Source organism: Xiphophorus maculatus, chromosome 2, assembly GCF_002775205.1.
Source record: "Xiphophorus maculatus strain JP 163 A chromosome 2, X_maculatus-5.0-male, whole genome shotgun sequence".
NCBI lineage: Eukaryota > Metazoa > Chordata > Actinopteri > Cyprinodontiformes > Poeciliidae > Xiphophorus > Xiphophorus maculatus.
Window position 1 is genome coordinate 28,674,005 of NC_036444.1, and position 288,139 is coordinate 28,962,143.

General features: G+C 40.4%; 9 protein-coding genes, 1 long non-coding RNA gene and 1 other non-coding gene across 20 annotated transcripts; 6 read left to right on the forward strand and 5 right to left on the reverse strand.

The window, feature by feature from the left end:
- The first annotated feature begins 587 nt into the window (after positions 1-587).
- On the forward strand, positions 588-35,552 carry LOC102219844 (coiled-coil domain-containing protein 42 homolog). Of its 5 annotated transcripts, XM_023342789.1 has the most exons (10): positions 588-642; positions 801-991; positions 27,389-27,445; positions 27,533-31,503; positions 31,584-31,707; positions 33,050-33,142; positions 33,559-33,750; positions 34,821-35,042; positions 35,131-35,286; positions 35,371-35,552. In XM_023342789.1, the coding sequence occupies exons 4-10, from the start codon at positions 31,466-31,468 to the stop codon at positions 35,488-35,490; spliced, it is 945 nt and encodes a 314-aa protein (XP_023198557.1). In that variant the 5' UTR covers positions 588-642; positions 801-991; positions 27,389-27,445; positions 27,533-31,465; the 3' UTR covers positions 35,491-35,552. The 5 variants fall into 5 exon arrangements, with proteins under 5 accessions (XP_023198557.1, XP_023198564.1, XP_023198553.1 ...); XM_023342796.1 differs by lacking the exon at positions 588-642 and having other exon boundaries at positions 665-991; positions 27,365-27,445; XM_023342785.1 differs by lacking the exon at positions 588-642 and having other exon boundaries at positions 665-991.
- A 20,627-nt stretch (positions 35,553-56,179) lies between these two features.
- LOC102220106 (ankyrin repeat domain-containing protein 26-like) lies at positions 56,180-89,410 on the forward strand. 4 transcript variants are annotated; one of them, XM_023346881.1, is made up of 44 exons: positions 56,180-56,259; positions 57,233-57,518; positions 58,113-58,227; positions 58,616-58,789; positions 58,907-59,013; positions 59,114-59,251; positions 60,742-60,893; positions 61,007-61,033; positions 61,490-61,526; positions 61,609-61,675; positions 61,762-61,813; positions 61,893-62,017; positions 64,273-64,429; positions 64,881-64,942; positions 65,036-65,135; positions 65,411-65,515; positions 66,955-67,019; positions 67,098-67,194; positions 67,836-68,090; positions 68,184-68,267; positions 68,352-68,419; positions 69,426-70,175; positions 71,863-72,026; positions 72,606-72,794; positions 74,237-74,267; positions 74,356-74,497; positions 75,014-75,227; positions 75,351-75,534; positions 76,102-76,248; positions 76,390-76,852; positions 77,454-77,959; positions 78,072-78,224; positions 79,114-79,289; positions 79,936-80,029; positions 80,181-80,207; positions 80,619-80,696; positions 81,221-81,355; positions 81,452-81,564; positions 81,782-81,908; positions 82,647-82,937; positions 83,055-83,290; positions 83,437-83,680; positions 88,417-88,462; positions 88,549-89,410. In XM_023346881.1, exons 2-44 carry the CDS (start codon positions 57,322-57,324, stop codon positions 88,677-88,679), a joined length of 6,825 nt encoding a protein of 2,274 aa, XP_023202649.1. In that variant the 5' UTR covers positions 56,180-56,259; positions 57,233-57,321; the 3' UTR covers positions 88,680-89,410. The 4 variants fall into 4 exon arrangements, with proteins under 4 accessions (XP_023202649.1, XP_023202671.1, XP_023202661.1 ...); XM_023346893.1 differs by lacking the exon at positions 56,180-56,259 and adding an exon at positions 56,559-56,636; XM_023346886.1 differs by lacking the exon at positions 56,180-56,259 and adding an exon at positions 56,769-56,994.
- Positions 89,411-94,202: 4,792 nt separating this feature from the next.
- On the reverse strand, positions 94,203-99,112 carry LOC111611833 (myoD family inhibitor domain-containing protein-like). Its single transcript, XM_023350135.1, has 3 exons — positions 99,067-99,112; positions 96,690-96,938; positions 94,203-94,803 (listed from the first exon to the last, which is right to left on the reverse strand). The coding sequence occupies exons 1-3, from the start codon at positions 99,110-99,112 to the stop codon at positions 94,550-94,552; spliced, it is 549 nt and encodes a 182-aa protein (XP_023205903.1). The 3' UTR covers positions 94,203-94,549.
- A 3,645-nt stretch (positions 99,113-102,757) lies between these two features.
- Positions 102,758-119,580, reverse strand: LOC102220890 (forkhead box protein P2-like). The gene is made up of 17 exons (XM_023326292.1): positions 119,493-119,580; positions 117,002-117,130; positions 116,218-116,386; positions 114,119-114,232; positions 113,106-113,168; positions 111,582-111,639; positions 111,298-111,451; positions 110,740-110,847; positions 109,501-109,588; positions 108,925-109,020; positions 107,112-107,277; positions 106,911-106,981; positions 106,295-106,396; positions 106,085-106,206; positions 104,611-104,680; positions 104,389-104,513; positions 102,758-104,287 (listed from the first exon to the last, which is right to left on the reverse strand). The coding sequence occupies exons 3-17, from the start codon at positions 116,371-116,373 to the stop codon at positions 104,167-104,169; spliced, it is 1,614 nt and encodes a 537-aa protein (XP_023182060.1). The 5' UTR covers positions 116,374-116,386; positions 117,002-117,130; positions 119,493-119,580; the 3' UTR covers positions 102,758-104,166.
- On the forward strand, positions 119,483-127,437 carry LOC106699937. Its single transcript, XM_023326286.1, has 4 exons — positions 119,483-120,288; positions 120,734-120,801; positions 120,897-120,994; positions 122,583-127,437. The coding sequence occupies exons 1-4, from the start codon at positions 119,504-119,506 to the stop codon at positions 125,184-125,186; spliced, it is 3,555 nt and encodes a 1,184-aa protein (XP_023182054.1). The 5' UTR covers positions 119,483-119,503; the 3' UTR covers positions 125,187-127,437.
- A 1,298-nt stretch (positions 127,438-128,735) lies between these two features.
- Positions 128,736-137,559, forward strand: bmt2 (base methyltransferase of 25S rRNA 2 homolog). 2 transcript variants are annotated; one of them, XM_023325951.1, is made up of 6 exons: positions 128,736-128,986; positions 133,047-133,188; positions 133,517-133,630; positions 134,304-134,418; positions 134,686-135,014; positions 135,124-137,559. In XM_023325951.1, the coding sequence occupies exons 1-6, from the start codon at positions 128,827-128,829 to the stop codon at positions 135,335-135,337; spliced, it is 1,074 nt and encodes a 357-aa protein (XP_023181719.1). In that variant the 5' UTR covers positions 128,736-128,826; the 3' UTR covers positions 135,338-137,559. The 2 variants fall into 2 exon arrangements, with proteins under 2 accessions (XP_023181719.1, XP_014328076.1); XM_014472590.2 differs by having other exon boundaries at positions 134,686-137,559.
- A 90-nt stretch (positions 137,560-137,649) lies between these two features.
- LOC102221408 (transmembrane protein 168-like) lies at positions 137,650-142,999 on the forward strand. Its single transcript, XM_005809262.2, has 4 exons — positions 137,650-139,763; positions 140,567-140,709; positions 140,793-141,067; positions 141,699-142,999. Exons 1-4 carry the CDS (start codon positions 138,627-138,629, stop codon positions 142,244-142,246), a joined length of 2,103 nt encoding a protein of 700 aa, XP_005809319.1. The 5' UTR covers positions 137,650-138,626; the 3' UTR covers positions 142,247-142,999.
- A 1,022-nt stretch (positions 143,000-144,021) lies between these two features.
- On the reverse strand, positions 144,022-168,180 carry ptdss2 (phosphatidylserine synthase 2). 2 transcript variants are annotated; one of them, XM_023351524.1, is made up of 13 exons: positions 167,986-168,180; positions 167,097-167,530; positions 161,743-161,844; positions 158,546-158,628; positions 154,025-154,092; positions 152,918-153,052; positions 151,482-151,532; positions 150,141-150,254; positions 149,522-149,640; positions 149,125-149,239; positions 147,833-147,978; positions 147,562-147,747; positions 144,022-146,091 (listed from the first exon to the last, which is right to left on the reverse strand). In XM_023351524.1, exons 2-13 carry the CDS (start codon positions 167,315-167,317, stop codon positions 145,848-145,850), a joined length of 1,584 nt encoding a protein of 527 aa, XP_023207292.1. In that variant the 5' UTR covers positions 167,318-167,530; positions 167,986-168,180; the 3' UTR covers positions 144,022-145,847. The 2 variants fall into 2 exon arrangements, with proteins under 2 accessions (XP_023207292.1, XP_023207298.1); XM_023351530.1 differs by lacking the exon at positions 167,986-168,180 and having other exon boundaries at positions 167,097-167,943.
- A 7,494-nt stretch (positions 168,181-175,674) lies between these two features.
- Positions 175,675-178,221, forward strand: LOC102221941 (cyclin-dependent kinase inhibitor 1C-like). The gene is made up of 3 exons (XM_023344178.1): positions 175,675-176,344; positions 176,440-176,530; positions 176,999-178,221. The coding sequence occupies exons 1-2, from the start codon at positions 175,783-175,785 to the stop codon at positions 176,526-176,528; spliced, it is 651 nt and encodes a 216-aa protein (XP_023199946.1). The 5' UTR covers positions 175,675-175,782; the 3' UTR covers positions 176,529-176,530; positions 176,999-178,221.
- Positions 178,222-212,280: 34,059 nt separating this feature from the next.
- Positions 212,281-212,352, reverse strand: trnad-guc. The gene has a single exon. It is a non-coding gene; the product is annotated as a tRNA-Asp (tRNA).
- A 15,821-nt stretch (positions 212,353-228,173) lies between these two features.
- On the reverse strand, positions 228,174-234,241 carry LOC111610534. The gene is made up of 3 exons (XR_002753697.1): positions 234,024-234,241; positions 228,559-228,869; positions 228,174-228,475 (listed from the first exon to the last, which is right to left on the reverse strand). It is a non-coding gene; the product is annotated as an uncharacterized LOC111610534 (long non-coding RNA).
- Positions 234,242-288,139: the final 53,898 nt, after the last annotated feature.

The window sequence follows — 288,139 nt, forward strand, 5'->3', positions numbered from 1 at the left end:
AGAAATCTTGGCGAAGGTAGTAGAGATGTGATACGTTTCATCATGATCCGTATGAGTTTATGTTTTTGCACTTTTATTATTATCCTACCGTTGTCACCGACGTCTTTCCACATTAGCATGTTTCTTTGTACTGATTTTCTTAGAACTTTCTTTTGTTTTTCTTCCCTGTGCATTTTTGTCTGATGCAGTAAGAACATTTTGTGTTCAGTTTAACCCTTTTTTCATTCATCCACTTCACAATCGTGTGCAACTTTGTGTTGATCTATCTCATAAAAGTGTACATTGAAGATTGTGGTTGTGACTTTACATAGCGCATAAAAAGAAGGAGGAATACGTTTGTAGGGCACTTTATTACGCGTCTGTGTTGATGTTTCCTTTTGGTTTTTTGCACTTGTCTTTATGTCTGTGATTTTTACTGCTGAGAGGTCAGCCTGCCTTCATGACAGAATTTGGATTTTCCAAATCAAAAATGTTGCGTCTTACTTTTTTATTTCATGCAAGGAGAAAAAGGGAAATGAAACATTTCTTGAGTAACATTGACCCAGAACGCTCTGACTTTTACACATCTGCTGAGCATATGAAGTGTAAGAGGGAGGTACATTCAGTAACCGTGCGCTGACTTTGTTTTTTATATATATATATGTACGTAGATCACTGAGATCCACTTTTACAGCAATTTACATGTAAGAGTTTTTAAGGATGTCTCCACTGACTTTTTCTGCTTCTTCATTTTTCTTATAATTTGCACACTTTCCGGCTAAATGGGTTTGGATCTGTGGGAAAATATGTTCACGGCAAAGTATCTGATTGGTCAAAGTTAACATGCCCCTGGTGATCTGCCTTCCATCAACGACGAGCACGCGGTCCAGCTCGCAGAGGACGCCGCTTCACAGCACACACGAAGGGCGGCAAAGGAGTTGCATCTGTTCCTTTAGAAGAACTGCCAGGAAAACAAGGAGCCCGCTCATTCTAGTGAGAGCTGCAACTCAAGGTTTGTAAACTAAGCAGTCAACAATTTGGTAAAGTTGGCTTTGATTAATTCATGGACATTAGGTTAGGGACTTTTGTAAACACAACCTGACTATATACAGGGCTTAAAAAAGGAAAGACGAGGAGGGATGGAAACGAATATTTCAAATACATTTATATGACTTTTGTTTCTTAGAAAGGACTGTGTTGCTAAGCCTAACCAGTAGAAATTACTTAAATAAAATCAGTATGCAGACTTGCATTTGATTGAATGAGACATTCTTCGTAAAAGTTAAAAGCAGGGAATATCTAATTGCAGTCGGCAAGTCAATCTCAAAAATGTGATATTGTTTCATGAAAACCGTGTCGTTTAGCCTATTATTCTGGAAAACTGTTATTAAAATTAACATTTTTTAATAAAGGCTAATATCTTACGACACATGTTATGACACCTTTATCCTGTAGACATTCACTGACGTCAGCGCTGGACACGGTGCATCACCAATGACCTCCCTACATGAAACATGCAGTGAGAACGGAACATTTTGAACAATTTTGGTCACTAAAAAATAAAAGCAGGGCACTGTAGAAATAAAAAAAACATAACGTTCACTTAAACTACTATAGCATAACATTTCTGCTTTATACATGATTACTCCGACTTAAAACACTTTATATTTGTAGTTCCTAGTAGACATTTCATTCAGGAACATTTTTGGTTGCGCACTGCCTCCAGCCTCTATTCCCTATTCAAATATTCATCAGATGCTGTGAAGATAGCCAACAAACATGACGACAGTTTAAAGTTTCATAAAACAGACTTTTCATGAACCACTGCGATGTTTAAGACGTCAGAGCTGAAATAATGGAAATCTACTTTGGTGTTAGCTCCTTTTGGATTAGCCACTGAGAGCATTATCTACTAGTACACAGATATCAACAGCGTATAACCTGTAAATCACACGTCACAATAAATAAACTTTTCTTTTATCAACAGCGACAAACCATAAAGTGTTTCTATTGCCACATGGGTGAGTGAGTGAGTGACTTGATGCAACCAACAAGGCTTCCTTCAATAGTTTCTTACCAACCGGCACTATGAGCTGAATTTGACTGCATTGCACAATAACTACAGGTCTAATTTCAGGCATGTCAATGCTAACTGGTTGAATTTATGACTGTTTTGTAAATTGCCTCAAGATGACTGTTGTTGTGAATTGACTCTACACAAACAAGCCGAATTGAACATCTCATCTCCCAGCAACATGATTAGACCAAGCCTAAAATGTGTCATGTTTTCTTTAAGTCTGTGCAAATTCTAACTTCAGACTTTTTGACCCTTATTTGTTTTTTCAACTCAGTCCTACACCATTGCTGCCATACTCAATTTTCCCTTGTATTGGAGCAGATATCGGCCCAGCGTTCAAGTCAATTATGTTTTTTAAATGTAAATAAACAATACGCCTCAAACATTCTTAACTCAAAGGAACTGCAGTCCAGGCCCTGTTTACATGACAATGATCCAATGAAAATAAAATTTTTGTTTCGTTTCTGTTCTCACATTTGCATGAAGACGTTCTAATTACAATCTTTTGTTAACGGTACACATCGAAAAGGTGTAATGCCCTCGCCACGCCACTAGTTGGTGCTAGGTTCTTTGAAACTAAGTGTGCATGTGTTAAAAAAAAAAGTTCTATTTGAAAGCAGGTCGATTCTCGTTTCCCCGTCAAGTACAGTTACCCCAGATACTGGGGGAAAAACACGCACTATGTGCGTCTGATTAGGGTGCAGTTGGAAAAAAGTTTCCTGAAATACGTTGTTTGAGCTTTGACGGCGTACGTAGTTCTCTAGATAATCAATTCGGTCTTAACAAGCGAGTGCTTGTTATGAGAGTTGAACAAGAACACGTGTATTTTGCCACCTGGGCGGTGCGGAGCCATGAAGAGACACTGAGGGAACCGTATCTGATGGGAAAACACAAATTGTAGTAACACCAGCATTGTCAGTAGTTTCTTCTTCTTCTGTGGATTGTAGGAAGCAGCTATGTTTTGCTTCATACTATGCATGAGCTAGGGATTCCCTGACAGGAAAGATCAATTTACTCTGTTTACAAGACAACGGACACCGGTACGTTTCAGAAACGTTGCACTCTGGAACCAGTTCTCAATCTGTGTCGTTGTCAGAGAAAACATCCGGTGGTTTCATGTAAATGTACAGTACAAACACAACAAAACTCTTCCATTTTCACCAGAAATTGTTGTTGTTTACACAGGGCCTCAGTCAGGTCAAGTTATTTCTCTCTCTATGCTGTCTTGGTTGTGTGCACTGAAAGAGGTTCAACTGGTACAAAAACTGGGATTGAAAAAATCTTGGCCATCAAGTAATTGTACAAATCAGATTTATGTGTGTACACTCCATTGTTTTTGCCTCTCTAAAATAAAAAAAACTTTAATATTGGGCAACGGCCATGTTGGAAGCAGATTTATTGACAAAGAGGAGATGGATCCTCCCTTTGATCTTTTATTCTTTTGATTTATTATACATTTTCCATCCAAAGCTCTTTCCTTTAGATGTGTTATTCCAGGCAGTCATTCTAGCTGAACCTGAGAGCATTTTTATTCTCTTAAGACAAATCCAGGAGGTGACAGTTAAATTTCACATCTCTGCCTGTTCTTCATTTTCCTTCTTTCAGCCCACAATGTGCGTCCCTCCATGTGTTCAGCCCTGGCGGCCATGACGTCTGGTTCCTAGGCATTTGTTTGTCTTTGTCAAATCAGCTCATTAATCTCTAGGTTCTGTTTTACCCATTGTCTAACTTTCACCGCAAAGGCAATGTATTGTTATCCATCCGTCCATCCATCGATCGTCCAGAGAGAATGCACGCATGCACGGGGAGAACATGTCGACTCCATGTAAAAAGATTCCATCGATAGAAAAAAATAAGAAGAAAACTCCAGCATTGTTTTTGAACTTTTTATTTTCAGTTATCAACAATAAAATAAAAATAAAATTAAACTGAAACAAGTTTGTGCCAAAAAGATTCTGTGACTTGAATGATCAGTATTAGGTTAGCTAATAAAAGAAACAAAAATAATCTAAGAAATATTCAAAAACACGTATGGTGGTCGGGACGGCTTTCTACGGCGACCGAGTGGAGGCGTGATGCGACAATGTAGAACAGTGGGAAGTAGGAGGGTCAAAGACAGGCAACTTAATTTTTAAATCGATTTTTGGAACGTTTTGAATCGGATTCCCAGGACTTGGAATTGTGATTCTCTGTAGAGCCCTTTTTTTCTGCACCTCTAATAACAAAACTTCCTGTTGGTCTCATCTGATCAAAGACCAACTGACTTTAATACTTTCCTCAACATGTCAAGGATGTGAGGAGAAGAGAATGATGGGGCTGAAGAGAACCAAAGTGCATGAAATGGAAAATGCAGCTTGTGGTTTGGCAACCTAAATGCACCGTCTGAATTGTCAGGGCAAGCGTTGATTTATTCTGCAGAACGCGAGAAAGGCTGTCCAATGTCAGTCAGACGAAACTGAATATGAATCACCAAATATTACTACATCAAAATGATCTAAATGTTTACATTTGAAGGAAGCCGGCTTATGGAAGAGAAGCGGTAACTATTAGTTTTGAGTTTTTAATTTCCTCCAGGTACAAAGCCGAGAGTCAGCGGAAAAGTAGGGCACCGTATCACACGCACGATGACATAATTTTAGTTATTAACGGTGTGTGAGCAAACAGAGGAAAGACGCGGCGAAACACAAAACAGACTTCATCTCTCTGAGTCAAGGGAAAAACCTGTTTCTATTCCCGTTAACCTCTGAAAGGTCTTGAAAACTGTCAGTGGCTCTACTGTAATTCCTCCATGTCGCGCTCCGGGCAGCTTCGCTGTTTCATGAGGGATTGCTGATTTTCTTCCTCTGTTGTAGCCACCATTTCGATAGCTGCAGCTCGTCTTGCGCTTTTGCCGTGAGACTTTTCACCTTTGTTTTAAAGTCAGACTCAAAGTGAAGTCTGTGAGCTCTCCTGGAGACTGGGTCTCCTAATAAAACGGCGGTAAAAAAAAAGTCGAAGAGCCCCACGTTTACCCCACCTTACGCAGACATGTTGGAAGGGAGGCCAAAAATATTCGGGTGGGAAAACATCCTCTAATGAAATTTTGATTACTGTGTAAATATTTTTCAAAATCATACGCAATTACCAGAGGGCCTTATCTCCCCATGCGTCTTTTCTTTCCGTTTGCCAGGAAAGTGCCACGTCTGCGAGTTAGCCTTTCTCAAATAGCTCTTTAAACAGGCCCCATAACCACCAAAAGAATAAAACCTGAGACACTTGAGGGCTTCCATTGAGTTTTGTTAGTAGGTGGAACATACCCGCAAAAAGGTACGCAGTGTATATTTCCCCCTTCTTTTAGGTTTTCATTGGGTAACAACATGAAACGAGGAAACATTGCATAATCAACATTAGGGTCATATAAAGGTAAAGGTTTTTTCATGAGTTCTCTTCTCTTTATATTTCAGCTTAGTGTTGTTTTCGTGTTCCTATTTTCTCCCGTTGGTTCGTTGATCCTTCTAGGCTTTTATTTCCCTCACTCAATATTTATGAGTTACCTTTTCTCAGTTCCATGCTTTTATTGCCCCCAGCTTTTCTGCATCCACCTGTGAAGCCTCACCTGTTTCCTACATCACCATCACACCTCCACAACGTTAATCTCCCTGGTTTCTGGATTACTCCATTACTATCACCCTGGTTCCATGTCCTGTTTGCCTCGTGCAAATAAAAAAAAGTTTCTCAATCTTAGAATAAATGCTGTTTCTGTCTTTGGGTCCATCGCAACATCAACACATTATGGGATATGTCTCTGCTCGTTTTTCAGATCTAGAGACTAGAAAAATGTTCCCATTCTTTGAAAACTTGGTTACATTCGATGTACGAACATCTACGTTTAAGGCTTGTTAACTGGATTTATGTTAGAATTTAACTGGGTCAGTTAAATACACTCAGCACTGAAAAAAACAAAACAAAAGTCCATCCCAGTCTAAGGTACTTTTCAAGCTCTTTCATCTAAGATTTCACTGCCTCTAGTTGAAACGTTCCCATAAACTGACCAGCTTCCCTGCTCTGGCTGATGTAAATCTTCCCAGTAGGAAGACGCCACCATGTTTCACACAGAGCATTGTCAACATACGATTGAAACCTGGATTTTTGTTTCAATTAACCAGAGGAAATTCTTCCACATGTTGGCTGTGCCCTCTGCAACTCAGCCTACATTTATTCAGACCCCTTGGATATTTAAATGTGCTTTTATTCAACCAAGGAAATGAAATCTCTCATCTGAAAATGAGGTCAAATGAATATGAATTCTTAAGGGAAAAAAAACACTTCATTGAAAGACAGCAGGCTTCCCAACCCCTTTTTGGGCATTACAGCTCTTTCTATAAAATTATTTTAGTTTACTGAAGTCTTAAGCAATGGCATCGTTTAGACCCGACAAGTTCTTTACTTGGTTACGCGGTGCGGCGAGGTTGCACTGATCCTGTGTTTTATGTTTTTTTTGTTTTTTGCATGATTTCGGAAACTGATGGTCTGACGGAACAACAGCCGCTACCGGTCCTCCTGATGAAGATCACAAGACCGTTGAAGTTTTGTTTTTCAGCTCTAATTTAAAATACTCAATAGTACAAGGTCAGGAAGTAGTGGGAAAGACATACAAAAATAAAGACACTGGCCTCGATTGCTCCAAAACTTGTTGCCTAAACAGGGTTGTGCCCCACTTGTCATCAAAGTAGTGCTGTGCATCCCACCATTTTTGAAGATTTTCTACACTGCAGCATCGGGTGCGTGCTGCATGGGGTCTAATCTTTCAAAACGAAACTAGAAAGTTCTGAAGAATTGCAAGCAGGACTGCAACACGCCACCATATCCGGTGTGGTATACATTCATCGGTGCCCGCACCAGCTCTGCGATGTTGACTGAAGAGCCTAAAGTGGAATCTTGAACTGTTGTATATCACTTTCTCTTTTCAGCCTTAGTTTTCTTGGGTTTTTTTCCCCTGTCACAGCAGGGTTGCCTAAAACGGCTGTGTTTACCCAGGAAGCCAGTATGTGGTCAGACCTGCACTGGATAAACCAAAGGGTTGATGAATGGTGATGTCTTTGCCTCACTTTGTTGACTCAAGTGCCTCGTTGTGCATAGTGCGTCACTTAAGAGTTATGTCACCCTGATAGGCATGGTAGGGATAAATGAAAGCAAAAGCCTAGACGCTGCGTCTACCCGGCTAATTTACTATCTACCATAGCCTATTTCTCATCAGCTTGGGTATACGGCGTGTAAGACACACCAAAAAAAAAGGATTACAGTAATTACAGTCGAGGGGTTCAGTGTCAGCGTGCCAAATGTCGTGTCATTTGAAAAAGATAAGTCCTGATGCTAATCTCCCTCTCTGGTCGCCTTGTCAACACTGTCAACACAACAATGTCAGATTGGAAAGGTTCCTATTTTTGTCTAAACTCATGGCCGCTATTTCCTTAGGGGGGCTTTATCGTGTTTGTCCTAATATTCCAGCCTCAAACAATGTGAAAAGGAGAAGCAGCGCATGCAATGTGTGGGGCTGAGTCTGCATTTTTAAGTGTGCATGTCCTAAGGGAATTTTTTTTTCTCCCCTATTTTAATTTTTTTAACTTTCGAGCCAAATTAGTCAAACCAAACATTCAAGTTCCAAATGGTAACATGGTAATTTTAAATCCTAATTTACTTTCATCAGGAGGATCCTGGTGTATTGCTACAGACTCTATGTGTTGCGTCATAACCTGGCAGATAACATAGTTACGTTACCGTTTCTCCAGACTCCACTGACCTGCTGAGCAGCTGCCATTGTGCTCTTTGTCTTTAACACTAGCAGAAACAGAAACAACAAAGTCCCTCCGATCGCTTTCGTTGTAATTTCACTTCTTTTACTTTCAAGCTCACGGTGTTTATGAAACCTTTAGGTAAATATGATATGCTTAATTTTTCCCCCTGATTTTTTTTTTTTTTTTTTAAAGAATTCTGGTTTTGATGTTGGACCACAATTCTCTGATCTATCCCGGTCGTACAAAAGACTGTTAATTATCTGTTTTCAGCCCCCTAGTTTAGTTTTTCTTTATCAAGGTGTTCTAGATGCAGTATTTTATTTCAGCCACTGGGTGGCTTCTCGTTCATATTTGCTACTTCTTGCTTATAGATCTCAGCATTGAGTGGTGCGGCTCTCAACGTAGACTTCGTTTATTACCTCTTTCTACTGTGCGTCCATGGTATTGAACCTGAGTGAAGTTGGCCCCCCCACCTTCTTCAAATTAGACAAAATTGGTGTCAAACGTTTGTGCTACGTTTGTGCTGGTTTGTGCAGCAAAAATTTTCGTTTGTGCCGCTATCATTTTAAAGACATAAAGCAATGTTTTTAGAGGTCATCAAAGGTCAACCAGCCCCCCCACCTTCTTCAAATCAGACGAAATGGGTGTCAATCAACTCGGCTACATTTGTGCTGGTTTGTGCAGCAAAGATTTTCATTTGTGCAGCTATCATTTTAAAGATATTAAGAGGGCTGGTTGACCTTTGATGACCTCTAAAAACATTTCTTTATATCTTTAAAATGATAGCGGCACAAACGAAAATTTTTGCTGCACAAACCAGCACAAACGTAGCACAAACGTTTGACACCAATTTTGTCTAATTTGAAGAAGGTGGGCCATTGAATGTAAGTAATGCTGTTGGTGTTTAGTTCGGTTTCATAAATGCCTGAGAGCTGTATTTGTACTTTGTCCCGTTGAATATTATGGTCGTTTGGTGTGATTTACTCGTATTGTTGAGAGCTAAAAGTTCGCCGTTTAGCATTAAGCTATTAAGCTTAATTAGCTCGGTTAATTAGATGCAGCTGTTATTCGTGTTACCATTTCTAATTGAAATGCCTTATTTCTCTTGTATGTTTTATCGTGTGACGCTATTATTAGCAGGGTTGATTATTATTTATGTGTAATTATTATTTATGTTCTCATACTCGGATATCAACCAGCTGCTAGTCTAGTAATATTTAAACACGTTTATTCACTTTGTGGACATTTGGTTTATTTGTGAAAGTATTTACAGGCAAGATCTAATAATTTGTATTTGTTTATCTTTATAGAAACACACACACACACACGCACACACACACACGCACACACACACACCCACACACCCACACACACACACCCATCAACCACCCAAACGTGCCTTCATATGTATGGAGGAACCTCAAGAGCTAATTAAAGTCAAGTAAAGCTCAATTCTGGACTCAGACCTTCTCTTATTTCACTAACTCACCTAAACATATATATCAGCTGTCCTAACCCGACACTCTATAGTGATTGTTTATCCATAACCAAACCAGCCTCAGTCTTCATTACACCGGTCTTTGATTGTTTGACATAATACAAGAAGCTGTTTCTCCTCCTCTGATATTAGTCCTACAGGAAAATGCAAAGTGTGCTCCTTCATGTAGCTTCATCTACACCACTTGGCTGCAAGGCCTTGTAAGCAAAGAGACAGGATGTGAAGTTGGATGCTAATCAAGTAGGTCACCGCTCTGGGTCTGCAGGTTACAACTTCGTTTATGTTCAGAAATACTTCAGAACAGATTTATTTTGGGCCCCATGGCAGTAATACACTGCAAGTTTTTTCTATAGTTTGACTGGGTTTTTACAAAATTATATATTTTCAGGGATATAATAGTTATCAAGTGAAACGTTAATCGGAAGAATCAAAAGTCATTTAAACAACCAAAAGTTCCCAAAGCTCAGATAACCTAATTTATTACCCATTTACTGATGCCGTTATTTCACTAACGGACATAAAATTGTTCTTGACTTATTTCACTTTTATTTTACTTTTAGCAGGACAAAACGACAACCATGTTTAGTTATGCATCCCTAAACAACATACTAGGTATTTTTAAGTTTTAACTTAAAATATTTAACATCCTGCAACCGCTAAAATGTGACACCACTCCATTTTTGTTTACACTCAGCGTCTTCTTTGGAGGTTTTTGTGTTGTTTCCTCCAGTGGTTCTTGGTGCAGCACCACCACAGGAGAAGAGAAGAACAGGTTGCTGAAAGGGTTTGGCTCATTTGAGCAGTGTGAAAGAGAACTGCATCAGCTGAAAATGTAACAAGTGCTGCTTTTTCGGTCGGCAATCGAACCGAGTCTACCGGGCTAACAGGTGTGAAAACATGCCGAAAACAGGCAGGGAAAACTCCGGTAGTCAGAAAAGTCCAAATACTGACCATAGTTTCTCTACAGCCCAGGCTGGCTGAGGGTCCACAGCACAGGTTGTACATTGAGCTGAGTTAACAATCTGAGCTAATTGAAAAAGGGAAATAGTCTTGAGGTCTGACAAACTGCCCAAACAGTTTTTAGTATATCAGCCCTCTCTAATAAAAATGAAAAGGTCACGAGCTGCTCAAACTTTAACAGCACAAGGTGGATTAACTCGGAGTTGTGTTCCCGTAACAAATAAAAATTTTAAATTGTGCTGATGACTTATGATGAGATTTGAGGAATAAGCTGCGCTTGCTGTGTACATTGGTAGTTGAAAAGAGGACAAAGTGTCTTTCCAAGCCTGTGGAAATGCTTCCAGTCAAGAACATTGCCAGTGGAGTTGAGGTGTTCCGCAATCTCTCCTCAGATTCATGAGTTCCTCATTTAGCCGGGACATACGGTTCTTCTTTAGACTTTCCAGGTTCTCAGCAGGAGCAGAGGAGTCCAGTAATTCATGAAGCACAAGATTAAAATTCAGAAAGTGTCTATAAGAGTAATCATGGACTCCAGTTCATCAGGTGGACTGGATTAACTGTACACTCGGCTTCAGGGCCGATGTGACGTGGTGCTTGAGGGGAATGTTTTTCCATCAGGTCTGCTCAAATTGCATAACATTTAGTGAATCAGTGATGTTTAATATTTATCTGTGGTTTATGAATGTACAAGCCATTTACTGTTTGACTTATTCTAGTCTTCTCAATGTGAGTCAGGAGTTACACTCTTTCTGGAAACTTCTTTAAAGTCTGGAACTCTTAACCTATGATTGTATGATCAAAATTGAAGATCATACAATCCATCTGACAGAAACAAGTCCTCCTGCCTTCTGGTTAAGTACTTAGGATCATCATGAGCTGGGTAGGATCTGTCCAGGATGTGTCTCTTACCCCATGACCACTGGAGGTATGAGTCCTTATAGAGATAAGGACAAGGGCAAAAAATCTAGTCTAATCTCTAAACTAAGACAGATCGTTTCATACATGCTCTGGAAACGATTGCTTGCTAGAGGCATGGACTCCAAGTTTAAAATCTTACTCAATCGTTAACATTTGCCTGTGACGTATGTAACGCGCAAGTTCGACGCTATGAAGCTGCCTGCGCTGTAAACAACCATCCTCCACTGTGAAGAGAGACGTGCCGAGCCGAACAGTAATGTTAATTCAATATTTGGAAGCGTGGCCAACACGGATTTAACTTTGTTAACTTCCTTCATTGCTAAAACTTCAGGCAGACTGCAAGCATAAAACAGCACAGAAATCAACGTCATTGTTTACAACTTATACCGGAGGAAATCCAAGATGACGAGAGAAAGCCCAGATGGAGAAGTGAAAGGAGATGAGAATCAAGCTGAATTGGGCTGGAATTCAATGACCAGGTGACCTGTGTACCTAATTGATTGACTCATTTTCTTAAGCCAGAAGTTTCATGCATCAGGTCTTGTCCACTTGTCCTGAATTTGTTTCTGAAACGCTAATGAACTAATAGCCTGTACCTGCAGGTTATGTCTGCCAGTAGAGGTCCCAGCCCCCCCATAGCGAGCTGGAAGGGACCAAGCGGGGATGGAAGAAGGGCGAGTGAGGGAACAAAGGAGGCGACCGGGAGCACGCTGAGCAAGAGTCGTGGCATCTCGCTACAAAACACGCTGAGATTGACTTCCACACCTACACAAGTGCAGTCGATGATTCCAGCCAGAACAACGAACCCCCATCTATCACATACTTAGCGCCGCTGCTCTGCCTCCGCTACGCCAGTGGGCAGACTGGGGGGATGGCAGCTGCACTAATCAAACGTTTTTCGGTGCCAAAGAAAACTCCGAGCTCTGTCATATCACAAAACTATTTTCCCATTAGTGATTTACGGCAGCCTTTATAAAGACAGACCAACTTTATCAATCAAGACAGACGCTTGATTAAAGATCAGTCTCTCTAGCTGCTCGGCTTCTTTCATATCTCAAGCTCTCTTTTTTTTGTTCTCAGAAAAGCCATCCATTTTTTATGAGCTTTAATGAGAAACGGCCAATTTTCATTCCAGCACAAGATGGCTTCAAATATGAAATGTGTCGGCGACTGTGTGGGTTGGGCGAAATCCAAGTAAAACTCATGTTCCCTCGGAGTTCAGTGAACATGTCGTCCGGCTGATAATTTCATGTTTTGATAAACATGACGGAGCCGTTATCTGCTGATCTGTTGACGTACTCCGTCACAGGTTTTTCAATCCCGCTTTAGCTCAGAGTTACAGTGAATATAGCCCAACTTTTTTCTTTTTCTTTTAAGGACTCTTGGCGGAAAACAGATTAATAAAAAAAATAAAATACAGACACTTGTGTAAGATGGTGCTCCATCCCCAGGCCTTTTTTTTTTTCTCCCCTGTATCAGTGCGTAACTGTGGCAACCGCGCTCCTCTACAGCAGACCAGCGCAGGGCTGCAGGAAATGGATTTAAGAGCCTCCATGAAATGGCGCATCGGTGACTCATCTGTAAAGTGTATCAATTGACTTCCAGCTGAGCAAGGCCCTCCTGTTCTCTGCGGAAAGCGGGAAGGTGGCAGTTCAGAGCAGTCAATTTCAAACCACAAAGGCTGTAATGTGGTGGTTTGAAAAAAAGAGAAAAAAAGCATATATATATATACAGTATATATATATATATATATATATATATATATATATATATATATATATATATATATATATATATATATATATATATATATATATATATATATATATATATATATATATATATATAAGCATAATTTGATGACATTTTACACAAAGCGGGGAAGACGGAATGCATTTGTAGGCGAAACAGATTTATTTGAGCTGACTTTTTCCAACTTTAACACTTGCCATTTAAATGAATGTGAGATGCAGCAGAGTTAACTGAACTAAATCTACAGTTGTTACCACAAAATGAACAGCAAATATTTTTCCGCATTACACTTTTTCTTTTTTGTACCCGTTACATGTGTGCACAATCCATCCTTATTAAGGTCTGATGGCGTTGCTGCTGTCAGAGCACATTTCCACCTCTCATCAGGGACAATTTAATGTGTACTCTGTGACCCTGCCGTCGAGAGTCGCTGATAGGCAATCTCGGCGTCGCTCTGCTTATTTGTCAGGGTTTGTCACAACGCAGCCTTCTCTGGGCAACAGTGTCACGTCTCCCCTTCATATCCGGAAACCCGTTACAGGAGGCCTATAAAGTACGGCAAATATTGATCGTCCTGCGCGAATCCTGGCGCCACGCACCGGTTGATCTCTCCTCCTAATAAGGAATTAGAAACTGGTTTTTTCCCCCCCATCTCAGATGGTCATAATCCCCAAATTGCACTAGTTAGAAAGATTTCTTTACATCTATGAAAATATCTACTTAATAATTACCCTGAAAGCTTATTGTAGGGATTTTACAAACTTCCATGTTCAAACCTCCAAACCCGATTTCTAGATAATCTCAAAAGGTCTTCGACAATCTTTGGTGAGCAAATCCTTTTTATTGGGTTCGTTTAAGAGCAGATTAAAGGAAATTTTGATAATAACCCTGGAGAGTTAACGCGTCTGGAGCCCTCCAACTTTAGAGTAGGTTTCAACTTGTGTTTCATGCCAGAACAAATCGAGCACCTTTCTTTTATAAATAACATTTGGACAAACACTGAAATACTAAAAAAACTGAGGCTCATAATACAAGGTAGAATAAAGAGCAATTTAGAGTGAAAAATGGTTCTGATGGGTGTTAACAAACTCAACTTTGTTGTTTCCAGCAAATTCTCTGTTAAGCATTTTTATCCCAGAAAAGCTCTGATCACACAGTACATCTAGAAGTATTTTTATGTAACACAATATGTTAGCATTTCTTTATAAAAAAGATCTAAAAAAAAAACAATTTTTGTAGAATTAAGACAATAATTTAAGACTCAGAATTAAACTATTACACATGATCTGCAGACATTTTGTAAATTTACTCCCTCACCTATTATCATATTGCAGATTTTTGTTTTGTTTTCTTTTTTTTTACATATTTATTTATTTTTTTCACATTAGCATCATTTTGTCCTCTGTCAGGTCACGTACATTGCTCTGCACTCTGACCCGGAACTGACACAGCTTGAGAAAATAATATGGCGTTCTAAACATGCCTAAAACACTCAGGCATACCCCACTGCAAACAGTCTTGAGTAAACAAGCACCTCACTCTGTGAGGATATTTGCACCTGGGCTACTGTTGGCTTACTTCCTCTCTGTTGTGATTTAACTTGTTGATATTTTTGGCTCATAACTTGCAGTAGGAGTGAACAACATTCACTTCCATTAGTTTTTTTTGTAATTTTATTTATTATTACTTATGTTTATTCATTTAAATTACATATTACACTTATGTGCTGCATATATGTAGCAGAAAAAAATACATTTGAAAGCCACTATTTTAATCGTAACCCCGTTTTATTGAGTCTAACCAAATCCAAATCACAACACAGCTGCGTCTGGCTTATTTTATTCTTTCAACCCTGAATGATCGAGCGAACAGCATCTGGCTGTAGAGTTTATGTTTCATAAACAAAGCCCAAGCTCTTTTCATTACACACTAATATACGTCCGGATTCATGGATCACGGAGGTCTTTATTGCTCCCAGTGGCCAAATTGCTGTACAGGCAGCAGCAGCAACCACATAATCAGACAAACAATAATAAACAAACAATGAGCGCCACCAAATAAACGTCAAGCCGAGTTACTGAAAGGTCCAATGGGACGACAGTCAGGATGTGTCCAGACAGAGTAACAGATTGTATCTTTGGCCAGATTTCTGTAGACAGTAAATAGATCCAGGACTGATCTGCCGCTTACGTTCAGGTGAGGAAGAGTGACACAACGTGGCCATTCTGATTTGAGACGGAAATAAAACATCTGAAATGAGAATGGAGTCAAAATAAACCACTAATGATGCCTGCTACAGTTTGATTTTAATTTAAAAATCGGTTCAATTTTTTAACTCTTCCACAGGTTTTTTTCAACAATTTAGTTTGTATTTTGTGTTTTGTTTTTTTTTTTCATCGTTTTTCCATCTTTGCAATACGTCGTACACCACAGGGCTTATATCCGCACCCGGACCCTGTGCCGGTCGCTCAGTATCTATTCACATCGCATTGCGTTTATCACCCGATGCGAAACGGCTGATGCTGTCAGTTCAGCAGAGTAAAAATCGGAGCAGAAGGCAAAGAATCACGCATGTTTCCAAAGCTACCAGCGTTTCGTATGACATGAATCACTTTCACTGCTGCTGGAAAAAAAAAAAGTGTGCTCACGTTTTTGGCAGTTAATTACTCTGAATCCTCTTGCACATTGCGCTCAGTTCCAGTATCTCATGGTAGCAGCTTGCTACCTTTTTTTTTTTTAACCCCCTCAAACTAAACAATAATTCAACTTAAGTGATTTTTTTTGTCTGCAGCAAAAGAATCCTTATAAGGTCTGCAACGGGGTTGATTGTTTTATTTTAAAGAAAAACCTTCTCTAACATTTTATGGCAAGATAATAGACAGAAATTACAAGCAACATTATTTGACTATTCGTTGTATCTTGGTTTTTGATTCTTCTTTTCTGGACTTGTAAAATTTTGCCTGCCAGAGACTCCCTGCTGTGCCCAGGTGTCCCTAATGGTCCCTGGGGGAGAGGAAAGTGTCTGTCTAGTGGCAGCATGTCTGGATGAAATGCTCTTGGAACGATGCCCTCTGCAGTCACCTGCGAAAGAAAAAAGAAAGAAAAACTACAAAGCAATTTAAGAAGCATGGGTTAGTACACCTTTTGTTCCCATCATAGGTGCCGTAACTATACTTCACCCACCTGGCTTTACACAGCAAGCTCGTCCTACAGAAAATACCATCATTAATTAGTTTTTATTCACAGTTGCAAACTTCAAATGATCCACATTATATATATTTACCAATACCCAAATATACAGTACAGACCAAAAGTTTGGACACAACTGTGTGTCCAAACTTTTGGTCTGTACTGTATATATATATATATATATATATATATATATATATATATAAAAAACATGAGATAATTGAATTATCTTGTTGCAAACACCTACTTTTTTTAACTTCTTAAAATTAATGTAAGAAACACAAACACCTCTCTGCGGGGCATTATGGGACATTTTTCATTCAACGTCTCCGTATAAAGCTGTGAAGGCCTTCTGCTTTAGTAGTTTGACGTCTTGATTACCCCGTGACAATCCCTTTGTGAAATATTCAGATCTTAGGTTTGTTGACATTTTGGATTGACTAGAAAACACTGCAGTAAATTGTGCCCACCATCCCTGGGTTATGTACTTTGGCATTTCTATCGTAGATGGTTATGAGGACATGAAGTGTGGAAAGAGAGAAAGGAAACGTGTGCTGGCTGAGACCACGACAAACATCCCTCGGTCTGCCCTCAGCGCAGTTTCACTCGCACGAAGTTTACATCCTTCATTTCACATGGTAGATGTGGCTGGAGCTCATCATGAAAAGAGCTCAGACTTCTCTTGATGTTTCACAAAAAGCCCTCTGTGTCCCCGGATAAAATTAGTTTTTCAGACACTCACCTATCAAGATATACAAAAGCAGCGTGACGGGAGCTTAGAGGGGAAACCGCAGCGGGAGCGCAGTGATACGTTTCATCATTTAACGTGTGTCAATTGCTACTTGCATCACTGAGAAATGATGGGACAAGTTATTAGACTCCAACCTTAGATAGCTGTACCGGACCATGGTTATCTCTTTTAATAAAGTGACCAAATAAATAGAGCAAAGTAAAAAAAACGTAAAGAAAACACAATGCAAGCAGGAATTAAATATCAAACGATTCACTGGGTGTATACTGAATGTGAGGCTAAAATCGGAGTGATAATTGGTTCTTCCTTTGGCTTGTCGTTGCCTTTGTGCCCTGATGTCACGCTTGTAAACTGAGCTGAAAAATCTGTTGGAGGATCCCTGGGGAAAAGTCCCGGCACTTCTCATATAAAATGAAAATCAATGAATCAACGCTCTCCTGTGAAAATAGTGAGTCAGAGGTCCTCCACGCTGAAGAAAAGTGACCATCAGTAAACAGCAGCTGTGTGTGTCAGTGACCTGAGGGCCATTTAATATCAGAGATATTAAAAAACCGAGGAGAATTTCATTCATCAAGAGCAACCTTCCGATCGGAGTTGACATCGAAAACAACTTTAGGAGTGAAAAAAAAAATTCAAAATCAGGCAATAGGCTTATTTCTGTGAGTCTTCCCTCAAAAATTACATTTCTTGAATCATGGAAGCAGTACCAAAATGGAGAATGTGAATCTTCTTGTCCTAAGGGACTGAAACCATATTTGTTCCCTCCCCCCCCACCGCCCTCCTCAATTGTCCAGCTAAAGTGATTTGATAGAAACATGGGGAGGACTTGTAATCTTTTGGTGATATAACTAAACCAGTGCCTCAGGTCCAGAGCTCTAACAATGTAACGTGGCCGCAATCTTGACCAGCGTCTAATGGTCTGTTTTTGAACCCTGGACCAAAAGAGTAAAGAACGGACACGACCCTCGATGCTTTCACATCCTCCACTTAACTAACCTGACAAGAATGTCAACGTTACAAAACTCGCTGTGTGTGTATCAGAGGCAGGCAGAAAGAATTCATTCACCACAGAGCAAGTATAGCAAAAACCTTTCTCCGTTGTTCAAAGTCCCCACAGTTTAGTTCCTCTTTTTTAAAAAACAAGGATCTTAAATTGACTTCAATAAGGAGGAGGTCGTGCTGAGGCGACAGTTCACACAGCATCACCAAGATTGAGGTGAAAGCTCGAATCCACCCTGCCTGGTGGTGTGACAGTGTAGGGCAGTGGTGCCCAAAGTCTGTCCTCAAGGGCGGCATCCTGCATGTTTTATTCTCTCCCTGGTGGAAGTAACAACCTTTTCAGCAGGTCAATGTGCTTCTTAGACCTTCTAATGAGCCATCATTTGATCCAGGTGCGTTAAACCAGGGAGAGAACTGAAACATGCAGGATGCCGGCCCTCCAGGACCCACTTTGGACACCACTGGTGTAGAGGATCCATATGTTGGTAGCACACTTTGAGCTCCTTACTACCACCTACTGACGGCACCATGTCACGAAGCTCAATCAATCCACCCTGAACTCCACATGAAGCTGATCTCCATCCGGGTACTACGTGGAAATGATTTCACTAGCACCAGATGGCATTCGTTGATTGGCTCGTAGTTGGAAGGCAGTACTTGCAAACTCCTTGAGCAGCACCTCAGCCACCATTTTCAATCCACAAAGTAATTAGCGCGCTGCAAATCATTGATTCCACGGTCAATCTTTGAGGTCCAAACTGTTTTCTTTTTTTTTTATCAATTGTGGCAGAAGACAGCCTAAAATGTCAGCTGGATGGGGCAACCCGCCAAAACATTTTGGACCAACTGGGTACATACGCATAATGACATAATCAGAGCGTCAATCATGTTATAAAAACACAAAACAAAACGGAGTAAAACCTTCCATCTCAAGGTGTCAAAAGCCAGAGAAAAGCAGAGAGTTTTAAGAAGATTGTTGATCTGAAAACAGAGAGAGAGAGAAGAAGCCTGTCTGATGTGCACTGGTAGGTTTCCACATCTCTGGACCTGCAACCAAAATCTGTTTTCTATATTCATGGATTCTGGGCTCGTCAAAAATATCTCATACCTCTGGATCCGTCTATGAAGTTTATTTGTTTTATGGTCATATTTGCTCCAAAGTAAAGTTCTATACTCATAATAACATAGCCTTTTCTCCAACATCAACAGCCAAACAGCGTCCTCTTTTACAAATGGCAAGCGACATTTTAATCAAAACTACCATCTTGAAACAACAAATTCAATTTGCTTTCCTCGTAAACGACACCGATACTAAAACGAAGTCTCGCTGTCCGTCTCGCCGTCCTGTTTGTGCTAAAGGAAGTCACAACCTGCTGGTTTCCAACGCGTCACAGATGACACTTATAAAATACTTTCCATTTGCACGAGCATATAAAACTGAGATTGCACAGCAGAAGTCATTACTGGCTGCTAAAAAGATATTAAAACAATTTATTGGCCGTGGCAGTTTGAGGACAGCTAGATGGACAGAAAGAGGATGGAAGAGGCAGTGGAACATTACGCATCCGTGCCTGACTTGCGTTTGTATCCGCATCTCCAAGTTCGTTTCAAAGATTACTTATTACAGTATCCGTGACGGCTGGGTGATGAATGCGGTTTGACTTTCCTCATTTCATCACCACATCCACCTTTGGGTCATAAATTTGAAGCTTTGGCGGTTATAATCGTCTCCTTTCTCTTTTTTTTTTTTTTTTTTTTTCCATTATAAAACAACAAAGCTTCTGGAGCCTTTGCATTGCATAGTGGTGACTTATTCTGCCAAAATGCATATCTGCTGAGTGACAGATGCTGTACTTGTAGAAAAAATGAGAAAAATCTATAGTTTGCGCTTATTTTTATTGGATTAGGGATTAGCGTAGGTTACATTGTAAGGGCAGAGTTTGAAAGGAGATATATTTTTAAATGGGAAAGAAAATCATTAGTTTGTTTTTTTTATATAAAAGGGAAAAACATCTTTAAAAGCTTTAGTTTCTAACAAGATGTCAATTTCAGGAAATTAGACCATTAGCAATAATTTAATTAAAACCAAGACAAGATTTCAGAAACATTTACCAAATAGGGTGGAAAGTATATATTTTGATCACAAAATGAGCTTTTATGCTACTCAAATTTTGTACTGACCTAAATCTCAGTGAAGCAATTCAATTCTCAATTTTATTTTATTTTTTTCCACACCTAGTAGGAAGGCTCCATTAAACCTTTAACTGTCCAACACAAACTTTAACCTCGGAGCTGCATTTTCTTTTAGCTACTGCTACTCCGAAACCTACATTTGGTGTGACCGTCAGTCCTGAGTGAACCACGTTGTTGGTCATTACCTCTTCAAACCACAAAACACTTTTAAACTGGAAATGCTGATTCTAGTGCTTTAGCCGATCTCTTGATGTGGGAAAGTAATAATTTAGTAGTAGGTACGCACAAAGCTGCTGTTGATATCGCAGCCATTTTTTTAAACCTTACTGAGTCCAAACAATGGGACAAAAATAAAAATGTCCAGTTAAATGGTTTCAATTCCTGTCCCATGTGCGCGGCATTACCAAACACACACCATCAACAGAAAACTGTCAAAAACAGGAATAAAAGCCTCAATTCAATTAAGTTCAACGTTGACACACCTCGTGTCATGCAAGTATTTTTCAAAAAGAGATTGTGGACGGTGATGGTGAGGCATGTTGAGAATAAATAATTCTGTGTTTTCCTTTTGTCTCTTTTAGCTAGTTGCTAAGCTAAAGCTAAAGGAAACCACATGTTAGGATATGCAAATGGGAGCTGGAGTAAGCGATGACACACTGGGCCCTCTTTTGGGGCGTAGCTCAGAGAGACATCACAATTCATCACAATTCATCACAATTCTTACCACCTTTAACGGTTTCAGATGGCTCACAAGCACATTTTGTATGACGTCACTTTCATGCGTATTTACACAAATATTGATTTGATATTGATACTGCACTGAACAAACAAATTTTGGGGGTAGCTACAGTCGACCCCATCCTATTTGCTTTTCAGCTGTCACAGATCCACCTACTGGCTGATTTTTCTCTGGAGTGTACTTTCAGATTACTCACACAACTTTTAATGCAAAGTTGACACTTTTAATGAACTTTTAATAGAACTTTGCATTAAAAGTGTCAGTATTGACTGAATGACACTTTGTGACAACAGTCGTAAACATTCATAAAATGTTACTATGTCATGTTTATGACAGTGTCATGTCAGTCTTATGCACTCCTCTTTAATTAAAGTCTTACTGGGAATTTTAAGTTGACCTTGCTCAATCGTTTTTGTTGGATGTGTGATTAGGTGCTTGGATCTGCCCTCCATAAGCCAAATCAGCATCGAGGTAAAAGCAAGTCTGAACTTAATTAAGCAACGACACAAAGTCAGCGGATGACTTGATAAATGATGATAAGTTAAATAAGCTCAGCTTGATAAAGAACCTACTTTTAAATAATTTGAGTGGAAATAAACTTATCGCAAAAAAAAGAAAAAGATTTGGATCTCCTGAAGACACAATGACACGGCTTGAATGAGAGCGGAACGACTTTAGCCTACTGGATATTTATCTTCTCACTGCATGTCTGGGTCTCTGTGCAAAGCCGAGTCTGTCGCTCAGTTTAGTTACGCTGAAATTTCCACTCAGGCTTCGGAGAATTGAAGAAAAAGACAGAAGACGGCACGGGAACGCTGAGGGTGGAGACATAAAATATGCAATTAGTTCGGCATTACCTTCACCTGCAAAGATTTGGCCATTTATAATCATGCAAGTTTTTGTTTGTAGATGAACAAAGTGAGAAAAACTTAGAAGAATATTATGAGTTAAGACACATTCTAGAGTTTACAAAATTATATTGTCAAATGATGCGTATGTTTCATTTTGGAAATGACAAAATAAAAATTTTGTAAAGATGATGAATTGTTATTATGTGAAGTAATAAGACTGGCATCATTTGAATTCCATCCCAGCCACCAAACGGTAAAAACAAATTAACTTATTAAAAAGGCTATCATGGGTTTGACATGTTGCCACATTTAATGATGTCATTTAAATATAAAAGTATAGGTTGAGGTTGGACTTTGACATAACTCTAGATACGTTTTGTAAATAAGTGTGTCTCTATTCTGAAATAGCAGCTAGAGAGTGCCAGCTGCACAGGTGACGCCTCAAACCATTGTAATAAAACACTTAAAATTAGCATTTAGCATTTTTTTCCCATATGAATAATCCTATTTCCTGTCATACATTTTTTTTTGTTGAGCAGCACGTTAATGGCAATCAGCAGCACATAACGGTAACTAGACACAATTGAAACTAATGAATGACAAACTAAACACATAGCCTCGTACATAACCCGGTAGACGGTCTGGTAAAATAGTTAATGGTGACCATACAGTGGTAAAGAAATACTACCACAAATTAAGCAGCACTAACTATAAAGTGCAATAGAGCCGCAGTAACTCTTCACATTGCGGATCCAGTGCAGTCCCCGAGTCATTCATGGGTTGGGACTCATTACCCAGACGGGCTAGCAGCGTAGCTAGGATACTTCTGTCTCCCAGCGCCTGAACTGGGTCATCCCAGCAAACAGCTGGCCTTCCTGGTCGGTACATCAGGTCTCCTCCACAGAGGCTGTCAACGCTTTCAAGCTGGCTCATTGTATAAATCTGTGGTGCAGATCCTAAAACTGATGGAAGCAACACTTTAGCTGTAGATAAAGGCAGATATTTGGTTTTGTTAGCGCTGAACGTAAACTCAGATCACCTAGTAGCGCGTCCAGAAAATCTTCAAAAAGTTTTACGGTGGCAAAGCTAAAAATATATATTTTTTAATCTTATTTATTTATGTTGTCACTAGAGACGATAACATTTATGCCTTTCTATGACATCAACATGATTCTTTGGGGTAGAAGGGCTGCATTTCTCAGGATCCCTTCTTGGGGGCGCCACTGCTCGGATCAGACGCATGTAACGCTTACTTTGGTGTGTTTTATTAGACATTTATTTGAACAGGCCAACACAAAGTCATTCATATCATACATGCTTCATTTCTGCAGGGACTAGAGGTAGCCAGAGTTCCCAGAGAGAGCTCATCACACACACAGACTACAGGCTGCTTGTTTTTTAAAAATATATATTTTTCAAAAACTTCCACAAATGGCCATCTAAAAATGTGGCCTACATTTGTAATCGACTCCCTTTTCCTCAGAGGCCCTTAAATAAAATCCCCTGTAACCTAATAAACACATGTATGAGTCCAGTTGTTTTCTGTAAGGGCCTCAGAGTTTGTTAGTCAATCAGCAGAGTCATGAAAACCAAGGAGCACAGCAGACAGGTCAGAAATAAAGTTGCAAAGCAGTTTATAGCAGGCTTATGTTATATAAAACAAAAGCCTTTTAACATCTTACAGAGATTTATTTGTTCCATCACAAAAAATTGAGAGAGTAATAAACAACTGCAAACCTACCAAGACCTGGACATTCACCTAAACAAGAGATTTCTCACTTTGATCCAGTAGATCCAATAGTTTCTAATTTGTTTGGAGTTACATTAAGATGATCTAAATGTTTATAAATGGTTGTGGAAGCATCATGCTGTGTGGTGTTTTACATTAGAAGAGAAGGGACACCGACTGCTTTCGGTCCATCCAATCGAAAGATAGATGGATCTTATTAAAGGGGCAGTATTATGTAAAGTCATAACTTTATATTATATTATATTGCTATTCCCTGTTAATTTGCTCTGAAATGGCACTATGTGTCTGGAAAATACTTAATATTACGTCCAGACCTACTTGAGGTCCAATTGACAATCAATTGGCAGGACAAAATTTGTGTTTTTGAAAAAACAAAGGTGTTAAAACTATGTATATTTTTTTTTCCCGTCCATGTCACAGTTGCACGTTACATTATATTGATCTTTCACATAAATCTGAATAAAACACAAAATTAAAAATGACAGTGGGCATCGAAAACATTAATTCTGTTTCAGATAGTGGCACAAATTGGTATACATGAATGTAAATACCATCAATTAAGAAAACACGCAGTTAAACCCACACATCTTGTTAAAAAAAGAACCAAATGAATAATGTGACGATGTAATATTCTTAGACATTTTGAAAGCCTGAATAAATCTGCTTAGTGTTCTTTCTCCCACTCCACTCATTGACTTTTAACATCTGATTAGAGTTGACAGGGTGAGAGAGGAGAGCGCCGTTTGGATAGATTTATACGACAGGTCAGCTGAAGGTTCCACAAACACGCTTGGCGTCTCATCAAGGTTCTCCAAATGCAGCGTCCGCTTGATGTAAAAGTAGAATGGCGTATTTTATGATATACAAAACATGACGGTTCAAAAGAAGAGAACATTTCAGGTAAAAAAAAAATAGCGCTGGCATGTGCTCTCGTGTTCACATGTGGTCGTTTAATATGGGGATTTTTTTTTTCCAGCACAGAAATGTTGGTTCTCATGATGATTATATGACATTCAAAACCTCAATTAGGTGTGTGAAGTCAAGTGGAGACGACGAAGACGAACTGATTTTGTTGGTTTTGTTGCAACATTTGATGAAAGATTTGCCAGTCGTAAAGCAGCTCAGCACATAAACAGAGGTCCAACTATCTGACATGTCACAGAATGTGTTCAAAACATTTAATATTCAGTGCCTCCACTTTTATTACACGGTTAAATTATATGCAGTTTTGCTTAGCATCACGCACAGCCTTTGAAACTAATATGTGTTGTCCTACGTGGTCATAGCAACCGTGTGTGCGAAATAAAACTAGCTTCTGACTAAAGAAAAGTCTCCAAATAAATCCCTTTGCGTAGGTTTATATTCAAACTGGGACTTTCACTAAACAGAGTATAAACAAAACCAAAGAAACAAAACACAGAAGCGCCAATTCAGCAGGACTTTCTATGCCAAAGAAAAGTAAAACGTTAACGGCAGCAGCAACTTCGTTAGTGGCTTCATCTAGGAGAGAAACGCAGCTGAACAGAAACATTCTGAGATCGTTTTCAAGTCTACAGTCACAACAACGTTTATTTCTAATGCAGCTCAGGTCTATGGTTTGATATGTATGAAGAAACCTAATGTAATGTAATGTCTGAAATTATGAAAGCACAGGCTAACAAAGATGATCATAACCTTTTGAAGGACGGCCTCTTAGAATAACTGAAAAAACGAAAATTGTTTCATCAAATAGACCGCTCGGCCGTCCTGACATCTCCCAGTGGTGTCAAAGTTGTCTTTGCTCCGTGACGCACTTCCTCAGTCCACTTAAATGAAAGCAAATGTGTCAGAAGTGGGATTCAAACCCACGCCTCCATCCCAGCCTGGAGCGCCTCTCCACACCGGGCAGACAGGCCTCTGCTCTGGACCAAAGGTCTGGACGTAGACGTTGAGAAAATTATTTTGAATTTTGTCATTTCTATCAGCCTTTTCTTTGCGATACTTAATTTTAAAAAATGTTGGTGGGAACATGGCTACTGACGCAAGGCTTCTTTTTGACAGGATAACATTAGTCTGTGGGACATGGCTTGTCTTGGTGTGCTCCATTTTGTTGTAGCACGAAGAGAGGAAAGAAGTTATAGAAAGTTATAATACATCAGGTAATTTTAAGTACTGCCACCTGTGGGTGAGATCCGGAAGTAGCGTTAGCATGAAGCCAGGATGGCCACACTTTCAAACGTGAAATTGTGGCCATCCTACTTGTGTGTGTGGGTTATTTGTCATGTGTAAGCTTTTACTCTTCCTGAAGGTCTTTATAATTTCATTATCATTTTTGAATTTGTATTTTTGCATTGTTTTCTTTAAAGTGGAACTCATTGTTGGGGTTTTCATGTTATTTGAAGACTTTTGTTTGTTTTTGTCTAAACGTGACGTTGGGATTCAGGTGTTAGTGACTGAACTTGTGGCTATCTTTTGCCTGTTATGTTATTAGATTCAACAGTCTCTAAAAATTGTGCTATGTAAACTCACGAAGGGTAAACTTAATGTTGGAGCCTGTTGGTTGTTTCTGCTTTTCAGGTATGTTGTTGAGTGGAATGGTACTCTGGCGGGGGAATGTAAACACAATAAATCCGGACACGGAGCAGATCTCTAGACTGTTAAAAGGCAACAAGTGGATTTCAGGGATATCTGGGGGTTAATACAAGAAATGCTTTCATTAATCAGACTTGGGAGTTTTTCACAAACAAGAAATGTATGGTAAGTCTCCATGGAAACGTACTGAAAAGGGCTACATATTGCGCATCTTAACGTCCAAACCTCATTCACGTAAACACCTTGCACATTTTTTTTTGTGAACATTACAGTTTCTATAGGAGCCAAAGATATATTAGTGTGCAAGTTTGTTTTTTTTCTATTTCAAGGGACTTCTTTAGAATAATGCAAAAATCATCATGATTTTACTGTTGCTGGTTGGTAACTATTTTGCATGAAGTTTTACTCTGCTCTCTGTCTGATCTTATGAAAAAGATTACGAAGAGTATGGAAGACGTACAACAGATAAGCAGCACATATGTGGATATCTTTAGGTTCTGACCGCACCATTCCCTATATCAGTGGTTCCCAAAGTGTGGAGTATGGATTTGCAATCGTTTGGATTTGGTCCAATAGTATGGGAGTATGTTACTGCCAGAACTAAGATTAAAATACAGGAGCAGCATCTAGTTTTGTTGGGTTTTTTTTTTTGGTTTTTTTTGCCAAAATATCTTTACAAACTTTTTTAAAAGATTAAACAAGCACAGCTCTTATACATTGCGAGACGACGTAGCAACAGCGATATTACTACTTTAACACCGTACTACTAAATGACAAACACAAGAAAAAAAACAACAAAGTGCCGCTCACAGAATCCTGATTCTAACAACAGTTACTAAATAGTTTGTGCGGTGCAAATTTAAAGATTCCCGTGTTTATACATTCTTAACTCTTATTAAAAATCCATCTATTAGCTGCTTCTTCGTGTTTGTGTGATGTCTTTCGGTGGCGATGGGATTTGGCCTTTATTAACCACTCAGACTAACAGACACAACAAAACTGTCAGACGGTCGATATTACCCTGTGAATATAACTCAAAAAAGTCAATAATTTGGATCGTTTTTATTCTTTCTTCCTTTCTCGCAAAACAATTCTGCCATGTTTGGGCTTCAGAGTGGGGATGGGACATTGTGTACGTGAAAAAATATTTCAAAAACATGACATTGTAGCAGAAAGACTTTCAGTAATCAAGATGATGCATGGCTGCTAAATACATGATTGCGTGGGGATGCAAAAATTTTTTTTAAAATCCCCCATGTCATCAAGTGGACTCCGTACAGTTGAGTTTCTGAGATGGCTATTTCTAAATATACTGCAAATAAAATAAAAACAATTAAATAATAAATGAATGCAACCTTTTCAGACTAATGTTTTTCCTCGTGTCCAGAGGGAGGCAGCCATCAAAACAGAACAACCCTGCTGAGATGAACTGAACCCTCACGAGGTTAGTCAACCTTTACTCAAAATCCAGAACCTTTGTATGGCATTTATTTATGAAGTCTTCTCAATTTTCATCTGCCTTTGTTTCCAGGCGCATTTGTTCGCAAATGACAGGGGTTACACACGCAGTCAGGCCTTCGATAGGATCTCATTTGTCCTCAAGCAGAGCAGGCATTCATTCGTCCCCCCGGGTGCATTTCTGCGTATTATTAACGACGTCTCGTCGTGATGAAGGCACCGAACAACAACCGAGGAAGAAGAGATGAGACTTGACCGGCGCTTCAGACTCAGCGCTGTAACTGATCCAATCTGTTTTTATTACTGTTTCCAACAACAACGACAACAAAAAAAACAACCGTGAGGCGTTTCTTAGCTGCTGTTCACTGCTGAACAGTTGTTTTTATTCATAAAGTCGCAGTCATCATATTTTAGGAATGCTAGCCAGAGCAGGTTATGACGCTACATGGTGTGCGTGGAACCAATTTTCTTTGGTAATATGAAACGTGGACGGTAACATTTCAGACTCGACACAAACTGAAAATCACATCTGTAGGGGAGCCTGTGGATTGGTGGAACATTTCTGATATTTTTCTCTCTAGCTTGGAGCTCTTATTAGCTAGTTTATTAGGAATGTGGTGCAAAGTAATTGCGCGTGTCTGCCAATAGATGGCAGCACTATTTTCTCTGCTGCACTAATAGTAATTGCATTGGTTGATCTCAAAACACAAAGAATGAAATGTTACAATTAGACCAGGTTAGTCACAAGAAAATAACGATGTTGACCAAATAACATTGAAACTTTTTAGGGTGCAAGAAACCTTTTTTGAAAAGATAAAAAGGGCTGTGACTTTAGTTTATATGTGTGTGAGGCCAAGTCACAAAATCACTTTGTGGAACATTCTTCACCTCCCAATTTCCCCCTTTGGATCGGCTCACTCTGCTTGGCAGAAGAGTAGATTTGGTTTATCCCCCCCCCGCTGTTTTTACAACCTTAACATCTGATAACCATATTTTCAGTTTCTGTTCACCATTTTGACACGAAATGGCGAGTAAATTCTGCCGTCCTCCTCTAAGACAATACTTTAGCTCTGTATGAACATCTCTCTGTTCAGGTGTTTAATATGTTTTTATTACTTTCCTTTTTATTTTTTTTTCTATTTGGCAACCTAATGGGTTCCTGTGTTGTTACATTTTACATATTTATGTCTAAGTGTAATAAAACATCACTCCTGCACTGCGAGCAGAGAGACAGGAGTCCTTCGTCCTTTTCCTCAACCAAAAATACTTACCGAATCTTTCAAAATGCTTTGCATATTTTTATTCTTGACATGTTGCTACAATGATTGTTAAAATCCTGGTGATTTTTCACGAGCCTGATTCTTGCGTGCAGTGCGTGATGTTCGTGGGCGGAGCGCGGCTATGTTGGCTGCCCTCAGTAACTGCTTTAGCATGAAATGCAGCGAGGCTCTTACGTACTTGAGATGCCCATTTTACTCTTCCCACAAGCAGTTTGACCTCCTGCAATTTATAAGATGTGATTTTATTTTTTATTTTTTTTAAAAGAAATAAAAAAGCCAAAATGTGCAAGAGCTTTATTCCAAGGTTATGAGGCGTATTTCATTTAACTATTCTTTGTTGATTTCTCTATAATTCGACAACTGAAGGGCATAGAGATGTTAAATTTATATGAATACTTTTAACCTGTCATTTTTCTATCTGTAACTGACTGATTTAGACCTTCTTTTTAAATTTTTTTTTTTTGCTTTTTTGTATTGTCTTCCTGTTTGTGTATGAGCTCCGTGAGTCCCGCCGTTTCCAGCACACGCTCAGTATTTGCGGGGTCGTCGTGGACGAGTCGTCTCCAGCAGCAAATGGGACAAAATGGCAGGCTACCCCGCACAGCATGAAAGATCTAAAGATTTATTCATTTGCAATTTTAGACAATAAAGTCAACTTGGAAGTTTCCATGCTGGAAAACCCGTGCAGTCTGAAAGAGAACGCCCCCAAGGGCATTTTGTAACAAGCCCGGTAAATAAATCACACTTTTACATTTTTAAGTGTTCACACAGCAATAAAGTTGTGTTTTCGTACACTGCCTTTTTTGAGTTTTGCACATGGGATTTCATCAGTGAAATATAAATTCAGTTCGCAGTACAATGAAAATCAAAAGGCCTTTGACCAAATCAGTTTCCATTTGAATAGTGGAGTCTCGTTTTCTCTGAGCCGCTGATGAACGGGCCTCGGAACAGAGGAGCACACATCACACGACATTCATACATTTTTCAAAGCCCTTTGAAATGCAATGTTTAGTCTTTGAAATTCATATGAAGTAGTCAAGGTAATTCTGTGCCTGTTTGCCATGCGGATCCCTTTAACGCTCCTGATTCTATGATTTCCACCTTTTATCCCTTATATATATGTGTATGCCTATGTGTTAGAGAGGTAGTTTTCCGATCTTTATATAACCGAACTGGAAGTGACCCCAGGCTGGATTTGCAGATCTCCGTAAACTAGAGTAGCTGAGGTCGTGTTTGACAGATTTATCCTTCTTTCGTGGGAGCAGAAAAAGCTTCAGGGTGTCTGCTGCCTGACTGCCGACTGACAACAGGCTACATCAAAAACAGATTTTCTTACATGCACAAAATTTCAGGGTTTTCTGAACTTTGCCCCGGCTCTAGAAATTCTCATTAAAAGCACTGAAAAGCGGGCAAGTGTGTGAATCGGGTTTTTCTGTCTGTTCTGTTGTTGGCAAACCTGGCAGAAGATATTAAAGGTAATTATTTTCGACAAAGGAACAGTGCTTTATTTTCAGCTGGAGACTACGTTGACATCGTTTCTTATGTCCTCCAGAATGAGACCGTTGTTTATTTCCAGGTTAAGTAAAGAAACTAAATATCACACGGTTAGAGGGTTTAGCAATGCTGTGAACTGTGTACAATCTCTAAGTCAGCATGTCTTGCAAGCGAGTTCACACTTGATAAATGTTTTCATGTTTTGCCACATAAAAACAAATAACTTAATATTTGAACCTTCTTTCACTCAATTTACAGGAACAAGTTTTTATAGGTAGTATGTCTCTGCTACCTTTGCACATTTTGAACGTCGGGGTTTTTTTTTTACCAAGGAGTATTAGCAACGGCGTGTTAGCTGCACCGTAGGTAAAAGAAAGAACGATGTGACTTTCAAAAACCTATTCAATAAAAGAATTGGATAGTCGCTGATGACAGAAAGTCATAAATTTGCAAGAAAAAAATATAATTGTGCATCATTAAACAAATAAATTCATTGTATTAAAACTTTGATATTCTCTTACCGTACATATAAGGGCATTTTTGCAGCAAAAAATACCAGAAGTCCTCTAAGGTTTGGTGATGATTTCATGTCTGGTTGTTTTCCGAAATGTCAGAGGGTATATGTGAGTTCTTTTCTGTATCTCTGGGAAAATATTCATGTGTGTATATCTAAAAATGTACCACTTAAATGTTAGAAGACCTATGGTATGTTTTGTGCCAAATGTCTGACTTTATAATCTTAGTAAACTGACTTATTTATCATGCTGGCTTTACAATGTTAGAGAATATTCCAGGTCTAATATTATAAGTATATACCTTTAATCATGAAAAAAATAATTACGTGTGTTGCAAATGTACAACTTTTCCACATGAGAGAATATCCTTTTTTAATTTTTTTTTTTTTTTTTAGCAATTATGCAAAATTAATCCAGAAATTTGGGATTATACTCCTCCGTGGCCACATTTTAATTTTCTTTCACTCTCCGGTAGCCCTAATTCTTTATCACATTACATTGAATCCCGAAAGCTGAAACGCCTACAAATGGCACTCTCGGGCTTCCATACATAAACACTGTTTTGCTTCAAAACAAAACGTCGGTTTGCGCCCGTGAAAGAAAGCGACCCGTTACCATAGAGACGACGAAAAGGCTCTCGAGAGTTTACTGTAGAAGTGAATTACATTGAGGGGGGGGGAAACAACATCTGGAGGCCGACGGGAAACAGAGCAAGCAATGTTTTCCAAGATGACCAGCGACCGGACGGTTTGTCTGTAAGTCCCCCCCCCCACCTTCAGCCGAACCCGGTCCGGGTCCATCGTGGCCAACACGTTTGTTCTGTTTGTGTTCGCAGGAACAGGAAGTCGAATGTCCAAGGCGCGATGACGGGACGGGACTTTATAGCAGCGCAGATTGAGCTGAAGGACAAGGAGAGAGAGCTGGAGGAGCTCAGGCAGAAGACCCATGAGCAGAAACAGGTTCGGGACGGTCTGTCCGGCGGTTCTGACCCAGCTGAAGGAGACACTGCCCTAACGACGCTGGTTTTAATTCTGCCGCGTTTAACTAACATTCACGGAGCTCTGCAACACTCGGGATGGTCCAACTAAAACTGGGTCACTTCTAAAATAATTACAGATTCCATAAAACACCGTGTTGTTGAATTTGGTGATGGGCAACTGTATTGTTTTTGTGTTTGTTTGCTTGTTCACTACATCAGACGGAATTATTGAATTGGTTATTCTTCCCCAGGTCACGTCAAATTTTTGTGATTTTTATAGTTTAGCTTGCGAAAACTCAAAAAAAAAAAAAAAAGTAAATTTTTTTTTTATGTAGTTGTCTTAGTGTGGTTTCAGATTTGACAACTAGACCAGGGGCCAAAAACCTTCATCATCCAAAAACCCGTTTCTGTGTCTTACCAAAGGAAATTTGCTCGCAGCCCTTTGTTGTGTTACTTGAATCAATAAAAAGCTTCTTTTTTTTTTTTTTCCACGGCTGCTTTTAGATTTTAGAATACAGAAAGATAAGATAAAAAATTTTTATGCGATGCATTTCCTTTGAATCCTATATTTCTGTAATGTTAGATAGCCAGCGTGTGACCTAATAAAAAGTGAATGTGATGCAGAGGGTTTCCCCAAAACACAGAGTGTTTGTCATTATTTTCGAGTTATTTCGACCCACGTGTGACTTTGGAGCTGCAGGTTGCGGACCGCTGACCTCGATCACATCCTTAACACGACCCTGAAGCAGCAGAGAAAGATTAGTCTGATTCGCTCAAACCTTTGACCAGTTGTTTAGAAATAAATAAAGGCATTTTTTTCTCTCTCTCTCTCTTACACCACCTTTATTGTTGGTTCAGTTTGAAACACCTGCACAGCTCAATTGATCGCTAAAATGGATCGCAAGGAGAGGTTTATGTTAAAAAAAAACACACACACAACAGGAAGCTCAAATCTGGGCAGAATTATGCTGTTATTATGCAAAACATAGTTGGTGCTTTGTGAAACGTTCCAGTAGGATGGATTTTAATGCCGTCTCAGGCCGGACAAAACATTTGGCTTAAACTTAGCCTTAGGCTTAGACATCTTAGCCACCAAGGCATAAGTTAGAACCATTTATATTTTATGATGCGTCATTCACCTTTTAAGTAATAGTAAATTTTTAAACATCCAGCACTGTTTGTTTACTTCTTTAGAGCCAGAATCATGATGTTCTCATTGTACGCCAAGTCAAAACTCATATCGTGTGACTCATATGACTATAACTGAGTATCTGTTTTGTTGATGTTTGTTGTTGTTTTGTTTTTGTTTTTTTGTGTGGCAGTATTTGATTTATTTACATCGGCGTAATGAGGAGCTGCAGCAAACCGCGAAGGAAGCACGCGAGCAGCGCTTCAAGCTGGAAATGTTTTTTCGGGTACTTCCAAAAATCACACGCACACACACGTCCATCCCTACACACACACACACACCCACCCCCACACAAAAACATGTTTATCAAGTTTGACAATCTGTAAGTCATTATTTAACACTGCTAAATATTCATTTTTCTATTAAAGTGTGCTCACATATAAATGTTTAATCCTATTTTTCCCTCTGAAAAGAAATATCTCAACAATCGTCTGTTTACCAGCTGGGGAATAAAAATAGGACATGCTCCCCCAGGCTATGAGATTTGTTTGAGGATACTTAGTCACCACATCTTTGGCTTTAGGTTTTGGATTACACTACTTACATTTCTGAGTTTGTTTCATGCTGACGGGATGTCAAAAGCACACAAATTGTTTACGCGACTTGTCTATGGCACTGAGTAAATCTGTCGTTCTGCTCCAGGACGAAGAAACGGAATCCGACAGGTTGACGGCTGAGAAGGAGATGAAGGAGGCGATGGAGAAGGAGGCGGAAGTACAGAGGCTGAAGGAGGAGTGCGTTTTGCTGAAGAAGAGGAAGCGGGAGATGCAGCTTCAGACCCTCAAATACACACACTACAGGGAGTTCTTGGAGCGCGTGCTCAAGCTAACAAAAGTACGGAAGTGACTCGACATGTGGCGCAGTTTTCTTTCAATTCATTGACAGAAATGGCGAGGGGGAAAAAAGGACAAGTTGGGACACAAGTTCAGTTGAAACAGTCTAAATGAAGTAAAAAAATAAAATAAAAAAAAGACACCTGACATAACTCCATAAAGACATTACAGCATCCCGTAGGTTTTCACCAACATCTCCAAGATTTTCCCTTCATCTGGTAACTCTGTTGAGTCCTCCACATATTCAGCCAGTGAGTACATCGTCCATGTTTTTAAAAATGTTACCCCTAAAAGCTAGGGCTGATCATAAAAGATAACAAACGCATTTTAACCAAGAATGCAGAAGATAGAAACACACGCAAGCAGCTTACGCTGAAGTCAGACATCATGTTTTTGCGGTTCTGATGAGTCCGCTGTAAGGATTTTCATCTTTTAATGTAAGTCTTTGTGCACAGTGTGCACATGAATTTATTGTTGTCTGTCTTATCCTATCATTTTTAAATATCAAATCTAATTTTAGGTTTGAGTTATGTAGTACTTGAAGTACCTTTTATTTCAAATACCTTTTTGCTTTTACTTGAGTAAAACCTTTGTGTACTCTGCCCAACTCTGATTAAAACTTGAACTGTGGAAATTTGAAAAATCTAAAACCAGGACATGTTTTTAATTCATTTTTATTTTGCATTTGGACATCTGAGAAAAAAAATCAAACATGATAGGGGATCTATCCCATCTGTCCTTTTCCTGCACACATAACGCCCTCCGCTATAGCCCACTTCCTGCATTTGGAGTGGTCTCCGGTCCGCTTGACGCTCAGACATGCATTCAAACCGCGCCAGAGTTCACCGTTAACTGACCTGAGACCAAGGTTTTTTGGCGGGCCAGAGTTTGCTTTCTGGATCGATTGCACACTCGCACCTTCCGAAACAAACTGGACTTTCTGGGCAAGCGAACCGGATTTCAATTACAGCAACAGAGCCGGTGCGAACGCACCCTTGAATTTATTTTGAACTTCGCATTTATTTTTGGCTCCCGTTTGTCATCAGGCGACCCTAACTCCGTGTCTTGCAGTTCACCAACGTGGACGCGCTCGCAGGCTACTTCGAGAACCTCCTCTACATCAGGGACCAGCTGTACCAGAGGGAGACTCAGGTGCAGGAACACATGGAGCAGCAGAAGAAAGCCTTCCAGATCCTGAAGGACCAGCACAACCTGCTGTGGCTGCAAAAGAACAACCACCTGTCGCAGCTCCAGACGAACCTGGAAAAGGCCCGCTCCAAAGCTCTGATATGGGTATGAGGGCGCCTAATCATAGCCTCACCGTAGCCAAGAAGCAAAAGACGTTCCGAGAGAAGCTCAGGTGTCGCGTGTGTTTCCACAGGAAAGGCAGTGGAACCAAATTCAGGAAACGGCTGCAAAGAAAACGCTGGAGCTGGGCCAGATCACGTACGCGACCCTTAACCTCTTCGAAATGGCCGGCGGGGTGATTGGAGTAAGCGGTTTGTACATCCACGACACAGAGAAACAACTGGAGGCGGTAGGTCACCCTGAGGGAAGCAGCGTAAGGCAGCCGGAGTGAGAAAGGAAAGAACTGATGGGTGCTTGTGTGTTTCCTCCTCAGATCAAGAACTTCATGATGGACCACACGGACATTGTGAAACATTATCAGACATACGTGCAGCGAGAAGCCAGAGGAAGCAGACCAGAAAACATTGCAAATATTAAGGAGCAAACTGTTTAACCTTGTCCCAGTGTTGTAATATTACAAGGTGTTGATTTCAAATAAAAAAAAAGTACAAATTACTTTTCTACTCTCTTTTCTTTTTTTTTTTTTTTTACCCAAACTTGAACCCTATTTTTCAGTCTTGGGATACTATTGGATGGAAAAGCTGGATGGAAGTTGATCGTTGCGGTTTGTAGGACGTGGGATTCCAGTGCAACACTTGCGCAAGATGTTTTACATTATATTTAATATTCTAAAAATTTTTTTATAAAATCTCACAATATAAATTGAACAAGTACAAGACCCACGCTAAGACAAAAAACAAAAAAAATCTATGAAATTATGACAAAGTCACAAAATAATTAAAATAAACTCATAATATTACAAGAATACATTCGTGTAAGAATAAAGTCTGAATATTACGACAATAAACCATAATACTATGTTAATAAAGTCTGAATACTATGAGAATAAAGTCAGTGTTACGACTTTATTCTCGTACAACTTTTTTCTTGGAATATTATGATAGTAATCTCGTGTTTCTATTGAATTCTTTTCTTAATATGGCTCTAATACTCTGTCATAGTCTTTCACATTATTTGTTTATCTTTTTAATTACTATTATTTATTATTATTATTATTATTATTCAACCCAAAGGTTTGCGTCTGATGCGAAAAGTGAAAGACCAAATGTGAAAATGCGGTGCTGACGTCGAGGCCGACCACGACAACCAGACCCTGGGTCAGGCCACGCATGACGGCTGCATGTGCGCGTGGGCAGACGGGCGATCAGGCCCGCCCTTCTCGCACATTAGCAGAAAAAAAGCAGGATAACTCAATTAGGTGAGACTGGGACTTTTCAAATAGAGGGGGCTTTATTTATTTATTTTTCACCAGTGCTGAACGCCTGAGCCCACAGATAAAGCTAATTTATGGCGTTGTTAGCTTTGATGACAGACGCTGCACTCATTTTAGACGTACAACGCACGATAAGACGGAAAGGCCACAGAGAGGTCACAAAGGGGGGCGTAGAGCTGATGGAGAGACGGTCCAGCAGGAGGCGACGACACGGAGCGAATTACCTGACCTGCTTTCTGAAACAGTTTGCGAAGATCTGCCTTTGCTCAATCCGAGCAGGGTCAGGAAGAGGAAAGAATGCGCATCATGCTTACAACCGTCCAAATCATATTTCTTAGCAGATGTTCCCATTTCTTTCTTCTTTTTTTCCAACTGGAAGAAAATTGATACCAGGAAAGGGGAGTCTTTCTCATTCATAGCTGCACTAAAAAAACAATTATGTTGCCAAGTTTCTGGTATCATCCTCCAATCTACAGTATTAGGCAACGAACGACCATATATTATGTTTGCCTACACTACAGTGTTTAGCAAGGCACGTTATTTTTGCCTGCTAGCCGAGTTTTAATCTGTTAATCAAACTCGTCGTGATCTGGGAAAGTACTGGAATCACATCTGCCCTTTTTCTATTTTAGGGCTTCGTGAACAAAAGGCAATCCCAGTCTTCATTTTTTTTTAACGTAAGTCGTTGAGAATGAAGTTAGCAAGACATTTTTGTGGATTTGAAAATATTTCTGTTGTTTTAGAGGCCTTTTCTTACTTTGCCATCTGAAATTATCATTATATGGGTCAAAATTATTACCTCAACTTAAAGAACTGACCTTTTGATTGATTTTCTTTAACTTTAACTTGGATATTTTCAAAGCTCAAAGCTTGTGGAATCAAGTTAAAACTAAGGGGTCTTGAAGGGTTAGAGCTGTCACCCGAGAAAGCATAGTGCCAAAAACAACAGAGATCAGTTTGGACTGGCCAAAATAGTTGATGCTAATGAAAACAGGAGAAGGATAAACAAGGGTTGCCAAGTGTCAAGAACTGGCGCAAGAAGAAACGTCAAGAAATTCAAAGTGGACCACACACAAGCACGCACGCACATGCGAATAACCCTGGCAAAGATAGCGAGCAAAATACCACGGAAGGAAAACTACCGAGGGATGTCTCCACAGATCACTGGAGCTCTATGCAGGGGTGGACTGTAAGGTTACATACAAAAACCCCCCAAAAAACTCAGCTTCTGTAGAAGAGACACCTTGAAGCCAGACTGAAACATGCTACCGGGAAATGATCACTCAAACCAGAACCATGCTGTTTAGTCAGATGCCTGTTGAGACACTGCTTATGTTTGGAGAAGGAAATAAGCGACTTGCAGCCCAAGAAGCATTGTCCTCAACTTGAAACATGGCAGTGGCTTCGGCGAGTCTTGAAATGGAAGTCTTGCCTGACAACGAAATATAAAGAAAGTTGTGGATTTTCCACCGATCCCCTCATTATCTAACTCGCTTGCCTTTGAAAGGATGTGAGGGGTGCTGGTGCGTATCTCCATCAATCACTGGGCGAGAGGCGGGGTACACCCTGCACAGGTCGCCAGTCCATCACAGAAGTTGTGGATATTTTCAAAGAAAATCACGGTTTTCTCCTCTCACATTGCAGTAATTGCACAGCTGCTGCTCTTAAAGAACTACTTTGAACAATACTGACTGATGTGCACAAAGCCCTGACGTGAACTCATCGTCACAGTCCTATATAGGGTTATATTACATAGTATATGTAGGGAGAACCCTGTTATGGGATTAGGTGTTTTAGTTTTTTATGTAAAAATATTCCAATTTAGGTGAAAGTAATAAAAAAGAAATGAAAAACTGTCCTTTATTTGAGTTGTGACATAAAGATCCAAAGGCTGTAAGTTAATATTAGTGACACTAAGGTCTAACAGTGAGTTTGTTATGATATTTTTACAATGCTTAACAATAATTTGCACCTTGTCTGTCACACTGATTCATTTGCTGAGTCCCAAAAATGTTTCCGGACATACTTTTTTAAAATTGTAGCATCTTCTAACATGCTTGTGTTAAACGTTAGCTTAATGACTTAGCAAGCTAACTCTGTCAACAACAACAAAAAAAGGCAACCGGTGAAAAACTACTTCCTTTGTCACTTCAAAATAAGAGTTTCGAATCTATACTCAAGCTTAAAGCGCTCATCTTCATGTTGTGGCCAACAATAACAGCTCGGCTCAACAGAAAAAGTAACCTGCTGACAGCAGTGGAACAGCACTATGTGAGACTGATGTATAGGATAAGAGGTGTTGGGGCGTTAACATAACAACTGCAACATTAACATTTAAAAGGCAATTTGTTTAAACTTAGAACCTTTTCAAAGTGAGAGCGGCAGCTGGAGTTTTTCTGACAGGACATCAGTTCTTTTTTTTAAGGGTCTCTGAAGTCTTTATGCACTCAGCAACTCATCCTGTCACTGCGCTCCCATCATGAACTCATACCTGATGTTTGACCTACACTGATAGTCTCAATTTCCTCCATGCTACAGTTTGTGATACCTGGTTATCTTTCTCACTGCCCGCTCTCCATGTCGCTCCTCTAGGGAGCCTCTGGATTCTCCGGCATTCGACAACATAAAGCCAAACAAACCAAACCCTTTGAAAAATCTGCTCACCCCTCCGACCTGTGGTGGCGCTGCACCAAGAACAACTGAAGGAAACAACACGAAAATCAGAGCGCAACTTTCTTCTTCACAACATGTAAAGTGTGTGAAACATGAAGCGGTGTCAGACTTTAGTGGTTGTAGGATTTCTCTTTCGTCTTTGGCAAAAGACTATCAGACATTTCTTCCTCTGGAGCCAGACTCTCGTTTGTTTTGGTTGTATTTACCCAGAATGACCTGCACTATAGTCCATTTACTACTTCTGGAGAGGTTTCCGGTCCACTTGGCGTTCGCATTCGAACCGAACCGAGACCTAACTGAGACCTAGCTTTTTAGGTGGGCCAGAGTTCATTTTTTTGGTCCACATCAGAGTTTCAGGTTCATTCACACCAACCCAAACCGATCGGACCATCCAGGCAAACAAATCAGAGTTTGATTATAGAGGAAAGAAACAGGGATGGTGTGAACACAGCCTCAAATTTCACCGCCTCCCGGATTCACATTCTGCTTTAATGCAACCATTTGTTAGACGACGCAAACTTCCTTCTTTTAGTGAACATCTGCATGTTACCTTTCATCCATTCACACATCATCTCCTATTCCAGACCCTGAGAAATCTCCACTTTGCACATTCCTTGTAAATGATTGTGAACATTTTAAAAAATCCAGTGTTTTGTTTTTTTTTAGGGTTAAAATGATTCCTCAGAAAATGAGATGCTCTCTCCAAATATCTTTGTTGGGGGGGTCTTTATTGTTTGTTTGTTTTTCCCAGTTACTGCTTTTCATCATGTTTCATTATGTTCGCCTATCTGCTGTCCTTTTAAAAGATGTTGTCAAGAAAATCTAAAAAATATTCAGCTTTCTGCTTTACGGGATGTAAAATGTCTCACTGTTATCTATGTGGTGAGACTGTACTCCCCATTTATGCCCTAAAACCGTCTGAGAAGTCTAATTTATATCTCTGACGGCTCAACATCTGCTGTTTCCCAGGCTTTGCACTTTGCATGTTATTTGGACATTATCCTTTTGTGAACTATTCCAACCTATATTGACTATTCTGTTGAAAAGATGTAGCTTGTGACAATTACAAGTCAGAATAATGTTGTTAAGTATGTTAACTAAATCCTAAAGCAACAAAGATCCTTTCTCTTGTCGAAACTCCACGAATCTCCGGTCACAAAATTCACGAACCCCAAATGTTCACACTGACTAATCTGCACAAACAATCCAAAAAAGTTAAAGGTCATAAAGATCCAGTCCTGTAATCAGGAAATTGGGATTTCATCTTTAGATACACTTTTTGAAAAGTGAAGCTGCTGTGACACAAGCAAAACAAAACTGAACGAAAATCTTTTAACATTATGCATTCTGGCGGCACATTAGAGTAAAAACGCCTGAACTGTAGTGTTTTGAATGGTTGAATTGAATGGTCTCAACACAGAAGGCTTTTAAGCCCTTCAGTGGAATGCCGGTTTGTTGAGTCTTCTAGGTACCACTCTGCTGACCTCCTGGAAATGTGGCCATGTAAATCTTCACTTTATGAGCTGAAGACTTTGCTGCTATCGGTGTGTTCGCATGGGGTTTCAACACTGATTGAGTTTCGTGACGCTCAAGCGTTGTGGTTACTACTCTGCCATGCAGTATTTATCGATTTCAGACGTGAAAATGGATCAACTGATATCAGCAGCATGAGCTACAAACCTCAACACTACTGAAAAAATACGATGGATGGTAGCAATAAAGGTGGTTCAGGTGTCCTATAAAATTCTTCATGTTTAACTATCTCCCTCTCAGTAGATTGCTCTGGTTTCCCTTAACCTAATCAGAAACACCTGGCTCATTTATTTTTGTGCAAAACCTAATTGTGTTTTAATTGATATTTAAAGTATATTTATCGTAAACCTTCGAAGGGTTAGCACACCGATTCTGCCGTTAACCTCATTCTCACAGTGTGACCTCCATCTTTTGCTGCAAATGGTAATTCTGCAAACGGATTAAATCAATATGTGAGGCATTTATATTTCACCAGCTGTAGGAGCAGCTGACAGGGGGGCGGAGGGGAGCAGATGAATGTGGAAGAAAAATGTACCGCACTTAAATGCCTCTTGCTTCCTGAAACCCTCTCAGCCAATGGGATTTGCTGACATCAAGTGGCTTTTGGATTGCGGGGAGGAGAAGAGACGCTCTAACGGCAGGGAGGATTCGAGAAGTGTTGCGCAGTCACTAAAAATCTCACCTTCACGTCCAGCTGCCTCACTCCAGAAATGTATTCTGCTGTTGGCCTTTTGTTCGGCTCTTATCAATTGGTAAACGCCACGTGAAATTGCTCTAATAAACATTTCCTTTAATGGTAAGTAGTAAGGACTCTCTGCCGAAACACATTTTGTTCCAATAAAACGTTTATTGTACTCCTTCCAGCTGAAGAAATGGGCCAATGCTTTTTTTTTTTACTTTTCCAAACAAAAACTGATGCAGGTTTTGGCCCGACTGCAGCACTTCTCTGCTGGGAACCTCAGATTCTTGCATTCCAGATGGATGTGCTTTTAGAAATTTCTTTCGTGCCAGTGTTGAGCCACCATATGGTACTCTGCATTTGGAGCAGCGATGATGGATCCTTAACCTGCCATAACTCACCCACTTTTTTTTACAGATTTTAATACTGTCACGTTGCAGTAATGGACCCTTTATTACGCAATCTCTATGAGCTTGGACTACGCTGGAAATTAGCTGTTACCGTGAGGTCTCTTGACGTACTGTGCACAGGAAGAAAACTTTCTTTTCAGTCATAAGTCATCATCGACTCAAACGGAGACCACAAGTGTAACATTGTAGGATCCAAGCAGCAATCATTGCAATGCATTTTTGTGATTTTTTTCCTTTGAATTATTTTGTTAAAATCTTGGACAGAATTATTTAGCCAAAGTTTATAAATGTCTGCAAAATACGTTAATAACATCTTTATATGACATACAGGAACAATAGAAAACTCAAACACATTTGTGTGCATTATTTTCTAAATAAGATGCAAATACTTATTATTGAGAGCAAATTAGTCTGTCGCAACAAGCAATCACCGTGTAAAACGAACTCTGTAATTTACATTCTGATTTTCTTTTTCTGAAAGACGATTTTCCATAAGGAGACTTCATAATCCATTTTATTTTTGGTTATGGATATTGTTTATTTTGGATATTTAATACGTCTTCCAGTTCCAGTGTTAAATGTTCCCTACAAAATTAAAGTTTACCGGTCTTTGAGAGGGCAAACTTGAATTATGATGCTATTATCAATATATTCCTTGAAAATTGCCTCGCAAAGACAATACTGCTGTTTATCGCGATATTTACTGGGACAATTTATCGGCCAGTGAAATTTATTACTGTGACTTGCCACAGAGCAAATCAAAGCAACATTTTATTTTTACAGTAGAACTGAGAAACTACAATACAATTTCAAGAGGGAATCTGAAACTAAAGTGTCGATCTGATACTGATAACGACTTGGGATGGATATTATCGATGGTTTGGATCGTCTACTATCTGCTCTGAACGTTTTCTCTGGAGTAGTTAGGCTGCTGCAGGATAATGTCTATATTACTTGGACTAAGGACGAGGGTTTGTGGTGATCGATCGTTTGTGCTAAAAATGACGTAGATATTATTCCATGTCCTCAGCAATGAAGTAATGTTCTTTTCACTCTGCCCCTCTATGATTTTGGTCAAATTTTTTTTACCGAGCTGCGATCATTATTAGCGGAAAAAGCGGCATTGGATAAAGACTGAGTGTACCCTATAACATTTTTTTGGGAACATCCTTTTCTTCGGTCAACTTCAAGGCAGGTAGAGACGGTGGTGAAGGGAATGAGCTGAACTAAAAGAAAATCAGAGAAATGCAGGCTGCCCATCTTAATAATCCGCACGTTTTTTTTGAGTGAAATGAAAGAGCTGTATAATGAAGCCGGAAACGGCCTCCAAGTCAAACACACCGTTACCCCGGTGCACCTGAGAAAGCTGTTCCAGGGCCGGCTGCCAAACTAGCTCTGCTGCTAAGGAGGAAAAAGCATGTGGACGCTGCAGCGGTTTAATTTGGTAAACTCATTTAAAGAAATTCTTAAACCTCTCCACCCCCCACCCAAAAAAACCCAAAAACAACCTTAAACAACAGAGGAGATCTTATTCTTATCCCATTACAAAATTGACCTCATGCCAGTCTAAAGGAGAAGTCAAATAGCTGAGATACATTTCTTCTTCTGCCCTGCCACTTCGCATCTTCTTCACCCTTCAGTGACATGAAACGCCGCACTTTTCCCAGAACAGCGGCCTCATCAGTGAGGTGGACTCCTGAGCTGTTCGCTTTTCTCCAGGCTTCGCAACCGAACCTGCTGGAGATCAGACCGCTGCTCTAAAAGAGAATTACATTGAAGTCATGAAACCGACGTGTAACCTAATGCGCGCAGGGAGGAAGGGAAGGAGAAAAAAGATCAAAGAAAAAAAAAAGAAATCATCCGCGCGAGGCCCGCGTGAGAGGAAATATCCGATGGGAATGCAGTTTGTCATGAGCTCTGGATGTTTGTCTTTCTTTCCTTCTTTTTTTTTTTTTTTTTTTTTTATGAAATCAAATTTTAATGCGCTTCATTACTGGCAGCCTGTTGACCACATACTTCCGTTAGCATCTTTTGCATTCAGGGCGCTCGAGCTCTTTTTGCGCGGCTCTCGCTCTCTTCGACGACGCGGCGTAAAAAAAAAACCCCAAACGAGTTGACTCTCAGCCGTCTAACGACCCGCAGCGACTTGTTCTTCAGGGGCGAGAAGGAGGCACCTTCTGTGTGGCTTTCAGCTAAAGTAAAGGGGAGGAACAGACATAGCTGAGCAAGTGGAGAAAGGTGCGGGTTCAACCAGTTTTATGAGGTTGTTGCACGTTGTCACTTTTTCGGGGGAAAAGAAAAATCTTTAATCGGTTAAAAGTGCACACAAGGAAAGAAAGAAGAAAAAAGACTATTTGCTCAGTGTTTTTGGTGAGGGTTTGTTTTAAGCAACCCTAGGAAATGAAATCACAAATCCTTTCCAAAGATAGCTACGCTCTCGATAGCTCTTAGATTTCTCAACTTACCCCCAAAATGGCAGCGAAAGAGACTTGGGAGGGAAAGGTAATTTCTGGGCCCGCTGTATCTATTTGTTCCAGCTCAAGAGGTTTTTAAAACTACCTGAGAAAAAGTAAAAATATAAATAAAACAAATAAATCAACTCTTTTGGATCATTAGATTTTTAAATTTAAACGACTAAACAATCTTGCGACATGTATAAAAGTAAATCCGAAGACATCTGGTGGGGGGTAAATACTTTGAATTTGCTTACTTTGACTTGATAAATGCTTACAAAAGATAATAGTAATATAATAATGACAAACCCCATTTTATTTCATGACTCACACCGGCTCTCAAAGATTGCTCCAGACTTGGAAACGCGGCCTTAACTTATGGTTTTGCTTTCACGGACCACACAAGAACATCGCAGCTTGAAGTCTCCGGTGACGGCATCATTTGTAAATCAAAGTGTTTTTTGTTTCTGTGAGCATTCTCGAATCATCGAGATATAAATACGTCTGACATACCAATTTATGTTACCTGGAAATATTTTTGTTCCACTGCAGAAAAAAAATAAATAAAATAGTGGGAATAACACAGAGCAGCGCAAACTGTCATTGAGACAAACAGAACTCGTTTGCAATTAATTAATTAGCTGTGGACGTTTTTAAGTAGTCAGTGATTGATTCCCTGATTAAACTCTCAATCCTTGTTGCTGATTTAAGTGGGTTTTTTTATTTTATTTTCATTGAATGTATGGAGCGACAAAGAGACGTATCAAGCCGTCACAACGATGGCCAAAAACTGTGACTGCTGAAATGTGTCCCTTCTGACACACAACGCTCACTCGGTGCTCACCTCGAGGGAAAATGTTGCTAAAACCTCTTTTCCTGCGCCAACTACTCCAAATTTGCCCGTGGAAAGACACGGTGCGCTCCCGTCACGTTCATCATGTGAAACTTGAAGATTTTCTGTTCAAAATCCCCGAGTGGGCTCCAGACATGAATGTTTTTATCTAAATGCATTTCATGCACTCGCAATGAAATGATTGAGTCATAATACGACAGCGAGACATACCCAGATTAGCAGAACCTCAGCAAACTGCTCAGCAAGAAAACGTTGTCAGCGGGGGGGACAGAACATGATGTTCCTGAAGAATCAAACTGTTTCTGTCCCGTCAAGGAATGTTTTTCTTTTTCTTTTTTTCTTTTACATATCTGTGAAAACTGTCGCCTTCTTGTGACAGTGTAATATGGGATGGATCATTTGAGTTTCTCTGCCTTCGTCCTATGTTCCTGCTGGCACCTGCACAAATACGCGACTCCATCAGAAACAACCAATCAGAGCCAGGGGAGGGTCTTAGCGCTGTCAATCACCCATGCGTTTCTCTCTGCAACATTCAGCTACGGTGGAGCCTGCCATGAATGCTAAGGCTAGTTAGAATGGCCACTGGTGATGGCGGAAAAACAGTTTTCCAAAAATTATAAGTTGTTAGTCCCCCGTTACCACATTTAGCAGCGTGTTCATTAGCATGATTGACAGCTCTAAGGCTCTCATCCTGCCTCTGATTGGTTGGTTTTTGAGGAGGTGTAGGAGATTGATCTTTTCACAGATTATATCATAACATACAAATATTTAAATATTTGATACCGACACTGAAAAAAAGCGGAAACCAAATACATTTATCTGCTTCACTGCCAGGCATGTTGTTTTAACTCGTGCAGCTGGGTATCTTCATTGTAAAATCTCCATCAGATTTTACTCAGTTCCCACGTGTTAATTTATTATTAATTTGTTTTTCTCCTTTTCCCATAAGCCCTGGTTTCACCAGAAGACACGCAAGAGGTCCAAGTGGCCTCCAAATAGAAAAAAAAAAAAAGTGACATAGAGCAGAGTCGTTGCTGAGATTCCTCCTCCGAACTGGTCCCCGAACGCCCCATTCAACAGGTGGAAGCAGTTGGACGTCTGCATGCTATGAGGGCATTAGATGTGCTCATGTTTGTTCCTTGAAATCTGTCAGTAAGTCACGCTAAAGTAACGTTTTTAAAATGCACACTTTTGTACACTCCAGTGTGTGCTTCTCTCCGTCCTTGTGCCAATTCTTCTGTTTCTCGCTCTTGTTTGTAATTTTAAATATAACATTAACTGAAGAACGTGACATATATTTTGCATTCATTTTTCTCTTTCACCACTTCATCACTGGCATATTTTGTGCCAAGACAAATCCTGGAGCTCTGTAGCTGCAGCAGCCAAACTTTGGAAGCTTCTTTCCTTCCGCCTTGTTAGTGCTACTCAAAAAAAAAGATAACAAGTGGGAAACTTCTGTCCTGTTTGTCTGTAATTAGTTTTCTCATGTTGACTCATTAGGCATTAATGGGTCCGTTGAGTAATTGCGTGCCCTTCTGCTGCTCCCTCCCACCTCTTTGATTCTCTGCTGATGCGACTTGGGCTGTTTGCTGCGCTTTCCTGACTGCAAGCCAAGCTTCCCAGCCGTGTAAATGATGAGAAACAGGCAAATCCCTTCCAGATGTTCCAGCCGATAGCCCCTCATTTATCGACTGAGGAGTCATAAAGCGAAAAAAGCAAAGAAAAATGAAAGAAAACCGTGATTTCCTCTCCCACTTAAGCAACGCGACTGTTCCCTGGTGTTCCCTACTTATGGTGAAAACAGGCCAGGCATGAGGCCTGGCCCCATGGCAGCCGGGTTGTCACGGTGTGTGAGGTTATTCACATGTATAGTATTTAAAAAACAACAACAGGCTGTTCGATTTCTAGCTTGTGTTGATTTGAAATCAGAATCTTAATCCCAAATGGTGCGAATCAAAATATAACTTTAATTTTGTACGCTGTAAAAAAACAAAAGTGCATAATTTATGGTAAAATACCAACAGCTGTAAGTAAATGTGACCCTTGTGTACAAGATAATACGATGTAATTTCTCGGCAGCCGCCACTCAAGCCTTTCAGGACTGGACACTGTTTGTGGAAAATTGCTAATTAGTCTAAATCAGTGGGGAAGAATGTGGCATAACTGTATGATACGTTATGGCATTTTATTGTAAAATGACAGAATTTATTGTAGTAAATACATCCTTAGTGTACAAGACATTATGGCACAATATTTTGGCAAACCGTCATTTCAACAGTTCAGGACTGTAAAAATAAATTGAAATTTCTGTCTCTTGAATTATGGCATTTCTATGGTAATGTAATGTTAAGGATTTTGTTGTCTGTAAATGTTGCTATTTTACTGTTTTTCTTTTTCACTATAAATGTTACAGATTTTTTAAATTTTTACTGAGTACGCATTAAGTTTCATACATCTCCTTAAATAGTGGGGGAAAAAAACTCTGCTTGTGTTCTGTGAAGTGAATGAGTCCAGAATAAGTTAACATCATACTTTCTAACCGTTTGCAATTCCGCAAACTCCACAGATTTAGGAAAAAACAAAACTGTTTAACTTTTTTTTGAAACATTTCTAAATGCAGATTTCTTGCCTCCCTCTCACACGCTTTTTTTCGTGCACGAAGACACGAGCCACCAGCTCCCTCTCGCATCGACAGCAGGCTCGTGTGACGTAAATTACCGAGAATTCGTCTGGTTATTCTGACTGTTTTGTTTCACATAATGCCACGTGGAGGAACTGATGTGACTCCTGCTGTTCATCTGCTCATATTTTATGACCTGTTGCGCATATAAATCATTTTTAAGTACTGATACATACCAGATGTATGCAGGAGACAAACAAGAAAAAAGAAATAAATGAAGCTGGTGCTCAGTCAGGTTAAGACAGAGGGCATCTGCAAACCTCCACTTCCAAGTTTTTGCTGCGGATGCTCGATTTGGGCAAAAAGTATTGTTTGGGTCTCGTTTGCCCGAAGACTCCTTCTTCCGTGTGTCTGACGTCTTTCCCTGCAGGCTTAACTTGAGTCGTTTGTCAACCAGATTTTTCACACCTGAGCTGTGGATCTCGGCGGCTCCTCCAGAGTCGCCGTGTCCGTCTTGTCTGTTTCTGATGACTTCCTTCTCTTGCCTCCCACCAGGCCGCCAGAGCAGCAGGTGCTGCTCATCAGACGGGCTTAGCGGATTGGTTGTAAACTAGTTGGACCAGCCACAACAGCAGACGTTTGGCAGCTTAGCGGCGTCACGGCGCCAAGGACGATATGGATCCGAAATACTGTTTTAACCCATTTAGAACGGTTATAAGACCATCTCTGAACAACTTAGTATAAAGAAGGTTTTTTTTAAGGGGAATAGGAGGGGTGACAAGAAAATACTTTTTCTTTTTGCAACAGAAGTTGATATCTGAGTAGGTTCATTTTGTGCTGTATTAAAATGGCTACATCTCTACAAGGCTTAGTTTTATGAGGCATTCATTTCAGGAAGATACTTAAAAAAGCAAAGTGCGTTCAACTAGAAAAAGAACAGAAATTCTTCGTTCTTTTGAAAACACGTATAGCGTCACTGCTAATGTCTCCAAAGTCAAGTCTTATTAAACCGCTATTAAAAGTCTTATTAGACCAGAGTCCATTAGATACACTGGAGCAACGCAAAGATGTGGCGTAAAAAAAAACCCAACAAAAACATTAAGTCTGTTATAAACATTGATTAATCGAACAAATGCGACGCGTTGAAGAGGAGTTTTTATTTATTAATAGCGTTCTGCATTTAAGAGTGAGGAAACCAAGTCGGTTTATGTTACGAAAAGCTCAACAAATTAACATAAAAAAAATGTAATCTAAGATTTTAATACAGCTGACAGACCAATTTGGTTCAGTCCTGCTTTATTTACACCCAAATTCTACCAACAAGAACCAAGGTCCTGCACAGAAAAATAAGTCAATTATTTAAAACGATATGCCCAAACATCGACACAAGGCATAGAGCACGAATATTAAAATCTTTTTTAAAAAAGAACAAAAGAGAGACCAGTGCTTCAATAAAGAAATATAAAAAAAAACAAAACAAAACAAAAAACATACAGGAAGCATTCCTGTCTGCATATGCAATTCTGCTTCTGTACTCAAGTTTTTTTTTTAAAGTCACATAAACACACCCACAAAGGCAAACAATCCTCAAGACGCATCAGTGAAAAACATTTTGGAAACTCACAACCGCCTGGGATTAAAAATCAATTCTGTCCCATCCTATAATGCAAACTGAACAGTTCCTCCATCCATTCATACACTGCCCCCTTAATAAAATCACAATTCATTCAGAGTTATCAAACACACGGTAAAAGGTCAGATTGCCATGCTGACTGTTGTCACTTATTTTGCACAAAAAGACAGATTTTCCACCACATCCCCACGTAAAGCTCATTACAACAACTCTGTCTCGAAACGCTCCTCAGCCAGAATTTTGCTTCTTTTTTCTAACAGACCGCCTAGGCTCTGATCTGACCGTCGAATTTAAGATCTGGTAGCTGAAACGAATCTGAACGGGAGCCGAGCGACACATGTCTGCTTCTGCTGCGGACGCTGTCTCTTTAAAAAACGTCCCCTACAGCTCCCATAAACAAGCCGGCAGCTGTGATTCAATTTGTATGCTAATGAGGGATGACTTGTACAGAGCTGTGTAACTTGGGGGGATAATTCAATTATGTGGCTGTTTATATGGAAAGAGAAACTTCAGATCAAGTCGTCTGGGGTAACTGTGGAAACAAATGACGCAGTGGGATCGAAATCTCAAAACAGCAGCCTGTGAGGGGAATTAAATCTAGCATGTTTATTCTTACGTGTTTAATTTAAGGATAAACTGCAGTTTTGCGGCAAATTATATTGTTTGAAAAATAAACACAAGTCCTCCAGCCCACAGAAGGTTTTCCGTGAGCTCTGCTCCACGCATGATTCACATTATTCAGGTAAACAAGGTGAAGGTGTAGGTCAGGGCCGTGCACAGACATTTTGAGGGGCGGGGGCTCAAGTGCAAAAAAAAAAAAAAAGAAAGGGCACGGTACTTTGAAAGACACGTGGAGTTGCCAGCAGATTTTTAATTTCACGCTCACAAGAAATTAAAAACTTTAAATATAAAGTATTCATAACTTTAAAGTTATCTGTCATTAAAAAAAAAAAAAGAAAAGCCACACTGTGAAAACAAAACAGTTGAGAACAATTTGATGAATTTGAAACAGAAAACCTTCTCATACCTGCATTTGCTTTCATGTTCAGGGTAGGCAAAGTATAGGTGTTGGCTTCAGCCTATTCCTTTTCTGGTAAATTATTGTGTTGTAAAAAAAAAATTATGTTTTATTTTATCGATTGTTATCCCAATGTTATTATTATTTTGTGATTTTGTAAATTTACCAAAATAAAGCTAATGTGAATGTACAAGTAATAGTGAACGCAACTACAAAGCAACCAATCCTGTAGGGCGCAGTGACACGACCGCCTGGAAACATTTTTTATCTTTTTTTTTTTCTTTTTTTAACGTAATTCTTAGAATTAATAAAATGACAAAGTTATTATGGATTGATGAAAAGGTAAAACTGTTACAAAAATAATGTGGAGCACTGGTAATATAAGCCCAGAAATACTGCCACGGACCACATGCAATACATTGTTAAAAAAATAAATAGCACAATTTCAAAAGGGCACTTTTTCTTTTCTCCAGAGAAAAAAGAACAGCTGCTCCTGCACCATCTAGTGACCGTAGTACCCGGCGGCTTATATTTGATCTTGATTGACAGAACTGCAGTATAGCTTGGGAAAAAAAAGAGGTGTTTTCTAACACAGAGCTCAGAAAGTACAAAAATAATTCAACACTGTGTGCGACAGCAATTCCAGTCCAAGCATAAATCATGATGTTCCAGAGCAGAGCTGCCTGGAAGAGGGTCGAGTCAGACGAACGCGTGACCCTGTTTCTTTCAGGTAATGCTTCATTCCGCGCGGCTGCTACTGGTTCCCATCATCTCTACAACAGTCTGAAGCTCGCCGAGAGATGTCTTAGCAACACGTCCCGTAGACGTCGTCGCTCATCACCGCATGACGACAGCTCAGCTCGGCACGTCCTTTATTTCAACCTCAGCCTTTCAGCGCCGTCACTGCAGAGTCTGCAGACCGAACTCTCTGACCCGGAGTGTCTCATGATTTCCAGTTTCACTGTCAAAAGTCTGAAGACATCTGCAAAGATCATGTTGTTGCGTTTATTCGTGTCTCTTTGCCCCGCAGTTTCTCCTTCCCTGAAAACCAGGACGGTGGGTGTTTAGGAGGGTTAGTCAGCTTTTTGCAGATTGTTGGCGTTTTAAAAAGTTAAAGGGTTACCACTGATCTCATCAATAAGGATCACCAAAATAACTGTGGAAAAAACTGACTGGCAACTAAATGAAGAGTTTGATGCCCGTAATGTAAATAATACATTCCTTAAGATTTCTTTTGAAAGGTTAGGATCTCAAAGGATGCCTCAGACCAACTTCAAACTTTTCTCTGTCTCACAAGAGATTTAATTCTTATTTGATTACCTTAACGACATTCGTAAAATGTAAAATGTACTACAAATTAAATTTATTATTATTATTATTTTTATTAGTCTTTATCATTTTGTCAGAAGCAGGTATTCTAGTTTAATTAAAATGAAATTAAATAAAAATGTGCTATCATTAATTCTGAGCTTAATTGCATATTTAACATGTTATACTCACATCTGCATCTATATCTGGATGTCATAAATCAGTTAAATTGGACATTAAATCACTTAATGATTGAGGATGAGGATTTCACCCCCCCAACTGTCCATGTGTTTTAAGAAACATTATTAACAAAGAGAAGAAATCCTTACACATGATACATCCCTCAATTGGTGTAAAACAAATATTTCGTCACCAGATTTTCCATTTCACAAGTGCTTTGTTCATGATTAATGAAAATGAAAAGAAAAGTGAGCTTTCAAAACGTGATAATCCAACTTCAAAGGACATTTCAGATTTCAAGTTGCCACATAAAGTTATATTGTTCTTCAAAAAAAAAAAAAAAAGCAACTTAAAATTTCATTCTCCTTTAGTTTAACCTCACGGATGATGAAATCCCGTTGAGGTTTTTTGAACTATTCCACACTTGTTCCTTGCTGTAGTTTTAGTCATTTCCCTTTCCTCAAACTCCATTCCCAATCTGTCTTAAATAGTTTGTTTGATTGGGGGGGTGGGGGGGGTGGGGGGGAGAAAACCCCTCAGTTTGTTCTGCGGTGATGTGTTTTCCAGGACTTAATATCACTTATCAATCCACGGTATCGGTATTATTTCCTGGGACACGTTTGAATTTGAAATCTGCTCATTTAAAAACCCTCAACCCTGCACACCCTCACACCCGATATATCCTGAATATGTACCAGATTGGGGAAGCTTGAGTTCAACAGAGCATGGAAGAAACCCTTTTGTAAATTTCTTATTTATTTGAAAGGAAAGGAATTAAAATGCATCTCGTCATTTGCAAAAGCTCTACAACTTAGAAACATCATGTATCATATGGACCGATGCTAAAAAAAAAAAAAAATAAAGTACAAATACAACAAAAATTGTTCACCAATTAGCCAATATTTCTTATTTTCTCCTCATAGTGCGCTATGCAGATGCTCAGTCTGCACTGACGAAGGTTCGCTAACCTTCGGCGTGTTGAAGGCTTAATGTAGCTCCCACATTAGGACAGTTAGACCTGTCTTGTATTTAGTTGGGTTGGTGATTATCTGACAGCTTGTGGTTACTCGCAGTCAAGCCGTCGTAGGGAAAAAGTAAAAAACCGACACAAGATATGAAGTTTCTTATTCTGACCTTGTTGGTTGCCATTGAATGTTATTTTTGACTGATGGGAAGGTTTTACCATTCAGTCTCACAATTTTCAGTGGAGGTCCCGAGGGATTCATGAGACTGTATGGGGATCAGAATATGGACCCCGACTGGGACCGAATGGTACTTTACCCTGGAACTACATTTGCAACTAAACCAGACAAACATAAACTCGAGTTAAATGTATTTTTTAAATTTTTTGGAAAATTTTGTATGCTCAGACAATTTTACATCAAAAGTGAATTCATTGTGTCAAAGGTTGCACTGTCAGCCTGTCATCGTGGTCTTGTAACTTTATAGCCCACATGTGTCAAACTCAAGACCCGTGGGCCAAATCCGGCCCACTGTGGGTTTTTTATGTGGCCCTCTAGATTCTAGACTAAACACAAAGTGTGCTTAAATATTATGTTATCAATCAAATTAATGCAGTTTTTATCCTTTTACTGCCAAATTATATCAATCAGTCCCTCCATTTTCTTTAGCGTTATCGTGGAAATTCACGCAAAATCAACAAATCCCAGCACTTTTCTGAGCTAATAACTGGGAGTTTATTGCAGATTTTTCTCAAAAATGGTCAGAAACGTTCTTATTTGTATTAAACAGCTGCCTCAACCCTAACTGATGTCAGATTATAGTCCATGATCTGTACAGCGAGTAATAAAAAGTCAAATTTACCATCATAAATAAGTGCAAATATTTCCAAATTAGTACTACCACAAACACTTTTTATTGCAAAAAAAAATAAAAAATCATAGTATCCTGGAGGGACTGAAAAGACGTTCAATAATATTATTTAATTTTAAGAATTCATTGATATTTTAACAGTTTGTGATCAGGTTTTATCAATACGTTCTGGCACAACCGGCCCTTTAAGAGCGTTCACGATCTTGATTTGGCCCAAAACGAAAATAAGTTTGACACCCCTGGTATAGATATTCCCTTCTCACTCTCTATTTTTGCCATTCTTTAATTATCATCGCCTGCTGTATTATCATGCAGAAGGATACATTTATCACACACCATTTAAAGTGACACGTATGCCTCGAAGACCGTATCTGGAAGAGTGCTTCTGTACTTGTTTCCTCAAAAATTAAGTAAACTAAACTTCACAGATTTTTTCCCCCCTAATTAATCTCTCGACTTCCACCTATAAAATGGAGCTGAAGCATGTGTTTATAACGTTTATGCGTATAAGTGTTTATTTGGTTCACCGAGCGATACTAAGGGAATATCCATGCCAACTATTATTATACATGTCCTAAATGCAGTGTTTATAGTTCCCTATGCATTTTCAGCGTTCCTACAGTCTCTCTCTATATTAGAGCTTCGATTTTACACTCTGAGCTCTTTAAGCCTGGATGAATCATTTCACAGCTATTAGATTTCAGAGCAACAGCATTAAAATGCAAATGCAACACATTCAATCAGCTGCCGAGTTCATTACTAACCTGACGACGAGGCCATGAGGAATTATCCCTCGTGTGACCATTAAACAACTTTTAACTAATTACCATAAAGCTCCTGCGAAAGAAGGTGTGACATACACAACATTGTGAATCTGTGAAACATTCCTCTGGTTAGAATGTGAATACCACTAGATCGAAACTGCTCTTCAAGCATGCGTTAGAATAAAAACACTGAAAATACTTGCATAAACAGCTACACGAGATAAGCAACAAACATTTTACTTTTTAATATGTTACAAAGAAACACCTGTCGGGTTTCACATTTTCCTCAGAGTGCACGAAACCTCTCGGCAAATTACTGGAAAGGTTACAGTTTATGAAACCGCAGCCGTAACCCATGCCCATTCCCAAGGACCCCAACCTCATTACCACCGTCACGTTTTGCAGCCGCTGCAGTGGAAGCATTTCCAAAATGTCAGCCGATTTGATGAGGTGCTTTACCATGTTCTCATGTGAAAAAACGACAACAGAACAGCTCCTCTTCGTGAGGAATTTGTGAGTCTTGCTCCCTCAAAAATGTGTCAGGGATGTATTAGTTTAGACAGTTATTTGGCTGGAATTACATATTTTCACACTCTGGCGACTAGAAAACTGCAAGACTTACATTCAAGAGTGTGCAGACAACCTCGCCATGGTTGGACAACCAATTTTTAGGCTTCCTGCACATAACTGCATGGCTAAACTTGGTCACCCTTCAATTCTAGTCAGTAAAGAAGATGTGTTAAACAATAAAAAAAAAGACGTTAAAAGGAAAGGATCACCTGATGGGGGCAGAAATCAGCAGTATGACTTTCATGTCTCCTGGATTTCTTCTGCACCTGCAGAGCTGCGAGAAAGATAATTGGTTCCAGCAGACAAAGTGACAAGCGGAACCCGAGCGTCTTGTTCGCACAATGACTTACTGTATCTTCAGCTTCTTAACCTGTTTATCTCTTTTTTCTTTTCGCTTAACTTTCAAAGAGAGTTTTCAGAGACAAAAAGAGATCAAACCGGGACAAAACTTCTGGCCTCCAACGACGCAGATCGAGTTTTTGGGTTACCCAACACGTATCTTCAGCATTGTTCAATTTTATGAGAATCACATTTTTAGAGCGGGGTCTTTGATTTTTCTTTCAAGGTGAATAAATATTTAATGCTGCCCTCAGAGCAATGCAACGTGATTTAAGGGTGGATTTCAGGGGAATTTACTGTTGCGCTCATCTTCTCTCTGTGACATCAGAGGTAGCTGGTTTTTGGCGTGTGATCTAAATAGTATTACTGGAAAGAATCTCAAAGATTTCAGTGTTTCAGTGTGTGTTGCATAGTTTGGTATAACTTAGTGATAACAAAAATCTGTAGCCTACTTCTTTAAGGCTGAGAATGGGTTTTTACCGCTTAGTTTTATGTCTAATGCCATGACATCATATTGATGTAATTCATGCACTCTTGCACTGTGTACTAAGGCCAGATTAATGTGACTCATTTTATTTTATTTGTTTTTGTTTTTAGAAAAATACAAGTTCTCTGATAGTTTAAGCCATTCTAGACGAGGGACTGTTCTAAAAAGAAAAACAGGGCAGGTCTTTTAAGACTTTAAGCCTATAACAATGTTCTCAAATGGAATTCAATTAAATATTTTTTCATGCAAGAATAAAAGACATAACAATATTTATTTATGTCAGCTGTTAATACATTTGCTGAGCTTAACAACGTGATTTGTTGATATGCCAAAAGTAGTCAATCTTTGAAAGAATGACACCACCTTGTGGTAAACGTCTGCTATTACACAACAAAGTCTTCAATGGGTTGTAAACCAACCTTTCTAAATTAAATCGAAGTCTCCCATTGGTTAATCGGAGTTGTAACGCCCCCTACTTATCTCTGATTGGTTCCTTGAAACTAACAGTGGAAGCACGTTTATGTGAGCATATTTTCGTTAGCTCGATAATAGTAACTGAAATTCGACAATCAACAGGTTAGTAACTTTGGTCTAATGTTGTTATTACAATTAACACTTCGTAAACTATTGGACATTTTTGCATTTAAGGCGTATATACGTGTTATTATATAATATTGTAAACGGTTTTTAGCGACTTCTAGTTAGCATTTAGTTAGCAGTGTTTCGGTTTTTGAACTTATATTCTCTTTAGAATACTTTTCTACCGAATGAGCAAAAAGAAGCCGTTCCCTGGTGCTGCAGTTCCCCAGTCGCAGTCAAATCTCTGCTGTTCTGCGCCTCACCGCAAACTCGTTTTAAATGTGGCGGTTTGCATCATTAGTGAAGTGACGACGTGGGAGGCGCAACATTTAATCCTCAATATGATGTTAAGTACGACTTCACAAACGACAATGGTGAATAATGTTTATTTTTAAGCTGACTTTAGATGAGAATTCGAATGCTTTTTGTGTGTTAGCTCTGGCTAGTTCGCTACGAGCGCCTCGTACCAATATTTTTATACAGTATGTTGCCATGGTAACAACCACGAAGCCATAACGATAACTGCGGCCAGCGCTGACATTAGCTAACGTGTTTTCATTTTAAACGCTTCGGAATACAAACACTAACGGCATCTTAACGTTTGCTTATTTTTTTTTTTTTTAATTATTATTATTATTAAACTCATTTGTTGTCGTTACGGACTGTTAGAGGACACCGTGTCGGGAGATGAACTGCAGTTAGCACCTCTGAAACCTGTCGTTAGCATGGCTGGTATGTTGTTGTTTTTTTCTGTCACCCAACACCGTCTTCCAGTAATGAGATACTACACCTAACGGGCATCGTGGCCTCTTTACATGGGAGTCGATTACCAGGCTATAAAGGCACAGAAGCTACTTCGCCTTAAATTCGCGCGTGGGAACCAGCATTAGCTTTATCATCAAGGCAAACCAAAAAAAAAAAAAACCGGCTCGCGGCACTTGTAATCGGCTTTTCTGCGTCTTATTTTTAGGGATGGGAAAGACGCCTGTGGTGACCCCTCAGCAGCTAACGAGAGGAAGGTAGTGACGGTTACGGAGCGAGGTTGAACTGCCGTATGCAATGAAGAAGTTATTGAGCTTTACTAAGAAAAAGAAGAGCTGTGGCACCTCAGACAATGTCAGTGCACTTTCTGATGGCTACGACTTGAAAGACAAGGATCTGGGGAAGATTCACAAGGCTGTCTTCCAGGGTGATTTGGCCAAGGTGAAGCCGCTGGCTAAGAAGAGTGATATCAATCAACTTGACAAGGAGAACAGGTAATCCTCACAAGTATCCTGTAAAGCATAACCGTGCATGAGATGTCTGGTAGATTAAAGTAAAGCTAAATTCTTTGTGCCTTTTGCCAGTCTGTACTGTCCTCATCCGGCCTGTCTAGTGTGCTTTTTATATAAAGCTTGCAGCACTAAGTAAATTATACATGTACCCCAAGATTTTTATGTGGAAAACAACTGTTAGGATGACCTGTTAATGTAATACAGAGCATATGAGATCATTTTTTGATTTAGATCTTCAAAAAAAATTATGAATCAGGTACAAAGGTTCCCTGGCCTCTAGTTAATTCCCACTTCCCATTTAATTTCTAAGCTATACGAGCAGCAGAAAATTTAAAAACAGTAAGATTATCTTCATTTTTGCGTCAATGCATAGTTTTAATTGAACTAAAAGGAGCAGTTTGATTTTTTTTTTTTTTTTTAAGTTTTGATGAATAAGGGAATAAAATCATCCGATTCAGATCCCTGGTTAATTAATTAATTAATTAGTCTCTTTTTATGACTTTCTAAAGATTCTAAAAAGGGTTTGTACAAATGTTTGATATTTGCATGATTCTGAACTCTTCTTCCCTGTAACAGAACTCCACTTCATATTGCGTGTGCTACCGGTCATGATGAAGTGGTTCAGTTCCTCGTTGATAGCAAAGCCAAACTTAACCTGCGTGACAATCAAAACAGATCCGCCCTAATGAAGGTAATCCTGCACGATGACACTCCGAGAGACCGTCAATCCTGTTTTTGGTGTTGAATAATTGGATTTATTTATTGCACCCCCTGCTGAATATGCGTAAAAAGCCTTAAAGTAAAATGATCTTTTGCATAATCTGATACTCTTTCTTTCATTGTTTTTAGGGCAGTTTTTGTGTCTCTGGTGCTTTAACTGCAGTAACATGAACTCAAATTAAATGTTGGGTATCTCTATACGAGATTACGCTACTGCACTACAAGATCAATTCATTATTGAGGCTTTTTATACCTTGTCAGTTGAATATGACATTTTGCCACCTACTGTGTCATTACTAGCTATTGTTTCAGACCTCAATTCTTAATGTATGTTACATTTTTTTTTGTTTGGTTAACAGGCAGTAGAGGGCCAGCATGAGCGCTGTGTGGCCATAATGCTGGAAAATCACGCCGATCCAAATCTTGCGGACGTCAACGGCAATACGGCCCTCCATCTAGCAGCGAACATCCCCTCCATTCCCACAGCGACACGTCTGTTGCAGCATGGGGCGGAAATTAACGCACAAAACAAGGTGACTGCCGTATGAGTTCATGGTTTCTGTCAAAAACGAGTATTTTTTTCAGAAAAGTGTTTTAGTTAAACAAAGTGCTACTTCCATTTTGTCAATGTCGTTTGATCTGTGATCCAGGAGGGGTTCGCCCCATTGACCGTTGCGATCCGTGAAGACCGTATTGAAATGGCCGAGTTTCTCCTGAAAGAGACAGCTGATGTGAATTGTCTTGACCACGAACAAAGGCCAGTATGGAACGAGAAACCATTCGCCAGTCATGATTGTCGACGGTAGTACGTGTCGAACTGTTGAAAGCTCTTCTGCTGACTCTGATTTCACTTTCAGGTCCCCTTTGATGCTAGCTGCCAGCAGCGGTCAACACAGTATGGTAAAGCTTCTCTTGCAGTTCGACCCAGACATCACCCTTCAGGACAAAAAAGGGTGGACAGCTGATGACTATGCACAAAAAAATGGCCATCATAGGTAAGGTCAACTCAAAAATGAATGCTTATTCAAATGCTCTTTCTGTAATTTAAGGCTGCAACAAACAATTATTTTTAGTTATCTGTTAATCTGTCGATTATTCTGACGATTAATTGGTTAATGTGATGAAAATATTTGCACTTTGTACAGATTTTTCATTTAATCACTGAATCCTTTACAATGTACAGTACTGGAAATGCATCAGAAGAGGAAAATAAACAAATATTCACTTCCTTTTGTATCATAAAATAAAAATTTGACTGCCTAATATGCAATAACAAAGGATTACTCTGGTGAATTTGAACGTAATGAAACTAAAACTAAAACTGTGAGGAGTTTTGGGTTAAACATATTTACAGACAAAGGTGTCTTCATCTTATATGCAAAATGAATACATGTTTGAATAAAATGAGTAGAGTTTTAGCTTTATTGCTACTTTAAACATGTTTGGGTTTTTTTTTATCAAATGGCTTTTACTTTGAGTCTGTGTACTCCACTTAACGAGTAATTGATTAATAAATTAGTTGACGATTCAACAATTGCTTCATCACAATTAATCCGATTAACTGTTTCAGTTTTATGGTATTTACACAAAAAACTGTATTAAAAGTGGGTTTTTTGTCACATTTATTAACATCGTAAAACAAAAACAACCTTTGCAAATAAACTTTGATTAACAAAATTCACCGACTCAGTTTCACAGGCCACACTCAGGCCTGAGCACTGACCTTTCTGACAATATGAAATTTGCTAAAAGAGCTATAAAAAACACCCCAAACAAACACATCAAGCAACATCTGATGCGATTGCAGCATTTGAGCCAAGGACTTAAAAGACTAAGCCATCTTCTAAAGAAGACTGGTTCTGTTTTGGGGACTGATCTGGAATATCTGGAGATGATTGGACAAAAAATACAATTAATCTTTAGTCAGAGGATCCTTTAAAACTGCTGTAATACAGATTGCAACCTTTCTGCGCACATCCATCAGCATCTACAACAACTTTGTAAAGAAAGCCGGATAATATAAAATATAAAAAGGGATGAATTGAAGTAATTTTTTTGCATTGAACTGAATCATAAAAAACGCATAAGGAAAGAAAGTCAGCAAAAAACACATTGGGAACTTTTACTAAGTGACTTTGGGCCAAATGTCCACAACAATGTAAAAGACTTACTGCAAATATAATTTTTATGCCAAGAGTGGCCCAAGCTGTTTTTAGGTTTAGCGTGCAGCTACTTTTCCACTTTGTTCCATGTTCTTTTCCCTTCATAAAATAAATGACATTTTAAAATGGACTTGTTATTATCCCAAGTGTAACAAAAAAAAGTAAAAGCAGGAGAAACCTGTGGGTACAGATACACTTTCACAGCACTGGGTGTGGTTTTATAGTCTCTGAGCAACACCAAAACTAACAGTAATCTATTTTTTCATGCTTGGTATGAGCAGCGTGGCATTTTGAGTTTCTTCCCCCTCCCCCTTCTTTTTCAGTTGTTGCCTCCTAATCACAGAGTATGGTACCAAGAGGACACACAGGGCCTCAGTATCACGGCCAGGTCCATACAAGAAGAAAAGACCACCGAGCATTCCCTTCCATGATCCTGAACCAGGCTTTTCTTTGGGAGGACCAGCCACTGATAAAGGTGGTACACATTTATTTTAGTTAGATAGTGAATAAGTAAGTTTGACAGACTCCCTGTATGACTGACTGATCATTTTATTTATTCCTCACGCATAACCTCTTGACTGGATCTAGAGCTTGGGACAAATGAAGCAGGGGGAGGTACTATGCTTAGATGAACTTTGTTAGCAGAATTAGTTTGCTTTCCATTGTAACGGCCGATTAAGATCGGGCTCCTTCACACATGGTACTAAATACAGAGCTAAGCATGTTGGCTCGCTTTCAGTCTCTAGATGTGAGTCAATAAGTAAAGTGTCAAGGAGGCTGATTGTATTTGGAAAAACCCCCAAAACTTTTTACATTTGTATTTGCAAGAAAAAATCTAGTACATTTTTTTCATTTCACTACTTTTATTATGTAGTTCTGTGTGTTGGTCTGTGTATTATTTTAATTTTAAAATCATAGTTAAAGTTGACAAAATGTGAAAAGTTTTCAAGGTATACGAACTTCTATAGGGCGCCTTAAATGCTTTGAATCTCTTCCACATGTCGGAGGAATGTCTTGGTAAAGTTTCTTTAGATAATACGTTAACAAAAACGTATTTCTCCCTTGTTGCAGATTTAGAAGACAATTCATTGTCAGAGTCAGTCAGTCGGTAAGCAGAGTTCTTTTGTTGCATTCAACAATTCCATTTTGCGACTTGATTTTCCTGATTGTAATCGTTCTTCCTTCCTTAGAGCTTCTAAAAGTGCTAATGATGAATGGCCCTCAACAGAAGATGATGATGACTCCTCTGCGGGAAAGGTTGGCGAGGCTTATATTTGACACACAGCAGCCTTATTTATTTATTTTTTTGAGTCTAACTTCCATGTAATGTTTTTGAACTTTAGAAACCACTTAAAGTGAACCTAAGCCGAATTTTGGCATCTAAAATGGGAGAAGGTACCAAGAATCTTTTAGTCATTTGTTACTAATTATAGTAGTTTGTGACTGTATTCTGTTATCCCCGCTTGCCCCATAGCTCCTGTTCTACCCGACACTTCCCTGAGTGACGCAGAATCAGAGCCACTAAGAAAAACTAGTGTCCCAGTAGATTCCTCTACAGTTCCCATCCTTTCCAAATCACTTCTTCATATCTCCAGAAAGGTAAAACTGTAGTAGTAAAGCTTTACTGTGTGCTTTTTTGTAACAGCTTTCCATTCTTTTTTTTTTTTTTCCCAAATGCCAAAACACAAGGAGAGAATTCAGCTGAAAGGGGGAAAGGAAAACACTCGGAGCAAAATTTAAGTGCTAATAATTCGCAGGAGGAAGGTTCTGATGGAGAGGACTGTGGAGAAGAAGTAGAGGAAGAATATGAGGAGGAGGAGGAAGAAGACGAAGATGATGAGGAGGAAGAGGATGATAGTGAACAAAGCGATGAAGAAGAAGAAGATGGATCTGAGGAGGAAAATCACAAACAGAACTGCTCTGCAACTGATATCAGAGCTGATACTCAAAACACTCCCCACAGTAAATCCTCTCTGAATGCTGGGATTCCTGCTACAGTCAAACATGAGATCAGCAAAGCAGAGACGGAAAGCGCAGACGTCAACAGTCCTGACGGTGCAAAAACCTCTGCAATGCCAGCAACATTAGACATAGCAGGTGATTGCATCGTGTCTGCCATTAGAGTGGAATCGAAGCTGTCTGATGAAGAAGAGAGCGTTGCTAAGGAATGTATGAGGTCATCAGACCAAACATTTAATTCAAATCAAATATCAACAGAAGTCCCAATCCCACCCAAAATGGCTCAGTCACCCTGTAAAGTTAAAGAAGTGGAGTCAGACAGAGAGACGGAAAATGATGATAAGGATTCCTTGAGCGACGAGACAAATGGTGTCGACAAAGTTTGGAATGACAGTGACAACGAGGAAGAAAATGAAGCAGAGGGAATTGGTGGAAGCACTTTGATCACTTGTCCGGGGAAGCTGTTAGCCGACGTCGGAAAGAATGTCAAGTCTGACGTGGAAGACGACGCTTCGTCAAGCAGGGAACCTGTTGAGGAAGGTAGACGTAAGTCCTCATGGGGCTCTTCAGTAGAAGGAAGTGATGTCGACATACCCAAAGAGAGCGAGGCAAACATTGAGGTTCTTCAACAAGAAAATGATGCCCAACCTCCAGATATGCAGCTGGAAGAGAAGGAGGGGCAGCCTGCTACTTCATGGGATTCTTCAACACAATGTGTTTTACCAGAGCGAGTTATTGATGACCCGGGTTTACCAAGTTCTCCTCAGGCCAAAAACAAACCAATTGTAGCAACTGCAGTGGAATCAGATTGGGATTCATCTGAAGTCGATAACCAAAATGACACTGTTGCTCAATCTGAAGTTACATCACTATATTTAAATGAAGCAGACAATGAGACGAAAGAAATGCACAAACGCTCCTTGCAAGAAAAAGAACAAGGCAGTATTGAGAAAGAATCCAATGACCCCTCCCCTGTGGTATCGGTAGCACTTGAGTGTGAAGACGCAAAAGGCCCAATACTCTGTGATGATGGCCAGCCAACAGGATCTGCTTCACTAAAGGAAGAAAAGTCAGATTCCGAAAATGAGGAAGAGAACAGTAGCAGTTGGGATGATGATTATGAAGAGGAAAGTGATGAGTCAGACAAGGAAGAAGCAGAAAAAGCAAAAACAGACAACATTCAAATTGAAGACGATACAGAAGAGATTCCATATTCCTACATCGACGGAAATTATGAAGCTCAAGATGAAGCCAAAGCTCAGGAAGAAACGCTGGTCGTCGATGAAAATCAGAGTAAAGATGTTGAGTCAAGTGAGGATTCTGAAAGCAGGCATCAAAAACTCCAGTATGACTTTGCCAGCGCTACAGTCAAACTGCTTGATGTTGGAGATGATTCTGCTGGCTTATGTGAAAAGTCAGTTGATGAAGGTGAAGCTAGACTAACATCGTATGCTCCGCTTGAAACTGAAACTGCAAGTGTTGCCAGAAGAGAGTCTTATGACGAAGATCCGAGAGGGGAAATGGTCTTTTCCAATTCACCCATCAAGGATGATGATACTAGTGGACAACACCAACTTTCAGAGGTCTCTGGTGAAGCATTACCACAGACTGACATTGATGATGTGGACCTAAGCTCACCCGATCGATCTGAGAACATGAGCCTGAGATGGCACGAGCTAAAAAGCACTGACGAGCCTGGTATTCAGGTAAAACAGGGATGTTTGGTTATTGGGTGTCTAATAGGATGGTTTGTATTCACATTACTTCTGCCAAGACCTTCAATAGTCGGCTAAGTTTGCAAAGCCTAATTATTGGTTTGTACCTATTTGTTTAATAATTGTGAACTCAAATGTCAATGAAATGGGATTTTAAATACATTATCTTTTTTTCCTTAGGCACAAAATTTTACTGAAGATGAAAAAGACAATGACAGAAAAGAACAGGATGAAAAAGACTCAGCGAATGCTGAAAATAAATCTCAAGACAGTGGGGACGTCCGTGATGGAGTTCCGACTGTTCCCAAAGTAGAAGTTGGTAAAGATAAAAAAAGAGGTATGAATACTAACATGGAACTACTTGGAGAATTCTTAACGGTCGATGTAACCAAAACGTTCAACTCGGATGTCAAACTTGATTGACTTTCAAGTCCAAGTAAATTAGTTATTTAGAATTTAACAGGAAAAATTAATTTAGAGGAAGCTAAGTTCGCTAAATGTTTGCTGAAGTCTGCCCACCACTGCTTATCATGAATATATTTGTTTTTTGCTTAAGAAGAGTCGTGACTTTTTTTTATACCATAGATTCTCAGTGTTCATGTTTTGCCAACTGACAGTATTGTTGCAATTGTTACAGCGTTCTATTCAATCCATGGGAGCCTCAGTACATATCATATCTGAAATGTGATTAAATGCAGCAATTGTGTGCTTTGCGGCTATTAAAATCACTGTTCTTGATGTAATTATTTAAAAAAGCCCTGTACTAATTAATTAAAATTTCTATGTAGACTTCCGGTTAGAACTGGGTCTGAAGAAAGGAGAAGGAGACGAGAGTTCATGGGACTCCGAGGTATAAACAAATATGTTGCTAAACTGCTCCTGAGCAGATGAATGTCCTTGTTTTTGTCGGTCTTAAGTATTCAAATTTATTTGTAAATTTCAGTCAAACTCTGAACTTTCCAACGTACCGCATAAGGAAGAGCCAAATCTGCATAGCCCAAATAAAGAGGGAGCAGCTCCTGTGGAAGATTCACTCAAAGAAAGTAAATGTATACTTTTATTATTTTTCACTTTATTGATGGTTTCAGTGGGGGTTTTTTTGCTTCTAGATGCAACCAAGTCATTCCAGGCAACATTCCATGCAGCAGAAAATGTGTGACTTTACCTATTTATTGTTACAGAAACTTGCACTTTAATGAACGGCATTTATCCTTCTGTTTGTCTAGTGTCCGAATCTTTAAAAGTTGTAAATGCAGAATGTAAAGTGTGTCCCTTTGAACAAAACCGTCCCAACAGTTTGTTACTTTTCTTTTTGTAGACGTGTTTTACATTCCTTCTTTTTTAAGAGGGGAAGGAGGGAGTAGGATGGCAGACATAGAACCTCGCAAGAATGTAGGCATGCCACAAGGCAGCCAGGGAGAGGGTACGCCTGTCTTCACTCCCTGCTAATCAGAAAACTCACCATCACGTCATTGTCGCATAAGGGGATGCATGTAGCATTCACTGTACCTGCTTGATCCTGTCAACTGGCTATAAAGTGCAAGGCACTCTAAGTATTTTCAGAGCTTAGAGTGCCTTGCAGAAGAAACGTAAAGTACAAAAGTTCAGAACTTGGGGAACTTTTGAACTTTTTTGCCTTTTGTTACATTACAAGAACAACCTTCGTTGGATTTTATTGGGATTTTGCATGGCAGACCAGCACGAAATGTATTGTTTTTCATTTTTTACAGCACAATTTTAAACCTACAAACACAAAGCTTGAGTCCGGGGAGGAGGGTTGCCTTCCAGTAGAGCATCAAGCCAGAGTTACAATAGAAGGATTTATTTCAAAGCATGTTCACGTGTTAGAAAGGCCTGTTCAAAATCTAGACCTAAAACCAACTGAGAATCTGATCCAGAACTTGAAAATGGATGTTCAGAGACACTGTAAGCCACTATGACTGAGTGAGATATTTTGCAAATGATTAAGGGTAAAAATTACAATCTTAGGATAAGGCAGAGACACACCCTGAAAGATTTGCAACTGTAATCGTAAGTGCCTAAACATAGGTTTGAAGTATCAGGGATATTAAAATGGTCACACTAACAAAGCTGTTAAGGTCACTACTGGGACCCCAGCAGTCGCTGACACTACCCTCCATTTGTTTGAATCCAGACACGTCACCTAACAATCCCAACATATGAATTTGCTTTTGGCCACACATTTCCAAGTGTGAATGACGGTAAAATAACCCAGAGAGACGAACCCACGCCACTTTAGGTGAAAGATGAAACCTGTGCTCACCTCCTCTGTTTAATGTTGTTTCATTTAAGACAGACATAGATAGTAACTTTCACTCTTGTCTTCAACCACTTGTCTGCCTTGACGGCCCCATTAGTGACCACTACTAATCTGATTGTTTGTGCTGAAACTTATTAGCCTCATACTTTCAAGCCATGTTTAGAACTGAAGAAGCTGACTGGATGAGAAATGAAACATTTTTATGAAAAAGTAGAAGACGTCCGACTGCCTCTACTTAAGCAGCTACAGAATTCCCAATAAAATACACTGAAGTTTGTGGCTTTTAAGGTAAAAAATAACCAAACAAAAAAAACGAAATATGAGGTAACTGCAGACAGTTGTAGGTGGCTTGTTTTAAAGAAATGTTGTGATTCAAACTCTACTAATCTCGACCATCGCTGAAGTTGTGTTCCATTCAAATACATCAGTTTGCATGGCGATGCAGAAACATGCTAACCTCCAGCTCATTTGCATGGGAATGCTTCTAACGGTATCCTAACTGCCTGCATCATCTGGATTTTCTGGATGCTTCCTGGAGAACTCCTTAGTAGTCAATTCAAATCACATCCCGTCTTTTTCAGCTGGAAGTGACAGTAAGGACAATCACAGGGAGCTTCCAAAGGAAGACAATCTTGTACAGGAAAAGGTACATTTAACAGACTGAGACACAGAGCCTAATTGATGTATGCTACAATTACAGAGCTGTGTCTTTTATTTTAAATAGAAAGAAAGTTCTAAAGCGCTCAGTGTTTTGAGCAGCCACAAAGGAAATGTCAACATAATGGACGAGCTTGGTGTCGGCGATGTAGATGATCTTGAAGGTAAGGGGGGGTTTTTTGTCCAATGAAAGACTTTTAGTCTATTATTTGACTGATTTCCATCAAACAAACTACAACATGTAATGGTTTTAGCATAAGAATGGGACAATTACTCATCAAATCTATAATCTGAGAGGTACTTTGGAAAGATGATTGCACAAAGTTCACTCTACAAACCTCTGCTTCAAAGCATGATGGTGTTTGTTTCGTATTTGTTTCAGGTTTTTGTTCTCCTTACCATGAATCTATAGCATTCATCTGAGAAAACGTCATTGTTGAAGTTCTTTTTGCTTTAGTGTGAATTATTGTTGACTTCAACGAAAGTTTTAACATAAAAGAAAACTACTGCTGATGAGCAAACGTGTGTGAACTGATTAAAAAACCTGTGTTCTTTACATGCGACACTGACTTTTGCATTGATTTTTGTTTCTGTCCTGACCCGTTTTGAAGCAAAAGACGCAGGTCAGTAACAGTAAAGGAGTTTGACTGAGTTCAGATGTATTCACTAAAAACTGTATTTGCGTATTTTGCTTTAGACTGTAGCTTAAGAGTAGAAGAGAAGGGGGATGTAATGTTTAACTTGACATAAACTATACTCTCAATGGCTCCACAAACTAATCTTTTTTTTTCCCCTTGACTTAAAGTATCTTATGTTCGTGGTGCAGATGGATCAGACTGGGATTCTGCCAGCACTATCAGTAAAAGAACCCCGCCTGGGTTGAAGATTCCCTCCTCTTCTGGTGGTGGACAGAAAGAAGATTGTGGTCTTCCCAGAACCTCAACACCTAAGAGGAGCAGCAGCTTTGGGAAGAGTCTACCCAGCACACCCTCCATCTCTGCTCCGCTGCCCCAACCTTGTACAACGAAGATAAGTTTTCAGACAGCAGACGACGGAGAAGGTAAGTTGGTGACTTTTTTTCTGCCATGTGTATCCCAATTGCTGCATATGCAACATGCAAGAGTTGTTATCTGTTTCTTTGTCCTGCAACCAGATTCAGATAGTGAGATAGAAAAGACTAGAGGCTCTCGAGAAAATTCTCCAACTGGCAATCGGCGACGGTTGGCGCATGAACCTGGTACAATTTAGTAGTCCTTTTTAAGATTACCTTTATGCCTGCACATGCCCAGTGTTCTGGGTACTGACTCCATCTTCTCTCCAGGTACTACTGACGAGTCACAGGCGACAGAATACACTCAAAGTTCGGATTTTGAAGAGCACGAGGAGAGGGTGAGAAATGTTGATACAGAGTTGTCTCTGCCACCTAAATTCAATTCTCCTTTTTAGCAACATCTACTCCAGCTTAAGCGTCTTTCTCTTTCTAAAAATGCATGAGCAAGTCATATTAACGTGAAATGTTATCACATTCTTTGGATGCAAGACCTTGATGACTTCTAATTTGGAATATCTTGGAACATTTTTAGCAAAAGCAGAATATCTTTTTTACAAGGTATAACTAGCTACCTAACTGTACTAAAGTGTTGGTGGCAAGAAGCCACAAATGTACAATATACTTGTAAAAGCATTTTGAACTTTCCCACTCTGCAAAAAACTGGTGATGTGATAGACCAAGAGAGTGTATTGTCTAAATTATTCATTGTATGGAAAATGATTGCGGGCTTTTGAGTTATGTCTCTACCAGTTTTGCAATTTTAAAGATGGAACGTTTTACCCAGTTTTCATTTCAAAATAGACAGTTTGAACTAGGGGTGCACTGATAAATTTGCCCCAATTTCCTTAATTTTGGGTGATTGGTCAATACTAAGAAACCTGTTCACATCTACACATGGGCGGAAACTATAATCACCGTTGTATTTGGTGACTTTTCAGACTAAAAACAACGGTATCGGGGGGCGTGGCGTAGGGGTTAGCGCGACCTATGTTTGGAGGCCTTGAGTCCTAGACGCGGCCGTCGCGGGTTCCTTCCCCCTTTCCTCTCACCCTACTGTCATATAAGGGACACTAGAGCCCACTAAAGACCCCCTGGAGGGGTAAAATAAACAAAAAAACAACGGTATCAGCCAAAATCGGAATCGCCAGGTCAAACTTTTTAAAGATTGGTGTTCGGCCAAAAAACCGCAATCGGTTCACCCCTAGTTTGAACATCTCAAATGGATTCTATGTCTTCCTTGTGTTCTGGATATTATATCAAAACCTTTTTTTTTGCATTTCTGTCTTTTTTTGTTGTTTGTTTTTTTGTTTGTTTGTTCTTTCTTGTCAAATCACATCATCAAAGGAGAAAGTTGACGCAGTAGATGGATGTGAGTTCAGTTTGAACAACTTAGGCCATGCAGGCTCCGATACGGAAGAAAAGGTAGGTGGAGATACTCCGTGGGAGAAGCGTTACGAGAAACTCTGGGTAGAGGTGGAGAAAAGGGAGGTAAAATCCACCTTTAAGAGCGTCACTGGGGAATTAAAGGAGAGGTTTGGCGAACTTTTTAAATCGAGGCATCCTGCAAAAAACCCCACGGAAGACGCTTCTTCTGCGTCCAGCTCTGCGGGTGAAGATTCAAGTGACGAGGAAGAAGAGGACATCGTTCGCCCCACAGCTAGAGCAAGAAGTACTGTTCTTCTCACCATCCCTGAGCAGAGAGAGTCAGGACAGGAGGACTCTATGGCAGAGTCACCTGGCAGCTCGTTGTGTGAAGAAACGCTACCGAACTGTGATCAAGATGTTAATGATAGCTTTATCCGTCACAAGTCAGCTCTACTCACAGTTGATGTCGAGGCCAATGCTTCATCGCAGCTCACCGCCGCACAGGAAGAAAGCGAAGACGATACCGATCGATACAGCAAACCTGCTTCAGAGGATAATGGCGTAGCTCTGCTTGCTACTGACTCTGCTGGCCGTCTACACGAAGCTGGCTGGTCCAACGCAGGCTCAGAAGAGATTCTGACGTCTGAGCCGGCCTTGCAACACAGACGTCCAGATGTCTCTAATGGAGAAGGGCCTGAGGAAGAGGACATGATGAGGTTTTACCCTGAGGTAGGAATGCTGGGAGTTGTATTCAAAGCAAAGGCCCAGCCCAAGAAAGCGATGTAGGATTGCTGCTTCTGACGCAGTTGCTTCTGGACTTCGTCTTTCTCTCTTTCCCTCAGTTTATTCAATACCTGAATATGTTTCTCTTCCTTCTTTCAGTTGAGGCTCATAGCATTATGACCTTATTGCTGCAGTTACATGTTTATTTCTTGTCACGTGTTTCATTTCATGTAGATCTGCTTGGTTCACTTATACCCACCTTAACTCCTTGCCATTCTAACCAATCAGCTGTGGACCCTCGAGTGTTTTCTGAACAACTGTGTGTAGACAAAGTTATTTGTAAACGTCAAAACCTCAATTCTTATGATGAGATTTATGCAGGGTGTCCACACATCCATAAAAAAATCTTAAATTTGTGAGTCTAAATCCATGTGTCTAAAATTAAGGCCTGAAAATGTCATCAATTAATTAAAAAATGTTAAGTTGGCCTTAATTAAGTTAATCACAGCTTTTTCAAAATGCAAAATCAGTTACGTACATATAATGTACAGTAAAATATCTGCATCTGATACAGATTTTCAGACAAAATATGCTAGTGACTGGCCAGCCAATCTAAATCTACCAGTGGTCCACATTTGTGTGCTTTTTCTTTGTAGTATTGTGTCATACGTGTGCTTTGCATGTATGGTTTACACTGAAAATGTCTGTGTCAAATATGTGTGAAGATTGCATGAACAATAGTTCTCTTTAATGCATGGAATGAGTTTTGTTTTCAGGTTTGGTTTCCCTTACTATGCATGCTGTGTGTTAGCTTTTACAGTTAATTTTATGAAGAGTTTTTATTGTCCAAGTCTTTTGGGTGTATCGATTTCTTAAAGGACAAATTAAGAAAAGGACAGACGATAATCTACTATTTGTATTTTAATTTTATTGTTTTTAAAGAAAATGACAACCAGCAGTAACACTTAAATGTGTGTTGGCTTCAGTAAATTATTAGAAAATTGGGTTAACATTGAACAATAGCAGAGTGGATATTGTAGATCAAATTCTTAATTTTAATTATTCAAGAGTATTCAAACTTCTTGGGTTAGTTATATTCAGTAGTAATGACTTATTCACATCCCTTGAGCTTTTTTGCATTTTGTTCTAAACCAACCACAAACTTCAGTGTATTTTATATGACGAATAAAATGTGGGGCAATAATTTAGTAATAATCCTTAAAATGAAAAACCAAGAACTCGCATCAGGGAATTTTTGGGTCTTAAAATGAATGAAAAAGTTTTCATCTGCATCAATGGGCTCAGATTTGCATCATTCTTCACTTGTGAGCTTCTTACTAAATCATTGTGTAAATTCTTTTTTCCTTCCACTTCTATATTTATCACTGGTTTATTTTGGTCTATCACGTAAAATCACAATAAAATGCATCAAAGTTTCTAGTTGTGATGTGAAAATGCTAAAAGGGGTATGCTTACTTTTCCTAGGTAATGCAGTTCCAATAGACTCTTAAGTAGAAACAACTTTAAGGTATTAGGTCTCCAGTGGGTGGGGCGACGCTGAATTATGTATGATAAGGAGCACGAGCACGGAACCAAATTGCATGTTAAAGTGCAAGCCTCGGTCTTTCTCAGCTGGACCGTTCTCTCCTACCAAGTTCATAAATCTTGTATGGTTTTCGTTGTTGTTTTTCAGATGGCCGGAAAAGCAACAGGTGCTATGGCGGCGCATCGAAAGTCGTGCATTCCCCACGATGGCAGTGAAGCAGGTGGTTCGGCGAAGCCTGGGACCAGTGTATGTTTAAGTTTGGTTCAAGCTGGAAGATCTCATCAGGAACATCAGCTTGTTGCCAGCCAAAGGTATGCATGTTGCTTCCCAGCGAACATACTAATTGGAAGTAGCCATTAGGAATTGGTCTTATATTGAGACTTTATGTACAATCTGTCTGGTTGTTTGTTTTTTTAAAATTCTGTATGATTTAACATTAGTTTTTAGACTGTTTTTCAGTGAAATGTGGCAGGAGCCGCCACATTTCTTTGCACCCGTGGTAAAGATGTGTAAGAAAAAGCCTAAAAATGAATTTGTCATTTGACTCCCAACACTCGCACTGAGCAACTAATTGCATCTTGGGTTCGCCCAGTTTTCATAACAACCACTGAGTCAAGATAAAGTTTGGAAAGAACTATTTTGTGTCCTACTGTCACAAAAATAAACATGTTAAATTAAAAACGCAATCTACTGGAGCTAGGATGATTTTTTTCAGGCTTTCTACACAAGGTTTGCCAAGCGTGCAAATAATTCTGCCTGGCCCTTTAAGGGTTTTTGTTTTGTTTTGGTGTGTTGGTTTCAGTGTGTTCTTTCTTTTCATTTCAACCAAAGGCCTCAGTCAGTCACAGTTCAATGACTATCAGGTTTATTGCTCTCCATAACACCAACAGAGCTCCAGTCGTGCAGAGCTGCAGTGGCATAAAGCAAGGTGTAGAAGGGAAATTACAGCTGGAGCTCATGGTCCATTGGGCCCGGCAAAGTGGAGGCCCTCAGGCCAGCATACAAGTTAATCGAGCAACCGTACCTGAGGTTGAGGAAGGCACTATAAGTGACATAACGGACAATGAAGAAGAAGACAGGTATATATGCAGGACGCCACTTTCCTACATCTGTCTGCGCCACTAATCTATTTGGTGTTATTAATCTGAACGCTAGCTGCTGGAAACAAATCTCCCTCTCCAAAACTTGTGGTTGATAGGTGAACAGACTGCATAAAACTGTTAAGTATTGCTTTAACAGACAATTATTTTAGTAATAGAATTTCAATTGGGTGATTCTAAAAATATGCCACTTGAGGAATTCTGGGTAGAACACATTTACAGACAAAGGTTTTTGTTTTAATCTTAAATGCAAAGGGTATTAATTTTTTGTACCGTTTTCGCTTAATTACTCCCATGAATATGTTGGGGGGGTTTTCTAGCATATTCCCCTTTTTTGAGTTTGTGTACTCCAGTTAACGATTAATTGATTACTAAATCAGTTGACAATTATTTCAATTAATTGATTAATTCAGATTAATTGGTTCTTCCAGCCCTACAATTTTGCATTCTACAAACAGAGTATTACTTTTTCTTTATTCAACTTAACAATTATTTGATTACTAAATTAGTTGCCGATTATTTCAATAGTCGATTCATCATTAGTCGATTAATCGTTTCAGCCCTACTGTTAGCGTAGCATGCGGTAAAAGTATTTGCTGCCTTAAACTCTTCTTCTGTTTTTGCTTTGCTTGTTTGTTTGTTTTCAGGTCACCACCCAACTTTAAACGTCAAAGATAACCTGAGTAAATACAAAATTCTCTTTTCATTTAGTTAATCAGGTTCAATATGAACAATTGATCCCTAAACTTCATAGGTAATTGAGCCCACTCCAGGCAGGGACAACTGCCTTGAAAAAGGTTCAGTAACTTGCAATGATGGAACCACGATATCTGGCAGATAATCGGGAAGTACAACGGAGTTGTCGTTGATTTAAAGCTACCTAAAGTTCTCTGAATAGCTAAGAGAAACAAAGCTTCCAGAATGCTTTTAGAAATTGTTGCTACTAAGGGTGACACAATCAGTTTCAGAGGCAATCGTCACCATAGGAACCAGGAGGGTTCGGATAGCGTTTTTCCCTTAATGATTAAAGTGATGATTCAAAAACTGCATTTTGCATTTACTCAAGTTATCTTTCTTTAAGTTGTGAGGGCCTGAAACATTTACTTGTGATAAAAACATATAGGGGGCTTCTTTCAAACATTGCACTGCAGAAAATAGACAAATATTCACAATATACAACAAAAATACTTCCAACACTTCCACACAGAACATATCTCGTTCTGTGTCTTTTATTACTTTTGTAAGACAAATTTGCTTTTATCATACAAGTCAGAATGGCCTTGCGTTACAGCAAAAGCTTGCAATTGCTTTCTCAACTATATACTGCATTACACCATTACACCTTTAGTATTTTCACTATGTTCGTGCAAATCTTTAGAATTACTTTGTTTTCTCTTTGGTTTTGTGTTTGTGCGGCTCAGGTCTATGACTACAGATCAACAGAAAAGCAAGGTACAGACAACCGGATCGACTACATAAACGAGTGTTGGATTTGAAACCGATACGGGAATAATTCTATCATCATTTTTTTTCTTTCCAGGTCCAGAGTCTTGAAGACATAAGCGTGCCTGACGATCTAGAAGAACTAACCCAGTCGTCCGACACAGACGATGCGGACTCACACACTTCAGGCTACCGTAATGCAGCCTCCTTCATGCAGAAGCTGGAGTCATTCTCTTTGGGTAATAAGCTTCCGCAATACATGAGCAGTTATTTACTTTTCTTACTTTTTGTTGCAAAATAAAAATAGATATTCTAGTTTTGCAGACAGACACAGACAGATGAATTTGTTGGCACACGTGGTGAGGCGGTCTAAACATAAGTGTGTTCTTTTATCGGAGCAACATTGAACTGAACAATGTAGATATTAAATTTGAACACTTTTATTATCTGTTCATGACATACTGTTTTTAACCAATTCACATGTGGCACAAATTTGAACAGTCATTTTAATGGATGTATCTGAAGCCTTTTTAATTATATTTGAGCTTTTTAAAATGAACTCTTTCTTTTAGCCGTTCACTGTAGGTGGTGGTGACTAAACTGGATCTTTTGAATCAGTTTGGTGGCCTGTAAACGGAAAATGGAAATGGTTCATCTCTTGGTCCAAAACACACGGCCAAATCAACGAACAAAGGGTTCACCAGACACTCCGTTGACCCTCTTCCATGACCATCTCACTGTATTTCGTCCCCCAGATCCCACGACTATGACAAAGATGCAGAACATTTTCCACGAGTACGAGCGCTCCATTCAAAAACTGCGAAGTCGCCATGGGTATCTGTCAGAGAAGGTGAACCAGCTGGAAGCGGAAAGAACGTCGCTGAAGGGCTTACTGGAGGAAGTCAGAGACGCTAAGTCTCTTCTGGAGCGCAACCAGCTGGAAGTACAGACTGAACTCACTAACATCAAGTGAGAATTTCTTTTGTTGTTGTTGTTGATTTTTGGGCTAACTTTGAAATTGTGTCCTCTGAACCTTTTTTTTTTTTTTTACATTTATTTACTTGATCTCTTTGTGTTGCACTTTGCGTGAAGATTTCAACTGAAACAAGAGCAGGAGAATCGCCAGAATGCCGCCATGATGTACGACACCTCCAAAGACAAGCTGAAGCGGCTGGAGGAGCAGCATCAGTTTGAGGTCCAGGACAAGCAGAAGGTGGAGCTGTCACTGAGGAACATGGAGCTGGAGATGAGAACGCTCGCCAGCAACATGAAACAGGCACTTTGTTTTTATCTGCCCAACACGACGACTGTTTATTACGGGGGGGTTTTCTGCTAGAAATGGAGATGTGTGTTATCGATTAATAAGTTAATCTAAAGTTGATTAATCGATTAATTGGTAAGCAGCCATTTTCTTTTTTCTTATATCAAAAGGGATGACCATCTATCTTCTTTCTGCTGAATATAAAAAAAAAAATACATCTGTGTATTTTTATGACTTTTTGTGTCAGCAGCGTTAAATACTGACTGAAAAATCTGTGGAAATTGCAGATTGGTTTATCTGATTAATTGTCAGCATAATCAATACAATTGATGACTAAAATAATTGTTAGTTCCAACCCTATTGCATCCCTTGTTAAAAACACGTCGCCTGTTGTTAATTACTGAAATTGCCAGGTTTTTTATCCGATTAATCGATTAATCATCACCATATTCGATTACTAAAATAATCGCTAGCTGCATCCCTCGTTAGATACATTATGTCGGTATTTGTGTTGGCTCGCTCTTTGCTTGCATGTGTGTGTATGTGATCCTAACGCCCGTGTGTGACATGTTTAACGCTCAGCTTGAAGAAGAGCAACATGAGACTCAGAAGCTGCTGGCTCAGGAACGCACCTCCCGGGCCCTGCAGGAAAATCTGCTCAACAATCACCTCCGAAAGCAGAAGGAGATGGAGGCGGAGAACAGGAAAAGCATCAGCAGAAGCAATGAGGTGATTCTCTGACTTTCAATCCGATCTTCTCAGGATTTTTTATTTATTTATTTTTTTCCCCAATACTGTTATTTGTTGCGCATTTTTAAACACAAAATCCAGACAGACTTACGGTGATGTTTTTGTTGTGATGCGTGGTAGACTTTGTCTCAGCTCACCGAGGCCGGCGACAGGGAAAGAGAGCTGCTTCGCCAGGTTAACTCGCTGCAGGAGCAGCTGGCCTCGACAAGGTCAGACTTCGAACATTCCCAGGCAGACAGCAGTATCAAAGAGAGCACCCTGGTGGAGGAGAACGAGGCCCTCAAGGAGCAGCTCGAGGACATTCGTCAAGACCTCAAGCACAGCAACGAAACCGTGACCCAGACCGTGTTCGCCTGCAACAACCAGCTGTCGGCCCTGAAGACCGAGTTGGTGAAAACGACGAGCCAGCTGGAACACGAGCGACAGGCTCGCGAGACGCTGGAGGCCGAGGCCGAGTCGACTCGGTCCCGCTTGGCCGCAGCCGTGAAGGAGATCGAACTTCGCCTGGCGTCTCACGCAGACACAGAGAAAGCTCTGCTCAGAGAGAAGGAAGAACACCAGAGACAAAAAGACCGACTCTCAAGTGAGTAGAGAAGTCCTCCGGTCTGCACATACAATTTTGCAGAGCTGCAGCTAACACTTACTTCAGTCATCAATTATTCTGTTGGTTAATCGGATAAAATGAAATTGGTACTTTCTGGTAACAACATATTTATGGACAAAGAAGGACTTTTTTTTTATCTTAAATGCAAGTTGTATCTATTTTTTGTTCAGTTTTGGCTTAATTACTGCTGTGAATATGTTCTTCCTTCAGCAGATAACCTTCTTGAGTCTGTATTCTCCAGAGACTTTTTCCTGGAGGAAAAATTAGTTAACACATTTTTTACTTAGTTTGATTAATTAAGATTATTCAATTGCTAAATTAGTTGATCAATTATTATTAATCGACTAATTGACTCCTAAACTAAGAGTTTTTTCAATTAATCAATTTATCACAATTAATCGATTGCCTCAGCCCCACAATTTGTACTCTAAGCATGTAATATTGCTTTTTATTTACTTGCCTGCAGTGTGCATTTTACAATTATTGTTTAGCCTGTTTCTCCTCCTAATGCAATCCACATCTCTTCTCTCTGATGGTAAACATTAATGCGTTTTATCACTTATCTATTTTTTTTTTTTAGACGAAATAACCGCTCAGCGCGAGGCAGTCAGCAACCTGAAACAGAAGCTGGCCAAGGCCGACGCTAACACAAACAGCATGGAGAACGAGTTCCATCGGGTCTCTGCGCAACTGACGGAGAAGAATCTGCTGCTGGACGCCCTGCTGAAAGAGAAGGACTACGGGACGACGCGTGCCAAGGAGCTCGAAACTGCTCTGCAAGCAGAGAAGGAGCTGTCCAGTCGCAGCGTAGCGCGCCAAGAAGCAGCGGAAGAACGCCTCGCCCATGCCCAAAGCGAGATCATGTTGCTTCGGCAGCAGCTGGAAGAGGCGCAGAACCAAGCCGCCGCGAAGGAGCGCGCCATTACTGAAGCCCAGGAGCGCTTCAGCGACATGCTGACCAAGCTGCGCGCCGACTGTGAAGAAAGAGTTCATCTGCTCGAGGAGAGAAATAAGGAGCTCGCCAGCAAGGCTGCTGAACTTCGTGAGCTGAACCTCAAGTTTGAGGAAGAGAAGAATCAACGAGAAGTGAGACTGAGGCTGCGTAGCCTGACTAATAGTTCTTCAGAACATCTTATATTCCCCCTGTAGGACCACTAAGGTGTTTTTTTTATATCTGATCTCGTTTCTTTCTGCACAGAACACTTTAAGGCAGCTGCAGCAGGAGCTGGCCGACTCTCTCAAGAAGTTATCGATGTGTGAAGCTTCCCTGGAGGTCCTCACGCGCTATCGCAACGACCTGGAGGAAGAGAAAGCTCGGCTTCTCAAAGACGTTGAGAGACTCAGAGAAAAGGTGACTGCAGGACGCAGCTCTCTTCTCTGAAACGTGATTTATTACGAGACAATCGGTTAATAAATCTTCTGCTGGAATATGAAAAATTGTAATCACTAAGTTGAATTTATTATGTGATCAGGGCCCGGTAAATGTTAAAGCTGGTTGAATCTTTTTTTTTATACATCTTATGGCAGTGCCATTACAACATTTTAAGCAACAGAGGCAAAACATGGTTTTTAAATTTTGTTTTTAAAAAAACCCAAAACACACACACAGCATCTAAGTGTAACATATATTTCTATTCAGCTCACCTGAGTCAAGACATTTTACTGAAATTGTCAATTACAGTAACATTGAAATTATAGTCAGTTTCTGGCCTGTCCTGCTACCAATTGTGAAGTGAACCCCCAAAATAGTTTTAGGACTTTAGCTAGGACCTCTAGCTGATGTTTTTTTTTTTTTTTTGTTTGTTTGTTTGTTTTTCAGTTTTGCCCTGTATTTAGCTCTAGACAAGATTTCCCTCAGCATGATACCACCATCACAATGCTTCACCATTGAAGTAGTGTATTTCACGGGGCTGTTTTGGGTTTTTGAAAGCACATTTCAGCTTTGGTCTTTATTTCCTCCCACCCAACATATTTGCAAAAATATTTTGGAAACCAAATCCGATATCTTTTTTTTCTACTGAAGAAATGATTATTTCCATTTGGTGAGTTGTCACAACAACAACCATAGTTTTACATTAAGATGTGACAAAAACGTCCAGAAGATTTTCCCGACTCTGTTTATGGCATATTGAGTTGATCAGAGGATTAATACCTGCTTTTTTATATATATATGTACATAAACCATGAAGTGCACTTTTTATCTTTGCTCTTGAGTACTTTGTTTCGTCTGTATTACTTAGCTTGAGGAAACCGAAGAGAAGTACCTAAAAGCAGAGCGACACATCAGCAGTATGAAAATCAGAATGGATGACATGGAAAAGGAACTTCGCACTTCCGTTGCTAAACTCCAGGAGGCGGTGGCTGCCGTCGTGGCCTCTGAAATCACCACCAAACAGTTGGAGGAAGGGTTGCAAAAGTAAGTGCAAACACACGGCTTCAGCACGAGCGCTGATTCATAGCGATCCTTGGTATTTATTCTTAGAGAATAAATAATGTATTTGCAGTTTTGACATAAAGTCTACAAACCATGTGATTAGATACTATGAGCAGATTTTCTTCTATATTGTTAGGGCTGCAACTAACGACTATTCTGATGATTAAACTGTTTTGTTTAAAAAGCACATTCTGCAGGTTTTTCATTTAACCACTTATGCCTTTTTTATACATTAGAAATGTATTAAAGTAATTCATTTCCTTTTTCAAATAACAAAATAAATGTTTTATTACCTAAAATGTAGCAACATAGCATTCCTGCAGTAAGTCTGAACCCTTTGAATCTAAAACTTTAAGCCACTTTAAGAGTTTCTGCTAAAACATATTTAAAAAGAAAGTTTGGGGGGGTTTTTTATCTGAAATGCAAACTGAATATATTTTTTGTAGTTTTGGCTCTATTACTGCTGAATATGTTGGTTTTTCACCACATGGCTGTTTTTTTGAGGCAGCGATTAATCAATTGCTAAATTAGTTGACGATTATTATCCATCCATAGATAAGCCATACGGTCACAGGTATATGAGGCCGGTATCTGGGCCTGATTAATAGAGAATGTTAATGTCGCCCAGGCTGGAGATCGAGAACGCCAGACTGGAAGGTACTACGAAGCAACAGGCTGATAAAATTGAGGCTCTTCAGAAAAGCGCTAAGGAAGCCGTCGTGGTGAGTAACCCGTTCACCTGCTCACACATGGTCTCAATGCTCCACGTCTCTTTGGAGCTAAAAGGTGTCATGCAATTCTGTTAAATCAACTATCTTGAGTTTATGCATTAAAGTCAGTTTTAAACTTAAAGGGCATACAATCTGTTTTCAGCTAGCTGACTGCTCACCTGGAGGAGGGGTCAGTATTGTGACTGTAGGCGTAGTTTCTCTGTGTGGGGTTCTTCCTCTTTGTACACTGATTCATTTAATCCTTTTTTATTTTTGAACTAGAGATCAAATAATCCTCTTAATGAAGTGAAATATAACATGTTTTTAGTGTCAGAACTCCAAGCATATGTGGGAATAAGTATCCTGGTGATGGAGAAATGTCTTTCGTCTCCCAGTCTTTTTTTTTTTTTTTTAAATCTTTGTCTGTGGTGTCTTTCTTTCAGTTGTGAATGTATTCCTGATGAATGCATGTCACTTCCTTTAGTTTGCTTTCAACTTTCTAAAATCCTAATTTGATTTTATTTTTTGCAGCAGCAGCAGAAACACAAAGACTATTTAATTTTTTGTTTTGTTTTGTTTTGAAATGATGTTTTTTCTTTAGGTCCGTGCACATTTGGAGGAGCTGGTATCGAACCTCCAAGGCAGCAAGATTTCTTTGGAAGAGCAGCTGAATAAAGAGGTGGGTGGCTTGTGCTGTTAGTTCTTCACACGTTTCAGTTGATTTGTTTTTATAAATGATGAAAATGAAAAAAAAAAGTTTAGGACCGATAAAATGAATAAAAATAAATTCTCATCCTAATTCCTTAATTGACGTCATAGGTTTACATGCACTCAATTGTAGAGACTGACATTATTATCTTTTTACCTTTATTTTATTACCTACTATAAAGCAAGAACCTTTAACTGATTTTATTAACAAGAACTGAGTGCTCAGATTTGAGTTTGTGGTGGATTTTCTCAAAGGTTTAATAGGATTGGGGTCAGTGCCATTCCAAAACCTTAAACTACAGCAGCATGTAGTTTTAAAAAAAAGTTTCTTTTTTTTGCATAATTGTTATAACAATTAACAACAACAACCCTGTGCATGAGGTTTAAAGGTTTCAGGTTTATTTTCAAAATGATTTAAAATGAGCGACATCCATGCCTACAATATAAAGGTCTGAGCAGAACCGTACTTTGAGCTCGTGCGTTTTTCTTCTACAGGTGCACAAACAGAGCATGCTGTCTAACACCATGCAGGACTCTCAGGTCATGTGGGAGGAAGAGACGAAGAACCGCTCAAAGTTAGGACTGCGCCTGACAGAACTTGAAAGAGAAAAAGGAGAGCTCACAAACCAGGTGTTCACACTGTGATAATAATCTGTGCATGATATGATGGTTAAGTGTCACTCAGCTGAGGTGTGAAGAGTCACTGAGTTGCTCATTCTGGCCTAGATGGAGATTGAAAAGAAGAAAGCCAAGAAAATTGCAGAGCAAAAGAAAGCGGTAGACACTCGCCTTGAACAAGAGATGAAGAGAAACATGGATCTTCAAAAAGAAATGCACAGGTGACTTTTGCTTTTGGACTCTTTGGACTCTCACTGGGCTGTTTAGAGCCAGCTAGGATCCACTAGAACCATCGTCTTGGCTTTGTGGTCCACCAGTGTCTGTATCCTTTTTAAGTCTCCATTCAATTATTTTGTACATTCAATCAGCCTAGTCTTTGCAAGTTTAGGATATTTCACTTGATGCGTTAGATATTCACTCTGTGCGTTTATGTTTAAGGCAACGAACTTTATTAAAAAGTGCAAAGAAGAAGCTGCAGGGTCAAGAGAATGGAGGAGCAAATTATTCCTCTATGAAGAGCCCTCACCGGCGACAGAGTCAGACTGACGGGTGGATGAAGGACAAGGTTTGTGGGTCTGATGCTGGCTTCAACGCAACCTAATGCGCTGCTTATACATTACATTTTGGTTTTTGGATTCAAAAAATCAAACAATACCATTTCACAGTTTTTCTTTGGCTCAGTTTACACCAGGGTTCTAAACCTGGGTTCTAAGGTATTCAACAAATTAGTCGAAGCTAACGTTAAACTGCTTAACACAAAAATATCAGCTCTGCTTTCGCTAAACTGCTAAACTTAAAGAATTAGTGGAAGCTAACACTAAACTACTAAACAAAAAAATAGTGGAAGCTAACGCTAAACTGCTAAGCACAAAAAACAGAAGAAGCTAACACTAAACTGATGAGCACAAAAAAAACTGGTGGAAGCTATTTTCCACACGAGACTCGCAAACAGCCAAGTGCTCTGTTTCTTATTTTACTACATATCATTACTTTAAAGTTGCATGAACAGGTTGACCAAAGTCAAAAATGTACAATGTGTAACATTTATGGCAATAATTGGCTTGAAAGGCTCAAAAACAAGAAGTTTCATCCTGAAGTGGCTAATGGGACATAGGCCAAACATATGACCTGAGGGGTGAGCGTGCTCATTTTTATGCTTGTATCCACAGTCGAAAGATTTTTACAGCAATATGCTGCCCTAAAGGCAAGTTCTTTGTACCGAATTTTAAATGAACACCCATGCAGTGAATCGCCTACAATCTCCCCTTGCTTCTTGACCTTCAAACATCTCCTCCATCTTCAGGTGGAGGATCTGCAGGCAGAGCTGGAGAAGGAAACATCTCGACGCTACCAGCTGGAGAAGATCAACGGGGAGCTTCAGGAGCAGTTGGCCTCCCAGAAAGGCGTGGGCAGAAACCACGGCGAGCTGGAGAGAAGCAAGGGGCACCTGGAGAACGAGGTGCGGGAGCTGAGACGCCAATTGGAGAACGTCCAGCCCGACCAGAGCGTGCTGGATCAGTACCGACGTGAAGCGGAGGAAAAAGCCCACCAGGAGATGCAGCAGAAACTGGAGCAGGTCAACCTCTTCCTACAGGTAAAGAGCTGAGAAAAACCCCAACAGAGAGGAAATCAACTCACAACAGCAGAAGGCTGATGTCGCACTTTGATATCGCCCGCCAGTGGGATTAACAACGATTTGTGTGTCTCTCAGTCCCAAGCGGCGTCTCAGGAGGCACTAGATGAGATCAAAGCCGCCAACGAGGCCAACCTGCGCTCCCAGCTGGAACAGAAGATCCGGGAGCTGGAAGGGGAGCTGAACCGAGCCCGCACCGTCCAGCAGGAGACATTCAGCCAGAAAGAGTCCACGCGCTCCGAGCTGGAGCGCTACCGACACCTCTACAACGAAGAGATGCGCCTGCGGATGTCCTTAACTGCCAAACTGGAGAGGTTAAAATGCTTATTAGAGAAGTCTGTTTTGCTTTGTTAAAAAAAAAAAAAATGAAAGGTTTGGTAAACTGGTAAACGCTTGTTAACAAATCTCGAGCTGCTAAAAAGATGGCGGTGATTAGCTTTTTCTTGTTTCCCATGAACAGGGCCAACAGCCGCCTCACCGAAGCCAACTCCAAGCTGCTGAGTGAGCGCAGCAGGAGTCTTATGATGGGAAACATTACAAGCGGGAGCCTGATGGGGCCTTCTCTGGACATGGGCGCCTTGGCTACGCCAGCGAACCCCGGGACCTCGGTGGGGGCCCTCAACAGGAACATGAGCGTGGGATATTCCCTGCCCAGTACTGTGTCAGACGGACAGGACCAAAGGGTGGAGGACTACCTGGCTAAGGTCTGCCCAGTCCTTCATCTCTCACTCACTTATAGAGATTAAAGAGGAAATCTGTGTTCTTGTATATTCCTGATTTCATTTTTTAAGTACAAGTTTATGTCACTGCAGAGACGTTAGTTATAAATAGAGACTTCTCTGTAGTTTCACCTCATAGTCAGACTTGTGTTCGACGAGTTGCATCAACTCACCCAACAAACACGTTAGGCTTTGTAGACTTTTTTGTTTCTTCCTCCTATTGAATATTTCTGTCTTTTCACTATTACCGCTAACTTGTCTTGTATTTCTCACTCTTTTAGCTTCTAGCTCAAAAGTCTTTTTCTCACTTCTCCTCTCTTCAGCCAGACTCATAACCAGGTGTGTTGCTGTTTTCAGCTGAGTGTCTGACTGGTTGCTGTTTCACTGAGCTGCTCGTGCGTTTCAGTGGCGAAAAAGCTGCCAGACAAAGCAACAAAAAAATTTACGTATTTTGCGCTTCTTTTTTACATATAGTATAACAGCTTGCAAATGTATGCATACCCCTTGAATTTTCTTACATTTTGCAATGTCACAACCTCAAACGTCAAACGGGGTTTTTTGTGATTACAGTTTATTTTATAGACAAAGTTGCATATTGTAGTGAAGTGGAGAGTAAAATAAGCAAGGTTTTTAAAATTAGAGCTAACCGATTAATTGTGATAATTGATTATTGAAAATATTGTCATCTAATTTAGTAACTGGTTAATTGTTAAATTGATCACAGACTCAAAAGAAGGAACATTTACTGAAAAAAACCCAACATATCCAGGGAAATAATTAAGCCAAAGCTGCCCAACAATATCTACATTTTCCATTAAGGATAAAAAAATTTAAACTTTGTCTGTAAATATGTTTTACCCAGAACTCCTCAAGTGGCATGGTCTTAGAGTTTTAGCCTCACCTGGTTCAAATTCTAAGAAGGAATCTCCTATTGGGAGATATTTTTAAATCACTATGCTTTTCAAGGGCTGTATTTTATGCCTCTGAATAATACTTTCAGCATATATCTTTAGGCAAAGTTAATAATCCACATTATGGAAGGTAAAAATATCCACTCACTCCTCGGCAGTTCCGGGTTGTAGACCCCTGCTCCAAACAAAAATCAGGTTTGGAGCAGGGGAGCCCATACCCCAATCAGGTTAGGGTATGGTCCGAGAGGCCCATAGTAACTCTGGAGGAGCTGCAGAGATCCTCCACAGACTGTTGTTCACTCTACAAAACTATCCTTAAAAAAACAGATTAGGATCTAGTTAGGTGAGACGAAACTGAATTATTTGGTTTATGAACTTCTTCATAAGTCAAATCCCAGTTTAATACTTTGCAGTTTGTGGCTGTAACACAACAAAATGTACGAAAGCTCAGCAGCAGAGGAAACTTTTGCAAAGCACTGTGCCTTAATTAACTGAGGTTTAGCTGTACAACAGAGGAAGCAGCAATAACTTTGAGGAAAGCTGCTCAACCTGGAGCTTTTATCACCCAGGAGGCTTACAGAAAAAACCCCAGTGGTTGACAAGTACTGGGGCATTTTTACAATTTGTTTGCCCCATCTTATTTCTGCCAGCCCCCTGGAGAGTATGTTGCTAATATATTTCCGTTTTTTATCCACAATAGAAGCTCAGGTATTCAGTGTCGGTGGCTATCGACAGAGTTTCACTGGTCTTCATGGGAGTCGATCTTATTGTGTTGCAATTTCAAACAAGGAAAACCGTACTAAGGTTTAAACTAAAAAAAGAAAAAAAAAACATAACTACATCACAAATTAATCTTTTGAATTTAAAGTCTTGTGAATATTTTAGGCTTAATTGGGTAAAGGCACCTCTGTTCTGCCTGTACAGCTTAAACAACACTAGGTGGCGCTCCTTTCCTTTGTTGGCTTTGAAAGGCAGCTGGAGGCCACTGTTTCTGTTTTTCTCTCTTCTTTTACTTTCTGCCCCTTTTGATCAGCAACTTTAGCGTTAAAATGTTTTCACTCAAGAATCGGTTTAGTTTGGTTCTATCTCAGGCCTAAACAGTTTGTCATTCAGTATAATGTTAATCTGAATCTTCCAAAGTAGTATTTAGAGAAAAGCTCTCCAGCTTTTCTCTCTTATCTGCGATGAATTCACGTTGAATATTGAGATCATAACTGGTGCAGTCATTGGTCACAGAATCAGGTACAGAGCAGATTTTTACCTTAAAGCTTTTTTGCATGGAAACATGGTTCTGATTTGCTTTCAAAGGTTTGCTGGAACCTCTGTAAGCGAACACTGACGTTTTCAAGTGTCGGTGTATCTTCAAGAGAGAAGTTATTATTAAGCAACTTAATGACAAAAATGTACTCAGAATAATCCTAAGCATACAAATTTTGTTAAAGGAAAAAAAAATTAGGCCTGGATTAAGCTACATCCTTGCCAAAAATAAATAAAAAATCATACATTTATCAAACACAAAATGCTTGTATACTCATGCCCGGCCAGTAGGTGGTGATAATGTTCATATTATCAAAACATCAAGGGAATACAAAGAAAGATGAATCTGAGCCTTGATGGTAGGTCCTCCTAAACAATTATTTTGATAATTTTCTCTCAATAACAAACTCTTTCAGCAACTAAAAATAGAAGTAAGTTTATTTAAAAGATCAAATCTGTCAAAACTACATAGTGGCAAGTATTTACAAAGTAGGTTGTAGTGTCATATATTAACCACAATCTCTGTTTGTGTGTATTAATTTTAATGACTATAGATTAAAACTATTAATTAATTTGCTATGGATACGACAACGTTACATAACACTTTTACTGTTACATTGTCACTGTGACATTTATATATTTTTTATTTTTTATTTTAATGAAAGCGCATACAGTTAAACAGCAATACGGCAATTGGGTTTCCAGTCAGTTTATTATGGTTATTTCGAGTGTGTGTGTGTCTGTGTGTGTGTGTGTGTGTTTAGGTGTGTCTTCATTCATCTTGGTATTCTTACTGCGAAAAGGTAAATACGTAATAATAATCTCTTTCAATGGATGGTAGTTTGAACTGCATTAGTACACAGTTTTAAGGAAATATAATATGACAGGTCATGGGGGGGGGGGTTGTAAATACTCACCTCTGCCATTTTGCTTCCTGACAGCAGGTGTGCGCAGACAAAACATTCCCCCAGAGGGTTTGTTCACGACTCATTAGCTCTGAGACTGCACCATTAAAAGAAAGGAAGTGGATCTAAATGCGGTGTTGGTCCATCGTTCATGTTGTTGGTTTGTGGTTCGGTAACAGTGTAGGTCTACAGTCTTCCACTGACCGCATTCTGAAGCTTGTTTATTGCTACCGTTTGACCAAGCAGCAGTCCAGCTCTTTTTTTCTCCTTAGTTCAGGTAAGACGCTTCTAAAGTTGTCCTTGGTCCTACAGCTGCGTAACAACAGAAACTCACAGTTGAAGCTTATGTAATGGATACGACTGGCTCGTGAGCATATATTTGCGCTATTTGACATTTCGGAAATGAATTTGCATAATAAAACGTCAATTTCCGGGAGGGGGAAAAACTGTCATTTTTTGAAAAACAGTTTTGGTGCTATGATGATGAAGTGGGCTTTTTTTCTGTTTGGCCGTATCGAAATTAATGTATTCGGCAAAAATGCAGTGAAAACACTTTTTCCGCTTGACCTGAGTCACAAGATCAACAACCGGATGTCTCCGTTGGCGCAAACCACGAAGAAGAAGACATCAGGAAGTAGTTGGAGGATCGTGGCGCTGCATATATTTTTAACGACTCACCGCGCGAGCAAACTTATTTACTTATTTACGTGTGATTTTAATTGCGTTTCTTATGTAACGGAAACTCCGCAATTTCCGTAATTGTGTTTTTCCGATATTAACGGAATATTTACAAAGTTTTGCGTACATTTGTGATGGAAACGCAGCTGCTTGAACAATTCGCTCCTTTTAAAGTAACATTTTTATGGACTCTGTGATTGTTTGGCTGGAGAACGAAACAGTCAGCAGCCGTTAAGTGGACACAGCTTAACAATACGGCATTAAAACTGCACATGCATTTTAAATTATGTAATGTTCTAGTACCTGAAAGGAAGGATTATTGAGTGTTCGTTAGCTGTAAGCCATGAAAATAAATGATTGAATTCTATCAGTCAGTTCAATAACTCTACTAATATGTATCAAGTTTCACATTTTGAACTGAAACACTGAAAAAAAAAAATCAACGTTTTGATTTTAGTGTTACCTTAGCAAACCTGAAAGCAATGTTTTATAAGTTTGAATAAAGCAGTGGTAAAGTGGGACTGATGTAAATTAAATCCTTATCTAGATCATTTTTATAATACAAACATATCAAACTGGACAAGCCAGAAATTGAATTTATGCTCTCCACTTCTATCCCCGCACAGAGCAAAGCATATTAGTTTGTACTGGTCGCCATCTGAGGAAGGGAGGTTAATTCATTCAGACTTTACTGAAAAATTATTTCTACAAATTTGTTTTTCAACCATCGAGGAGCTCTTTGTACACCATAGCCTTCAGATCTGTGAGGAGCTTGACATTTTTTGCATGAGCTTTTGCGTTTCATGTCAAAAAAAGCCACAGATTTTCTCCAGCTTTTTCCCCCCTCTGGTGTGTTTTCTACAGTGGTGTTTCTGCCGGTAAACGTCTCCTCGGTGTCTCTTCTCTTCACCCACATTTCAACCCCGCGCTTTGTTTTTGTTCACCTGAGACGCTGCTGTGTTTTCCCCAGATGCAGAGAGAGCTGGACAAAAACATATCGAAAGAACTGAGACACGGTAAGCGCAGCTCCTCCTCCTCCTTCTCCATCTCGAAGCGTGCGGTAAGGAGCCTCGGCAGGTGTTAACCGTGGGCCCTCTCTCAGCCACAGCGGAGCTGGACGCCGCCTCGGCCCGCCTGTCCCCGGTGGGCTCCGCCTCCAGGGTGGAGCTGGACCCCCTGAGCTGGGCCACGCAGCAGTATTTGGAGGTGCTGAAGAAGAACCGTAGGATCTGACCGCAGGTTTCCATTCGCCACCAGAAAACTCTAAAGCCAAGACCAAGAAGCTAACGCTTTTTTTTTTCCCCTTTTTTTTTTTTTAAAATCCTGTTGTCATGAAAGAAACAAACTTGACTGCATGTTGCACTTACGCCCCGCAACCTCACGGAGTGAGGGACGGACGGGACTCTGAACTAAAGACGACCTCAAGTGTTTGTTTTGCCGGCTGAAACTCTAGTTTTGATTTGTGAATTTTGGTGTTTTGGAATTGCCGCTTTTAAGTGTTTGTATTTATCATCATTTTTGCCAATTTATGACATTTGGTACATGCCATCCAATGGTGCAATATCTGTGTTAATACTAATATAGAGTTGTGTCCTTCTCGGTTTATTTGTTCTTTTATGTAATGAACAGTATATACTTGAACATGACAAGCTGGAATGCTCTCCGGCTATAAAATCAGGGTCACCACTGTTTTACATTTCAGCTTGTTGTTGGTTTGATGAAAGGGACAGCCGGTTTATATTTTGTTCCATTATTTTCTTGTTGTTTCATGTTATCTTAAAATACTGTAAAAAAAAAAAAAAACATATATATACATATATATATATGTTCTATATATAAATATACAGAAAGGTTTTTAAAGTAACGTTTCATTCGCTGCAACAACAGTGGAATCAAAAGTTTGTATTCTGAATATATTAGTATGTAAAAGTGAATAAATGAAAAGCTATATGGCGCATTCATGACGGATTTGTTTTCAACATTTTCTACCAAAATACAGCGTTTGTTTTAATGTAATCTATTCCAATATGGGATTCACTTAACTCGTGTTTACAGTTAAGGAGAAGCTATAGAACGATGGACAGCAAATCCATCTGAAAAATGACCCGAGCTGCTCAGATCTTACAGCAAAGCATTCCCAAACCGTGACACAGTGTCTGTGCATCCTTAAAACGTCTTAAATTAATTATTCTAAAATTAAGGCCTTAAAATGTCTTAAATTCACTGAGAATGTGTATGTTGGCCTTAAATACGTCTTAAATTTGGTTTCTTATTCTGGCGGGACTTTTCTGTCAAGTAAAGGTTTGTTCATTACGTTCCTCAGTAACTAGCTGCTCATATACTCTTGCTAGCTAGCTTTTTTTCCCCTGTGTGTAGTTTTAATAGTGTGAATGCAGTAGGTATTCACACTCTTGTTTTCCTTTATTATTATTATTATTATTATTATTATGGTTGCTTCTGTACACTTTTAGCCACACTTCTTCTCCTGCATACTTTGTGCCATTTTCACCATTCAACTTTTATACTATTCAGCATGCTCTCGTAATGCCGGCTATATTTTTTGGTATTCATAACCTTCATACTTTTTATAATATTCAGCTTTTTATGAATTTTTAATCCCCATGGAAGTGAATGGAAAAACAGGAACAGCTCCCTCTGCTGGCAGACTTGAGACTTAGGCATATGCTGCTTAAGGGAACAATGTAGCCTGTGCTACGTCTACTGCTGTTCCAACACCAGCACAACAGGACCAGCTCCCTCCTGTGGCAGAGTTGAGAATGACAATATAAACTGAGTTTTACAGTTAGTTTTAGCTTTTACATGGGTTTTTTGACTCAGCAAGTCACTGTAGGTCAACATGCTAGCGGTAGCCTAGATGCTGCTAGCATTACTGTTTTAGCTAGCTCTAGCTTTGTATTTACATTGGGTTTTTCACATTGCATGAAATGTGTTACTGTGATTCAACATGCTAGTGGTCTCCGAGATGCTATAATTAGTATTTTAGCATCTCGGCTTCAAACACTTTTGCCATTTTTACCAAAAGCATTCAGCATTCACACTTGCATTTTCGCAGGAAGTGCACACTTTCTAGTTTGTCTTAAATTTCAGTCAAGCTGGCATTAAAAAGTTTTAAATTTGACTTGCTAAAACCTGCACCTATACCTTGCAACACTTCCAGCTCTATGATTCACAGTTGGGATTTTTTTTTTGTTTTTTTGTCTTTTCTTTTCTTGGAATACAGCCTTTGGTTTGTACCAAACATGCACTCCTGGTCACACACGTGACCTCTGGTCTCTGTTATGTTGTCCAAACAGATGTTTTGGACACAACAATGTTATTCTAGAAGTCCTGAACTTTATTTGTCGTCTTTGGCCCGTTTTGTCTGAATGTTTTCATCGCTTTAGCACCGTTCACAGATAGAAATCGGATTACACAAACATCACACGTATTTAAAAAAATTAAGTTAAAAAAAACCCCAAATGCTGAAGATAATTTTAAAAGAAAATATAATATTTAAAGAGATCTTTGGGGAAAAAGCATAAGATTGTCTTCAGCTGCTGTATAAATGAATCCAGATTTTTTTTTAGACAACGTAAAACCCCACAGGGCATCGTAATATTTTATTTATTTATTTTAAATGCATAACGTACATGTAATTCTGCACTAATATTACTGAAGATACTTATGTCATATTCAGTGAAAATACAAGTTCAAATAATCAACAAGCGAGAACAAATCCTCAGTTTTTAATTTGTTCCCTTCATGTCTGGGGGGGATTCGCCCTGATCCTCCAGCGGCTGTGCGCAAAACCCGCTGAAAAGTCGCAGGTTGGTGTCGTTGCAAATGAAAGACGCCGCTCGCCATCAAGCCTGGATGCGCCACCGTCTTCAACCCTAACTCTCATTAGCTGTGTTTTGATGTTCTTTGTATTAAAAAAAAAAAAAAAAAAAAACACCCGCCCCTCTCCTCTTCTCCTCCCACGCTCGCAAACATGCGACGCCTGACGGTTTGCGCCGCTTTGGAAACAATTTTCCTCTCCTATTAAGACGAGACAGCGTGTTTATGATCGCCCCCCTCTGGTGCGTCTCTCCAAGGCTTTGATCCGTCAGCCTCGAATTGTAAGATATTCAAATCTAGTTACTTTTATTTTTGTTTCCTTTGTAGCAGATGGGCACATCTGACAGACTGACTATTATGTGTTTTTATTCCCCCACCACCTCCCACCCGTTTTTTTATTATTATTTTTATGCAGACGCCACTTCGTACCGCGCACATCAACCTTGTTTTGATTGAAGAGGTTGCTGCCGTTGTCACGCAGCTTTGGAGGCAGGCGAGAATACAAATAGGCAGAAACTGAATAAAGAGGAGCGTGTTTTACTTTATTATTTAATAAAAAAGATAGCTCGGGTTGAAAGCAACCTGCTCTTCATTAGGTCGTCGTCTGTCTTGTCGTCTCAGACTTCCTGTCCAACAAGATGTCTGTGTGAAACCTCGAGAATGCATGATGAGATTGTGATTGCAGCAGGATCATTTATTATTATATTATATCCATCATTTCTTTTAATCTTGCTTAAAAAAAAAAAATCTAATTATCCTACCCTTGTTTTGGCGCCCCTGTGCGTCGCATACAGTCCGTTTTTTCCACTTTTTGCGCCACTGCTCTAAACTTTGGCGTTTTCACATACATTTGAACTGAACACAAATGGCTCAGATGTGCGTAAAGTTTCATCCACTGACCTCAAGCAGAAGGTCTATTACTTTAAATCAAAGGCATTACACTTCCAGTGTTGGAAGATTACAGGTTTGACTCCTTCCTGCGCTCCTCTTTTTTCTTTCTTTCTTTCTTTCTTTTACAGCTAAAGAACAGGACAAACACAAAACCTGTCATCTCTCGCTTTAATCCCCTCTCGCGTGTGTCAAATAAGGCACTTTTAACCATAAAGAAGATGCTTATTGTCTCCAGATCTCTGAGAGGATCTGAGCGAGCTTCAATAGAAAGCGGTGACGCGCGGCGACAGCAGCGACGCGGCGTAAACAGCCAAAAATAAACCCTTAAGCGCCGCTGTCAACGTCTGCGCGGTGGAGCAAAAGAGGCTCGTTTAAATCACGCTTTAGAGCAAGTGAATCAGATTTAGGCGTCTCCGTGGCCCACAATGCATTTGGGTTCCGCTGCGGGGGGGGGGGGGGGGGGGGGACAACGGATATCTAATTTAGAGCGCGGCGGACGGGCGGCGTGAAATAAGCGCTCAGGTTTGTTCCACTTGTCAGCCTGGATTTGTTCTGACCTGCAGCTGCTGCACTGCAACAGATGCAGCAGGCAGACGTGACCACGAGTCTGCGGCACGTTTCCTCGCAAAAGAACTTTGAATTATTTCTGATTTTTATTTATTTTATTTTTTTTTCACGTTTCAACCACAAACTTCCAGTCATTTTATTGGGATTTTAAGTGACGGCACAACGTAGACATCACCTGCGTAATCGTCAGGGCTGCAACAAAACAGTTCTATTAATAATCGAGTACTCTGTTGATTGTTTTGGACGATTAATCGATTAGTCAAACAACAGCAGACGTCCTATTAACCACTCGAGCCTTTTTTATTTATTTATACAATATCTGAAATACATTCAAAGATACAGCGAATAAAAATCATTTCATTGCTTTTAAAAAACTTTTTTTTACTGCTTAAAATGCAACAATGTGGCAATCAGAGCAGCCAAGAAGCAAAAACTGCTAATAACGTTCAAAGCGCGGCCCTTTCTGCTCCGCGTCTGTCTGAGCCCGTTTATTGGCTAGTTTCTGGATTAACGGATCAATAATTAAAAAGCTAAGAGTGCTTAATAGGAGATGTTTTTCTTTGCTTTAGAGGATTTGATCCGAGTGACGCTAAAATGTTGCCTGTTATGTTGCGGGTCAAATTGACCCGTTTTAAAGATAAAAATATTTTTTTAAATAGTTGGAAGTATTTTTTTTTTTTTTTTTTGCATGAAACTTTTTCTATTTGTCTTAATAGGTTCTCTCTACAAATGAATCGAAAATGTATTCATTTTACACATTTGTACCACATGGGTCTACTTTTTCCATAGATACTGCTCGGGTCAATTGGACCCGGCAGTCAGGTTAAAGTGCAAAAAAAATATTTAAAAAAATGTCCAATTCTATATGTTTCCTTGCAGCTATGAACCATATTTCACCACACACACACAAACACACACACTTTCTCACTACTCTCTTTACTTCACTAGGAAACTGCGAGAAAGCAGAAAGTGTTCATACAACTTTTGACGGGAATCGTTTCTGTTCCCGTGGGGAAACTCCACCCACACTGAGTGGAGACTCAGCAGAAGTGGAGGGAAACATAAATACTCTCTGCATGACTCATTTATCTTGATTTTAATGACCCAGAACAGTACGTGTGTCTCAAGTTCAATTATAAAGATCACCCATTGAAAAAAGAATAATAAAGTGTAATATAATTTTTTTTTTACCAAAGATCAATTTCAAGAAAATTATTGTTTTTTTGTATCTAGGTTTTTTTTCATAAAAAAATGTAAATTCCATTTTTTTATGTCCAAATGAGTAAATGAGCAGGTTGTCGTCATTGGTCCTTAATTTCTGAGAAATAAAAATAACATCACTGCACAAATATTGATTGAAATGGTTAGTATTGGAGTTAATAATCAGACACAAAAATGTTTTGGAGGAAGTATGTGGTTTCTGACACTATTGCATGATTAAACACTCCCCAAACATTATTGCTGTGCCTCAGAACCAAAACAACAGGAGGGTTAAATAATGGAAGCCGTTTGTTTGTTATTTTTTTGTACGGTTTTACCCAGTTGCTCTCTCAAATATGTTGTTTTTTTGGAGGGGGGGGGATTGCAAATGACCATTTTTTGAGTTTGATTAGTCGAAGTAGCAATTAATCAATAGTTAAATTAACTCACGATTACTTCAACAAATGATTGAATCACGATTAATCACGATTAATCGTCTCAGCTCCAGTAATTCTCACCATTTTCAGTTCTGGATCAGACAAAGAGACTTTCCGCTCATCGGCGGGTCAGTTCAGGCATGTCCGCCGTCCCCGTCCCCCCCGGGGGGCTCAGCTGCGGTGGCAGATCTCGCAGCAGTCCAGGCAGAACTCCAGGAACTCGACGGGCTCACAGCAGGACTCGAACAGCACCGAGTGGCAGTGGGCGGGACATCCCAGCTCTTCGCCGGGCGCGTCGCGGGCGGCCGCGCAGCAGAGGCAGCAGGAGGAGCAGAGGCAGCAGGAGGAGCAGGCCTCCAGCAGGCCCAGCAGCACCACCGAGAACTGGCACCACAGGCACGCCAGCAGCAGCCCCAAGCACGAGTCTGCGGGCGACACGACACGAGGATGAAGATGACTTGAGTCTGATGTCCCATAAAAGGCTTTTTTTATTTTATTTTATTTTTTTTATGTGTGTGTGTGTGTGTGTGTGTGTGTGTGTGTTCTCAAAAACAGGGGATTAGCGACTCTATTAACCCAAATTAATCTCCCGCATTTGTTTGTTTGCGGTGTCAAGCGAAACTTCAAAGAGGAAAATCTTGTGTTTACTTAATCACAGCTTTGTTCGGTCCTCCAGGGAAAATGGAAAAAAAGAAAAACCCACAGAGGCTTTCAGGGCTAAAAGAACAAAACAACAAAAAGAAAAAAACAATCAGGAGGAAGCTGTCACATGATAATTGCTCTGCTGCCCAAATTAGGCACAGACCAAATTGCATACGTTGACCTCGTCTGTGTGCTGCGGTGCGCGTCTTGGGTTCCTCCTGTATTCGTTTATTTTATTTATTAATTTATTTATTTTCATCTGTGCGAGGACAAATGAGAGCGAGCTGATGCAAATCCAGATGTTTTATCCTGTTTACTGAAGGGAGCCAAGGGTAAAACAAAAAAAGGAAAAAAGGAAAGAAATGGAGGTGTCAGAATTCCCTGCGGAGTCGGGCTCAACATTTTCCTGCCTATTGCGCTGATTTATACGCACCCCACATATAACTCATGCTAATGGACGCGTGTAGATGAAATGGAGGCGTTGTGTGTCGCTCCAGAATTGGTTTGATGCGGCGCTTCACAGAGATGGCGGCGTGAACCCACCGGTAGACACGCAGGAGACAGAAGGGAAGCAAATGGACTTCGGAAAACTTTCTGTCCGGAAAGTTTGGCGTTTGGTTGAAATACGACTGAACGAACAAGACAAAGGCCGACTTTGAAGATTTTACCGCTGGGCTCAAAGAATAAATCAGTTATTTTGTTTGACGTTTTTTGGCGGCTGGGAACATTTGGTGTTTTTATCGGGATTTTCACGCGACAGGCCAACAGGAAGTAGAATAGTGGAACGTGTTTATGCTGCGCGCGGCCTCAGATTTTGACCTGAGGGAAGCTGCCGCCCTTCCCCAAACACACCTTCTTCAAATCAGACCGAATTGGTGTCGAATGTTTGTGCTGCGTTTGTGCAGCAAAACAATTCGTTTGTGCCGCTGTCATTTTAAAGATATTAAGAAATGTTTCCAGAGGTCACGAAGGGTCAACCAGCCCCACTATTGTCTTCACATCAGACAGAATTGGTGTCAATCAACTCGTTTGTGCAGCAAAAAGTTTTGTTTGTGCTGCTTTGGTTCTGAAGATATTAATAAAAAAATGTTAGTTTTTTTTTTTCCATTTTTTTCTCCGAAGAGTTTTTGCGGCGCTAGTGGCTCGTATTTTTTGCAACAGTAGGCAGAGGCAAAGGTCGCCGGGACCGGGAGTTGAACCCGCGACGTCCGCGTCGAGGGCTAAGGCCTCCAAACGTTAATCAAAGTTTAAAGGTAATTTTGATTTAGTAAAAGTGTGTGTGTGGATGGGGAGAGGACCGGGGGTGGGGGAGACCAGTTGACCTTTAAACCTTCATTAATATCTTCAAAGCCAAAGCTGCACAAACATTTGACACCAATTCTGTCTGATTTGAAGAAGGTGGGGGGGAGGGGAGGAGGCAACTTCCCTCAGGTCAAGTAGCAAGCCGAGAGGTGTGTCATGCATCCATTACCAGACCCCTTTGTTAAACTCGGGTGGATTAAGGTGGCTACTTTGACTAGGCCATTCAATTAGACGAGTATAGATGAGTCTGTCCACATCTTCTCCAGTTTCATTCAACTTCTAAATTCTTATTGAGAGTTTAACTTTTTTTTTAATTTGCTTTTTTTTTTTAATGTCGATCTGTTTAAACAGGACGTGCGGTTTTTGCCTGCAGATCCGGGAGCAGGTCGGTCGGGTCGGGGCCCACTTCTCTTGCTTCGGCTCCTGTCGCCGCGTGCCGACGCCGCTGAGCCCTGCGGCCGGCTCTGGGGCCGCGAGGCAGGTCCCGGTCTGCTCTGCGGGACGGGGAGGCCGCATCGGGGACACGTCGGACTCGGAAGGTCACGCCGAGGCGTCTCCGACACGCCGCGGTCCCCTGAGGCCTTCGTCAGGGGGGCTGGAGCCGGCAGAGGCTGGGCTGAGGCACACAGACAGACGCGGGTCATGCGGCAGCAAGAGGAGATTGAGATGCTCTTCGTTTATTAGATAGATCTCGAAGAAGACCAAACTTCTTCTTTTGTGATACTAAAGACACACTTAGTGAAAGTGAAAGTGTTGGGTCTACAGTCACAAGAACCCAAAACTAGAAGAAGATCAAGGGTTGTGAAGGGTTAATTTTACTGTAATTAAGTCGTTTTCAGAAGGTAACCTTGTCTTACCTGAAAGTTATTTTGTAATCTGCTGTTTCCTAACAACAACAACTCGAAGTGGGTAAATGCTCAGCCGGGCCGTGGTGTCTACGAGGATAATCAGCGTAATCGGTCCAAACGCAAATGCAGCATTTCCATCTAAAACCATGGCTGCTTTTTCCTTTGTTATCCGAAATAAAAGCAACAACACAACTTAACAAACATCTTGCGCTTTCTTCTCAGCAGACGTGCAACTTTAACAAAGCAGGACGAGCAGCGTGTGAACGGCGTGAACCGTTTCCACTGCGGCGCCGCTGCAAATGAGCTCAGCGCTCCAGGTATTTCCTCCGGTACCGGGGGGGGGGTCGCTCGCTCAAAGGAAATCCTCGGCTGAAAGCTCAGTCAGCTGAGAGGTCGGATTGTGTTTGCACTCAATGTTGGAGGCGAAGCTCGGCCGAAGAGGGAGCAGGTTTGCGACAGCAATCTTAAAACGCCGTCCTTCTCCCGCTCACTTTTGAAAATGTTCTCTGCTCTCCTTCACTGAAGAGATTCACGAAAAGCTGGGCTGAATTTTATGTTTGTGTTTTATAGATTTTCACAGAAAGAAGATGATAGATTTTTATTTGGGGGGGGGGAGAGGTAATTTCCCACTTTGTTTTCTAAAATGAATAATGTTTCTCCAAAGCTTTCAATCAATCAATAATGAAAGCACATTGTATTGCTTTGCACTTGATATTTGCTGTATAAAAAAAACTAGTTTTACACGAGTTGTTAAGTCTTTCAGGTCTAATGTGTTTGATAAAATAATGACAGATTTAACTGATTCACACAGAATGTAGCCCATTTTTATTTGTAACTGATTTAATGAGTAATTTTTTAATTATTTTTTCAAATTTGGTACTCTTTACCCTCCATACCGGATCAGTGAGTTGTTTAAAAATTAAGTCGTGGAAAACTCAGATAAGCATAAAACTATTTATTAAGAAAAATGTGATTTTTAAAAAAAGAAATTTTTTACAACCGTCTGTGACTGTAGATAAAATGTATTTTGTATCTGTATTATGTTCTAAATCCCACCATAACTAATTTAGAATTACAACAGGATGAACTCAAACTGAGAGATTAAAAGTGAACAAAATGAACCATGACAAAAAAATATAACAAACAAAAGGAAGAACTAGTAAATACATGAAAATAATAAGAGCGTTACATGATAAGTAAATAAAAGGGAGAGAAATGCAACAGAAACCAGATAAACCCTAAATAGAAACAATTCTAATAACGATGATTCATTTAAAAGACGTTTTCAGGCTATATTTAATAGTTTTTTGAAAGAAATGGATAGCAATTTGCTATAAGCATTTCAGAACTGGACCCTTTAATATAATAAAAAATTGACTATTTTTAGTTTTACAATATGGATGGTGGGGTTTATACCTTACTGCCATAAATTAGGTTTTAAAAGGCCCAAAAGATAAGACGAGACAGGGGTAAATTTTATATATCAAAACACAAGTTAAATATCTATTTGTATATATAAAAAAAATTTAGAATCCTGTTGACCAAATAAAAGGTGCTGATAGATCAAAACTACAGTTAGATGTCTTCATTATAACAACCTAAAATTAGATGATGAAAGTCAAAAATTTTACTAAATCAACATCCCCAAAATTGATCAAATCACAGCTGGAATAAAAACATAACCCGACCCTGATTCAGATTCAGCTTAAAACTTTTATTCTGAAAAAAAAAAGAAAAAAAAGTAAGACTTTTGTTTTAACGGCTTGCCTAACGTGACGCGCATTAAACCACAAACTGTCCAGTGAATTTAGATCAAAACAAAAACTTTGACAACAAGCAAACAAGTCTGCCGTTTATGAAGGCGCTTTTCCTTCAGGTTAGACCACCGGCACTTGCCTTCAGTCGGCCTCGTTTCCACGGACGCGTTTTCTCCCGGCGGCATGTTGGATTCGCAGCCCGCCGCTGCAGGACCTTCTGCAGCCTTTTGTCTGGAAAGGGCCAGGAAGCCCCGCAGCAACACCCAGCATGCTGACGTGAGTCACCGCCCGTGTGAGCTGCTCTGTGCCGGATTGTTTTCTGTGTTTGTTTGTGTTTTTTTTTTTTTTTTTTTTTTTGTTCGGCGCCTTAACAACACTCCCCTTCCCAGCTGACCCTGTGTGAGCCCCGGCCGCTTGTTAGCCGGGCCGGTCAGAGAGGTCGTCTCCTCATTTCTGCTTTCAGTCACCTAACACGGCGGAGGCACATGCCGCACAAGTGTGGTAATTAACAACAAGCACTAATAGCAACCAGGGAAGCGGTAATAGCACAAATATTATAAAAGAGAGGGAAAAAAACTTCTTAAATAGTCAACATAATATGGCCCAGATTTTCTTCGTGTCGGGAAATCAGTGAATGACCTATAATTATGTGAAACCAGTCTAAACTACTAACCTGCTAACCTTAGCATGTAAGCTAACTATAGCTCATACAATAATGTTTGTATGCTAAATACTACTACTAACCTGCTAACCATAGCATGCTAGCTAACTATAGCTCATACAATAATGTTTGCAGGCTAAATACTACTACTAACCTGCTAACCTTAGCATGTAAGCTAACTATAGCTCATACAATAATGTTTGTATGCTAAATACTACTACTAACCTGCTAACCTTAGCATGTTAGCTAACTAAATAATGTTTGTATGCTAAATAGATTTAAGTCAATGTCACTCAACATGCTTAAGTTAAGCTAACCGTAGCATTTTAGCTCATTATTTACATTAAGGTTAAACTTTGGCGACTTTAGAGAGTGAAAGCTAGCTAACCTTATAACTTACTACAACTTATTACCACCTAATCACATATGTGCAATTAACAACAGTCACTCCCACTGTTGCCAACTTAGCGGCTTTGTTGCTATAATTAGCGAGTTTTTCCGACAAAGATATCGGTGTCGGCCAAAATTGTAATGGGCAGGTCAAGCTTTTTGAAGAAAACTGCACTCGGTGCGCCCCTAAATCTCACTGTTACCGGCCCACTTTGGGGATCCTGGAGTGTGTAGCCCTGGGGATCCAAATAAACCAACAACCACGCCAACTTTATAGGCCTACATACCGTATTGTTGAATCACTGCTTTTAAATTTTTTGGGGGGAGGAGGGTTGGATTTTATGAGGTGAGCCAAACAAAACGTAGCGCATCACTGTGAAGTGAAAGGACGTTTTACTCAACCGTCTCTAACAGGTTTTCTTCTGGGATTTTCTTCCACCCCTGACCTGCTCCCCTGTCCCTCATCCCCACAGCATGATCCACCCACCAATTTCCACAGCGGAGACAGAGTGTTCAGCACGGTCCACTTCTTCCCCAAATTACTAAAACATTATAGGCCCGCAGTCAGTCCACCATTTTATTCCTGCGGATGACGAGCTCCTTGTTGAGCCGACTGGTCCCGTGAAGGACGGCATTGTTATTGTTCTATATGTCGATGAGCGGATGAACAAGCGACCAGCCTTTATGGATTGGCTGTTGGGGGCTGGGGAAATAAAATATGCTGTCAAAAAGTGCTGTACTTGACAACGTGTTGGTTGCGCACATCAAAGCAACACACAAACGAAGCTGCTGAAGTTGTCGAGCACAATGCTAACTCTCAGTCAGAGGCGGATGTCGGGCGGTGAGGCTGACGGCGAATCAAAGGCAAACATCTTATCGGCAAAGACAGTTACTGACATCAGTCGAGACAGGGAGCCGGGAAGCCTTTTGTTCCACAGCGAACAGACGCAACTTCACCCCGTCTCAGTGAGACAGTGTGATGCACTCTGGACAGTCTGTTCATCATTTTTATTTTTTCATTTATCTGTTTTGCGGAGGCGTCAGCCAAAATCGGAGCAAATTGACGCATCTTGAGAGACAAACAGAGACACACACACGCACCCCAACTGATGCTGTGATCTGAGTAAATCTGCGTTTTAGCTAACTTTACTCGAAGCTGTTATTTCTAAAATAGCATTTTTTTTCACGTAGAATCAGATTTTAAAAGGTTTTCTGAAGCGATTTGTTGTGTGTCATTACAAACACAAAGCACAAGAGGTCAGGACATTTGATTGGTCAGGGTTTTTTTCTTGGCAATGGTACAACTTATGAAAAAAAAAAACTATACGAGTTGAGCAGCAGAATGTTCAGGAGTTGCCAAATGTAAAACAAATAAGACCTTAGTATATATATATATATATATATTACCATCAATATTGACTGGATATTTATAACTACATATCTGCTGTGTTCAGTTATAATAAATGTTATATTTGGACTTATTGTGAGATCCAGCTACACATAGATGGACTCTATTTTGGTGACTTAAGAAAAATAATTTCAATTCTGGATGCGAGACATTAGGACAACAGGAAGGAACCAAAGATTTGACAGGATTTTCCAGAATAAAACCCGAGTGGAAGGTTATCCCAAGGTACCTAACCAAAGATTTAGCCAAATAACCAAGACGTCCAAGGGTCTGCTTTATCTTTGCAGTTATTTTTTTATTTTCTGGTGAAACGATGATTACTTTGATTTTTTTCTTAATTCAGCTGAAGAAAACCTTCAGTCATCCAACTTCGGGTTGAAATCCAGACATTTCATTAAAATGCGGAGTTTCAAAACTTCATTTGGAAGATAAGAGACAAACAAACAGGATGTCATCAGCGGAAAAATGATTGGAAATATCCTTAAAAAGACGGCAGAATCGGAGAAAGTAGAGCAGAAACAACACTGGTCCCCAAAGCAGAGCCCTGTGGAACACCAAAATGAACAGGAGAAGAAAGGGACACGAGGGGAAACGATTTGAACTGAACTTTTATATTGGGGTAAATATTTAGGGAGTGTGAATACTTTAGTGGGACACCAGCGGTGCGCTAAAAGCAATAGTAATAAGAAGAAAATACTATGCAGCGTATTAAAATGCACAATAAGCTGGCATATTTTATTCAGTGACACACATCTGACTCACACCTGCGGACAGAAACTCTCATTACAACGTGCTCAGAGTTGACCTTATCTTTATACAGTGGACAAGTTGCCATGGTGAAAAATAAACGCCGGGGTTACCTGAACACCCCGCCGAAAATAAATAATCACAGAAGACGACGACGACGACTCGATTTACAAATCCAGTCCGACAGAACCCACCACAGGGAACATGACCTCGGTACACAAAGGTCACGTTTTTGTTGTTTGGAGAAAGACTCAGGAAAACTCCTGAGCTGTTACACGCTACCGTCTCGCTCACCCTTTAATCACACACGAACACGGAGGACAAACAATCCAATAAATCCAAATTTAACTCGCAACTTCTTAACACATAGCTGAGAGTTTTACTTGTCTGTGCTTACAAGAGTATTTACTCGCGCCATTTTGACACAGACGTTTTGGTTTTCCTTTCAGATATGAGCTTTGTTGATCATCTGTCCCAGTAAGCTTTTACAAAGAAAGGGAAAAAAATAAATCACTTGACCTGAAAATGAAAAGTTGCATTTAAAACGTCTGACAGAGTTACTTTAAAACCCACAGCGACAATAACGAGAAAAAAAAGAACCCCCCCTCCCCCCCTCCCGCCTAATTTAATTTAAAATTCAACGTCGTTTTCAGTCATTAAACGTACAATTGTCGCATTTTTGTCTTGATTGTGATTTATCTCAGGAGCTACACAGGTTTGCTTTTTTCCACATCTGGAACTGGATGAGGAATGCAGGTTTTTTACAGGTAGGGAGAAATGTTGCGTAATGCCAAAATGGATAAATAGGACTTAAAATGTGTAACTGAATCTGAGTACCGTTTGAGCCATCGATATGATAATATCCCATAATCGTGGCCTCTTCCTGCAGAGATCCTCTGACAAAGTGATGTAGTTAAATGTTTGTAACAAACTGACCGAACCCAGACGTTTTGACACACAAAGATTAAATTATTGCATTATCCATACAATTACATGTAAAACAGCTGCCAAAGGAGCAGATTTCTTTGATCCAGTACTGTTACACAGCCTTGCAAAGGTATCTACGACCTCTGAACTTCACATTTTATCAAGATACAAACACAAAGTTTAATGTTTCGTTGGGATTTTCTGTGAGAGAGCAACTGGTAGAGCTGTGCAAGTGACGAGAATCTGACTGGTGAAAGAAAGTTCTGTCTTATAGTTGACACAGCAGGAGAATCTAAAGACAACACTTCACACCTGAAGAAATCCTCCCCATCCATTGTGAAGCACAGTGGCAGCAGCATCATGCTGTGGGGTTGCTTTTCATCAGCAGGAGAACATGGAGGCTGATCAGAGTTGAGAGGAAGGCGGCTGGACTTAAGACAACTAACAATTATTTTAGAAATACATTTTTCTATCAATTGTTCTGACGATTAATCGATGAATCGGTTGAAATAAATCGTCATATTCAGCAGATTTTTTCTTTAACCGCGTAAGCTTTTTTTTTATCCAATATTAGAGATACATTACAAAACTCAAGTAATACATAATTAGATTTTGTTTTTTTACAGAATTAGAAGTAGGTGAAGATAAAACTGTAACTTGAGGACAAAGACTTTTTTTCCTCTTCATCTTAAATGCAAATTGTATATACAGTATGTTGTTTTCTTTTCTTTTTTTTTACCAGTTTTGGCTTAATTACTGCTCTGAATATCTTGTTCTTTTGGTAAATTACCCTTTTTTTTGAGTCTGTACACTCCAGTTAACGATTAATCAATTACTAAATTAGTTGACGATTATTCCTATAATTGATTAATCACGATTAAATCAGATCAATCGTTTGTAATTTTGTATTTTGCAAGAAATCCAATTGTGGCTGCAAACAGTGGGGAAGGTCAAAGGTCACGGACACTTTAGCAAAGTGTCTGCATTTCATCTCAAACCCTCTTCAAATCAAACACCTCTACCAAGCTGCAGTAGTACCATCTCCAACATCTCAGGAGGCTAAATGAGAGCTTGAACTGGCGGTACTGAATCGTAAAGGTGGAAGGTCACTCGAGGTCAAACAAAAGCTCCTCGCTGTTTCCGTGGATCAGAGGCTGCAGACTGACCGGATTGAGTGTCGGCAGCTGACCGTCGTCGTCACTGTTCACTCTCTCGAAGTAAAGTTGCCTGAGTGAAACGAGAAAACAAAGAGAAGCCAAACCGTGGCAGTTATTCTGGTTGGTGGTTGTTTTCGGTTTACATGATGCTTCTTATTAAGAACGACTCACTGCTGGACCGGAGGAGAGAGGTTTCGTTTTCGGCCGCTGCCGTCGGCCGCTTTGTCGATTCCTCGAAGGGTTCGGCTCGAGCGCTCCCTCTTGAGGCCCGGCAGCGAGGCCTCTGCCAGCGCGGCCTAGAAAATATTTGAAAGTCCAAAATGAGAAGTTCAAGCTCCCCGTCTCCAGAGAGCTGCTCATTTAAAAAGGCTTCCAGAAGCGTCAACGTCTCACCTGGAAGGTGGAGTGCAGAGCGGTGCCCAAAGACAGACTGGAGCAGACATTTTTCACCAGTGATGGACTCCTAATGGAAGCAGAGCACAACAGGAGGGAGCTGGATGTTATTTATTGCAAGGTAATTAGTGCACACATGTATAAAATAAAATAATATTTTTATTAAAGTGGTTAGTAACTATTGTTTATTCTTATTTACTGTTGATGGAGAGTTTTGATAATGAAACAAATGGCTACAGCACTAACTTCAACTTTTTCACAATTACACAATTAATCAGTTAAAATTGTTTTTGTCTTTAAAGAGATTCTAATTCAAGTTGAGATTTTTACTTTAAGCATAGTACAAAAACCACATTTAAATGTATTTATTGACTTTAGCTTCTTATGCCCAACTGAGACATAACTATGGCCACTAGATGGCGGCAGAGTGCTTCCAATATGATCCTTGGTATGTGCTGAATAGGCATCTACAGGCGTTAAAAGTATATAATAGATAAGAAGTTAAAGGCTCAGCACAAGACAGAACAATAGAGACCCAACAAAAAAACACTTGTTGACTGTAATTGGCTGATTTTTCTCCAGACAGTCTGATTGGCAAACAGCCAATTACTGTCTTTGTCTCGTAGCTCTATCTTTTCCCATCTATGTGTTCATGTATGTCATTTTTGCAATATACTAATAATTTTAATGTTGAATAAAATAAACTCAGTAACTGGGTACGTTTTCTGATCTGTGAACGCACCACACCTAAACGCTACCAGTTTGCGCTGACAGCCACCCTCTGTGGTGTTGATGCTGTTACTGAGTGAAGCAGACAATAACTGCGTTTCCATTATAAATGTGTGCAAAACTTTGTCAGTATTCCACGAATGTAAAAAGAAAGAAGGAAAAAACAGTTTTGCAATCACAGTGTTTTCATTAAATAAGAAAGGCAGTGCATCAGTTCTGAACTTATTGTCTGTATGTATTTGATGTTGTCCATTTTAAGCCGACATTGTTTTGTTTTCTATCAGAACAATCAAAGTAAGACTCAAAGGTGCAGATTTAGCACTCCTTATTTTGCTAAATTTAATACTAACAATGTATTTACTAGCTAAATATCACTCACTAAGCGATATTTCACTTAGTGAAAGCGATACTGAGATATTGCTTTCACCAAGCAATATTTAGCAAAATATCGCTTTAGTGATATTTGATTCAGTTTTGCTTTCACTGAGCAATATTTAATGAAAGCAATATTTCGCTACATATCACTTTCACTATAGATTTATCATGGTGAAAGTAATTCTGTAATTACTTCTATTGTAGTAATTGTGCTGTTATGACAGAATACAATTGCTGTTCTTTCATAATTACTGTAATTCAGGACAGAATTACTGTGTTTTCTTGCCATGAAAGAACAGTAAAAATCAAACATCCTCTTATCGGACCTCATACTCAGGTCCATGTGCTCGGTAGTTGGGAGTTACTGTACCCTGCGATCTTCTGAGACCTCCTCCTGTGGTATTCCTCCTCATCCACCGTCCACACGGCGCCTTTCACGTTCTCCACGCGCACGAAGCACTTGTGCAGGCTCAGGTTGTGGCGGACCGCGTTCTGGTTCAGAGTGACGGAGACGGTTCTGCTGAAGCGGGTCGGCCGAGACGCACGCGCCGCAAACCGCCCGGTCAATTATTCTGCTCACCTTCCAGGTGGCGGCGTTCCGCCTGAAATACGCGAACGTCCTGGTGAACCAGTTGTAGATCTCGTTGAGTGTTAGCTGCATGTCTGAGGCTTCTGTGATAGCCTGCAGATGGGGGTGGAGGGCAGAAATGAGCGTTCAGTGCGTCATAAAGTGAAAATAAAATGAAGTGTGTCATGAAGCTGATCCAGAACGCTGCTGCTCTTGTTCTGACTAAAACCAGGAAGACAAAGTTCTAAAGTCCCCAGTGTAGGGACTTAGATCTGGGTTCTGCTCTGCATCCCCAGAACCAAACATGGAGGAGCAGCATTCAGCTTCTACGCACCACAAATCTGGAACAAACGTCCAGAAAACTGCAAAACAGTCGAAACACTGAGTTCCTATAAACCCAGGCTAAAAGCCCACCTGTTTAGATTTGCCCTTGATTAACAGCAACTGGAACATTGATCAACATATGTGATGTGCTTGATGATGGCATTTGACAAAATGTAATGTTTATCGCTTGACACCGTTTTTATGGTGTAAAGCGCTTTAAATTGCCTTGTTTCTGAAGCTGTTCAAATAAACTAGACTTAAAATAATAAAGATGTGAAAAGTCAAATAATCTCTCTGCTCATACCTGTCGGATCAGGGCCGCGTAGGTAAACGGTGGTCTGATGTCAGCGTTCTGGTAAAGTTCATATTCATTCTCTGCAAAAGGACAAAACACAGTGTGTGTGTGTGTGTGTGTGTTGGAAAGAGGAATAAAAAAAAGCAAATGGGAGATTTGAAATCAGCTGCTTTCCTGAAGGGTCGAGTGAAAACCGCGTCCACCGTTTACCTGAAGACAGAGAGAACACCAGAGGGTGATGCCGGTGTCCCGCGGCCCGAGGCCGAGGTGGCTCTTCGTCTTCCTCGCGGCCCTGCGGCGGGGAGCCGGCGGCGCTCAGAGGTCTCTGGTGTCTCAGAGAGAGAGACGCTTTGCCGGCCAGCGATGCTGGACGGAGCTGAAAAGACGGACAGGAAAAACAAAACCAAAAAAAAAATTTTAAAAAAGAGACATTTCCTAAGCGAGCGTGACGGAGCGATTGGATTCGGCTCCTCCGACCCGCTTCGGCTAATGCCGCGATGAGAATGGAGCCAATCATTGTTAATTACAGGGTGAAATTGTTTGGTGAGTGTTGTGATTAGGGTTCAGTGTTTGCGAGATTAACAAATGATTAGTTTCTGCGTTATCGGAGCATGTCCGCCGACTGGAAGCAGACTGTCGGCCCATCTGGAGCCGACAGCTGGGAGACAAAACTACAAACGAGAGAGAGGAGTGAAAAACAGGAAGAATGCACACAAGACTAAATATATTAGGATTTCCAGCTTTGTCTCATCTAAGTACCACTTTACAATAAGGCTCCACTTACATATAATAACATATGTTATTAATTCAGCTCTAAACACCTTATAGAGTTCAATAACTGTTTGTTATGCATTAAGTAAGGATGAGAAGGAGACCAGATCTACCGGTTTCTTGCCAAATAAGGAGCCAAATCTGTTCCAGTATATATTTTAAACTAACTTGTTATAGTAAACATTTCAGACAATCTTGTAAGCACAATAAACATTTTTAAACGTCTTCTTTTTAGCATATAGTTTCCTTCTCACGGTTACTTAATGCATAATAAAGAGTTATTAATGATTTACAAAGTGTTCATAACTATCTATAAGCTGTCTATAAGGGGAGACTTATCCTAACTCTTTGTTTGTTTGTTTTTTTGTAAAATCACCAACGTGCCTCAATTACAGCCTGACACTCTCCACATCTGCAGGAGAATATGACGTTTTATCTCCTCACGCAGTACATCCACAATGGTTTTCCTAAAATGTTTCTACTGCTTTAACCTTTACAGATCACGCCACACCGTAAAACATCTGGAGGTGGCTTAACTTGAAAATGAAGGCCCACCTGCTGCCTTGAAAATGCTATTAAAACCAACAAAAAGAATCATTTTGGTTTTAACTCAGAAATTAAAGTTCCCAAAGTTGACTTGACAAGAGAGAAGTTGTTTAAACTTTGTTGGGGTTTTTTTTTTAAAGTTGATTAACCTTGAACTGTGAGGTTTAACTTTATGCTGAAATTTAAACCAAATAATTATTTCACAATATGCGAGAGAAAAAAACTGCCTTTCTCTAGTTGTAGAGCCACATTTCTCTATTATTTTTACTCACAATATCAAAATAACTACTTATTTTATTTTAGAGTAAATTAAACTCTTCTTTCAAATCACATGAGCTTCTGATCTGACAATGAATCTTATTCAACATCACAATGTATTCTGCTCGAAAACATTTAGTGTGAACAGGACATTAAAAACAAACGTTTGCCTTAATAAATCACAATAATCAGATCAACGCAAGTCATTTCCACCTCAGGATACAAAAACGTGCCGCTAAGCTTTCTGGGAAATAGCTCCCACTCCTGTCTTCTCCTGAGAAAAAACCCGAAGAGTTTGGTCAAACTTTTGCAGGTCTGACAAAATAAATAAACGGCTCAGCTTATCTTTCACAAACTCACATATTTAGGTTAAAAATGTAAAACCCGGCACATTTCATTCGAAGACAGCAGACGCAACTAATGGCGGCTGACGTGTTTTGCGGCGTACCTGGGGGTCAGCGGCCGCGTCGGACTGAGCGCCGCGCGGCGAGGGCAGGCGCAGGTGAGCCATCATCACATGCAGACGCTCCTGCTCTTTGCGGAGCTGTTCCACGAGACGAGGCGGTGTCATGGTGTAAAAAAAAAAAAAAACCAGAACAAAACAAAAAATTACTGAATTCGGCTAATTAGAATGGAAGCCTTTCATCCCAAACACATTTTCCAAAACAAAAAAATTTCCCGCTGCGTCTTAACATCTGCGAAAAACAACAAGACCATGAATCAGATTGCGGTTGTTTTCGTGCGTTTCTTACCGGAACAGTTACGTTCTTACCGCGCATATGATACTTAAAGTTGTTTGTTGTGGAAAAACAAAAAAGACCTAAACGAGGCAAAAAATGTGAGACAAAGTTTTGGCTGTAAAGAAACAAAAACAGGATCATAACGGCTACTTTTAAGCACTGAACAGTTTGCTTTTTTAATTTTTAATTTTTTTTTTTTTTTTACAATGTGTCTAGACCTGGCTTCAGCTGAAGAGTAGTATTTGTCTTTTTCACAGGATTCACTCCTGTCGAATCTGGCTCACCTGCAGCTCCAGCTGCTGGACCACCTGCATCTGGACTCGACACTGAGCGGTGCTCCTGTCGTCCAGCGTGTGTTCGCTGCTCATGTGTCTGAAAACCCCCCGCCCCCCAAAAAACAAGAAACATTCAATAGCTTTTCTGAGAAGCAGGTGTCCAACGCTCTTCTTTGCAGATGACAATGTGGTGTTGCGTGAAAAAAAGCAGCCATAACTCAACTGATGGAATAAATTCAGCAGGCGGTTGAACCGTCTGCTGAAAGTTTAGCTAAATGATTACAGTGTGTTATCCACTGGACTCATATTGCGTTGTTATTAAAACCTTTGTTACCAGATGTTCTGCCTGCTCTTAACTAAAAATTGTGATTGTGATTAATGATTGCAAGTTTCACGCCGTCAGAATGACAAGGTATTACACCATAAGTGTATTCGATGAAATAAATTGGATTTTTAAACGTAGAACTGTTTGTTGGATGATTTAAGTAAAATAAAAAATTGGAGTTTTTTTTTCTGGTTAAAAACACATTTTGTTTTTCTATTTGTTTTGCATGTTGCCATTTGACAGATGAATGCTGAACATGGCAAGACGGGGATTCTTCTACATTAGATCCTTTATGAATTTTATAGCCATTTGTTTTTAGTACCTGTTTACAGAATGTAAAAGAAAAAAGAATAATAATTGTACAGGCAACATGGACTATAGAAAGCTGTAACTTTTAAAAATGTGTTTTTTGTTAGCTTGACTTTGGGGGGGGAACAAGTTGACTGGTGAATTAATTGGCCAGTTTAATTTGAATTCCATATTTTACTGCTACATATCGCAGCTTTACTGCTGCAACGTGTGTGCGACTTCATTTTAATAAAGCTTATCTCTTGTAGCCTCATATGGAAATGTCCATTTTTATTCAACTTAATCTATGAAAACACATTTTATACCAATATCGTGTCAAAATAACACATTTCAAACACATCGATCTGAGTGACACAATAGTTCCTTTGAACATGTTCAAATTGAGCTCATCATGTGTAGTTCTTGACATTTGTTCATCTCAGCCAGTCTTTGGTACTTTTTTATCTTTTTCTTTCTACTCGTCTGCATTTTTTGTAAAGAGTCGGTTCGATATGTTTTGCATCACAGTAGATTTTATTTTTTTATTTTTTCAGAAAGTGCTAAGTTTGCTACGAAAGGTGGAAGATCTCAGACGTTTTGGAGCTACAGGGGAGAGAAAAATAAAACCAACTCACTGGACAAACTGGGCGACGTTTTCACAGACGGACTCACAGCCGGGCCAGTTACACACTCCGTGACCGAAGAGGGCGCTCGCGAGAGCCTGGTCCCCGTCTGCACCGCTGCTGGATGAGCAAGAGAGAGAAAAGAAAAACTGACAAGAAACCCCAAGACATCACTTAAAAAAAAAAAAATCAAAGCAGACAGGAGACTTTAGTTTTCTTTTTTTTTTTTATCATTGGGGGGGGGGGGGGGTGGCATGAAATGACAGGAAGAGGTGGCGGGTAAAACCGACAAATAAACGGAAAGCTATTTCACTTCTGATTCGGGGACATGTTCTCCAGTCATGTCAACTTTCTTTTTCTTTTCTTTTTTGCATTTTCTTTGCTGAAGCACCTCAGGTGGAGGAATAAAAAGCAAGACAAACAACAGCGAAACAAAGCAGCCCGCTGGGAATCGCATCCTCAAAAGCAAAGGTCGCCCTCAGACAGAGAGGACGTCTGCAGACGACGCGTCCTTTGACCTTTACAAAAAAAAAAAAAAAGGCCGAACCGCTCCAGAATAAAGGACCTCACCGATCCGCTCCGGGAGGAGACGCAGACAGCCGGTCCCCGGTCGGCTCAACTCGAGCGGACGTTTTCCGGTTCCCGCTCGTCGCCGTCCTGTCGTCAGAAAGAGCCGATCTGAGTTCCTTCCACCACCTCTGCATCTCCGCGGGTCCGAAACAGCCTGTGAAGTTGGCACAAATAGTTGTTGTTGTGTTTTTTGTCCTGATCAGTAAAAGGGAGGAGAAAGTGAAAGAAAATGTTCCGAAAGAGAGGAAAAACCGGCAGGGAACGGCGAGCTGCGTGTTCCTGACCTGAACCTGAGGAGAGGCCCGGAGGAGAGGCGGCCGGGTTCTGCTGGACCATCAGCTGCTGAGCAAGAACATTTTCAGAACCGTTTCAGAACGAGAGGTCAGAGCATTCAGGACAGCTGGATGTTTAGTTACAAAGATTAAAAAAATAAACAAAAAGTGCCACAAATCAGTAAATATAGAAACAATGTCATAAAATAAACACGTGATCGCTGACTTAAAATGAAATCAGTGAGTCGTTATGATGATTTTAGTAACTTAATATATCAACCACACAGCTAAATGATAATTGCATTTGGAACTCAATCATTAAAATGTAAGCAAACAGAGGCTGGCTTCTGATTGGTCGACCTGCTAGCCAATCACATCGTCTGCAGCTGTTTACTGATGGGACTATAAAATAAATGAGGGTTGAAATCCATATATGTGCTTCCAACACGATGCATTGAAGTGTTAATGCAGGATTTCTGCACTTAATGTAAATTTTACAAAATATTTGAGTAATAAGGAAAATATTTATTACTTTGTTTGATGTCTGCGCATTGATTTACCAAAAGATGATCCCAAGTAACCCAATAATTATAATTATGAAGATACTTTATTAAAATAACAGACAAAATAAAAACACAATTAGCAAATTTAACACATAAATTAGTAGTAATAATAATGACTTTGTATTTTTATGATGTAAATCACTTTGAAAAGCCTTGTTGCTGAAATGAGCTATACAAATAAAATTTTTAAAAACATGTTTAAAGTGTAGAAATCATAACTTTGTTTAGTCTCACTCTTTTTTTTTTCTACTGTCATTATTCATACACCTGGCTGATTCAGATTTAAATTTTGTTCCTGGTAGGAAATGACTGTTGAACAATGTGAAGGATGTAAAGTATGGAAACAAACAAACCAAGGGAAAAAAAAATCAAACCTGAACTAATCTCTTTTCATTTCTATTTTATTTTTGAAAAATGATAAAAACGTAATCATTGATAGAAAGATCTTCTGTTTTGACAGCTTATCTTTGGCGCTGGGCTCCAGGTCTTTGAGTTCGGAACGCCTCCTGCACATCACCCTAATCTTTAGCTCTCTCTACAGATTCTCAGAAACATTAATATCAGCAGGATTGTCAAAATAGAAGATTTCCCAGAAGGCTTCACTTTACCGGTATAAACAGCTCAAACAAACAAATGAAGAGCTCAGTTTCTCTGATTTTACTTTCTATAGGCATGTGTTTGAGTAAAATGAACATTTTTCTTTTATTCCTACTGATAACATGTCTCTGAAATTCCAAGCAAACATTTTGTACTTATTTGCAGAAAATGAGAAATGGTCAAAACGAGGAAAAGGATGCAAAGAAAACAAGTTCATCTTCATTCAGAAATGAATATAAGGTGGAATAACCAGGAGGCGTTCAATGGGTTCAGTTCAGTGGGCTCTTCATTTTTCCCAGAGCTGTATGTTCACCGGTCACACATACACCTGTAGGTGTTGATATTTGTAATATTTTTAGGATTAAGCAGCTTTTACCTCTTTGACTTTCTTGCTGATCTGCTGTTGAAGCTGCTGCTGGTAAAATTCCTTCAGGTGTTGCTAAAACAGGAGCAAATTATTTATTATTTCTTCTATTCAGATATAGAAACCCACCACCTGCCTAAAGACCAGAGACCGACTGAATGACGAGGAGATTTTTACGAGCGTGCTCTGAAAGGTTTAGAGCCTAAAATCGATTTCCGCTGACGGCTGCGTCTCCGCTTCGCCTTCTGCTTCTTTACGCCGGCTTCAGTTCTACAACATGCTTTCCGTAGCGACAGACCTGATGTCATCTTAACATGTCTGATGTGTAATTTTGTCCCAGTATTTATGAAAATCAGGGGGCGGGGGCATGCTTCTGGATGGGATGTTTTTCATAGTTGTATCATTTTCTGAAAAACCAAAGGAAGTCACGTCCATTGCATCTAAATAAGCGTTAAAAGAAGATTTTTGTCAGAGAGCAACATATGCAGACGAAATGATTTCTTTACTGCTGCTTTTCTGTTTGAAAAAAAAAAAAAATCTGTTTCTTAACTTATTTAGTTTGCCTATTTAGTTTGATCTTACTCTTCATCAGCATGTTTAGGCCAATTATTAACTAATTTGCGTTGCCAACACAAAATATTCTTGTACTTGTACTTTATGACATATTTATCTGGGTATATCAGGAAGATTTAAAACAAACAACAAAAACACAACAATCATGTCGGTTAGTTTTGTCATAATATATCAACATTCTAGCTGAATAATGTTTAATTAGCATTCATCTTAACATGCATAATTCATTTCATCTGCATGGAAAACGTAATTTTTTTAAAAAAGATTTAAAAACACTTTTAAAAACGTCTCCGTGGAGCGACTCCAACTAGCTCCGCTGCAACGTTTGCAATCCATTGTAATCCGGATTTCCCGGCAATCCGGATTACAAACGTTACCACTAAACGAACGCGCCCCTGTAAATCTCTACGCTGGGTTAGGAAGCGGCGTGATGAAGCCGCGCGCCGACGTACCTGCTGGAGCAGGAGGGCTTGCTGCTTGTGGCGGATGAGAGCCTGCAGCTGCTGCAGCTGGCCGGGCGGCAGCAGCTGCTGCAGCTGCTGAGGAGCCATCATGGCCAGGAACACCTCGAAGATGAAGAAGGACAGGATTAAAACACACACACCCACACACACACACAACCACGATCTGCAGAGAGAAGTCAGGAGTTTCAGTAACGGACTTAATCAAGCGGGAATCTTTCCAATTACACATCAGGATTGCGAACGGCTTTGTGAAACATCATCATGCCTGGACGGCGCCGCTGACCCCGAATGAGACGGGAGACGGGTCGACCTAATTAATCCCATAATTTCATGCTGGTTGTGGCTCCTAATAGGAGTGTATGGCTATTAATAAACGCAAACACCTCCGGAATAATAACTGACCTGTAAACTTGGTGATTGAGTGACAAATGACTGACTGATCACCTCCCATGTGGCTGAAACCAGAAACAGAAGCAAAAAAAACCAAAAAAAAACGTTCTGGACAATTTCAGCAAAATGGTTCACTCGGCATACAGTTCAGGTTTTTAGATAAGATGTTTAAATAGATTAAGACAATCGAGCGTCGGATTGTGCGGTTTGGTCTCACAAAGAGTTGAAAACGTCAGTTTGCTCTCAATTGTTCAAAAACGAAGATGCACTTTAAAGAAGCTATATTTATTTTCATCCTACTAAATGTCGCCCCAGTTATTTCACTTTTGCAACAGGAGACAGATTGACATGATAAAACCGAAGCCGACTCCATTCACACGAGTCGATCGAACTCTGCGGATCTACTTGGTGCTTCGTCAGAAGAAAGTAAAAAAAGACGATGGCAAGATTAAAAAAGCAGATTTGTTTTTTTTTACTCGCATCCTGTAAATGAGTTTTTTCCTCTTTGTGAAAGTTACACTGTAAACGTGACTACGGTTACATTTGGTGTCAGTTCCAAACACTTTTGAGCTTTACATGCATTTTGCTTTCATTTATAAAATCAAATGTCCTTTTTATTTTTCTTCTTAGTGTTTCTTTTCACTTCATTTCTATTATAATTTTCTTAATTTTTGGGTTTCTTCTGTGTGTTATTCTCTTTTTTTTGTTTCCATTTTATTATTATGATATTGATTTATTTGTGAGGAAATAAAATGTATTTCTGTTAAGCAGGTGAAGCTAAGCTGAGTATATTGTAACGTAATGTAGAATTATTTCCTAGTCCTCAGGCTGACAACAAAAGGGGAAAAGTGCTGACATGGTAGCTAACTCTTCTCATACGGTAAAAGTTTTGAAAAGTACAATTTGAAAAATAGGTGATTTAAAAAATATATATATACTGTACATAAATGAGAAAGGCTGTGGAGCAGGCTGTTTGTCTACAGGAACAAAAATATGACAGAGAACTGTAAAATTGTTTTTGCCACCTTCTTACTCGCATCAGTTTGATTTTTGGGCTTTTACACTAGAGATGTGGGATATTTAAAATTTTGGTATCGATTTGATACCAAGTATCGCCGATACCGATATTTTTTTATTATTTACGTTTTTAATACATTACCAAACTTCTGACCTTTAGGTGTTTTTATGGTTTTTGATTTGAGTTTTTTTTGTTGTTGTTGTTTTGTTTTTTGTTTTTTTGTTTGTTTTTACAGAATTTGTACAAAACGTACAGGTGTCTACAAAACACTCGAATGACATGTTGGCATTAAAAACGGAAACAATAGAAAAACTAAACAAATTTTTGTGGATTTTTTTTCCTAATTGAACAATGTGCAAAAAAAAAAATACATAATTTGAGAGCAAATCAAAACAAAACAAAAATTTAAAGCAAAGTCGAGAAACTACTCTACAAAAATAAAATAATATTTCAAGAGGGAATCTGAGGCAAAAGTACTGATCTTACCGAGCTAGTATCGACCGAATGCCGATATTTATACTTGGTATCGATGTTATCGATATTTTGGATCGATCGGCAAAGTTGGTCAAGTTCTAATTCTGATCTGTCAGCAGAACTCCAGACTGCATCGTCTCTTCACGTTGCCGCTTCCGACTTATCAAGAGGAGGATTTGACTGGAAACAGACTCTGTGGGGATACCTGTTTGTGGAGGAGGCTCTGGCAGCTTTGCACCCTCACTCCGCTGCAGGAGTCCCCATTAGCCGCTTTCTCCCCCGCTCCGGCGTCCGTGTGGCTCAGCAGGCTGCTGGCTGGAGTTTGACGGGCTGCCGAGGGACTCAGAGGAGACTCGGGCATCTCAGCACAAGTCCTTAACAAAAAAGAGAAAAGAAATAAATAAATCAAAGAATAAACATTCCCCCCATCAACAGTAAATAATAAGCTTTAAGATTCAGACTCAGAGTCCCGGTGGAATCACTTCTTCTTTGTTCCGAGAACAAGACGAGATGTTTATTTTAGGAACCTGCAGTGTCACTTTTCAAGAAGGTGTTGAAGAAATCGCCTCTGGCTCTTTAAGCCTCAGACTTTATTTAAAGCTTAAAGCGCAATTTATAGCCCTAAAAGAGAGAGTGGATTAGCAAAAAAAATAAAATAAAATAAAAAATTGACCTGTTTAATACATTTAGAAACATATTTGACCCAAATAACCATCAATATGGCAATTAATGAATGGTATGAATTTGATCATTTTACCAATACAGTGTAAGGAATCCATTCACGTCTTTCAGGCATGAAGGTGATAAACTCCTACAGATGTTTCTGTTTCTCTTTCCTCCTCGTGCATAAAAGCTGAGGCAGACTGTTTGCCATTTCCAGCAACAAATTACTCATTTAAATTCCACAGCTAAACTAAACGCTGAACAAAACTTCTGAACTTTTTTTTGTTGTATTTTTATGTATTAAATATTAAACAAAAGCTACGTACCGTTACTGTGGGAGCCAGACAGACGGAGGAGACGGTGACTCCAAGTGAGGCAGGTTTGGACTGAGGGAAGGAGACATCTGGTGGAGGTGGGAGTCTACCTGGGGTGGGGAGGAGTCGCCGTATCGCCCACTGAACACCAACGGCAGCGAGGATAGGAGATGCAGAACCAGATGAGAAAAATGTTTCAGTTCTCTAAATTCTGCCTCCTCGGCTCAGCATCATTCGATCCAGGCCCATGCAAACAGACAGGGAATTGAACAGGAACGACCTGTTTACGTGTTTTGATTTTTACTCATTGCAGCTGCTTGATCTGCACTAATGAAACTTGTTTGCAAGTAATAAGTCCCCCCGATTTTTCTGGGAATGATCAGCCTTTAAGTGCGGAATAGTGGGGCTGTTTGTAGCTTTGTTCAGCTGCATTTTCTGGAAACTATGCAAAGAAAGAAAGAAAGAAAAAAAGAAAGAAAAATAGAAACCAAAACAAAACAAGAGCTCCATAAAAACACAGCTGTCAAAGTGTTATCAGAGGCCTGTTTACAACGGTGACTGCTCTCGTTTGAAACGGCACATCAGGTACATCTATGAAGACTAAAGAAGGGTTCAAGTTCACATTTACAAGGCACAAATAGTTTTGCACCAAACATACCTCCATAGTTCTAGTTTTAGATTGTGGATAAATGGAAGATGGTATATCATTATAACTTTAATAACTTGGGGTCTGTCTGCAGTGGCTCCAGCAAATATAAACGGAGGGTTTTAATTATTCATTTTATGTCTTTTTTGTCCTTCACAGAGCTCAACTTTTAAATAAGGTTTGGTTTTAGTGTGCTATTTCCTGCATCTAGACCTCCCTTCGTTTGCTACATTACTTTACTTTACACTATGCTACATTACTTTATGTTACGTTATGCTACATTATTTTACTTCACGTTACTTTACATTACATTACATTACTTCACATCATGTTATACTACATTACGTGATTATTTTATGCTACGTTTTGCTACATTACTTTACGTTATGTTATGCTACATTACGTTACGTAATGCTATATTACTTTACATTACGTTATGCTACGTTATGCTACATTACTTTACGTTACATTACGTTACGCCACATTACTTTACTTCACTTTACATTACGTTATGCTACAATACGTTACCTTACTTCACGCTATTACTTCATGTTACTTTACGTTACCTTACTTTTCATTTTGTTATGCTACATTACTTTATGTTACTTCATGTTACTTCGTGTTACTTCATATTATTACTTCATGTTACTTTACGTTACATTACGTTACATTATTTTACGTTACGCTATGATACATTATGATCCATTACTTCACAATAGTTTATGCTACGTGAATATTACCAAAATGAATGTACACACCCAAAACTTTGTGGCCTTCACCTCTTGCACACTTGGATCGTTTAAGCTGGACAATGATTCTGAACTTGCCACTGGATCTTCCTGACGTAGAGAAAGTTTGGACTTGCAGTAAATCCAAACTGAGATGGCATTGCGTGACCAGAAACAGGCTGTTGATGCTTGGGCTGAATGAATACACTTATGCAAACAAGAGTGGTCCAGAATTCCTCCATAGTGATGCAAAGTAACTTCATGATTGTTCTCTCAAACACACCAAGCGTGACACAACCACTTATTAGGTTTAGGGAGCAAATAATTTTTCACATGGGACCAGTGAAAATTTATGGCTAATAAAGTAAATACAATCCTCCTTTAAAACTACACTGCACCTTGTGCATGATGTAATTGCACTTTTTGCTGCAGTATCTTGTCTAATGACTGGGGAGTATTGTGTGGGTGACTGATTTAATGACATACACATGTTCAGAGGGAGATACATTGTTACCGTAACTACCAGTGTCCCTCATTTACATGACAGCTATATTGAACTGTGAGAATCTCTGCCTCTCCATGTCAGAATTTCACCTTCAAGCTGCTGACATGGATGTCAGAAACTCTGTCCTCTCTGTGAAAGTGGAGAGGCTAAGAGGAATATGGACTGGATTTACATTGGTGAGTTATATTGGAGGAAGAAACTACTCTTTTAAGCAAAAGACCGTCTGAAATTATTGTTTCCATAGCCCTAAAATTCTTGTGACCCACTGGGGCAACAACAACACCCAAATAGCTGATGTGGTAATTCCCACGCTATCGTTTAACTCCACTGGGAGCAATTACAGTGGTTACATAAGAAAAAAAAACCCTCAAACTTTAGTCACTGGTGATATTTTACAAAAAAAATATGACTAACAGTAGTTTATATTTGTTAGTTCCCTTAGGACGAAAGAAAGAAGTGGACATCAGATCCAATTTTTGAGCTTAAGACTACCGAACATATTTTATGTTCCTTCTGGCCTATTAATAGCATTGGCCCTCGCAACAATGTCATCTGTAACTGGACTCTGTCTGTTAAGTCAGAGCATGTCGAATGTCAGCTGGCAGAAGGAGCAACGGCACTCACTGTGGGGCTTCATGGAGTTTGCAGGGCAGCTAAGACCTTCCGAGGCCTGTAACTACCTCGCAGTCCCAGGCCTCTCCGGCTTGGACCCAGATGAAGATGAGGGCGATTTAGTTGTCGGTTTCAGACCTAAATCCTCCCCCATACCATCCAGAAGGAGCTCGTTCTCGGACGAGGACTCGGATCCCGAGCCTCCTTACTGCAGCTCCCGGAGGGTGTCGTTTGCCGATGCCAAAGGCCTCAGTCTGGTGCAAGTGAAGGAGTTTGACACGTGGGATGTACCCAAACTACCGGGAAGCGACTCCTTAGTTGTCGAGGGTAAAGATTCAGTGGAATATCACCTCTCGCCTTTAACTTTCTCCCTTCCACTGCCTTCCGAAGAGGTGCTTGCCAAAGTATTGAGTCAGAAAGTAGAATTGGAAACAATTGGGTTACTTCCAGGGACCACGATACTTAAAGGAGTGATCCGCGTTCTCAACATCTCCTACAACAAGTCTGTCTACATAAGAACTTCTTTGGACAGGTGGGCCACCCACTTTGACCTTCTGGCAGAGTATGTCCCCGGCTCCAGCGATGGAGTGATGGACAGCTTCTCGTTTAAGCTTACTTTGGGGCCACCTTTCGGGGATCAGGGAGTCAGGGTCGACTTTTGTCTGCGGTACGAAACTCCCGTGGGGACATTCTGGGCTAACAATAACAACAGAAACTACGTGCTCTCCTGCCAGCGCGGCATGAAAGGGGGAGCAGAGAAAGCACAGAGGGAAAATGCAAACAAGAAAAGCTGCCTGAAGTCCGTCAGGTAAGGGATGTGCTTGGTTCCTTGGTTAGGTTTGCACTAAGAGCAGCACAAGTTCAACTTTGAGTGTAATTAATCTTATTTAATCACACTAACTGCACACTCTTGGTCTTTTTTTCACTTTTAGAAGTTGAGGATGAGTAACCAAGCCATTTTAATCAAAACTGGTGTTGTTTTAGTGAGTATTTTTAGTGTGATTGGCTTGAAAAAGAGTCATCAATCTCCACAATGTAGAATCCCTTCTTTTCGGCTCAATATTTTCCCCCAGGTTTGACACATATAATAAAAATACCCTCCCCATAAAATGAATAAACAATGATAACATTACATAAAGTCTCCTCGCCTTCTCCCATTGTGTTGATTGGTGATATTTTCAATACAAAACATCATGAAGCAGAAGGAAAGACCCAAACTGAGTGTGACCTGTTTAAATTTGATTGATTCGCAGTCAGAGTGTCTCCACTGTGGAAAACATTTCATCAAACCCAGCTTCAACTCAGGAAAACATGTCAACAGGTGAATTTTTTTTTTTTTACTTTGCTGAGAGTGAAATAAGAACAAAGTCCTCAATGTGGAACCAAATGTTTGAACAAAATGTCTCCGTTCTCCAGATGAGTCTGTCCAGGGATTGGAGGTGGGAACTTTGGAAACCAAGAAAACCTCTGAAGGACAATCAACAACTTCGACCCGAGAGGGACAGAAACTACTGGTCAGTGTCACATTTTCTTTATATAAATATAAATATATATTTATATATGGAATTTTGCACAGTCTAAAAGCAAATACATCTTTAAATCTCTGAGGTATTTTTAGGAAGGAAAGGGAGCACATGAGGAACAGAGAACGTAACCTGACCCCGGTTGCTCTTTCTGTGGGAATGTCATGTGACACCATGTTGAGTGCCACCGGCGTAACATAATGCACGTCGGGACACTTTGTACCTGCTGTTTGCACTTCGTCCGTTTCTCATTTTCTCACGGCTGACAACTTGTCCTTTATCTCAAGCATTTCACTACAACATGTAGCAATAAATGCCAGCTCATCTTTATTTATTTTCTTTTACTGTAAACTGACTGCTTAGAAACAATGCCAACCTTTTTCATGTTAAAATTAAAACTTGAATTTATGTGATAGCACCACGCCGAATTGTCTTTCCTGTTCTGACAGAATAAAAGCATCACCACAATGTGATGCTGCCAACATCATGATCTTCTGTGGGAATGTGTGTTAAAGAGATGATTTTTTTTTTTTGCCACACATGGTTGGAGGACAAAATGTTATGTTTTCGTCTCATCTGACCAGAGCACCTTCTCTTTCGCATGTTTGCTACGCCGCCTACATGCTTGTATCAAACTGCCAACAGATATTCTCAGGACATACAGTAATAGTGGGTTTCTTCTTGCCGCACAACTAATTGTAGATATAAGCCTTGCTCATCTTGTCAGGTTAGGCGGCCTTCCATTTCTTGAAAGTTTCAACATACTCTTTCCATGATGTTGTGTTATAATCCATCCACTTTCTTCTGTCTGACCTCTGTTCTTTGTTCTTCATGATTGCGTTTACTCACATGTTCTCGAACAAACTTCTGAGGCCTTCAGAGAACAGTTGGATCTATACTGAGATCAAATTACACATAGGCAGTCTCTATTCACCCTTCTAGAACGAAGGGATCGGTGACGATGCAGCCAAATTTTGCAGTACCGTAATATCGCCACGCTTTGCGCTGTCTGAAAAATTCCAACGGTTTCCAGCCAATATCGGGTTATTTCTGTAGTTTCACCCCCGTCGTAGCAGGGAATGAAATTAATCTGATGGGCATTCTTTTAATATGTGGTAAATTTCAAAAATATTGTAACTTGCTAGATATTGAAAGTTCCAGTTGTTATGGATAGATGGGCAGATACATATAGACTCAGAGGACATTTAAAGAACTGCGTACAATTAAAATCAGCAAAAATATCCAGGCGGAGAGTTGAAACTTAGGTCTTATAGCGTTAACTAATTTAACGATGTCTTAAAGACATTTGGTTACAATGTATTTCATTTAAAAGGAGCTGAATATAGCAGGTTAACTAGGAAAGCAAAACACCACTATTCAGATTGTATCTGCAAAACCTTTTATCAACTTCACAATTATGCATTGCTTTGTACTGGTGTGTCGAATAAATTCCATATGAAATATATTAAAATTTATGGTTATAATATGACAAATGTAGAAATGTTCACGCCAAATGTGCAAGTAACTGTAAGTATGTGTTAGCTAGCGCTAAAATGAATCTATCTCTGTTGACGGACAGATGGAGAACAAACAGAACAGCAGCAGAAGAAGGCAAAGACAAGCGGCACGGATGGCCAGACTGAGGGACTGCTACACCCAAAGAGATGGAGGAGCAAATGACCCTAGCAAAGACAAAGCCCCCCCAGAAACAGAGCAAGTAACTCGCGAAGAAACCCCAGGAGACAATGTTGTCGGTTTGCAGCCGTTTAACGAGGGACAAGTTAAGTCAGAATGTCCTAAGTTTGTTTTTGAGGCCCTTGAAGAAGCACATGACCGGACATCCACCAAGCAAGTGAAATCTGACCTGGCTGTATTAGCGCGAGGCGAGAGTGTTCCAGATGTCTCAAACAACCCCCTGGATTCAGACGGTGAGCCGGCCCCAGAAGAACAGCAAAATATCGGCAAGTTTGTCACCACAAATCAGGATGGAGACGTGAGTTTACCATGCACTAGCAACTCAGTAACAGCGAGGAGCGAAACCCTCATTAGTCAGAGCGACAGTTTCACATTCGGCACAGTGGTTGCTGCACCGTACTGCCAGGCATTTCAGAGGGTGTCAGCTGAAAACCCTGTAAATACTGAAGACTTCAGCCTTCCCTCTGAACCCACACAGACCTGTGGCATTGTTCCAGTTAGCACTAGAAGTAACATGGGCAAAGTGCAGGGAGATCTGACCAGCACTCAGGGACCAAGTGATGAAAGCTTGTCTGTCAAACTGGTCAGTCCAACCTCTGAAGAAAAAAAGACCTCGAATAAGAGCCCAAAGCATTTGGACATTGTGGAGAATCCAACTGAGATGGAAAAGAAATCTAACCAATCTTTGGGTCAACAATGTCCTGTGGAAGACAATGTGCTGTTTGAGAGTGTGAACTCCCAGACAGAAGCACAGGAGGAAATTTTGGCCTATGAAGCACCACAGTGTCAGTCAACAGAGACAATGTTTTCCCTCAGTTCAGCAAAGGTAGAGGAAACCCTTGCAAAGGATGAAAGTAAAGAGGATCTCAAAGATTTTTGGATTATGCTAGAGCATATAGACGAAGAGGTGGACCTACTGGTCAATGGTGTCCAAGAGAAGATTTGTGAGAGTGCAGAGGTCAGCAAGGAAAGTGAAAGTAGGAAAACTGCTTTGGTGAAAGATAAACTTCTCCAGATATTCGATGAATTGAATACCAACCTGACTGACAGCAAAGTTTGTCTGAATAGTCTCGTCTATCTTTGTGAACCAGAGAGAACGAACCTAACATCACTAGCTGCATCTTCGGAAACTCAAGAAGATGCAAAAGAAACAAAAGCTGAAGGTAATGATAGCAACATTGGTGAGATCAAGGAAATGTATGATGTCACTCAATCCATCATAAATGACGTTAGAAGTAACAATGAATGCCATGCCGATATGTTTAAAAGACATAATCATCAAAATGTTGTGGAAGAGACAGGGCGATGTGAAATGGACTCCTCTTTCTTAAAACAAGATGAAGATTTCCTTTTCATAGACATTGTAGAGGAGAAAAACTGGGAAAAGATGGTTGAAGAGGAGGAAAACTGTGTCTTATCAAATGAAGAAGAAAGGGAGCTGCTACATTTAACAACAGAGACCAATGAAACTGAGGAGAAAGTAGAGGAAACAACAGAGGTCAAGGTACACATTGCTGTGGTGTTAGAGAGTCAAGCATGCCTAGGAAAGGAATTCAAGCAGGTTAAGGCCATAAAGACAGGTGGAACAGAAAGTACTGAAGTAGACAAAATAGAAGGGCAAGAAGTAGCAGAGCAACAGAATGAGACAGAGAGACAATGGATGAGTATGGAAAGAGCAAGGCTCAGAGAGGAAGAGGAAAAGATGGAAACAGATATGAAGCAGGATATAATAATCCCAGCTAGAGAAGCAGAAGAGCTTGTAGTTACAGATGCAGACTCAGACATGACAAAGCAAAACAACGAGGATGAACCAGGGTCTTTTAAAGTAGGGTCAGACATCACACAAAACAAGGTTGAAGATGATTTATCTACTCTAGTGAGCAGAGCAACGAAGAACTGTCCAAATGAGAGGCAATATGCGTCCATCCAGACGGATACCCTACGCAAGAAGGACGACCAATCAAACACGGACACCAAGCACCTTACTTCCAAAGGTGGTATGTGCGATTCATTGGAGGAACCTGACAGCGCTTCTGCAGAGTCGGATTCAGACGAAGAGCTGCGTTTGTATGTGCACTGCCTGAGGGCACCGCAGGTCCACACAGACAAGATCAGAGAGGCGGGGTTCACAGCACGCAAGAGGCCCTCTATAAGCCGAGGCAAAGTGCTGTCAACATCCATGCCGTCCATCAGCGAAGCTCTGGACGAAGAACAGCAGCACAGCAGCCCTCTGGAGACTTACGAGGTTGTAAAAACAGCTGCTGAGCCAAGAGCCAATACACAGGAGAGTATACACCAAACTGAGTGGAGGTGGAAAGACTTGTTTTCTTGCGACAAGGTCTCTAAGACATTGCTGTATGCCTCCTTAATGGTTGGGTTTACAGTTGTGGCGTATCATTATGATTTCCTTGCCTGTTTCTTGCTTTACTTGATATCAGTCATCTGGCTGTGCTGTCAAAGAGAGAGAGAACCCATTAAAAACAAGTAAAGAAATTAATTACACTGTAAAAAAAAAAAAAAAAAAAGCAGATTTGAGTGTGTTTCAAAGAGACTCCTGGGCATTAAACCTTAGATATGAGAATAATTCCTGAGTTTTCCCTATGGGAGGATGTGTAGATTCTGTTGTCAAGAGTATAAACAATTAGCTGTAACCCAAACAGAAAATTAGGTATTATTAGTTCTGAACGGCATGTTGGGGTGTAAATAAAAGTTACATGTTTGCTGTGTTGGGCTGTGGAATAAAACCTATAGTAAGAGGGTAATAAATTACATAAATGCTACCTATTTGTGTGGACATTTTTAACCCTTTAATTGTCACGAGGACATCGGTGTCCACATGGATCCATTATATAACATGTAAGCATTTTCAAGGTGACAGTAAATGTGTATTGTAAAGGGTTAAAGAGGCAATCTCATCTCACTTAAAGTTAACTACAACCAATTTGAGAAGTACAGCAGACTTGTGGAAGCAGATTCCCCAATTAGATAAGACCAAATGTTTCTGGCCTAAATGTTATGGGAGGTAGAAAAACAAAACTGTACAGTTATACTGTCAAGAAAAAAAAATAAATTAAGCTACCATTACTGTTGAGCCTGTCATGGGAAACCTGCATCCTTGGTGTTTAACAGGGAAAGTGGCAACCAGACACCGAACTTGGTTAATTATTCATCACTGTGAACAAAGCAGTAGTGTTGGACTCGCGTTGGACTTGTGTGTTGACACTATCTCAGGAAGGAAAAACGTCATCAGTGATCTTAGAGAAACAAGTGATGCTGCCCATCAAGACTGAAAGGCTGGGTCCAAACAAAGTGGAGTGCTTCCACAAGACATTTCACCTTAAGGAAAATCATTCACAAGCAGAAAACAATCCACTAGTCTTTACAGCACTAGATGTTTCTAGCAAATACTTCCCAAGATCAGACACTGTAACACTTGGAGAAATTACAAATAAAAGACCCATGGGCAATATTTGAGACTCTGTGGTCACCATAAGTAAGGTTTGCAATATTGCATTTGACTGAAAATGTAAAACTGAATGAAAGACATTTGGGGCAACGTTCTTTAGGCAGATGATCCCAAAGACATATTCAAAGAGATATTCAATCATAATGCACAGTGGTAGAATCCAAAGACAGCATATCAACACAAACATCTCATATCACCTGCTAAGCATGGCTCCATTACTGTAGTGATAATAAATAAAACACACTGTACTAGATAAAACCCAGCAACAAAATACATTTTGCTATTTGACAAGGGGTGTTTTTTCCCCCCCAAGTGTAACATACATTCATAATATGTGACTGTATGCAATATTTTAACCCAAGTTTCAGTCAAAGGAATGAAAATGTTCTCAATTAATGATGCCAACCAATAGAATAACATAAAAACCAATGCATCATCTTTACTCAACATACACAGTCAGAGCTACAGTAGGGGACCTCAACAGCTTCGTTCCAGGGAGTCCATTTGGATTCAGAGCTCATATGCGCAGCTAAATAAACAGCATTGTGGCCATCATGTGTTGAGAGTTATTTTGAGGGTGAGGAATAGTTTCAAACTGTCAAGGGGATTTTAAAAGAATTTATGACTGCTGACATTTTGTAACGCAGCTAGAGTCGGCCTTCCTTTGCACAAAATCACATTTAAATGTGGAAGAAAGTGGGAAAAAAATCTATTTTAAATCCAACTTTGTTCTCATTGTTTATGGCCATTTTCAGGAATGGTAATTAAAATTTGTTCATAATGCAATGTACTTGACAAGTTAAAACGTTTTTGTGACTATTGTACAAGTTTTGAAGTTTTAAATTCATGTTTTTTTCCATATAGAGTGATACTCTCTCTACAGTCCTGTGGGTGAAGCAATCCCCAGTTTGTCACATTGTTATATCTTCAAGGATTCAACTTCATCAAGGTCTGAGTCTCCGAAAAGGATCTCTTTGGAAACCACTTCTGCTGGGATAATGCATCACTTCCTGTTTCCATTTTACTTCCTGTTTGTCCTCCCAGTTACTCACCTTCCCGTTTAAATCTGTTTGAAGAAGCTACCCATCTTACACATTCTAATATTTATTAATTAAACTTGTTTAACCTTTTCTGAGGTTTGGTATGAGTTCTGGGTGTGATTAGTACATCCCTTTTTACAATGATACATTGAAGTAAAAGTAACTTTCTGTTGTTTTTCTAACAAATTTTCTGGCTGTTATTGTCATTCAGAGCCTTAGAAACGTTTTCATTCCAACCAGAACTTTTTCACACTTGTAAAACCACAAACCTCAATGTTTTGCTTTTTTGGGGGGGATTTTATGTGATAGACCAACACAAATGCATAACTGTGAAGTGATAGAAAAGATTATACATGGTTTTAAATATTCTTTCACAAATTAAAATCTGGAAAGCTAGAACTTTTAATCGGACCATCTTTCACTCCAGCTTCTTTTGCAGCAGCAGTTGCTGCGGTGCCTGCTTTGCACACTTGCAGATTCATCTGTAAAATATCTCAAGCTCAGTCAGACTGGATGGATGGAGAACATCTGTGAAAATGAAAATGTTCCTACAGATTCTCAGTTGCATTTAAGTCCAGACTTCAACTCAGTCACTCTGATACATGAATATTCTATCGTAACCTTGGCTGCATCTTTATGGGTGTTGTCCTGCTGATGGGGAACCTCCACCCACATCTTTGCCAAACAAGATGGCAAAGCTTGTTAGAGATTTGCCATCTCTAACAAGCTTTTTGTTGATCTAACCTTGCTTTTAAACTTCTCCACAACTCTATACTTGATCTCTCTTCTGTGTTTCTTGGTCTTTTTGTTTATTTTTCGAATAGCCTCTAACAAACATTTGAGGCCTTCATAAGTCAGATGGATTTATAGTGAGGTAACTCAAGGGTTTTACCAAATTTGTCATGGAAGATAATACAAAAACCCTGTATTAAATATTCTGCAACAGTCTTTATGCGCTAGCTTGTGTTGCTCCATCACAAAAAACCCCAATAAAAATACTTTAAGGTTTGTGGTTGCACTATCATGAAAGAAACTGTATTCCTGTGAAAAGTTAAGTCCATTAAGTCCAGTTGGTCACTAACTGGACTGCGAAAGGTCATCTGACCGCCCGTGGCTGTGTTGAGCACTTGTCTGGACTTGTTTTGCAGCCTTTTTTCCCCCCAAGTATTTCCCTGTGATTCATTGACTTACCTAAGTGAATCAAGTAAAACACACGTATTACAAAAAGTTTTAAAATAATTACTTTTGATTTGTGGTAAAAAAAAAAAAAAAAGTTTTATTCACATTTAAATCCCTATAAACCAGAAACGTTTGTAAAAAATAGGAATGAAAATGTGCTATTTCATAAATATTTTACGTTGTTTTGATGGCCTTGTGCCTTTCTTAATGGAAACAATGAAATTTACTGCCGTACTTAAATGCCTCACGACATGCAGTCAGTCCGCAGGACGGATTTAGAGCTCTGTGATTGGACGACAAGCTGTCATTTCTGAGCCGCGTCAGTCAAAGCCAACCAATCCGCTCTCGCGTTGTTGGTTGCTTGGCTGCTTCGCCGGGTCAGGTTGCAAGTCTTGTTAGGGGGGGAAAGCGTCTTTCCGAGGCAGCGTCGGAGCAGCCGAGCTATGAACCCTGGGGACCGTGTCGAGACGGGGGAGACGGAGAGCCTCCAGGGGAGGCTGTGTGTGCCCATTCCGAGAGAGGCGCCTTGCAAGCAGGTGCAGGAGAAGCTGTCCGGGGTGGTTAAAAACGTCCACAGGAAACTGCGCAGGAAATACAGAGAGGGTAAGAGGGCTGTCTGGCTCTGCCTGTAGCCGCTAACACAGAAGGGGAGCTATTAAGTTAATATAAAACCCTAAATTATCTTACATTTGAGCGAGTAAACATGTTTTAATGCTGTTGTTGGATTTGCTAGCTGCTTGGGGGTTGAACAGCAGCCGACACACAGCCAGCTGGTTGCTCTACACAAGCAAGGCCGTTTTAAATCTCTTAACATGTAGAATAATAAAAAAAAAACACCAACATGTTATTGTTGTTTTCGCCACTATCTGCCTCAGTACAAGTACGCCATTTACCGGTGCAAACCCAGTCCATATAAAACTTAATGGATTACTCATGACAATCATTAAAGGAGCCAAGATGAATGGCTGCTAGCGCCAATAAAAGATAACCGTGTAGACGGCGTAAACATTGGTATAATTATTACAGCGCACTTTTATTTGTTTATGAAGATTCCCATCTATCGGAGCCTGATTACCACAGTTGTCTCATTAAATCCCCCCACAGATCAAGATATGCTCGGGAAGCCAGATTGTGCCTCAACCTATCCAGACGCGCATTGTCTCTCTAAGAGTCCTAAATCTTGGCTTTTCATTTTAAGCACAAGGTTTGCCAAGAAGTTGTTGTTGCTTATGCAAATATTATTACTATTGCAGTCAAATATACAATTCTTGCTTCAGTGAAATTCGACTACCGAAGGAAAATTAGTCAGCACACAAAGATCCTGCAAATCACCCCTAATTTGCCTAGTCGGTCACAATGTTGATTAGCAGTTGTGGGCTAATAAAACTTTCACCTAATCTCACTTAATAATTTAAAACAAATAAAATAAATTGTTTTCCTACTTGCTACAATTTCTAGAGGTTAAATTATACCTTGTGATAGACCAACAAGTGGAAGAAAAAGTATGGCTTTAATGTCTTTTTTTTTATTAATAAAATTCAGCAAAGTGTGACATACTTTTGTATTCTCTGATACTGAATTGGATTCAGGTCTTTACTTTGACTGAGCCATTCTAAAACGCGATGTTAACTCTTGAGTTGTACCTCTAGCGTTATGTTTAACCCCCCACTCTCAACCTGTGTTTAGTTGTGACCAACGTCCCCATCTCTTTTGATGGGGAAACAATTTGTTTGCCAGCTACCTTGGCTGGCAAACAAATTATAATCAATCAGAGCTGGCAAGCAGACAATGCAGAACATGCAGCGTCATGACTGCCTGAAGGCAACAATTAGTCGCAAGCTTTATTTCAAGTGTCAAACGTTAACATTCTGCATGTCAGTACTATATTTGATCAGTTAAATGGAGTCTGTCTGCCCTTATTGCCTTTCAAACACACCTGATGTGTATTTTTACTAGCTTACAATCTGGTAGCGACATTGTGTCATGGCAAAGAGAGACAAGAGTCAGAAAAACCTCGGGCTTATTGCAGTCAGTATCGTCACGCCGATATTCAGCAGTACGATCGTTTCATTCTGACATTGTGCAAGCTGAATTTCTCCTGAGGTATAATTATTGTTCTGCAAGCATTCGCTTTTCGAGATGTTTCGAGGGATCAAAGTGAAAGGGGGCTGAAAACACATGCACGCCACACTTTTCAGATTTTTCTTTTTCTTTGTATGAAAAGTTTGAAAACCAATCGTTAATTGCTACTTTCTGTCGGCTTGCCGTGTAAAGTGAGGAGAAGGTACTGTAATATTAATGAGAAAAAATGTAAAAAAAAAAAATGTCATTAAGCCATTTGAGTAGTTTCACACCTACTTGATATTTTCTACTGGTTTAAATGTGACCTGGAGCTACATCACTGTATATCGGCTTTGCTTAAATTTAGCTGTTTTGTACAGAAGGTGCACAAGAGCGTGCAAAAAAAACAAAAACAAAACAGGTTTGCAATATTTTTTTTCATCAGCAGCTGCCCGCCTTCTTAGCAAAACCCTCTGTTGCAAAAAAAACGGGAAGTTTGGAAAAACCCTCCTGCAACCCATCAGCATTGACTAATGCCTCCTGCATGCCTGACAGCTCAACAACATCTTCTTGAATAATTTCAGTTTTTAAGTCCTCCCGTTTTCAAACTTTCTCTTTCAGCCACATCGCTCTCGCCGCTGCTTCGCCAGCTCTCGCTTTATCTCTCCTGCGGAATGCGTCGTCCTCCCAGAAACATGTTGTGTGGGCGAGAAGCAGAAGAGAAATCAAAATGGCAGATGGAAAATCTTTACCTCGCGAAGATGAAAAAAAGACTCGTAGTCATCTTGCAACTGTAGACAAACAGCAGCAGCTTGCAAGAACATCCAGGACTTACTGTCATTTTACTGTTTTTAAGAGCAGCAAACATCACAAATTAGATTACAAATTACACTGGTTGTTTTTTTTTTCTCTCTCTTTTTTTTTTTTTAATGTTTGATTGCGTTTAAATTGAAAACATGTGCATCCTCCTCTCACTACTCCCAAATCTCAAAGCAGAAAGAAAACAATGTGTTGGGGAAACTAGTTAGCAGGCAAACTTGGAGCAGACGTCTGTCTGCGCCAGCTGTCTGGTAAACTATGCAAAGAGTTTAGAGTTGTATATATATATATATATATTGTACTAGCTCAAAACATAATCCTAAATGTTTCCTGAGGATTTTAGTTTGGCTTCATGTCTTGTTTCGGAGACTTGAATAGTAAAAAGAAATAAATAAATAAAATAATTACCCTGCTAACAGATCTCATGATTGGTTAATAAGTAAAGCATGATCCAGAAGGCTTGGCATCGACTCGCAGCAGTCATGCTTTCAGAGCGCTGCTGTTTACAACCACTTGTCTTGTTGTCCTGCTCCCCTCCTTCCCCCCACTCTCCCCCAAATCAGATATATCCCTCCTCCCTCCCCAAGCCCCTCCAGTCATGGGATTTCTCCCCTCGTCGGAGAATGCCACGAGCTCCTGGCGTCTGTTAAGGTCTCCTGACGGGAAGTTCTGCGGACCTGTTTTTTGTTTTTATTTTAAACTTGGCTCAACAGCTTCTGTGGTTTAATCACCTAAAAAAATTTTTTTTCGAAGAAGTAATCAAGTTCTGAAAGTGGATGAGCAAAAAAAACGAGTAGTAAGCTGCGAATGGCTGCTCTCTGTCAGTGTGCCAGCGCATCCTTAAAATGTCTTAAATTAATTTAAAAAAATGTCAATTGGCCTTAAATGCATTAATAACAAGTCTCAAATTTTGTCGTGGCAGGACTACCAAATCTTGTATATTCCATGTTGGGGTTTTTTTCTAGTGGAACTTTTCTATCAGGCAAAGTTTAAGTCACACTAAGGCATAGCATTTTTTTGACTGGAGGCAATTAAGACTACAGCTAGCCAGCTGCTAATATAACCTTGCTTGCTATCTAGCTGTTTTGCCTCCATCATGGTGCAAATTTATCACCCGTTGACTAGACGAAGTTCGTCTTTCTCACTGGCTCACTTTTGTTGGCAACCCATACAATGTTTTAATCCATTCTGTGCAACAAATAAAAAAGGAACAATTTTGTTGCTACGGGGATTAAGGCTGTCGAAATCCATATGCAGTGTGAGAAGCACAAAGCTGCTGCCAAGAGCCACAAACTGACCCAAGAAATTTTACAGTTTTGCTCCCCAGCATGTGGTGCGACACAAACTCTGAAGTTGGAGGGTTTTTTTTTTGGATTTTAAACACGATGGTGAAGCACCAGTTTGACCTGTTGAAGAATTTTATTGCAACAAAGTTGTGATGAGCTGTTTCAGCTGTTCTCATTTACAGCTGAAAATGAGAACAGGAAAAAGGAGCAGAGGCTAGAGAGCCACAGATGCTGTTATAAGGAGATTAACAGCAGTATTAATCAATGTCTTCAACTTAAATTAATAATGTCATAGGAGTTTTAGTTAACCTCAGAAGTATGCAATCTTGTTTTGTACATTTCTGCCATGATACCGATCTGAAATTTAATTCAGAATGCTCTTAAATCTGAGTCGGTGAAACCTGCTGAAACGCTGTTTTTGTCCGAGCAGTAAAAGATCCTTCAGCTCCTTTTGAAAGTCTGAGTTTGATCGTTTGCCGTCTTTTCCCTCCTTCCAGTGGGCGACTTCGACAAGATCTGGCGCGAGCACTGCGAGGACGAGCAGACGCTTAGCGAGTACGCCGTCGCCATGAAGAATCTCGCCGACAACCACTGGACCAAAAAGTGCGAAGGAGAGGGCCGAATCGAGTGGTGTCGCAGGTGCGACTGAGCGTGCGTTTTAGTTTGAAACTAGCTGAAACCACAAACTGCATGTTCAACAAATGAATCAATCAAACGACTCATTTTGGTCTATGATTTATTTTAACTTTGACCAGAATTCAGTCAAATCTCAAAATTGAACAGGTTGCATGCTCAAAACTCTGGCACTTTCTCAAACATCCTGTTAAAATTTATTATTTAAATTTTTTTTATTTTTTTTTTTAAAATTGTAACACTTTAAACTGTGTAGCACACACCCCCACACGCACACCCCCACACGCATGCCCTATAAGATTCTGATTTGCTGGTTTTGATTTCACTTCCTCAGTGTCTGTCAAGAATATTTCTTGGACGGCGGAATGAAGCGGATGTTAGGAAAGGATGAAAAGAGTGCTGCACATGCCTTGGGTCTGAGTGGCCAAGCACACAGTGCCATCCCCAGGTGGGTTCAAGTAAAAAAAAAAAAGGTAACACTTTATTTGGCGGGTTGTGAATAAGACTGTCATAACACCTGTCATGAACATGAGTGAGTCTTCATGAATATTTATGACTGTTGTCATAAAGTGTCATTTGGTAAATTATGACACTTTTAATACAAAGTTGACATTATTCAAAATGTCTTTGTTATGACAACTTGACATTAATCGAGAAATCATGATCTGACATAAATTTGTTATAAGACTATTACTGATTAAACTTTAAAAATGATGTAGCTTTATGTTATTAAAGCTAAAGATTCTCACATTTGTTGTATTTACCCAGAATGCCGTGCGTTATAGTCCACTTCCTGCTTTTGGAGCGTGTCTCCAATCTGCTTGCCATTCACATAAGCCACGATTCAATGAAATCAAACGGAGACTCAAGTTTTTAGATGGACCAGAGTTTGCTTTTTGGTCCGCGTCAAAATTCGATTGCACATTCACCCCTCTGCAAACAAACCAGACTTTCTCACACAGAGTTTATTTAAAGCGAACTGAACAAGACTGGTGTGAATGCACCCTACATGTGCGCTTCCAGTTTGGACTCAAACTAAAGGGTTGGATATTTTAAGCCATTGATTTCTCAGGCTTAATGAAACATTTTCTTGCTTCTTGCATCTTTTTTTTCTTCCATAGTTCAATATCTCAGCTGGGAAAGATTCGTCTTCTGGACGTCGGAAGCTGCTTCAACCCTTTCCTGAAGTTCGATGACTTTCTGACCGTTGGTATCGACATAGTGCCAGCAGTCGAGGTATTTTTTGTTTTACTGATTACTAAAAGTAGATGGATGTGTTTACATCTCTGCATGAGGCTTTCCCGCTCACATTACGAAGCAGAAACAGCAGAAGTGACTCATGTACAGGAGTTACCATGCCTGTGGTTGGCTGGTTTTAAGGTTCTGATTCACCAGAAAGCGACGCATCAAAGACTTTCCATTCTGCACCTGCAGCTTCCAGTATGATTAAGCAACTGTCGGTTTCATCACAACAACTTTCTCTGATTTACGTCTCGTTTTCAGAGCGTCTACAAATGCGACTTCCTCAACCTGCAGCTCCAGCAGCCCCTCCAGCTGGCGGGCGACGCCGTAGACGCCTTCCTGCGCCACCTCCGCAGCCCCATCGACGCGCTGCCAGCGCAGCTGTTCCACGTGGTCGTCTTCTCGCTGCTTCTCTCCTACTTCCCCTCGCCGTACCAGCGCTGGATCTGCTGCAAGAAGGCCCACGAACTGCTGGAGCTGCACGGCCTGCTGCTCATCATCACGCCCGACTCGTCCCACCAGAACCGCCACGCCCTCATGATGCGCAGCTGGCGGGTGGCGGTGGAGTCGCTGGGCTTCAAGCGCTACAAGTACGTCAAGTACTCCCACATGCACCTCATCGCCTTTCGGAAGGCGTCCCTGGCCACCACCAGCGACTTGGTGTCCCGCAACTACCCAGAGATGCTCTACATCCCGCAGGACTTCAACTCCAACGAGGAGGAGGAGGAGTGCGGCGCCGCGTTGCCGCCGCAGGGGCTTCGCTCCGACTTCGAGGACGACCAGCTGGCTTGGGGCTTCGCCGAGCTGCCGGACGCGCCATACGACTCCGACTCCGGCGAGAGCCAGAGCAGCTCGGTTCCGGGATTTCACGAGTTCGAGGATCCCATCTTACTTCAAAGTTAGGCAGAACTAGCGCTTCTCCCCCCTCCGCTGACCCCTCCTGACCTCCCGACTCCCCCAACGGCCTTTCTCTGCCCGTCTTCTTCCCTTCGGCTACGGCGTTGCCAAATCTAAACCTGCTGCATTCTCCTCCCATTTCCCCAACCCTTCTACTGAAACATAATGCAGTTTGCACAGTGGGAAAGAGAGTTTACAGATTATTTTCACATATCCACACACACACACACACACACACGCAGACACTAAGAATGATATATTTTGATTTTAAAAAAAAAGCTTTTATAAGAGTTTGAATGCCCTGAAGATAGCCCAGCTCCTTACCCCTTGTTTTTAACGTCCATCTCTACCAATCAGCTCTCAGCAATTACAATTCAGCCCGTTTACATTCTGCACTTGGTCTCTATTTCAATAAGCTAGTGTTGCAGGCTGCTTGTATTAAAGCCAAAAAAACTCAGCAACTCCTGTAGTCTGACAGAAACTTGATTTTTGCACTGAAGAGACTGGGAAGGAACGCTTGCTTCTGTCACAGTCATACAGCTCAGCCGTTGATTTTCCCAACCTAAAGGAAAAAAAAAAGCCCAGATCTTGACTAAAAATCCGTGTTGTCCAGTGTAAAGTGTGGTGACACCGTTTTTAATCCAAGATCTTCTGAATTATTTCTGTGTCTTTTACAATACCCTTCTAATTGTAGCATTTCAGACACTTTTAGTGTTACTTTCCTTGGGTGAATATGTGACTGTTGTCAAACAAGGTACGACTTCTAGGTATTGCACTCGCCGCCTCCTCTTATCTTTGTGTCGGAATGTTAACTCTGGGTTATGTCTCTGTTCTTTTCCTTTAATTTGCTGGGGAAAAAAAGATATTCCAGCATCGCACATCTGTGATTTTAATCCGACTTATCTGGAATATCAATGTGAAAAGGGTTGCCTAAATTATCCAAACCTAAGCTCCTTGTTTTCTCTTTACGAGTCAAGAGATTTGCACATATGGGAACAAAATCATTGGTACCCTTACTAAGATTTGTTAAAAAAAAACAAAAAAACACACCTTAAAAGTGGCATAATCTCGCACTGAAAACCAGCCTTTAATTTGTGTATATCCGTTTAGTGGTAAAGAAAATTCTACATCAAGAAAAAGAAATCTTAAAAGTTCTGCACTCCATACAATTTCAGCCTGGGGTCTGACATCACTGTAGCACAAGGTTAATTTGGCTCATTATCCTTCTTAAAGATTCAATGATGCCCCGTTTTCATTTTTCTGGTAGAGTCTTTTTTCTTTCAAATCTCTTGGTATTTTCAATAAACCCATGATGCCATACACTTTTAACAAGGTTACCAGGATTACATCACAAATCCTTCATTGTACCATACAGTGAGCGTCCTTTGTTTTACATCGATTCCTTTGGAGTGTTGTCGCTCACACTCTTCCGATTAAAGTACCAGAAGACTTTAGCAAACGCCGCGTGTTGACGTTCTTCATGCTAGGCCAAAAAAAGTGCCGGTATTTCTTGGAGTTCTCAAACAGTGACGCTGGATGTTTTCGTTGATGTTCACTCAAAGTAAAGGTTGGATTCTTTCGGTTTTCAGTCTGACATTATGCCAGTGATGGAAAAGTCGTCTTTACTGCGGGGCCAATAGACCCGTTTGCACACAGGGGGGTTTTAGCTAAAGACACTACCAGATGAAATGCTAGCATGTGTTCCCCCTGGCCCCTGGACGGGTCCAATCCTGAGAGTATGTTCCGGGTTCGTGTGTGTGAATGAGGATGTTGTGAGTGGCACTTTTAGGATTCATCCCAAAAGGTGCTGAAATGTAACCGTTTTCCTCAGGAGGAGCGTTTCCTACGGAACAACAGGCCCAAACAACACAACCATTAATCTTAAGGTGCCTTGGGCCGATTGTGACGATTCTTTGGCCAAACTGCACACAAAACAATTTAGTTCTCTTTTTTAAAAAAAAAATCATTTTAAGGGATCAGAAAAAAAAGGGTTTTGGTGCAGTCCAATGTTCTCATTGTTGTATTCTTCTTTTTTTTTTTTCAAGATTCTTCTGAACAATAAAACCATATTGACTGCACATATTCAGAGTACTTTGAAGTGTGTTTGTGACGTGTCTTCCAGTGTTTGCTTTTGGCTTATTTGCATGGTTCATTGTCATTATCAACACTTACAACGATACAGAACAATGTGTGCTTAGAGAATGGTTGTATTACTGTTTTATAAATGACTGAAAAACACTTAAGTGTATGTGAGTTTACTTGGAAATATTCAAAACTTTTTGCACAATTTATGCCTCGGAGGTTTGTTAAAGAACATTTAGTGAACAAATAAGCATCAGGAGGACGGAGGTACACATGAGACAGGTTAGTGGATAAGGTAAACATTTAAAAAGATGGAAAAGCTCATAAAAATATTAGACTGGCCCAGTCTGGAGCCAAAGACCTGCCATCAGTGCACTGAGAATTAGTGGTAAATATAATGAAAATAATATTTACAGCTATACTCCATCTAGTCTGCCTGAGTTTGAGCTGTGCTGCAACAGAATGATGGGAAATACTTATATTTGCAGTGAAACGCCATCGTCACGTATTGAATCAAGCGACGTAATTATAAATTGACAAATTATTTTTACACTTCCTTGAACACATTTTAAAAACCATGCATCATTTTGCTTGCACTACAAACTCATTCTCTACTTTGTGCAGGGTTGACATAGGTTTGTTTTTGTTACGTGACAAAAGGCAAAAGTGTTAAAAACTACATTTACTTGCAGGAAACTATGAATCTAATGTGAAACTACTTAAGTCAAAAACAATTGTAAAGCAGTCCAGTTATTCAACCCAACTACATTTTAAATATTTTAATTGACGTTTACTATCGTCATCGAAAATAATGTTCAGCTACAATTGTAACACTTGAACATCACCTTTTAATGGAACTGTTGGCGTATGCGCCTTTTTTTGGTTTTACCCTCAGCGCATGCCGTACTGAGCAAACAATCATGGCGGTTGTCATCTGACTGAAGTTTATGTGGGACCAACTTTTTCAACTACTATGCTTCTCGCCCTTCTCTTGGCTAATTTCTCGGAGTTGTATCCGCTGAGCCCTTCTGACTTCACTGGACATCAGATGAAATGAAACATTAAATGTAAACTCGTGAGCCTGACGGCTCTGCTGCTGGTGTTTTACCTCAACAAGTCCTCCAGCCAACCTGAGCCTGTGCTCTCGCGGGATTTTAACAAAGTTTACATCGTAAAATTTACGGGGTTTTTTTACGTTAAAAACGGGGGGAAATTATATCAAAATGCTTCGTTTTCTTCGGTACTGTTTAAGCCATTGCCTCCAAGCAGCCATGACCCGGCTGGAGGAGGTCAACGGGGAGGTGAGCATGTGGTCGTCGGTCCGGTGGTTCGGGTACCTGTCCGGTCTGAACCTGCTCCTGGGCCTGAGTTTGGGTCTCTACACGCGCTGGGTCGGAACAGCGGAGGTCGTCGTTCTTGTAGTTCTTATCCTGGCGCTGCTGGTCCTGGTAGCAGCCTGCGTGCTCTACTACTTCTTCGACATGGAGCGGCTCAGCCGGAGTCTCCTCCACCTGTGGTTCGGCTTCCTGTTGGGTCTCCTTTGCTTCCTCAACCCGCCCGGCCTGGAGGCCGACGTCAAGGAGCGCGCGGCCAACTACCTGCTGCTGTCCAGCGTGGCTCTGAGGACGTTGTGGTCGCTGCTGGAGCGGCTGCTGGGCTGCACCCGGTACCGACCCGCCTTCATCACCTCCGCGGAGCGCCTGGAGTTGGCCGGCTTCGCGGCAGCCAGCACGGCGCTCCTCATCGGGGAGTCCCTGAGCGTCATGGTGCTGGTCGTGGCTCTCGGCGCGGTCATGATCGCCCTGCGGACCAAGGCTCTCCTGGCCTTCCCCACCTTCGCCTGCTTCACCTGCGTCACCGGGAGTTTCTTCCTGGAGTGCCTGAGCATCCACCCCAACCCGTTCGCTCTCGCCTGCTTCTTCAGCCAGCTCATCTGCGACCCTCTGCTGGACTCCTACTTCAGCGGGCTTTCCGTCATCGAGCGCTGGCGGCCCATCCTGGTGTCCAGCGGCCTGAAGCGCCGCCTGACCCTCCTGCCTCTGCTGGCGATCGAGGTGGCCTTCGTCGCCGTAGCGGCTCAGAAGTCCCGGGACTCGGACCAGTGGTACCTGGTGATCCCGGGCTTTGTGGTGTGCGTGTTCTTCTGGGCCATCTGCCACATGGTGTTGGTGATCACTGTGTGGGGCTTTCACAACAAGCTCAGCGACTGCCAGAGACTGTGTTGGACGCAGGGCCCAGAGGACGCTAGCCTGGAGAAGATCATGGCCTCGAAGGGCATGAGGCACTTCTGCCTCATTTCCGCACACCTGGTGTTCTTCGCTCTGGTGTCCACTGTGGCTGTGGCTGTTTTTAGCTGGCAGGTAGGAACAATAATTCAGTAGAGACTGGCGAAGCGATCCAAAATATTAATAATATCATACCAAGTTGATATCAGTATCGAGCGATACTAGCGTGTTGATGCTAAGATCGATACTTTAGTTTCAGAATAATCTTGATGTTAATGTTTTTGTATTGTAGTTTCTCACCTCAATTTTTTTTATTTGCTCAATAATGATAGATTGTACTTTTTCTTTAGAAAAAATTCGCATTATTAGGGATTCAAGTTTTATTGTGATATTTTGTGGTGTTATAACAAAAGTGACAATATTTATTGCTTCTTTTTAAGGTAACTGACACATGACACAGCAGTCAGAGGACCATGAACACAAATACTGCTTCTGAAAAACATTCCCATTTCTAATACGCTTCTTTAGGCTATCAGTCACTGTTACTGTGACTTGTATCACTAAACTGCCCACAATAATTGCATTTCATCATATTTCCAAATGGAATTATTTATCGATGTGCTCATTGAACAAACATTGGGGACAATAGTAAAAACATTCCAGTGGCATTAAAGTTTTGTTTTCTTAAAAAAATATATATTAATTGGAATTAATCAGGAGAATGATGAATCAAAATTCCTATGATAAATGCCCAGCCCTCCTTAAGCTTATTGTGGTATTTTTTAGATACTTTTCATATATATAAAATAATTCAAAGTATGAATCACAAAACTAAAGTTTTGAAGTTTGATAATACATCAAACTTTAATTAAAAAAAAAACAAAATCCTAAAAGGCAGAGCTGAGTGTTCACGTTTGCTTTGTGTGACCCGTCGGCAGGAGTCCAGCGGTATCTTCATGAGTACGTTTCTGCTCATCCTGCCCCTGGAGTGTCTGCACCACGGACTCTTCCACGAGCTCGGGAACAGTCTGGGTGGGACCTGCGTGGGCTATGCTGTGGTCATCCCCACCAACTTCTGCAGGTAGGTGGGGGGCTGCAAAGAACCAAACCGCTTGGTTGTAACGGCAAGACCCGCTAAATTTACATTCCGTTTTGGTCCGTCAGTCCTGACGGCCAGCCCCTGCTGCTGCCGCCAGACCAGGTGCAGGAGCTGAACAAGCGCTCCACCGGCATGCTGAGCAGCGTGCAGCGTTTCTTTGCCTGCCACCTGATCGAAAACTACGGTTGCGACTACTCCACGAGCGGCATCACCCTCGAGACCCTGCAGGCGAAGATCAAGTCTTTCTTGGAGCTCCGCACAACAGACGGGCCTCGCCACGACACATACGTGTTCTTCTACAGCGGCCACACGCACCGCAGCGGAGAGTGGGCCCTGGCAGGTGGGATGTCCGTCAAACTGAACGGTCTTGATCTGCTTTCTGAAAGACACAGGGTGTCTGCACATCCTTACAAAGTCATACACCCATTCATCTAAAATTAAAGCCTTAAAATGTCTTAAATTCAGACATCTTCACTGCGTTCTGTGACTCGAGGCAGTTCAGGCTGTCGCTAACTAGCCTCAGCGGCTAGCTAATATACGCTTGCAAGCTAACTACGTAGCTTTTTTTGCATCTATTATTTCAGTGTATTTTATGGTCAGTTGGCTGGACGACTTGTGTTCACCACTGGCTCATTTCTGTTCCCAAAATGTACAATTCTAGTGAATCCTGGACAAAAAAAAGCTTCACGCTACTGTATAGAACACAATTTTTCTTTTGTAGATTTGTCATGATAAAGGTCTTAAATGTCATTCAAAATAGTCTTAAGATTTTAGGGGCTTAAATTTGAGTTGGTGAAACCTGCAGAAACTTTGATACAGCAGGATCGCCCAACCTGTAGTTTTTTGGTCTTAAATTACATTCAAGGCGGCATTATTAAGGCCTTAGAAATTCTTACGTTTGCCTTTCTGAAACCTGCAGATGCCCCGAGATCTCCGATGGATTTCTAATCTGGTTTTGTGCCTTTGCTCAGGTGGAGACGTCCTCCGCCTGGATCAGCTCTTGGAGTGGTGGAGGGAGAAGAACGGAGGGTTCTGCTCCCGCCTCATCGTCGTGCTGGACTGCGACCACTCGCTGCCCTGGGTGAAAGAAGTCCGGCGCGTGGAGGGGCTGCACGTGGCCGTGCAGGGTGCGTCGCTCGAATGGGCCGGCGACGCGGAGCGGCGGGAGGCCCCGCAGCTCGGGGACTTCACCGCTCAGTGGGTGGATTACAACTGCAACCCCAACAGCGGGGTCCGCTGGTCCGAAAGGGGCCGGACCGTCTCGGCCGCCTACGGCGTCTCCAGGCACTGGAGCGACTACACACTGCACCTGCCAACAGGAAGCGACGTCACCAACCACTGGAGCATGTACTTCCCCCGGGTGACCTACCCGGTGGTGCAGCTGGCGGTGTGGTGCAGCGGCCTCAACCTGCTGGGGGTCTGCAGCTTCTGCCTGCAGTACCTGAGGAGAATCAAGCTGAACTGGTTCCCACCAGCTGTACTGGACACCCAGCAGGGCTTCAAACTGGTCACATCATAGGGACCAATCAGAAGCTGCTGTTATTTATCTCACTAATGTGGCAGCTACTAGTCACCGAACAGCACCCTGTTAGTTACTGAGAAACGAATGTTAGCCATTAGGATTTTTTTTTATTCTTTTAAATGTCAGATTTTTATATATATATATATATTTTTTTTTGGAACAAAAGGTCGGTCAGTGAGATTGAACTCGTTGCTCCCAGATGAGACTGAGCTCACCGTTTTGCACATTTTCTCCTGTTAAATCCGCCTTGGATTGTTTTGCTTCACATGTTGCCTTTTACCCAAAAAATGTAAGACCTGCTCTGCTATTTTTTAATCTTGTACCAAAGTGACTCGGATATGTGCGTTTTTAACCGAATGCTACGCTCAAAGAAATGACTCTTATTCTTTCTGATGTTTTTTTTTTTCCATACCTATAGCTTCTGAAATGCTCAGGTTGCTGCTTTGTGTCCCTAAGAATGTTTTCTACCATTTTTAAGAGGAATTTTCTAAACCCACTCCAGCTTCTTCAGGTAGCACTATAAGGAGAGATGCAGTACTGCTAATAAACCAAAGGAAGATGTAATATTCTTTCTGGGTAATAAGTTTATTAGGCTATGCATGTATTTTTTAATTTTTTAGAATCAGCTAAATGTTTGAAAGTGATTAATGGTGAAAGATCGATTACACTATGCAATAAAATAAGTGGAATTTAACTGCTTTAAAATGATTCTTTATTGCAAAAGAAGTCCCATCCTTTAACATTTTTCAGATTTTAATTACGTTTCAATTGTAAACGTCAATGGATTTTATTTAATAGAACATATCAGCTGTTAAAATGCTAAAAGAAGTGTTAAATGTTAAAGTTGTGGAAGGATGTTAATCCTAATCAGTTTATTATACAGTGCAGATTAAAAACTAAAGCAGGTATATAAATATAGTAAAAATGAATTGGGCCGAGCACTAAACCTTGTGGTACTCCATAAGTAATTGATGTGTTGATGTCACACACATGTGGCTACTGATGTAACTGTGCTAAACAACGCAATGTCACTCATTGTCTTGAACACCCAATTTCCAAGATAAAACCTGGTGGCACCATGGTGCTGTGGGACATGTGCATGCCACACCTTTCAGATCTTTGCAAAAATTAAAACATTTTTTTACCTTTAATTTTTCAATTACACATTACTGTGTTATTAAAAAAACATGCCCCCTAAAGTCCATTAAAGTTTTGGTTTTAACGTGACAAAATGTGGGAGAGTAGTATTCAGCACGTGTGACGACTCGCTTCGTTCCCTAAAACTGTCCCGTACGTTTCCTGGAACAAAACAAAGAAGCTCAACAGGCTGCTTGTCTAGTAAAGAGATCGTTCAGTTAAAATAAAAACCCTCAACCACACTGTTATTATTTCACGTCATGCTGGGAGATGCAGCTAAAAGCGAATCGTTTCATCGTAGTTCATAAAAGTTTGCTGAAACTATGATCTTAAAACGATTCACTCTTCTCCAAACTGAAGTCTTTGCTTTAATCCGTTACTGGCAAACTTTCATGATGGAAAACAACAAAAACGTCATCCAACCAGTTAGCCTCATCATAATGCTGAAACCATGCATTGACCAGCACTTGCAGCATGAATGCAACAGGCTTGTCGCCTTGGTAACCAAATGACACAAGATGTACTTCTACTTTTAAAATGTCGTAAAACTTTTTTTCTTCCTCTTTTTGCAAAAAATAAAAAATAAATAAAATAAACCAACTTTAATCATTTAGAATATGGACCAGACACGTTACAGTTAAGTTTTTATTGATTTTATTAAGAAAAAAAATGTTACAAAATTATATTGAGCAGCAGCATAATCCTGTTAATAATCCCTAACATGTTCACATTTACTCAAAAGTACATTGAAACATGGCTGCACGGAGCTCAAACGACGTTATCTAGCGCCCCCGTGTGGCAGAAAGAGGTGCTGACCAACCCGCAAACAACCACATGGAAAACAATCTTATTTAGGCAATGGTCATTCAATTTCCTGTTCTGATTTCTTCTTATTTTCCCTTTTCAAGTGTAATTTGGAGACTTTTATTTAATATGGTAAAATATTTAAATCAATTAAATGACCAAAAACAATCTAAGGGGGGGAGAGAAACTGAGAAGCCTTAAAACCTTCCAAGGATGGGATGAAAAAATGAAGTGTAACGCATCAGATAAATAGGATATATGTCGATAAATAATTCAACTGTGCACAGAAATCAGTGTTTTCATTAAAGATAAGAATCGGCATGTTTCTGTCTAGTGTTTGGCAAAAATAAAGTCCGTTTTCTAAATTCTCCTGCCTTGAATCGATTACGTACACAAGTGTCTCGACACGCTGGATCCCACAGCAGGAAGGACAGAAGCCGTCTACTCAGCATGTTTGTAACAAAGGAGCACATATAAAAAATAAAAAAACACTAAGTTTTGGTAACAGTTTCCTTCCTTTTAGCTTTTTTTCAGAGCGATCAAAAATGAAAAAAAAAAAAAAAAGTTTTTTCTAAATGAACCCAGAGTCTACAGGTTTGGAACAAACGCGTCTTAAATAATCCCAGCTCTAGATTCCTAGCTTTGGTTTTCGGTTCTAATCCTGAAATATTTTCGCTTTACCCCGAACGGAGACTCTTAAGAAGGCGTAGAGTTCTCTTACTGGCAAATAAACCTTATTTAGGCAGAGAAAAATAAGCTTACATCAGGTTTCGTATGCAAAATTTCAAAGATTTAGTTAATCTTGTAACAAAAAGACGGTTATTTTCAAAAACCTGATTTTTTTTTCTTTCCCCCCCCCACACCGACAACCTGATTTTCAACAATCATAATGAAACTCCAGCCCAAATCAGAGCTTAAAAATCAACCACCCAACCGTACATCCCTCCTCCCGAAATGATTACATCACCAGGTAAATAATTAGAATACATGAAGATTTTTCTTTAACCCAAAGTAAACATTTTCAGGAGGTTCTTACTTTGTAAATCCATTTGAACGTCTCATAGATCCTGGAAACCAACCTAAAATCTTATTAATAACTATAATAATAATAAAAAACCCTACCTAAACAGCATATAAACATTGTCTTGTGTACTTGGGACCAGCTTTAAACTGTCAAAAATGACTCGGACTTGCAGAACAAATTCCTTTTTGTGATTGTTAAATGGATAAATAAATCCCAGACTCTCCGATTGCATAGCAGTGGCCAACAGGAAGTTGGCAACGTCTCTCACGTTCGCGACGGAAAACGGGAATATTTACAGAAGGGGGGGAATGTTGCCGACGCTCGCAGCGTTTCGTTTGCAGTAAAAATGGGAACTGACCGGATTCAAAGAGTGCATTCAGTTGTCTGTCAGCCCTGAACATTCAAGACGGGAACAAAGACTGTTCTAGAGTGTAGCTCCACGAATGTGTAGAAAAGAAAAGAGAAGCAGAATGAGGTAACTTCTTGTATGTAACTAACTACACCTTCCAGCAACTAAACCATCTGTTTCCATGGCGCCCCCTCCCTCTTTGAGTTGTTACTGTAGGCACAAGAGTAAGTCCACCTGGTTGCCTCTCCGTGAGTCTTTCCACAAACTTCCCCCTCCGTTTCCTCTCAGGACTTCCTCTGTCGCAGCGTGTCGGAGCTGCCGTTCAGTTTGCTGCGGCCCGACGCCGCCCCCGCCGGTCCTGCTGCCCCCGCCGGTCCTGCTGCCCCCGCCGGTCCCGCTGCCCCCGCCGCTCCCGCTGCCCCCGCCGCTCCCGCTGCCCCCGGGCTGCCGTTCCCCAGCTGGCGGTCCCAGTCCACGGGTGTTTCCTGTTTGCGCCGGCGCGTCTCTTTGTAACGGAGCGTGATGTCACTGTGAAGTTGGGAAGGACAGGAAATGAGGAGTTAGCCCTGTGGATTGTCTTAGGAGCGAATTTCCTTGACAAGAAGAAACAATGTGGTGGAGAAAATGTAAAAGTCCGGGGGGAAAAAATACATTATTTCTGTCGGATTTTACAATTTGAAACAAGAAAACGGGACCAAAAAACCCCCAAATTTGATGCATTCCTGAAAAGTAAAGCTTATGTCTAGCTCTTGTAAACTTTTCCCACAGGAAAATTCAAGGACTTTCCAAGTAAGTTTTCAAACTTTTTCAGCACCACACTTTGGAGATTTAAAAAAAAAAGATACAAAGGAACTAAAAACAAAATGGTTTCAATTCACGATTATATGACACTTTATCATTATTAATTTCAACCACATTTAAGTGGTCCAAGAACAAAACGGTTAATAAAATGTAAGCTATTATTTCAGTTACTCAGGGGTCAAACTCTAGTCCTCGAGGGTCACAGTCCTGCAGTTTTTAGATGAGCCACAGGTACAAAACGCTGGAATGAAATGACTTAATGACCTCCTCCTTGTGCAGATCAGTTCTCCAGAGCCTTAATGACCTAATTATTCTGTTCAGGTGAGGTGGAGCAGAGACACATCTAAAAGCTGCAGGACTGCGGCCCTTGAGGACTGGAGTTTGAGACCTGTGAGCTACATGAATCAATAACTCATTGGGATCATTAGGAATAACGATAAATATTCATTACATTGAAACAATCCAAGAAAATTGCGGTAATGCGAGTAACATTCTTGCTCACACTGGTTGCTAAGACGCCATATACAAAAAAAGTTACACAATAATCTCTAAAAAAATGTTTTTGGTAGGTTTTCTGGTTTTGAGCAAACAGAAATAATTCTGGTATTTCTACCTGACATAAACCAAGAAACGTGGTTTAACTTCAGACAGTGAGGGGGGGGGAAAATGTGGCTTTTTATTATTTGTATGAAAATATCTGGTTTCAACTGTAAATAATAGGCTTTTTTTTTTTTAATCGAATGTTAAATTTCACTTTATTACAAACTGGTGCAGTTTGAACATCCAGCACCTTTTTCACAGAAACCAAACACTTTCCAAGCCTTGAAAGCTCAACGTTCAAGGATATGAAGCTCCTGTACGGACGTGACCTGGTGGTTCAAACTTTAGTAGTGGAGTTTAGTGAAGAATGTTGTGGTTTTTTTGTAGATTTTGAACAACAAGTCGCTCTGCAAGGACAGAAATGAACTGCGGAAGATGCGACAACGTGATCTGGATCGTTATGGTTCCCAACAAAGAGTCTAAAATAATTTGCATAATTTTTATCTAGAAAACAAACTTAATCAGATGTGCCATTTTATACTGACGCAGTTTTATTCCTCCGAGGACGCTCAAAGCACTACCATACATCCCAAAGGTGTCAAAACATCTGTTTTTCAAAGTGCTGTGTGACGAGAACAAACTCGACTCTCTTCTTACCGGATGAAGAACCTCCACAGAGTCCAGATGAGGATGAGGAAGATGCCCAAGAACCAGCACTGCATGACGGAGAAGGGGATGGGCAGCATGAGGGTGTGGGGGTCGTACTTGACCACGATGAGGAACTCCGTCACCGTTATGGCCGACGCCAGCCACGCCTGCTGGCCCAGCTTTTTGTGGAACTTCCTGTTGGGAGAAGTCACACGACGCGCTATTACGGCAAGCCGATCTGACCCGGACGAGCGTCTGGAGCGATAACTCCGGTACTGACGGGTCGTCCATGAAGTCGTAGATCTCCCTCATGGCCACGCCGCCCACGTTGACGAAGAAGACGAGGCGCAGCAGCACCAGGTAGTGTTCGGGAGGCATCCACAGCACGAACTTCAGGTAGAAGGTGTTCAGCTCCGCCAGCAGGAACTGTGAGGAGAGGAGGTTCAAAAAAACGAAACGTTGATGAATCCAGGAGCAAACAAGTGAGAGAAAACTTAAAAACAGAGGAGAAAATGTGCATTAAATTGATTTAAACGTCTTCTAAAGCACAGGGTGTGTAACTTTTATAGTCCAAAGAGCCTTTTTTTTGACTCTTAGTGCTGCTAAAAATGAAAATAAATAAATCAATCAAAAAACAAACATCTTATTTTTGATGGATGAAACAAGTCATCTTTTAATCTTGTGTACACCAACACAAGATGTTTGAAAACAGAAGGTGTTTGTCTTCTACATCATGCCGACGTTTCTAGAAAATGATCTAAAATTAAAGCATCTAGTTTCCAGCTAATGACACAAAAAAAACAGCATTTTCAGGCAGATAGAAAACCTTGATGATGTTGTGATCTTTTTTGGTAAAAGGTTTTTGCTTTAGGATGAGGGGGGTTTTCGGCTGTATTGAAATTTGTTTATTTCCTTAAACTGCAATTGAAACAATTTTTTGGCGTCACACAAGTCATGTGATCAACAACCGGATGTTGCTACTGGCAGAAATGACAAAGAGGACGACAGGAAGTGGCAAGAGGATGAAGATGTCATTAATGACTTGTCGAGTGAACAAACTTATTCACGTGTGATTTCAATTGCATTTCTTCTTTAATGGAAACACTGCAATTGCAAAATTGGATGTTGTTTTTTTGACATTAGCGAAATATTAAAGTTTTGAACACATCTGTGGTGGAAACACAGCCATTGTAGGTAGCTCCAGAGTTACACAACCCTTTTCTGAAGGCTCAGCTACTTTGCACAAATACTCACCCCTTAAGCTTTTCACATTTCCTCACACTACAACCAAAAGCTTCAGTGCCTTTTTAACCAGTCATGCGACTCCAAATGTGTGGAATCTAATCTCAGCATAAACACAGCTGCTCCTTAAGAGTCTCTAAAAGAAAATAATGCTTTAAGGATATGAACTTTGGTTTGACAACATTTGAAAAAAAAGAACTAAGGGGTATGAATAGTTCTGCAAAACAATCTACACAAGCGTTCTTGTCGGAGCTTTGGAGTCGTTTCGCAATGTGGCGACTGCCCAAAGTGACCCAAAGTCCTTTCAAATCGGTGGTGAGATGTCGTTACCATGAAGATAATCCCCAACACAGCGAGCCAGCGCCGAAGGTCCGAAGCCGGCCTCCACTCGAACTTGGCCCAGCTGTACGGTGTGAACTGGAATGCTATGCGCTTTATCTTCCCCCTAGGAGGTAAAGTGATCAGTAGGTGGTTAGAAATGTGAAGAAAAACAAAAATACAAGGGCTAAAAATAAGGTTTTGATCAAATCCTGCCTTTTTTTACAGTTTTACGCAAATCCGACTTTTTCTTTCGTCATTTCAGCTGCTTTATTTAAAAAAAACAAGACAAGAAATAAAACACTCATACTAAAAGAAAAAACTACTTCCAGGTTACACTGGACTTGTGTAAAACTCTGGCAGATTGCATTGAATCTCTCCGGAGGAAGCTGTTCTTCTGAAGCCTTACTTGTACGTAGGAATGTTCCAGAGGCCCTGCCACTGGTACGGCTTCATGGACAGCCAGGCCAGCGTCTTCATGCCGCAGTAGATCCCCAAACCGTTGCACACCAACACATCCATGATCCACTGCGTGGGGGCAGAATAGGTTTCGTCAAAAAGGTCAGTGAGGCCAAGCCGTAATCCACTCACACGTTGTTGGCTTACAACTTTTACTAGGACAAAGTGGGCATCAAGAGACCGACGTCCTGATGATTCCTCTGTTAGCGTCGTCGTTAAAGAAAAGGGAAAATGATCCTTTCAGAATTGTTTTATAGGCCAAACCTTCCCGCATGTTTTATTCAAGGTTTCTGTAGGTTTTACCAACTTATGATGGACTTTTTGAGGACATTATGGATTCCAAACAAATACTCTTTGTTTGGAATCCATCATTTTCACTTGCGTTTATTTTGCCAGACTGTGTAATTAAAGCTAAGCAGCAAAATGAAAGAGACAAAAGGGACTAAGATATTAAATTAGATAAAGAACCTTTTGCACAATTAATTTACTGACATGTAGTCTTAATTATAGCTTCAAGCGTCTTGTCTCAAGTGCGTTGGGATAAAGAAGTAAACAGCGGTTGTACGCACATGGTCCCACCAGCACTCTGAGAAGTTTGGTAGCTGGTGCTCCAGGCTGTACTCCAGGAACTCAAACATCACACTGATGATCATACACATCCACCAATCCCGAATCATCAGCGTCTGACAGGAAACACAAGACAAAAACACCTGTTAAAGGTGAGGCTGATCAGAGTGACGGGGCGTCTTCATCTTCAAAATGTCAGTGTGGATTTTCACAGTAAGTAACTACAAAGATGTTCTTCCATTAAAATAACATATTTAAGATTCTGATGTCATATACTCAGATTTTATAAAAGGAGGAACAAAAAAAAAACTCCCAAAATCTTACTAAGTATTTTTAATCTAGTTTCTAGGGCAGGGGTGTTAAACTCATTTTCGTTTTGGGCCAAATCCAGATCATGAACGCTCTTAAAGGGCCGGCTGTGCCAGAATGTATTGATAAAACTTGTTGACAAACTGTAAAAATATTAAGAATTTTTTAAAATTAAACATTATTGAACATCTTTTCAGTCCCTACAGGATTTTGTGATTCTTTTTGTGATTTTTTTGAAATAAAAATTAAAGTGCTTGTGGCACTAATTTGGAAAAATTTGCAAGATTTGCACTTATTTATGACGGTGAATGCGACTTTTTATTACTCGCTGTACAGATCATGGACTATAATCTGACATCCTTTAAGGCTAAGGCAGCTGTTTAGTACAAGTAAAGGTTTATGACAATTTGAGAAAAATCTGCAATAAACTCCAAATTATTAGTGCAAAAAATGGGCAGGGATTTGTTAATTTTTTGTGAATTTCCATGATAATCCTAAAAAAAACTGGAGGGACTGATTTATATAAGTTGTCAGTAAACAGATAAAAACTGCTCTAATTTGAATGATAAAATAATATTTAAGCACTTAGTGTTTAGTCAAGAATCTAGGGGGCCACATAAAAAACTATGGCGGGCCAGATTTGGCCCACGGGCCTCGAGTTTGACATGTTCGAGGGCAAGTATCTTAGTATACTTGAAAAAAAATAAAACTAAGTTACAAGTAACTTTTCTGCAATAATTCCTTAATATTGTTTTTTTTTTAGTTACTAGTTCCATTGGTAGATTATTTCACTTATGGCAAAAGAAAAATGTCTATAAGTGAAATAACCTGACAAAGGAGCTAGTAATTTTTTTTTAAAGGAATTATTGTCTTGCAACAAGAAAAGTTACTTGTAAGTCAGTTTTCTCGTATTTCAAGTGTGCCAAGATATTTGCACTAGAAACCAGATTAAAAATACTTTGCTCAACGGTGTGTTTTTGCAGTGCGAATTGCAGTTCCTTAAGTTGATTGTTGGATAAACTGTCGGTGTTTACCTTTATGTACCATCCCAGGAAGTGAGCTGGAACGAAGCCATCCATCTTATCCTGCAGAAACAAACAAGCTGATTTCCACATTGTTGCACAGCCAGGATTAGAATCTGTGAATCTACAGCTGCTTTGGTAACAAATACAATCTTTGCACTTATTGATAACTTCTTAAAAAGCAAAAGAGACACATAGAGCAGAGCTGACAGACGAGTCAGTCGATATCCGTCTGTAAAACGGTGTTTCCTTCAGCTTCTCCTCTGGGTCATCATCTCTCTGGAGGATCTGGAGCAGAAACTACTGATGAACAATCTTTGATCCGATGGGTGCCACACTGCTGAACAGCGACGTTGGGCACCGGATTTATCTTCCAAGAAAAATCAACCTCTCATCAACCACGAGGCTGCCAAAGCTAACCTACTTATAAAAACGGGAGAAAACGGATCATGAACGCTCAGTGCTACTTTCTGTTCTTCCATTTTGTCTTTTAACTAGCAGTTTTTTTGGATTTTTCTGCCCGATTCAAGCAGGCAGCAACTATATATGACGCCTCTCTTAAACATCTGAGCCCAATTCAACATGTTGGAAGTGGTGGACTGACCCACTCGGAGGCTGCAATAAATAGAGAGGGTTCTGGGTCACTGCAACAGATGCCGAGAGCAATCCCAAAGGAAAAAACAGTCCCGGTTCTTCTGGAGGTCTGGAAAAAACTCAGGCTTTTAGAGTGGAGCACGTTAATGCAGTTTTAGGCGCCGTCTGTGAGCCGCATGTGGAGGATAAATATTAGTCTTGGTACAAGTGGCTTTTTGGACCTTTCAGAATGGTTCTCAACAACAAACTCAAGTTGTTTTGTCCAGTTTTTCTTTTTATTCTTGCAAAGTTGTATTTCCACAAAAAGAGACACTAACAGTATTCATAGTATGCTTTTAGGTCTGTTTTTCCTCTCTTGGGATCTAATTGCTTCATTATTATTAGTAGTATTTTAGTTTTTTTTTTTTTTTTACATAATTTGCCATCCAACAGGAAGAAAAGAGAGCCATCCTCTTTTTTTAATTTTATGTTTAGCTTTATTGTCAATCCTAAAAATAAAAATAAAATAGTGGCTCTTTAAATATAACAAATTTCATTCAATAGATATTTTGTCTAAAATTACAAGTCGTCAAAAGACGAGTTTTATTTAGTTGCCCTGAGAGTTGAAACCTCATTTGGTTGTAAAAGCTTCAGACCCCTACTTATTCCAGAAGCAGCAACATAATTCAGATCACGACCGGTCTTAGAAAGGCCCAGCAAAGTACAGCTCTAAATCCAGTTGAGATTTTGTGCTTAGATTTGAAAATCACATCAAAGCTTAAGATTAGAAACATGACAAAAGCTTCCACGTTTTTTCTTTTGTTTTTTTTAAGGCATTCAAACATGAAATTCACTGAAACACATCAGACTCTCACCCAGAGGTTGTGAAAAGGATCCGTGGCGTTGCCCGGGTCGTAGATGAGGCAGTTTCCTCCATAGTCGCGCTCCGGCAGAGCGACCCCTAGTTTAGGGTCGATGTACTTCATGAACTGTCGCCCATCGTGCACCGTCTGTTTCATAACATCGTAACGCAAAAAAACACCAACGTTACTTGAAAAGAAGCCGTTTTGCAGATCTATGGAGGACTGATCCTGCCAAAATTGTCCACATACAAGAAATAAAATTAATGGCTTGGGAAAGTAATTATTGTGCAAAATATTGTAAATCATTTAACACAATTTATTTTTTAATTAGTCACCTTTTATTTTTCGGATTTTTTATTTACTTAACTGTTTTTTTTTTTTTTTAAATGACTGTCACTTCTAGATTTACTTTTCTAAAAGTGAATCTAGAAGTTAAGTTTCGCTACATTGATATTAGCAAAACCATATCAACGTAGGATGAATAAGTGGCAGTAGATTTAAAAATGTCTTGAATACAGAATATGAAAAACAAAAAAAACATTTGATTGGAAATAAAATTGAAAATTAAATGGTAACATTAGAAATGTTACTATTAACTCACTGCATAATGTAGTAATCTGTAGAAGTTTTTTTCTTTTTTGGACATTTGGCACATTAATTACTTTACTAAGCTATTTATTTGTTTATTCAAGAATTTGGAAGGATCAGTCTTCCATACAGAACATGGTCATCTTATTAGGGCATCAAACTTTCATCAAGTTCTAGCTTTACTGGAGCTGTTGGCCAGCTGGCTGACCTCTCTAAACTACAGATCAGGGTTGGCTTCTTGACATTTTAATTAAACTGGGAGAGAGAAAAGAGGCTTCCAGTGACCACTACATAGAAACACCATGAACTGAAGCAAAAATCAGTAAAAAAATAAAAATAAAAATCTGACATTTTGGCCGGTGTTTAGGATGTCTTAACGGCTTCCATCCGGTACATCTGTGAGCAGTCCCCGCTCAGATTTAAAGGGAATGAAATCAAGCGTTTCAGTGGAGAAGTTCTGCTGCTTCACGGTCAGAAACAGCCTACAAAGAAGAGCCATTTGTGAAACACTCTACATGATTGGACACACACCTGGAAGAGGATGAAGATGAGGAAGAGTTCATAGACGACACTAACGCAGAGCCAGAACCGCCAGTAAGCTGAAGAAGGAGAACAAACATGAGTCATTTAAAAATATTTGGTACCGTGTTTGTAGATTCAGCTCATTAAAGTTATCCATGGTGCATTCACACCGGGCCTGTTTGGGCCGCTTTGATCCAACTCCGAAAAGTCTGGAAAGCCCGGTTCGTTTGGTGAGGTGTGGACACTCAATCGAACTCTGATGCAGACCTAAAAAGCAAACTCTGGTCCGCCCAAAGAGTTAGCCATCGGTTTGGTTAATGTGAACTCTGATGCAGTTCCAATGCAAGTGTGAACGGCAAGCGGACCGGAGACCGCTCCAAAAGCAGGACGCGGACTACAGCGCAGGGCATTGTGGGAAAATGCAACCAAAACAAACACGAGTCAAGTGCTAGCAGGCGAAATGGCTCATGAAAGACAAAGGAGAAATCCTACAACCGCTAAAATCTGATGCATTCTTATCTGATCCATTTTTGTTTACATTTTCTTGAAGAAGGAAGCTGAACTCGTGTCTTCTTCAGAGGTTTTTCAACTAGTCTGGATTGTTCACACAGTGCAGTGTGAAAATGTAACAAATGTTGCAATATAGAGATATTTATATACACTTCTGCTTCTTTTATGGAGCTGTTCAGACAAATCGGGGCATAACTAAGCAGGACCAGCTGTTGCTGAAATCTCAGTTCCATGGGGATGAAGAAATACTTCAATCTGTTGGTTCTCTTGAGCATCAACCTGTGTGCGGCTGAAACGAGTTTCTCCGGCTGCTGATGACAGAGTCGATGAGCCGATGGGTGATTCTGCTCAACGTTTTCCTCTCTGACAGTTTCCCTGAAGACTCCAGGTTCGAACCCAGATCCCAGAACCGGCCCAGCAGCCTTCTTATCGGCTCCTCTGGTGGCTAAACCTGCTTCCTGTGCGGTTGCATGTCTGTTGCCTGTTGTACATGCAAATAAACGGGGAGCCACAGCACTCAGCGGGCTGTTGTCAAGGTTATTTTGTTTTGTTTTTGTCGAAGTGTTTGAAGCGCTTTCCCATCAGTGTGTCTGGGCACGACGAGATCGCCAGCTCAGGTGTTTGGTTTCTTACATGCTGCTGTTTTCTGGAGCTGCTATTACATTTGACTAAACTCGTTTTCTAAGCTGCACAGTCTTAGAAAAAAAAAAAGAAAATGAAAAAGTGGCATATAAGTGGTGCTTCCATTAAACCAGCACCTAAAGTCGTCTGCCTGGCAGATCGTTCATGCAGAAGTCACACCTCATCTGACTCCAGAGGGACGTGAAGGTAGGAAGGCATAGGAAGAAAACAACAGGCTTCAGAGGACCGATGTAGCTGCTGTCGGTTGTTGCGAGGCGTGTTGTTAGGTTACGGTTGTTGCGCGACTCCTTTGTGCTACGCTGATGTTCCGGTGCGTACGAGATCACGCCATGTTAAGCACACTCCCCGACCTGTTGAGCGAGTCCAGTCATTTCTGCTGTTAATCCTAATGCTGCATTTCTATTGTTACTCTGTATGATTCGTTTCCCCAAGGGAAAAAAAAAAAAAAAGATTTGAAGGATTTTCAGATTTACAACCCGAAGCTCCTAATAGATCACGGCCTCGGGGAGTGGCACAATGACTGAGCTCCTCAGTAACGGCAGCAGCTGAACAAATGCAAAGAAATCTTTCACTGAAATTTTATTTTCTGTGGTATTTCTTAACGGATTTGCTTTTTGTGTTCCGAGTCCGACAGAATGACCGACAAGAGACGTCTGGAAGTTTTGGGGAGGGGGAAAAAAAATCCTAATCATGTGTTTTTAATGTGGTATATTTCACCATTTCATTTTTGAATGGATGACGAGAGAAAAAAATAAGGAAACGCTGAATATCAAATATCAGTTTTTGATCCGTTGACCTCCCGACAAATTTTAGCTGATTCCAAATGCTCTGCAAGAGCTAGCATGGAAAAAAATAACTTAAGAATAATTCTCTTTCTTGCAGTGAGATGATCCCTAAACTACATGGAAAGCAGAGGTGATGTCACAGCTGCTGTAAAACAGGTTCTACTATTACAAACAAAAGTCTTTGGCATATTATAACAGATTAGCACTGATAGTCTCTCTGTGTTTCCTGTCGAGCTCACTCTGACTCCCACAATTTCAAACATTTTCAAATTCAAGATGAAAACTCAAAAAGATAAAAGAAAGCAACTTGAATGATTTGGAGACACGTCATTATGTTTTATAGAAAATAATTATTCCTTCCCTTTTACATTTTCACACTTCACCGACACTGAAATAGCTTGCATTTAAACTTCAGGGTAACACTTTACTTGACGGCGTGTGCATAAGACACTGTCATAAACATGACATATCAGCTGTTATGAACGTGAAGGAGTCTTCATGAATGTTTACGACTGATGTCATGTAGTGTCTTTCAGTAAATAATGACACTTATAATGCAAAGTTGACCATTTTAATGGACTTTTAATACAAGTTTTAGTGCAAACTTTGCATTAAAAGTGTCATTTACTGAAGGTGTGTACAGTTGTAAACATTCATAGACTCCCTCACGTTTATGACAGTGTCATGTCAGTCTTATGCACACCCCGTCAAATAGTGTCACCAACTTCAGTCAGTAACGATCTCCAAATTGAAGAGTGGTGTTGCTACAGTAACATAGTGTTTCAATGTGGTGCGTTTACCATTCAGGAAAAAAAGATTTCAAGTCTGAATAATAGATTTTTTTGTTTTCTCCAAGCCAAACATTTCCAGATCGAGGTCGTTGTCTGATTTCTCCTAATCAGAGAGCATCTCGGATGTTGAGCTCTGAGTAGTGAACCAGATTAGGCTTTCTGGATTTCTAATAATACTCAGTTTCCACCTGCACTGTGAATGCTTTTCATACACCAGGCCTCGGTTATGAAAACACCATGAGACACCTGCTATAGAAGCTGTGAAGGAAAACAGGTGAAGGAAAAAATAAAACTGTTATTTTCCCTGCGAGGAGCTGAGCTCATTCATAGAATGACATGGAGCTTAATACGGATTTGGCTGAATGGGCCAGAAACCAGTGGGTTTTGACTGTGACCTCAATAATTGTAAAAATGACAAAAATAAAGAGAGAAAAAACTAACAAATAATTCATTTCTGTAAAACCTTGAAATCTCATCAACATTTGACTAAAATATAAAAAGATATTTTAGCCATTTCTAATGAATATTCTGCCTTTCCAAGAACACACGTTTGTAATTAAGCATCAGAGTTACAGAGAGCTGGCAGCTAATTTTGTTTGCAGCCACTAAAAGGTTTGTTTTGAAGGGAGGGGCCTATTTATCAGGCCAATTCCTCTGACCAATCAGAGCAAAGGAGGCTGTATGGTGAGGGCAGCTGGCCTTGACCTTTCACAACACAATGAAGGTCAGAGTAACTGTTGCTTAATGACATGATGTCAGTGTCAACAGAAAAGCTTTAGACACTTTAACAGCATAAAAGTATAAAAGTCTGAGGAACTACTGTAGAATAATAGTCAGAGACATTTTAATAGTAGTTTTTATAGTAATCTGATAAATATGGTTGTGTGTTTGGATTAGTTTATTGTTTGTGTTTTAATGTAAAGGAAGATTTTATTTCAAAGTCCTCAATAAATATGACTTTGAAATAAAATCAATCAATAAAATAAATATCTTCATGTTGGGCTAGACAACTTTGCCTAAATATAAAATCTGAGTTTTTCCTACCAGATCTGATTTTAATTGATTTTTTTCCCTCGCTTTCCTCTTTAAAAAAAAAAAAAGAAATTACAAATGACAAAGTATTTTCAAAAGGAGGTCAGTCTGTCAGTCTTCCCTTTATTACAAAATAAATAAAATAAAAAAACTATTTTACCAAAAAATAAACAAAAAATTCCAAGAAAGAATTTGTTTTAATGAGAAAGAAAAAGCTTGGATAAAATGATCAGGATTTGATGTGAGCAGTTCAGTTTGCACAATTTGAAAGATCTGTTACTGACAATAATTTGATCAGAGATAACATAACAGTTAAAATATTTCCATTAAGTATTAGCAAGACTTGTACCAAAATATAACTTCACAAGATGCTCAACATTCCTCTTTGTATTTTAGTATTTTGTGTGTTGACATCTCAGAAAATCGATACTTTATTCTCCTAATGCCAAGACTGTACTCTTGTATTACTTTAGCATCTTAATTAAAAAAATATTAATAGCCAGGCCCTGATATTATGTCATATAGATGATCTGAATTCAATATTTGAATAAAAAGAAGCTGTAAAACAGTCTCATCAAACAAAACGGTGGGCTATGTCCATGCTGACATAAACCTGAACTACATTAACTAAAGGAGTGCATTGGTGAAAAACGAAAAAAATAAATAAATACTGGGTTTCCAAAAAAATTTAATCTTTAAAAACCAAAAATGTTTATTTATTTAGTTTTTGACCAAACAGAGAACAGATTTGATCAAATTGTTCGTCCTACCTGGATGGGGTCGGGTGAAGGGTCCATCTTTGGCCTGCGTTACCCCAAAACAGAGGAACACCAGGATGCTGGCCACAATGCCTCTGCAACGATCAAAGAGACGGACAGGATTCCTTTCAGGATGATTTTTATTTATATATAATGAAAAAAAAAAGTTAAAGGGGTTCCAATTCTTTCTCTCTTTCTCATTTGAACAGACGGAGTTTAGATCTTATGATTGGCGTCGACCAGGAACCCGAAGCAAAGACTAATTATAGGGTTTAAGCAGGTTTCACCAACTCAAATTTAAGACCTGCTGAAGATAAAAAGGCAGAGCTGTAGAAAAGAAACAAAGGGGATCAAAACTGACATTTCTGGAGATTTCTGTGGCTTTGAAGCTTCATGCTTCTCATATGGCATATTGCTCTCTAGCTAACAAGGAAATTAATTAGAGAGCAATATGCTAGCTGCCATGTTCATTTGCTCGCTAGCTAGCAAGTAAGCAAGCAAACACACCAGCTAGCTAGTATTATCTAATGGTAGTATTAGTAGTACTACTAGTATAAGCTCATACTAATGAAGCAGTTATTAGCTCGTACTGGCAGTATGAGCTACTACTAGTAGTATAAGCCAGTACCAGCTAGCTAGTATTAGCAGATAGTTGCATGTTCCCTCAAGAATGCAGTGAGTGAAGATGTCTGTGCACAACTCAAACTTGTGCCTGATAAAAACATCCTGCGAGAAAAAAAACTTGCATAGTATGAGATCAATCGTGCTGCTATGACAAAATTTAAAACCTGTGATTAACATTTTGTTATTTTCCTAAAACAATGGCCAGAGTCATTTTTTGTCAAAAGTGACTGTTTTTTGTTGCAAAAATCACTTTAGGCAAAAAAAAAATGACTTAAGCTGTTATTTTCAGAAGGTGACAATTTTTAAGGCCAACTTAAATTTTCTTTAATGAATTTAAGACATTTTAAGGCCTTAACTCTAGATTAATGAACTCAAGGCTTTTTAAGGATGCACAGTCCCCCTGAATCAGAGCCATGTTATGTTAGGTGATGGTACCAGTCTGGACTTACAGCGTAGGTAGGGATAAGTAGCCAGACGTCGGCTAAAATTAAAGCCAGTGCTGCTTTGCCAGCGAGTCTAGTCACATGAGAGTGTGACTGATTGTGCAAGTGTGTGTGTGGGAGGAGAATTAAGTGTGTGAGTTTGAGAGAGGAGTGCTGCATGTAAACTTTTAAGGTGGGTGCAAACTAATCAGAGGCAGAAAAAGCAATGTCTTACAGAGTGTGTGCATGTGTGGGGGTGTGTGTGTGTACATATGAGAGTGGATCTTTATCCCGACGAGCCGGACTCTGCTGACGGCAGCAAATCCCGTTAAGAGCCTTCCTGCAATCTCACACAGACGCATCAACAAACAAAACGCATCACCGGCTGCAGCTTGAGCTCAACTTTCTGGGAACCTTTCTATCAGACTCGTAAAACACACAAGTATCCTCTTACGGAAGCAAACAAAGCTAAAAATAATAATAATAATATTAAAAAAAAACATACAAGAAGCCACGGCCCCCTCTGAAATCTAAAACAAACACAGAGCAGAACTAGATATGATTCAGTCTGCCTTTTGGGTCTGAACCGTTAGAAAAGGTTTCAGACAGCTTACACGTTCAGCCTCTTATCCACCCGGTAATACAGTCAGAGGAAGGCCTAATGCAATTTAACAGGCAACCAACAGACCCAAGAACAGAAGAGGGACTAAATGCTGCTGCCCAAGTCTGAGGAGATGTGGGCTGTTTTTTATTTTTTGCCACCGGTGTTCCAAGACAAACGTCACTATATGTTAGTGGTTCCGGCACAAACGGACGAAAGTGAATCACATGGCAGCCGCTTGGCATTCCTCCCAGTTTCTGAGGTTTCACAGCTCTATAAAATCCACAGATGCTCGTCTTGAGTTACATTTGAGGGATAAGTTCACAACGTAATGAGTTAGTCACCTGCAACATAAAATAACATAATATACCTCTAGTTACGTTGTGACTAGTATAAAGAACATAAAATTTACCGTTAATTTGTTGTAATTGACAATAACCATAGTGAATTCCTGGCTACCTGAAACATGTTTCAGATAATTCAATTTAATATCTCACTTCTTGTTTCGACTAGTCATAATTCTGAGTAAAGGCGCCATAATTCAAAACATCTAAAATGTACTTTTAGATAGGAGATGCACAGATTCGACTAATTAAATCACAGATATCTTGAAAGCAAATAATGACGAGGCAAAATTAAGAGTTCCACATTTCTCTCAATTAGATTTGACCAGTCAGAAGTCGTTTAAAGATATCTCCAAATAAAGTAGAGATGTAGCATTCTGAAATTTCAATAAAACAATGAAAACATTTTTAATAAAGAAAAAGAATGGGAATATGATTGCCTCACTTTTCAAAGCCGTTTTTAACTGCACTGTGTTCGTCGGAGGATAATGAATAGGAAATTCTTTGCAGATTTCTGAAGCACTTGAATGAATTTCTGCAGTCGCTGTTGCTGAGATCTTTCCATGTTGCAGCATCTTCTGACAGTTTTGTGCCAGAACAAGTGGGGCTTAAACACAAATGTAATTTTAACTAGTTATAATTACGTTTGTGATGTCTTGTAATTACGGATGTGTGATGCTTCAAATGACCAATCCGGTATCAGGTGTGATACCTGGGAAGGAATTTTGACTCGTGAAATTAAAATCTTGAATTATTATTCTGACTGGTCGGAATGTGAATGCAGGTGTCATAAATTACCATTCGGGATGGTCAGAATGTAGTCGTCTCTGGTCAAAACACATTTTTAAGTATCTACGGATAGTCAGATGAAGGCGATTTTATGTTAAAACAGCCTGCCATAAGTCTCCAGTTATAACACTTTTCCTCTTTGTGGTTTTCACTTTGCCATTTTCAAAGCCGCATCTCCGAGGCATCTTTACGTTTGCACCATCAGCCTGGCTAATTAAAAATGCACTCGCAGAAAGTTACTCAAAGACAAACTGGATGGAAACAAATTGAGTCAGTTAATAGTTTTCCTCCTCTGATGAAGTGCTTCCAGCCACATGGCAGGAAGCATAATCCAATCAAGCAGCTCCAGCCGTTTAGTGGAAAATTTCCTGCCCTTCTCTCGGGGGTCAGGCGAAGAGGGGGAGGAAGTGACGGTGGCGGCGCGCTGACCTTTTAGCGTTGTAGGCCGTGTCCTGAGGCGTCTCTTCCAGCAGCGTGACGTAGACCAGGGCGCAGGTCAGAATGAACAGCACCGTCAGGGTGTGGGCTCGCCTGCAGGGGCAGCGAGAGGGAGAGAGAGAGATGGCAGAAATAAGATTAGTGCCATTTATAGACGAAAACACGTTTTGATGCTCGAGTCCTGGAGGGACGGCGGCCATGTTTACACAAGGTGCTGCCAGCTGAGATCTTTTAAAAGTCGGCAAAGGGGAACGACTCGGAGGAAAGTCCGGAGCAAAAGCTGCGGAACTTCATTTCTCTGGAGTGTTCGGTCATATTCCAACAGCCAGATTCATGTAATTTTATGACAGATCCACAGTAGTTTGATGCATAAGTGTAAAAGTGATGGATACACTTTCTCAATCTTTTACAAACAAAAATCTGAGAAGTATATCACATTTGTATTGAGCAGCCTTAACTCTAATCCAGTGCAACTAACTGCCTAGTAAAATCCCGTCATTACTAAACAGTTTCCATCTTTGTGTTCAGCAATAACCAGAGCAGAGATCCATGGTAACTCCAGAGGAGATCTACTGGTTAACCTCTTTGCAACCAGCTACACAGATGACACAGCAAATGCATCTCATAAGGAGAGAGTTTAAACTTTTCTGCCTAAATACAAAACTATTCATGTTTAGATAGAAGAACATTTACGCGCTAAAGAACTCGGTCTACAGGTGTTTTCTCACCTGATAGTGTAGCATACTCGATTTGATTGGGGACCAAAGTTGGAATATTTGTTAAGAGTTTCAGCTGGTGTGATTCTTTTTCACACTGCATTGTGTCAAACGAATCAAAACCTTTAAAAAACCTGTTGTTGGTAAGAAAGAACAATTTCTCCAGGTAGAACCACACAAACACGTTTGTCTTGGTTGTATTTACCCAAAATGCCCTGCGCTATCGTCCACTTCCTCCTGTTGGAGCAGTCTCCGGTCTGCTTGGTGTTCATGTTTCCATTGGAAAAGCAACAAAGTTCACTTCAACCAAACCGAGACCTCAGTTTCTAGGCGGACCAGAGTTCGATTGCACATTGACACCTCCCCAAGCAAACCAGACTTGATAGACTGGAGTTTGCCAAAGAGAACTAAACAGGGCTGGTGGAAATGCACCCAAAGTTGAGACCTAAACCTGTAGACAATCTGTGGCAGGACTTAATACTTCAAGACCAACTTTGAAAGACAGAACAGGCAAAAAGAAATTTGCCTGCATGTATGAAGAGAGAATAGACAGACCCCAGAAGAAGTACAGAGGTAATTGTAGCAAACGGTGGTTCAACAAAGTGTTGACTACAATATACACAATAAATATGCATCATTCTTACTTGAATTTTACAATTATGAGCTGCTTTGTGTTGCTCTAACACACAAAAAAAAATTCATGTTTTTAGGGGAGAGATTTCTGTCTGGAAACTAATAAATTAAGTTTAGCTACAAATAAACTACAGATGGTTAAACTCCCTATCTAGGTTGTTGCACAAACATTATTTCTATGATGTGGACCATCGACTTTCCTCATGAACCAACAACCAAACTTTGGCCTTTATCATGCCATAGTGGTGTCACTCTGATATCCTGTGCATTACTATCTATAGATAGATTTGCTGCGAGGGCAAAGTTTTATTTGACCACTTATTGATAATATCAGGGTTGATTGCCTCTATCATAAGAAATGAAGTAGCGTTCTAACTGGAGCGATGAGCTGAATGTACAGTGAGAGTCGTTGCCGGTTAGGGGCTTAAATTAAAACTTTTCAGCTTCACTTTCTGCTTTTTTTATTTTTAATATATGTAACTGAAAACCTAACTTCAAGCATGTGTTGCATAAAGAACAATTTTCTCTTCTTTTAAGGCATAAAAGGAAGACTTGCCTTAAACTTCTTTTTAAGGACTTGCCATAAAAAGACCACTTGTCTTCATAAAAAGAAGGCAAGTGGTAACGTGAAACTGATAAAAAAAAAATGTTGACATTTTTTTAAATGTAATTTATCAGAGCAGAAATCAAATTAGAAAAAAAAAAAAGTTCAATTTCATATTTTGACCTGGAGATGCATGAACTGTAACATTGGAGATTTTATGGTGATTTTTAGAGCCAAGAAAAAAAACTGATAGAATTATATCACTGTCAAAACAAAAATCAAATTTACAAGACAAAAAATAAAAGCTGTATGTGCTCTTAGCTTCTGAACTCAATATTAACATTGAAACATCGCAATACCAGCCAGCAATTGCCAAAAATTAAAAGTTTAATTTAGCAAAGTGCGATATATCGGCACTGACATCGGTATCGGCCGATATTAGTCTACAGTCTAGCTATCAGTATGATAAATAAAACCGGCCCGATATCGACAACTGATATTTATTTATTTTTTGTTGACATGGTTTCAGGAGGGGAGTGGAGACAGTCGGTTATGTGACATTCATATTTATACAGTGCAGGATTGTGGGATGTTTAACCAAAGCTGAGGTGAGGACAGCAGAGTGGTCATTTTTTTTCCCCAAAGTGTGGAAAGGGCAGTGAAAAATATATGGAAAATAATACCTGCGGCTGTAGCAACAATATCTGTATCGGATATTGGTACAAATTTTCAAATCTGCGCATCCCTGGTCTGTTTCAATAATCTGAGCTAAACAAGAAGTGAATGAAGAAATAAATACATACAAATAAACCCAAACAAACAGACCAGCACCTGCATTCGTATTATTAGGTCAGGTTTTACTTTCTGCAAGGTGAATTCTAACGGCTGCATTTCATGCTGCAATCACAGCTTCCATCAGTCAACCTGAACAACAAGAGCTGCTCTCCAAGTCCTCCAAGTGAGTCATGGCGGCCTTAGTATTTTCTCCTGGTTCCACCTCCTTATCCAACCTGTTCGGCAGGAGGACGAGGGGAGGGCCCATTGTTTGCCTCCAGGCTGACAACCACACAGCAACAACGGAGGAGAACAAATACCGGTTCTGTGTAGCTCAGAGAGCCTGAGATTAGAACAGAGCCCGTTGGTAAACCTGAGGTACAACCAGCAGTTTTAAATGGGTAGAAAAGTTACAGCAATAGAAACATTTACTGCAAATCAGAGTGACGTCCATTCTAATCCTCTTATTCCCCCCACTTCTTAAAATAAAAACCACTTTCCAGTCTGCCCCTACAAGGCAGACCGCCTCTACTTTCCATCTCCTCACCAACTCGAGGCAGGTTTCCTCATCCTCAAACTGTTTTGGGACATTTCTCCACAACCCTCGGTAGACTAAACTTAAAGTCAGATCTGCCTGTTTGCAAAAATAAACAAATAAGAAGCAGCTGCTCTTTTAACCGCTTTCTGCATTTCCAGGCTGACCTGTGATCCGGATAATCACTAAATCCTTCACTCTTATCACTGGCCAGCTGTCACCAATTTTCCACACATGTCTGAGGTGGAGATTACCAGCACTGTCGTTTCCAAAGACGCATCGGATCAATGAACGACTCACTGCACATGTCATGTGGGAAGGATTTTACCGTTTTACTTTGGCTAAACGTGCCTCGTCAAACCTTCTGTTTTATTGCCGTTTCATGTGACAGAATGAAACGTCAATAAAAGGCCGTCTTACTGTAAAGGGAAGCGAAAATTAAACGAAACCTGGTTTTCAAAGTTCAGCCTCATCCATCTTTCGTCAAATCAACAGAACCGTTTGTTTCATTTAGGGGCATCCGAGTACGTGGGAGTTGAATACTAATGCAAATGTTTTAAGATTTTCATTTGTAACTTTTCTGAAATGTGCAGCTGCAGCATGATAAAATGTGGCGAAAAGTCTGGAACAGAGATCGAAAAGATCGAGAGGAAGCAAAACGTCGCCGTAAAAACAAACATAATAATCAGACATGTTGTAGTTTGACTGCATTAGTTTTTACATTTAAGCGCATTTACTAGTTAGCTGAACAAACTCTAGATGCTCGATAAAATAAACCAGCAAATATTTGCACTGTCAGTCTGGAAGACACTTGTTTTTATAAGGGAAGAGGTTGATTTTGTACAAAATGGGGCTGCAGCTAACAATTATTTTTGCAATCGGTTATTCTGACGATTAATCAGAATTGTTTTTAAAATATGGCCCATTCTGAAGATTTTTCCTATATGTACTTAAACAGGGTATCTGCAGGTTGTAGCCAGCCAAACTTAAGACTTTTTAAGACCTTTTATTAATGCTAGCTAGGACAAAATGCAAGACAAAAAAAAAGAAAAGTAAAACCCTTTAAATATAGAAAATTATTGAGGGATCCTGTTGAATCTTATGGGCAAAAACAATCATCCATCCAACTAGTGATGTATTTTCCTTAAAAAAAAAAAAAAAAAAGCTAGCTAGCTAGCTAGCTAGGAAGGGTATATTAGCAGCAAGTTAGCGACCACCAAGTCACAACTTTTTAAGCTTGCCCAGGCACCCTGTAAAGTTTATTTTGTACAATATTAGACAAATAAAGTAAAATGTAAATAAACATAATTCAGTTCCTTTTTTTGATAAGTAAACAAACATTTTATTAGTATATGTATCTGCAGCTAGAAAAAAAAAACTTCTATCATTAACGAATGAAAAGCTAATCTGGCGGGGGGGGGGGGGGGGGGGGGGGGTTATATAATAAAAGGTGATTATTATTATTATTTTTTTACAGAATCTGAATTTGAGTGGAACATGTTTAAAGATAAAGAAGGCTATTTTCTTAAATGCAAGATAAACATTTATATTTTTACAGAGGTTTGACTTAGTCCACCTCTGACTGTGTTGTTCTTTCACCAAATGGCCTGTTTTGTGTATTCTCCACTTAATTAATCTATTACTAAATTATCTGAGAAATATTTCAATAACCGATTAATCACAATAAATCTGATTACTTGTTTCAGCCCAAGTTGAGTCAAACATTTAATACTCTTGCATGGAAATGTGACCTGCCTCCGCCACCGAAGACACGAAACCGTTACACTGAAGAGCCAAGACAGCTAGGAAAAACTGCTGCAGGGAGGGAATGACACGTTCCCAGACCCGCTCCCAGCCTACACAGAACACCACCTGCAGTACAGGACCTCAGGTTTATTTGTCTGCCATCTTCATCTAGTGTTGGGTAAGCAGGGTGGGACACTAGTAGGTAAGCTTGGAAGGAAAACGTGAGTCTGTGTGAGGAAACCCACTAATTCAGCTGTAGCTGTGCTGGAATAAACGGAGGTCACTTGGGGCTGACTTTCAGACAGCCTTGATGCATTAGAAAACAAAACTCGCGGTCCCCCGCCCCTCCTCCCCTCCGTGGGTAGGTGGTCGTGACACCCTCAGGTCCCCCACTCACCAGAAAAAGGTGTTGGTCCCGTCGTCGTACACCTCGCACTCCGCGTTTCTCCGGTGGAGGCTCTCCTTGGACGTCTGCTTCAGCACCTTGGCTTTGGCTGCGGGGCTCGGCTCCGGGAAGCCCACGTCAAACGAGCCGTTGTTGACCTGCTCGGCGGCGGATGCGGCGCTGGCGCACTTGCCGGCGGACACGCCGCTTCTCTTCGACTCGGACTTGGTCATGGCTGGTTGGGTGACTGCCTTCACCCTTTTGAAAGCCGCCCACTTTGCTTTCAAAGAAAAGAAAAGGGGGGGAAGAGGAAGAAGTAGAGGAGGAGTAGTGATCCGGCTCGGTTTGGCTTATCCCTGAGATCTGCTCCTGGTCTCTGTGATCCGCGTCAGCCCCACCCAGGTGGCTGCCAGCATCCTGAGGTGGCCGGTGAAAAATCGACGCAACTTGAACAACAGGGAGGGAGAGAAGAAAAAAGAAAAACACACAACCTGAAAATCACGTCCCGTTCAGTTGTGCTTAGCGGTGAACCTGTCAGGCAGGCGGACCGACGCCGCCTACTTATAAAAAACTATTTAAATGTCATCCGTTCCTAGACTGTCAGCAATGACCACTTCCTCCAAAACACCCTGGGAGGATTTTAAACTGTAGAAGCGAATAAACAAATCAAAGCTCTGCTTTCATGTCACACAGATTGGTTAGCTATTGGTAGCTATTTTTAAATGTTTGACCTTGTCTAGGAGACTTAGTCAACTAAAAGGCTTGTTACTAATTAACCAGCCGGTATAAAGAGACTTCTTTAAGACTGCGTTTCACTATTTATGTCTCTCCTTTTAAAGGACTCAGGACATTTATTAGCTAGCCGCTCGTGTGCGTTTGAAATGTAGCTACGACTACTCACCAGCTGGGTTAATTTGTGTGCTTACGGGCTGTTTTACGGGCGGCAGGAGCCGCTGCCACTCGACACATTATAGCAAATGTCGAAAACAGCTTTTGCTGCTAATGAAAAAAAAAGTTGTTTAAAGCCCGGCTGTACCCACACAGACAGACAGAACCACTGCTGTGCCGCTGAAGCATTGACAATCAACTGCACGCTCCGCACACCATCACATGCTCTGAAACACAAAGGCGTTTCCGGTCATTGCTCTTCAAAGTAAAACGGCCCTCCGTCTCCGGTTCGAAGTGATACGTCGGGGCGGGCGCCATGTTGTGAGAGGCAGTTTCGCGCGGTAAGAGTAATGTTGTTCCAATACGCTGTTTTGACATCTGGTGTGATTTGAATAAAGTGATGCGAAAATTCTGATATTTTGAAGATAAAATAGCAACAATGAATAGAAGTACATAAGGTCATTACACAACAAATTCAGGAAGAAACATTTGTTTGGTTACAAACAGGGAAGCAGTTAGAGGGGGTAGCCTAGCCAGAAATTGTACTATGATATTATAACAATAAAACAACATTAATAATAACCAAGTAGAAATTAAAAAGTATGGTGCAGTAATATTACACTTAGAAGTACTTTTCTTTTGAAATTTACTCAAACCTTGACCAGGGTTGATTGCATGAAATATCATTACCTTCCAGAAGCTTGCCATGATATCATCATCTGGGCTTTCCCAAATTATTCCAAGGTGTGGTAAATCTAGTGTGTATAAGCTTCCAAATATAAAGAAAGCAATGATAATTCTTTTTTTAAAAAAAGAAAAGTCCTTGCCATTTAGAAAGTATAAACTTCTGATAATCCCAACTGACAACAAGAAACATTTACTCTTATTTAATGTCAGACGCAAAGATGCCTTTTCATGCAGAGTAAGCAATACAAACCTCAGCAACGGTCTTCTACAGCTTTGTTTTTATTATTATTAAAGCGTCTCGTAAAAATGCCACTCACAAAATGGCCGTGACTTGCCAGGCATTCGGAAGCTCGTCTGCTTTTTCTGTGCGTCTTAATGACGAACTGAAATCGTTTTATTATGAAAATAAAAACATTCGACTCGGAAGTCCAGCTTCGCCTACTTTCCTGTGCGGCATAACCTCGCTTTCCTGAGGAACATTTGCTCTTCAGGTTTATCGGTCTGTGAGTTACTAACATTCAGTAACGGTACAAAGAGCTGAGCAGGACTGCGCTCAGTCTGAGCTTCAGTTTAAAAGAGGCGCTTTAAACCGGCGTTTTGCTGCAAGCTATTAGCATGGCTGTAATTGGATAATTTGCATAGCGTCATATCCGCCTCCTTTAGAAATAAACACGCAACAAAAAATAAATCTACTTATTTACTTGAGCTGTTATTAAAACAAACACTGAATATATTTATTACAAAAATATATATGTATTTAATTGTCGTAATTCTATTATAACGTCACATTTAATGTATGACATTTTCTCTCTTCATTTGTTTCCATGAAACATTAAAAAAAAAAAATTCTTTATGTGTCGAGCACATTAAGTAAAAGTTTGACTTTCAATCGGGACAACAAATTTGCTATTTGGCAAATAACAAAGGGCAAAAAATACCATGAAAATTCCTGGCATATCTTTTCAGATTTTTTTCTTTATAAAATGAAAGCGCAACTAAAATATCAATAAAACACATTGGCGAATGTGGTAGTAGTCTGACAAAATGTATTCAGTCAGGGGGAACGATTAGTTTTTAAAAGGCATTTCAAATTTGGTGACTTTGTTTGCCTTTTGTTGGATGTTTTTACTTCTTCCCTGCTTTGATAAGCTTATGAGTTTAAGAGAACAAAAGTTAAAGATTAAAATGAAAAGAATTTATGTGGTTGCCAAAACTCCTTTCAGGCAAAGAGGAACACTGGGTAGACATTATCTCGTAAACCACTGTAGATTAAACATTTTTATTCACAAAACCTCCGTTGTTAAAGGTAAATGAATGACTAAAGAGTTGGAGGATTTTCTCATAGTTTGCCTTCAAAAACAACAGTAATCTTCCTATTAAGAAAGGCATTTATTGTTTCTCTGACAAAATAAATGTAAACCTCTGATATACAACATAGAACATTGTTCAAACAGAGCAAAAGAGAGCGTAATGCTGAGCAGTGAATCTCTGCAGCTCCTCCAGAGTTATAGTGGGCCTCTTGGCTGCCTTTCTGACCACTGCTGTCCCTGCAGGGCCTACAGTAGATGTGTCAAAACTCAAGGCCCCGGGGGCCACATCTGGCTAGCTGCAGCTTTTTATGTGGCCCTTTTGACAACAAATTACATCAATAAGTCCTAACAGTTTTTCACAAATCTACAAAATTCACACAAAATCAACAAATCTCCATTTTTTTTCTGTTTTTACTGCAAATTTTTCTCAAAATTGGTCAAAAACATTGAGTTTAAATGACTGCTGTCTCAGCCTTACTGGACGTCAAGTTATAGTCCGTAATAGATATGGTGAGAAATAAAAAGTCACATTTAACATCACACATTAGCACAAATATTGTAAAAGATAAAATAAATCCTTACAAACATTTCTAAATTGGCACCACAAAATCTTTAATCTTGAATACAAAAAAAAAACAAAAAACACTAAAGCAATCACAAAACACCAGAGGAACAGCTATTTATTAATATTTTAGCAATTTAATGGGTTTCATCAGTATATTCTGGCACAGCCGGCCCTTTAAGAGCATTCAGATTTTTGATATGGCCCAAAATGAAAATGACGTTTCCACTTTTCAGATAGTGAAGTGAACAATGCTCTCCGGCCTCCACAGAACAAACTGAAGGATTGTGTGCACTTTGAAAAGGAATTATAGTGTAATGACATTCAAGAGCTAAAACGTAACCATCTCTCTGGGGTTTTATGCAGCCTACTGAAATTAATAACGCTGAGAATGCCTAATGAATGGCTGTTTGTGTACACGATTCGGAGGAGTGCAATGACTTGGCAACTGGTTTATCTGAGTATGTCACATGTCTGCTTTAAACCTACACGCAGCATGCAGAAAGTGCAGGGACTTTTTTTTTTTAGGTTTCACAATAGGCTGTAGGCTTTTTGTGAGCAATTTTCCATTTGTTTACCTCCTGCAACGCTCAGCAGTCCTGCCTGCACAGCGTCTGAATCATCAAAGGGCTCGGGTTGTTCAGGTGAATGGTCCGTGTCTGGGGCGGAGACATGGACCAAACGTCACCCAATAAATTACGTGTTCGCAAGATTGAAACGGCAGCACCCAAGCCAGGCGAAAGAGGAAAGCTCACGTGAAACGCAAAGAAAACTACAAATCCCAAAATAAGCATTAAAGGTGTAGACTTTATAAAATGTCACCCTATATTCTTTCTATTCTTTCTCATTAAGTCACACTAATTCATTCACTAATTCCCAGAATAAAGGCCAAAAGTACAGAGCTTTACACCAAGTATGCAATGCCCTTAAACAATTGGAAAAACCAAGCTGATGTTGCCATGGCATTGTAAATGTCTGAAAACGAAGACAAGAATCATGGACTGGCACAAGTCGGGCTCATCTTTGGGAAGAGTTCACAAGTGCATGAAGGTGCCACACTCATCTGTTCAAACATTACATGCAAGTATCACTCAAGAGAGGAAGAAGCCATGACTTCAAAAGCAACACAAAAAAACCTTGCAAAATGCACTCAGGGACAAAGGCCTTCATTTTGGAAGACATGTCATGTGTTCTGATTAAACTAAAATTGGAAGTGTTTTGCCATAAGCACCACTCATGCTAGCTCTACCCTCAAAATTGTGCGCACATTATCTTTTGTTTTCCTTCAACAAATCTAAAACACTGGTTTTAGGCCTCACATGACTTCATCAGACATTCAACAGGCACACTCGGTTCAAATGAACCCAACCCAACCTGTTGCTGGTCACTGCCCACCTCAGCCATCAGCATTCGGCCTGAAACTCCCTCTGCCTCCAGGCTGTTTTCGGCCAGAACCCAGACCTCTGGCTGCTTCCACTTATTTCAAAAAGCCAGTCAAGCAACCTTGAGTTCAAGCATGTGTGTGCTTTCAAGATGAAAGAATCACACCCGGCCTAAAGAAGTCAGTGATCACAGCAGAACTCCAGACCGGCCGCACCTGCTGCTTTTGTGAAAACACCAAAATCGCCCCCCCCCAAACCCCCTTTGAAACATAATGAGTGCAGACTTTCTCCTTGCATTTTTACGGCTGATAGTATCTCTTTTAGACAGCCTTGCCTGGGGAACCAAGGTGTTATCCTCCCACCTCATTAAGCCAATCAGTAACCAAATTAAACCCAAAGAAGCTGTGAGAAACAAAGATCAGCTTGAGTTATCTATGATCCCCTTGCTAAGATGTAGCTTATGCTGCCTACTTTATTGATAAAAACCCATTAGACTAACAAGAGAGATGAAGTTACCACGTTGGATGGATGATACACTGTTCTCAGTAGGCAAAGATTAAGCTGCTGTTGTTTGACCTAATAGCCATTAGGGGGAGCACTTGAGCTACAATGTGACGTTCCAGAATGCTTGGATTTACATTTAGATGTTGGATTTGGCCGTCCTGTTCTAACATTTGATTTGCTTTAAAGAAAAGCATCATTGCAGCATGATGCAGCCACAGTCATGTTTCACTGTGTTGCCTTTGGTTTCCATCAAACACAACAATTTGCATGTGAGCCAAAAAGTGTAATATTGCAAAGCCAAGCAAGTTATTTATAAGTACTTTTACACCAGCAAAACTGACCAAAGCAATATTGTTATCTTCTGACCAGATAACAATATTGTTATCTTCTTCTGACCAGAAGATAACAACGCTTGTTTGGTGTGTTTCCTAGATTATACACACCATACATTCAACAATCGATGTATTCTTGCCACACTTTTGTAAGCACCAACATTTGTTGAGGAAACGGTATTCCTCAAGGGCCAGAGTCCTGCAACTTTGACACGTGTCCCTTGTCCTACACACTTGAATTAAAAGGTGAAACTGCCTCACTAGCAGAGCCAGGTATGTTGATGCAGAGAGAGATCTAAAACGTTGCAGGACACCGGCCCTTGACGACTGGAGTTTGACACCACTGGGCCAGACTAATAGTTGTGCCGTTTCCATTTTAAGATGACGGCTTGAACAGTGCTCTGTAAGATGTTTTTTGGTGTGGGATACACATAAATGCACATTCACATTTTGAGAATTATATTTGTCAAAAACAACAACAACAAAAAAAAAGCTAAATACATGCATAATGTTCCTTCTACTTCACAATCATATACTACTTTGTACTGATTTGTCAACTAAAATTAGACGAATACACATTGAGATTTATGGTGGCAACGTCCAAAAACATCAAGCAGTATTACGATTTTTGCAAGGCACTACGTTTTACGATAAATGATTTACAGGAACTCATTAGTTCTCTTCTTAACCACGACAATTGGAGAGCTGCACTATTAAGAAAATGTCTCAAACTGCATCACCTGCCCACAGTCATAAACCATCACATGATGACAACTCAGCTGAGCTGTTGTTGAGCAGTGAGCGCTGCCAAGTCTCCTCACAAGGAGATTTCTCTCCTTGTCTCCATGCATGTGACTCTGATGACACTCACATGGAAGCCTTACTGACAAGCTGGAAGTCTTGTCATATGGCGTCACCGCGTGATGCGAGTGACACCTCCCACTGCCGTGTGTTTCAACAAAACGGAAAATAAAACTCGGCTCCTGCCTTTTATCTTCTCACTCATGCCTGCCATAAAAAGTCCTAAGATCAGGTTAAGAATCTGGTTAATCTGCTTTCTGTAAAAATTAAGTTCTGCCTGTATGTTTAAGGTCATACCACATCTCATTGGGGTTTAACTTTGAACGTACTAACTAGTTTCTGGAATAGCCCACTCCAAAACTTTTACTCAAGATTTGTAGCCATTTTGAGGCGGACTTCTGTGAAAGTTCAGTTCATTAAGTTTATGATCATTGTCCTGAGCTACATATATAAAATATATGTAGCACATATTTTTCTTCAGGATTTTCCGTAAGAGACAATAATTCATCTATTTCAAGTTGTTCAGATCCTAAAGCCTTAATCATCACACCATCATGTCAGACTGTTGGTATGATGTTCTTTTGTTGTAATGTAAGACTTGTCTTTGTGTTCCTTTAACTCTATGTTGGCTTTTGTCACAAAACTCTCTCCTGGGTCCCATTCTTTCACAAACTCTCTTTCTTAGTATTGCATTATAAAACTGAAGGCAAGTGAGGTCTGCAGTTCTTTAGATGTTTACCTTGGTTCTTTTGCGACCTTTGGGATGCTGATTTAATTTACGTAAGATGGCCACTCTCTCTCCATATTTGGATGACTGTTTACAATGTGGTTGACTTGATTGCCAAAACCCCCAAAATGACTTTGTAATCCAATCCAGACTGATAGATGTCAGTGACGTACCTGTTCTACAGTTGTTTGTAGCTCAGGGGGTGTATCTATGGTTCCGGACAAGCTCTATGCAAGTTATTTCTTGGTTTTGTGAGAATGGCGATAATTAGGCTTAGGTGTGTCTAGTGACATAGAACTCAGCTTCTCAAAACAAATTTGTTCAATCATAATTAAATAATGATTATGCTACTTTTTGTATATCATGTCAGATTGGTCACTTGTTTCAGCTAATAAATTAAATCACAGTCTTACAATGGCCTTTTGTGTTAAATCTCATATTGTCTTTGAAAAGGTTTGATGTTCTGGAACATGCAGGTGTGACAGAAAAAGAAGGAAGAAAAAAATAAGCACAAGGAAAAGCGTCCGCAAATTATTATTCAAAGTTGCGTCATTTGCTCAATCTGCAGTGCCATGTGCTTACCACTAAGGGTCGCTGTGGATCCGTCTTTCCTTGCAAAGGCGTTGTCCGTTTTCTCTGCTCGGACCTGAGGAGAGACTCTGCTATGTGCAGGCAGAGTTAACACAAGCTTCTTCTTCTTCTTCTTTTTTTGTAAAAAAAATAATTTGAATAAGTTAAAATAAAGCCAAAATAATAATAATAAATATAATAATAATAATAATAATAATAATAATAATAATAATAATAATAATAATACAGTACTTTCACATATGCGTAAAACAGCAGCTGCAGAGATTTTAGACTTCAACGTTTTATTGATATGATTGGAATCTTTCATCCCCTGATGTTGCATTTTTGACCTGGTGTATTAGGGCTGCAGCAGAGGTTGCATCTGTGCGCAACATCTCTGCAGACTGACTGGGAAACATGATCCAAAGCGCTCATTGTTTGCTGAAGGACTGAAAGATAAGGGGCCCTTGTGTGTGCACACTGACATGGGATATAACCTGCAGGTGTGTTTGAGACTGTCCAGAAGCAAACAATTCATAAGATAGTTGTAACTATAGTTGCGTCTAAGATCTTCAGGTCGATTGAGATTAAATTGTTAAACAGGAATTGCATTGGCCATTTTTTTTGAACTCTTGAAATGTCAAAAATTCGGACACACGAGAGTCACTGATGCGTGAAAAGAAATGGAGATTTAAGAACGGGAGAGTCGGCGGGAGGACATAGTGGTGAGGGTTGTGTGCGTATTCGGGGAGGGTTGGAGTCTCGGCCAGCCAATGAAGGAAGTCCTGGATCTACGCGACACGTTGGGAGGTTATAAATTGTGAGGCGTACAGCACCGAGGTACATTTAAACCGAGCTACGAGGGGGCAGGCAGACACGCACTTCCAGCGCAACGAAACAACAACTAAACCAACACCTGGATCTTCTTTTCGGAGATGTCCCACGTCCAGTTATCGAGCAGTGCGCTGGAGAGGCTGGTGGCCCGCAGGACCTTCCCTCTCCAAAGGCGCACCGGCGTGTGCCGCAGTCTTTTCGGGCCGGTGGATCACGACGAGCTGAGTCGGGACGTGAAAGCCAAGCTGCGGGAGATTTCCGAGCGGGACCAGCAGAGATGGAACTTTAATTTCGAGGACAACACGCCGCTGGAAGGGGACTACGAGTGGGAAGAGATGCCCGCGGAGAGGACGGCGGCGTTTTATCGGGAATCGGTGCAGAGCGGCAGGACGCGCGTCCCGGCGACGCCCGTAAAGCAGACGCCCTTCTCGGAATCCGTTATGTCGGAGAGCTCCGACGGGGATGTAATGGAGCGCTTAGCGGTACCGGAGAGCGACCGCAGCGTCGTCGGCGGCGACGCCGAAAGTAGCTCCCCGACCCCGGCGGAGGTGAATCAGGAAAACCGGCCGGTCACAGGAATCTCAGGGACTCGCAGACAGGCTCCCCGTGTTCGGCGCAAGAGGTCGGCTGCTGCTGCTGATGACAACAACACGCACATCACAGGTAGTTACAGGGGGAAAACAACCCAGAGAAGCCGCTTTAATTCCAGATAAATGTATATACTGTGACTTATGTATATTATAATTTCATTCATACAGACTTCTTCGTGAAACGAAAGAAGGCTGCCGACAGACTTTCCAAGTCTCCCATCTCGTTGGAACAAACTCCGCGAAAGAGGATCCGTTGAACGTAAGAACATTCATTTAATTACCCACATTATTAACAGCAATTACGCTTTTCTTCTTCTTCTTCTTCTTCTTCTAATTCTTCAAATTGTAACAGCTGTAGCTCATAGCTAGTCATTTGTGATCAATTCTGTAATAATGTGGTTGCCAGTGATTGAGCCAGACAGCGTTATCTCGGCTGGCTGAGTGGACGTGGGGGATGGTGGGAGGAGAGAGAGAGCTGGTGGTGAAATCACAGGAGCAGCTACAGTGATAGTAGTAGCTGTAGTAACACCAGCGGGCTGGGAGGGGGGATGTGTACGTCACAATGTGGCGGGAAAACGCTGCGCTAAGAAGGGGCGACGCCTCGCCGCTGCTGTCGTCACTCTTCTTCTTTCCGTGGAAAGCTGACTCGCCGCTTTTCTCGTGAAACGAAATGCTTTTTAATTTCGTCGAAAAACTGAACCATGTCTATTTTTGATTTCCTCCTTAGGTGGCGTTTTTCCTCTTCTTCTTCTTCTTCTTTTACACTTCTTTTTGTTGCACTACTTCCCTGCGCGTTTTTGAGGATTCCTACGGACCGAGAGCCGCTTTTGAGGCCGCCGGAGGAAGAGAACCGGGGACGGGGGCGGGGGAGTCCCGCTTACTCCGCCGGCTCGAACCTCGGTGAGCCCCGGCGGAGCGGAGCCTCCACACCGCCCGCAGCTCCTCTCAGGACCGAACGGTTTGGGAACTCAAAGGGGGGCGGGTGGATGGAAGAAGGAAAAACAAAATAAATAGAAAAAAAACTAAAACGAGAAGAAAGAAAAAGGAAAATAAAAGGGAGAAAAGTTTCGTTTGGATTACTTCTATCCAGTACAAATGTAGCATTCATTGTTGCTTTTGCATACAGCCACTCGACAGTGTTAAATGTTTTAACATCTGTGCAATCCTAGAGAAAAAAAAAATATAAATCTTCTACACTGGCCAAAAGTGTACAGCTTTATAGAGACAGTAGCGTTTGTTTGTTTCTAGTCTTTGTGTTTTTTCCCCCTGTAAATGTATATATGTTAAGTTTATTCTAACTTATAAGTTATTTATGTTTCTCTTTATTTGTCAAATGCCTTGCTGATTTTAGTCTGTTGCCAATTTTCGATTTTATTTTATTTGCTGTTTCTTTTTTTTTTTTTTTTTTTAAGATATTGTGGTGTTTTGCAATCTCGTAGCTTCCCAATAGTTGTTAAGCCTAAAAAAAAACACAATTGAATTTCTTTGTTGTATGGTGTGTGTTTTATTTTTTTCATACAAGTGCCCTAAGTAATTTTTTTGAAAAAAAAAAGAAAGAAAAAAAGAGGAAAATAAAATATCTTCAAATTAAACCTTTAAGAGCGTTTGTGTTTTGTGCCTGGTTGGCTCAGGATCAATTCAGGCTTCCCTGTAGACAAAGCATTTGGTAGTTTGTTTTTTTAAAAAATTGTATGTTCTGCTTTGTGTTTCCATATGAAAGCTACAGTCTAATTAAAATGAGTAAATCTTATAAATTAATAATGTATTTTCTGAACATGTTGCCATTTTATACCAATTTCAACCAGTGCATAGTAATTTTGTCATAAAGTACTTTAATGATTTGAGATAATTAGCCTTGAAAAACTTCCTAATGTAACTATAATTTCTGAATGCCTGTTCAGAAAATATACCACTAATAATGTATGTAATTTTTGAATAAATTATGAAGGTAAGTGCTCTTTTTTGTTTTCTTTAAAGTCTCTACAGGGGTTTTTACTTGCCCTAAACGTATCACCATTTACTGCTTATCTACTTTAAAAATTTTACTTTAATAATTTTTCTACGTTCTTGCGTACTTTAATTAATTTTGCCACTAAATAGCTATTAAATGCTAAATTCATATGCCTGTTAATTAGTTGCTATTTTCTGAGGACTTTGTATATACATCAACCCTACTTACATTTACAGCCAGAAAACTGTAATAGAACAGCAGACTCTGGAACCTAGTCCCTCTAATATAACTCTCTAGATCTACTTCTTGTACATCTTATATATTTAATTCTTAAAACCACATTTCATCGGTGGCTTCAAATCTTTGGTTGCCAAAAGCCAGAACAGAACAAACCCCTGCAGGCACAAATTGACCACGCTATTTGGGTATGGAAAAAGTCCACACGACCCAAACCGCCAGACAACGTGTGAAGGAGTGAAACGACCAGCATCGCCACCTGAAACGCGTGTGGAAAGTGCGACCGCTCTGTGTTTCGTTGGATCCTTCGACTCTCCGTCACCATCACAGATATAGATATCAAATGGCCCCCATAGTGACGCGGCCACTTTCTGTCTGCGTGGATCCGCTTCACACGAACCCAAAGACCCTTTGCGGGGGGAAACCCGCATTCAGACGCAGCAACCCCTAATGGCAGCTGCGGGATATAGGCTCAGATTTAAAGGCCCTTTCGCCTCTTGTAAAGAAGCAGCAGCTGCCTTTGGATCCCCGCTTTGTCCGCCGCAAAGACCCACCCACTGCCCCCCATCCCCAAAACACACACACTCACACACGCACACATCCAACCCGTACTCGACAAGGCCCTCCAAAGGACCCACTCGCACACACGCACTCTGTTTACCCCGCCGTGGATACACCGGGCGTGGAGGCCACCTGCCAGAAAGTGCAAAAAGAAAACTACTAGTCTTTGTAATGGTGCTTGTCTATTGAAACAGACCATTCAACTGGTCATACTTGCAAGTTTACCCTTAATTGAAAGAAGCCAAACGTGGGGCCCTTGCATGCATGCATCCATGGCTATATCCATGCATGGCCGCCCGTCAATACCCACAAAGCGAATATGGGGCTATAATTCATAATATTTCTCCAGTCCCCTCCCCCTCCTGGCCCTCCCATGACTGTATGACACGAATGTTTGGATGGAAACGGAGACTTTTTGATGGTGACTTTGTCAGCCGTAAGCTGTGACGGGGAGCTTGTTCTGATTTCCAACACAAAGCGCTCTCTGGCTCCATTCTTTCCTTTTTGTTGCCATATGGCAAATCCATGTAGACATAGCCAAGACCCATTCAGTCCAGCCACAGAATGTCCTGCGTCAGAGAACAAAGCACACTTTGTCTGGCTCCTCCATTGATACCAATGGGCAAAGAAAAAATATTATAATTAATCTATGGCTATATCCAGCTAATTAACGCCCATATGCCTGTGGGGGAGCCGAGGGCACATTCAGCTCAGTTTTGGATCCCCAATAGTTTACATGTTAAAGACAACAGCTGTTTATGTGTTACTTTAATGAAGTCTCCACTGTGTTGGAGACTGAACACATTCAGGCGGATTCAGTTCCCCGCACAGCCCCACCCGACTCCTCCCTTCGTGCCCCTCCATGGTGCTAAACAGGTCACCTTCCCCTATTTGTCCCTGCAGCTGTGTAACTATATAAAATTTGTCCCAGTAAATAGGACCTTTAAGGCGCTCTCGTTTGCTGAGAAGGGTTCGAGTTTGAGCCATTCTGGGAAGGTTCACAGGTTAAGGCCTGAAAAATAACTCGCTAAGCTCTTCTTTAAGCCGAACAGAAATACATTTGTAGGGCCCGGGCCGTCTTTCAGAGGACCGGTCGAGACCATCGTTTTGTTTTCGGAACGCTTCACACGCCTTGCGGTTCTAAATTAGCTCCACAAAGGCCCGTCGGACCATTATAACTTCATTCAGCGAGCGCATGATGAGAGTATGATGGACATAAAGGAAAGAGATGACAGCGAACATGCAGAGCTCATTAAACATGTCTTCGACAATGGGTCATCATTGTACTAGCAGCTGCTGACGGGGAGAATCAGTCTCATGGGCCCCGAAGGGCCCCCTATATGACCTTTGGCTTACATCACAACGTCATCGGCAAAATGATGATATTTGTACGCACTTATTTAAACGCTTTCTCCTTCTCTCCTGTAAGAATGTATGTTGAGTGGAAAAGGTTTTTTCAGAAGAGCAGGAACATCTGAGTAACACCTTAATTAGGCATTTATATTTGCACAATCGTACACAACAAGGGTTACTTTTTGATTATTTGAGCTTGGAATAAATCTGATGCTGTGAAAGTCGAGCAGGACGGAAGAGAGTTTGTAGCTTTTGTTTTTAAATTTTGTAATCAAAAATCTATTTGACATGTTTGCAAAAAATAAAAAATAAAAATAAAGTCAAACTTCCCTTCAGATCAATGCATTTTTTTCCGACATAAAAAACGAAAGCCGACATAAACAGGCTGAAACGCATTTTGTCTGAACACAGGTGAAAGTCCTGACCGTACACGCAAAATCAAGTGGAGCTGACCGACGGCCTCAAATATTAAAAGCCACGTCGCACGGGACGTTTGAGCGTTCGGGTTTTGTACAAATGTAGCGACTAAAAAAAAAAAGAGAAAAAACTATTTCAGGGATGTGTTTTCCACTCGAAACACGTAATTACCGGGACGGTCTGCAGAAGACTGCAATTAAATATACAGAGGAGGAAAATCGTCCAGAGGAGGGGTAAGGGGCTGGTGTGTGTGTGTGTGTGTGTGTGTGGGTGTGTGCGTGTGTGTGTGTGTGTGTGGGAGAATTAGCATTTTCCATGACCATCTGGCATCGGCGCAGGCGACTGGGAACAAAGGAGAGCTGGATGCAGAGGAGAGGAGAGTGTGCCATCGCATTGACCTGCAAATGAGGCTTTGTCACCGAGTTAAAGCTCCCTGACCCCCCTTTTTACCCTTTCCAGCTCTTAAAAAAATAACCGCAAAAAAAAAAAAAAAAAAAAAAAAGAATTCCACATTTAATTTTGAGTATTTGAGTGGCGCACGGGAACCTGAATAATGCAGGCCGGGCTGTGCTTTGGGGCTCCAGGCTGAAACAGGTGGAAAAAGAGGGACTTGTAAAGTTCAAACGACGCGCTGCGGGTCATTCAGGGCTAAATATGCTTTAAAGTTCAGACGTAGAACCGAGTTCAACGATTAAACAGGTGTGCAGCTGTAAAAAAAAAAAAAAAGAGAGGAAAAATTAGAAATTAGTCGAGTTAAATGACTTTCTATGGAGCAAACCAAGGATTTGTTGTTTTTCACGCTGCAGGGCAACCTGAAAGAAAAAGTCTGCTTAACATCTGCAAGGCCTGTTTGATGCTTATTCGAGCAGATACTTATTTATTAAAACGACAAAGTAAGGACTAAACAGTTCAATTAACTCAGACTATTGGAGAACATTCAAAAATAATCCTTTATTTAATCCTGCTGGAAGTTTACATACTCCTACGTGAGTGTGTGTGAGCATTATGCATGTGTGTGTGTGTGTGTGTGTGTGTGTGTGTTTTGGTGGTGGTGGGGGTTCGTCAGCTTGTTGGACACCTGTCTCCTTGTGAATGTGAATGAATAGAGTTTGCAAAGACGTGAGAGATGATATATTTGCATGCTCATCAAAAAGAATGACGCAAACAAATCATGAAATTGAGGAATTATGTAAGGAATGTTCATAAAAGCTTTGCCCCTTTTATAAACATTTGATTACAATAATAGGTTTTGTGCATGAAAACAGAACAACAGCAGCCATTAGACAGTTCACTAAAAGAACTAAGAAAAGCAGTCGTTAACATCCACCAGCAACGCTTCGATCACAATCCTGGAGTCCTTTTTATTAATCTCAGAGGAAAATTATCTCGCACGCCGTTATCTTGTCGTATGGCACGAATTAACGCAAATTAGTCCAAACAGAGCAATCAACCGTGTGTGCAAAGTTTAACGTTTTCCCACAATGAGGGAAATGACTGCAGAGAACCTGCAGGTCAAGTTACTTCTAGTTTGGCCACCAGATGCAGACGCGAGGCCAGCGTTTTCTCTTTTCTTTCCTTTCTCTCTCTCTCTTTGGATTTTTTTCCCCTCTCTTTACATCCACTCAGTATTCATGCCTGTGGATAACAAAGAGCACGGCTCAATCCACGCAGGAGGCGGTGTGACAGGGAACTCGTGGCAGCTTTTCAAATATCTTCTTTCTGCATCTCTGACCCCTCCCCCCTCCCGCATCTCGACTTTGGTCTCGGCTGGAGTAGGAAGGAGGCTGAGAAAGGAAGGAGGGGAGGCGAATCAAGCCGCCGCGTCGATCTCTAATTCGCTTTGCGCTCCCCACGCATCAAGGGGATCAGATTTAATGTTGCACGGGGAGAAAAAACCCCCCCAAAAAACTGAGATCGTTTAGAGACGTTTTACAAAGTTTGGTCGAGGTGATGAAGCGAATGGCAACTCTGTGGGGCGTAGAGACAGGCCTACTTTAATAACACACAACTTTTACTAGCAAAATTGGTGCAAGAATTTGAATATATTTACTTTGGATCAATTTTATTAAATATATACTAGCAGAAATGATTCGCGTTCCCAATCTCTTTGTTGGGAACGCAATAAAGAGATTGCGTACTTTATAAAAGTACTAAGATCATTGTGATTCCTTCATTTGGTTTGTGAATTGATTAGTCTGGCTGCTGCTACTCACACTTTGTTTTTCTGTTAGGATTTTATGAATCAAACTATTTCATAAACAACAGGGTATTTGAACGTTCAAAACTACAGTATCATCTTCCTTAATACTCATTCAAAACCTACATGCTCAGGCTACTCAATAACAAAACCACCTAATTAATAAGGATGAAGTTTTGCCCTATTATTCTACAATGCCGTAGAATAATATCAAGCAAGTACCTTGACTGTTTCTTTCATCCGTTTCTCCTGCCCCAAATTAAAAATAATCAAAAACTGCATATAAAGCGTACAACTATCTTGAAACAGTAATAAACCCTTTGACTTAAACTGTTCAAGAGTTTTTGAATTGTAATAACTGAAACTTTGAAATTTACAGTAACAACGTGGCATGTGAACCTTTCTTTGAACATTTTTCATCACTACCCGTTCTTTAGGAATGTCTCACTCAGGGCTGAGAAGAACAACTGGCTCTTCCAGCTAGCTAGAAATCATTAAAAATCTCTCTTTTGTTTTATGATTATTATTATTTTACCCAACGGACAAACAAAATGATCTTAATAACTTAGCATTTAACAAAATATGTTGATTTCTTTTTATTACTTAGTAATAAAAAATGTTTCAGTTTTTGCTAAAAAAATTTTTTTTCACTTTTATGAAGAACAAACAGAGATATCAATGTGGATGCTTTCCACAAAAATACGGAAACGCTGCGGAATCCAGCAGAGACGCGTTTACAGCGTAAAGTAATTTAAAATGACTTTGGAGATTTCCATTACGTTTCTGAAATTGTTTCGTAAAAGTATCGTCAGCCATGCTTGTGCAACAAAACAAAACAAAAAAAGGTTTAATATTAAATCAGGATTTAACTGATTTAAGTGTCTCAGTTCAAGATCAGCATTTTTTTTCCCAAAAAAGAAATTCCCTTTGACATTTTTCTCTTCTTTCAACTTTTTCCCCATATACATCTTAATAACACGGACTACAATAAGAACGCTTTTGTTTTCCTTGTTATTAAGCCAAAAATGACATTGGACAGCCCATTGACTTAAAGTGAAACATTTTTAAGTACTGCCAATCAAGAGATTTCCATTCTCTTGGAGCCGCTCTTATTTTTACCCCGTCCCTAAAAGGTGACAAGGTCAACACAACCTGGCGCCAAAAAAAGAGAAGACCTCCATTATCTTCATTCCTCTGGGCAAGCCCCCGAAATATCCAGAAGCGACGCCAGATATTCATAGCGGTTCTGTTCGTGCGATTTCGTAGAAGTTGCTTTTTGCATTGGGGCTCCCCAACAGACTCGGGCCTCTTTGTTCCGTCGAGCTGAAAAATGTAAACTTTTTTTTTTGTTGTTGTTGAGGGAAAAGCAGGTGTAACTAATAACATTACCAATGGCTCATTCATTTCCCCTGTAGAGTCTCGCTGTAAGCCATGACAGAGATTCAGCTGGGACAATGCAGAACCGGCTCTCCTGCCAGACACACTGTTAATGATATTAGCTACGTCTTTGTCATATTAGCTTAATGCTGGGCTTTATATGCGGACGTGAGGGGAAGTCTAATTGTCCATCCACACCTGGCAAACCGCTTATGTAACAAAACAGAAAAGAAAAAAAAAGTTTGCATAACGGGATGTTTTAAATTGGGCACACATGATTTGAAAAAGTCACACTTAATTGGTAAGCTTTGTGGATCTCTGAGCTCACAGCCACGTGAGCGTCACATTTTTTTCATTTTAGATTGGACCTAAGAAATCCAACCTGACCCAGCCGAGCCCATAGACGTTGTGACATGACTATTTAAACTTAACTTTACTAATAAGCTCGAGGCCAAAGTAAACCCGATATATGATTTTAAATAAAATTTTACTGCTTTTGTTTTTAGACCACAATTTGAATTTTACGTTGACGTTAATTTACGTTAACGTCTTCCAGCTCAATTTTGTTGCCTGTTGAAATGGAGGGCTGAGTCAAGTGCAAATCATCTAGGATGTGTGATTGATAGGTGGGGCTGAGTCCACCGTGTCTATTGCGCTGCCCTTTTTATAGTCTAATTAACTTCTCTCTCTACTTTCTTTCTTTTCTCTAGGGTAAGATGCCAACTCTCTTATTTAGATGAACTCAACATTATGTTGTGCCACTTTATGCGGCGCTTGCATTGTAGGTTTCACAAAAAGCAGCCTGGGCTCAACCCAAACCAGATCTGAAATTTGCAAGATTATTTGCTTGATGGTTAGATTTGGCCATAAATCTAAAATCTAGTTCACTTCTGATTAAGACATCAACCCCAATGACACAAGGAGGGAGCAGATTGAGTGTTTTAAGATGATGAGAATTCATGGAAGTCAAAGTACATACCTGAATCTGTGGCAACATTGAGAAATTGCAGTTCATAGATGCTCTCCACTCAGTCTGTCTAACCTTGGGCTACTCTGCAAGGAAGTATCTGAGAAAAACATCAGTTTCTAGATGTGTAAAAGGAGTAGAGACGTTTCCCGAAGGACGTACAGCTGTAATTGCATCAGTAGGTTCTACCAAATATTGACTATTTGAAACAATGCATAGGTTGCCTTTGAATTCATAGTTATGCACTGCATACAATCCCCCAAATATCTTGTGGTTGTGGCATGACAAAATGCACATTGAGTGAAGGCGTTGCAGAGGCTGACAGAAGATGATTTAGTGTTGACTATTGTCTGCGATCGACGAGGTTCCAGGTTCAGACCAGCACAATGAGAAACACCTACAGCGGTTTCACGCATACTGAAGCTATCAAAAACTGCAGCGAGCGCTGCGGCTTTACAGCCGGAGGAACATATGCAGCTCCCCAGGAAGAGGTCTGTCCCATTGTGACCGCGCAATTGTTTGTAGAGAAGAACGGAGTAGACGCAGATAGCATGATGACACGATGAGAAATGAGCTCTAACTCCGTCCCAGCGCCAGTCCTGACAGCCCGAGTCCTCCGCCACCATTCTTCCACCCTCCCTCCTTTTGTTCGGATCCTTTTCAGCTCCTCCGCCGCAAACCTGTTCCCCTTCGCGTCAATTCTTCTGCGGGACGAGAGTCTTCTGGTGAGCGGCTGCTATCTCCGCTTTATCCGTCCATCCATCCGTCTCAGTGACGCCTCTCCGTCCCTGCTGTTCTCCTCCATTGGCAGGAAAGTTTTTCTTCTCCCTCAATCATCTTGGCTCATAAAACTTGAGGGAGGAGGGCCAGCAGGCCGAGCTTTCAGGGCTGACTACACCGCTATGTGTGCACTGACTCGGACTAATGCTATTCATGCCTCGCACTTGCTCTCCTGGTCGGGATGAAAAGGGCCGGCCACGGCAGCCTCCACAAAGGTGCATCATTCATCAGACCGCAGCCAGGAGAGGCAGACTTTGGAGTCATCCTTCTTGCAATCGGAAGCACCGAGGTCCTTCAACTAGACCGTCTTCCAGAAAGTTGCGCGGGAGGTGATGACCTCCTGGACTTCATGACGTCAGATCTTTCAAGACAGGACGTGACGGCAATATAGATTTATAACTATACTCCAAGGTCGTCAGGCAGCTATTAATCTTCACCTTTTTGTGGCTTCTCTTTTGAAAACCTGTTGACAGTCAACAACAATACCCAGAATGCCTCAGGGTCTCGTCAGCTCTTCCTAATTTGTGGCTGCGGTCCGGGTGGTTAAATTCGCTCACTGTTGGCTGCTTGACCCGGCGGATTAGCAACATCTTTCTTTTTTTTCTTTTTTCACGCGGGGCAGTGCCAGTGGGCCGATTCACCGGGGGCAATTACACAGCGGGGAAAAGCCCGCTCAGGCACGTACCGGCGCTAATTCCTGCAGAAGCATTCGCACGTGTGCGTGCACACTCAAACACGCTTGTAAAAGTTTATGTAAGGATATCGGAGTAGAGGAGTTGTTGGATGAGAACGGTGAAGAAATAGAGACATTACAATTGCAGGTCAGATATGACTCAAATACGAGTCAGAGGGTTCATTTCAAGACTGCTAGCATGCAGTTGGGATTTTAGTAAAAGGTACTTTTGGAGAGATACAGAAGATTTGATTCTTTGGGATGAAAAGTTACATAATTATTCATTATTCATTCTTATTTAAGTTCAGTTTGGAAAATGTTATTTTGCCAGGCAAAATGAAAAAAAAGAGTCACTTTTGTGAAAAGAGCTTTAAGTTTGTTTTTGCAAACTTAAAGTGAAAACATGAATTGAATTCAGATGTTAAAATATGCTCTAGAAAACATAACCTACTAGAAACTACATTTTTTCTGTTTTTTGCTAGCTACAATATTATTTCTATTAGCTAAGTAGCAGAACAATAAGAGAGCGATCCTTCTCTCTTTTTTTTTTTACTATAATTGTTTTCCTCACATTCAGAAGTTTATCCTTTGAGTTTTAGTTGCATAAATTGAACGAATTGGACCAACTCTTTCGAATATCCCTTCACATCCTTCTAGCGGTACTTTGCTGGAAGTCTCCTACAAAACTAAGAGGCATTAAAGTAGCAGTATGTGACTTTTAAAAGAAAATGTTTTTTTTTTATATTTGGTAAAACTATCTTTATGTTGTGACAGTATGGTATGAGAAAGATAATCTGTGAAAAAAATATCGAGTTAGTCTGCCTTCTCCCTACAGACCTCATGTCATCTTACATATGGCGCTCTGTCAGAAACAACCAATCAGAGCAAGGGGGAGGGTCTTAGCGCTGTCAAACACTCTTGTCCCCTTGCTTCCTGCTAAACTACAGCTTCTCCCAGTCAGCAGAGGTTGTCATAAATGCTCAGGCTAGTTAGCATAGCCATCGATGGCGACGGATAAACAATTTTCTTGGACCGGTAAGTTGTTTGTCTACCATTAGCACATTTAGCATCGCATACACATTGAATGATTGACAGCACTAAGACTCTCCTCCTGGCTCTGATTGGTTGTTTTTGACCAGCTGCAGACGACAGTAATAGGTCAGGAGGAGATGGAGGAGCTCAATTTTCCACAGATTATCAGTCTCATACCGTCATGACATGGTGACAGGTTTAATAAATATGTAAGAAAACGCGTTTTTGTAAAAGTTCCATACTTTTACTAAAAGTAAAAGTATACTGCAGCTTTAACTCTGAACACAAAAACATTCACAACATTATTTTATTACTGGCAGGGCTAAATGTGATACAACTTGCAAGGAGTGCAATCAAATGTAGCTGTTGGACTAAGAATAACAACAATAATAATACTAATAAAAAAAAATCCATCAACACGGTTAATGAATCTTCCATCTGCACACACAATTGCATTCGAACAATGTTGTTTTTGTGCTTACGTGAAGAATCAAGAGTCAGACTGCCACACGCAGACACGCTGTAGGTCAAGCATAGAGCAGACCTGGCAGAGCGACACCGCGGGCAACAATGCGCACAAAGGCCTGAACGGTGGGAACGGGAGAAACTGGCAGACCTAACGAGGTGACCTGCCATCTTCTCCTGCTCCTTCCCTCCTGCTTAACAACAACAGATGCTGTGTCCCACGAAGGCGCCGTCAGCTGCACGAGGATGGGCCGAAACGTGTCCACAATGACGGGCAACAAAAAAGGCATTCCCAAAAGTTAGCATCCCTGGTTAACAATACCGACTCAGGAGGAGGAGAGAGCTCTCTCTCCAGGAACGGCTCCGACCCCTCCCTTTTTACTGCCAAGCTACGCCCGGGCGTGCACGCACTTGTCAGCTGCGGGCCAGGCGCTGTCTGAGTCCAGATGGTGGCGAAATGCGTAACTCACTTATCTGTCTTTGGCCTCTAAAGGAATGCTTAAAGGCCTCTGCAATTCCCAGCGGACGTCACCGAAAAGGAGACGCAGGGAGAGGAAGGCCATCTGCTCCCAGATACCACGGACGCCTCCCATTCCTGTCCGACCCCGTCCCCCCAAGAAAAACAATAAAAACAAAATCCGCCCCCTCGCCCCACCCGCCTTCCGACCTCAGAGAGGTCTGTGATTCCTGCTCTCGTCCCAGAAAGATCACGCTTGAAGTGTCGTCCCAGGGCAATTAAAGCACCGCAGATTGCAGGTGTGCAACGTGGCTAATTAGATTTGGAGATACGAACATAAATTGATGTGAAGTGTAATTTACTTCAAGCATGTGTTGCTCTGTTTATTCCCAAACTTATAAAGAGAAGTCCAAAACAATGGCACTCCACCACAATTTTCACACTGAGCAAGCACCATAATATAAACAGACTCTAAACATTTTTGCTGGTTTGTGCAGCAAAAAATTTCCTTTGCGCCACTATCATTTGAAATACAGTACAGACCAAAAGTTTGGACACACTTTCTCATTGAAATAATTGAATTCAATGAGAAAGTGTGTCGAAACATTTGGTCTGTATTGATAAATGTTTCCAGAGGTCATTAAAGGTCAACCAGACTTCCCCCTACGTTCACTAAAAATCAAACAAATTTTGAGTCAATCAACTGTGCAGCAAACATTTCAGCTGCACAGACTAGAACAAACATGGGGAGAAATATACAAATTGTGTTTGATTTCGTTAATGTTGGGGGGCAGGTTGACCTTTGATGACCTCTGGAAACTTTATTTTTTAAAATCTGTGATATTTATATATATAAATGATAGCTTACAAACGCTGCACAAACCAGCACAAATCTAAGCCTTTAAATTGACACCATATTTTGTTTGATTTTGTAAGTGTAGAGGTACTGGTGGACATTAGCTTACAGCATTTCTTCTAGCTTACAATAGGAAATACTGAAGGCTAATGTTTAAGCTACAAGCTAAGTGTTAGCTTACAGCATTTCTTGCTCTATAGCTGTTTTAAAGCTTTTGTTAACAGAAATAAAAGAGTTCTCTCTGGAGAATTATATATACAATAATTGTAATGTGTTTTTCTTGTGAGCCGAGTAACTGAAATAAATAAACTTTTCAGTAATATTCTACTTTATTGAATTTGACTATTAATAGCAGTGGAAGTGTTTACCTGTATTTAACCCTGACCACTTTTGACTCCATCTTTGACTCTGTGTTCCGTTTTTAAAAGTTTTTTGATCCCAGTCTGAAAAATGACCCCTTCAAATGCCCTAAATTAGAATATAATTTTTGTAAATTTTGTGTGCCCGTTCCAGATAAAACTCTTTAATGCCTTTCACGTCAGGACTCTACTCGGGCCTCCATCCTGTGGCCCTCACAAAACGCATCCAGGCCCCAGCAGCTCCCCATGAAGCCAGCAACAAAACACTCGCACAAAGTGGCACCAGCCAAACGGAGAGCCAATAAGCCGAGGGGGTGGGTGGGTGGGTGGAGAGGGGCCTCGCTCAAGTGCTCGTTTGTGTGCAGGCGAAAGAGTGCGTGCGTGTGTACTGATAAAGAGCTCCCATCCAGACGGGGGTGCAGTGTGTGTGGGTTTTTTGCCTAGTGAATGGCGATTGTGTACATTTAAAAGAGAGGGGGTGTCGCCCTTGTGTGACAGTGGATGTCAAAGTCTGGTGTGAGCGGCGAAGTGTGTGTCTGTGTGCGGCCGCAGAGGCTGAAAAGGAAGCGTCAGTCGGTCAAAGTATGCCCCCATGTGATGGATGCGAGAAATAAAAGTTGGGCTCATGAGGACAAAATGCGTCTGTATGATCTAATAGAGATGTTCTTTCCATCACTGTGCTGATCTCACTAGACTTTACTGAAGTAAATCCTTACCTCTGTTATGATACGTACAGTAGCAAAATTACATTCGTTGGCATTTCTTTTGGTTTGACTTCTGCTGCAAGCAGAAATGTGTTAAATATGATCATGAGGGTCTTTCCCCACCTGCTGAAAGGTTCCTGCTGAGTTTCACTTTTACTTTAACTTTCAACATCCACTGTTTATAAGACTGGGCCACACAAACAACAAAAAATCAACTTGAGCTTCATAGAAAATAAAAATTGTAGGTACATTTGACAGTTTTTGGGCTCCATAGGTGTGATTACTGTAGTCAAGCTGCACACACATGATTAAAGGTGCATTTTGTAGATTTTAACAAATGTTAAATTGCCCTGAAACTAGACTTTTGTTACACTTAGAGGATATCAGTGACGTGTGGTCATTATATATTATCATGAAAAAATAATATATAATGACAAAATAATATATATTGCTATTTTCACCCTGTGGTTTGTGCTATAAAGTACCTATTTTTCATTTAGCTTAACCAATTCTGATTATTTTTTCTTCAAAATCGCAGAATTTTCGCATTTTCCCATTCAAATGCTGGGAAGCGAAGCTGGTGAGGCAGCAGTGATCTGAGCCTCACCTGGGATTGATCAACCTCTCACTAACTGCACTGGCTGCCATTCTATGAGAGCAAGTTCCTCCCGTCTGTAGGTCGTCAATAAAATGGTTAAAAAACATTTTAATATATGAACTGATTTTCCATCATTTAGCTTATGTATATAATATACAGTGTTTTTGTCACCAACTGTGTGTATAACGTGTTTCCTGTGCTGAGGAGCGATCAGAAACGGCAGAGAACAGAATCGAGGTGAGGCAGGCAGTTCTCCTGCCTCATGGCAGGGGGCGCTCATGATCCCAGACATTGTGACTCCACAACTGCAGAGTAAGAGACAGGAACAGGGAGCTAGCCATGGGGCTAGTAATACAGTAAAATGCAGCGATATATTTATAGTTTTTTCCTCTTATCACATCAATCATTTATTAATAATCGCAAAATAAACTTTAAGCCTAAAACCATATTACTGCAACAGGCTGAATGTCCTGCTCTTTGTGTGGGAAATATTTGAGTGCTTTTTTTTTTTTTGTGGCGTTGTTGTCAGTTGCTATGGCAACGAGCCTGCGCGTAGCTGCGCTGATACAAAGAGCGAGAAAGATGTGGTTTTGAGTTGCACTTTAATGATTTTTCTCTTTGCTGTGGAGCACAGCACGAAATTAATAATATCTACATGTTAAGTCTGATTGAGGTAACAGAATTATTCTACGGCGGTTGCGCGGTTATGGATGAAATGAAGAAGAATAGTTTTTGCCCTCCAGCGTTGTCCGCATGCGCGAAATTTCCTTATGTAAACAATAACATGCAGGGGGTCTACATTTATAAATCTGATTATGATTAAGTCAGTGCCTCACCAGCTATGAACCTCACCGCGCGTCATTGGAGGATATGTACGCTTTACTATTTGAATTTGTACTTAAAGTTACTCGCAAACGTATTCAACGGTACTATCACAAGTTTAATTGTAACTTATTTGGAATTTTTCTGGTAGACCAACACAGATGTTGTTTAATTGTAAAGGGAAGATAAAAAAATATTCAAATAGTTTGAAGTTTCTTACCTATTAAGATCTGAAAAGTCTGTTTTGTAGAGCCACATTTCACTGCAGTTACAGTTATGTCTGACAGCTTTTTGAGTATTTTGGCCTGATCTTATTTATGGATATCAGATCCAAATGCCTTAAGAAAACAGCAGAAATGTATACCACTTTTTCTGCCACCTTCACAATCACGACTATGTGTTATGTAGGGCAGTGGCTTAAATATGTCACCAAAATGTTAGATGTGTTCTTTGAGTTGTGGAAGTTGGTAAAGTGTGTCCGTTGAAGAACGCCGTACTTGGCGTCTGTTACGGTGCGCTGGCAGAACAACGGTCAGTATTTCTCCTCAATGTAGTTAAATGTTACTTTTAATGTCCAAGTAGTTAGTTTTGTATCGTTTTGTCTTTTTCTTCTATATGCTGTATCTGTAAACAACAAAAAATAAAAAATAACTGCGTTAATGAGACTTATATTGACACGGAGTATTTGCTGTGAATTCTGCGCGGTCGGTTGGTCCGAATAAACGGTCTGAACCACGATCTCAACCGCCGTGCGTGTCCGATTCCTGCCTCAAGTTTCCTTCCGACAACCACCACTAAAGAAAACACAAGGAACAGCGAGGTTTCAGCTCACACGGACAGGGCTACAGTTACATTTTGATGGTAATATACTAATAAAATATGTCAATATTGTAATAAAACAAGCAAAACAAAAATGAAAGAAATATGAATACTGAGGTGGAACAAAAATCATTCTTTGGTTAATTTAATTATGTAGTTTACATTGTTCATTTAGCCACAAATCACAGAGAAGTGTCACGTTGAGGATCTTTGTATACAAAAAGCAGGTCTAGTTCAAATAGGCCAAACGGACCTTCTGAAGTCCCACAAAAATGTTTTAGAGAATTATCAGAGCTAAAGTACTTTAACCAGATGAACAAATACATTGTCAAAACTATTTTTTCCAGGTGAATAAGTAGTTCGTCAACAACAGCCTTGCCATTAGGATATCAGCCTTACAGAAAATGATCTCTTGTTTAAGTCTAACATATAAAAATACAATCTAGTGTAAGTTAATATGAATCTTCTGATGTTTAATGTACTTTAACATTCTCCCATCATCGGTCCGAACTACATTTCTGTTTAGGATTTGATCTGAACGCGACAAGTTTATAATTTGACCAACTCAAAGTTAGCAAACCACAACTGACCGTCATCACATGACAAATGGCTACATAGCCCCATTACCAAGAAGGGAACACACAACAAGCAGACACAAATGGGAAGCCACCCACCTACACACACACACGCAGTGATCACAACTTGTGTGGCTCATGACCACACAAAGAAAGTGACTGCTTTCACACACAGCTTGAACTGTCACCCAAACCAAACAGTGTTCACCGGGCTCCTCCACAACGCCGGATCACCGAATTAAAGCTCTTCTAAAGTATATAATTAGTCTGGAGTGGACACGGTTCTGGCACCAAACAAAGTAACGAAAGCCAGATTAAACCAGATCTCAGAACCGCTTTGATTGTACGCCCTTCCCACTTTTCCCACTACACTGAACTCAGGTGAGATGCAGTGTTAGAAGCAGAAGGACAATCCCATAAAAATGTGGCAAGCCAATAAAGAAATTAAAATATCTAATAAGTTATTTCTCGCTTCAACTCACAGCCTCTGTATTCTCACTACAAACAAATCGACAATGTTAGGTTGTAAAGCCATCCCAACTCTGAAACATAGTGTTGACTGCATCATGCTTGTGTGGACTCTGTCCTTCACTCCGTCAAAGATCAACAGAGCTGAATACATGGAGACCCTAAAAGACGATCTGTTCCAGCTTTGAGACGGAGCACCCTCATAGAGAACACTGATCCTATAAACAGGAAGGCTTTAGCCGATGCGTTTGAATGGTCCAGTCAAAGGCCAGACAGTTAATGTTCACTGACATTTTACACCTTGTGTTGGTCTACTACACCTCCGAATTCCAACAGAGTTGGTTAAATGTTTGTGGTTTAAGATGGGAAAATGTGAAAACGTTCGAATAAAGTAAATGCTGTACACGCACAAGCAAAGTGGAAAGTGATCATATTTAAATGTTTTTTATATTTGAATTAAATAAGTGAATGCAAAGCTTTCCATCCTGGTTTTGACTATCTCATTTACTGGAGACATATATTTTTTTTTTATTCAGAGGGGCAGTATTATATATTTTCCAGGCACATTTTTTTGTTCTATAGCACAGTCAAGTAGCTGTTACTTCCCATTGTTATTAAAATGCAACGTGTATCAGATATGACGAGGAGTGAAGTTTGTTTCAGGTCCCTCTTGAAAATGAGATCTAGATCTCAACGGGGTTTACCTGATTAAATAAAGGAATTATTATTATATTATATATTATTATATGACTTAAAAGAAATTTGCCTCGGTAATTTAACACCTTGAAATTGAACCTCTGTCTCTTTAAGAAGCTCCTGCTCTTTCTGAAACACCGCCTTCAGGAAGTCATCACAACATGGCTCCTCTAATTACCCTTTAACAACATTTTTACCGACATTTCACTGAGAACTAGCTTGGTAATGACCTCAGTATGACCTCAAGTATGTTTTTGATGAGGGAATAACATTAGAACATGACGTAAAGCTCAAAAAAGTCCATTTTACACAACACTGCCCATTCAGGAAGACCGACAAGAGGTTGGAATTGAAGACAGGAAATTAGAAAAAAAGATGATCTTTAATAATTAGAGATGAACTGGAAACTTGTCAAAGGTGTTTCTGCCAGATGACCGCTGAAAATAAGCTCCAGCTTCCCTGTGAGCCTGCAAGTTTAAGCGGGTATAGAGAATAGATGGATAATAAAGACTAAAACCAACTGAAACGTCCCCATGAAAACAAAGATGGAAGGTGCAGCAGCTCTACATTAGCTGATCTTCTCTTTAGGCCTTGAAGGCCTCACCCTGAATTAGCAGGGGAAGGCAGAAAGACTAACACCCTTTCTCAGTGAATCAGAAGGTTTCTTTCATGATTAGCTGATAGCCTCCTAAGTCTCAACAACAGTTCCCGTCTTTGCCGTTGCTCCATCCAAGAGGATTTGCTGTCCTTTCTTCAGGGTCCACCAACAAAAGGCTGAGAGTGTTGGGATTTTAAAGCCTCCCAAGAAACCCTATCAGCCTTAAGAGACACTTGTGGCTCAGCCTGTAGAAGTAGACAAGCGAACTAAGCAAACAAACCCACCGGGATTCAGATAGTGTATTTATCCTTTGTTATAAAAACACAAATCAGCCCTTTTTTTCACCATTTTCTTTTTTTAATCAGATGGGCATAATGAGCTGCTCTGTGAATAGTTCTCAAAGAAGGTCTGATGATCAGAGGGGGCTCTTATCGTCAACAGAAAACTTTGAGCTGAACAACAACAAACACTGAGCCCCAGGAACCGGCCCCTTTAATCTGCCCGCACTCCCATCCGCTCTTGACGTTGAAGCTGTGATTCGGTTTCAGACACTGAAAGGCCGGCATTATCGAATCATTATGCTTAAAATTCTGCCGTGGCCCTTTGATGTCTTTCCCTAGCGGAGTAACGCGCCTCGCAATCAATACTTGGTGGTGGGGAAGGAGGGGATGGGAGTGGAAAAAAATCCCATCAATTAGGCTCTTTGATCTGCCCACAGTGTTGGACACTGCTGACGTATACATCACTGAGGAAGCCTGTTGTCAGATGTGGGACCCAATTAGCTAAGGTGGCTGCTTCACTGCCTCCTGTTTCTGTTTCAGACAGATGAAAAGGTCAGCAGGCTCCTGTGTAGTCGCTTTGCAGAGTCAAAACAAGTCTGACTGCGCTCGGCTGAGCATTGCGGAGTTCCCTCAGTGGAACCACCTCTTTCTAGATAAAGTCAAACAGACTAGACACCGTCAGCAGACCCAGATGGATTTGTAGCCTTCACGATCCAAACGGAGGTGAAACAAAAGTAGTTTGTTGACCTTCGATTGTTGTTTTTGTCAGCACTGTTGGATGGAATGAGTCAGAGTAGCCAATCCACATTTCACCTCTAACATACAATTGACTTCCATTGGTCTCAAAAACTTGGTGCGATTTGGAGGTGTGTGTCCTTCTCTTCAGCAGCACTTATTAACACTTCCTATAAGCAAACAATGTTACAAATGTGCGAAAAACGTGGTCGATATTCCGCTGTCGAAAAACACAATTTTCCATTGAGTTTCCATTAAATAAGAAACGTAATTAAAATTGCACATGAATGAATTTGTTCGTGCAATAAGTCATTAAAAATCATGCCACGCCATAATCCTCCAACTACTTCCTGTCGTCTTCTTCAAGGTTGCCGCCAGCGGCAACATCTGGTTGTTGATCATGTGACTCATGTGATGTGAAAAAGTATTTCCAGTTTTGTAAAACCAACCAATTTTAATACAACCAAAAAATATATATATAAATCACCCCATCCTTGCGACAAAAACTTCCTATTGAAAACAGTTTATTCAAAATTGGCTCGTTTCCATGAAGCAAATTTATTTTCGAAATGTCAAATTGCAAAGTTATAGGTTTAAACAGAAACGCAGCTGCTGTCGGACCGACTTCAAACTCTGTTTGTTCGTTTCAGACGTAACACTGATGCAGAAAGATTGCCTCTCAGGCCTTGCTTGAAGGCGTTTTGTAAAAGGGGACTAATGAGTTTAAATGAAGGGAAAAAGAAGTCTGGAGCCAGTAAGGTAAAACTGCGTGAAAAAGAACGGAAGTCTCTCAAATGATCAAACAAACGCATCAGTTTCCAAAAGTTAATGAATAATAGCGAACATATTCTAGCAGGATAAGGCAAACTCTCTCAGGGGCATAAACAAATGTTAAACTCTGCCAGCTCGGCTCCTGTTACAGAAATGCAAGGCTGTGTACTTATGTGTCGCGTGTCTGCAATATTCAGCAATTAGGCTTCCTAAAGGCTATTTGGAAGGATTCCTGTCTCAGAGTGTTGCGGTTACTTGCCTACTTCAAAGAGCCCCAACTAAGAATAGTACTTAATGCAACTAAAACGCCAAAAAGAAGAAAGAGGTCAGATGAGATGGAGTGTAGAACGATTACACTGATAGAAATCAACAGAGTCTGTTAATGGACCAGGAAGAAAACAATTTACAGAGGTCATTTACAGCCTATTACCTAAACCCTTTGTTTATTCATTGAAATTTGTGCAAAGCAATAATCCATTGCAACTGCTAACGTCAGTTTACGTTACCTACTAAGAGCAGATGGAGGTGCCCTGCTGTTGTAGCTACAATCATTGGCTTGTGCACATTAGATCAGAGTCAGGAGGGAAAGGCATCATTACTGATTACATTTAGATACATTGTACTGTACAGTTAGTACAGTACAATGTACTAACTGTATGCTATGATAGGATAGGCATATAACAGAGCAACTCTATTTTAGATGGATGAATTGATGTACGAATGATCGGAACAACAGGTATGATGGACCAGTGGATGGATATAACGCTTTCAGACATTGGGATAGAGCAGAAAGTCTAGAAATGACAAACAACCCATCATTTTCCAAACGTATCCAGTTCTGGAAACTACAAATTCTATACTTTTCCACATCTCATTAAAACCTCCTTAGGTAAAAACAAGTTGGGCGGCTGTCAATTATTTCTTTGCGTTTTATGGATTCGAGCAGCAACATGTTTTCGTACTATGCGTGCAGGTGGCTTGGCAAGAGGACCTGAGACGAGCCTAAATAAGTTCTTTATTACTGTAGCAAACACCTGCGTAGAGAGAGGCAACCATGCTGGATTTTAAATTTAAGGCTCTCAAAGTTGATGGTCCTCATATATTTGAGCTGTATTTAATTTTACTTTTCTACCATTGCCTGTTGTAAAGACATTGAGCTTTTAAAATGATATATACAGTGTTCTGCTTAAGAATCGTGACTTTTGAAAACTAAAACTGACTCATCTTATTGAAAGAATAGCGGCTTGTGAAGGCATTGATGCCCCTGCGACATTTTCCGACATTGTCCTGTTACATACATAAACGTCAGTGACTTTTATCGGGATCTTGTGCAATGGACAAAGACAACGTGACCACAGGACGACTGTACATTTTGCACTTCACGAATGTGGCTTTTAAGGAAGAGTGGCTGGAGGAAGGCTAGCGTAGACACCAAGTCACAAGATTCCCTGCATAAGTTTGTGGTAACACGTCAAAATGTGCAAAAGTCTAACAGGCGTGAATACCTTTGCAAAATACTCCAGATTAAAAGTTGTCAGTCACGCCCAGATCCGACCATATTTATCTCCACTGTACCTCCAACTTCTCCCCGTTCCACCGCTGAATTGTCCCCTTCTTCCTCCTTTATGAGGATTGATTTCTTCTTTTTATTTCAACGCTAAATATTTCTTTCCTCTTATTACTTTTTGCTAGCCTCACTGTTTTTTTTTCTTCTTTCTGTCTTCCTGTGCGTCTGTCCCCTCCATCTATTATCACCAGCTGAGGAAAACAGAGGAGCCTTTTGGTGCAGGGCCAGAGCAAACAGACCCCCTTCCTTACTGTTCTCTCCTTCCCCTGGCAGCTGTCCATAACTAAACATAGTGCAACAGTACAGACATGCACACACACTCACACTCCCCTATGCTAGCCCCCCCCACACACACACACACTCCAAGTGTCCACTGTAGTTGTTGGCTTGGCCAACATGCTGGGCTATAATTGCAGTGGTCTGTACGGTACACTACAGCCTGCAGCTGTGGACCTCTCCAAAGCTTTTAGACTGCAGCCAAGCAGAAACAGCAACAAACTCTGGACAGGCAGGAAATAAACCAACACTTTTAGTCCTTTGCATGCCCTCTACAATAATTTCTTCTTATTGTAAGTCCCCCGCCCCCAAACTAAGAGAAAAGGAGTTAGAAAACGTATTTACTGCACCAGATTTATTTTTATTCTTTTAGACCCAACGATAGAATCAAGGTCATATTTTGTCTTTATAAACCTGTAGTTATGTCTAAAGAAAAGGAAACCGCAAAGCATGGTGTTGCCATCACCATGTTTCACTGTTGGCATGGTGGGATTGTTGATGATGTGCAGCGTTGCTTTTGCTTAAAACCAACATTATTGGAATTATGAAATATATTAGAATGTAGTTTTGGGGTTTCTTGATGTCCCTGAAACATATATTATTCTCACCGGTAAACAAGCAGATGTCTCGTTGCTCTATTTCCTGAAAGAGGCAGCAAAATGTAATTTTTAGAGCCATTATATATAACACAATCAAGTAGCTACATCACCTTCAGTTTTTATAAAAATGCTAAATATATCAACCATATCTTAAAAGAAGTTTGACTTTGAACTGTCTCTTTAAGAAGCTCCTACTCTTTCGGTGTCTCATGATATCGATTCTTCTCCGTTACACCGTTTACGATTGTTATTAGGAGCGTTGGACTGAAAAGTAATTCGTAGGATGAGTTCTGTGGAACGCCTTCTCGCAGGTCCACTACGTGTTTGCGAATTACTGCTGCCGCTAGTCTGGAGGAGCTGAGTGGGGAAGGGGTGCTCTGTGACTGGCTGGCAAACTTGATTGTTGCACGTCTTGATCTGGGCACTGCCACAATCCTGACTGGACCACATTGTGACAAAGGCGAGTCCTTCCAGTTCAGACCAGATTGAAAAGCCACAATGCTGAACCCATGCAACTCTGTATTTGCTATTTAACGCTATTTTTTAAAATCATCCTTCAATGTGTACTTCCTGTTACCCTTCAGCACCCAACACGGTGACAGAAAGGTGGGCTACATGCAGATGCCCCCAAAGACCCCACTGGATCTTCTGGAAGTACATTTAGTGTCTCTGCTAGCACTTTGTTAGCTTCCATCAATATTTCTCCCTTTGTTTTTGCATCAATTCTGGAGAAAAGTTCACCTTTCTCCTGACCTTAGAACCTTTATTCAGATTAATTGGATTCATCGTAATTACTGACAGCGGTGAACTTAAATAGACTGAAAGTTGTAATTCAATCAAAACATGCTACAACAAAGCATCCCTCTAGGGGTGTGCATGATTATTGAACCGAGTTACGCAAGTGTGACACCTTTTCTATTTTTACCCCCCTTCATAATGACGTCTCCTTTTTACCACAACATCCTATCATATTCACTAATATCAGTTTCCCTGCTCCTTTCTTACTACTCACTTTTTATGGAGTAGACAGCCAAAGAATAAAAAGCTGAATTTGGAGCCTGTGTGACATTCTACCCTTAAAGGCAGAGTTCAGCGATTCCCCTTTTGTTCAGATCTTATCAGCCCATCCAGACCTTTTAAAAGCTGCATCCCTTGGCCCACACGTCTCTGAGGTAAACCCTCAATTGTTTCCACACGCACATGCTGACAGCTCGTTAATGACAGGTAATAAAGGCTGTGTAAACACATCTGTTGGTGCTGAGCTACCACACAGTAAAAGGGCTCTTCGTCTAGCTGTAAAACTACAGGCCGTTGGGCGCAGCACAGCGCAGCCATTATCATGTCTGCACCACGGCTCTCAGCTCTACCCAGGTTTTGGAAGCTTATAAATCCCAAAAACGACACACAGAAATCCTGTGTATTACGAAAAGAATACTTCTGCCCGTGTCCATAGATGAGCAAATCTGTGTGAACCACCTGCCTTTGTCTTCTTCTCATCAACCCCGAAGCTTTCTGCAGTGAACACATGAATGGCCTGAGGAGAATGGGGATCTCTGTTCTGGATGACCAGCGGTATTCCAGCTGGTACTACTTGCCACACTCATAAGTGAACAGATGGCATATCATTAGTCCTGGAGATGTGGTCAGCAAATGAGATGGGACCAATGGCGGCGATTATGAACAATCAATTACAGACAGCAAATGAGATGCCCCACAGCGGAAAGGAGACGCAGGGCCAGAAACGCTGAACCTCAGCTGGTGCGCTGACGCGGCTCTTCTGCCGAGCTCTGATGTGGAAATTAGATGCTGATGAATCAATAAATCAGATTGGATTCAATTCGCCCTGTTCTGCATTGCAAATGAATGCACGGGCTTAATTTGACAGATGAGGTGTATGTTGCTTGAAATGCAAATCCAGCTCTGCTCCAAAAATGTAAACTCTTGTGAAACCTGTCGATGTGCGTTTAATTGTGGGTGATTTATTCCCACTTCTGACACCTGAAATTCAAAAATTCCCCTAGACGCACTCTTGAACTGTGAGGACTTATTAAGATTCAATTTATTTTGCTGAGAAAGCTTGTCATATTTTTTCTGACAACTTTACGTTTAGACCTCATTTTGAACCAACTGTGAAAGTGAAGTTTTAGGTATTTCACAAATAGCACAGCTGTTAGTAAATGTATAGCAGGAAAACTGGCTAAGCCCGGCGGCTGGGCGCAAAGGGGGCCGCTGTTCATCCAGCGGCCCGTCGTGTTTTTGAGTAAAAAACGTTTAAATGACAGGAAACTTGAAAATATCACTTGATATTTATGTGTTATTGGAAGATTGGAATATTAATACCTGAACACCAACTATAAGGTCTTAAACACACAGGACACAAGGAAAGACAACTTGCTAAAATAAAACAAGGCCTGTCATCTACAACGAGAAAAAAATGCATTTAAGGACAACGGCCCAATATGCCGACTCAGGGGTCTTCTATCAGAACTGTGTAACTTGAGGATTCAGAATAATGTTTGCTCTGTCCAGTCGAGAGGCTCTAATTCAAGCTCAGATCTTGTGAGAGCCTGGAAGTTTGAGGGTAATGTATAGGGTTGTACCTGTATACGGCAAAAACACAATATTTTACCAAGTATTTTTGATCTAGTTTCTAGTGCGAATATCTTAGTACATTTGGAAAAAATGAAGAAAAAAAAACTCTCAGTAAGATACAGGAAATTGCTTAAGTCAATAATTCCTTAATATTGACGAAAAACTACTAAGTTCCATTTTCAGATTATTTCACTTATAACATGGGAAAAATATCCTGTTATAAGTTAAATAATCTGCCAATGGAGCTAATACTTTTTCATTTATTTTGTAAATCAACGTTAGTGAATCATTTAATTGAAAAAAGCTCCTATTTCTCAAAGAAACGTTACTTGTAAATTAATTTTGTCTTATTTCAAATGTACTAAGAAATTTGACCAAAAATACTTGGTAAGATATTGATTTTCTGTTTTTGCAGTGTCATCATCTGAACACTGATCGACCACCTCGGTGGCCAATGGCACTGATGAGGCCTTGAATGTCTCAAACCATTATGAAAATCAATCATGTTTTTATTTTTCTGTGGATAATCAAGGCTTCAGTCCAGGTCAAGCGATGCAGTGCGACATATTGGCCCATGCAGACTTTACCAGTGTTTGTGACTGGAACGCATGTTATCTTGGATAAGCTTTCGGTGTTTCTGCCCAGTCCGTGTGTCAGCAGAGAGACACATTTAAATTAGGACCTTTATTTAAAATGTGCCAAAAACTATGCCACGAATCACATGCCCCCCCCCCCCCCCCCCCCCCATCCTCCACCCCCCACAACTCCAGCCACGCTCAAGTTGGCTGTAAAACCCTGATCCATCTATCATAAAACTCTTCCAGGTGTTCGCTGCAGGGACTTTGAATTAGAGAGGATATAAACGGCCAATCCCCCCCCCCCCCTCCCCCCCCCCTTACCCCGCATGTGGTTTTAATCAAAGATGCACTTCAGGGTTATGCTTGGAGGGCGATAGAGAGAAGTGGAGCTTAGCAGAAGAAGAAAAAAAACAAAAACAAAAGTTTTGGAAAACTCTACTTTCCAAAGTGCATTTGCTTTCACGCGAAGACAAATGACTCTTTACAGCCCGGCTTTACGAGATCTGCTCATCGGTTCCTCCGTGTCCTCCCTCCCTCACTGCGAGTGACTGGAAGATCTGGGGTGCGAAACTCAAGCCTGGAAGGGAAAACGAGCTGGGTGATGTGCCCTGGCTTGTTGCGTGCAGTCTCTCGCACCTGTTTTATGTCAAATCAGCAAATTTGGGAGTCGTGGGCTGGGCCTGCGTAGTCGGCACGCTGCGGGTTGGGGTGCACGTGCATATTAACAACATATGGCAGTTTGTCAGAGTCCGTGAGGGTCTACGCCGAAACGAGTGAACAGTGAAGGGAGAGTGACTTGAAAATGATGAATGAGATGAGATGTGGTGCAAGTAAAAAGGTAGAAGTATTCACACTCCCTTAGCTTTTTTACATTTTGTTAGATTACAAGAATTTTTATGTGTAGAATGAGCACCGTGATTGTGCTAAACATTAAGGAAGACTGCTTACGGTTTCTTTTAAAGGCTGGATTTCTGGGACTCACAACAAACAGTTGCACAGTCAACAGATTGCCCAACCTGAGCTGTAGCCACTTGGTGTGGCGCCACACTCCTTCACCTTTTGGATGATGGATTAAACTCTTGTGAGATGTTCAAATCTTGGTATATTGTTTTGTAAGCCTAACCCTGGGGAGGACGTTAGCCAAAAGTAGCAATTTACTGAAAACAAATGATTATGAATCAGTTTTATTTCACTTTATAATTGTGTGCAACTCTCTGATGGTTTAGCAGAAACATTTCACAGAGAATAAGCTGCAACAACATATGTATGGATCCCTGAAGAAGAAGAAGAGAATATTTGGGAGGATGTTCAGAAAAAAAGGTCCCCATATTTTCAGTGAAATTTGAACTACCGGTATATCTAAATCACTACATCTTGACTTTGTTTCAAAATGCTTGCCATGATCTGTACGTAATGTGTTTTCCAAAGACAAATAACCTTTAGTTACTCACTTTATCCAGAGACAACAGTAGAGTTGTCAGCATCTATATTTATTGGATCTTCTCCTTTACGCTGCTGTAATATCTATTTATTTATTTTTTGGCTGTTTGACTTGTTGTTGTTTTGTTTCTTTTTGTCCAGACTTGTGCTCAGGTTTATTTTTATATGCTACCCAACCAGCACGACCACTTAAATGTACCTGTTGATATTTTCCCTTAAGAAGTAGATTGAGAAGATTTGCTTGGAAATTCAGACTCTCTTCATGTAGAGTTGAGTAATTCCAGGCCTCAAGGGCAAAGACATGTAGGCCTGCAGGTATTTGACAGTTTTTGACAGTTGTTAACCATGCTAATTGCTAACATTAAATGCTTACAGCAAATTTTTTTTCTAACGTCTTTCTTTGAATTAAATTAGCAAACCTGTGTTTAGCAGCGACTCCTCTCTGATGTCAATGATTGTCTAATTCACGTAATTAATGACAACTCATGGCAGAAAGGCTGGAAAATAATTTTTTTTCAGCTAAAATCGATGTCGTGAAGTTGATCCTGAACTAAATCCAATGGAAATCTTTCAAAGCTCTCGGCTCTGAATGTCCATTTTCACTTATTTCTGATATTTACTGATAACAGATCAGACGGACTAAGAGATGGAAGACACTGACAATCTCTTAAACCTAATTGTTTGTTGACTCTAACAAACAATTAGGCTAACAGTGGTACGGAGGCGATGTCGCAAAAATGTCATATCAAGACCTTTTCCAGCAAATTGCTAATGATAGTTTCTAGACAGTTTTCAATGAAAACATAAACATTAAAGAAGACCAGACTTATTTTTTACATATCTGTAAAAAATTTATAAGCTTGTGACTTGAAGTCCACTTAGACTATTTTGTCTAACGCAGGAAAAGGCATTTTCAAGTACATCTTAGACGACAAAAACAACAAAGCCACAATTTGTGATCACCGAATGCCAGTGGCTTCCCCCCCCTAAACCACAAAGCCAGCCTCATTCTGTCGCAGCCTCAAATTCTTGTTTTCAGGACAATGCATGTAATCCTTGACTTTCTTTCTTTCGCCTGCTTTCCTTTTAAAAGCAGCCTCTGGCATTCCAGATATCTCACCTGCTTTCCGCTGTGACTATGATGAGGCAGCGAGCTCCTGCTGAGACTCTGGATGGCGTTCTTCCTGACTTTGGCTGCTGCTCAGGACTTCACCGCATGCTATTGTTCCTGACAGCGGGGAAGAGGCAAAGGCATGTTCACACAAAACAGGGGCAAAATCCCACCGCGACACAAATACTCGGAAAAACCCATTTTATTTCTAGAAGCAGAAAAAAACCCCAAAAAAACATTTCCAAGAACTGTTACTAATGACATCAAATCAGAATCTTTACTCAAGGTGTTTCCACTTGGAAGCAAAACTGCAACACTTGTTACATTTTCAACTGGTACGGTTCGCTTTCACACTGCACCGCGTCAAATGAGGCAAACTAATTGAAAAACCTGTTCACCTCTTTGTCTGTGGTGGCTCTGCACCAAGAACCACTGGGGGAAACACTGCAGAAGAAGAAGACATGAGTGCAACTTCCTTTTTCACATAATGTAAACCAAAGCCAAGCAGGATTTCTCTTTTGTCGTTGGTAAAACACAATGAGCCGTTTCTCCCGTTGGCGTTAAACTCTCGTGTTTGTTTTGGCTGTATTTGTGCATTTCCTGCTTTTGGAGCAGTCTCTGATCTGCTTGGCATTCACATAGGCATTCGAACCGTGCCAGAGTTCTACTTCAACCAAACCGAGACCTAGCGATTCAGGCAGTCCAGAGTTTGCGTTTTTGTTCCACATCAGCGTTCAATCGCGTGTTCACACACCTCCCCAAACAAACTGGACTTTCTAGGGAAATGAAACAAGAGTTTGATTAAAGCGGACTAAACAGCGTTGGTGTGAATGCACCCCAGGTCTCCTCACACAACCTTGTCAAGATGTCAGTGACTTTGCTGTTTTAATCCCCGTTTCTTTACCATGTTGTATTACACTACTTTGGCTGTGGGCCACATGCGACCAAGTCAAAAAGCTTTTATGTCAATTGGTACTCAGCTAACTTGAGACAGCTGAACCGCAAATCACTGAAGGACAAGACTACGACTCTGTTACTGTTCCACTTGAACCTCCTTTGTCTAATTCAGGGGCATCTCAAGCGGCCCTAGGAGCTCATGGTCTGCCGCCCAACTAGCTTTTTAAAATCATTCCATTTCGTATTGTTTGGAAATACAATATACATGGACAGACCACCTGCTTGTCCACAGTCATTCATCAGCCTGCCTCAGCATCAGAGTTTCCAAAAAACAGTCCACTTCGTGTGCTGCCTTGGAGTCGCAGGCTGACAGATTTGTTAGTTTAAGGTGCACTCTGTAAGCAAATGTAAAGAGATGACTTTTCTGGTTTCCATTTATTCATGTCATCAATATAAGATTTCTAGGGTGTACTATAATAGGTTTGTTGCCTTCCAGTTTGGAGATTCGCTGGTTCAGATCTCACTTGGGACTTTTCAGTGCAGAGTTGGCCTGCTCTCTCAGAGTATGCATGTGTTTCCTATAAGTCGTCTGGTTTCCCTTCAGGTTTCACTTGCTGGGTTCAATTCGCCCTTAATTTTTGGGCGTCTCTGTTGTCCTCTTAATGGACTCTATCCTCATTGTTGATGGATGGGATAGGCTCCTTGTCAACGTTTAGTTATTTACTTACTGAGTCTTTCTTACTTTCCTTACAAGATGCATGCTGTCATATCTCTGTGACCTGTTGTAGTTCTGAGTAAGGGTGGGATGACTAAATGTTGCTGGGTTCACGAAACGAAGCGTCTTCTTAAATAGACGTTTCACAGAGAGCTTGTGTTTTAAAGAAACTGTAATTCGAATGTTTTAGTCTTCATTTGAATGGTCAATGTACTGCGTTTTTGTTTGTTTAATCCTAAGGTTTTAAAAAAAAACCTTTAAAAATACTTGGCTTGGATGTTTTCACAAATTGAATACACGTTTCACACATTCTGAACTAAGTTTAAAATAATTTCTGTTCTTTGCTGGTTTGTTCTCACTCAAAAGTTGAAATTTTGGCCAAAATGTGCCCAAATGGGGACAATAACAATAGGAAAACTTTACATGAGTACTTCAGTTTTGGAGCAAAAGGTGCACGGCTGAGGCTAACTTTAGGGTCGTTAGCGGCTAATGTTTCAGCTAGCCATTCCCAAAGAGTCTCAAATCATTTGTATGTTGTCTGTCACTAAGGCCACATTCGCACAGAGCAGGTCTTGGTGCTCAATTCAGATTTTTTGCTTAAATGGATTCTTTTTTTTTGTGCTACTAAATAATGCGACCTCTATCAGACTTTTGTGTAAACAACTTACAACCCCGAAGCTACCTGTACGTGCAGAAGAAGAACATAGACGTCACACTGCTGTGCGCTATTTACAGAAGTAATAATGGACGCGTTTATTAATTGATTTTAATGTTGTTGAACAATGGGAGCTGACAGATCATAACAAGATGAAGGAAACTAAGAAAAAGAAAAAGCAAAACTAATAGCAACGACCTTTAGCGGAGCATTGACTGAAACGTCAGTAGAGAAATTTGTTTGGATGCGAAGTCGGACCAGGAGTGGCGGGATTGTGGTGTGATGCGCTTCTCTGACACGGATTCTTTCAAAATGTTGTAATTACAATTTTTCAGCCGTTGTTTATGTCCAGATTTACCACGTCTGGCTTCTTCTGGTGCAGAATTGTGACTCACGCGAATGACTTTAAGGTCGGATAAAATGCGACATGACTGCTCAGATTGCAGACACTTTGAAATCATTCACATACAAATCCAATTTAGAGCCACAAGTAGAAATGGCACAAATCTGATTTTTTTGAAGGGGGTAACAACAAAAAAAAAAAAAGATTGGAATCGGGCCATTTAGACTGCCATGAAAAAGTCACGTCTGGCTTCCATGTGGACAAAAAAAATTTCCATATTTTTGTCAACTGCATTTTCTTGTTGTGTTAATGAAAATGTTTAATTTCCCTGCTGCATACCCAAAACTACTGCCAGATTTAAAAAGTGGAACAGACTTCCTTAGTCTGAAAGCAAACAAAAAAATGTTGTCTGGTTCAACAAATATGTTAAATTATAAACGTTATTTGTTAGCCAGGGTAGTAATTTCTTTTTAAAGAATGGTATGAAATACCAAATTGTTTTGTTTGTTTTTTTAATGTAGAACTTGAACATTTGAACCGTTGATGAGATATGACCAACCTTAAAAGGAAGAGTCGATTGAAACTGAATCAAAAATTCAAACCTTAATTGTTCGGTTTTAGAGGTGTCGTCAAAAAGTAATCACCAACAATAACAATTCCTCCTACACTGTGGTCAGCAGCCTTACTTAGTTGTTTCCTTACTGTGTGACAGTTTACATGATCACCCTCATAAAAGACAGACACGGCTAATTTTGGAGGTGAAAGGAATCTTGAGACTTGTGCAGTTTTTTAGACAAAAAAAAAAAAGCAACACCTCCTCGCAGAACCACAGGGACAACATTTTATTCAGAAAATGTGCGAGCAACAGGACACAAACTTTAGTATGTACCCTCAAACACGCACATATTTACTTATAGTGTGGGCCGACACATGGTGAGGACCACCCAAGAGGTGGCAGCCGCCTCGGAAATAATGAAAATTCTGCAGCAGCCTGCGACGCTGCGTCTCCTCAGGGGTCTGTGGAGGGATGGTTCCAGGGTTCCAAAGTCAAATTTGCCTCTGCATTATTATTATTATTTTATTTTTTTGATAGCATATTTTATTTAAAAAGAAAACTTCTTTGGTATTGTGTTATTTTAAGGTGTTAAGATTTAAATGAAGTGGCTAAATCCGTCATCATAAAGCTGGGAGTGGCCTCTACTGCCCCCTACTTCCTGTGCTGCGTAACTGTATGCCTTGAAATATCCAATATCCTTTTTGATATTGATATTACTTTTGAATATCCCAACACTATATGCAAATTAACATCCAATTAAGGTCTCTGCTACAGGTCATTAGTAACTGTCCCATTATTGCACCATATGTCAATTTAAAGCCTTCTATAGTAGCAGTAGTAGTACTTGGTCAACCCTTACACTAAAGACCAAAATTCACCCCAATCTTAATTAACTTTTTATCCTTCAAATTTCAAGGATAAACTTGAAATTTATGACTCTGAAAGTCACGTCACTCACGACATGACTTTTTCCCACGGAAGAATCACATAATCATTTCAAAGTGATTTAGTCAACAGACTTGTGTCCTAACTACCTCACAACATGCGTAACAAACACACCCACACACACAGGACCCACGCCCATATTGAATAACACCAAAACCCGACGCGACAAAGCAGACTGCTTCACATGCACGTCCTCCGCTAAGCCCGCCTAGGCCTGGCTTTACACACAGCTCAGTTTAGCTGTGGTTAGCATCCACCGTTAGCCACAGCCCCCCTCCAGCCCCAAGAGAGTTAATTGGTCGGGTCGGACACAGGCATCTCCTTGTCTGCCACGGACTCACACACACAACTGCTCACAGAGCGGGTTACCTTGAGCGTAGCAGCAAGCTAACCACACATGGGCATAAAGGGGGTTTGGCTCCGGGACAACTGGTGCCCCCTTCTTCTAGAAGTGTCCGTCACACGTAAACACGCAATCACACTGGAGCCGTGGCTATTTTGAGAACGGCTGTAAAATATGCGCCTGAGGTGACCACAGAGCAAGCTGAATGCACAGTCAAAGTATGCAGCTAACACGCACAATTTAAATACACAAACCCAAATGTGGACGTGAGGTAAATACGGAATCACACGGCTCACACAATCTATATTTACACTTGATAAACACCTGGTGGCTGAAAATAACCATCTCAACAGCCCCCCTTTAAAAATAATATTAAAAAAAATAAAAAATCTAAGCTCAAAGGTGCTTTTAGGGGCTTAGAATATCCAAGCAGTGGTCACAAGACACTGTGGGAGGTGACACTAGCTTACTGTACTTTATTGAGATAGGCTGAGCAACCTGGTGTGAGCAAAGGAGCCACCAATAGGGCTGACAAACAGAGCAAGAGAATCTAAAACGCTGCCAATCTTCTCATTTCAATCAACAGCAAATGTAATTTTTTGCCACAACAGCTTATAAAGGTTAACCCTTAAATTACAATGCATTTCCGAAATAATCTTTAGCTAAAAGGAGGATTTAGAAAAAACAAATGTTGTATAAGGTCTTGTACTTTACCTTACGCTGCATTAATTCTGGTCAAATTAAACCAAAATGCAGCGAATGGAACGGATGATCAATCAGAATCTGACTTGTTCAATAAGTATGATAAATCATTGCTGTGGTGGTGTAACACTTTGACATTTTAACTCTGCTAACTTGTTTGCGGTGACAGAAGCAGTTTAGAGTTACAGCAAAATGGACATGCTGGTTATAAATGGAGGGGGAAAAAAAACACGATTTCAAACAGCAGGATCTTAAAAAACATACATGGAAGATGGAAAGATGACTTTTTCAAAATTAAGCATATATTCTTCTTCTCTTTCATTGTCTGGGTGTATTAAAGAATCATGTTGAACTTTTATAAAATCCTAATCCGGTCAAAGAACAGTCGCACTGCTTATTAAATTGTAATATAAATGAATCAATAGTATGTTTTTACCCATTACGCCTTACGAAATCAGAAATTTTACAGGGACACAATTTGTGTTTATAGTAGAAATCTGCTACCAGAGCCCATGTTACACTGACAGATTAATTATTACATATTCCACTCAGACTGGAATCTGCTTCAAGACGTTTAACTAGAAATGTCAAGGAGAGAAATGTAGCTTATTAGAGTTTCTAGAATTTTAACTAAGCTTTACAAATAATTAATATGCACACCACAAAAAGATAATTATCCCAGCACTGCAAAAACTCAAACTCTTCCATATCTGGTCTATTTTCTAGTGCAAACACCTGAAATAAGACAAAACTAACTTGCCAGTAACTTTTTAGCAAGATACACAGACTCGTTTCAAGTAAATAATGCCTTAATATTAATGAAAAGTACTCCTTACATTGGCAGATCATTTATGTCATATCCCATGTTGCAAGTTAATTATCTGCCAATGGATCTAGTATTTTTTTCACCAATATTAAGGAAATGTTTACTTAAAACAAGCCTATGTATCTCGCTAAAAAGTAACTTTTAAGTCAGTTTGTCTTATTTCAGGTAAACCAAGATATTTGCACTAGAAACTCGACCAAAATTGCTTGGTCATAGTTTGTTTTTTTGCAGTGAATTTTTCTTTTTTGATTATTTTTTCAGAAATTACCCCCCACTTATGCTGTTGAATTTCTTCATTAACACAGCTCAAAACACAGAGGAGCCTTTTCTTCCCTACGTTATAAATCCACAATAAAGCACATGTCACTTAAATACCAGCAAGCATCATAAATAATGTCGGGACCCCCAGACGCTGTTGAAAACAAATGACTGACTGTGGAGTGGACCAGCTGTGGACCTCAGGTCTAACCCTTAGCTCCACAGAGGGCTCTAAGTTGGCTAAATGACTGGGCTATCAAATAATTACAATCACAGTCACCCCCCCGTTTTTCAGTCAGATAAAAAGAAAGCAGTCAGGGTCTGAGACCTGCTTTGTGAAATGCGGCCACCTCAACAAGGAGCTTGATTATGTGCCGATGGACCAGCAGCTCCGGCTCGGCCTCCTTCCACAGTAATCACCTCAAGTGGTGGAGGAAGTAGTAAATAGCAGCTTTTAGACAACCACGGGTAGGTGGACGTACCCATGGGGCCGCCGCTGTTCTATGGCTGGATTCATTCACATCTAGGTGTATGTGCAGCCCGGCTCCACAACCGACACCAAAGCCAGCCGAATAATTAGGTTCGGGTTAATGAGTAACGTTCTATAAACCACTGGCTACTGTTGAATTCGTGGTGTCGTTTACCAAACCACTGCTTCCTACCATTTAATGCAACCCACCTATTGGAAAATTCAGTTTAGCTTTGTATATATACAGTATATATATGCATATATAGCAAAAAAGCTGAGGTGAATCTGGACCAGGGGTTGTGGGGTTGATAGAGTAGAGTTATTATTCCTTTATTTAATCAGGTAAATCCCGTTGAGATCTAGATCTCATTTTCAAGGGGGAACTTCACTCCCCATCGGGGAATCGAACCCCGGTCTCCCGCATGACAGGCGGGGATACTCACCACTGTACTAACGAGGAGAATAAAGGAGGAGAGCAAATAACTCTTCTATAATAATGCTGTTGATTTAACGTAGCAGTAGAGCAAGCAAAGCTACTTACTTTAAGGGTTAATTGTGTTTTTTTTTTCTTTAAGTCCGTCTCCGTGTAGGGAGTCTTGGGTCTAAATGGCCGTTTTGGTCTAATTTTGAATTTACCCTTATATTTTCACCATAAAAACTATTTACCTTACCTTGTTTGGTATCATTATTTTCAGAACATCCTAAACTTTGTGATTTTACAGTGTTTGTTTCATTTTGACAAAATTTATTATCACATTGGAGCAAAAAACACACACAGAAACATGACGTCATGCCCGCCACAGGGCGGGCGTCAACCTCAAAAGGTTAATACGTTCCCTGTAGCTTGTAAATATTTCATACCACAGTGAGTTTGTTGAAAATGTATATGAACCTTCTGGATTTTGGAAGATAAGCAAATCAGACACACACAGCCTGTGTGTGTCAGACCTATATTCCTAAAGCTATTCCTAGCTTTAGGAATATAGGTCTGATGTTAAATTTGATGCTTTGTTCAGCTGAACACTGCCCACGTTTCTACATAAAGTAAACAACTTTTGAGTGTACCTGCTGTATAGATCTGTTTGTGCAGCAGGAGTTTGGAAATAATCCCTAATAAAGAGGATTGAGCCACTGTACATCTGCTTCACTTGTTAGCTTCAGCAGCTCATAGTATGTAGGCTAGCTACTTTTCCAGCATCCTCATGATGAAGGACTTTGATGTTTTTCTGCTTCAGGTAAATTAACTATTACCAATTATAGCCCCACAAAACCTCAACAAATCTAAACTCCCTCTTAAAGCAGGCTTATATATAAAAAAAAATCCAGTGGGATTTGCTAAATCCCACTGGATTTGTTCAGTGACTAGGCTAACTAATATTAGCAACAAAATGGCTAACAACCAGGCCAGCCGAGAGATTGAGAACGCCTGGGAACGCCTCGGGATTCCCCCGGAGGAGCTAGAAGAAGTGGCTGGGGAGAGGGAAGTCTGGGCCTCCCTTCTGAAGCTGCTACCCCCGCGACCCGACCTCGGATAAGCGGAAGAAGATGGATGGATGGATGGATGGCTAACAACAGTGATTTTCTCTATGTTATGCATTCAAACTAAGAAGCAACACATTAAAAGTTGTTGTAATGCATTTGACTGATTTAATGAGACAAGACTGCAAATAAATAGTTTTTTTTAACTCCAGCTTCATGGAAGGCAGCCATATTTGATTTTGAGAACCCACTCTAAGGTGCCTTCCTGTTCATCTTCCACTTTAAATTTGAAACAAATACATTTTGGAGCAAACATTAAACTTGCACTCACAACCCTCGACCAACCAAGACATTTTCCATCTTCTTCTATGTCAAAATGTTTTTCTTCTGACACAACCCCCAAAAAACTGAAAACTGCTGTCATAAAAGGTCTTTAGGCTGGCATAAGTGATAAATGAAGTATTAACCGAGGTAGTACCTGTCATCCAAAGTTTGAGAAACACAGAGCCAAGCAATAAAACACAAAGCAGGTTCAGACTTGCCAAGCTTGTTGCTAAATGTTCGTAGCTGTGATGCATCCTTGGCTGATCAGCGGCTCATCATAACCTAATAAGGTGCACAAATACAGCTTCAGGGAGGTCCATTCTTTCTACAAATTGCAATTCAAGGAACTGCTGGTTTTTTTTTTTTTTTTTTTTTGGAGTCAACATTTGAGGAATCCTTCCAGCAAAGTGTGAGCTGTGTGACTGTAGCTTGTTCGGACATGTTACACTGAAGCCAAGGTGAGTGAATGCAGCTTTTTGAACAACACACACACTCCTTGCAGATGTGCAAGGGTGTTTGTAGTTCACTGGTTGTGGGATTTGAGCCACCAATACGTCCTGCCTGAGCAGCAGAGAACGATAGTACAGATCCAACAAGACGGTTCTAAACCGCATTAACTTCCACTTTATCTTTTTTTCTCCACTCCTTGTCTCAAACCAAAATAATTGTAAGTGACCCTTAACTCGTACATATTCTTTTACGTGTGTCACGTAAACATATTTTCTTACAGTGCACTACAAAGTACAAAGCAGAAAACCGCAGGATACATCGAGTAGAAGTGAGAATCGGTCTAAACCTGTTATCCCAACTCCGGATGGGAATAGATCGAGCAATCAGAAATGTTTCCTCAGTCAATGATTGTACAAAAAGTTGTGGAGTGACCGTGCAGCTTCAACAAATGCATGTTGGTGATATATATATATATATATATTTTATATCCAGTCACTTCAGAGCTTTGGGAGAGCACAATTCTTCCATCTGTTTCCTCCGCAGCTGTACAACATATCTGACTCAGAACAAAGCCCCTAAAGTAAACTTCTGGATGAAGTCAGAGGACAATCCCCCTCAGTGTTTTCCTCCGCTGGAGCTTTGGGAGTGAATCACGCAGCATCCAGACGTCTAGACATGCCTCTGTTGGTCTGCACATGGCCTCGAGGCAAATAGTAGACACAGGACGCCCCCTGCCCTGCCCAACGTGCGGAAAGGTGTGGGGGTTTCCGACCTGACCCAATCTCCTTTGTGCCGCCCGGACTGAGCCCACACCCGGGTTAAAGGTCAGCCTCCTGAGGAAGGAACAGAAGATGAGTGTGCATGGGAGCTGGTCTGCAGGTGTACGGGTGGAGGATTATCGGCTGGCTACGAGTCAGAGGCTGGAGTAGAAGCTGTAGCAGATGGCGTCTTTGACTCGGCTTTTCCTCTTCTCCGCTATTATATGTTGCCTAATTGTAGATATGAGTTATCTTTAGATATATTACGCGCAATTATTGAAATTATAGTCAGTGGAGAAGTAAGGTGCACATTTGTTATTTAATCTTCTTAAACAGCGTACAGTGTCACTACAAGGTGTTGAAAATGGATCAAAAATGTACCGCACACAGAGCAGAAAATCAGCCAGTACAAGTAATCAGACTTTACTTATTTTATTCTTTTTTAGCGCTAAAAAAGGAGACGCTTACCCTTACAGACTAGGTGTGGATGTGACCGAGTCTATACAGCATCTGATCAAAAACGGGGAGATTCGTTTACTATACTACGGATGCACCTGGTGGTCATCTGATGTCTTACGTCATTTTATCAACTAAGTTTCTATTTCCTGGGAGACGGGAGTCTGAGGAGTTTCTATAGATGTTACAATTACAAAGGCCCTTTGTGTGAGAATATGAGAGTGTAGTGTGTGAATGTATTTGAGCTTGATAAGCGCCTCAACAAATGCCATTAGGAATGCACGACATTTGGTTTTTAGTCGATATCCGATATGCCGATATATTAAAACTCACTTGGTCGATAACAGACACTAGTACCGATATTTTTTTCCTACACCTACTTACTGAAACTACAGTATATGACTTTCTCCACTGTGGAATTAAAACACAGCACTATCTTTGTCAATTTAGCCTGCTACCAAATGGAAATGCTAAAAAGGAAGCTGTAAATGATGTAAAACTTTCAACTTGCATTATGTTTCATGTCAAATGTATTCATGACATTTGCTCTCTCTAAGACAATGACACTCAAACACCGTGAATTTGACGTCATGCTGTGCTGCAGGCACCATTGTCACTGGTTTGTCTTATAAAATCAACGCCTTTACATCGATGAGCTATTTTGACGTTGTCCGATATTACATTTTACAGCTAATATGGGCCGATGCCAATATCATGCCGATAATATTGTGCATCCCTAATTGCCACAAGTAAAAGCAGAAAATCCTGAAGGAGAATGAATAAGCATCCGAAGGTCAATACATGTTACGACAATTCTTCAAAGATTCAAATAAAATTCCTCCGCAGATGTAAAAGATTAAAATATAGAAATCACAGGGTGGAAGTTGTTGCTGATAAAGGTATCACCAGCAGTTATTATGTCTAGAAAGCAAATACTTTTTAAATTTCAAGAGTGCATTTTGTATTTCATGGAACTCTTAGTAAACTTTCACAAAATACGTGTATTGCAATATTTGGGTGTCATTTAATTGGAATTTTACGGACAACAGTGAAAGAAAAACCAACAGCGTCTACTGTACGTACAAAGTGTGAGGCATCCGGGTCTGCTCACCACTTGGACCAACAATGTTTTTGTCACGCAGTTGGTTTAACTAAGCAGCTTGGCTGTGTGTAAGCGCACACCGATGTGTTGTAGAGTCGCCTCTGTTTTCTCTGTGAGAACTGCCAAAGGGAAATACAAAGGCTCAAAGATGACTTTTTCTTTTCAAACCAAAGTGTCAAAGAATTCCTATTTACTTAACAAAACCTAAACCAACATGCAGAATCTCAACATGAAGCAGTATACATACTATGCAGGAAGTTTTGCAATGTTAAGAAGAGGAAACATCATCAAGTACATGGAAACAATGGCTGTTATCTACGAATCTGGAAACAGAGTTTAGACTATTTTGGAAACAGCTTAAGTGGTTGTGTGATGATTGAGGTTCATTAATAATAACAATTAAAAGAAATTTAAGTGGAAAAACATTTAATGTTTTTGCTCCTTACATGTTCGTTTCAAAATCCGAACATGTGAAGATCTGTCTTTATCTTTGGGTTTGTGTTTCTTTTATTTGGATTTTTTTATTGTGTCACTCTTTGCTTTCCATAGTGGAGACACTTATGGAGCTCTAACAATGTCCAGTTGGATGCAAAACATAGTCTCTCACACTGAGCCTGGTTCGGCTTGATGATGTTGCTGATAAAAGAGAATCATTCTTTCATACTGTCACCAGTGGGCAGTATGACGGACTGCGCCAAATCTAATAATCTACAGCAGGATTCCTGTGAAAAATATATATTTTAATATATCTTTTTTACTAATTGGAATTAGATTGAACAATATTTTTTGATCTGTGTGGAGAGGCTGAATAGGAATGAGTTGGCTTAATTGATTTTTTAATTTTATTTTTGGGGAGCAAATTTGTTGAGGACTGTTTTCTTTAAAGATTTGTTGGCACCGAATAAAAAAAACAAACTAAACTGAATTTAACTGAACTGCGAAAGATCATTTCTCCAATTCAGTAAAAGCTGAACAGTTAGAAATCCATGTCGTTTCCTGGCCTTGTCAATGTTTTAATAGTTCAAAACCAATTGTTATCGATGGTCATTAAACAGAACAGTTTTATCACAAGAAGCCTTTGTTGCCATCAACTTTGCACGCGTCACGTGAAATCAAGAACCTTGAAACCTTGGTGTATTTGTCAGGTAAAGCCAGAAACATTTTGTAATCTATGCACAAAGCTCAAACACCTCCTAAATCACAGACTTCAATGTACCCCTCAAAAAAAAAAAAAAAAAAAAAGAAGAAAAAAAACAAAGTCCCACTTCAGCCTCTGCACAGACCGCCATAAAACCCACACTCCAAACACAAGCACCTTTTCTAGACACACAGCTGGGGTTTTGTAATCACTTTTTACGCTCGGGCACCGGGCCAACAATCTGTCTGGGCTGACTTCTGTTGCAATAAGACAAGCCAACATTGATGTTTCCCTGTCATTTCAGATGTGGGGGTGGAGACACAAACGCCGTAAGAGGATTATGTGTAATAGAGAAAGCGGAAAAGAAATGCACCGGGAAAAGATACACTTTGTGAGATCATGAGTTACGGCCTTGGAGAGAAAACGCGGCTCGGAGGTGATGAAATGTGTGCAGACTGTAAAAATGCAAAAAGGCGTGGTGTAGACTCAGCTTGTTGGGGGTGGGAGGTTCTGATCCTTTGCAACAAATCATGGAGAACCAGTTCAAATTTGGTGAAACCAGTATATGGCTGAGTCTAGTGGTAGTAACGAAACAATGTGTGAATCATAGCGAGCACCTGAGGGCTTCCATACATGTGCAATAACTACAGAAAAAAAGTTATCGATGCAAACGTTCAGACGGATCAGCCGACCTTGGAAATGTCCACAGCCTCACGTCTTGCATCCACGATAAACTTAAAGAATACGCACAGTGCTGTGTAAATGATTATTTTTATTTTAAAACCGCCTCGTTCCCACATTAGGGTGAGGTGGTCTGGCGTAATTCATTCTTTCTAACGATGAGTATTGTTTGGAAGTCACTAAAAGCTGGCGCAATAGGGAATCTGTATCTGTGTTTTCATCAACATTATTTTTTATGCGCATTTTGAACTGTCGCATAACAAAAGGTTGATGGAAGCTGCAAAATTTTAAATAACTTCCCCGATTTTGCACAAAACCCCCCCGCCTGAGGCGGTTTCTGACTTCTCCGAAAAAGAGTTAATACTTTAAAAAGGCGATGGAAACACATTTGTCCAACAGCGAACTTTTCTAGTCCAATCATCTGTTCCCATTTGGACCTGGTCTCTTGAAGCAGGAAAGCATGATCTACCACAAAGCAAAACTTGCTTCAGGAATGGTTTGAGGAGCACAATGAGTCTGAGGTGATGATTCGGCCTCCAAATTCCTCAAATCTCAATCCAATCAATCATCTATGGGATGTTCTGAACATTCAAGACCATGAGTGCCGGTGTCGGATAGCAAAGCACACCTTCAGGTGTCTACTGGAGTCCATTTCTCACAGGGTCTAGGTGTTTTTGTAGTGAAACCTGACTTGTGTAAGGACGCAATATTAATTCGTCGTCAAAGAAACAGAAAATGAGGACAATGGATGAAACTGTCTAAACTTTTTCACCACAGCTAAGGCCGTACAATAAACAACAGGTTTGAAGTGGGTTAGTTTACCATTTCAGGTGTGAAATTTGGAAAACATTTAAAGAAAGATTGGTTCCCTGGGGGTTAGAACTTGAAAGGATGACAGTGGTAAGATCAAACAGACTACGCAATTGCTCAAGAGGTGAACTTGTCATGACGACGTTGAGTCCCAATAAATGAACGTGGGTTAATAGTGTTCCTTGAAGGCCTGGAACCACACCTTTGTGTGTGTAGTTTAGTGTAAACACAACATACAATTGACTTCATACACTCAGAACGCCTCCTTCCTCCTCCTGATGTAAAGCTGATTAGACAGCAGCCGGACTTCCGTTCCCCCCCCCACTTTGACCTGCCAAAAGCTGCTAATTATAGATGGACTTTGACAGTATACCGCTTCATGGTCAACTTATGCCCTCCCACTCAATGTCTAGGGCCTTGTCATTATGTAAGCAACACGGCTCCGGGTCAAGGGCTCCCCACTCTTTGTTTTCCAGCGCACCCTCTCCAACCTTCAGACGGGTGCTGAGGGAGAGGGTTGTGTGGGTGGTGCGGGCACAAATTTAAAGAGCCTGTATTGTGCTCCTTTAAAAGTCTATAATTTTCCCCTGGGTGTCTACTGAAAACGAAGCCTTTAAATGCTTTATTGCCACGTTGAAGCTATAAGCTTTATACAAAACAGGGATGTTCTTTTTAGCTCTGAGGGGGCAGCCGTTTGGGAAAACATTTAATGTACTGCTTCAGTTTGAATTTTCTCACATTTGCAAGGAACATGCTTTCATTAATATAAAGAATAGAGGTTCGGAATGTGCCAATTTTTTGATATGACCACCCAACGTCTTCGGGAGCGAAAAAGATCCGAATGCCGTCAATTCTTACTTACCTTCTATCAACCAGTCAAAGGAGAAGATTGAAATAGGGTCAATATCAGCACACAGAATGAACAAACTTGTGCTGTTTACATCTTTTGGACATGCAATCACTGGCACCTGCTGGATCTGGAAATCTTAGAGCTAACATAAATTCTCCTTTGTCCTCTAAACAGAGAAACGGATGCAGATGTTCAATATGACAGTCATTAATAAAAGTTGCACATAACGATTTCAAACTCAACTCCAAATGATCTTTTTTTCTTTTAAATTTGTGACTCCGTTTAAACCGTTTTACCGGGATATTTCCGCCATCTTTGTTTCTGCTGTACTTAAGGATGACCAGCGGCGCCCTCTGTTGGATGGCTACCAAACTACAACACTTAAGGAAGGTCGAACGAACTTCGTTATTTAATCGATTTAACATTTCATCTAATTAAAAATTCGTCGACAATTTATTATAAATACAAGTCAATTAATTTCTCGCATGATTAAAAGGCAACTTCAAATTCAGAATGCTTTTCTTATAAACTAGCATAGCTTCTCTAGATTGTGGGATGAATTAGGTCTTAAACATTTATTTCTTTCATATAACATCAAGCGGGCGGGGGGGAACCTGAAAGGCTGACCAACTGTGATTGCATGTTTAGTCAAATGCTGGATTATCTGTGACAGAAAAAGACAGGGAGCGGAACAGTAGTCAAGCAGAACACCTCTGTCTGGGTTTCCTACTGCCAGACTTGCACCCGTCAGCCGCGTCTGCAACCACACGACGACTTAAAATCAAAGTGACACTGATGACATGACTCTAAAGACTCCCCAGCAAACTGCAAACCGCTGGAGCCATGGCGGAGCCCTCCCTACACAGAGCTGCCCTGGGGGCAAATGTGTTTCATGTTGCACCAGTTACCCCAAAACAGACATTTTGTTCAAGGTTCCCTTGACAGATATGTAGACTTAAAAGACCCCGAAAAAAAAAAAAAATCCAAGCGTGTCTAGAGTTGCTTTTTATCATTTTATTTTATTTTTTGGCTCACATGAAGAGTAGAAATATCTCAAACGGCTTCATGTCACGATAAAAAAATAATACTCAGAATTTATATTGTGAGTTGTCATTTAAAAAAAAAAAGTTATATGAATGAAAAACATTAAGAATAGGGTTGTTGTAAACGAAGAGTTTAGTAATAGAGTAATCTATCGATTATTCTAACGATTAATCGGATTTTTAAAAAAAGATCAAATAAAACATTGGTAAAACTAACATAACAGCAATGTTACTATCGCATGTCGATATCAACATCCACAGGTGTAACTTCCCGAAGGACTGGTGTGGACATGTCCCCGCAAACTGTGGCCTGGTGTGGACATGTCCCCGCAAACTGTGGCCTGGTGTGGACATGTCCCCGCAAACTGTGGCCTGGTGTGGACATGTCCCCGCCACCTGTGGCCTGGTGTGGACATGTCCCCCCCCCACCTGTGGCCTGGTGTGGACATGTCCCCCCCCCACCTGTGGCCTGGTGTGGACATGTCCCCACCAATATTTCCTTCTTTTTCCTTTATGTGCCTGCATCTATGTGCGGACAGTAACTCGGCAGCAGCTGCGCGTTGTATTCAAAGCATTAATGTTTTGTAAAATGTGAGTTTTGGTGTTATTCTTAGCACTAAAGAAAGAAAAGCTCTTCCAGTAACTGGGTGCATCAGGACCCCCCCCCCCCCCTTATAGTCCAGACTAATCTGCAACACAAAGTTACACTCTTGTCAACATCAGTCCAATTTTTCACATTTGAGCATCCCTAACAATAACTTTTCTGTAGTTGAGAAAATTACAGTGTAACAATAATAGCTCACTTTCTAAGTTAACCTGAAGAAAAGTTATACAAGAATCTGAAGTTATATTCAATTTAATAAGAAAAAGGCAGGCTCACAAATACGCTTAGCTATAAAAAATGTCTGTGCTCCAGGTTTTCATCTTCAGTCAGTGTAACAGATGAACTCTCACCTTGCCCAGACATTTACAGTCCTGTGTTCATGTCAGCGACGGGATTTGACGCCTTAGCTCCTCACAGAAAGTCATCGACCCGCTACGTGCCGCCACGACGCGCATCGCCACCCATTTGTCGAGACCGGGATGGTGTGAAATGTATTTTTCGGTTCATTCTTAAAGCTTCACTTACATGTATTATCTAACGCGCAGCCGCCCGCCGTGTCCAGTTCATCCGCTCACCTGTATAAACACACCTGCGGCTCTTCCCCGCTGTTCGCTCCGAACCGCCACCAGGAGAAAAGACTCCAGGCATCGCGCCAGTCACTTCCAGGATGCTTCATTAGTCCCCCGAAAACCAATAAAACCCCGGAAACTTATTATGTATCAATAAAATCCTCTCAGGCCGAACTTGAAAACTGGACGCCATGCTGCTAACACTTAGCTTCCCTCAACAACGCAGGCGGAAGTGAGAGCGCCGTGCAACGCAAGTAACAACCCGGCCGGAACACGGTGTATAACTTAAAAGATACATTTTCCTTGAGGAATTTTCATAATCGAGGTACTCGAATCACTCGAGGAATCGTTTCAGCCCCAGTTAAGGATAATGAGTCTCTAACTGCAGAGGCTGCAGAACCTGCTGAGTCAAAGCACTTGTTTTCAATTGAGGGCCCACTCAAGTTTTATTCTTAAAAAAGCCAACAGCCTCTGCCCTCCTTCTCATTAAAATCATTTGCTAAATTTGGCCCGTAAAAGCAAATGCAGCAGTTCCTGGCATAAGGTTTCGATTAGAGTTATGACTAGAGATGGCAGTTACACAGGGGGGATTTTCCCTGTTGTCTGTGTAAATCTGTACTCGGCATGGAAGACTTGCGAAGCGTTTGCCAAGATTTTATAAGGTTTAATGATAAAAAAAAATAAAAAATCACCTTTGCTCTTCAGCGACAGGCAGTAGAAACATGACTAACCTTGTGAGAAATCCAACTCATCACGCGCCAACTTGATTGGACCTTTTCACCTGCAGTCAACCTGCTAGGTGAAGCTCCAGGCAGTTCTGTTTCTGACTTGCAAATAGGTTTTAAAAAAAAATCTAATTAATAAATAAATCACTCATAGGTCCGTGCATCTAGATTGATCCTTGACTCAATCTAGAATCAAGATTAAAAAGTAACCAATCAAAAAACGGCTCCAAACCCTTTTGGCTGCTCTCCCTGAGTTTTCACTATTTTTTCCTCATACAATGTTAGCATCACACGCAACATGGTGACATATTGCATGTGGTGCTTCTCTTACAAACTTGAACTGCGCCTGTCGGAGCTCACTTTGCTTCCACCAAAAGTGTCTCCCTGCAGGGTCAAACCACAGTGTTTCATCAGACGCACACTTCATTTTGTGTTTTGATCGAGGCCATGCTTTATCTTGTGAGCCAGACACAGCGGCGGAAACGGAGAGTAACGAAATATGCAATGTCTTAAAGAATATTTTGGAAGACCTCTTTCACAATTTGACTTTGATTCTTGCAAGGTCACTGGTAGGACACGCGCTGGTACTAAGAGACACAAACAAAACCGTTTAGAAACAGTTCCAACAAAAGTAAACAAGAACACGAACCGGTTTTGTGTTCAGTGAGGAGAAAGGCCTCCTTGACAATATGTTAGCCTTCGGGCGTTTTGACACCAGATACGCCTAAAACGTCAGACATTGTAGCGTATTTGAAGCAAGGCACAGTGGTTTGTGTAATGCTTGTTTATGCACAATTAATTAACGGATTAATTTTTAGTGAGCCATAGCAAAACAGCATAGCGATGCTAGCATTAGCCTAGCGTTTTAGCAAGCTGATCTGCATGAAAACATATGTATATGTATATAATTGTTTTGCTGTTTTTTTCCAGATAGCATGTGAATGTGTGTGTGTAAAGGGGTGAACAACTGAATGTAGTGTAAAGCACTTTGGAGTCCTCTGAACTTGATAAAGCGCCGTACAAGTACGCACCACTTACCATTTGTTCCAACAAAATGATCTCCAAAAAGATACTCCGTATAACAGGTAAAACCACACATTACAGTGATCAACTTATCGATGCCACTTTCTGCAAGCAACAAAACGAATTTAGATTTCATTACATTTGACAGCAACATATTCAAAGCTAAGGCCAGTAAAAACGCTGAATCTAGACTTTTGTGAAATCGCAACACTTTTTCGTCTGCCCGTCTTCCCCCGGTCCATTCCTCAGTAACACGCAGGCAGTAAAATATTAAATGCAGGAAGTGAGGTAGCATTTCCTCCATTATGTTACTGGAGCAAAGGTAAGGTAAGTGATTAGAAAGCCAGAGTTCGTCTACAATAAGACGTTTTATTTTTTAAAAATCTGTAAAAAAGTGCAAAACGTGATCCGGGAGAAAGAAAAACATTCTTTTTTTACTTTACTTTATCCCGATAAAGTAAAGTAATAAGCATGAGCTAAATCAAGAAATCTGGTTCACCCATTTTGTCAAACCCAGTTGTTTGTAATGCTTTGATTCTGAGGCATAATTTGGATTCTCCTTATCTCTACAACATAATCATCAAAACTACACAAGACAAAAGCAGGGAGCATTTCACTCTGTCAGTTTCAACCTTTTGAAGTAATTTCCCAGTTTTTTGGAGCTGCACTTTTAAGATCTGCCGGTAGCCGCAGCCATTTTTGATCTGATTCATCAAACGGTTAAAAACAGGCGCTCACTTGATATCGAGGACACCTGTAGGACCCGAGGCTCTACAAGAACAAACAAGGCCCCGCTCTAAAGTTGACTGTAGGGTGTTGAATGTGATCCAAGGCGCACAAAGAAGAAGAAAAAAAGAACAGAGAGAGCCAGAAGCAGTCTCAGATTAGAAGTGAGAAGAAAAAAAGGAAGAAAAACAGATTAAGATTTATGTGTATGAAAACATTAGTCAGAGCACAGACTGCGAAAATCCAATTTAAACATAGCATTTAAATGAATAATTCAATGTAGACCCATTGTTACTTTGAAGTTTGATGAAATTAAGATGGACGATTTCCAGAATTCTATTTAATCGATCTTTACAACAAAAAATAATCTTCATAGAGGCTGTGTAAAAGTATTTGCCCCTTTACAGATTTCTTGCGTTATATTGTATTTTATTTTGTTGACACACTTGAATGTTTCGTACCATAAAACAAAGTTCCTAGACTCAGGAATTGGTTGGACTAATTGTGGTGGACTGGTCACTCCTGGGGAGTTTTACAAACCATTTCATGTTTTCTATTTGAGATCTTTGAGCATAATTTGTGTTGTCAGACAGGTTAGATAACATTAGCTGAACTTCCATACTGCTTCTCTAGTCGCACCAAACCCTCAACGTGCTTAAAAGGCACTTTAAAGGCTCATAATGGCTAAGTGTCTTGCCCAAGGCCGTATTGATCTGGGAAAGGGAGGAAGCTAAAAATAAGCCCACAATTTCCCAATTGCAACATGACTACACTTCCCACTGAGCCACAGGAATCTATTAAAGTGTTGACAGACACTTTATCCCGATAAAGTAAAGTAATAAGCATGAGCTAAATCATATTGCCGGGTTTTATGCAAAACCCGGCATAAATCAGGGCCGGGTTTTGCAGGTAAAACTTAATAAAAAAATATTTGGTTGATCACACTTTTTTCAAAATCATGCATGACAATGCACCATCTCATGCTGCAAGAAATACCACTGTGTCATTGGCTGCTATGGCCATAAAAGGGGAGAAACTCATGGTGTGGTCACCATCCTCCTCTGACCTATTGAGAAAATTTGGAGTTTCCTCAAGCAGAAGATCTGAATGCAGTTCATATCAAACCAGCAGCTCTGGGAAGGTTTTCTGACATCCTGCAAAGAAATTCAAGCAGAAACTTTCCACAAACTCACAAGTTCAATGGATCAAGAATTGTGCTGTGATATCAAAGATGGACTCCTATGTTAACATGTAACTCGGTCTGTTGAGATGTTTTTGATTGAAATAGCTTTTGATTTTAGTACATGTGACCATTTAATGCTGCACATTCAAATAATGACTGTTTATAATCCACAAAATGTTTAGAAAATCTGCTGTGCATAATAATTTGGAACAGTGCATTTTGAGTTTTTTATTTTTGAAAAAAATACTGTTCTCCTGGGGAGCTTTGTTCAGTAAAATTTGGATTTATACTTGAAAATAGTTCATAACTTGAAAATTATACTGACCATCATTTGCATTGACCATTTAAGAAAATCTGAGAAAATATCACTTGCACCATAATTTGGTACACGGTGGACTGTAGCTTGCTTGGTTTGGGTGCTTTTGGTTTTTTGTTGTTGTCTGTTTCTTTTAGTAAAAATCCCCATTTGTGTCAGAAACCTTTTGAGACCCAAGGTTAACAGTAATCAGCAGCTGAATGGCGTCTCTAACCACATTTGTTTTACTTTTTAAAATTTTTTTTTATTAACATCCCTGTTTTTTAACTTTCTACATGTAAAGCTCTGAACAATCAAGCTCCATCGTACATCTGATTGTTCAAAATGTTCCTATCAGAGCACTAACCTCTCGAAAAGGTTTGGAAAAGTAAACTGGGTCTAATTTAGAGCGGGCATCTATCACCCTGTCTACTCTTAAGACTATTCCTAAAACTTTTCTTTTCGATGGACTCCATAGTTAAACTAACAACTACAAACTGCTTAAAAAACCCCAAATCAAACTACAAAACTGATTTAAAAAGACCCAAAAGAACAAATATTATTTGGTGACAAAAGATAGAGAGACTGTTTAATACCTGCAAATACTTCATGAATTCATAATTAAGCTATTCAGTAAGTGAAAAGACTTACAAATACAGGCTTTTGATAACTTTTTACTGTCAATCCTGCACTTTATATTTATATTTATATTCATATTCTATACTGTATTTTATTTTATTCTGGAGTAACCTCACAACATTGAAAGCTCAAAACATTGTCCTGAGCCGTATGCAACGAAATTTCGTTCTGTATACACCCTGTGCATGCAAAATGACAATAAAGTCAGTCTAAGTCTAAGTCTAAGTCTAACTAATAATACCTACAAAGGCCGAAGCACACATTCAGAAAATGTAAAAAAAAAGATCCATCTGCATGTTTCTGACAGGGCTGACTTTCTTCTTTTAGTTGTGGTAATTATAAAGATCACAGATACTTGACAATATCCTCTTGTGTTTTTGCTTCTTATTTATTCCATTACACTTGACCGCAGCTTCTAAACCGATCGACCCTCACAGTGCAGAGCGTCAGGTCAAGGTGGGAAGCTCTTCAGACAAAAACCCAGGCGAGTCTCACACCACCAGTGACCGCGAAACCAACCGCCGTCTTGATGAGTTTCAGTCGCCCTCGCCGGTTGCCGTGGCAACTGTTAGTCAGGAGGGATGGTCAGCAAGTCCTCCGTCTGTGTCATCGCCCGACGGTTGAGGAAGCCTTTCACGTTCGGTAGGCTGAATTAAAAGACATACCTGCGAGACGGCGTGAGCTTACGAAAAACAAACAGTGAGTAATAAAACAACAATCCGAGCCATGTCACACCAGGGGGGGGGGAGAAAGAAAGAAAGAAAGAAAGAAAGAAAGAAAGAAAGAAAGAAAAAACCCACAAGCTTTCATTAGCTTTGTCAAAACAGAAACCAGGAATCAAGGGGCATTTTTATATGAACTGGTTAGACGTCTTCAGCTGAGCTGAGTCATTTCTTATGCCATAGTGAGAAACCCAACAGCGTTCAATATTTGTACATGTTTGTTCCTAAAAATCAGACGTGCTGTTTCTAAAGCGAAATATCTCTGGAATATATTCCTCCTGGGCCGGAAAACCTGTTCAGTGTTTCCAGAGGCCGAACAAGAGGCCGATGCTGTGACATCATTTCCGTCGCAGTGCGAGGTAAACCTTTCTCATTAGAGCTTTGGTATTCTTTGGACACGTTTAATGTTTTTCAAATTTACATTCTGAAAACACACATTCTTGAAGTTAATAAAAGGAGTCTGGCCACATGCTAAAAATGATGATGGAGTATTAGGATCATATTAAGAAAAAAATACAGGAAAAAAGTCAGAAAATGACAAGAATAGAGTCATAATATGATGGGAGTAAAGTCGTAATAACATGAATAAAGTTGAAGTAATACGAGAGTAAAGTCATAGTACTACCATATTAAAATCATAATATTATGACTTTATTCTCATATTATTTCAATGTTAGGACATTATTAGAATTTTCTTATTTTCATTTTCTTAGCGTTTTCCTAATACTCTGTCATAAAAAAAAATCACTAATTTGTTCAAAACTTAATTTACATTTAAACATCAAATGCTCCAAAGTTGTTGGTGTTGTTTGCTCTTTTGTTTATTTATTTTTTTAACTCAAAGCAACTTCTGAATTGAAACTTTTTTTCATGTATCCATAAGGCGGTCTCATGCTCCACCCTGTCGCTCATCGTGCTTTACGATGGAAGAAGACGTGACTTCTACTTTTCCTGCGTCTTCAGGAAAGCGCGTTATAGGACATATTTTACTGTTCAGTGATGTCACCTGCAGGCAGAAGTGACACAGTTGGACCATTACACAATCTGCTCCTGAATCTGGGTCAGCGGAGGCGTCGTATTTTTACTCACTGTACACACAGTGGGTCCGTGTCCCTCGCCGGTGATGAATGGTCCTCGGAGCAGCAGGTTCCATTGTACCTGCACATGCAGAAAGGGGGGCCCGGGTCCCTTCTGTGATCCGGTGTCCCGCTGTCTCAGGTTTCCTTCAGGGAACCCCTTGTAGCCTCCGGTTTGGCAAACATTATGCTGGACTTCCTGTCTCTGGCAGAAGTATGGCTGGAGGCCCTCTCTGGGGACAGAATGACTATTGTCCTCGGCTTTTTTGCTTTCCCCTCCTTTCCTTCTGGCTTGCCCGTCCTCGTTCTCTGGACCAGGGACGCCTGCAGGTGAGCGTCAGAAAATGATGCTCAAAGGCGTGAGGAAAAAAAACAACAACAATCGTTTCAGGAGATATAAGGCGTTTTGTTTCAGTTTTGTTAGCTAATTTGCAGCAAATGTTTCAATACTTCTCCAAACAAAAATGCAAATAGAACTTCATTTTTGCCTACTGTATGGGCTGGCATCATAAAGTAAATGTATTACTATGCAAAATCTTAATTTATTTGAATTGTGCATATTTAAGATTTTTTTTTTTTATTGCAGTCAATGTCACTTTTTTTTGTGTTTGTTTTTAATTTTATGTCAAGTTTTGCCATTTGAATTCCACAGTGGCACCTTTTGAAAAATAACCACAAGGTATTAAACTCTTTTCACCAATTTGCTGTATTAGATATGATTATTATGTCATTGGTCAGATGCAATATTCTAATCTTAAATGTGTTTTCGTTAGACAACCATAACAGAAATAAAGGCTCAAATACATCAGTCTGTGTGTAACTATTCTGTAACGTTTCACTTAGTGAATTTAGTTACTTAAAGGACGTTTTCAATAACAGTGTAATTTTTTTGAGATGCGCCTGTATTATCTTTTACATATTTATTTAGTCACAATAGTTCCCTTCTCACCACTGTGCTACAGTGAGAAAATATCCTCCAGTAATTACTTAACAATTAAAGAATCAGAGTTTGGGGCAAAGATTATGTTGATGAAAAGTGTTTTGCATTTAGCACTGAACATTCCCACAGGCTGGTTGACAGCAGCGTGTTGCTTTCAGATTCGGGTCGAAGCTGCTGCTTCTGGCTTCTTTCACGCAAGAAAAAGGTTGTCATGTTTTTCTTGGCGCACAAAAACAGCAGGATTCCCTCGGGACTCCTGGAAAAAGAAAGGCGAAACCCAAGACGGGCCCTCGTTAGCTTAGCTCACGTTAAAGTCTACTTGCTCTAAAAGGGCAGGAGGGAAAAGAAGCAAAGGAGATGAATAAATTCCCTGCAGCAGAGAGAGGTCAGCTCTCCTGGGAGGCGTTTCCACTGTTATCTTGGTGGAAAGTGTGTAAGGAAAGCTTTTTATTTATTATAATTTTTTACCTATAGCTTAAGAGTGAAAACTCCCATCCATGACCGCCTAAATGGACGTCGTTGTGACAAAATGGGCTACCTCTAACATGCTCTGCCTCTCTCTCTCAAACACACACAACGTCCGACCTTGCAATGGTCGGACCCCCCCCTCTGCTTTCTGCCTTTTGTTTGGTGGTGCAGATCAATTTCCTGCGGCTTGACCAGACAACAGCAGGCGAGCTGCGTCGCCTCACGCCCCCGTCACGATGTCACAGAGCGGGTTAACAGTGTTTCCTATACATCGGTGTGTATAGGCTCGAGGTTTCACCCCGGAGCAGCAGCTGTGGTTTGCGTGGTTTCACATGTCAAGCCTCCACACCGGCCGCCATCGCAAAGGCTTTCATGTCGGCTACTGTACGGCGACCCGTACAGCGGTTCCGGTGTCAGGTCTGGTCACAGCGAAGTGCATCTATTTTGGATTTTATTGGAAGATTTGGGCTAGGAGCTAATATGAATTGCAATTTTTTTTTTCTTTGAGATAGATTTTGAAGCTTTTTATAATCCAAACTTTTTTTTTTTTGATTTAATACATTGATTTAGGATTCTGATACGTATGGAAGCTCAGGATGCCAACATTTTAATACAAACAGATTTAGCGAACCCCCTTAGGGTCATTTGTTAAGCTGCCCCTTACAGCCAGAAGACACATTGTAAACAATTAAGGTTTAGTCTGACTTCACGTCGGGTAATGTGTGGAAATGGTTATGTCTGTTTTTATGCAGTGGATGTAAATATCTGGTGGGTTGTTTATGGCTGCATATCTAAAGCACAACCGTTTTGTACTTTGAGTTTCAGGTTAATGCTGAAGTATTTTCTGTTTTGCAGTGTGTGGAGAAATTCCCACACACCCACAGCCTGTGGAAAAGTCTTTCATGAAGAAAGTCCATAGGTGGTGGCTTTGCAAATAATTTGATCTGAAAAGTAAGCCAGGACAGATTTTGCCCCTTTATGTCCATTAGATATAGCAAGGAAACAGCAGAAATAATAATAATAATAATTCACTCGGCAGTGTTTTTGTACTTTTTCTGCCTGGTTAAAGGATTTTGTTGCAAACACGCTGCCTCACACCGACGCCAGAGACTGAGAATAAGACGGCCAGAGCCTCTCGTTCATCTGTTTTACCTGGACTTGATCCCTGAGGCCGTGTTTGTGTTTACATGTACCTCAGCAGAACTGATTGTCTGAGGTTTTGCCTCACTTATCAAGCCTGAGCTGTTACCACGGATGCAGAAATACCAGGAGGTTTAGCATTAATAGAAGTAACGCTGCAGCGCCCTATAAAATGTGAGATTCAAGGTCAGATTATTTTAATTTAAGCCCAACAATCGCTTCATCCCTTTTGTTTCGATGATTTGAACTTGATGAAATTAATACTGGCATGTGTTTTCATCTTGTTATGAGCCTGAGGAAATATTTTCTCTTGTCTTTTATGGCCAATAAGCGGCTTCTGTTTCCAGAATATTGAAATTATTAATGTGGAATGAGAAACCAAAAAGCAAAAATGAGGTTTTTTTTTTCTTTTTCTGGGACCTTTGCCATCAAGTTTCTTTTTACTCATAAAAAAATATTGACTGGTTTAATTTTTTTCTTCTGTCTTCTTTCATTTTTGTTTCCAGCTAACAGCCACGTTTCCTCTGTTTCTAACAGCCAGACAGATACTATCGCTCTGTGGTGAGACTACACCGCCTAAAATGTTTACATCAAACCAGCTACATGAAGTTTCATTGTCACTAAAGATGTTTGTCTGTAATTTATGGAAACATAACCAGGAGCTTAAAGTAAAGACGTGTGTAAACAGGAAACAATTAAAAACGAATGGAAAAAAAACACATCAATGTAAGAAATGTCTCCTTTAATTCAAGAAGATCATTGGTTTCTTTCCTCTCTTTTTTTAACCCCTAGTGATATAATCTCACACATAGTGCTGGAGTTACACAGAAATGGTTTTAAGACAACAATGTGAATGTTCTGTAGTGGCCTAGTCAAAGGCCAGGCCTCTGGAACAGTTTTGTGAGAAAGAATGGAAGAAAACTGCAGCGTTCAGATATGCAGGTCTGACTGAGAACGACCCACATGGACTGCATGCTGTGCTGGAAGCTAAAGGTGAATCTACTAAATACTGACATGAAGAGGTGAATACTTACGCAGTCAGTTACATTATGTTACATATTTCTATTTAACTGTCATTATTATTATTATTATTTTTTTAAAAATCAGTTTTCATTGTTTTTGTCAAAAAAAGCCAAGTTACATTGATTGATCTGTTAAAGCAGTAAAAGGGTAAAACATACAGAGGGATGAACGATACATCAGCACTAACATCGGTATCGGCTGATATTAGCGATTTTTTTTTACGCGTCGGTATTGGCTCCGATAAACAAAACTGGGCAGATATTAGCAACCGATTCATACTTCCATCCCGTTGCATCTGGTTCTGGAGAGGCGGTAGGTCATGTGACAGTAGCTGTGTTTTCATTCACCATATAACTGTGGAAATTGGAATTACAAAAATAAACCTGCTTCATAGAAAGACGGCAATTGCGAAATTCTGCTTTTTCAACGTTAGCAGAATACCAACAAAGTTTTGCAAACATTTGTAGCGGAAATGCAGCTACTGATAGTGATGCATTGTGGGGAGTTTTGAAGTCAGTGTTGTGGGCTTTTCTTATCATTTTTCTAAGGTGTTGAAAGTGTAGTGAAATGCATATAATATTGGTAAATAACAGTTATCGGCCATAACGGTAACACTAGTATCGGATATCGGTATTAGCCGATATCCGATGTTCATATCGGTGCTTATTACAGGCAATGCAGTCGTTATCGTGAAGCATAATTATTCACAACACATGGCCAAAGCAACACGGAAAGTCGTCACCAGACACAAAATCAACCTCCTTCCATGTGAGTCCCTAGAACCACAAAATCCACCAGAAAGGCTGCAGGATGCAACTCTAGTCCGCATCTGAAACTGGAGTCTCTGATTTTCACCGTACCAGTGAAGGTGACACATCCAGCCTTAGAAAACTGAGACATTCAGGTCAAAGTGCAGCAGAAACATAAACCTTTGACTTTAGGGTCGGTAATGATGACCTGCCTCACACCTCTTTAGACATGAAATGTGCTTGTGGTGATGTGTGTTAGCCTGTGTTTGTGTTTGTCTGGAGTGGACGGGTGAGCTGTAATGTGATCCCCATCACGCAGCCACCCTTCCCCTCCTTCTTCTGAGCCATTATAACTTTTCTTGCTCACACGCACCAACTCTCCCTGCCCCTCCGCCTCCCTCCGTCCTCCAGCGTTTGGGCACCTGCCAGATCCCACAGTCATTATCATAATGAGCACTGACAGCCAAACTCACTTTGGCTACGACACACACAAACACTCACATCCCGGATACCTGGGGTCTTTTTTTTTTTCTTCATTTTTTGTATAAATACACAACAGATCACCAAACAATGTCCCCAGCAAATACAAAACACTGTTAACAGCTGTTTTGGGAATTACTGGACTCATTTCTCCAAATAAAAATAAACGGTTCTGTCTGCTTGTTAACACTGTGTTGGTTTTTTTTTTTTTTAAAAGAGTACAACAGTATATGCTTTATGTTCATGTTTACAGTCTATAGGAAACTTTATTTTAAAACAGCATGCGAGCCTAAACAGAAAGAAACATTCAAATGCTATTTCAAAATGTTTAATAATTAACATGATTCGCTTTTCAAACTGGAGACATGAAGGCTGCCAGGCACATACGCAGGATCAGACTTTAAATAGGGCACAAGCCCAGAGCACCAAGTTTCTGGGGGCACCAAAGACTCATTTCTATATATTTATTTATTTATTTTTATGAATGCATATTTTGCTAACAAACTCATATAAACTCACACACCCATGTCAGGTGAGATGGCTATAAACAGCATAAATCAGATGAATTGGAAGATTATGAAGTTACAGTACGTCCTTTAGCATGCAGCCATCTGCCAGACTTGTTTTATTTTTCATGACGTCGTTACTTACCGAATCAGCTCCCCTAAAAATACGCACCTTTGTTTTCTTTGCCTGCAGACAGCAGATTAACCAGGTAGGAAGTCGGACACGGGAAGCGCACAGGGGGAGTCCTGGAGATTTTCAAAACAAACACTTTTTTTTTTTCTGGATATCATTTCACAACGTCAACAAAGCTGGTGGCAGCAGGTCAAAGGTCAGAGGAAAGTCACTGGATTTTCAACACGGACCAGATTAATGAAAACATAAAGGTTGCACCACGCCCGTTTTTTATGACGGAAAGACAAGACAAAGAGGCGTGACTTTTTATTTTAGGAGCTGAAATCAGTGTTAGCTCTCTGACATTTGGAAAACTTTAACTTTTTTTTTTTTAACATTTTGTCAAATTGAAACAACAATCTTTAATCTATTTCACTGCAATGATATATATCAGATCAACACGTGAGCCCCACTGAGAAGTACAAGAAAAAATAAGATGGTTTTCACTTTTCTTACTGTTATAAATCTATGCCACCTCTTTGTACGTATCAACAGTTGTTTAAATATTGCCAGCAGGACTTTTTTTTCCAACTTTTTTCTCGTAGAAATTCCAGATTTGTGGAGCGTAAACCGGTAGACAGATTGTTCGACACTAGCCGTGGATCTGTGAGGCTCCTCCACAGCGACTCTGATCAATGCTTGAAAGACAGAGTAAAATTTGAACAAATTAAAAGAAATCTATGTTGGACTCGTCTCATTTTTTCCCCCGAATATAGGCGATGTGTGAAAATATGAAAGGAGAGCTGATGCTGTCTTCCTCTGGTGAGACTCTCCAGTCTGTGATATCTAAAATAAACTTGATAAATGAAGCACAAATTCAACCTCATCATTAAAGTTTTCTTATCTTTAGCTTCTTTAAATGGAAACACAGCCAATTACATGAACAATATATATTTTTTCACGTTGAGGTCCCAGTATAAAGCTTCACTTGTACTGACTGAAGCAGATTTACAGGGCCAGTATTATGCACATACTGTAGAATCATTTTGTAGCACAACTAAGGAACTATGTTACCTTCAGTTGTTATAAAAATATATCCTACATGGCATATAATATCAAACATGACTCAAAAGAAATTTGACTTTGAATTTAACGCCTTGAAATTTGGCCTCTGACTCTTTAAGAAGCTCCTGCTCTTTCCGACACTACGCCTTCAGGGAGTCACAACACCGTTACTCCATTAAGCCTTTTACAGCGTTCTTAAGAGCATTTAATTGAGAAGTAGCTAATAATGAGCTCAGAAGGTGTGCAGTTCCACCAGGTGTCTGCTAATTGCTGCTGGCTAGTCTGAAGGAGCTGAGTGGGGGAGTCGCGGGGGGAGGGATGCTCTTTGAGACAGAACATCGGCGACTGTGGAGGAGCTTCGTCCTCGAAGGCGGAGCTAGGTCCAACTGGGCGTTTTGCTCATCTGATTAAAGGTGTTATGGAGATTAAAGGATTTCTCAAACATGCATAAAAGAATCAAAGCAACACTCCATATGTTATTACGATGATTGAATAACATTATAACATGATGTAACAATTACAAAAGTCAATTTTACACGATACCGCCCCTTTAAGAATGTAACTAGAGGAGGAAATAGTGAAAATCCACCTCTACAGGAGTACAAATTGAACATTTTGGAAATAAATTATATTTTTGAGCTTTATTTTCGATGACAGTCAGTCATGATGTACCTCCCCCTACTACACATGAAGCAGCAACTGACAGCAGAGGGGCTGAAAAGAAATGATGAGTTTTCAAACCTCAGCTATTAAAATATTTGAATGGCTTCCAAAGTGAATGGATTTGAAGTTCAGGAAAGACCCCGTCTGCTCTGCTGGCTCCTCTGGATCCTTATCCCCCCGAAGGTCACAGTAAAAACACTGTTGGGCGGTTCTCTTCAGACTGGACGGTAGCAGCAGCGAGCGTCTGCTTCACGTGAGAAACTTCAAGAGTTCAACACCTGGCTGCCTGAAGAGCTGCAGCAACGTGACCTGAAGAGAGACGGAGCGCTTCCTGACGCGACACCGCCTGTCTGGCAGCAACACACACACACACACACCCACACACACACACACACAGGAAGCAGCTTAGCAAAGAGGCTGGTGTGTCCGCGTCTGTACGCACAGGTTACGCCCTCAGGAGCGTGCCACATCACGGCAACTGTCTCTGTGGGAACAATGCCACCTGTCGCTCCGGGCAACCAGACAGGAGGGTTTACAAAGTGAAGACCACATCTTTAAGGAGATCCCATACTGCCAAGCATTTACAGAGTGGTGCAGAAAGTATTCATGCCTTTGCACATTTTGTCAAGTTACAATCGCAAAAAAGGTTACAACGAGCTTCAAAAGATTTTATTGGGATTGCAAGTGACAAATTGTAAAGTAATGATTGGTTTTCTGTTCAAACTCAAATTTAGATTTAAATTTGACTGAAAAAAATTGCTTCAAAAATTTGCTGTAGATGCTGATGGCTGTGGGCGGTAAGGATCAGCTGTAGCAGTCTGTATTGCAGCAAGTTTCTGAAGAAGCCTCTGACTGAAGACTTTTGGCGAATGTTTTTACAAATCATAGTTTTTACAAATAAAAATCTGAAAATGAGGCATTTTTTAGTATTCCGCTGCCGTACTGCTGAAGAAAACCCAGAGTTGAGTAAAGGAGTGTCAGCGAACATTTAGCGAGCGAGAGCATAATAAAGTCCAGCGAACACAGCAGGCAGGCCCATGTTAAAGTAGTGGATTAGTTTAAAGCTGCAGTGGGATACTTTTACAAAAATATGCTTTTTACATGTTTGCTAGAACCGTTAGCACATCCTGACAGTCTAACATGAGACAATCTGTGAAAACGTCCTCGCGGTCTTATCACACTGACGTGCTCTCTAGTAGTCGGATTTGATTTTTTTGTTTTTTTGTCAGAGAAACATAAAATGTATTCCTCTGAGACGCAACATGCGGTCGCAACCTTACAGAAAACTGGCAACAGCTGTGTCGCGCAGCGCCGCCGTCTGCACGTTCAGACAGCGAGTGAAAGCTACTGAGGACTCTCACATCCACCACTTCAAACGCTCCCAGCGTCGTCTGCCTTTTCAATTTTACGTTGTTCCGCTTCACATTTTCGAGGCGCGTGCAGCGGGTTAACCCCTTCGCTTATCTGCTGTACGGTTGGGTGTGCATTACAGCTAAACCGCCGCCCTCACTCGCAATCAGACGCAGGCAGACGGTGCAGAAAAAGTCCACGGAGTGGGAAGGAGTATAAGCAAACATTGCTCCTCGCCCTTTGCGTCCAGATATCGTTCTTGCTCTCTCTTATGTTATCTTCCCACATTTTTAGCACCACCCTTTAGTTTTCCTGCAAACACAAGAAGAAAAGGTTAAAAAAAAAAGCCAAACTAAAGCAGGTACAAATACATCTGAGGCTGAACACCTGGTAAATATATGTAATATATGTAATTCAAGGTTTAACGTACGGAGCCAATTTAGTGGAAAAACAAAGTAAAAAGAAAAAAAAAAGGTAGAGCGTAAAGTCAAGGTTCCTGGGATATGATTACGTAACAAAAGGTCAATTGGTCTCATTCACCAGATACAGGGGTGTCCAAAAGATTTTGGCCACTTTTGTCACAAGGGCCAAAATCATAAAGTCAAAAGGACTGGAGGGCCAAATAAAATGTCCTTTACTTACTTAGAAAATAAAGTAATCATTGAGTACTTTAATTAAACAAATAAAGTAGTCAGGGTTGTGATCCAAAACTTTAAAAGGTTTTCGTAGGTTTGTCTTATTGAGAGAAATTTGGCAAATTTTCTAGGCATCAACTTGAAACAACAAAACCCAATTTAGTCAATTCTGATCAATAAAATCAGGATTAAAGGTCACTCTTTCTTTAAAAATGCTCGCTGTATTTAATCGAATTTAATGACTTCATTAAAAGCAGATTTAAAAGTTTGCTTTTGAGTAAATATCACTGCATATATGTGGAAAAAACCTAAATGATCTGGTGAATTAAAGACAAACAATTGGTGATGTTGCCAACATTTTCTATTGCAAGAGGATTTTACTTTGCCTGTAGTAGAAAATCTCCATTTGCAAATTTGTATCATTCTTAAAATGAAGTCAGGGGCCATACACAATTGGTTTACGAGCCACAAATGGCCCCCAGGGCCACACTTTGACCATCCCTGACCTAATAGTAGAATTTTGTGCAGTGGCGCTCCCAGAGAATTTTTATCGGGGGGGGGGGGGGGGGGGGGGGGGGCAGTAAAAATTTTAAGGGGGCCCACACACCCACACACACATATATATATATATATATATATATATATATATATATATATTTTTTTTTTTTTTTTAATGAATAAAATACCGGCAGCTGCGGTTGCCAGAATATTAGAATCTTACCATATAAATTCAGTGAAATTTGTATTAAAAACAGTAACATTTGTATTTATACGGTCAAATCTGAGGTTGCCACAATTTTACCGTAGAGCTGCCGGTATTTTACCGTAAACTAGAGACTTTTTAATTATTTTTATTTTTCTTTAGCAAGAGACACATATCCACCTAACAGTCGTGCTACACTGTTATGAATGAATATGTCCGTGTGTCTTTAATGGTACTTCAGTCCGTCAGAGAAGAAAACCCCCCAAAACAATGCTGCACTTATCACGACACAGCGTGATTCCCACCATTTTGTTCAGAGTTGGTTTGAACTAAATAGAGAAGGTCAGGCAGCCCGATCACCACACCTGACTGTGATAAGAGCGAAAAGCAGCGAAGATCTCACAGGAACAATTCACTCTGCTGTGAATGACGTGAAGCTGAATCGACACCTCTCCTTCTCTATAATTCCCTTAAAGAGATTAACTGTTTGGTTTCCAGCTGTTTGATTTTCCCTGAATCTCTACGGTGCTAATGTATCTCCCACTTCCACACATGCAAAGCCCAACATAAACCAACTTATTTCAGTCACTGACCTGGCACAAGGGTTTAGTTGTCATCATTTGTAAACCCCATTCACAGACAGTGTCTGCACCGCCGAACAGATGCTTTTTTTTTTCCTCTCTTTTTTTTTTTCACTTGCATGCATTGAACTCCAGCTCTTAGCTGTCTCTGTCACACACACATGCTATTCTTGCAATTGGAAGCACGGGAGTGGTAGCTGAATGGATTTAGCGAATGTGGGAATTGTAGGTTTTCCACCCCGTCAGCGGCTGCCATCTGCTCTTTATCCACTTTGGCACCGAGTGTCGGTCCGGCCTTTGGCACCGGCACACAAGCGCTCGTTGCATGCATAATATAATTGTAACATTGCCCAATAAAGTGTAAGGGCCCACATGAAATGTTCTGGAAAGAGCAACAACATTAGTAGCAAAAGAAGGAAAAAAAAGAAAATATGGTATGCCGGAGCCATAACACGCAATTGAATCGGGCGTGTTTGCAAATTAAGAGCTAAAGTGTTATGAGTGAGTGAATGGAAGAACAACAGTGAGTGTTTATTAGTGGGCTTTCCTGTGCCGGGGTGCGGTGGATGGGGGTGATGCTCGAGTGTGCATTTGTCAGCATTACAACATGCCTCAGTGTTTGGGGCGGTGAGACGAGAGGGGGGCCAGTCAGAGAGGGGTCAGTGTGTTTGTGCGTGAAAGCAAACCCGAAGAGATCGCCTCTTGTTTGTCAAAGATGTGGGAGGAGAAGGTGTGCGGCGGCAAGGAGCTTTTTCTCTTTTTTCTCGCTCGCTTGGCTCAGATGGGGTGTTAGCACAGGAGTGCGTGCGTGTGTGCGTGTGTGTGCGTGTGTGTTTGGGTATGGTGCTGGTTCCCAAAACGAAACAATCCCCCACCTCTCCAAAAATAAAAAAAAAGCCGCACCTGTTATTTACAGGCTTGCACACAAAACCATTCATCTCGGCTCATTTTAGAAACCCCTCCTTGTTTTTGGCTACTTTCAGATGAACAGAAGGATTTTTCTCTCTCTGCACTGCTACATGAAGTTTTGTTTATTATCACGTCATTAAATGACGGAGAGATTTCTTCAATCCAACAGATCACGGTAATGTCGGTATATATTTCTTGACAAACTCAAGTCTATCTGATAACACCACGTTAGCAATGTGATGAGCTAAGTTTTATTCTCGGTACTACTAGGAGTCCCAAAAACAAAAGTGTGTGCAAATTTGGCACCTTCATCTTTTATTTTGAAGTAGGAGAGGAAGTAGTTCTTGAGCTGCCCTGTTTTGTCGACTAATGGACCTTATCAAGCTCCGCCCACAACCGACCCACGTGACCGCAAGTCTGACAAACAAAGCCTCGCCTTGTTTCTATGTAAACATGACTCAATTAGTGCATCATTTCTACCGGATTTTCACAATATATCAGCTACTACAATGGACAGAGGAACTAACAAGATCATGTCATCTTCTGGGAGGAGGTTACTGGTTTCTCAGTCACAAGCTGGTTGCAAACCTGAGGCCAGCAGGTGTCAGTCAGTTATGGTAGATCTGAACTTTGGTTTGATGACGTCAATATGAGAAGCTACAGGCTGACAGGAGGAACCAAAGAGCTCTGTAAAGGTAAAGGCAAATCTTCTGAAGTTGGGATATAATTAATTTAATTTCACATAATAACCGCGGTAGAAGCCATTTGTTAGTTAAAATTTTATAAAATATATTTGTTCTATTTGTTGTTTGTTGTCAATGACATAAACTCACAAACGAACGAGGTTATAAGTCCAACGTTTAGAAACTACAGCGGCTGTAATGCGCCACGGCAAAGGTAAACAAAGGTAAAATAACCCGAACAGGTGATCAACTCAAACCCACTCCTACCTTTTTACTCTCTCTCTCTCTTTGTAGTTTAAGCACACCTGTTACCGTGGCAACCGTCTGCGCCCCGCTAGTCGAGCAAAGATTACGTTAAAAACATAACATTCAGTCCGTTACCATATCAAGTTTCCAGGCTTGATATTTATTTCTCGATTATTAATCAGCGCTTCCCTGAACACAGCGATGGTTGATTGACTAGCTGTACTTGGTGCTAACGTGGCTAACACGAGTAACAGTTTAGTCCAAAGCATTTTCTGCTAAAATAAAATCTTTAGTGTATGTCAGATACAGACACATTGCATATTGATCTGTTTAGCTAACGTAAGACTGTGTAGCAGACAGGCTTCAAGGTGTAGAAGTTGGATCAGTTCTGCCATTATGCTGGACTTAGCTAACGGGAAGCTAAGTGTGTTTGTGAGACGGCCACGCACGTGACCACGTAGAATTAGCATCAGCCAATGAAAAGCGGCCCCTCTGGTAAGGTCCATTAAGTGTATTCACCAGGTTGTTGAAGAAGCTGACTGTTAGCCTGCTAACAGCGCTAACATCAACATCCGATTCGAATCTCTCTGTGCCTCTCTTGCCATTAAGACACTCATGAAATTGGACAAACTTGGACTGAAATAGTCTAAACTGATAAACCGAAGTACAAAAACACTCTTTTTTTTCCCTCACTTTTATTTCTAAAAAGAAACAAGGAAAATTGTTTTCCCACTATTTTTGCTAATGTCCTCTTGTTTTATTGAATGCCTGAATATTGTGTGTCGCTCGCTCTCGAGAACTGGACGTTCACCACCTAATGTAATGCAGAAAATATCCACTCTCATTTTGAGTTTGCTGTAATAGCACGGGTGTTACAATCCTTCCGTATAGTTCGCTTATTTTTGTTTCATGTTCAAGTTCCCACTATACATACTTCTCAGTTCAGTCAGATCCTGTTTTTGTAGTCACGCTTGTTTCCTAGTCCGTCTTATTAATAAATTGACGATTTAATTTCATAATTTCATTAAGCTGTTGTAGAGTCATCATTGCAAGCTGCTCACACACGTCCTGAAAGCACTTAACACCAAACAAAACACAACCTCGTCACCTCTGCCACCATGACGCAGTTGTTGCTAGTCACGAGATGTGTGTATAGTGCGTGAGTGTGAATGTGTGGATGTGTGTATTTGTGGCTTAGGAGTCAATCCTTCCTAACAGGACTGTCATTAACCCTTGTAGCTCTTGAGAGACCACCCAGATATTTGACTGTGTGTGTGTGTCTATGTGTGGCAATGAACTGGTGTGTGTGTTTTGTGTGTGGTCTACAAACTGGCCTTGTGTTGTCCTTGCCACTCCAGTCTGTCCATTTGTGCGACTAACACAACAATCAGCGTCTAGAGAGGAAGACAGAGCTTTAACTCAGAATGACAAAATTAATTTAATCCAGCTTCAAAGGAGATTATTCCAGATCTCCGTTAGGAGAAGGAAATTTGAAAAGTAGTAGTTGTGATGCTCTTTTTGTTTGACCCACCGACGGCATTTGAGAACAAAATGTGACACCCATAGTTTCCCTTCTTGCCCTAACGACCTGCTGGCGGGTCAGAGGAGGTGCGTTCAAAATGGATCATCTGTGCCATCTGTTCAGCCAGTGGGCCATCTGATTCGCTACAGGGCCTCAATAAAGAGTCGTTGTCCTTTGAAACACTGCAGGTTCAAATGAAGTCGCCACAATTTCGCAGAAAATGGCGGCTTTAAAAACAGGGAAAAACTGAAACAATAGGCGGCGACGTAACATTTTACTATGTGGGCAAAAACCATCCAGGTGAACGTTTTCATGGACTAAAATAATCAACAATGGAAAATTGCTTGGTGTGACAATTATTATTTTTTTATTTTACTGAACTAAAAATGAAATATTTTAATAAAATGAGTCAAAGTTTAACATAGATTTGTTTTCGCACTTTTGCCACGTTAAAAGGTTTCTGTGCCAACTGCTTTGTTTCATTTTATGAGTCCATATTATTTTTGTCTGTTCTCATCAACGACATTAGCCACTCTTATCACTATTCTTGATATACTGTACCAAGTGTAATGAACAGGTGAAGCAAAGTTTTCCGTTTAAGTAAAAGTCATTGAATTGTGTTTGTGTTTACTATAAAATAAAGATGTAAGTAAAAGTCATGGTTAATTAAAACATATTTTGTATTGGGTATTGGCCAATAAATGTATCCTATATTATACATGTATATAATGTAAACAGCTCTGCCAGAGATGCAATAAGTTTATAGCAGGTGTTTGAATGATCTAATGATCAGACTGCTGATTGCAGCCAGTCCACATTGTTAGCAGAAATAAAGGGCCCCAAGACCAAATTTTGCTTAGGGCCCCATGGAGGCTTGGGCCTGGAAAAGTTTTCCTCATTTCTGTTCTGTAATATTTTTTAAATGTTGAAAAACATTTTTCTTTTAATATTTTTCCTATATTGCTTCTATATTACTTCCTATTGCCTCAAATAACCTTTTTTTCTTACTCAACTAGGTTCCACTCTGCAAATTTTAGGACTTCATATAAACAGCACATAAACATAACTCAGTGTAAAGGTCAATTCGCTGACGTCCATCCACAAAACATCCCAGTCCACACGTTTCCTGACTCTACGCAAAGTGTGTAAGAACGTAGACGCGCGCGTGTGTGTGTGTGTGTGTGTTGTCAGTGTGCCAGTCTGAAAGCGCTGAGGAGTTACGCCTGGATACACACTGCCCGCGTTCCAAGCAGCTAACGCCCCAGAGAACAGACCGGACTCTGTGCAGGAAACCCAGGGAGTGTGAATGGAGGCTTTGCACAGGTGCGTAAGGCATGCGGCCAGCTAAATCAAAGTTTTTTACCTGAACGGCCGTCATATTTTGGTATGCCCTCCCGTCTGTTCCAAACGTGTCCTGTGAGGAGGCTCGTTGTTTCCAGCAGGAAGTTGCCAGGGCGGTGACGACGCTCAAAGTCAAGGTGAAGATGAGGAAAAGGAAGAGGAAAAAAGGTGATTTTTTTTTCTTTTTCTTGTGTTGCAAAGAGGATGGTTAAGCTGAACTTGTTTAACAAACAGACCCCTATCGTTTGACCTTATGAAAAGAAGGCCTCGCAAAAGTCTTCACCCCCCTTGAAGCTTTGCACGTTTTGTCACATTATAAGTCAAAAACTTTTATCTTTTTTTTGTCGCAGGAATAGTTTGTATTGATCCAAAACAAAGAGTGGTGCGTCATTGTAAAGTGGGAGGAGTATGGAGGAAGTTTTCTGCCATAATCCAAAAGCCCACATTTTCAGTCTGAAAGCAGGATTCCATGTCTTTTCTTCTCAAAACTTCTGGCACTGCTGGCAGATGTAGAGAAGCCACACAGTCGCACTGGCTACAAGGAAAGAAACGCACCCAGTACAACACTTTCATTCCATTGGCTGAGAAGTTGCCAGGTGACTGTGCCAAAAGGCAGTTCCGTGTTTCGTAAGCGAGCAGAGAGTCCGAGTAGAGACTAAGTCTGAGCGCAAGGAGAAGTTTTGACTTACAAGCTTTAAAAGTTTTGAGAAGAAAGACGTCAAGTTCTGCTTTCAAAATGAACATGTGAGCAAAAGTATTAAAAGTTTTTAGTACAAAAGACATGAAATCCTGCTTCCAGAATGAAAATGTGTGCTCTTGGACTGTGGCCGAAAAATTCCTCCATAGGAGGAGGAGATTTAACGGTGTTTAATCTGTAAATATAATGCGCTTTCCAGTCTTTACATTTACTTTTCACATGTATCCTCCAGTCAAATCAATTGATAAATCTTCAAGAAAGACAATGTACAGTAGACTAAATATAAAATAAATAAAAAACAACGAAAAGGTCATGCGTTCAAACTCTTAGTAGCGGAGGGAATGAAACTCGGCCTGTTGGCAAAAAAATAAATATTGCGGTAAGTATTGTGTCATATTCACACACCTGGGACGAGAAGGAAAAAGCAGGATGATCCTTACCAAACAGAGACTCAAAACACTTTTGTTTACACACCTCAAAGCAAATACATTAAGAATGACGCGGTATGCTTAACGTGAGCCCCGGTCTCACTTAACAACCAGCCTCCTGTCCAAACCACCAGCAGTTTCAGATCAGGACAAAGACATTTAATGAATTACAAGACATTTTTGCTGCATTGTTTAAGTGTTGCCTCTAAGCTCCCCAGAGGCTTATGAAGCTAAACTTGAGTAAGAAATTTGATTACACCGAATAGTCTGTTTGTGTGTGTTTTAGGTAGTTGTTTGATTAGAAAAGCTTCGATTAGCTTTAGCTGACACAAAATAATGATGAGAAGGACTTCAGAGTACAAAGCAAGGCAAGTGTTAATAAACGTTGTTGTTCTGTAACATGTTTAGCACAAAAATATGCATATATATGTAGAAAGCACAGTTTAAAACTTTTAGCTCGATTTCCACTCTGTCAGTACGCTGCAAATACATTAAATAGAGTAATTTATAGCTTCTTGATATGTAGCAGTAGATTTAGTCTAATATGAGAGACAGAAAACTCAAATTCAGAAATACTTCAATGATTCTACAGGGAAATCAAAGTCAATTCATCAATGAACAGCAAGAAAAATACGACGGTGTGTTAAGGACACTGTAGATAGAAAAGATCAAATAAAGAGGGAGTACATTTCTCCTCCCCCCCAAAAAAAAAATCTGCAGAGGGGAGTGAATCAAAAATCCTTATACAAACAAAGCTGTTGACCAACTATGTGGAACATTTTACGGCAGAGCTTACCAACAAAGGTTTGTCCTAACTGATATTCTGTTCAATAAATAAATGAAAATAACGTTGAAATCAGGGCGAGATGGTTTCTCTGCACGTGAGCAGTAAATGAGTCAGCTGGGGATCAAATACTTATTTCTTCCACAGTCATTTTAGGCTTTGCTCAGAATCTTGATCCATTTTTTTTTTCCATTTTACTTCAGCAAATAGAGCGTAACAAGGACCGACTTTACTCTGTACACACGCCTCGTTATACTCTGCTTTGTGCGCTTCGCAAGGTTTTAATTACCACCCACCGCAAAGGCTAGTGTGGAGATTTACCTGTTTTCAAACAAACATACAAATTACACTGGGCAAACTGAATGTTTGGAGATTTCTTGTAGCGCATATTAATCAAACTGCCTGTTTTGACACAACAGCCTTCAGCTCGCAGTGACTGGGGTCACCTCGATCGCAGCAGCGCGACAAGCTTCACAGGAAATGAATGGAGAGGGACGTTTCTACTTTTAACATTTAAATCTTTAACATTTAAATCAAAATTAATATAAAAACCCGCAGAACTGTGAATCTTCAGATATGTTTGGTTTGATACAATAAAACATTTTATTAAACATTTGAAAACGTGCGTACAGCGGCGCTTTTTGGGTGGGTGCCCAGGGCGGCATGAGAAAGGGGTGTGACACCCAGCAAGGAGACAATAGAATAAAATAAATATCTCTGCCACTTGTCCCCAGTTTGCTGCTACTTGTATACGTGTGGAGTGGAGTAAGTTATTTTTAGTTACTGTTGACAACATTACCTGCTACAAAAAAAAAAAATAAAATAATTTAATTTTAATTGGTTGGCATGAGGCAAGAACCACAACTCAGCGTATACTCATATTTCAAGCTTTACAAAGTTAGTCACAGTGATTATTAGTGATTAATCACAGTGGTATTGTGATCAATTTGATTAAATATGTAACCAATTGGCAGCAGTAGTAATATTAAAAAACAAAATCTTGGGGCGTGCTGTGGTGGCGTAGCAGTTAGCGCGACCTGTATTTGGAGGCCTTGGGTCCTCGACGCGGCGGTCGCGGGTTCGACTCCCGGACCCGACGATATTTGCCCCCTCTCTTTCCCCGTTTCCAGTCATATAAGGGACACTAGAGCCCATAAAAGACCCCCTGGAGGGGTAAAAAAAATCTTGGCTTTTAGCCTTAACGTTTACATCTCGATTGCCGAAAGAAAAAAAAAGTCAACCTCTGCCCAGACAACCCCCTGCATCCATCCCACAATATTTACTAACCCACTCACCCTTTACTTCCTACTGACCAAGACAGTCGCTCTGTCTGACCTGACCCTTGACCTTTCCCCCTGCTATCAACTGCAATAAACGGCCGCAGTTTGAACAGGGCATTCCTTGTCAGGGGGATTCTACAATCTGTACCAAGAGGCAACATTGGCCCCTCGGGGTCGGGCAGGAGGGAGGCTCTGGAGCCAAACTCCCTCTGCTTTATGGGGTTCACATGAGGTGGCGGACTTAAAGCTACGAAAGTGTGTTTGTGAGCTGATTTAGGCTCAGTGGGCGGAGCCTAAGTGGTTCCACAGTCAGCTAATCATCAACAACTGATAAAACCAGTGAGGCTAACCCATCAGCGCAGGCAGTAAATAATCACGCTCTGAATGTGTGTTTGTGCAATAAGTTGAATTTTGCGGATGACTCTCTGTGTTGAGAAGGCGTGTAATCGCTCTGAGGCGTTCACAAGCCAAGGGAACAGGAAGGAAGAGTTTTCAACCGGTGACCCAACTCAGTGGAGGACATCCACTGAGCAGAGGAAACAAGAGTACAAGAACAGGAAGAGGGACGTCATGAGGTCAAGAGTTTTTAACAGTGACAATGTCCCAATGCAGGCTCTGCGTCGTAATTAGAGGATTTACTGATGCAACGTTTGTGTGAGTGAAAGACAGATTCTAACAAAAGGAGTTTTTTTTTCAATGAGCTTGGACATGTGACATTAGAGAAACCCTTTCTTACTTTAGGCTGAGTAACACACAAAAATAAGATTTAAAGGCCCCTATAATAACTTAGATTATTATTGAGTAGTTGATTTACTTAAGTAACTGAATTCAACGTGTTTGTTAGTATATAAATTAGTTACAAACAAACTGATGTTTTCAAGCCGATGTTTCTGTTAACTATGGTGACTTTCTGTTTACAGTTAATGAAAACACAATATTTAAGATTAGAATATTACAGCAGACCAATAAATATATTTTGAAAAGACACGTCTACTCTGACAAAGATGAATTTGTTTGGAAGTCCGATTTGTTTGTGATCGAAGTTTAATATAGACTGAACAATCTGATTCTGGTCCGCCTAAGACAACCAGAACTCTGGCTCAGTTTGAATGGACATGTGAAGGCCAAGCGGATTGGTGACTTCTCAAAAAGCAGGAAGCAGACTACAGCGCAGGGCATTCTGGGTAAATACAACCAAAACAAATGCGAGAGTCTAGCACTAGCGGGAGAAATGGCTCTATCTTTTACCAAAGACAAAAAAGAAATCCTCCAAGCACTAAAATGTGATGCCACGCCGTTTTAGTTTCTTCAGGGGGAGTTGTGTCGTTTCCTTGAGAGCTTGTTGCTGCAGCGCCACCACAGGCGAGGAGGTGAACACATTTTTTTTAAAGAGTTTGGATTGTTTTGACAGTGCAGTGTGAAAATGTAGCAAATGTTGCAAATTTGCTCCGCATTCGAGCCGAGTCTACCGGACTATCAGGTGTGAAAACACCTTGAACTGCAGTAATACTGGTCGGTTACTTTCTTCAAAGAAGTGTTGCTTATTTTCAAAAACACAAATGGTTGCTTTTAACCCCTTCTGAGGAAATTATTTTTGACTTCAGCATTTATTTAATATTGATTTTTAGTTTTTCAGAATTATGTGAAGTTCAACGCTCCAATCCGGTTCCACCAAGAATGGAGCAAACATTTGGATTTCCCTACTCATGCAAACATTTTGGGTTGAGATGCTAAATATCAGTTACAAAAAGACTTACTCGTAGTGAGACAAGCAACTTTTCTAAGTTAAACTGCATCGCATTACTTGCGTACATAAGTTTCAAGTTCAGGTTTTGTTGACTTGTTGTTACCGCCAAAAGACACTGGATATGTCCCAAAGTTTGGCTAGCACTGAGCAGCAGATGGTATGCGCAGACTTTTTGTTTTGGGAAGATGCCTTTAAACATGAAAGCCAATACAAGGAAAACACACACAGATGCATGGATATATGGTTTCAAAATATCTGTGGAACCTTGAAAATCACTACTAGCCTGTTTAGAAATGATTGGCTTTATTCTCATAAGGCAATGTATTTCAATTTTTTTTAACAACTTTGAAATCAGTAAATTAGTTTATACGCCCCCTTGAAAGATTTCTGACCCTGTGCAAGGTGAACTTTACCCCAGGTTGCCTGCTGGGGTGTATATGTGTGTGTGACTGTGTGTGAAGGGGTGGATGTGGCTCCAGGGTAAAGCAATGTGAGTGGTCGTTATGACTCATAAAGCCCTAAATGAATTCAATTTAGTGCCATTAACGTGTCCGTATCATTGAAATGCAGAAAGTTACTTTTAGTCCAAAGGGAGTATGACACTGAGCTGTGGTAAAGAGTCACGTTTATGGTAGTTATGAAAGATCCTGTGGTACCACAAGTTCATAGCGCAAGTTGAAAACAAAATGATCGAAGATGCAAAAGTATCAAATGGTGAAAGGTGCAAAACCTTTCAATGTAAAGAAAAGACCCAGTTTTAAATCGATGCAATGCGAAACAGTTGAAAAAGATAAAATAAGAATTTGACATATAAACTGCTGGAGTCGAGGATCGTGTTTGTCCTCCCTCACATCTGGACAGGCAGCGCTGCGTTTCTCCTGTCTCAGGGGAAAAAAGCAACACCACCCAACCCCCACTGACTTTATTCTTTCTCAGAGTGTGTGCGTCTGTAGGCGGGTGTGTGTGTGTGTGTGTGTGTGTGTGTGTTCATAAAGTGTGTGTGCATTCTCCCTTCCCAGCAGCGCTGCAATTGGTCGACCAACTAAGTTGGAGGGACAAAAAAAAAAAAAAGCAAAACTGGTGCGTAGCGGGGAGAGCAAGGCAGAGTGATAGTGCTGACTCAGGCGCTCGGCCCATTGTTCTCCCTCGCCTAGTAACCCTGCACCTCCCTGCCTCAGTCAGACTAGACAGCCCATTGGCCAGCTGCAAGTGCAGGAGCCGGGGGGACTGCGGTGTGAAACCGCACTAAAAAATCTTATCTCTTCCTCCATTAGTCCCACAAAGAGAGAATTCAGCAGAGAAAAGACAAAAATCACAATGGACGCAGGGCCGTCCAGCCTGTTAGGGGGCTTTACAATTTCTCGAGAGACGCTTGGGTGATGTCCAGGCGAGCTGTTTCACCTGGTCGTTGTTGTGAGTGTTAGCTGAACATGCACACTTTGTAAACGTAGGGACGGCAGTCTGATTTGCGCGTTGGATTAAAGGTAATTGACACTATGGCACTGAAGGTTCTGTGGTTAGGAATCGGGTTTCACACCATTTCTGGTATCATTGCAGAAACTAATGCGTCTGACTATTTCCAACAGGTATCTTCAAAACAATAGATTTTTCTTTCTTTTTTATTTTTTTTTTTGTTTTGTTTAACATGTCCATGTCTGGTATTGTACTAAGAATGTCAAGGTGAGGCCCAACAGATTTACTTCCATGAGTGGAGGAAAAGAAATCTGGATTCCTTACTGATGCTCCACTTAAATACATATGAACTTTATAATAAACTTCTTTTGCTTTATTTCAAATGTAATGCACACAGAGACCTGAAAGAAAGGGACAAAGGAGACAGGAGTAGAGGAGAAAAAGAAGCATAGAGACTCTTAAAGTCTGCCTCTAAATCTGCAGAAAGAGAAAAAACTGAACCGAGAAACCACAACGATATGCTTAAATAGTAGTAATAATAATAACAGTTATAGCATCACTGAAAAGTATTTAGCATAAATCAAGCTAGCAGTCATGTTTTTGGACTGCGTACCCAGAAATGTGGAGAACATTTAAATCTCTGAACCCAGGACCTTTATCATGCAAGACTACAGCACTACCAACTGGGAACAATATGATACAAGCAACCGGCACTGAGCTTCTCCACAATCTTTTTGACTAACCTTGACCTTTTCAAACGCTACAAGGATGGAAGTCCTGACGTCTTTAAGAAAACGTTGCAATATCTCATACTTCTTGAATCTTGTCTGTGTGTGTGTGCGCGCTTTTCTTTCTGGCTTTGTAAGCAGTGAAACTTGCCAACACACATCATCATGGGTACACAGGAGATGTGATACGGGGGCGGCGGGCAACGGCCGCCTCGGGGAGACGGATTAGCGGGTAACAAGTCAAAGCTCGACAGGAGCAGCGAGTGAGAGTTTCAGTGACTCCCGTAATGGGATCACTGGTTAACTGGGCCATTTAGATGCACAAGGTGATAAATAAGTTTTGCCTGCGATAGCTAGTGGGCTGAAACTCGCAACGAGTTGAACTCCCAAGCTGTACATTTTTGAAGTCATTGCACATCACGCCTTTGTCTTGGTGTGTATTACGTGTACTGCTGCAGGTTATGTGGATCAGATGTCTGCAGTGACATAAGAGCAACTTTCCCCGCCCCCCTTCTACAAAATTAAATGTTTGCTGTCCTTTTGTGCTTTTTCGGTGGTGGAAAGAGGTTTCGTTATAATTTTCAGTATTTTAAATGAGTGTTGAAAACACAACTGGGAGCTGTCCAGTGGTAAACCTGCATAATGAGCTGGGAAGCTGGTAGGTAACACTGGGTAGCTAGAGGGAGAAAATGTAATGTAGCTTACTGTAGAGCTGGGTAACACAACAAAAGGGACTGAATTTGTCTGCCATTGAAATGACTAAACAAACCAAACTGCTAAAACACAAAACCTTACCAAGAATGCTTTGTCTAGTTTCTCGTACAAATATCTTAATTCACTTGATTTAACATGGGGGACCAGTTATTGCTAAAAGTAAAAAGCGTACTAAGATGTTTGCACTAGAAACCAGACAATAAATACTTGGTAAGATTTTGTGTTTTAGCAGCACATTTCAAACACACTGTTTGGTCCTTTTTTTTTTTTAGTCATTACATTTTATGTAACAATTTACCCAGAAGCAGGAACTGAAAATGCCTTCACAAAAGACTGTGCAGACTTGTAAATACTGTATAAACTTGTCAAACACCAACTGATTGGGATAGCGGGGAGCTCGCAAGCACCACTTGTTGTTTAAACGAAGTTGTTGATATTTTGAAATTTGTTTCCTAGGATGAATAAAAAGTCAAACCATCCACAGATTCTCTTATCACATTCACGTTAGGACTCAGATATTACTAACATGTCAAAAGAAACGTGTTGCTAAAATGCTAAAAAGATGACTTAAAATCCTAATTTTTCAGAGGTATAAATAAATCTTTCCTAACCCTAATGTCTATGGCCATATATTAAACATAAATTAGTACTTTGGTGGATCAAATGTGGATAAAAAGACCATTGAACATTTATATATATATATATAAACCTTAAAGTTGTGTCAAAATGAAAGCCTCAGATTTTTTACCTTAGAAATAAAACTAAAAAGTGAATAAGCTTATGAAAATACTGTACGTTAGCGGACTGAAATTGGCTTCCTCCACATGTAAGTAGACGTTTTGATTTGATTTCGTCTGCTTTTACTCTGAAAATTGTCATCGCATCTTGACAAAATTGTGTTTGCACATTGGACCAAAGCTACTGGATAAGAGCGCTGCTACAATGAAAACTACAGCCAAGTGGAAATGTGAAAGCAAGACAGTGTTGCAATGTATACCCTCAGGCACGTTCACATGGATATAGCCGCCCTCGTCCGCGTTCGTCGCAGCTGAGAGCCACGGTGGTGCATTTCCACACCGCAATAGCCGAGGCATTGTTTGCCAGCGACGCCGGACAATTAACTGCCTTTCCCGTGTGAGACAACCGATTTCGCCCGAGCCCACGTTTATTAGATTCCGCCCTGCTTCTATGAATATGGAGGAGGGTTGGACAATGCCCTGCTCCTGTCCCACGCTGAACATTGAAAATTCTCCCCACGGCTACGACACGAGACAACGAGGCTCTTTGAGCTCCGGGGGGTGGGGGTGCGCTCAGACCCTGACAGAAATTTGTAAATTCTGTGTGTATGTCGCTCGAGAGAATGTAGAGAGTGAGTGTAACTCAAAAGTCATAATCAGACTTGCGGAATTAGCTCGGCTTCTTGCTTTCATTGACAAATTTGGGATTTCAACATGAGGGGTGAACTACAAGCACAACAATTTTCAGTTACTGTGAAACGTTTCTTATTGTTAGCAGTAACGCAAGAAAGAAGATACAATATTTAAATGGTGTTAAATGATTGGAGAGCGCCCGAAGGTTTCCTGTTAGGGTATCTTCAGAAAACCCTTTCAGACAACACTTTCAGTTATGGCCTGGAGGGGTTAAGCTGATCTATTGCTGAGACTGAGGTAGTCTAGTGTGAGTATGTGTGAAACTTTAACTAAGCATTCACTGCTGTCTCTGTTTCCACAATGCCGGTTTCAGTGTAAGCACATACCAAGTCAGTACTAACGAACGTGATACATCCATTTGGAGGAGGCGGCGGTGATGCAATGAAGAGCGGATGGTGTTTCTCAAGGTTAAGCAGAGGACAGCGTCGGAGAGCGGTTCAGGCAGGTGTGGATTGTTGGGAGCGGAGCTGCAGAGGACGACCGTGGAACTGGGAAGGGTTTCCGGGGTGAGGTGTTTCCGTAACAGAGAGGCGGCGACTCGATGGGTCGGTGACTCGGGGCTGGTTTGGAACCCAAAGATTTCCAACGAGAGGGACATAGAGAGTGAGGAGGGTGAGGAACTGCAGAGTCGTTCAGACATCGCAGAGAAATGGAATAAATCATAAGCAACTCGAACAACAACGCGTGACTGCACCTCACAGGTTAATCATCAGAGCGGTCGTCCAGAAGCTTCTGGCATCCACAGGGGAGTTGATGAAATAATTGCAGCCATGTGTGAGAGCTGCAGCCTGCAACCACAATGTTCAAGGCAGCAGCTAGAAAGTCAATCATCATTGCTTCATATCTTTAGGAAACATACAAAGGCGCTAAATTAGGTGGTATTACTTCAGCAGATTCTAATTTCAGAAGCAGGAAGTCCAGTATTACTTGGTAAGTGAGAAGCACCTGTGTCACTTGATGCAGGGCGACCAGCCTAAGAAATCAGTTTGACCCCTCTTGTTTAGACACATCTGCCCGTTCAGGCCCCATGACCTGACTGTTTAGGTCAGTTTTTAACATCTGGATAAAAGTCCCTCAGCAGATTCACTGCTTTGTTGTCTGCATAGAGGATGTTGCGTGTCAGCACTGCAAGTATTTCCGCTGGGACTCAGAGATGTTGCTGTCGATCCAGTCAAAAGCAAAAGCACACATCGGTCTCTGTGTGGCTGCTTATGCACCTACACTTGATGCTCCATGTTAAATGGTTTGAGTTGCATTGTTGCTGAAATGTGCTATACAAACAGACCTGATTTGACTTTTCTCCCTAAATGTGTGTATCAACCCCAGAAAAAATGTTAAAGACCTTGTAAAGATGTTGGCTGAGGCTGGTAAGAGAAACGCGTTAACCACAGTGGAACAAGACCAGTGCCAGTATGAACCGAAAGGCCTCTCAGCTAGGAATAAGCCAGTACTCCACAAATCGCTTAAAACACTCCATATAGCAAACAGACTGAGGGACAAAGACCCAGATTTTTGGAAACAAGTCTTGTGGTTTAAGAAAATATCTGAGGTCTGTAGCAGCAATGACTGTCGTTAAGTTTGGATTAAAAAACAGGGAAAGCCTGCAAGTCAGATCGTCACCCAAACTGTGAAATATAACTGTAGTCTCCAATCGCAAACTAACCTTCTGTCGCATCCTCTTTGGATATTTGTTTAAATTTTACATGTTGGTTTTGTAAATGGATTCTTTTTTTGTTTTATGACTACACTTCCTATCTCCTGCGTGCATCTGGGTCCTCTTTATAAAGCGTTACGACAGATTTTTTTTCAGGCAGGGAAATACAGCAGTAAATAGCTTGGATAAGGGGATGTTAATTGTTATGAATAGAGTTCCAAATGCACCAACATAAAGATGTGACCTGGCCTGGTAGGGGGAAATAAGCAGTTTCTCTGATTTCCTTCTATAGACATATACTGTGGGAAGTTCTCTGAAGGCCAACCTTCAAAATCTCTACATGACCAGCAGGAAAAATCTTTCAAATCAAGCTTCAGTTCCACCATCCTACCCTAAGGAAAAAGACTGACCTTTTAAGAGAATGTGTCAACACGGATTAGTTTATTAAACATTTTGCAAGACAAAACAAATGATGTCACTTTTACGTTCAGGCATCGATCAAGTGTTTCCAGTAAAGAATATGAAGGAATTTCAACATGGTCAACAAAAAGCCTCGACTACTCTTTTTAACCCATGCAAAGTTTTCTAGATCCGCGTTTACTTCTTTCACGTCCGCCACAGCAGCCCGTGTTCCTCCCCCCCTTTCCACTTTGCTCAGGGCATAAAATCCCACACAATCATATCTGCGGGGTCTTCTTTTTCATCTCCTTGTTACTTCCAAGGACTCAAAGTGGGACCTCGCTGAGGTATTAAATATCTTTATTAAACTGCTGCTTACGCCCATCCCTCCTCTCTCCCCTCTCTGCCTGCCCCCTTTTCTGTGTAAACTCCAGCTATCCCCACAAACTTGGCCTCTGTAGACTTCTCTTCAAAGGCTCCCGACATGCGGCGTCTGCCGGCTGCCTGCTGTGCTGCAAGATTATGCACAATAGCGTCCGCTGGTGCCCGCTGCGTTAAACCAGGCAAGCTCCACCGCACTCGGCTGGGTCACATCTGATGAGGGCCAGGCGAGAGTTGGAGGGGGGGCTTGGGGTAAGGAGGATGTTGCCCGAGCAGACCATGCAGGATCAGCAAGTTGAGTGAGACAGGGGTTTAGAGAACGGAGCGGAGGGCTTCACAGGCCAGCTGTGTCATGGTTTAGTGACTGGGATCAAAAGGCATGCTCGAGTTCTCCCAGCACACAAACAGATGCGCCTTTAGATGTTTTCACTCATGCGCAACGCAGCACTGGCCTTCTGTGTATGAGGGTGTGTGTGTGTGTCTGTACACTTGCTTATTTATCACCTTTTCTGACTCACTTACCACCGAAGACCAATGCCACTTATGCCATTTGTGACAGACACCAGCTTCTGGAGTTAGGAGTTAAGGTTAGACCAGTGGTCCCCAAAGTGGGTCCTGGAGGGCCGGCATCCTGCATGGTTTAGTTCTTTCCCTGGTTTAACTCACCTGGATCCAATGATGGCTCATTAGAGGGTCTAAGAAGAACACTGACCTGCTGAAAAGGTTGTTACCACCACCAGGGAGAGAATAAAACATGCAGGATGCTGGACCTCCAGGACCGACTTTGGGCACCACTGGGTGAGTTAAACTGAGTTAAACTTAGGCTTAGGTTAAGGTGAGAGTTATAAATACACTGGTGAAAATGCAAAGATGCGTGTTAGTGTGTATGTGGTAGAGTTTAGATTTATGGCCCAAGCCGAAACAATTGATAAGCCTGCAATACAAGCAGCACAGAGAACCTGATTAGACTCTAAGGCGCAGCGCCCTGCAGAATAAATGCCCACGGCTCCAGTCCTATCAGTCACACATCAAAGATGATTTGCGCTTGACTCACAACAAGCAGCAAAAAGGAGCTGGAAGATGTTTAACAAAAGCTAAAAACGGGAGACTTTACACTGCTGACTCAAATTATGGTCTACAAACAAAAGCAGAAAAATCTGAATAAAAACGTCACATTTACCACAGGCTCTGGTCAAGTCAGGCTCAGACAAAATGTCCACTAGCTTGGACTCAGTTGTTCTGGATTTTTTAGGCCCAATTCGAACTCATTGCATAACTTCAAACCTGCAGTAGGTTAAATCTTCCAACCATGGACTTGAACAAGTAGTCTGTTGTTGCAGCGACATCACATCATAGTTTGCATGTAAATATCAGAATCTCATGGCTTAGCAATAGCGAAACGGGACAGAAACCAAGCAGAAACATCATCTCTTGAGCATTTTGTACAAGCAGCTACGAATGTCAGCAAGTTTATAGATTAAGCCAAATCTCTACATCCACAATCCACAACAGAAGACCCAAATGTAATTCGTCTGAATGATTGTTTAATATCATTCGTTTGTCAATTGCAGAGCATAAGCGATTGTTAAACATTGTTCCAGCTCCGTCGCTATATGGCTGGAGGAAACTTCCTGCGTGCAAAGAATCTCTTTACACAGCTCAGCTGGATTGTTTTTTTCATCTTGGGTGGAATCTCAGATATTTGCTCGGAGTGTGTCACTTTCATCTGTTCAGTTTTCTTTTTGTCTTTGTTTAGATTCTCGTAGCTCAGAGCATAACATTTTACATGACGCTGTTGAGGTTATTTAGGGCGATACGCAGCGTTTCCGTTTATATCCACACAAAAATGAGCATTTGGTCCAAAAGTTGACTTTTGCACTACAATGGCTAGCATGAAAAACCACAACACAACAGAGGTGTCTCATGGCTGTTTCAAAGCTTTTTCTCGCCCGACCCATCAGCTTAGATAAATTAGCTTTTGTTTCCCTTATAAACAAAAATATCTGACATATAATTTCTCTCACAATTGGGACATTTTGCAGATAGATTTAATATTGATGATTTTAAATGATCTAAAACAAGAGAAGTTTGGTCTGATTTAACTTCAGACAGTGAAAAAAGCCATATATAGTATGTCTATGTAGTCTATATAAACTTTTGGCTCAAAGTGATCTGCTCAAACATCTGATCAAAGAGCTCTGCAGGCGTGATATCGCCTACAACAATCACAATCAACAATCACCACCGCAGAAATCTGCAAGTGTGTCATTGCTTTATGTCATTTCTGCATGACTGCTTACAGCTTAACTCAGTGAAGCTGGACGGGTTTTGCAGCTTTTTTGTTTAAACAGGCAGCTTGTTTTGTCACCTAACCCGTCGGGGGCAGCATGCCGACCACCACAACTTTAGAAGATTTAATATTGTTCTTTCTTTTTTTTTTTGTCAAAATCTTTTTTATATCATCTTCTTACTGACTTTTTCAAATGCACGTACTGGATACATTAGAGAATTTGACTATTGCTTGTTTTTTTCCAACTGTAGTTTGCTACACAGTCAGTCAACGCCCATAAAGTAGAGTCAGTAGGCCTGTCCCAATAAGCAATAAATCAATTGATCACATGATGAATTAAAGCAAACTCAATAATTTCCATTTGTATGACTGGTCGTTTTTCTCCTTCTACCAAAAACAGGATGACAAAAGTCTTAAATCTGGTGCTTTGTTCTCAATTACTGACTCTTTTAAGGAACAATTTTGTTCACAGATAACAAAATTGTTCTATAATTCATTTTATTAGTTTTTTTTTTTGTTTATTTATTTTGGACATTTAAAATGGTATTTGCTTTTTGAGAATGTGTTATTGCCTTATCGCGCCATCCAAAAATAATAATGATGCTTGAAAATGGTCTCAAAACAACAATATTATCGTTTATCGCGATAACTTCTGGGACAATTTATCGCCCAGTGAAATCTGTTACCGTGACGGACCAGGCCAGTAGCACCCATTCAGATTTAATCAGCCTGAAATTTTGAAAGGCAGATGTGTACGTAATATGCGTCTTACTCTAAATCAATAACAAAACAGATATATCAATGAGAAATTTTCACAATACACGAAAAAGTCTAATTAATTTGATGTTTATCCCAAAAGTGCAAGTTTTTTCATGGCGAGCGTCCATCGTAGCGTCTTGTATTTCCCCCCCTCTGCTGACCAGTTCCCTCCAGTGTGCAGTGGCTGCTTGTAAAACTACACTGCCATAGTAGCCACTTACCCCCCCACCGCCCCACTACCAGCCCACCGCCCCCACACTCGGCCCGTAGCAGAGCACTCTTTGTCCACCACAATGTGAGCCGAGGAAACAAAGACACTATTGCCGAGCCTCAGGTTTTTTGGGAGCCGTCTGTCACTCAAAGCCATTGTTGACATGTGGAGAGCTGGGAGGACAATGACGCTTTGTACAAAGGGGAGAGCCGAGACACACCCTGCTCCTCCCATATCTCAAACCCTTATCTGCCTCGCTGCCGCATTTCTCTACAGCTCTGATTCGCCGGTCGTTTTTTTTCTGTTTTTTTTTTCAAGGTTGCGTTGGTTTTATTTGTTTTTAAAAGTTTTCTTTACTGTGATTTTTTTTTTTTCTTTCTTTTGGCGGGGAGGGAGGCGACTGGCAGGGGAGGATTGCAAAGTGGAGAGCTGCAAACTAAATGTGCGCTTGTCAAAAAGACATGTGTTACTTAGGATTTTCCACTTGTCCTTTCTGAAAAGGCCGTGCAGCAGGAGTCTTGTGTAAACACTCGGGCCACTTCGATTACCAGCAGTAAGCTAACTCATAAATTCAGCTGCTAATGAGACAATCAGCTCCTCCAGTTTGACCAAAAATTGGCTTTTGAGCCAATAAATCTGAATTTTGGGCACCTTACTGCTTTAAATGTTAGCACAATGAAGAGGATGCTTGACCCATTTTAAAATGAAGTTTTGTTGAAATGTTAGGAGTAGTAAGTAACGATTACTAGCCACTGCAAGCTCATACAGTTGTCATTTCCCCAGAACTGAAACCAGTACTTAGCTTCAAACTGGTTTTCTACCAGGAATGTTAATCGATATTAGCAGTTAAATTTTGTTCGTGTAATATGCCTTACAGTTTGCTTGGGCAGGACAACTTACTTAGAACCAAATGAAAGTCCAAGATTTGTTATTTGCACACATCCACTGAAAACAACACAAACCAGGATTTACACTTATTGAAGATGTCGAAATGTTGCTTCAGATAAGATTTAATGTACTTATTTGGCATCATTTTTCTAAAGGGGCAGTGTTAAGTAAAATTAACTTTTTTTTTAGCTTTACATCATGTTATAGTGTTATTCCCTCATCAAAAACATGCGTGGAGTGTTGCTTAAATTCTTTTGTGCATGTTTAAGAAATCTTTTGATCTCCCATGGCAACCGTTCCTGAAGGGACCTAGCGCTGCCTTCGATGGCGAAGCTCTGCAGGTTCAGAGCTCCCTCATTGCAGAGCAGTCCTCCCCCACGACTCGCACACACACGGCTCCTTCAGACTAGCCAGCAGCAATTAGCAACCAGGTGGAGCTGTGCATTTGCTGAGCTCACTATAGGAGCCACTTCTTAGTGAAAAGCTCGTAAAAGCGTTGTTAAAGCGTTGTTAAAGCGTTAATAGAGGAGCCATGTTGTGATGACGTCCTGAATGCGGAGTTTCAGAAAGAGCGGGAGTTTCTTAAAGAGACAGTGGCCCACTTTCAAGGCGTTAAATTACAAAGTCGGATTTCTTTTAGGTCATTCGATATATTTAGCAGTTTTATAACAACTGAAAGCAACATAGTTGCTTGATTGTGCTGGAAAACACATTATTCTGCCCCTTTAAAAATACTAAATTTAATGTGGATTTTTTTACTGACCAAGTTAAACATGATTCGCTGGATTAGAATATCCAGCTAACTACACAATGCTGCATTGTCAGATGCGTTGGATCTCGATGGCATTTGTCCGTGGTTTGTGTTCATGTTTGTTTTGTAAGCCTTCCAACTGTCTCTGCTTCGGTGCATTGTTTTTTTTTTTTTTTCCCCCTGTGGAAAACAGAAACTTTTGTTTGACAGATGAGGGGAAAAAATGATTTATTCTGTGTTCCCCACTTTCAATTCTTTGTATGTCTACAAGCCCACAGCTCTGAAGCGGGTCAGGACGACTGAACGGAGGGCTTGTTTGAAGGCCACAGCCAGTCTGCATGACTAGGCATCACAATCCCGCCCTTTGACCCCGATGACATCATATAACAGCCACTCGTGCGTCTTTCGCGAACTTCGGAGGTCAAGATTATTCAGTGGACTTTCAAACGAGTAAAGAGTGAGTGTCAAAGAGCGAGGGGGGCCTGACAATTATGTGACTGCTCTGAGAAGCGCTGCTCAGTGTGTCACTGGCTTCTTTTCTTTTTTATGCTGGTGGTGAGAATACGAAATGTCTTTTGAAGTACGCGAATCCGTCTTCGGGTCTTTCGGCGTGTGTGTTGCTGCGGATTTACGGGCAGACAAGTCTTTTATCCCCGTGTATACAGTAACTCTTTTCTTCGTGTCCGAGGCAAAGACATCATCTCTCCAGGTTATTTACATGACACAAGCGATGGTAGCTGGTAAATTTCAGATTCTCATCAAAGCCAGCATTTAGTCCAGTCACAGTGTAAAGCATAAGGGATAATAATAATAATTTACAGTGTCAGTTGTTCTGTTCTGTAAACCAAAGTGTAAAGCTCATTTCTTAAATGTACGGCAGGGTGGAAATACTGAGATATAATGGAACGTTTTCTGAGTTCCCAGTTGGAAATACAGGATAGTAACCCCTTTATTTTTATTTTTTTTTTATTTTGTCTATTTGGTTTTTAACTAATTGTATAGTCATAAGACTATTATTGTACTTATAAAACCAACTGTACTGCGTTCCATATATCATAATGGGAAGTTTCCCTCCACTCACATCAAGGTAACATGTCGTGGCCAGTCATGTTGACGTTTGTTCATTGTAATTTCTATAAATTTTGTTCTTCTTTGTACAGTTTTAATATACTTATCTGTAATAAAACTTTACTTTTGACGCGGCCATTAATTTAAGTGATTAAGAGCACGCCGAGTGCTTTTGTTTGGCAAATGTCCGGCGTGATGACGGGAGATTTTTGTGAAATTATTTTTATTTTATTTTTATTTATTTTTTTTGACCACTTTTTGAACTTCAAGCAACAGATTAAGTTGACTTTCATTTTAAAGAAAGTTGTAAAAAAAATTAGTAGTTGTTTTTGTCTACATTTTTGCAAGAAATGAAGAATGTATATATATTTTTACAAACCACCTTTTACAAACCACCTGTGGCTTTTATTGGAAATTTTTGGTTTTGGAACTTAAAAGGCTGCAACGTTGACATGAAGAGAAAAACAATGTGAGCGGGAGAAGTTTGGGGTCTTCCAGAAAGGACAGTTACGTGACAAAAACAACACACAAAAAAAAACAACATTTCATTTTGTTCGCCATTCCTTGTCACAACCTCTCCCCCCCAGCGTGTGAAACTGAGTTTTTGACTTTTTCAAACCACACATTTTCTTTAATGGCAAAGTCATATCGAACATAAACTACTAGTTTTCACTTCTTAATTTTCCTGCATATTTCCCTTCCAAATTCAACCGCGCTCTCATTCAGAGGAACGAAGAGCGCTCCGGCGCTTCTTCTGGCCTCTGGGGTCAACAGGACAAGGAGGGGTCAAAGGTCAGAAGAGATAGAATGCTGGCAACGACAAGAAAAAGGAGGGATGTCAGCATAGTTAAGGAGGACAAGCGCTTGCACCACTTGGGGGGGGGGGTGAAGAAAATAAACAATGAGGGACGTTTTGGCGGGAAAATGGAGTCGGGCCAGGAAAGTCACCTCCTGCCGAAAAGACGGTGAGTCAGAGTCTGATTCTGCCTCTCCAGCGAGCGGGGCATTGAGTCACTCTCGCACGCTCACGCACAGCCGAGACGTGAAGGCGTGTGCGCGCACCCACACACACGCCGTCAAACACTCAAATCCTCCCTCCGTACACACACCATGCCGCCTGCACACCAGACATGAACTGCACCTCTTGCTGTTGTAGAACTGTGGTTCATATAATTCACAGGGATAATCGCTCTCATTAGTATTCATTGCTGTGCCCTTTTGAGTTATTGTTCACCACATATTAAGACTGGCATTTTAAAATGAGCAGCTGTAGCTGATTGTACTACAGTGGGTTTGTTTTATTTTTCTAATTTATATCTAAAATGTTTTTATAAATTAAGTTGTGCACCATGGATGTAAATATCTTCTCTTCCCTTTGAGCTGCTTTTGGCTGCTGTTGGCCCCCTCCCCTGATGATGTCATCTCTTTGACTAATGCAGCTTGTCCATCAACCTGTTTGTCTTTTTGTTTATTCTCAAGTGATAAATGCACGAATGATCAGATCGATCTAAACTAGTTGGATTTTCTGTTGTCGAGTGACTTAAAATCGGATGAAGCTGTGAAACAGAAGTAATGTATTAGTAATAATCGCTAACAGGTACCCCCCCCCCCCACACACACACACACACACACACCAGGAAGTATGCGATTTCTAATCTCGTCCATCTCAAGAGGATATTTCCCGAAGAGGGAAGCCAGCAGATGAATCGATCCATGTCGGAAGAAAGCGCTGCAACTCTGATGAAACACACACACACACAGCGGTGAGTCAACAGCGTGTGTGTGGACGTGCGCTTCTGTTTGTGCGCGAAGTTGAGTCATAAGGTCAAGGTCCACGTTTTCAGGCTGATGTCACTTATAAATGACTAATCCCTTTCGGGCGGGTAGACGGCGGTTGAGGGGAAGGAAAGTTTCTTTTAGTATCTGTTTGTTTGTGTGTGTCTAAAAGGGAAGATTTTTAAGTGAGGTTTGATTCTAGAAGACGCCGAAATGTCCCCGATCAGAACTTTAGCTCCTGATACAGATTTATACACATTAGTCAAGTGAAGTTAGGCAACATGATAGTGATGATTACACTTATCTTACTCAACGTCGGAGTTCCTCCTGACCTCCCTTCTCCTGTCAGGGACAAACTGTTGCAAACTTAATCACTTTTGGGCAACATTTGACAAGTTTTCAGGAAACTCAAATGGACTAACAACATGCAATGGGAGACTTTTTTTTTTTATAGATTATAAAACCTCATTAGTTCTCCTTACCTACAAAAGTATATATGCTTTACCTCTAGAATAAAAGCAATTTTTAATTATATAAATAATATTTAATTTGCATTTAGGCTGTGGTAACGGGTTGACAAAAAGTGGTTAAACAACAAAGTAAATTTTCATAGTTCATATTCTGCCCTGCAATAAAAACACAAGTGTGTCGGTGGATGTAGAATGTCAAATGTTGCGCTTGCAGTTTACTAGTTCACATGTGGACCTGCAGCTGCTTGGTGTTATGTAAACTGTTGAGAAGTGACTAAGAAGAGCTTGCTTTGCTCCGTCCGTCAGTGACGGTGTCGGCCCAGAGGAACTTTCCTCTCAGCAGGCATTGGAGGTGTGCAGCCCTCCTCTTTCGCTCACGCGCCACTCGGGCCGACGCGTGGACATCCAGGCCCGGCAGACTTCCTCTAAATGAGCAGCACATAAACACATTAAACATCACCTCCTCTCAAGTCCAATAACTGGAACCTCGGGCCAAATTCAACAATCCCCCGGACTCCGGTCTGGGGAAATGAGCTAATAGCTAAACCCATGACATGGACCAGTAGACATGAAAGGCCTCACAGAGCGGGCCGTTGTGGAAGAAAAGGGGTTAAAAGCGGACGGCGGCAGCAGGCCCGCGCGGATGTGGCGGGAGGGGTGTGACGTCAGCAGGCAGCGGATCGGCGGCGTGCTCTCCGGTGCCAGCGCAGGCGCTCTAAGGACGGATGCACCGCGTTGGAGCCGCGAGTGTTATGGTGTTACATATTTCCCACTGGTGTGAGGATTGTGGTGCAGGGGCGTGAAAGTATGTTTTCCCAACGTGTGTTTTTCACTTCGCTCCGTCCCTTCCATGACTGTTAAGACTTTCGTGCAGCTAGCGATGAATTTAGGAATTTGGTATTACATCGATTATTCTGGCGAGTAATCGGACTTTGAAAATGATTGGCACATTGTGCAGATTTTTCATGTAACCCTTTTTTTTATGATATTAAAAATGCATTAAAAGATGCATGTAAATAAATCTTTTTTAAAAATGAGAAAATAACTCTTTTTTTAACATAAAAGCCATAGCATAGCATCGATAAATTGTAGATTAATTAGTAGATTAATTGACTAATGACCTTCTCTCTCTCTCTCATTTTACAGAATTTGAACCCGATAAAGTTAACAATGTCACTTGAGTAGTTTGTAGAACATATTTATACAAGCATATTTCATTTTTTTTATGTTAAATGCAAAATATATTTATTTTTTCAACAATTGTGGCCTAATTACTTCTCTAAATACGTTGTTCTCCCAGAAAATTGTCTTCTTTTGAGTCTGTAGGCTCCCGTTAATCATTAATCGACGTCTAAATCACTTGGCAGTTATTTCAATAATCGATTAGTCACAGTTAATCGGATTAATCATTCTTATGATATTGACATGAATTAATTAAAATTAATTCATTCAAGTCATTTTATGCCAAAAGTAATGTTTCTAAATAATATTTTGGCAACATAAAGAGGGTGATGTTTTGGTCAAATATAACACCATTTGGCAAAAAGTGACTTGGCCCATTATTTTAGGAAGGTGACAATATGGGGAAAATAAACTTCCCCGTGAAATCACAGTGACTTCCTGCTGTCACTTACTTTCCCCACATTTAATGCATAACTTCTACAGAAACTGTCCCAGAAGTCACGTTATATTAAAAACACTGAGGAGGAAGTGACACACCGTCTAGAGGAAGCAAACATAGCGGGCAGTGACAAAAAAAGAAAAAGCCTCTAAAATTAAACAGTTCAGGAAATTCTGTCTCAGCCCATTGACCGAAGGGAAATAAATATGCAATGTTTTTGTTGGAAATGTTATTTCATCTTCTTCTAACCAGCTAATATTTTCAACTTCGTGCCAATCTGGTTAAAACAAGAAGTGTTCAAATCTTTAACAGTCGCTTGGCTTTACTGCCAGGCGTGAGTCAAGGCCAGAAAAAGCCTCTTTATAATAAACACGTGAATTTGGGTTTAGGATTAGGGAAGGTGTAGATAATCCTGGGTTTATTTCAGAGCAACTTGACACTTTTTAGAGTAAAATATGGAAAAGTTTAGATTTTTATAGTCTTGTCTATTAAAGAAGTGTCCGTTGTTATTCATTCTAGGTTTGATAGGTCTGGACGCTAAACTATTCCACATTGTTTGTCTTTGCCTTGTTTCACCTTGAAGACCAAAACTCCCTCAGTCTTGCCTGTTTCTCTCTCTCCTTCACACACGCACACATCCATGTTTCAGCGCTGGTTTGTGTGTGAGCGCAGCTGCAACACAATAAGAGGAGGCATTTGACCTTTAGCTTGTTGAGAGGAAAGTGCACAGACCAGTGAAGCAGGAGCCCCTTCAGGAATCTGCGTCTGATGAATACGTTCACCCGAAGCGGCGCGGACACTTTATGCACACACATGCAGGCGTTAAATCTGTCATCGGTCTGGGGTCGTGTCCATGGCAACGATCCACGTGTTGGCGACTGGGGGGAGGACATTGTTCGGTTAGGAAATATTTGTTTGTTGGTTTTACTTCAGGTGGGAACAATAGGTGGAAGAGTGGAGGAATGAGTGACCGTTGGGGAGCCGAGGGCAGCTGCGACCCGGCCTACCTGGCAACTGTGACCTCTGTGGTTGGAGCGACACCGTGCTGCACTCCCAGAGCACACGATAAAATAGGAGGGATGTGATTTCTGTCACACACAATATGGATGTGGCTAAATACAGGACAGTCTTGGTTAAAAAATACAAAAAAAAAATGCTAAGCTATTATAGGCTGCACAAATTGTCTCTTTAGCACACATATACTGAAACAATCGGATTTCAATAGTCGGATTAATCGACTATTGAAATCATTGTTGACTAGTGTTCACTTAACTGGACTCTAAAGCATACCAGTGGCTTAATTGTCAAAAACTTCTTTTGTACAATTTTAAGCCAAAATTGTACAAAAGATACATACATAATGCATTTAAGATGAAAAATCTTCTTTGTCTATTAATATGTTCTATCCATAACTTTACAAAATCTCCTATTAAGTACCTTTTGATAATCCAAATTATTTATTGGTATTTGGTATTGCTTAGCCATTCCAATAGATGGCGGTAATGCATCTCAAGCATTGCTTGCCAACTGCCATAAAAAATCGAATGGAGGTCAAATGGCCTCCATTCTGTGGTCAAAACTACTGCTGACCAAACAATCTGTAAAAAAGCCTGCGCCTAATTTTCCAAGAAAACATTTTCATGATCCTTGATACCTTTGAAAAAATGTTTTCTGAAGAGGGATTTTTTTTTCCCTTGCATTTTGGAAGATGTGTGTCATTGGTATTCTTTCTAAGTATCCAAGCACAAGTCATGTGACCTGTACTTTGATATTTGCCTTATCTCTGGGATCCAGTTGAAGGAAGTTGATAGAACCAGGAATTCTTCTCTTTGCCTGGAAATGCTGCAGGAAAATGTCTTTATTCTTGACCTTTAGCCTTAGCGAACTTGGCTTATGCAGCAGCATGAGGATCCAAAGCACATCAGGAAATACACCTCTGAAAACAACAACAAAAACAAAATTAACTCAAAGCTCAAGGTTTTTTGAGTTTGAAAGTTTGCTTAAGCTCAAAAACCTTTCTGTTGTAGCTTAGTTAAAACAGCTCTGCTTAGAAAAGTGGACCAAACTTTCTCTACAGTAACATAAGAATCATTGGCAATGATTTAAAGAGGCAGTATTATGTATTTTTCTGGCACAAGCGCCTTGAAATCGGGGCCCTGTCTCTTTAAAAAATCCTGTTCTCTCTGAAACTCCGTCTTCAGGAAGTCATCACAACATGGCTCCTCTATTAACCCTTTAATGACGTTTTTTTACCAGCGTTGCTCTGAGCAGTAGCTCCTATAATGAGCTCAGCAGATCTGCAGTTCCACCAGGTGTTTGCTAATTGCTGCTGGCTAGTCTGAAGGAGCTGAATGAGGGAGCTGCAGGGGAGGGCTGCTCTATGAAGCACAAGCTTAGGACCTACATTTCTGAGAAGGAGCAGCACCTCAAAGGTAGTGCTAGGTCCACCCAGGCGTTTTGCACAGCTGAATGGTTGCCATGGAGATTAAATGATTTCTCAAACCTGCGTAAAAGAATCAAGGCAGCACTCCAGGTATGTTTGTGGTCACTGAATAACATTATAATGTTATGATTTTACATTTTAAATAATACTTCATAGCAGGTATAAAGGCAAGCAGATATCAGAATAGTTTTTTTTTTCTTAAACAAAATCATTTGAAAACTGCTGTTTTGTTATATTCTGTGTGTAAGAGTAGATTTTGCCCTTTAACACATTACACAAGAGGCAAGAAGCTTTGCAAAATAACAATACCCCCATAAAATGCAATTCTTTGTGTGTGCGTGTGTGTGTGTGTGTGTGTGTGTGTGCGCGTACGTGAGGGGGTGAGTGAGTGAGACAGAGAGGCACAGATTTATTTCCACTTCCAGCGGGAGCGACAGGGGAGAAGGTAGATCTCTACTTCCTCCTGCTGGAAGGCCAAAGCAGAAAACAGTTCTGTTATTTTATTTTTTTTATTCCTTGCCCTCAAACATGTTCTGACATGATCGGGTTTAGTAACAACCTTTTATATAACGTAGTAAGAAAAAACGGGTGAAATACATATTTAGTGGATTGGTTTTATTTTATGATTCGGATTCAGTTATTTAAAAACTGACTTGCCTTGTGGAATAAAGATTTGCAGCACCTCTCAAAATATGTGTGATAATTAGTATTTTCAAATTAGAATTATAGAGACTTTTAGTAGATGTCCCCACCTGGGGACCAGGAATCTTGGGCCCCCTGACAAAAAATTTACCCCCTCCCCACACAGCTGCTGCTACAATTTATTTTAGTTTATCTGACCCATCCAAAAGCATCACAATTTTAAAGGCTTTCAACTGTCTTGCTTTCTTTGGTCCAATACTGATACTAGCACAATATTTACTGCTCATGAATTTTACACCCAACAGTCCACATACAGTATGCAAATAGGTTGCTTAGATATTTTCTATTAGTTTTAGATTACTGAAATGTCTGTCCCCACCAGCAGCAGTCATAGGCAACGTTCAAAATGTATATGAATCAATCCAAACTTCTAAAAAAATGCTAGGTAGTTACATTTTGTTCAAGTATATAACTTCAATAAAAAATATGTTTTCTCCATATTCGTTAATTCTGTCACCATGTTGTGCCAGTTTGTTATGAGACAGATAATCTGTGAAAACAATCAATCTGCTCCCTGAACTACTATTACTGGCTAAAATGATGCAACGTTCTGACCAAAACAACCAATCAGAACCAGGAGGAGGGTCTTAGCGCTGTCAATCAATCCCATTCACTCACTGCTAAATGTGCTAATGGTGGAGAAACAACATGTCATTACAGGAAAATTGTTTATCTGCCATCATTGGTAGCTATGCTAACTAGACTGAGCATTCACAACAGGCTATGCTAGCTGCAGGATAGCACAGAGCGAGGGGGAGGAAGGATGAGCAGCAACATGAGATTGTGATTGACAGCGATAAAACTCTCCTACCACTGACTGGTTGTTTCTAGATATCACTGGGAGAAGACAGAGGAAATAGATTTTTAACAGATTATCTCTTATACCATACTGTAACAACATAATGACAGTTTTAACAAATATGTAAAAATTATTTTCTATAGAAGTTGCATACTGCAGCTTTAATTTCACTTAGCAGAGGACGAGTCAGGAGGGACGTGGGTTAGAGCTGCTGCTGACTGACTCACCTGTTGTTAAGTGGTAAAAGGTACAGGGACAAGTTCAATATATGAATATGTTGGTAATTTATTTTCTTAATTCATTAAATGCTAGTGACATGGAGGCAAGCTGTCTGTAGCTAAGCTAACTATGCTAAATGGTTGATAATCTCAGTTTACCCACCTCAGAGAAAAACGGGATTACAAATTGAAACTTTTACCTTTTTCTCTCTCTGTCTCTCTATTTTTAAATTTTTTTTTGAAAACCTGACTTTATTATTTTTTCTTAGCAGCACAGTAACAGCCACAGTCGTTCTTGTTTTCTACTGTCTGCTGCTGAACATCGTCACCATCGAGCTCCAAGCAGGAACGAACCATTTCATGCAGATCCAGGTTCAGGGCAAATATGGATGTGTGCTGTTGGGTCTGGGAGTGGCAACATGAAATTTTTACTGCTATAAACAATCTTCGAAAATACAATATGATTAATTTTGTAATTGACAGGGCCCCATTTTTATTTTTGATTTCTATGAGCAAACAATAAATAAATAAATTGTCAAGGGCCCCCTGTTGGTCAGGAGGCCTTAGAATTGTCATAACTTTTCCCCCTATATATACGGCGCCCCTGGTCCCCACACAGTTTTGATATTAATTGATATATTAACAATGTGATTGTACCTTCAGGGGTGAAAATAGAGTATTAAATGAAAGGCAGCAGTATATATTGGAAAAAGAAACATGTAAAAACTATATTTCATAATGTATGTTAGGTAAAAAGTAATTGCCACCCTTGTTAAATCGTACATTAGTCCATCTTACCCACATTTTTCAGCTGAGGTTCACTATCAAACCAATAGAATCAATAAATAGCTGAACAGAAGCTTTCTGCCAACATGGAGTGGGGCGAAAATTTTCCATTTTATAAGCTGCTAAAGATGATTTAAATTGTATCCTTTACAAAAAAAATAAAAACCCTACAGATTCCAACGAGCTACCGTGTTTGTTTAACAAAGATAAATCCACAATGGGAAAGCTTGTGAAACACTCGGTAAACCCAAGAAACCTTGAAGTACTTTCTATCACCAGGACTCTTCACAATCACACTATGAACACACAAGTCTGAATCTAATGGATGCAAGCAGCAGTCATGCAAACACAGGAAGTGACCCTCCATTACCTGCACATAAAGTACGAAACTCATCACAGACACCACTTTGAACAGAGCCACCCTTCAGCCATGCTGACTACATGCGATCAATGAATGCTCTCTCTCTCACATACAGACTCGCCCAGGTAGGCAGCTAGCATCGTGCTTTACGCCAACACTTTAATCTGACCTGTGTTTATTGTCTTTTATTCTTATTTAATTCATGCTCTTCCTCAACCAAGACCACTGACTTCCATTGCACCAGATGGGGCTAATTCGGCGAGCTTCATGTGAGACTTTGGGGAAACAGCCGATGTGAATCATTCGGTGGTACAACCGAGTTCAGGAGTGGAAAATGTGATGTTTGTGACACAAAAGCTGTTCTCAAAATAGAAGAAGAAACAACATTTGGCCGGTGTTTCCTGCGCACAGCGTGAAGCGAAGATCTGAATGTGAACATGCTCGACTTCTGCTTTGAGTTACTATTTAGGATAAAAAAATTCAGAGTAAAATGACCTCAAAATAAAGTGGGTTAGATGATGACCATGGAAATGATGTGAAAGCTCGGTGGGAAAATGGCCTGCTTTCTTTAAAAAGCTGTTTCCTTTTTCTGACTAATTCTTACAGACTAATACCAAGAGTCCTTAAATATCCCAGTCACTAATTCTGACTTTGCTGCTGAGATGAGGTCTAAATAAAGATGAAAACAACACATTGATGTCAGGCTGGTGGAAGTTGTACAGCTGGAGTTGAGCCGTCAAACTAACGCTGCCCCCTACTGGCGACACTGAAACATAAATCAATAACATGGCATCAGAATTCCCTCAGAAAGAAACTAACAGTGATATAAACTATTTAGGATGTCAAATTATAATCAACTCAAAAACCAAAGAAAATAAATGAGCTTAAAACAATGAGAACAAACAATTAAAGAAGTAGAACAATCCACGATCAGTGAGCCTTTAGTCGTCTCTGTTCATTGAATTGGTTTTTATTTAACTACTTGAAAGGATCACATTAAAGAAGAAATAACTCGTTATCGATTTTTCTAGAGCTTTCTCCCTCATTTTTTTGTTGCTCTCTTTTCAAAATGTCGGATCTGCAAATTCAATAAGTCTGGAGAGGATATTTGGAAAAACAGCCTGACAGTGAGGCCTGAAGCAGCTCGGTTAGATTCTGTGTTTAATCAAAGCCAGGAAACCTGATAAGCTCTGCCTCAAAATAGAAGGACATTAAGTTCTTCACTCACAGCTCCAAGATAATATCTTAGCACAACCAGAGGGTCTGGAGGAGGCAACCGACATCTGACATGTGGAAGAATGATTCATTTGGAAAGAGACAACACCAAGAAACTTCGGCGCTAACGTCTTCCATAGTAAACTCAGACTAATGGAAACGTCCTGATAAAGTCATCGCTCATCGTTTGGTTAAGGTGACAGCTAATAAGTCAAAGTAACAAGCTTTTATTCATTTGTTTTGAACAAATTTTCCCTCAGAGATTGCTAAACACATACTGAAAAAAAATAAGTTTGCTATTCTCTTATGAAGTACGTAAAAACGTAAGTAAGCTTTAAATTGTTCAATGAGGGGGAAGACTACGTCTACGACACTCTTACTGTAGTTTTGTCTGTGCACCTGTGGATGTTAGACCTTTGGGTGAGACAACAAAAGAAGACCAGCTATCAAAAGCAGAAATTTAAAAAGTGTCCACAGTTTTATGAGTGGAATTGGAGTAAAACGTTAGGGGAACAAAACTAAGGATGTGAAAGTTTGGATTTGTGAGTTATCGACCACAAATCTTTGTCGCACAAATTAAAGTTAAAGTTTCATATTTCAATTTCCACAAGTTGGCAACCCTATCTTTTAAATATGGTACACTTTTAAGATGATGCTTAAAACGTCCCTTTTTAATAAAGCGTATAGTTGTAGCGGTTCAGGTTATCTCTGTAGTTATGCTGATTCCGCTGCTTTTCCTCTCCTCCTTGTTACATTTTCCTACTACTCTCCAATTTTGCATTATCTGACAATAACAACACATCATTTGATGCAAACAGCCGACTAACCGAACAACTTCGAATTAACATCATTAGTTAAATCCTGATTTTCTTTGCTGTCCTTGCGTGAATAAAAACATTTAGCATCACAACCGCAGCCTTTGTTCGTGCCAATGGTTGACCTTCATCTCCAATATGCTCTTGTTGCAGTTGGACCTCCAGGGACAATATGGCCGCTGCATCCTGCGTTGAGCGCAAAGTGCTCATTAAAATATGCAACGCAAACATGAAAACAGCTTTCCAAAGCCACTCTGTGATCCGTCAGCCATTGTTGTGCTCCTAATCCCACCATTGACAATAAGGGTCATTTCCACCGCCGGGGACTCTGAGTTAATCACAAGGCTCAAATTAGCCCAGTGCTATTAAAGCACCCTGCAAATGGTTAATTAATTGACCTTGGTGGTCATTAAACAATGCACGGATACAATGCATGATCAATGGCCGCCAGCGAGCTTTCATGTTCTGTGAGCAGATGGGCTGCAGCCCCCCTCAGATGGAAACCATAACTGGATGACAGTGAAGATGACGTGATCATGCTTTATTGCTCAGACAGATGGATATGTGCAGTCCCTCCGCTCCTCCCCCCGTCAACATACAGCAGAAGTGTCTTTATTTTGTTTTTGCTTAATCCTGTGGTACAGTATAGATAATCTTGTGAGCCAAAAATGGAAATGTGTCTCTCTTAAATCACAAGTAATTCAACATCGTAAGTGTTGCTTTAAGTGAAAATGTATGTCTTTGAAATTTATGTTTAAAAAAAAATAAACAATTGAGAATATTTATTGGTTTGACAAATGGAAAGAAATCTTGCACACATTTTTTTTTCCATTTGTCAAGCCAATTTTTTATACATTTGTTAATTTTTACAAATTGACCAGAACACTTTATTTATTTATTTATTCATTACTGCTTTCTAAGAGGGACGTTTCTTGGTCACTTGATGACAATTCCTTAAAAAATGATCAAATCTTATTTTTCTATTTCAATCTTTTCCAATCGAAGATGTGACATCCAGTCAAAAGTCCCTTTTCTTCCAAGTGAGAATTTGTTTTTCTTTTAGCTTTTCATCCTACAGGGAGAAACGTATCATATAATGTCAACATGTCATTGTGTAAAATTTTTGTCCCCCTTGCTCCGGTACAATCACACTGGAAGACAAAAGAAGCTCTGCTTTCTAGCACACCCATCTTCCTCATTATCCCTCATCCTCCCTCCTCCGCCTCCCCGACTCATCTGACTTCTGTTCGTTTAAAGTCCCCAGACTCTCCCATCCCCCAGCCAAACAGAACGACTCGACCTCTACCGGACAAGCAGCCAGTTTGCTGCTGCAGAATCGGCTGATTTTAAACATATACACATCACTGACCATAAAAAAAAAGCAAACATATTTTTTTGTTTCTTTTGTGTACAATTGTCACCAATCGCAGTGAAACTACAGGCTCGTCCAATCGCAATCATAAATGCACCAATACTCATAAGTAGGCAACTTTGGAAAGCTGGAACAATCACACCAATGTTATTGTCTGTTTTTCATGGTACTAAGCCGATATTTGATCTACCTCTGGCTGAAACTGTTCACCTGAAGATCACCAGGAACACAGAGCAACAGTTTCTAATTTTGCCACGTTATTCCGTTAAAGTTGTTTAAATAGGTTGACCAAAGTTGAAAACTTATGATGTGACATAAAGTTCACTCGTCATGAAAATGGGCACCATTTAATTGCAATAATTGGTTTAAAACGGCTCGTAAATGGCGGCCATTTTGAAAAAATGACTGTCATCCGTCAATTCGAGTGGCTAATTAAAAACATACGACGTGAGGGGTGAGCATGCAAGTTTTTATTCTTACATCCAGACATGAACTATTTTTACAGTAACATGCTGCACTACGGGTTAAGTGATTGAACCAAACTTCGTGAAGTGTGAAACTTGTTTCACACTTTTCAGCTTCCTGCCGACTCTATGTTTAAGGGTGTTGAAAATTTATGGCTTAAAAGCGGAAGTGGGAAGATACCACATCCTGAGTCACCATGTTGACAGTGACGTCAGAACCAGACCAGACTTTTTTCTTTTCTTTTAATGAGAAATTCTACGGCCTGATGAGCGAAGCAGGTGCAGGAGTCACTGAAGTGTTGAGGACACTGGTGAAAGAGCAGCGTTACGGAGGAGCACAGCAGACAGGTCAGGGATGAAGCTGTGAAGACGTCCAAAGCAGGGTTTAGGTTACACTAATAGGGTCATTAAGGTCACATGAGCCTATGACCCACCTCCCATCCTTTGAGTCTTTTGGATCGTTAAACTCAGAACAGAGGAAGCTTTTCCGTCTTGCCTCTCAGGATCCTTATGACTGAACCTTTTTAGGTGTGGGTTTAATCGAAGTTGTGTAGTTGTGCGTGCTTAGATCCAGGACAAACATGTTTTGAAGACAATAAGATTTATATATGACTACAAATCATTGTTTTTTTTAATCTAATACTTTCGATGTACCATGTTTGAGTTATTGTGTGACGTTTCGGGGCAACACGTACAAAGCTTACGGCAGCTGTACGCAGTACAAAAGGAGCCAATCGGAATACTACATAAGGTGGGATATTGGGGTCATACAAATCCGTTGTTTTTGAAAACAAACAGAATCAAACCTCTGTGAAATATCGCAAACAATGGCCGCCGAACAGTCGGTTGTAATTCTAGGAGGTTCTCGCGAAGTTTGTTAAAGTTATATCATTATTTAGAGTTGGACGTCACTGCAGATGAGCTATGAAGGCTAATCACTGTGACGGAACCATTAGTAAACATTTTATTGCTGAAAGTCTCAAGTTCCTATTTTCATAATGGGAGCCTTTTCCTCCCCCTCCGACTCTCAGCAGCTGAGCCAGACTCCTGTCTTTCTGACGTTGTTGTTGGTGTAGGACCGGTGACACTCTCCAGGAGACTAGTGCACATGAACGTGAAAACACACACACAAGAAAAAGAAAGTTTTAATTAAATATACATTTAATTACATTTATTTAGTCAAATAACCCATGAACAACATGGGTGAAGACTTTGGGTGACTTGGCTTAAAATGCCCTAATTAATGACCTAATTTCTGTAATACTGTTGGAGTCGCTTAGAGCGGATTCATTTACACCAACCGTATGAGTGAACTCAGCAATACGGTTTATGATTTAAAGCTCTTGAGCAGATTTCCACATAAAAAAATCTAGTGAAGCTGTATTGTAACAAAATGTACAGGCTGGATAATAATAAAACAACAGATTTGAAAAGATTTCTCTTTGCCTTCCCCAGTTTAAGCTAATTATTGTTGACTCTTCAAGGCAGCGACGTCTATTTATCTGGTTCAAGTCTTAATACCTTTCAAAAGCGAGGACTCGGATCACTATAGATGTAATGAATGTATCTAGATTTAAAAATATCATCTCAGCAGTGACATCACATGTGCTTTGTCTTTAGTCAAACGAGTATAAACAGCCTCACCCCTCCCCTCTCCCTAGCAGCACAGGCCAGCTGTCTCTCCTTCAGCTTTCAGCTGACGGAGCATCGGGGAATAGGAAGGGTGCGAGTGAAGACGGGTGGGGGGTGGGTGGATAACAGCTGAGCAGATGAAGTAGCCCCTCCCGGGTTAGTAGGGGGATTGGCTTTTTTCTCAGCCACCCGCGGCCGCGCAGCTGCTCAGGCACCAGCTGTCCCGACCGTGGCACCAAACGTACCGGGGACTTCCTTCGCCGTAGCGGCTGGCTGAGGACGGCGTTCAGGTGTTGCACTGTATGGAACAGCTGACACTATGGGAATAACCCCACTGCCCTCCACTGCCACCACTCCAAAACTACCCCAGACACAACATGTGTGGAAATGCACCAGTCTGTTGATGTCTGAACACCGGCATGTCGAGGCATTCAGTAAATACAGACAAATAAATTGGCGCCAAGTAGTACGACCCGGTTGGATCCGATTTGGCGATCTACGAAGAGGTTTCTCATGACCAAGGCATCACACAAGAAGCATTTCATGTCATGACGGCTTAAAGAACTCTTTCCAGATTCTCACAGCCTCACTGTTACAAAATATTTCGTTGACGTCATACCGCTAAACTTCTGAATCTACCAGTCGGCACCACTGGCTACATACTGTAGGACCCCACTGCTGAAGAAAAAGCTTATTTGAAGTTCGCTGCATACCATTCTTACTGGCTACTTTATCCCCAGAAAACATAGGCCTGATGAAAACAGGTTTTACTCTTTGATTGTCATTGCGCAATAGAGGAAAAATAGCAATAGACTCCCCAAAACACCAATATCTTCCATCACCCTAACAATGACTCATACAACCAGAGCTGCAATCAACTGGTTCAATTGATTCCTGTGTTAGGAAATTAGATGTTGTTGTAAAATGCATCCTTATTGAGTGGAGATCCACTTTCACCATCGATAAATAATTTATTACGCATTCTTTCGAGCTCATCCTATATTTCTAATTACAATTCCAACGTTTCAAGATCAGCTGAGCACAAGACGAGGAAAGCAGAACTTTGCTTGTAAAAGAATCCAAGGGTTCCTCAGTCTGACCTCAGCAACGGTACCACCATCTTCTGATCTTCTAAATGGGTCCAGTAGCACAGCTGGACACACAGAGCAGCACTAAGGCCAAAAGATCAGTGTGCAGAGACAGGATGCCTGACACCCAGTCAGGTTTACTCAGCTCTTACGCAGCTGAGACATGTTTGCTTAAATTTATGATTTCTTTTCTTTTGACATTCATAACAGTTATATAGTCACACACACATATCTGCTAAATTTATCATATAGCTAAGCTTAATGACTTGTTGTTATCCAGTATTGCAGTATTTGAACAAGTTTATTAGATTTGGTATAAAATACAAAATTTTCAGCCTGGTGACACATCGCTTTGACCAGCGTTATGTAGGATCTCTACGTAAGCAGTTGTAAGTTTTAGAGATTAAAATGGTAGGATTGGGTTTCGGCTCCTTCATACGGGGTAAAGATATCTGTGTGCAAGTGTGTGTGTGCGGGCGTAGGGGGGTGCACGTGTGTGTGTGTGTGTGTGTGTGTGTGTGTGTGTGTGTGTGTGTGTGTGTGTGTGTGTGTGTGTGTGCGTGTGTGTGTGTGTGTGTGTGTGTGTGTGAAGGCTGGAGGGAGGCGAAGCCCCCAGATGGTTGATGGATGGGAAGAGTTGTTTCTCTTTTTATGAGCTGAGCTCAGGCAGAAACACATCAACATGCCACCGAGGGTCAGACCAGCTGACGCTAAATTAAATTACACAGCAATTGCGCGAAATGAAATGGCACATAAAGCAACACTAATTCAATTTGAAATCTAACGCGATCTGTATTTGCTTTTCAGTTCAGTGCCTCCGAGTGGCCAGAAATCAAAAGTAAATACAGAATTAAAGTTGCTAAAAATGGATTAGAGCAGATGAAGTTTGACATTTTTTTAAAAGGGACTTTTAAAGTCTATGTTATATATTTGTTTTATTTTTATTTTCTAAACAGCATAGGGGCAAATATCCACAGTGTAAATATTTGCACAGGTCAGAACTTTATACTTTATGGCTAATTACTATCCTCCGTTTTTATAAAACGTTGATCTGATTCCGGTTTCTCCTGAAAAACTGTAACATTAGAAAATTTAAGAACAGCTTTCAAACTTTTTTTTTTTCATGCCTTCCTAATTAATGCCTTCATTAATTATTCATATAAGGAGCAGAAGTGACATCACACCCTCTGTAAGGAAAAGTAGTCACTGTAAAACATTAACCCTTATTTTTAAAGCCACAGCGTCAACAATTTAAAAAAGCCTGGTAATTATAGATTAGTTATTAATGTAGTAGGTTTGGCTATTATCAGTAAAGGTTCTGGAAAATGCAGATCCTTAATTCAAAGATATCCACACGACAAATCAAACATTTCCAAATCAGAGACTGAATGCTCAAGAGGATAAAATACAAACTTTGCTGTTGAATGTTCAGCCTTCCTGTTTTCTGTTCAAAGTCTTGCTCTCTAGTAGCTATTATTTACCCAGACATCTCTTAAAATATCTCTTAATATATCCTGCTATTCAGTTACAGAATGAATCAGGAGTTCTACATATTGTGAATTGGCCGTAGAGATTAAGTAATGCGGTTTAATCTACACTTTTGCTATTTAATGTATTCGATGGTTCCTCCAACTATTAATGCAAATTCATTGCAACCTGCAGGATGAAAGCATGCGATGCTAAGCTATAACATTTAATTTTTGAAATCAGGGCAGTAAATAATCCAAAACTGTCCAAAAACATAAATTTAGCATTTGATGGAAAAACTCAGTAAATATGTTCTACCCAAAACTCATATGAGCTTCACCTGGTTCAAATTTTGTGAACCAGGTGTCTTAATAAGCATCATTTTGCAATCCAATTATTAACCAGTTATCTGAAAAAAAAAATCAGCTGATCAGCCCTACAATTTATTGATATCACATGTTGATAGAAGTATTTGTTTTTAGTTGCAGATTCATCCTGTGGTACAAGTGACCGAGCATCTGCCAAGGGAATTCTGTTCATGTATTTCTATTTATTCTCATTTTGAAAAGGAAATTGTATAAAAGAGCCTTTAGCAGTCAACTAAAAAGTTTGCAATGCCAATAGTGCCAATAGTTTTTATGAGATTAATCAATTAAGTCAGAATAATCGATAGATTAATCGACTATGAAAACAGTCATTAGTTGCAGCCCTAATGTCATTTGCACCTTAAATATGAACTATTCCAAAATCAACTTTTTTGTAAGAAAAATGTTGCGGCAATATATATATATATATATAAATATTTTTAAAAAGTTGCTGCAAAATCAATCATTTTAAGCTGCAACAATCTCTTAAAAAAAAAAAAAAAAAAAAAAAAGCAGCATCCCAGAGGGACTGACTGATTAGAGACGATTTTGAACGGGTTTCGGGAGTCGGGGAGTTCTTTGGCTCGGTTTACTCCCAGATCAGATTCTCCCTCTCTGCACAATCAGCCGCACCCATTAATCACAGAGGCCACCGAACTGGGAGCTCTGGACCAGCACCGCCGTGGAGGAAGGACGAGCTGCGGTCACCTGCCTCTGCGGTCACACCTCAGCAGCTCACTGCTGCAGGGCGGCAGCTGGGGGGTTAGCTGGGGGGGCGGCGTCCCCTGTGTGTCCAGAGGAGCCTCTGTTTCCGTGCGTCGGCGTTTACCTGAAGACGCCTTTTGTCGCGAGCGAAGAAATAAAGGAAGTCGCAATGAAACATAAAAAAAAAACAAAACACCTGCATTTAAAGGAAACAAACCTTACAGACATCAAAGCACAAAGGAAAACAGGATTAAGTTAGAGGAAGAATCTGTTGCTCTGATGATCAAAAGCTTTATTGCTCTGAATTGATCCTGTTGATTCACAGTAGCGTTTCGCCAGTCAGTCACTTTTGTTGCTTCTGCTTTGTTTTCAGGCGACCATATACGACCTCTAAGCAGAAACAAAGTGTTTTCTTTATTTTCACATTTGCGTCCCGAAGAGTCAAAAATACCTCAGCGAGAGCGAGAGATGGAGCTAAACGAGTCTGTTCTACAGCCTCTTAAAACCTCTCGGTTTTACACGCAGCTGTGCTGGTTGAAGTGTGACCCTCTCAGTAGAGAAAAAGTCTTATTTTTGTTTAGTATAATCCTCTTTAATCCTCCACTCTTCTCCGTTTAAAGTGTAGAGATTAGACGAGATTATCTTTGATCTTTCAAGTCAAGAAGGCACCGGCGTAAATGAGTCAATTCGGAGCTCAGAGGAACTGATCATCCGGCTGGTTAACAAATGGAGGGCGGCTCTCCGTCCACCAATCAGGAACTCATTGATGACGGTGAAAAACCTGCAGAGCAACGGAAGAAGTCAAAGTCTTCCATAATTATTTTATGGCTGCTTTTGGTGTCCAAAGAATCATCCTTAGGGCCATTTGTGGCTCTTAGAATGGGGCCCTTGTCCACCGTTAAAGAATTACTCATTTATTTCTTACCAGACTGTTAATGGTGAAATGCTTAAAACAGATCAAGAAAAAAAAAAGCAAAAATGATGCGGATCATTTAAAATGGTCTTAAAATAAAAACTAAAACAACAACACAAACCACTAATTGTTTATTAGACACATTTTGTTTTCATTTTTAATTTGATCCAAAGCACCATTTGTGGCCCAAACGTGGTCTTGCAGCACCTTCTGTAATTCTTTTTAGAATGGCAAGTTTACATCTTCTTACTGAAAATGTTAAATGCAACACAAAGATCTTTTTTGGCTTTGCATTTTTAATCTCATAAAAACGTCTAGCGACTTGGGGACACTAATCCACGACATCTGGCTCAAAACAGCAAAGTTCACGGAAGAGCATCAATTTTATAGACTTACAAAACGTAAAATAAAATGAGCCCAAACTAGTAAGTGGCTGTAAACACCAAAACGTTGCATGTTTTATTTATTGCTGTGCAGGTAAAAGAGAAGTAATTCACCATAATATTTTGGGGGTCTTTAAAGGGGGAAGAAAGGAAAATGTTGGCCCCTCAATGCTTTCACCTTGGTGATTTTGGCCCCTTTGTGCAGGAAGTTTGGACGCCCCACAAACAAACAGTAACTTTTACTGTTGTAGCTGAATAAGAAGGTTGAAAAAATAACTCGTATCATTCTCCTAGCCTGGAATACATCTAGTACAATTTGCAGATTTTTTTTTCTGTGTAGAAATCAGGTCAGGTCAATTCGTTAAGTGTTGCATTCAGAACTGTTTTTGCATTGTTCACAGCAAAAGTGATAAAACGTTTGTGTTCCACGATTATGTTTAACTTGACAGTTGTGGACCCCGGCATTACGCCACACAGCGGGATCCTGTTGACCCCACACACAGACCCCAGTGTGTGGCTGGAGTTCCCGGTGCAGCGCTGCTCTGGTGACCCTTTAGGCTCCACTTCCTGAGACCAGGAAAGTGAGGAAATCTATTCCCAGGAAGCACCAGTGGAACCATTTAACCCCGTCAGCCGGAGGCCGGGAGGTACTGGAGTTCAGACAGGTAGGCAAACAACGTGGCGTCGTGAAACGTAGCCAATCAGACGCCTGTGAAATGATGAATGTCCAGAAGCGTTCATCGTGACCATAAAGTGACGCAATAATTTAAATATAGATAAAAATGTGCTACATACATGTATGAAACGGACATTTATTAGGTATTAAAGTGTGCAAGCAATTTAGAAATAATTTTAAAAGGACATGCCTCATTATGGGACGATGAACTGTAGTAAAGAAAATATAAAATGATTTTTTAAAAATGCTGAAATCATTTTGTGTCATTTTAAAAGGTTTTAAAGCATCTGAGATACTGTTAAGTAATGACTTCAACATTTATTTTATGTATAATGAATCACTGACATCTTATGAAATTATTCTAAAAACAAAAATATATATTTTGTTATTATTTCAGAATACTCTAAACTGTTGCAAGTCATCTTTAACTGGCATAGTACATTAATTCAATTATATGAATTTATTCGACATTTTGGTGGAGATGCATCTGATCTTCACAACAGATGCAATGCTGCGTCTTATTAGTTTGACTGATATGTTTTCCCCCACATCCTTTCAAATATCTACAATATAATCTTTGGTTATCGATTTGTATTGTTGTGAACTTAAGTCCTTTACCGCTGCACTTGTTTTTATGTTGTATATTCGTTCAGGCAATGTGAACGCAAATACGAAAACTGCAGATGGTCATCATTAGAAGGGTGCAAAAAAAACCCCAACCCTGTTTATACATGTAAAAATGTTACAGTTTTAATTTGCAAAATGTTCAAAACGCAGAAAAATCATCAGCAGAAGCGCCAGAAGCATTTTGAGTCGAGTAAATATTGCTGCGAGACATCTTAACCCATCTTCATCTACTCCACTGTATTCCATTCAGAAATACAATATAGTGAAAACGGCTCATTTACTAGCATTACCAGGGTTTTCGACCTCCCCCCTGAAGTCCCGAAAGAGGGTCAAAAGACCCTGAGACTAAACTAACGACTCTGATGGCTCAAATTAACATCACTTCTTCAATTGTAAATGTGGCCGTTGACCGTCAGGCCAGAAGGTAGGAGTGTGAATAGTCCATGTTGGGGGTGGGTATCTATGATACCTACAGGAGATCAGATCTCCTGTAGGTAATGCTCTTCAGTTTAGTTTTGAAGCATACATTAAGTGTTTTTGGAGAGATGTGACCTTTCGCAGCTGATCCATGATGTTGTGCTGCATTATCCAGGTCATTTTGCCAAATGTACATAGAGCTGGCAAAATATACAATCTGTTTAAAGAAATATGCAAAGGTTTTTCTAAAAGAAATTAGTAATGTTTTTCTTTTACATAAAGCTAAGTGGGTTTAAAATGACAGTTTAGAAATAAACTAACCAAATTAATTGTGTTGATCCACCTCAAAAAAATCATGCAAAAAGTGTAAGCAAAAGAAATCTGGGAGATTTTGCACATGCAAATTTGCATGCAGCCTTTTGTGCTGTGGAGTATAAATAGGTGACTGCTTCACCTATTTAGTCCACAAGAAACAAAATGCAGAAGAGGTTCACCACTCAGAAGGCATTGGAACTGATTCTGAGCAGTGCCAGCCCTTGTGATTCAGATGGAGAAGACATAGACCTTCAACCGGATTCGGACTCTGAGCTGTCTTCAGGTTAGATTTCTCAACCTACCTATTTTATTTTCCTGACTATTTTTTATTTAGAACCAAACAGTAATGGCCTTATTTACAGAACAAAAGCGCCTGTTCACACCTGCTTATAGGATGCTAGCTAAAATCCTTCAGGTCAGTCGACTCGTCTCTGGGCTCCAAAGGTAGAAATGTTAAATGACCCTTCTCTGGTAATGCTAGTGTATTAATGGAAGTTCAGCGTTCAAACAGAGAGTAAATCATTGCAGGACGGAAACACGGGACAACTTTGGAAGTGTCGTTAAGACCTCACACTGAGACGGAGGCCAGCAGCTCAGCTCTGTTGACACGTGGGTGTAGGCGGCAGGCTGAGGCGCTCCTCAGGGCGCCGACTCAGGGCGTGTGCAGACCACACAGGAGAAATCACATCTGTCACTCCAGGTGACCAGAAGAAGGAAGACGTGTTTAGTGTTGACTGAATTTCATTTGGTCGTCATTTCAGCTTGACTGCATGAGGGAAGCTTCAGGTGGATACCGGCTGTCGAGCGTGCGTCGTAAGATGAGGCAATGTAGGGACAAAAAGAAGCAGCTATGCTCAAGATATCCGACTGTTGCTGCAGAAAGGCACAAACTGAGTTTCTGTGATTTCAGAATATGCTGGAAGTTTGGTTCGAGAGTGCCTCGTCTTATGCGGCGCAAAGCGTTTTCACAGGAAAACCCTGGCAGCTGTAAATTATTTTACAGTGATTGAAATCACAGCTGGATTACATGAACAATTAAATTGCGCAACAAAATTAAAACGAACCAAAACTAATCAAACATGTAGAAAGTGCAGCATAAGGCCGTAAAGTGACTTATATTTTCAAAAACGACTGAAAAAATTAGTTTTTCCAACGTTAGAATGTCATATTGACAGAATTGTTTTGTTCTATTTCAGTATTTTTCTGTTTTCACCACCATTTGTAGTTTTAACAAATAAATTTGGTGTATACAAATATATTGTTGCTGTAAAAAACGTTAACATTTAGTTTGACTGTTTGCAAAAGTTTCTGTGAATTTAAACATGTTTTCCACTTCCAATATTTTTCTGATATGATTTTACCCTGTTGTTTTTTATGCGCAGCCATTTGCCTATAGATATAGGTCTATAGATTGACTTGCAAAGTTTACGTTGTTCCATCCAACTATTGTCCATCAAATGACATTTGAGAGCAGATAAAGTCACAAGAAAAATCCATACTGCTTATGTGTGAAAGAAAGTGAGACTTTCAGCTTTCAGCAGTTCAATTGATGACTGATTACCAGGCGTTTGTTGAACTGCAATCAGTTGAATCAGGCACATTAAAGCAGGGAAACCTCTAAAACATGTAGGACAGTGTGTCTTGAGGTCCAGGGTTGGGAAACACTGGTTTCCACAGTCACTGTGCAGCTCTCTAACTTAGATTATTATTCCTAAAACCTAGAATCAATGGATGGAATATACCTTAAGAATATCTAAGATATCCGTTTTATACCATCTTCATTCTATTTTCTGCGAGGAGGAAACTTATTGTTCAAATAAATTCAAGATGGATAAAAATTGGACTTATAGTTATTACCTTGGAACATACGATGAGATAAACATGATGCTTTTCGACTGTTATCAATTTCTTGTAGAGTATTCTTGTCGTTGGCTTTAAACAGCAGCCAGTCCTTGATTTTTCTTTCACTGTCGACTCCTACCGGTACCGGCTTCGGTCCTGATCCGCGGGTCAACAGATGGAGACATGGTTGCATTCCTGAGCAGTTGGGAGTCAACAGCGCAGCAGATGCGTTGCTTTTATTTCGACGTGTTCCTGCGGGTCATTTGGAGGTACGGCAGCCCGAGCGGGGACAAAGAGCCAAGGGCAAATGTCTTGGCTTTGTGGGGACAACAGCTGGGAGGAACTGACCGGGCAGCCGTTTCACTTCATTAAAGACTCAGCATGAGAGCAGCAGAGGCTTTTGGAGCTCTCCTCACCACTCCTCCCTCCTGTCTGTCGTTACGCCCATATGTACGCATATCCACTCCCCAAAGGAGACTACGAGGAGCGTTTACACATCTCTCTGAGGTGTTGCTTCACAGGTAGAAGGATTCTGTGCTTCAAAAGTACATTTCTACTTCTCAAGACCTAAAATGAGAATTTCTGATCCACGCGCGTCAGATATAATTTAAAAGTGCTACTCTTCTGCAACAGCGTCTTTGCTTTCCTCAACTTTGCAAACAGAAATTCAGCATTTTGGCGGGTATTGCCCTCAGCTTTTCATCAAAGCTGTATGAAAGACAAACTTTCCTCAATTTACCAACAGCATTTAGATTGTGGTGAAACTTTAATGCCTGAACCTTTAGAAAAAATTCCATTGATTCTTCTTCTTTTGAACTGGTTCAAACGACTTCTCCTGGCACAGCCGGAAGGTGTGATGCAAGGTCCAGTGCTTGGACCTTTTCTCTTCTTTTTCTGTGAAAATCCCTTGGATCACCTCATGCAAAAAATGTAACCGTCCCATCAATGCCGATGATATGCAGATCTACACGTTCCTAAAGGCCGGTGATCTTACAAAGCTCACCACTTTACACCAATAGTGAGCAGAAATCTGTGACTCCATGGCTCTTATTTTTCTCTTATCAAATCACAAGCAGACACGTTCCAAACAAAATCATTCCGAGTAGTGTTATGCAAGACATTGATGTACAACATTGCTTAAGCTTTACTTACTTGCCTACATCTCATTAACTTCTGATCCAATGTTTCTTGGGTATTCACCAGTTCTCTTTTAACCCTTCCAGACTGAAGGGATCGGCGATGATCCAGCCAAATGTACGGTACAGTAATACCGCCACACTTTGTGCTATCTTACCAATTCAAACAGTTTCCGAAGGGGAGATGTTGCGCTTTCCAGCCAATAGTTGAGTTATTACGGTAATTTCACCCCCGCCGTAGCAGGGAGTGAAATTAAGCTGATGAAACACTGTTTTAATAGACGGTAAATTGCAAAAATAACTGGCTAAATGTTGAAAGTTCCAGTTGTTATGGGTAAATGGGCAAATATATTAACTCACAGGACATTTAAAGAACTGCTTACAATAAAAATAACCAAAATATATCCAGGCATACATTTGAAACTTAGGTCTTTTCAGGCTAATAAAGCACAAACTAAAAATTATCCAATTCATACACAAACATGTCTGCCTTGTCCACATCGACACGCCACCGACTTCATGATTTGCTCTTTTGAGCGAGCGATGGACTGGTCCCCCCTTAGTGTCACAAAAGAAAACACCTGTTAGAATCTGCTTAATCCCAGCCAGCGGCGGTGCTCCCTGGGCTCTTAGGGGCCCGGTTTAATCCGCACAAGGGCACCAGGCCAAGGCCAGGGCAGTTTAGACCCCCAGCATCCATCCAAACATCCACCCCTCTCCACACAGACACACACACACACACACACACACCTCTTAAGTCTGCCTCATACAACAACTGTTTGAACTGGCTTCTTAATTTGCCCATCCGCCACCCCCCGACCCCACTCACCAGCCCAAAACTCACTAGTCCCACTCCCACAGCACTCCGTCCCCACCTCCTTTCCCTCCCCTGGTGGGATTTAAAGCCCATTGATTTGTTGATTTCTCCTCTTTTGTTTGCAACCACTGGAGCGTGAACTGGACATCCAGGGTCCAGAATACAGTGCCAGAACTTTTGGCATGGCAGATTAAGGTCCTAATCTAGACATCTGTGAAGGTGGAGTCCGCCTTCTACTTCATGGTTCTGGAGGCCAGTTTGTGAAGGTATCAACTAGCTCTTTATCTGTAAACTGACGATAATCTATACTGGAGAAAAAACACAAGAAAAACACAACGTTGCAAGCAATTTTGATTATGATGGATGGAGTAAAGATGAACAAAAACATTTGAATTTGAACTTGAACGGATGATTTATTCCCAAGATTTATTCTCCACCTACCGCATAAATTCAGATGAAATGATTCAACTTTTTGTTTTCAGCATACTCACATTGTCCAAATATTTCTCACCTATAAGTTATTTTTTAAATGAAGTTATAGTTAGCATCCAAAATTGTGATTATTTAAGTAAACACGAAGAAGCTCAAAGAGAAAGTTAGGAATTTTTCAAGCCAGTTTGAAAGGTAAAGCACATTTGCTCATGACAAAACAGATAAAAATGTTTTTTAAAAGTGAAATTAACAGTTGAAAAATGATTTTGTGAGATCTTATATTTGAATAATTTTATCAATGAAAAGTGGTATAATTTTTTTTTTCTATTGTAACTATATGTGACTGAACAATGAAAAATAATGCCTGATTATTATGTGAAATAAAAATAATGCACTGCTTTCAAAACATTTGTAGATATAAAAATCTGGTTTGTATTCAGCCCTTCTTCACCTTTTTATCCCTCAATATGTATTTTGTCATAAACAAACCAAATATAAATTTCACTTCTCAAGGTTACATTTTGAGAATCATGATCATTTTTCTTTTTCTTAAGTTACCTACGGGTTTATGTTGGCCTTTAATGTGAAATGGCAATAAGAAACGTTGAAGTTTGTTCTTGAACTTTTCCACATGTTTGTGAAAAAGTTCAACATGTCAGACACTATATTTTACATGCAGCTACTTTAAAATTGCAATGAAACATTTAATGAATATTAGATTAAGCGTCTCAACTTTTGTAGTTTCTTAATGATAATGTTTCTTAGTCACCAGGGGAAAATTTGGGGGAATGATCAATGAAAACCCAAATACTTGGAAACATTTTTATTTAAAAATTTGTACAAGATGTTTACAGCCTTTAAGTGAAATAAACTGAAAAAAGCAGAAGACCCTGCCATTAAATAAACGCATTTATCTGTGCTATGTAATTTTATGCACCCCGCTAGAGTAGTTCCTGTATATTTTCAGTAAGACTAAAATGTTTCCGTAACAGGAAAAGG

Bases quoted from the DNA above. Each gene is read 5' to 3' on its own strand.
- bmt2 (XM_014472590.2), top strand. From the start codon at position 128,827: ATGAACCCTGGGGACCGTGTCGAGACGGGGGAGACGGAGAGCCTCCAG. The intron at 128,987-133,046 runs GTAAGAGGGCTG...CCCTCCTTCCAG, and splicing joins GCGCAGGAAATACAGAGAGG to TGGGCGACTTCGACAAGATC. The intron at 134,419-134,685 runs GTATTTTTTGTT...TCTCGTTTTCAG, and splicing joins ACATAGTGCCAGCAGTCGAG to AGCGTCTACAAATGCGACTT.
- LOC102220890 (XM_023326292.1), bottom strand. From the start codon at position 116,373: ATGCCCGAGTCTCCTCTGAGTCCCTCGGCAGCCCGTCAAACTCCAGCC. The intron at 107,278-108,924 runs GTACGCCGCAAA...CCGTCTTTTCAG, and splicing joins ACGCGGCCGCTGACCCCCAG to CTCCGTCCAGCATCGCTGGC. The intron at 106,207-106,294 runs GTGAGCAGAATA...ACTCTGAACCAG, and splicing joins GGAACGCCGCCACCTGGAAG to AACGCGGTCCGCCACAACCT.
- LOC106699937 (XM_023326286.1), top strand. From the start codon at position 119,504: ATGGAGTTTGCAGGGCAGCTAAGACCTTCCGAGGCCTGTAACTACCTC. The intron at 120,289-120,733 runs GTAAGGGATGTG...ATTGATTCGCAG, and splicing joins AGCTGCCTGAAGTCCGTCAG to TCAGAGTGTCTCCACTGTGG. The intron at 120,802-120,896 runs GTGAATTTTTTT...TCCGTTCTCCAG, and splicing joins TCAGGAAAACATGTCAACAG to ATGAGTCTGTCCAGGGATTG.
- LOC102221408 (XM_005809262.2), top strand. From the start codon at position 138,627: ATGCTTCGTTTTCTTCGGTACTGTTTAAGCCATTGCCTCCAAGCAGCC. The intron at 139,764-140,566 runs GTAGGAACAATA...ACCCGTCGGCAG, and splicing joins TGGCTGTTTTTAGCTGGCAG to GAGTCCAGCGGTATCTTCAT. The intron at 140,710-140,792 runs GTAGGTGGGGGG...TTGGTCCGTCAG, and splicing joins ATCCCCACCAACTTCTGCAG to TCCTGACGGCCAGCCCCTGC.
- LOC102221941 (XM_023344178.1), top strand. From the start codon at position 175,783: ATGTCCCACGTCCAGTTATCGAGCAGTGCGCTGGAGAGGCTGGTGGCC. The intron at 176,345-176,439 runs GTAGTTACAGGG...TCATTCATACAG, and splicing joins CAACAACACGCACATCACAG to ACTTCTTCGTGAAACGAAAG.
- LOC102220106 (XM_023346881.1), top strand. From the start codon at position 57,322: ATGAAGAAGTTATTGAGCTTTACTAAGAAAAAGAAGAGCTGTGGCACC. The intron at 59,014-59,113 runs GCCAGTATGGAA...TTTCACTTTCAG, and splicing joins TGTCTTGACCACGAACAAAG to GTCCCCTTTGATGCTAGCTG. The intron at 79,290-79,935 runs GTAAGTGCAAAC...AATGTCGCCCAG, and splicing joins TTGGAGGAAGGGTTGCAAAA to GCTGGAGATCGAGAACGCCA.
- ptdss2 (XM_023351524.1), bottom strand. From the start codon at position 167,317: ATGACCAAGTCCGAGTCGAAGAGAAGCGGCGTGTCCGCCGGCAAGTGC. The intron at 150,255-151,481 runs GTAAACACCGAC...GTTTCCTGTCAG, and splicing joins TCCTGGGATGGTACATAAAG to ACGCTGATGATTCGGGATTG. The intron at 149,240-149,521 runs GTAAGGCTTCAG...TTTACCTCCTAG, and splicing joins TGGAACATTCCTACGTACAA to GGGGAAGATAAAGCGCATAG.
- LOC102219844 (XM_023342789.1), top strand. From the start codon at position 31,466: ATGTTTTCCAAGATGACCAGCGACCGGACGGTTTGTCT. The intron at 33,751-34,820 runs GTACGGAAGTGA...CGTGTCTTGCAG, and splicing joins GCGTGCTCAAGCTAACAAAA to TTCACCAACGTGGACGCGCT. The intron at 35,043-35,130 runs GTATGAGGGCGC...GTGTTTCCACAG, and splicing joins GCTCCAAAGCTCTGATATGG to GAAAGGCAGTGGAACCAAAT.
- LOC111611833 (XM_023350135.1), bottom strand. From the start codon at position 99,112: ATGCCGCCGGGAGAAAACGCGTCCGTGGAAACGAGGCCGACTGAAG. The intron at 96,939-99,066 runs GCAAGTGCCGGT...TGTGTGCCTCAG, and splicing joins GGAAACGAGGCCGACTGAAG to CCCAGCCTCTGCCGGCTCCA. The intron at 94,804-96,689 runs GCAAAAACCGCA...TGTCGCCCGCAG, and splicing joins ACCTGCTCCCGGATCTGCAG to ACTCGTGCTTGGGGCTGCTG.